This window comes from Girardinichthys multiradiatus, chromosome 6, assembly GCF_021462225.1.
Source record: "Girardinichthys multiradiatus isolate DD_20200921_A chromosome 6, DD_fGirMul_XY1, whole genome shotgun sequence".
Lineage (NCBI taxonomy): Eukaryota > Metazoa > Chordata > Actinopteri > Cyprinodontiformes > Goodeidae > Girardinichthys > Girardinichthys multiradiatus.
This window is the reverse complement of record NC_061799.1, coordinates 18,720,323-18,964,475: the sequence shown is the minus strand read 5'-3', so window position 1 is coordinate 18,964,475 and position 244,153 is coordinate 18,720,323. Positions and strand designations below refer to the sequence as shown.

Genomic DNA, 244,153 nt, shown 5'->3' with positions numbered 1-244,153 from the left:
CCAAAAAATTGATTCTGATTTAGTCTTGTTTACTCCGGTGAGAGTAATAACCACGGGGAGAACATTGTGGCAGCTTATGAGTCTGTCTGGAAAATTGTCTACAGGTGGAGGCCATTGAAAAAAAAAAACTGGCAACATGCCCAGGTCTGGCTGTCCTGGAAGGTTCACCCTGAAAGCCGACTGCAAGATACTAAAAGAAGTCTCCACCAACCCTAACCTCGATGGCTGCTGTCAATGTGGAAGTGCATGGCTGTACAATCAGAAAGAGACTACACAAGTTTAACTTCCATGGGAGATGTGCAAGTAGGAAACACCTCCAAGAAAAATAAAAGGCTATAAGACAGAGCTTAAAAAAAAACTTGGACTTCTGTAATTATCCTCTTTGGATAGGTTAACCTGAAACTGCATTATTTGAACAACAAAAAAGGAGACAAGTTTGCCAAAAACCCAGAATATTGCATTCCAGAAAAATAAACTCATACCATCTGTGAAGCACGGAGATGAAGGTGACATGGCACCAGGACCTGGCCAGATCACCGTTATATCATCCACCACAAATTCTACAGTGTACCAGAGAGTGCTTGAGAAATATGTGAGACCATCTATAAAAAAGTTGAAGCAGATGCTGCAACGTGACAAAGAGCCAAAAAAACAAATTAATCCACCAAGAACTGCCTGAAAAATAAGTGCGCGATCAAGTTAAAACCCAGATCCTAAACTCATTTAGATGCTGGGGTTACTTGAAACAGGCTGTAGAAGAAAGAAATCCCTCAACCATCTCACTGCTAAATGAGGAGAGGGTCAAACCTTCATCACACTGACGTCAGTGATGGTCAAAAGGATTCTTTTTTTTAGCATAGAATAATAAAATGCACATTTGACACATCAACATTTTCTGGTTTATAAACAAGAGATATTGAAATGTCCTCCAGATTTATTGTTTGCATTTGCAATTGGAAAGCTTGAAATTGTATGTGACGTTAACAGCACCAAAACACATTTGGTACATAACAGAGATTATTGTTTATAAAGGGAACTTGACGCCCACAGGATGTGCTGCCGAAGGTTGTGAGTCATATTGCTTTCATCAAAAACTACCACTGCATGTATGTTTAGCAATGTATTAAATATATATCTATAAGCACAACCCAGGTGCTCCAGTCCATGTCTAAAAACAGGCAATTTTCTTAATTGTTTTATTAGGTTATAAAATTCAATTATCTTTAAAAGTGAGGGTATTGCATTGTTCCCTGCATTTTAGGACAGAAGATTATAGATTATAATTTAACTTTTTTTTGTTGTTACTTCTCCTACAGCCACACAGATTATTCTAGAAAACATTAGAAGACTTGTCATGTACACAGCCATGTGCCTGCCCTTAGGTATAAAGAACAAGAATACACAGTGCCCTCTGGTAAAGATAAGTAAACTCTAAAAATATTTTGTAAAAGTAGTATAATCGCATACTAGGAAACTTGCGGCAGTTCTCTGAACAGTCAAGTATTTTCAAAATCTCATTCCCTATCCTCCTGGCTGCAAATAGGAACAACATAAATGTGAGATTTTGCCCATTCTTGTCACTGTTCAGGTGTTAAAATATATAAAAATATTTTGGCTAAAGATCTGGGTATGTTTGGACAAGTAGGGCTGCACGGCGGCACAGTTGGTAGCACTGGTGCCTTGCAGCAAGAAGGTCCTGAGTTCGAATCCTGGCCAGGGGTCTTTCTGCATGGAGTTTGCATGTTCTCCCTGTGCATGCGTGGGTTCTCACCGGGTACTCCGGCTTCCTCCCACAGTCCAAAGACATGCCTGTTAGGTTAGTTGGTCACACAATTGCCCTTAGGTGTATGACTGTGTGCATGGTTGTTTGTGTGTTGCCCTGCGATGGACTGGTGACCTGTCGAGGGTGTACCCCGCCTCTCGCCCATAGACTGCTGGAGATAGGCACCAGCTCCCCAACGACACACTATGGAATAAGCGGTAGAAAATGACTGACTGACTTTACTTGTAGCCATTTCCTGACGTATAACGGTTAACACACATCTGCTTTAAGTGAATGCCATGTTTTGTTGTCTTTCACTTTTTTGAAGACTGACTGCAACAAACTGATCTTAATGCATATGTGTGCCCCCAGGAAAACAGGAAGTTATGGATCGCTAATTAAACATTTCTGCTCAACATAAAAATAATTTTACAAAATTACTTTTTCAGGTAAATTTGTTTTATGGGGAATCATTGTGGTGTCAGTGTGTATGGAATTAAATAAAACTATTATTTCTTGGCATGGGACTCTGCTCCCCAGACCAGTGAGTACAGAGGATTTTACAGAATATATTTAAACTAATCCAAAACATAACAAACCACAACATGATTTTGGAAAACTGAATGTACTGAATTTATGAAAGACACAAAAAAATAAAATGAAGCAACATTAAAAATTATAAATAATAGGCAAAAATAAAACAGGTTTCAACCCAAACTGGATCACACAATGATAGTCTTGTGCAACAGCAAGAAATAAAAGACACTGCATTTTAAAAACGCAACCAGCTGCCTGAAGTATAGCATGCACATGCACAGACATGTCTGAAACAATATAAACAGAGTCAACATAAAGGCAGAAGGGACAACACTCTAGCACTTCCCACTTTTTAAGTCCTACATTTACCAGATGACAGTGCAAAGGAGTGGCTGATGATCATGAGTAAAAAGCACACAATGGTCCTTAGAGACTAAATGGACATCCTTCAATCAAACGAGGTGTGAAAAGTTTGACAGGTGGGCGGGACTTCTGGTGGTGGGACTTCCGGTGGCGTAACCGGATATCGTCATTAACCGGATGTTGTCATCACAAGGGGGCGAATCTTTCTAATTGTATGTTTTTTAGATGTTTTTACACAAAAAATAAAACAAAAAAACATGTAGTCCACATGTTCTCCACTTTAAAGGTACACTCAGGTTAATGCAGGCACATCACACAAAATTCTAATAAAAAGAGAACCTGACGGAATTGTAAATTCATTTTGTTTTAGCGCACGGGTTATTTAGATGGATGTTTTTACATCTAAAAAAACAAGGAAGACAAAAAGTAGATACAGAACCTTTCTTCCTCTGCTCAAATGTTTGAGTAATCTAATCTGCACCAGCAACTTGTAGAGATGATCTTGTGATGGAAATTCTTGCAGTAAGCATTCCACAGTGTATGACCTTTGGGTTACCTCACTCCCCTGAACCTCTGTGTTATTGGAGAAAGCTGTAAAAGTCATTATCAGAAGTTTAATGGTTAAGGCCATTTTTCAGGGTGATGCCTTTGGGAGAGTAGATGGTTGTTCCTAGGTAACCTTGTCACCTTTGAACCCGAGAAGGGTCTAGGGTCGTAAAACACAGACTCTTTGCAGTTGAGATAACACTGTCTTGTTCTGGTATAAATACTGTGTGTAAATGTTGATCGGGGCTCTGCTTAACTGACTAACCTCAGTGTCAGAGTCATTCAAACGCTGAATGCCTTTGAATAAAACTTATAAAGACAAAGTCCGGATTTTCTCTTGTTATGAGTCAACTTCTACCCACTTTGATAAGAAAATTCCACAACAATTTTAGCGTCACGAACAGGATCTAACGTGCCAGAGGAGACCGCAGGATGGGACACGGACGCCTGGCCAGCCTAAGAGTTGTTCTCAGTCCACTTCCATTTTACGGAGGGGAGTTCTCATCCCCGCCTGCGGCTTCTGGACGATTAGATCCGAACTATTTGTCTTCAAATATATCTGGGTGAGAAGTTGCTCTGTAGGATATAATGTATATTATTATTTTTATTACACATTAACCATCATCTCCTAACTAATTAATTAGGTTCCAGAGTTGCGAGAGGGAGGACATCAGCTGAGGGCCCAGTTACCCTGCAAAAGGAATGGCAGGGAGGTTCTCATTGGTAACAATGGGATAAAGCAAAACACAGGGTGGTTTTTAGCAATTTTCTACACCTCATAAAGGAGAAAAGCCAGTGGGCAGACGTGCCGCTGAACAGGTAAAAAAAAAAATGGTTCCGGAACCTTGAGGCATCAGGGGTGTCTCCTTCTTCATACTCTGATTTATAAAATAATGAAAGGAAAAAGTGGGGAAGATTGTGTTAAATGTGCTTTAATTTGGAAGATAAGTTTGGTTTTTCACAGCGTGGAAGTTTGAGTGTAAATAAGTTAAATAGTTTAAATAGTTTCAAGTAAAACAGTTGATGGAAAAATAAAAAATAAAACATAAGAAAAGATTAAAAAGCACAGAGTGCATCAATTAAGGGATTAAAGAGTTAAAACTTTCCTGAAGGAAGTTTTGTTTGTCTTAAATATTGCGATCAGTCGGGAAAGAAGGTAAAAGTGAAAAGGGACATTAGAGATGCGAAAAGAAAGTTGTTTTAGAAAGGAGTATAGTGCATGTTGTGGAAGGAAGTGACAGGCAGGTGGACAACTGACTGACTGACTGATAATATTTATTTGTGCAAAATCTGAATCTATACCAAACTTTTCTTCTGCCTCTCTCACACACAAATACACACATAAATGGGATTTGAGTTCAACATCTGCGTTTTTGAGTCTGGATTGTAGAAATCTGCCCTTCTCCAAGGCTACTCCGCCAGAGATGCTTCTCCAGCACGGCCTGAAAGAGAGAGATCTGCCTTCCTGCATGTTGAAATCGCTTTTTTCTACAAGAAAAAAAAAAAAAAACTCAGAAGAAGTCTGGACCCACTGAGATGGACAACGATCCATGCTGTTTGCAAGAGCCAGAAGAGCGATACACTGGATTTATATTGAAAGCATCTTATGCGGGCAGAAGAGAAACCGGAGCAAAGTTTCTTCTTTCTCCCTCCTGAAGAAGTTAAAGTGGACAAAGAATGAGTGAATGTCTCACCAACAGACCGGGGAAGGGCCTGGTTGTTTTTTTGGACTGATAGAGGACTGTGTGCCATGACAGTCTGACTCTGGAGCGATTTAGAAACTGATGGGGGTAACGTACAAACACACACACATTTGCATAAATCTTTTCATATTTTCTGCAACGAAGAACGCTTATTAACCGCTGCTCATGTGACACGCTTGCTTGACGTTGACAGATATAGCGGGTTAAAATATTATTTTAGGGTTAGAAAAGTATCTTTAAAAGGGTGATAACTCATTTGATACTTTCCGGTTAATTCTTTTAGAGAAACAAGTTCTCTTTCGTCGTGGAATATTCAGGGTCAATTATTATAGTTATTAAAAGTTATTAAAAGCAGAGGAAGTTACAACATCTCCAAAACTCAGCAGTAACCAAGTGTTTCTATGTTATTCTCAGGACAGATCTTATGAAGGAGTATTTTTAAAACCCAGCGAATGCGTAAAACCTGATGGGTTTCTCCTTCAGGTATTATTTTATGTTGTCAGAGTTGGTATCCCATAAATCTAATGGGTAGAGACCTCATTAAAACAGGCTTAGTTTTACTGCAGATGGTCTTCATACAGTCTCTGACACAGTACTTCCAGTTTGGTGCAGTTTTTGTCCGCAAGTGTTAACTGACGCTTATGGAAAGTACAAATTCATTGTTTTTCACAGCAGCTGCTGGGAAGAGGTCATATTAGGTTTTTTTCTTACCTCTTCTGATTCATGCAGCGTGTTGATTTACACTGTACCTTATATCAGGTCCTGACAAAAAACTATGAAAGGCTTGGTTCTGCAGGTTCTTTGTTCTCCCTTTGGAGAAGGAAAGGACACCTAATCAGTTCTGTGCTGCATAGGAATATTAAAACACTAGTTGTTTTCTAAGATATCACCAGCTAAAAACTTTTAAAACCTTTGAGAGTAATTGGTTTTGTTAAACACATTTTCCTTGGTAAAACAAACCTTTAAAATGAGTTTGAAAAAATTGGGTTATTTAGAAAGAATCTGATTGGACAGTGGTACCACACAAAAAGTAAACTAATCTCATGCTTCCTAAAAGACTCTGCATGAAAAGGCCTTCAGAACCGTGGAGTTATTTTCCACCACAGTAACAAGTTTTTTTAAGCATGCTTTTTCTTTATTTTAAAACAGATCTGGTTTTTTGTTTTGTTTTTTGTTTTTTAGCATAATGTTTGTCTGAAGCTTCTTATGAACTGGGTTAGAAGCAAATATGATCTGATGTAAATTAGGAGCTGTGAACTAATAATTTTAAATCTGATTATTGTCCAAGCAGAAACAATATATTTAGCCAATCCTTCAATCTCTGCAGAAAGTTAACACCATTGTTCAATGCAGTAGTACTCAACTTGTGGTTCCTGGACTCCTGAAGCCTGCAAGCCATAGATTTTGGGTCCATAAAATTATAATACTTAATTAAAGATAGACCGATTACTTATCAAAACAGATCTAAGCCAAATGATGAGTTCCAGTCATTTGGTGGCTTTGAAATGCAATAATACTCAAACATTTCTACTCTGGGGAACACAGATTGGGGTTGAAGAGTTTAGTTTTGGAACCAAGGTTAGGATTCTTTATAACAGAATCCAGACAAGTAAAATCCTTCATTTTAGGAAAAGAAAAGAAATAAAGGCTCTCTTAACAGTAAGAGGATGGTCGGCTCAAACTCAAGTCTCCTTGTTTGATTTCTTAGGGTTTAAAGATTAAAGGAATACATAGGAGTACAAAGGTACACAAGGTAATTTCAGATTACTAAGAGATAAAATATTGGAACATTTATCAGCATTTGGATTGTAAAAGAGGGGTTCTAGTAATAAGTTCTCCCCAACTCTCAAAATTTAAATTGCCCAAATTAAAGAAAATGAGAAAAAGTCCAGTTTGGAGACAAGCTTCTTACCTTAATTTCTGATTAAGTCAAACACTGCAGTTTTGTTTAGTTTGGGTATAACATAAAAATGTCAATGCTGACTTTTCTAATTTCCCCTCGGGGATCAATAAAGTATCTTTGAATTTGAATTGAATTAAATTAAAAATACTTCTTTGCATTTAACTTGAAATTCTGCAATGCAGCTGCGATCAAATTGAGCCAAACAAAAAGAGAACTATAACAACAACTTTCAGAATTGTAGTTATTATTACAGAGTTACAGTACAAAGAATTAGCAAAAGGTTTCAGCATCAGTAAATTTGGATTCATATAAGAGAAAACTGTTGCTGTGCTTCTAAATACTTTGAGATTTTTTGGACTATGTGCACTCATTTAAAAAAAAAAAAAAGGATCCTGAAGATTATCATAACAACATTGATCAATTATAGCATTGAAAGATATGGCTGAGAAAACATATTCTGAAAAGAGAATTTCTTTGAATTCTTGAAGCTTCAAATTTGGCCATTTGTCTGTCTTTGATGTTTTGTCTTTGTTTTGTTGGAATTAATGTTTGATTATATGTTGCATGAAACAATAATCCATGTTTAGAATAATGTTTCTAAATCCCAGATTGATTAAACTCTGAGTTTTCAGGAGAGTTAAGAAGCAGCTTGTTTCTGAGGTAGGTGCATGTTAATAGCTTTGCAGTTTAAGTTACACTAATGTGGGATGGGATGAAGAAACTGTGGTTCCGCCCATAGGCTGTCAATCAAAGGTTAGTTCTGCCTGACTCCGCCCACCTACCAGGTTGGTTCATGCCTTTGTTGTCATGGTAACGCTCAGCACCTCCCTTCCTGAGTTTTAACACTGTTTAAGAGGCAATAGAATCAAAATGCTTGTAGGGATTGTTGCCTTAAAAACATGTATTTTTTTTTTAATAATGATTAAGGATGTAGCATGACTTTTAGATTTATGTGTTTTATTATTAAAAGGTTAATGAAATAGTTTAAACTAGTTTGAAGAATTAGTTTTGCATGCAGAATCATTGGTGATTTATTAGATTGAAAGTTTCCCTGGTACCATTAAGCTAGCTGACAATTCAAGATATGCCAAAAGTAAGGAATATTTTTTTGATAAAGAATCTGAGTCATGACTTCATACTTGGTGGGAATTATTTATTAGATTCAATTTGAAGGGTTTATTCATCCAAATTACATTGGATGTCCATTAATCTAACACTCATCTTTATACAAGACAAATTAGGATGATATGTGACTAATTTCTAAGTGAGACATTGATGACGTGAATAACTAAAGTTTGTGTTTGGTTGTTGATGGAACTGAATTGCAGTTAAAAACATCTGGATTTTCTTTATGTTGCTTTCGTTAAATTCATAGTGACACATAGTTATGTCAGAATTCATTTCTTTGGTTCTATGTAATGTGATCTTGGTTACTAAACATTTTTGTTCAGACTTTTTGCTGAATTGTCGCATGGGTTGGACCCTGCGCCAGAAGAGGGGAATGTCAGAATAAAGCAACATGGGGTTCCAAAAGTTTTTGCACTCATGGGAAAAAGGGTAGCTCATACCTCCAGTGAGGACTTAGTGACAATGCGAGAGAGACGTTGTACTTTGTTTATATAAATGGTGCATAGCTCCCTAAGACCACATTCTGAAAACCTCTCTGAAATTATGGTGTTGATTTTTTGTGAAATTTTATATCTCCACAGATTAGACCATTTTTGAAATTCTTTTTGGGTTTTCTGAAACTATGAAATATTGACCTGTAATCAGACCTTCCACAAACATCATGTCACATTTTTGATATTCAGAATATTTAGCTGATGGTCACTGCTAGTATATCAGGTGAAGTCAGAAGATCAATTCTTTTGATTTTGTTGGATGTTTTGATGAAGTTCATGTAGTTAAGCACTTAGGTTTGAGAATGGGACTTTGAATTGAAAATTAGCCAAGTGTTGTGAAGGCCCTACCTATTGTTCTCACTTATATAAGATTGAGACAAAGGACACAGGCAAATCTCAGTCCTTTTGAAGTGCTGTGTGGCAGGTCTCCTAATTTGGACATGGGGATATTGCCAAGATAATTTTCTTCCACATCTTTGTGTGAAGATAGGATGTTGTTTTACTGTCAAAACCTGTCCACTGTGTTTTCTCAAGTTTCACAGACGGTGAAGGCTGCATTACCAGAAACAGCCACTTCCACCCTCCAGTCCTTTATTCCTGGGGACTGGATTCTGGTCAGAGAATCTAGGAGAAAACACAGGAAGTCCAGGCGCTGGAATGGCCCATATCAGATCCTACTAGACACCCAGGAAAGCTGCAGGAAAGCTCCAGCTCCTCCAGCTTCATCTGGCTTCCAGGACAAGTCATCTTTCAACTGGATCATCCACGGCTGAAAGGTGTGAGGACAGCGGACCACCACAAGACAAAGAACTGTAAGCTGATCACTGGCGAGTGATTGAACAGGTGGTTGAAGAACACTGTTCTTACAAGGGCACAATAATCCCTTGGGCAGTGCAACGATATTTCAGAATCTACTTAAGGCCATCGCATTGCCTGAAAGTTAGAAATCATAAGGTCATTTGCCTCACTGCACACACACCACAGTGAGAGATTATTTCCTCCCACTTTGACAGCGAGACCGACTCTGAGGAGGATATCTCGGATGCTTTTATTTAACTTTTATGTTTATTGCTTGATATTTATCATTATGGTATATGGTACAAATTTGAATGTGTTCATTTCCACCGTTGTTTAGTTGGACTATGGAAGCCTAACTTCCAGCAGGTTAGAGTTCCTGTTTCTAAATATATTTCTAGAGGAGCTTCCTACGACCGCCCACCTGTACCAGACTGGTAACAGGGCAGCTTGAAGCCACTCAGGAGAGTCAGCAGGATTTTTTGTTTTTTTTGTTTTTTAAGTTGTGTTTATAATTTGTTTTCTTTGAAAAAAAACTGTTTGCTTTCAGTACCAGAAGAAAGGACATTCCACTTCAAGGTCACAATGCAGCTATATGGAGGATGGTTTGTTCTGATGCTAATGATTGGTATTGCAAGTATTTTTATAACTCTTGTGTTCATTTTGGGAAAAGGTACAACAAAGACAATGTGTGGTTAATCTGACTAATAATATTCATCAGCGGATTCGAAGAGAGATTCATCACTTTTCTGACTACTATGATCATACTGATAATGTATGGTGGCAACTGATGCATCAAAACTGTGAGGAATTATACTGTAAGAAAAAGCAGAAATGTTAGTAGATTTTCTAATGAGATTAATTTAACGTGTGCTTCTACAGGAACTCTTTATAGAATTCGGGGTATTAGAAATCCGATTAAAGATCCAGATATTTGTATTACACAGGAGGAAAGTACACCTTATTTCCTTGGAAAGACGGAGGGTTGTAAAACTATTATACCAGTTTCATGTGCCTTGACCCACATTAATACATCTAGACCTTGTCCTGTCAGGACTGATCCTTATACTATTTCAGAATCTTTGGCTCCAGATCCCTTTGTGTTAACTCTTAATCTTACAGCCTTACCGGATGGAGGTTAATTGTATGGCATGGCATGTAAATTAACCAGGATTCTTGTTACTTTTCCTAGTAGAGATGGGTTTTCGTGTCCTAAGAACATGGGTTGGATGTGTGGAAATAGATCATATCTGTATCTGCCTGCTACTTGGTCTGGAGTATGTTATCTAGCTCACTTACTACCTACGGTCACAACTTATACTTCAATCAGCCTAAGCTATTAGAACGATGAGTTTGCAAACCAGAATGGCTTTGGATTATCTGTTAGCTGAGAGGGGTGATGGTTTTGAAGCATTTTCCTTTAGTTGTGATTATCTTGTAATCAGAAGAAAGGAGTGTGATTGAAATTCTTGCAGTAAGCATTCCACAGTGTATGACCTTTGGGTTACCTCACTCCCCTGAACCTCTGTGTTATTGGAGAAAGCTGTAAAAGTCATTATCAGAAGTTTAATGGTTAAGGCCATTTTTCAGGGTGATGCCTTTGGGAGAGTAGATGGTTGTTCCTAGGTAACCTTGTCACCTTTGAACCCGAGAAGGGTCTAGGGTCGTAAAACACAGACTCTTTGCAGTTGAGATAACACTGTCTTGTTCTGGTATAAATACTGTGTGTAAATAGCGTTCGGGGCTCTGTTTCACTGACTAACCTCAGTGTCAGGGTCTTCAAACGCTGATAAGAAAATTCCACAACAATTTAAAACAGAGAAACAAATGAACTGAAAACAATAGTTAAAAAGTAAGCCAAACATGGAGTTATCTAACATTTTATGAGTGCTCAGTATCCTGTTTCCAAATTAGAAATGGATTCTACAGCTAATAGACTTTGTTTGGAATCATGAGAGACTCCATTTGGTAAAATGGATGATAATATTAGTTACCTTAAGCTTTTCTTTTTTCATCTTAGAGCAATAGTTATTGAGGATTTAGAGAAAACAGTTATCCTGTAACTGTTGCCTAGTCCCTCTGATTCAAAGGCTTCTCCTCATCCCACGTGGGAGCCGGAGGTTGTATCCTGTAGGCGTGGTCTATGTTAAACGTCACAAGAAACTGAAAAAAAAAAACAAGTTAAAAAGTCCTCAAACATGTCACTGTTTATTGTGGATTGACAAAATCTTCACACCGACTCTAGTCAAAGTAATTAAGACGACCATGCTCTTTCCTGGCCCAAAGTGTCGAGCATTGTCTCTGACAATCCACAAGAAACAGTTGCGGATGTAATCATTAGGGAGGCGAATCTAGAATCAATGAATTAAAAAAACAGAAAACTAGCAGAAAACGCTGCATTTTACTTGCAACATTCGCTGGAAAAGATCACTCGTTGAACAATGGTTAGAGTTAAGAGAGTTTTTCATCAAACCGGGGAGAAAAGCAAGGTGATGGACAACTATCTACATCATCTACTTCCTCATCTGAGATACCTATCGGAATTCCTATCGTAACATACTCTGCAGATGATGATCCAACTTCACCAACAACAATGGATGAAAAACAGGCCTCAGGTCAGCTAAGACGTACGTCTCTTCTGTGTGAAACCCCAGTAACCGTCTACAGGCATACGTGCCGTGAATTGGATGCTCTGAAGAAATCAACATATTACCTATGCAAGGTACAAAGGCCTCCGTTCGACACTCTGCAGGAAGAGTGGTCTTTGGAACCATTGGCCTGAGTGGTAGCTGGGGGTATATTTTCATGTATGAAATAGGAGAGCTCTGCCTGTATCAATTGGATCAAGACGAGGTATTTAATGGATCATTGGCTCTGTGTTCTCTCACCCACAATGACTGGGCTGTGTTATGGCTGGCAATCCCACATCTTAAAGATAACACTGAATCAGTCTCAGTGTACGAGAGGGAGAATGAGGATGAAAGCTCTCCTTGACCAGCAAAAAGGATGAGAATGTGTCCTCATCCTTCCGATGTTGAAATAGCTGTGAGAGAACCTCTCTTTAGTGCAGTGTGGGGATCAAAAACCACAGCAAATGGTCGCTGGTCTTTTCAGGCAAGCAAATGCAAGAACAACCAGACGATCCCCTCAGATCTGTTTGTGTTGGAGGCATTCAATCAGAACTGCGGTGTATTCAAGACAGTGCTGGCTCTGCCGTATGATGCTTGGGCTGAGAAGATGAATGAAATTGGACAGCGTCTTTCCAACCTTTTCTGAACCTCACGCTGCTGGATTGATGTTATGTCAGTGAAAAGAATGCTGACATTCCCTGTTGTGGATCTAAAGCCCACCCTCTTTTGAGGACCCACCCTCTTTTGAGGACCCACCCCCTTTTTGAGGATCCTCCCCCTTCCTGGGCTATATATCTGGGTCTAACTGCAAGCTCACAGACTCTTCTTCATAACGAAGGGCAGCAAACCTTGAGAATGTATGGAGCGTACGGGAAAACACCATACTGGGACCTCTACAACCAGCAAGCAGAGACCCTCTTCTCTCCTAAGCATGATGAAAGCTTCAACACCGGGCCGTATCATCCACTTTCTTCAGACCTCCACTCACCAACCACCTCATCGTCGCAGCTCTCTGAGTCCCTCTTCAGTCCAGCCACACCTACAGGATACAACCTGAGATTGTATCATCCGCCTTCTCCCAACCTCTATTCATCATTATGCGTGGCTGAGTCTGTACACACAGATATCTAACCTGAAGACAAGAGGGTGATCGTGGAGGACGAGGCAATCATCAGCTACTCACCCTCCCCACAAACTCCAGACCCGATACCTGCCCCTCAGCCTTCACCAGAAGAGGAGGAGAGTAATCAGGGAGATGAAATTGACGGCTGGATCTCAACCGCTCTCATCAATACGGTGAAAACAGCGATATTTCATTTATTCAACATAACCTGTTTGAACTATCTCAAAGAAACCTGTTACGGGTGCATAACAAACCACCCGAGCCAACGACAGCATCAGTGCCTGGAGATATTGGAGGAGGAGTATTACCAAATCAACTTTCAACGCATCGTGCGACGACTCATAAACCCCAAGCTCTTTCCTGCTATTCAGAAACTTCTGACACTTTGACGCATACAAGCAGATGACTTCAGAGTGAAAACGATTGCAGAGACGGTTTTATATGAACTGAAATCGGTACAAGGCTTCCATAGTGCAATCACTGATATGTACGATAAGATGAGCTGTAATGACTGTCTCAAGCAGCTTAACTCTGTTTCAGAGTGCTACGATCTGATCTCAGATGTTTGATGACTTGTTTTGTCTTTTCTGTATTCTCTCTCGGCTTTCTACTGGTATACATACAGTATATAACTGTCTTTTTTTAAAGATTGCAGTGTTTGAATTGATCTCTATTATCTGAATGTGTTTTTTCTGTTTCTCTATTAAATACGGGTAAAAATAAAAAAGAAGTATAAATATACCCTCTGGTGTTTTTTTTCATTATTTAACAAGTAGTCATCAGAGAGAGCATAAGACTGGGATGGCTGAAAGAAGGATAATGAAGAATGCATATTACAACCCATCAAATCCGGGAAGTTTAGGGGGTATAAAATGGTTGAGGAGGGTTTTACAAGATGAAACGGAGAAGAAGGTAGCGGTTGAAAAAATTTAAGATTTTTTATCGGGAGAAGATACCTATACTCTACATAAACCTGCAAGAATAAAGTTCCCGAGAAACAGAGTTTTTGTCACCAGACCATTGAGACAGTTCCAAGCCGATCTCTGTGACATGCAAGCTCTGGCCAAGGAAAATGACGGTTACAATTATTTATTAACAGTCATTGACATATTTTCAAAGAGGGCATGTGTACGTGTTTTGAAGAGGAAAACTACTGCAGAGGTGCTAAAGGCTTTTGAATCAGTTTTTAAAGAAAGTCAGGTCCCCAAAAAATCTTCAGACTGATGCAGGTAAAGAATTTTTTAACAAGAAATCTAAGGTTTTAATGGAAAAACACAGTATTCAACATTTTGCCACAGTGAGTGAAGCAAAAGCCTCTGTGGTTGAGAGGTTTAACCGTACATTAAAAACAAGGATGTGGAGATATTTTACTGCTAACAGCACCCAGCGGTACATTGATGTCATGCAAAACCTAGCTAGAAGCTACAACCACAGCTACCCCACCAGCATTAAAGTGAGCCCTATGGAAGTGACCTCAGAAAATGCCTTTCAAGTGTTTCAGAATCTGTACGGTGTTACCTCCAACAGATATTGCATGGCCTCACTGACAATGTTTAAACAGAGGGATCTTGTCAGAATATCCAAGGTACGTGGAGTGTTTCACAAAAAATACAAACAGAGTTTTACAGATGAAGTGTTTACAGTGTAAGGATGTGGATACCACAATCTCCTCCTGTATACAAACTCAAAGATTTGGATGGAGAACCTATCGAGGGATCTTTTTACGCAGAGGAACTTCAAGAAGTAAATATATTTAAGGACAAGATGTATCAAGTGGAGAAAATATTAAATCGACGCACAGTCAAGGGAGTCAAACAGGTTTTTGTACGCTGGAAAAATTGGCCTGAGAAATTCAACAGTTGGATCAGGTTTGATGAACTTCGAGATGTACAGGTCCTTCTCAAAATATTAGCATATTGTGATAAAGTTAATTATTTTCCATAATGTCATGATGAAAATTTAACATTCATATATTTTAGATTCATTGCACACTAACAGAAATATTTCTGGTCTTTTATTGTCTTAATACGGATGATTGTGGCATACAGCTCATGAAAACCCAAAATTCCTATCTCACAAAATTAGCATATCATTAAAAGGGTCTCTAAACGAGCTATGAACCTAATCATCTGAATCAACGAGTTAACTCTAAACACCTGCAAAAGATTCCTGAGGCCTTTAAAACTCCCAGCCTGGTTCATCACTCAAAACCCCAATCATGGGTAAGACTGCCGACCTGACTGCTGTCCAGAAGGCCACTATTGACACCCTCAAGCAAGAGGGTAAGACACAGAAAGAAATTTCTGAACGAATAGGCTGTTCCCAGAGTGCTGTATCAAGGCACCTCAGTGGGAAGTCTGTGGGAAGGAAAAAGTGTGGCAGAAAACGCTGCACAACGAGAAGAGGTGACCCGACCCTGAGGAAGATTGTGGAGAAGGGCCGATTCCAGACCTTGGGGGACCTGCGGAAGCAGTGGACTGAGTCTGGAGTAGAAACATCCAGAGCCACCGTGCACAGGCGTGTGCAGGAAATGGGCTACAGGTGCCGCATTCCCAGGTCAAGCCACTTTTGAACCAGAAACAGCGGCAGAAGCGCCTGACCTGGGCTACAGAGAAGCAGCACTGGACTGTTGCTGAGTGGTCCAAAGTACTTTTTTTGGATGAAAGCAAATTCTGCATGTCATTCGGAAATCAAGGTGCCAGAGTCTGGAGGAAGACTGGGGAGAAGGAAATGCCAAAACGCCAGAAGTCCAGTGTCAAGTACCCACAGTCAGTGATGGTCTGGGGTGCCGTGTCAGCTGCTGGTGTTGGTCCACTGTGTTTTATCAAGGGCAGGGTCAATGCAGCTAGCTATCAGGAGATTTTGGAGCACTTCATGCTTCCACCTGCTGAAAAGCTTTATGGAGATGAAGATTTCATTTTTCAGCACGACCTGGCACCTGTTCACAGTGCCAAAACCACTGGTAAATGGTTTACTGACCATGGTATCACCGTGCTCAATTGGCCTGCCAACTCTCCTGACCTGAACCCCATAGAGAATCTGTGGGATATTGTGAAGAGAACGTTGAGAGACTCAAGACCCAACACTCTGGATGAGCTAAAGGCCACTATCGAAGCATCCTGGGCCTCCATAAGACCTCAGCAGTGCCACAGGCTGATTGCCTCCATGCCACGCCGCATTGAAGCAGTCATTTCTGCAAAAGGATTCCCGACCAAGTATTGAGTGCATAACTGTACATGATTATTTGAAGGTTGACGTTTTTTGTATTAAAAACACTTTTCTTTTATTGGTCGGATAAAATATGCTAATTTTGTGAGATAGGAATTTTGCGTTTTCATGAGCTGTATGCCAAAATCATCCGTATTAAGACAATAAAAGACCTGAAATATTTCAGTTAGTGTGCAATGAATCTAAAATATATGAATGTTAAATTTTCATCATTACATTATGGAAAATAATGAACTTTATCACAATATGCTAATATTTTGAGAAGGACCTGTATAAAATAGGTGTGTGCTAAAACCTTATGATTCATACAGCATCATGGACAGTAAGGTAGAGGATGCCGGTTCTTACGTTACCCTTCCCTCTAACCCTAGCAAGGAAGTGTTTAAAAATAATACCAGTTGAAGTTTCTGTGTAAATATAGTTTCTGTGCGGTTACCATTGTATTTATTATTTCTGTCATAGAGCGTGCGGTCTATCACTGCAGCAAGTATTATCTAAATACACCGGAGATGTGTTTAAGAATGATTTAATGGTATCTAACTTTGTAAAAAAATACCAGAAATGAGTCATTAATCAAAGTTCTACATTTTTCACTCACAGTGCATGCTCCTCGGAGATGTTTCAGGATTGTTATGGAATTTAAACTGTTTTTTTTTTTCAGATTTTAATTTTGTTTAAATTCTAGTTCAAATGTACAGGGGTTAGACACTGAAACTGAAACACCTGGTTTTAGACCACAATAATTTATTAGTATGGTGTAGGGCCTCCTTTTGCAGCCAATACAGCGTCAATTCATCTTGGGAATGACATATACAAGTCCTGCACAGTGGTCAGAGGGATTTTAAGCCATTCTTCTTGCAGGATAGTGGCCAGGTCACTACGTGATACTGGTGGAGGAAAACGTTTCCTGACTCGCTCCTCCAAAACACCCCAAAGTGGCTCAATAATATTTAGATCTGGTGACTCTGCAGGCCATGGGAGATGTTTAATTTCACTTTCATGTTCATCAAACCAATCTTTCACCAGTCTTGCTGTGTGTATTGGTGCATTGTCATCCTGATACACGGCACCGCCTTCAGGATGCAATGTTTGAACCATTGGATGCACATGGTCCTCCTCAAGAATGGTTCGGTAGTCCTTGGCAATGACGCGCCCATCTAGCACAACTATTGGGCCAAGGGAATGCCATGATATGGCAGCCCAAACCATCATTGATCCACCCCCATGCTTCACTCTGGGCATGCAACAGTCTAGGTGGTACGCTTCTTTGGGGTTTCTCCACACCGTAACTCTCCCGGATGTGGGGAAAACAGTAAAGGTGGACTCATCAGAGAACAATACATGTTTCACATTGTCCATAGCCCAAGATTTGCGCTCCTTGCACCATTGAAACCGACGTTTGGCATTGGCATGAGTGACCAAAAGTCTGGCTATAGCAGCCCGGCCGTATATATTGACCCTGAGGAGCTCCCGACGGACAGTTCTGGTGGAAACAGGAGAGTTGAGGTGCACATTTAATTCTGCCGTGACTTGGGCAGCCGTGGTTTTATGTTTTTTGGTTAGCACCTGAACATCCCTTTCAGACAGCTTCCTCTTGCGTCCACAGTTAATCCTGTTGGATGTGGTTCGTCCTTCTTGGTGGTATGCTGACATTACCCTGGATACCGTGGCTCTTGATACATCACAAAGACTTGCTGTCTTGGTCACAGATGCGCCAGCAAGACATGCACCAACAATTTGTCCTCTTTTGAACTCTGGTATGTCACCATTAATGTTGTGTGCATTTCAATATTTTGAGCAAAACTGTGCTCTTACCCTGCTAATTGAACCTTCACACTCTGCTCTTACTGGTGCAATGTGCAATCAATGAAGACTGGCTACCAGGCTGGTCCAATTTAGCCATGAAACCTCCCACACTAAAATGACAGGTGTTTCAGTTTCATTGTTCAACCCCTGTATATCAGTGTGTGTGTGTGTGTGTGTGTGTGTGTGTGTGTGTGAAGCAGAACATGATGCTAGACATGAAAATATAATCAATAAAGATTTTATTGAATAAAAGAAATAGGTTACACGTTTCATTTTCTTATAACGGTTTATGATGAAAATGTGATCCATTGGGGAGGTAGTATTGTTTTACGAAGAGACTTTTTTGGCTTCATGGTAGTATTTTTAGGGTTTTCCTGCTCAGAACTCAACCAGTGGGAGAAAGTGTTACCTGCCTTTTTCTTCTCTGCTTAATGTGAGGGAATGCTTCAGCACTTTCAATAAATGATCCCTCTCCCTCTGATTTGAGCCATCTATATTCATCACGAGCATAAGGGTTATTGACTGAAGATATGGGGATGTTTACCTCTGACAACGTATGTAGAAAGTCTGACCATCCTTGGGGTAGCGGTGCTCCAGTTTTTTTAAACGGTAGCATGAGATTTTTCAACAAGTCAATCATATGGGATCCCTTCACAACATTTCCTTTAAATATAAATTCTCCTCACGAAGTCCAATCCCCATTTCTTTCAGGTAATTTCTTCAAAATGTACTCAGCATTTTTATGGTTATGCTTTAGCAGGCTTTTCAGTACATCCATAACAATCTGATCCAAAGCAACCTGGTCATCCCCCAGGACCTGTTTTTCTTCATACCGCTCATGCTCTGGAGTCTCGTTCGATGTGTCACGCTGAAGCGTTAAACTCACCCGTGGTTCTTCTTAAATACCCTGCTTGAGTATAGTGAGATACCTCTGCAAAAGTGCATCATATATATATTTTCTTTCATAAGAAGTCAAACCGGGGTCATTCAATATCGTCCTCATTTCAGCATTCAAATTCTCCTCCGCCGTCTGTCTGAATGGACGTTTCTGACTGGGTCAGACGCCTGAATTGATGAGGGGAAAAGAGAAACATCTTCTGCGATGTTCTGAGAGACATTATCTCCTGATTATCCCATGCACTAGATCACCGATCAAGGGGGCAAGAGCCGTTCAGATGGGGAGAATAAAACCACCTCCCTGGTTTTTGAGAGCCAGCTGTTACGTTTGATACCAGTTCTTTTATCAGCCAACAATCTGATGATTTTTCTTTGCTTCTTCAATTTCCGGTGTTGAGAGGGTGATAGTTTAATGTTACCTTTTAAAATATTCAGAGCAATCTCACACAGAGCCTGAAGAAAGTTGGGTGAAAAGTGTGCGAGAATATCTCTACGTTTCTGTGGACTGGCTTGGTACAAAGCTCTGAATAATGGGACATTCCTTTTTATACACGCAGACATGATGACTTACTTTGTTTTGGGGACGTACACAGCAGGCCACTGGTGAGGAAGTATCCCCGTTCTCAGTCTGAAATGTTCTGGGCAGGTAGACGTGAAATTGATGATTAAATAACCATGAGCGTCTCTCGTTGCGTCTTCAAAACTCTCCAGGAAGAGACCCTTTTGCGATGGAAACATTTGGTGGGCTAGTATATTCAGCTGATGATTATAATGTAAAAATATATGTAATACTGGAATATTCCAGGGGTGCAATTTTCAATTTCCACATCGGATATGAATTAAGTGACATCTAGAGGTGATGTAGCTTCATTTTACAAAACTACAATTTTCTTTTCAAGGTGTTATGAACACAGTAAAAGATTAGGAGATATTGCCATATTAGTATTGCTTTAATTCTGAAATTCCACATTGAAAATGGATTACACTGTAATAACACAGCTCTCTGTCACTGACCCTTTTGCGATGGAAACATTTGGTGGGCGAGTATATTCAGCTGGAGTTTATCTCTCGGGTTTTTAAACAACACCATATAATTACAGTTCAGACTAATGGTGCAACTGTACTTTCCCTGATGAAATACATTCTGAGTCAACATCATGACGCTCATATTACGATGGTGACGAAACTGTGTAAAGACCTTCATCACGTTTTCATCATCTGAGGCTTGGGCAATAACATTGTCTAAAATAACCAGATGATTCTGATCAGGAGGAAACAGGTTTTCATCTTCAAAAGAATGAGGCAATCCTTCCACAAATTTAATATTTTTATTCATCTTCTGCAATTCAGCATACATCGGCTGAAAAGATGTGTAAATCCATACAATATTTTCATGGTTACAATTTTGCAAAACACTTTTTACAAAAAAGGTTTTCCCACACCTGCTGAGTCCGACAATCATACACGAGAAAGGCGCTCTAAATCTTGGATCAAAATGAATTTCCTGTAAATCTATAGAATGTAACATTTTTATTTTTTTTATTTTTATCTGCCTCTTCTTATGCTCTAATAACCAAAAGGCAGAGTTGTCCCATCAGAAAAAAGGCGTCTCTTGTCGTACACCAACCGAAACCTTTTAACAAACACAGCATTTCTTAAGAGGAATCTCTTTTTATCCTTCCTGATCATGTGCTGGGGAATTTCAATGACACCCTCACTGGATCCTGCTAAGTAGCCCTCAACCAGTCCTTTGATGCCTCTCGCTGCATTCATGCGTCTGAGTGATACCTTTAGCGCGTATTACTAGCTTTTTCTGGTTTTTGGTGTGGTATGCATAACTCTTGAGTCCTGTTGATGCAAACTCCAAAATGCTGTCTCCCCCTAGCTCATCTGTAAGATACCCGAGATAATACCCCAGTTCTAAGGGAGTTTCACCACTTTTTGTCAATATAAATCAATCTGTCCTGCAATTGCTCCATGCTGTTGAGAAGTTTTAAACGTGCATAAGCGGTGGTGAATGCTGCAATAAACACATTGTTTACCTTGCTTGGGGGAGAGATGACACATTTGCTGTAGTTCCACTGCACCACACACATTTCAGGGTTGAAGAAATGGAAGTAGTTAACCCTGTATTTGCTCGAGAATATGAAGCTGAAAAACTCATCAGGGTTAGTGATGACTGTGGTCTGAGACAGATCACTTTGCTGCGCAAACTTTCCCCAAAAGCTGTTTAAACACAGTTTTGCTACCTGTCTTTTGGCAGGGTTCACCTCGATTTTGCCTGCGTCTAACTGGATACCCTGGTGGAGTTTGTAGTCTGCTACATACTTTGACCTGCTCTCCTCATCCACCGCTTCAGAAGTGTAGCCTGAAGCCTCCTGCTTACCCTTTAAAAAGCAATTGTTGGGACCATACAGCCATGGGTTTCAACACTAAAACTCCGGTACATACTTTCCTGGAACTTTTCAAAATAAAGTGCATTAACCTTCTTCCAGCACAGCCAGGAAAGGGGGTAACTGCGGACTTCCTGTGGCGCCATTACCCAAATAAAAGCCCCACCTTTCCACAAGTCTTTCTCTTCCACACGGCCTTCCAGAGGGACCGGTTAGGAGGGAAACACAGCGTGCTGAGGTCTTTTGCTGGTAAAAAGACATAAATTCAACTGGATCCGAAGCCATACAATCATCGATCATATGCAAAGTTAAGTAGAAGGAAATACTGTCTGTGTATCCGGTATTGTCATTCATGAACGGGGATAATTAAGGTACAAACATTGCTGACCTTCTCTCCGAAGCCCGCAGACGCAAACGGTGTTCGAGAGAAGCCCCGGTGGAGAAGCTGTTTCTACAAGCCGAGTGTGGAGGAAAGACTACGGCCCGCAACCGTGTTTACGGTAACAAACAGCTGGTCGACGGACCGAACGAGCCGTCTTGCAAGCCTAGCTCTCCGGAGCTAACTCTATTGTTCACCTTCTGATCGGGAGAAACTGAGGAAGTTAGCGGGAAGCTAACTCTTTGTTCACGACGGATATCTTCTTCAAACTTCGCCCTTGGACAACATTCCCTCAACAGGTTCAGAGGTTAGGTTTGGGCAGATTAACAGATTGGTTTAGGATGAAATGATCTAAACGTTTTCATGTTATGAAGTTTGTTTTGTGGAACTCGGCTATCTTGGTGCTAGCATGCTACCTGTAGCACACAGGCCGGTTCGTGTTCTTTGTATGTTTTAAAGCTAAGATAAACTTAATTAAAAGGGTGGTTTTAACCAGAACATTGCTCATAACGCGCCGTCAGCGCTTATGCATTTTAACCCTGGTATTTTAAGGGTATGTGTTGATTCTGGTGCTAAGCTATCTTCTAGCTTAGCACTTTAGCTAACTTCTTTGTTAGCCCAACGGCCAGCCGGTAAGAACACGTGTGCTAGCATTAAGGCTAGTCAACAGAAAGGTTGTTAGTTTTCAAGCTAGTGAATAATAGTCCCTGAACATCATTTGCTAGAGTTGATAACTAAGTAAACACCATTACGCCCCATTTCTCCAGAAAGATTTGGCTCTTTTCCAAAATACTCAATAATATTTCTCCAAATATTATTTTAATAAATAAAGGCAGTTAATTAGACACCGTTGAGAATTAGTCATCCAGGAGGTTGGTTTTATTCAGCAGATCATTATTTAAAACATTATTTTATTAAAATAATATTTAATCTGATCTTGCATTGTGAAGGGTTGTCTAGATGTTGCTGATTATTGCCTAAATTAGTTCCAAGACTAACTTAACTTCATTTCCAGATTCTTCAAGATAATCCTTGGTTCTCAAACATAAACATTGCATGGTAATGTTGCATCACTCTTTTTGGTCATGATTTCTAATCATCTTTAATCAACTTGTTTATATTGTACATAGCCCATTAGTCTTCATTATTCTTTAATTCTGCTTGGTAGTTTAGTTGGATTGTTTTAGCATAGTAAAGAGTTTGTTGATTGAAATGTGTTTGACTTCGAGTTGACTTATTTTTGTTAATAAATTCTTGTATTTTAAGAAATTGTGTGAATTCATTCTATATGTGTGCAGAGTTTATGCTGTTCAATAATGCCATAGCTTGTCTCACACCTTTCTATTCTGTCCTAATACCATCGCCTTAACGGGGCTGGTATTCACAGGACAACCCTTAACAGACCGGAATATTATTTGGTAAAATATTAATATTAAATAATATTCTCAGATTCATATTTACAATACAATGAATCTAACCTTTAAAGATTGTGTCACTGCTCTTCTCAATGCCAAACTTCTGTGATTTTAGCAAGGTGATAACCACACTGCAATTCTTTACAAAACTCTGCACTCACCCACACACTCGTCAGAGCTCTGTCCTCATCATTATGCCTGTAGGGACCTGACTGGTTATTTATTTCAGCACATGTGCGGCAGAGAGTAAACACAAGTTTACCTTGGGATGTTCTGTAAGGCAAAACGGGGAAAAGGAGACCTCGTGGGGGGTAGACCACAGCTTTGATGATGCCAAAGTAGCTTCTGGGGTCATCAAAATCTTTGTAAATGATGCTGGGTGGTGAAGACGCAGTTAGCATTTACATAGGGGTTGTCCTCGGAGCTCCACCGGTACTTGGACCCCGGAAACAGACACCACTTCTATCTAAAGACTCTTAAAGGAACGACTCTCAAACTGTTTCTAACTTTGAGCTATTTTAATCTAAATTAAGGCAGAGGAATGATTACAGAGATCAGCGCTGAGGCTCTCGTCTTGGACCGTCGCAGTCTGTTAGAGCATGACGAAGAGCCTTGATAGAAGGTCACATACAGTTTTATATCTGGCACTCCAATGCAATGGATGTGCCCACCCTCAGTGATTATCAGTAGACTATGTGTCACCATTGTGGTGTCTATCTGTTAGAAGTGTCCTGTAGTTTTCTAATTAACCCAGTTATACCAGCTGCTCCACTATCAAACCCATTGCCCCAGCCTCAGGTCTTTTATGACAATCCTTGGGCCATTTATCCTTGTACTGTGTGTCTATAAGCATTCTTATCCTATTGTAACAAAAGGGAAACATTAGAACTTATATTTATTTCACTATAGTATAAATGGCAAAAACAGCTATGAGCATATTAATAAAGGTTATTCCTAACAGGGTACAGAGATGTGTAATCCATATAATGTACAGTTTCACCTGGCCCCGCTGTGTACCTCAAACTCAGGGCAGGTGCGTCCACCATACAGAGCATCTCGGGGGGATAGCGGTTCGGGTGTATTAATTTTCTCAAGAAAGCTGATCACCCCCGGTGTGATTTTTTCATTTCAGTCCACTCTTGCTCCCAAATAACCTCGAGACGAAGGCCATACACAGTTTGGAGTACCTTGCTTCTCTCAACAGTGGCTGTGTAAAACTGTTCAAATGCTGCCCCTCTCAAAGGACATGTCTCATGAGGTGAATGCTCAACACTTTGGGCCAGGAAGGAGCATGGTTGTCTTAATTACTTTGACTAGAGTCGGTGTGAAGATTTTGTCAATCCACAATAAACAGTGACAGGTCTGAGGACTTTTTAACTTGTTTTTATTTTTCAGTTTCTTGTGACGTTTAACATAGACCACGCCTACAGGATACAACCTCCGGCTCCCACGTGGGATGAGAAGCCTTTGAATCAAAGGGACTAGGCAACAGTTACAGGATAACTGTTTTCTCTAAATCCTCAATAACTATTGCTCTAAGATGAAAAAAGAAAAGCTTAAGGTAACTAAAATTATCATCCATTTTACCAAATGGAGTCTCTCATGATTCCAAACAAAGTCTATTAGCTGTATAATCCATTTCTAATTTGGAAACAGGATACTGAGCACTCATAAAATGTTAGATAACTCCATGTTTGGCTTACTTTTTAACTACCGTATTTTCCGCACTATAAGGCGCACCTTCAATGAATGGCCTATTTTAGAACGTTTTTCATATATAGGGCGCACCGGATTATAAGGCGCATAGAATAGAAGCTACTGCCGTCAAACGTTTGACTGGGGTTGCGTTATGCATCCACTAGATGGAGCTGTGCTAAAGAGAATGTCAACAAAACAGTCAAATAAGTCAGTCAGTCAAACTTTATTAATACACTACAAACCAGCGTTCTGATAACTCCATTCACTCTCATGGTAAGGTCTCCTCTACATAGAATTCTATTGAATAGAGCCAACCGCACGTTAGGAATGCATTGGAGTCTATGAAGATGAAGTTGAAATCAAACGTTAGTTAAAACGTGAAAGGGAACTTTTCCCTGATTCAGTAAACACGTAAAAGAAACAGTTTGATGCACTAAATCAAACGTTAGTACTGTTAACCTTTCCTGTTTCTGTCCCCTGACCGTAGTCTGATGACACAGGGGAGACGCTTTCTCCAGGGCCGAAGTTACTAGTTTCCTCGGGGTTAACTCCCTCACTCATACGTTGCTGAGTTGAGCATGAAGAAACAGCATCAAAACACTGAGTTGTTGACGAGATTCGGGGTTCTTTTTAATGACTTTGCAGCACGTAAAAACACAGGGCTTACAGACTCATACACCGCTGCTCCGGTCGCCGTCTCTACCCACCCCACACACACAATAATACCGATGTCACTCCTTCACTCTTGATTCTCAGCTACGGCAGCACACAGCGCCACCTCTGTCCGGAGGAGTAATGTCAACATCTTCCATACACACACGAAACATACACCCCACACACTGAGCTTCTAATCACATATAGTTCAGGCAATTCCTGCAACAGTACATTCAAACGTTATACACACACAAGTGGTGTTGGACTAGGAGTAAGCACAGTACAGGTGTTTACCGCTATTACTTCGGCGACGCCCCTGACTACGGTAGCCGTAATGCTGCAAGCGGTGCGGCTTTGTAGTTTACCAGTCGTACTGAAACATTTTGACAGAGCGCCGTGTACAACCAGTATGGATCAACCAATTAACCAATTGATCCATATATAAGGCGCTCCGGATTACAAGGCACACTGTCATTTTTTGAAAAGATTAAAGGTTTTTAAGTGCGCCTTATAGTGCGGAAAATGTATTTGTTTCAGTTCATTTGTTTCTCTGTTTTAGATCATCTCTACAAGTTACTGGTGCAGATTAGATTACTGAGCAGAGGAAGAAAGGTTCTGTATCTACTTTTTGTATTCCTTGTTTTTTTAGAAGTAAAAACATCCATCTAAATAACCTGTGCGCTAAAACAAAATGAATTCTGTCAGGTTCTCTTTTTATCAGAATTTTGTGTGACGTGCCTGCATTAACCTGAGTGTACCTTTAAAGTGGAGAAACTACATGTTTTTTATTTATTTATGTAAAAACATCTAAAAAACATACAATTAGAAAAATTCGCCCCCTTGTGATGACAACGTCCGGTTAATGACAATATCCAGTTACGCCACCGGAAGTCCCGCCCTAGGATGTCCCGTCACCTGTCAATATTTTCACACCTCGTTTGATTGAAGGATGTCCATTTAGTCTCTGTCCTTTATGTGTTAGTCTGAGAGCTTGGGCTAAGAGGCACAGATGATGTTGGAGGTGGTAAGCAAAGATAAGATTTCATTTTTAAGCTTTCATCAGTTTCTTAAATGCAATCGACTCATAACAAATTTTCTTTATAGAATTCTAATCATCTAAAAAGTGTGTAAATGATTAGATTAATCGGGTTTAATATGCCCATTCGTCTTGTGTAGTCATCCTTTATTATTAAGTTAGGTATTGTAGAAATATAAATGCCTTATTATTAGTAGCTAAAACTAAGATATATTTGGGACTTTGCTGCTTATAGATTGATTTTTATTAGGAGTTTTTAGTAATGCTTTTGATAGTTATAAAAAAAAAACCATAACAGTAGCCTCTAGTATTTAACACAATGAGTGTTTATTATTCAAGGTTAAAGCTTGCAGGTGTTTTCTGTCTGTATCGTGAGAAGCCGGCAGTGTATTGGGGAGGCATGGTGCTCTTCTCTGTGCTAACCGAAACGTCTGATAACTATTCCACCCCGAAACTTCCTGAAGACGTGTGGGAAACAATTCTTTAATTAAATGATGAAATGTATCTCTGTTTTTTTATGCTGTTGCTGGGGAAACATCCACAGATAGAATGATTGTGTATGTAACTGAAAGAAAGGTGCTGCACAACAACATGGGGTATATGACGGAGTGAAGTGCAGCCCCCAGTGAGACAGCACACAGACGTTTCCAGGTACCAGTGTAAGTGTGTGTCTCCCTCTCTGAATTCAGATTGGTTTTAATAAACTTGTGGCAACGTACAACTGATCTCTGACTGAGGATTGTCCTTTGGGGTGCCAAATAAAAAGAGTCAATGAGAGGTGAGGAGTAATGTAAGAGTTAACGGACGGCCAGTAAAGTTTTCCGACCTCGACAGTATTCATACTATTATTTTAGTGTTCTAAACCTGAAATGTATTTCCATCAATACTGGATTACAAATTTCATTTGGACCATGTTACAGAAACACTTTTTTTATTTTGTAGTGTTTTGAAATTTGGCATTCCTTTTTATTCACTTTGTCATGATTGAATGTGCAATTTTAATATTTGATTTTGGTCTACCTGTAGGTTCCACATGGAAAGCCTTAGAAGTAATGTTTAGATTTATGGGAAGTTTGAAATATGTTTTGGATATTCTTACAGAATTTAGTTAAATTCAATTAAAAAATATTTTATCAGTTCCAGAGGGAAACTCAGTCTGTCCAAGTTTCTTCAAAGAGTCATTGAAGATGGTGATGGTTGTGGTCAGGAAGAATCTTCTGTAGCGCTCCGTATTACAGCAGATCGGAAGAAGCCTATGTATGAAGGCATTTTGTTGTTTTATTAAGTTGTTGGGTTGTTTTTGTCCAGAACTGAACTTCCTGAAATCCTTTCATCTATCTAAGTTGATTTTGTGTGTGTTTCCATTTTGTGGCTGAAACCCAGAGTCTGGGAACACATGTCTCAACCCCATAGCACCAGCGGAGTCCAGAATGTAATTAAAAACAGTGAAATCAGAAGCATCAGTCTCAGACTGTTTCATGGCAGTTATGGTCTAAAAGCCACATACTGCCACTACAAACTGTGAGAAAATGTGTAAATAAAATAGATTTTAAATGAACTGTGCTCATCCTGACTCTTGGAAAGAAAGAGAGAAATCCTATCAGGGTGACATTTTGGTTGCACATTTTTGGCAAACACAACATTCAGTACAAATTCATAGCAGTTAAACTCTAAAACTGAAATAAAATCTCTTCTGCACAGAGGATGTTTGTAATGATCCACACATCTTTAATAATAAATGGCTATAAGATATGTCTCGTACAAACAGTAGCCACATTTACACAGTGGGTGCCAGAGCTGCATCTCTGAATGAAGATTTGAAATCATAGGAGCTGGTTTGTATTGCTTTGCACTGATGACCTTTACTGGACACAAACACAGTATGTAAGGACACATTTAATGGCATGTTTCTTCATTTAGTTGTCTATACTTAATATAATTAATTATAATAATTGTTAACTACATACTATTATATCTGAAAACATTTAAAATGCATTTATATTTAGTTTTATTTAAAACCTCAGACGGGTTGTAAATATTACTTAAAATATGTCCCATAATTGAATGGGAATTTGAAAACGCTCCTACGTCACTTCCGGATGAAATCGGACAGTAGTAAAAAAAAAAAAAAAAATAGGTAGCCATGAATTTCAGCTAGCTTGCCACCGATAACTGGTTGGTACACTCGAGTAAGTCCATTCATGTCAAGACACAAGAGGGATTTACGTAGTCCTGCGCTGCTTCTGAGTACATATAGGCGCTCCCCATCCCGTCTACCCGCCTGCTGTGAATCGGTAAGTAGGTCGCTTTCAGGCGGCCAAGCTAACGGGCTAGCAGCAGCCGCCGCTAGCTGGATAACCTGCTAGCGGTAGTGATGGATGGAGATTTGGCTGCTAAATACAGAGGTTCTGGTGATCAGTTCGACTTCTGTTTTGTTGGATTTCTGTTCACCTTTATATTCTAACAGTACGGACTAAAACCAAGGCTTTATATTATGGTTATGACATGTTGCATTAGCATGCCAGTGATTCTGTGTTTCTGCTGACATGGTGCTATGGGTATTATCCCTGTTTACCCTTGTCAAAAGCATCTGATGTCTGGCAATTTATTGCCTGTTGTTCACCAACACCAAAGGCTATCATTCATAGCAGTATCTGTAGAAATAATGCTTGATATTTATAGTCCTTAGAATAAATTCACCTGGGTGGTTTTTATTGCTTTTATACCTATATTTTACAAAAGAATTAGACTGGATTACAAGGTGTTGCCTGATTATGATTTCATATTTTGTACACTGTTCAGTTGCAACAAATAGTTTTATTTGTTTTCATAGGGTCTGAGTGGTTCACTGAAGAGACTGCGAGACCTTGGTGCAGTGCTCTGGAGGTTAACTACAGCACAAAAGGGTTTCTAAATCCAGGTATGTGTAACAGATATTTGTGTGTCTAACCATGCAGGGATGTTAGTAACGTTTTCAAAAGGGTAGTATGTCAAAAATAACAATTTAATCTGAAAAAGTATTAAAAAGTTAAGGTTGCTTGTCTGACTCTAAATAAAATCTCAATTTAAGATGAAGATTATTTAAAACAAGGGAATTTGGACCTTGCACAGGCTACTTCAGCGTGTGCTTGTGTATTGAATTGGTTTATGTAGGAAATGTTGACTTTTAGAAACATTACCTTGAAGACTATTTGCTTGGTAAAATCCAGCATTTTTCAGGAAAATCACACAATGTCGAACCAGAACTTCAACAACATACTCTGGCTTTGTTGCTAACAGGAATGACAAAATTGGTTATAGATTATAGTTTAGGTATATTTATGTTTACAATAAGATTCTTGAAAGTACAACCCATATAAGCTAATAAGATGCTGCTTTGAAGGGATGGCTAATCAACAATCCAGCAATGGGAGCAAAAACAGCACCTGAAGGCTTGCTGATAGTCGCATATCTAAGCAAAAGGAGCAACAACCAGGATTTGTTGTTTCCTTTTGTCATGTATCCTAGAATTATTATTTTTTGAAAGGTCCTATTTGAGTATTGCATCTTTCTATTTATTTAAGTTTGTTAGTTATTTGCAAGACAACATGTGCCTCTCAGATCACTGCAGCCTACACTATGGTATCAGAAATATTTCTTCTCAACTTGTCTTTAGTTTTTTGAGTTTAATTTTATTGCTTAGATAATACATTTGTTCTCAAATTACAACCCTTGAACAATGATTTCTAGTATATATTTTTTGTTGTTCTACTACTAGAATGAAAATGTAGCAGTACTAGGTTATATTCCGTTCACAGCGTGTTTCTGCAGAATCTAGTAAAGCGTTGACATCCCAACATTTTAAGAATGCTTATTTATTTTGTATCAGAACAATTAATGAGACCCAATAATATCTAAGTGCTAGCTTTGTAAAATGTCTAAGAAAATGCCATGTTCTAACATGATCCAACTCTTTAAAATCTTAGCTATATTTGAGTGACGGAGCTTTATAACTGAACCTTTTCCAACCTAAATTATATACTAGATTTAGATGCAAATATTTCACTAGGGTGATAATTACGTCCTGAGAAAAACTTTAAATTTGAGGGTCTAAGGCATGAAAACACTATCAGCACAAGCAAGATTGAAGTTGATTGAAGACTGTAGCTCTATGTGTCGAGGCAGTTCTGTTCTTAGAAACAAGAGGCTGTCCTGCAGAAACTCCTGTTACGTACAAATATTTGTCACTAACAAAAAAAATTAATGCTGCCTTGACTGGAACACCGTTGGTGAGTGAATGAAGCGGGACACGACTGCAATACTGATGAAGACCATGTAATACTGATGAAGTCTGTAATGTTTTTACTAAACTTTAGGGCTTCTATGGTGTATGTACACGTGAGATTTATTTGATTGAAGTACCAGACTGGGACTGTGTATTGGCAAATCACTTTCTTTGAATATTTTGAATCATTATCCTGGACAATGACAATTTTCATCTCATTGCTAGTTTTGGTCAAATATATATCGTCTGCAGACATTATTATGAATCATAGTTAGACTATTCCTGTTTATATGTTGCAAAGGAAACGCCTTGAATTGAGTCATGCCCTCGTGATGTTTCCTCCAAAAACAGGTTAATATTCAGTTTTGAAAATCACTCGATATTTAATTTAATTTTATTTTTATTTCGTTTTTGTGAACAGTTTGTTGTTTCTTATCTGCATTTACTCTGTCCTGCATTGACTTAATTAAGAATACATTCAGAAATAAATAACTTAATAATTGAATTACTTAATAAAAGAATTAATGGGCAATTATATCCAACAAAATGGAAAAAAAAGATATGCATTCATTAATATGTTATTTTCTATAGCCCTTTCTATTATTCATATTTAATCCCTCGCAAATATTTTTACAAAAAAAAAAAAAAACTTCTATTTCCCTTAGCCCATTTATTTCCATCTTTCTCTTTTACATTCCTTGGTCAGTGTATTGTCTTTTCTCCTCAACATGCAGCTGGAAATGTAAAAACGAACGGGGCGGGACAAAGACAGAGGGGGCAGTCTGTGGAACAGCGTCACCGCCTCAGCTTCTATCTTATTGGGTGAGGTCAAGCCTCTGGGAAGTAGCTGCTGAGCCTCATTATGGCTGCCTGCCTGGTACTGAAATGGAGCTAGCAAAAACAGCTAACGTCTGTCATGTTGTTGCTAAAGAAGGCAGGAGCATTGTGGATTTGGTGGTAGATAGCGCTGTTATTTGGGATCCCGTTCATCTGAAAGAATACTTAAGTTTGCCCAAATTCTGAGTAGCAAGGCATTCAGATTTATAGACCCGCCTTCAAAATAAAAGCATGCCTCAGTGATGTACAGTTTTCCAAAACTAATCGGAGGCCTTATGTTTCACTAAGGGCTCTTAGATCATCTGAACGGCCTCTATTGACTGTACCAAAAAACTAGGCAGAAACTCAGAAGAGATTGGGCCTTTTACATTGTGGAACAAATTGCCATTAAATATCAGATAGGCCTCTACTCTTATTGTTTTTAAGTCTAGTGGCTTTTGACAAGGTGTGAGTTGGTCTGGTCTTCTTTTATTTGCTACAGTTTGATGTGTTATTTTTACCGTTTTAATTTTTGGTTCTATTTCACTATTTTTATTATTTGTATCTTGATTTGACCTTTGATACTGTACAGCACTCGGTTTAAACAATTTGTATTTAAATGTGCTTTATAAATAAAATAGATTGGATTGGAAACTAAGAACTTCTATGTTAAATTAGTATCTTTAAACATTTTCAATGAGACTTGCTGAGGATATTTAGTTATACATAAAATAAAGCCTGGTAAATATGGTGAATATTAATCACCATATTAATAATCCGTTTAAAGTAAACTGTCATTCAAGGATTTCTGCCCTGATGAAGAGTTTGGTTTCCTTTTAATTCAAAGCCTTTCTTATAATTTTATTCAAAGAATACAGCCCTGGCCCCAGAGAAGATAATGGCCAAAATAGGGTTTGTATCAGTCAGAGTACATTTACAGAGAGTTCTTGGAGAAACAAGAACTCAAATACTATATTTCACCATGCAACTGGAACTCAAGTTTGCAAATCTGAAAACTCTGTAGGTTTTACACCTCTGGATGAAATATTGCATGTATGCTGAGAATTATAATATTGGCATATTCAGGTGGCTTCAAACTTTGACAGAAGATATGACAACATTTTTCAGTGACATAGATGGTCTTCTCTTAACCTTAAACAGGAATCTGTCTCTGGCGGACATTTTTCTTTTAAGCTGATGATTATAATGTAAAAATATATGTAATACTGGAATATTCCAGGGGTGCAATTTTCAATTTCCACATCGGATATGAATTAAGTGACATCTAGAGGTGATGTAGCTTCATTTTACAAAACTACAATTTTCTTTTCAAGGTGTTATGAACACAGTAAAAGATTAGGAGATATTGCCATATTAGTATTGCTTTAATTCTGAAATTCCACATTGAAAATGGATTACACTGTAATAACACAGCTCTCTGTCACTGAATGGGAAAAGCGAGAGACTGAGGAGTGAGAAAAGGCTTTTTGACTTCCAAATGTTGTTTAGGTTGTCATTTCTGTCAGGGATGGTGTATAATCAATAAAGTCTAATAAGAAGCCTTTCTCTATCTCCCTCGCTCCTCCAATATCTCGTGACATCCTGTGGCTTCAATGGTTATTACTAATATTTCATAGTCAGTGATAAATGTGTCATTGAGGCAGGCTGCTTTTCCAGTGGGTCAATGACAAAATGTTTTGGGGCCATGACTGATTAACAGCCCCTCTACTACTTACAGGAACTTACCAGATCAATATTCCAGAAGCTGAACTGACTTGATATTAAAGTGTTCCTTTATTTTGTATGTCACAGCTCTTGTTTTTTTGTGGTGTGTTAATTGCAGCATTAGGCCTACTTTTATTTTATTGCTGTAATGTTTTTCCTAAAGAAAACGGCTAAATGAATATCTCTCAAGAAAATTACTCCCATATTTTTCTATAAAAAAGTTGTATCTTCACATCCTTTGCCAGATGGAGATATTCGGCACTGGTTGTGCACAGTTTTTGTTCCACATCTGTCAGCATAGAATTATTTGATTTTTCACTGGAAAGCTTTTGTTGCTCTTGGATTTACAAAATAAGCAGGCTTTTCTTTGCTCCATTTATCAGCGAAACACACAAAAATGTCTATAGAATAACAACTGAACACAAACTTGTCCTCTTCTCCTCTTTCCTCCTCTTCTCTCTGTTCTTTTTGTCACCTTTAGGGATTCTTCTGATCAGCTTTTTTGCTTTACACCTTCTAAATGAACCGATTTAGAAGCTGGTGAAGTTTACTGATTGATTGTAGCTTAGAAAAAACTCTTAAAAACACTACTTTCTTTTTTTTAACTACACCCCACAGTTAGACTCGCTCACACTGCCCTAAAATGGTTCATATCCAACTTCACTGACAACAGTATGCTTCCATCAGTAATGAAAAGTCACAATATTACAGTTACTTGTGGTGTTCCCCAGGGGTAAGTTCCTGGACCCATTCTATCCATTAAACATATCCTTCTCCACTGTCATGTTATTCGTTGCTATTGAACTGGATTTAATTGCTATGTAGATGAAGCTCAATCCGAACACTACAGCAACTGCTTATTCAATTTCTAATTTAAGTTATAGAATTTAACTGTTATCAAGAAGTTATTTTAGGATATCAATCCATACAAAGGTTTCAGATGTTTTAATATTTTCACTAACAACTGCCTCTCATGTTCAGATTCGTGCCAGAAGATGAACGGCCTGTCCATACGAGAGCTATGCTGCTTGTTTTGCTGCCCCCCCTGTCCCAGCCGCATTGCAGCCAAACTGGCTTTTCTCCCTCCGGAGCCCACCTATGCTTTGCTCCCTGACCCAGATCCCGGATCTGGAGCAACAACTGTGTCTGCCGCCAATTCTGGGGCTGCTCCCCCCTCACTTGGAGCGCCAGGACTGCGTTCACGACTGGGTAATGCCAGTGGATCAGACAGAGGTGGCGGTGGTGGTGGCGGAGGAGGCGGCGGTGGTGGTGGTAGTGTTGGAGGAGCAGGAGGTGGTGGCGGCAGTGGTGGGGCTGCCAGCGCCAGCAGTAGTATCAGTGGGCCTGAAGGCAGGTGGAAGTTGCACCTGACAGAAAGAGCCGAGTTCCAGTATTCACAGAGAGAACTGGATGTGACTGACGTGTTCCTGACCAGATCTAGCCGAGGGAACAGGGTTGGATGCATGTACATTCGCTGTGCTCCCAATGCCAGGTGGGATATGAATCACCATTGTGAGACTGCATTTGCTGAGATACACACTTCATAAACCTGTTTATAAGTTGTTAGCAAGCCATCAGCGATATTAGTCAACTTTAAGTTTTCAAGTAGGAGTGCCCTTTCCTTTTGTCTTTACGCTGGACTTCCTTCCATTCTTCTCTCCCCTTTCTGTCTCACAGGTTCACAGTGTTGTTCTCACATGGCAATGCCGTTGACCTGGGTCAGATGAGCAGCTTCTACATCGGTTTAGGCACACGCATCAACTGCAACATCTTCTCCTACGATTACTCAGGCTACGGTGTTAGCACTGGCAAGCCATCTGAGAAGAACCTTTACGCAGACATCGATGCTGCATGGCACGCCCTGCGCTCTAGGTAAGGAGGCACGATTGGTTTTGATTTAGCTGGTAGAAAAACTGTCAAAACCGACTGGCTCATTTTTGGTCAAACCAGTTATCAGACAGATCAGGCAAAGCTCTGCAATAGCTCTTTATTATAGCTTATTTTCTTATTCATTAAATGCATTAAAATCATTTTTGGTCTATAAACACATTAAGCAAGCAGCATGTTATTTGTTCCACATGTTTTGTATTGTATAAAAATGATAAAGATTTGAAAAAGGGGCATTTGTTTTAATGCATTAATATAATATTGTAATATGCTGCTGATTTATTTATTTTTGTTCTCTTTGTTATATGTCTCAGAAAAAACTAAAACCTGTCAGAGTTGTTATCTGCAAAATCAAATCTCAAAGAAAACCAGAAATCGATGTTGGCCAGAAAAGGCTCAATCGGTGCATTTCTAACTAAATCAAGCCAAAAGAACTTTGTTTGTAGAAAGCTCCTGGCACCTAAACATTAAAAACAGCACTTAACAAATACAGTGTTAAAAAAATAAAGTGAACACTTAAACAACAATATAACTCCAAATAAATCAAACTTCTGTGAAATCAAACTGTCCACTTAGGAAGCAACACTGATTGACAATTAATTTCACAGCTGTTGTACAAATGGAATAGACAACAGGGGGAAATCTTTGGCGATTAGCAAGAAACACTCAATTAAGGAGTGGTTCTGCAGGTGGGGACCACAGACCACTTCTCAGTACCGATGCTTTCTGGCTGATGTTTTGGTCACTTTTGAATGTTGGTGGTGCTTTCACACTTGTGGTAGCATGAGACGGACTCTACAACCCACACAAGTGGCTCAGGTAGTGCAGCTCATCCAGGATGGCACATCAATGCAAGCTGTGGCAAGAAGGTTTGCTGTGTCTGTCAGCGTAGTGTCCAGAGCCTGGAGGTGCTACCAGGAGACAGACCAGTACACCAGGAGACGTGGAGGAGGCCGTAGGAGAGCAACAACCCAGCAGCAGGACTGCTACCTCCGCCTTTCTGCAAGGAGGAACAGGAGGAGCACTGCCAGAGCCCTGCAAAATGACCTCCAGCAGGCCACAAATGTACATGTGTCTGCACAGACGGTTAGAAACCGACTCCATGAAGATGGTATGAGGGCCCGACGTCCACAAATGGGGGTTGTGCTCACAGCCCAACACCGTGCAGGACGCTTGGCATTTGCCAGAGAACACCAGGATTGGCAAATTCGCCACTGGTGCCCTGTGCTCTTCACAGATGAAAGCAGGTTCACACTGAGCACATGTGACAGACGTGACAGAGTCTGGAGACACCGTGGAGAGCGATCTGCTGCCTGCAACATCCTTCAGCATGACCGGTTTGGCAGTGGGTCAGTAATGGTGTGGGGTGGCATTTCTTTGGAGGGCTGCATGACTGCCATTAGGTCATTATAAGATCGTCAGACCCCTTGTGAGACCATATACTGGTGTGGTTGGCCCTGGGTTCCTCCTAATACAGGACAATGCTAGACCTCATGTGGCTGGAGTGTGTCAGCAGTTCCTGCAAGATGAAGACATTGAAGCTATGGACTGGCCCGCCCGTTCCCCAGACCTGAATCCGATTGAGCACATCTGGGACATCATGTCTCGCTCCATCCACCAACATCACGTTGCACCACAGACTGTCCAGGAGTTGGTGGATGCTTTAGTCCAGGTCTGGGAGGAGATCCCTCAGGAGACCATCCACCGTCTCATCAGGAGCATGTCCAGGTGTTGTAGGGAGGTCATGCAGGCACATGGAGGCCACACACAATACTGAGCCTCATTTTGACTTGTTTTAAGGACATTACATCAAAGTTGGATCAGCCTGTAGTGTGTTTTTCCACTTTAATTTTGTGTGTGACTCCAAATCCAGGCATTCATTGGTTAATAAATTTAATTTCCATTGATGATTTTTGTGTGATTTTGTTGTCAGCACATTCAACTTTATACAGAACAAAGTATTCAATGAGAATATTTCATTCATTCAGATCTAGGATGTGTTATTTGAGGTTTCCCTTTATTTTTTTGAGCAGTGTAATAAAATGAAATTAAGTATAAATTTTCCCTTTTAATGTTAAAACTAATAACACAGTTAACTGTTTAATAAAAGTTAGAATAAGTAGTTTGCTGCATTTATCTCTAGAGGCTGGAATGTATCATTATGTGAAGCACTTTAACACACACATGGTGTTAGCTGTAACAAGTCGATTGCAAAAATTGATAATCCCTGTTATTTGTATGTAAATAAATAAATAAACAACTAAACAGCACATTTGCCACCATATTTTATCCAAACATGAAGTTCTGTTCTGTTTTTCTTCTGTTTTATTCTGAAATTTGTCGGCTTGTCTTGCAGGTATGGCATCAGCCCTGAAAATATCATCCTGTATGGACAGAGCATTGGCACAGTGCCCACAGTAGACTTAGCATCAAGGTTCGAATGCGCTGCAGTGGTCCTTCATTCTCCTCTCACCTCTGGCATGAGGGTGGCCTTCCCTGACACAAAGAAAACTTACTGCTTCGATGCCTTCCCCAAGTGAGTTCTTCACCGTGGTTGTTTTGATTCAGTCCAAACCAAAACAGGCCAAAACTTTGTAAAATATGATTATATTTCCTTTATGGAAAAACAAAAGTTAAAACAAAATTTTCCTAGGATTTTTTATTTTTTTTTAAGATATTGTATGCCTATTTTTCACTTGATGTCAGCAACTGATGGATAAAATTTCATAAAGCAACAGAAGAGCAGAATTATTATCTTAACTTCATATTTAAGTCGGGCAATTGTTTTTAAAAAGGATAAAGTGTTTAAATTGAGATTAGGAGCTCTGGGAATTTTTACCTCGGTCATACAGTAACTAAAATCTATATCAAGTTGAGACTTCTTCCCACAGGCTTAACACCATCTGTTGGATCCTTTAGTCAAAGGAAGCGAGGCAGGAGGCTACCGAAGTACTCTTACATAATCATAGTTCTAGTCTAGTTAGAAAATTACTGGACAAATTAACACATGCTTATTTCTTTAAGTTAAAGTACGTGCAAAAAAGTATGTGTTGTGTATTTGGAGTCTGTAGGAATGCAGAAAAGTTTAATTTAGTCTCTCCAGGTGCAGCGTAGATGTCTTTATATTCTGTTTGGGTCATATTTTTCAATCTGTTCAGTTTTCTCTATTGTCTGTTATGTTTTTCCAACTGTTACGCCACAGTATTTGCAGCGGAGCAGCTAAACAAGGTCCTGGACCTTCAGGCTGATCTATTTCAGGAATTTATTTCTTGCTGCGATTTTTGTCATCCAAGCTCAAGTATGCCAAAGCTGCAAGTGGATAAGTCTTAATATTCGGTTGTTGGGTGTAATAACCCGAAACAATTCATTTCACCGTCCCCCAGCATCAGAACCTCTTCAAAGTGTCTGGTTAAATTTTATTTTTCATTGAAATGTGAAGTGCCTCCGTAGCATTTATATAGACCGCATCAAGTCGAGTGGCTCACAGACGCACCTCAGAACGGGTAAAAGTGGAGCCTGTTCAGTTACAATAACAAGGAATTCAAACCAAAGCATTGCAGTTTCATTTTAATAATAATAATAATCATCTTTATTGGTCATTGCACATGTACATTACAACAAAATTTGTCCTCTGCATTTAACCCATCCCTTATAGGGAGCAGTGGGCTGCCATTGTGCGGCGCTCGGGGAGCATTCTGGGGCTAAGGGTCTTGCTCAGGGACCCAGAGTGGTAATCTGTGGGATATGAACCTGGCCCCTTCTGTCCCCTCTGGAACACAAACCTCCTGTTCTAACCACTAGGCCACCACTCCCCTTATACAGACCACAAATGAATGATTTAAGTATGTCCCCTTTAAAGACATTTTTTGTCGATTTGTAATAACCCCAAAGGGTTTTCTAAAGTGCCGCATGAATATAAGTAGAGGAGCACCAAGAATGACCAGAATTGACATCAGTGGAAAGTTAAAAACTACACCTTTTCCTGTTTATGCAAATTGCTCCTAAGAAACGACACTCTTCGGTGTGGACGCTGTTACTGAGGGAAGAAGACTCAAAGTTAGCTATTTTCAGCATCTGAGATTAGTTTATCTTTGTTTATCAGATGTAGATCAGATTTTAATTTATTCTTTAATTCTTTGTTTCTTTCTTTCACCCCAAACCTATGAATATGAAAATATTATGCTTTTTCATATTTTGTTAAATTTTGTACTAACTTTAGAGAAACGTTTTTCTGTGTTTGCCTTCTTTAAGAAAACTGTTTAATATATAATAATGTAAGTATGCATTGTATGTTGTCAGAAGATATAAAGCAACAGACTGGAAAAATAATTCATCAGAGTTTTTAGTTTCCGATTCAATGTTGAATATAAAAAGCTGGTTTTTCCTCATTGATAGCTTTTTGGAAACAAGGTTGTTTTTAAATGGGTCCTGAATTAGAAAAAAATTTATTTTACTGCATCTGTTTAAATATATTTTTCCTTAACCTACATCTTTCCCCTGGCTGATAGGACCATCCTGGGAAAACTGTATTTTAAAAATTCATTGTTTTCTACAAACCTTTTATAGACGCAATCTGATAAACTCAAGACCAATTTCATGAGTAAAATTACTGATCTTACTTTAAAATACCACTGAAATGCGCATAACTCCATAAAGCAGTAATCCATAAATCTCTTCCAGCATCGAGAAGGTTTCCAAGATCCCGTCTCCAGTGCTCATCATTCACGGTACAGAAGACGAGGTGATCGACTTCTCTCACGGCCTCGCCCTATTCGAGCGCTGTCCCAAGGCCGTGGAGCCCCTGTGGGTGGAGGGGGCCGGCCACAACGACATCGAGCTTTATAGTCAGTACTTGGAGAGGCTACGACGCTTCATCAACCAGGACCTGGCTGCACAGCACGCCTGAGAAACAAGCAGCCTCTACGTGTTTGTATCTATAACACTGTGTATGTGCATCTGTTTGCTAGTGTGTGTGTGAGCGAGAGAGAGAGTGTGTGAGCATGTTTGCAATGAATGAGCGTGTGTGTGTGATTTTGGTCACATCTGTGTGTCTTTAAAGCAGCACACCTACAGGTTAAACACAAACTATGTTGTGTTTCCTGTTTTTAAAGCTGACATTTTTTTAAACGTCATTAGCTTTATACATTTGTACAGTGATGGTGAAACACTACAGAATAGACAAAATCATTTCAGAGTCGCAGATTCGAAGGACAACCTGGAATTGCAGCTTTAAAACGTGTTGACTTCATTCAATTGACAAGTGGGAGATTTTGTCCAAAAAGGCACACAGATGTAATTCTGAAGTGATGTGTTGCTGAATATGCTGTGATGTGTGTGTTCAAACCACTGTGGATCTGTGTGCACACATTAGTATGCATGAGTGAATGTGTGCAGAAATGAAGGACATCCTGGTAACTTGGAAATCTACAGTAGTGGAGGGGTAATGAGGACATCAATATTGATGTTTCTTTTTGTTTTATTTGTAAATCATGTAATTTTTGTGTAATGAAGAATACCTCCATAGTTTGACTAGTTCTCTTTTCCAGTTGGCAAACACTGATCAAGAGTGTATCCCTCCTTCACTATTTGTTTACCTTTTTAATGGACATCAGTCTGACTGCCAGGGCATTCCCAAGTTTTTCTCCAGCTAACACTAATCATCTTAAATGTGTGGTTTGGGGGTCTGTCTCCAGTCTTCTTCTTCCAGTCCTTTTGGATTGGAGTAGTCAGAAATCCTTTCACAGCTTGCATGGCTGCACAATGTCTCATACTTTCCCTTATTATTAATTCCCAAAAGGCCAGCTTTCACGTCTTTTCCAGTCCTAAACTTTCCATTCAGTTACAGAAACAGGTTTCAGGGAATACATTAAAATTCCTGTTCAAAGAATCTAAATTTTCTTGGTTTTTAGGTACAAGTTCGCTTTGTCGTTTCTCCGTTTTACCCAGAGTGGGTGTGCTAATGAGATTTTTGAAGCTTGCAGACGTTCCGGGTAGTGGCTGAACCAGAAACAGTAAAGTACCAGTAAAGACCATAAGACCACAGCATGTCTGATGCAGCAGAGTGGTTGGTGTGTGAAGGTCCGGGCTGAAGTTTACCTGCACTAATCATCTCCACAAATGTTATAATTTTGAGCTTTTAGTGATTTATTTAAACTGTTCTTGTTTCAGGGTGAAATGGAACAAGATGCAACTTCATGATCTAAAAAACAAAAACAAGAATTTGCACAACAGCTTTACATTTATTGTGGATTTTTATTTATTCCACACAGGCCTCTTAAGTTATACACGTGGCCTCAAATACTTAAATGCACCCCAACTCATATTTGGATCTATAGTAAGTTGTAGGCCACATGTTGTCAGGAGTCTGTAACAAGCTTGTGGCAGAATCCTGGCTGAATATTTCAAACCTTTTTTTCAGAAATAATAAATCCATCTCCTGACATGAACCCAGCTTTTAAAAATGGTCCAATAGATTTCCATACGGTTGAGGTCTGACCCATCCCAGAAGCTGCTTTATCGACAGTCTTGATTTGTGTTTGAGATCGTCGTCCCAGTTGAAAACCCAACTGTGTCCACGTTTCAATCATGTATTTGTTGATTTGAGGTTGAAAGTTGAAGAATTTGGAAGTAGTCCACCATCTTAATTATTCCATCTCCAACATTCAGTGCATGACTACTACTGGCAGAGGAAAGAAAAAAAAAGCCTTCTCAGCATGATGCTGCCACCACCACCATGGTTAACAGTTGGTAAAAGGTTTTTATGATCGAAAGCTTCCACCATGACTCCTTCAAACTTACTTTTAACAGCTCAGCTGGCTCAAGTCTTTGTCTCCTGATTATAAATAGTTTTTTTTTCTCCATAAAACAGTTGCCAGCTGCAAATTTCAGGTTTTGGAGCAGGCATGTCTTTCTTGCTCAGCAGCCTGTCAGTCCAGGTTGATATTTAACTCGCTTCACTGTGGATAGTAAAACCGGTGTTGCGGCAGCTTCCACCTGATTGAGCCTTAATCTCGAACATCCCAACGAATTTCCTTACATAGTTACGTTTTTTCAAGTAGTCAGAATTGTAGCTTGTTGACAGCTACAAATATTCTGCTGTCCCTGTAACTTGCTAACACATTTGCAAGTAGATATTTAAACTTTGTGCACCAAATGTATTTGTAAAAGTGAAGTCGTGTTGAATAATACTTTCCCGCTGGGAAAAGATCGGTTCAAATGCATTATTAAAAGCTTAAAATAAATCTCAAATTAATGCCTAATAGTTTTGTAAACGTTTGACCGACACTTCAGATGCTTTCTTAATCTTTGGAAAGAGCCATGTTTTTCTTTTTTACTTCTTTCTGCTTTACTGGAAATTGACCAACTATCTAAATGATTGTGTGAGGGACGCCCGTCTGTTCGGCTTGCCCTCAGCGAGAACTGAAATGACCACATTTCCCTAAATGTTGAAACATTAGCCGTCAGTCTGAAGCGCCGCTAAAGTTGCGGCCTTTGGAGCTTCAAGCGTCTGTTCGAGTTGACTCCAAAGCTGCTCTCTGCTTCAAATACTAACATGAACTATGTCCATTTTTAGTCACAGATACCATGCGTAGTCTGACTTATGCTGATTAGCAATAATCAGTTTCCAGTATTGAGTGAGCTTCCGCAGGACATTTGCTAGGCCAATTTTAGTCTTGGTGTAATTATTCCTAAGTTGTTCCATGTTTTGGATGTTTCATAATCATGCTTCTTGATGTTGAGACTAACGATGTGATCCAGATCAGGTGCCAGGATGGGATGAAGCTTCCTGTTTTGTTTCCATCTCTGGCCCTAAATGTACAGAAGCTCTCTTGTGGCTGACAGAACGCTGCAATGTCTGACACAAGCCATACTTGAGCCTCGTCACTGTTGGTGTGGTGCAGGTTACACCACACGTACGCACACACACCTTTTGCACATCAACATACACACGCGCAAACACACACCCATAAAAACACAACATACACACTATATATATATATAAATATATATCTGATCTAGCATGAAAAAGCAGGTCTTAAGTTCAGCACTATTGTACAAAGCATCCAAAGTGTAACAAGGGTATAAAATGTACATCTGTCTTTTCATTATCATTGACCATGTTGTAAAGGAAAGCATGAAGGATACAGCTTTTCCTGGGTGGAGATGTACTAATGGGTCCTGTGTGCAGACCTGCTGTAGTACAAGATGTTTGCTGCACAGGAGATCCATCAGTTTCAGTGATAGTGGCTACGTTGTATCAAAGGGAACGTTTATTAACCGGCGCTGACCTGGTTGCTCCTTTTTGGGAGTGCGAGTGGGTCTCTGGAAGCAGCAGAAAATGTTTTTTGAACACCACTCACCTCCTGTCTGCTCGAGCAGGGATGTTTTTTTTCTCTCCCCCCCTCGTTCTCATCCTGTGCTTTGTGTATGTGATATTTGAATAATGGAAATCTGTTACATTCTCAAACTCAGAAACTGAGTCATCAGAAGAATCTGAGAGAGTGAAGAGTCTCTCTCTCTGGAAGTAAGAGGTTGTCCTCAGTTTTCTATCTGGATGGGTTGGGGAAACCAGTGAGACCTCACTGGGTTTGGGAATCTGGGTTGGATGCGTACTGTTTATCGATGCACCCGTATGGGTCATATATTGTATCCTCTGGCCTTGAATGTTTATTGATCGGGGAGGGAGGGGGGATTAAACAGTAAAACTGTATGCATGTCTGTGTTTTACAGAGCAAATGATGGGATGGAGCATAATCTTATGTGTTGTCAATGTGAGGATAAAGCTGAATTCATAGCGTTGGGACATTAAACTCCAAAAAAAAAAAAAAAAAAAGATAAGGGGAAAAAAAGGACATTTATCTGAATTTTTTAATGCTGATACTAACTGATGTAATGTTGATTTTTGTGCTAGAGATTGACTGGGTCAGATGTCGGGGATGGGGGTGTAGAACCTATTAGTAGACTGTTTATATGGTTACTGTACTTAACCAGTTTCTTTCTTTGTATTATAATTTGTAATTTTATGTTGGTTTTTTTGAACTGAGAATATGATGTAATGAAATGAATTCATGGGACTGAATCTTGACCTTTTTATGGACAACAAAATAAAATCGCTTAAGTACAAAAAAGTGAAAGTAGGTGGTTTCAATCATTTACAATCTATAAATTAACATTTATTACACAAACTGCACAATTACATAGAAATGCAAGTATTTGCATTTGTACAGTTAAGACTGCTGCCATGTTTGAAATAATGAATGCTGAAAATGTTAAAGATTCTTGTACAAATTGTGAGTTAGATGCAGTGGAAATAAGTCAGTTTTACATACAGGTATAAAGCACACACACAATCACATTATCAGGTGTTTAAGCAGCTTTAAACGTTTAATTTTGGTGCCAGAAACCTTTAGTTTGTTCATGACAAATATTTAACAGCTGTGACATTTTACATATTTTCATGAATTTTGAAGAATCAGATCATTTTGGCTTCTGTGTCTTGGACGAGATGTATTGCAATTGGACCGCATTGCTGCTTTAATGGGCTTTAAGAAATCTGCAAGGGCTGACTGCCCTCTGCTGGTTAGATCTCGTCATTACCAGAATAAAATCGACAAATTCTAACACTAAAAGTACAATATTTGGACTTCCTACAGAATGAGGGGCTTAAACAATAACATTAAATGAGTTCATATTCCAGCTTAGTTAAACTCGAGTCTGTTCTCAGATGCGCAAATATTCTTGATAAAAAAAAATCACAGCCACGGCTTTGTTAGCTGCCTGGCGCTACGTCATTCCTCACAGACAGTCCCGTTAGGCATGGGCCGGTAAACGATTCTCACGCAGACCTCTAGCCTTGAGTAAAACTAATATAGTTTTATGGTATTTACTAAAAAACTTAAACTATAAATGTATAACGTGATCTATGTATTTTTATGTAAAACAGAAAACAATTATTTACACTAAAATAATTTCGATGTTATATGCACAACATTTATTGATTTGATTTTAATACATAGAGAGAATAAACACCTTATTGCACAGACTATTATACATTTTTCCTGTTTATAAAGGTAAACTGGGAGCATAAAAACAGCATACCTTAAAGAGTGCCTTGTTTTAGCCAGTGTGCAGCAACAAGTGGGGGAAGGGCAGCACAATGCTGCTCCTGTCAAAACTCTGTTACCGGTCATTTTCTCTGACATTAACCCCTTATTGATAATTGTCGACATTTGCCTTACAATGCTTTGGATGTTAATACAGCCAAGGTGGCGTTTATATCCTACAAATCTTAACTAAGGCATATTCCACACTCATCGAGGGTTCGAGTTGGTAGCAGCTATACTAAACACATAGTAGATTAATTTCTATTGCCTGAGCAAAGTTCAAATGAATAGTCTGATTATTTTAGCATCTGCTTGACAACAATTAAAGAAATTCAGGCAGTATGGGGTTAAATCGTACGAACTGTCTGACAAGAATATTTAGAGGTTCTAAAACTGTAACTTTTTAAAACCTTGGTACACCTTGATACTGGTAGCCTGCCCATGCTTCTGGTTCAGAGAACCCAGAAGCAGAAATAAGAGTTTATTTTCTGTTGGAAGAGAAAGTATCTGTGTGCAACACTGAAAAACAATTAAACATGTTCCTTTCAAAGATGTATTGCGTACAAAATTCAGTAGCTTTCCATTGTTGAGATGCCTTTGTGACAGGTGGCTATGTTTCCTGGAACCTGGTGGGATAAAAAACAAGAAGAGGAAGAAAGATGAGATAAAAACAGAGGAGGGGTAAAATTCATCTTTAACTGGGAAAATGTTCAACCTAATTTAAACACTGTTTAAAACAGTTTTATGAAAGCGAGTTACACTACAGCTTTTTGAAAACAAAAAACAATGTGGTAAATTGTATTGTTTTATGACTGAAATGTGAGTTGTTTTTCATTTTTGAGCTGCTGCCACAGAGTCTGCTTCTAAGTGATGGGACAAGAACAGCAACTGTGTCAAATATGTAAACTAAAGATAAACTTATTGTTTTCATTCCCTTTTGTTGTTTCAAGATAAAAAAAAAAACAAAAAAAAACTCTACAGCCTGGTAGGTGTGAACGTCTGGAATGCAGTTACTTTTCTTTTGACTTGTGCTAAAAACAGGTAAGTCTACTTCCCCCATATCTAATTGCGATCAGCAGGTTCTAATTGTTTAAAAACCAGTTTGAGCCATATCACTTTTCTCTTTTGTTTTAACCACTCCCCAACAGACTTCCACCTGTAGCTTCCTCCTTGTGTTTCTGCGGCTGTACTCACTCTGTGTAGTGAGAAGTCAAATCAGCCAGGGCTCCCAGAGAGCTCAGCTGCTCTTCCAGGGCAGTGATTCTCAGCCCGAGGTAGCCAGACGCCAAGAGCAGTAATAGCAGCCTGCAACAGAACACGCACAAAGCATTTGCTCAATCCATACCTCAGATTCTGCAGGTCGCAGTCCAAGGTTGGCTTTCAGGGAAAAAGGCCTGAGAGAATCATGGACTGATCATGCTGATTTCAATAAGGTATCAGTAACTTCTATCTAAGCAGAGCACGAGTGAAAATCATGTGATTTATTTTTTCATCACAAGGTTTTCATGACTTTCTTCGCTTCAGCGCTGTCAGCCAATCTATTAGGTCAACATATCAGCACAGGTGTTTAGGTTTCATGTTTCTGAACACAAAAAGCCATCCAACATAAAGGAAAAGATTGTTTTCTTCTTAGCACATTTGATGTATTGAGCAGTCCACATTATGAAACCTCAAACAGAACACTGCGCTTCTGTTAAAAGCATTAGAGGTTTGTTTTTACGGAAGAACTGAACTGGTTAAAACTGAACTAGTTTGGTTAAAAGGCCAAAACATGTCATGTGCATTCCATGAAGCGGGTTTGCTTAAAAATGTACTGATGGAGGTGGAGATTATTTTCAGTACTTTAGTACATGAATGACACCTTGCAGAAGTATTCCTACCCTTTGAGATTCCATGTTGTAGGTTAAACACACTAATTTTTATGTATTCTATTAAGATTTTAGGTTATATATCAAAACAAAACAGTGCTAGACTGTGAAGTAGCAAGAAATGGACACATGGTTTTTCAGCTTGTTTTTACAGCCCCTTTACTCCGACTCCCCTACAAAAAAGTTTGGGCACCACTTTCAGACATCGCCTTGTTATTTAATCGAGTCCAGCTATGTGGGATACAACCTACATATGAATACAGCTGTCTTGGAAATAACTTGGAGGATTGTTAGAGAACGTTGGTAAACAAACAGCATCATAAAGTCCAAGAACCAAAGCAGACATGGAGAACTTTAGAGCAGGGTTAGATAATAAGACAATATACCGGGTTTTAAATATTTCACAGAGCGCATTTTTAGTCCAGCATCTGAAAATCGAAAGAACATGGTGCAGCTGCCTACCAAGACATGGCCGACCTAAATTGACTGGGCAAGGAGAGGCTTAAATCAGAAAAGTAATCCGTCAAAAGGACAACTGTTAGTTGTGCGCTTCACAAATCTGAACTACATAACAGAGTGGGAAGAGGAAAGCATTTGTTCAAAGAAAGCACTAGGAGGACCTGTTTGCAGTTTGCCACAAACCCTTTAGGAGACACAGCAAACGCATGAGAAGGTGGTCTGTTCTGAGGAGACCAAAATTAGATGTTTGGCCTAAATGCAACATGCTATAAGTGAAGGAAATCTGACACTGCATGTTACCCTGAAAACATCATCCCCACAATGTAACATGGTGGTGGCAGCATCATGCTGTGGGAATGCTTTTCCTTTGCACAGTCAGAAACCTAGTTAGAGTTGATGTAAGATGGATGGAGCTCAGTACACTCCAAGATGAAAGCCTATTAGAGGCTACAAAGGAATCGAGACTGATGTGGTGGTTATGTGCTACTCTTTGTATAACATACAATCCCAATAAAATGCGTCTAGGTTTGTAATTGTGTTATGATAAAAAGTGAAGTACATTTAATCTTGCAAGGCTAGAGTTACATTTTGTTCAGCCATACGATTATATCATATTTGGTCAAACGGCCTTAAAGTTATGTGCATGAAGCTCATTTAATTAGACACATAAAGCGGTGACATGCCAGGGAGTGACTTAAAATTCAGAATACTAAAACCACATCAGCTGATGGAGGTTGGAGATCATTTTAGCTAATTTATTAGATGCAAATGGCTTTTTTACTTAAAGCATCTGCTGAGTAACTTAATAGTTAAGGTCTAAGCAGTACACCTATGAGCTAAAGTTGTTCAACTACTTTATTTACATCCAGCTTTGAAGGACCTGAAATTTCTTGTAATGTATTGAAGCAATTTAACAAGGAAATGAGTTAGACAACCAGGCAAGACGCCAATAGGAAGATCAATTTTAAAGAAAGAGAGAAAGTCTTTGACTAAAATACTACTGAAGTCACTCAGTACTTTGGCAGACTTCTGCAGTATTACTCACAGGATCACGAAGATATGAAGGACAACTCTAAGACTCAGAATTTCTCTGAAGAACAAAAATGGGACAACTTTCTCAAGGAATGTCGAAATCCATGACTCGGCTAAAAAAAAAAAGAAAAAGGATGAAAGCATTAATAAAAACGTCATCACACCGATCACTAATGACTCATTACTCTGGCTTATTCACCTCTGCTGTTTTCGTTTTTAAAGCTGCTTCCTTGTGTGGACCTGCATGTGCCGTTAGCTGGGAAGACACAAATGTGTTGTTATATGCTGCGGCTATGTAGAGATGCTTCTTAATGCAATTCAGTTTTGCATCTGTACCTTCATCATTAATGGGAGTAATGCCGTTGTTAAGATCAACGTTGTCGAAACTCTCTGAACTAGAAAAGCTGGAAGCCTGTAGACGAGGATATGTTCATGTTGAGAACCATTTGGTTTTCTTCTGGACTCATACTGCCTAAAGTCTCCTGAGCTTTAGACTCACCATGTCTTGCTCAGCTTCGAACTCTGCAGAGGACAGGTAAGGGCTTCTGTTTGGACTACCCTCCTGATGCAAACAAGCAATTAAAAAAACAATCTCTGTTGAAAATGTGATGTTTCTTTGTGTTCATGAACTGGGAGAACATTGAGTTTACCTGAGCCTGACAGCAGAGGCTTTGGAGGAGTCTGTAACAGACGGTATACTTCCTAAATAATGCAAACAAATACTGAAAGATAAGGACGAAAGGCAGGAGAGAGGGTTAAATCTGGGCCAATGCATGGGGATAGGTTTGCTCTGCAGATCTGGGGTTAATGTTTCAAACTAAAGCCAGCTTCACTTATTCTCCGTCAGTCTTTCAATTTTTATTTTTTATTGATTTTTTAGTTAGAGCTAAAGCTGGAGAGATTAAGTCGTGTCATAAATTTTCTTCCCTGATCTCAGGAATGAATTTCTAATCTTGTTAAACAGAAGTCAGGTGAAAATGTGTCTCAGCTAAAAAAAACCTCATATGTATTAAAAGCCCAAACTGCACAAAATACAATAAAAGAGTATAAAAACCAACTACTGGAGTATTTTGGGATCATACTGAGCGGCTTTCATAGCTAACTATAAAGGCATTAAAGTTCAATAATTGCAAATGTATTGCTGGCAAATATAAACATACAATGTTTTAACCCCATTATAATGATGCTGTTTTCTAAGATGACTTTACATTTTTCTACTGCACAACATACTGCTGGGCCCAAAGTGCTCTGCATAAACACTGCTGTGTGCTGAGCCTGACCTTCTCTCCACTGGATGTTCGTACAGACAGCACAGACAGAGCTGGGTTATGTTTCTTTATCTCCCTCATACTGGAAATAGCAATCACCACCTGTAATGAGATAAAAGCATGTCAGTTCTGGATGCTATACTATATTTGTCATACATTTATTTTTTTGTTATACATACATATATAGCTGATTGTAGAATTATCATAAGGAGATTATTTGGAATACTTGAAGTAAGGTCCAAAGGTTTATGAGGTAGCAATCTATACCCAGCCATGAAGGTTTTCTCTTAGGTCGTTTTAAGAAAGTAGGAGTCCACTTTGGTCTTTGCCCTCCCAAAAAAAATAGCCGTGACCTTTAGTCTCAGGACCACCTAATCTGGATTTATACTAAGTGAAGATGGCAAAAGAATAACAAAAAGGATTTGGCCACTAAAAGGTATTGTAAGTATTGTCAAGTCACAGCATCCCAATCAGATTTGAGGCTAACTTTGAGAAGGCCACTCCAAAACCTTCATGGTTTTTCACCATTTAACGGTGGACCTGCTGGTGTGCTTTGGATCATTGTTCTGCTGCACTAATCCAAAGCATGTAAGCTTTAGCTACAAACTGGTAGATGAACATTCAGGAATTTCTGGCACAGAGCAGAATTCATGACTCCAGATTACAGTAAATTGTTCAGATGCTCTGGATGTTGGTCTCATGTCCTTTGTAACCTCTAGGTTAAATCCTGTATGTTTTAGTAATTTTGGGTGGACGGCCACTGCTGGAAAGGCTCCCCACTGTTCCGTGTTTTCTCCGTTTATGGATAATGACTCTCAGTGTGGTTCTGGGTCCCAAAGCCTTAAAACTTGTTTTGTAAGCCTTTCCAGACTGATGGAAGTCAATCACTGTGTTTCTCATCGGTTCTCTAATTTCTTTACAACAGGGCATGATGCACTGCTTTTCAAGGTCTTTGAGCCTACTTCATGTTGTCAGATTATTAGGTCATTATGTTATATTTAAATGTTTCTGGACTCTACTGGTCAAGCCGTTTAAATATCTATGTTTCCCTTAAAAAATAAAAACCATGATTGGAAAACTACTTTATTGTCTTCACTCATTTGTCTGACATAAACATTTGTAGGATGATGTTAATAATCATCCAACAAATGTGTGACAAAAAAAAAAAAAAGATAAAAAAAAAACAGAAGAAATCTGCAAGGGTTGAGTACTTTTTCACAACACTGTGTTTACTCCTGGTTGAAGTTTAACTGTTTGATTAACTTTTTAACTGAACCTCATTTTAAAAAATCCTGAACATTCCCTTCAAGCGATATTAGGTTGGAATGTCTGACTACTGAAAATAAAGTGCATTCCCTGGACAGCTAAAGCTTAAGTTGGCTACACCTTTACACCTTTTGAAGACAAGGACACCACTAATGCTACTCCACCTCAGGTAAATAAGAGTATATAATCATATTTAATAAATTTGAAGATTTGTTCTGAAGAGACTCGTTTGTCAGATTTAAGGAAATAACAACCTTTAAGCAGGTATTAAACCTACTTTTCATTAAGCCCACATTGATGTATTAAATTTTTTTTTTATTGATCTGATGTAATATTCTAATCTAAAATGTCATGTTTTCATTAGCTGTAAATGGAAAATCATCATAATTAAGACAAGTACAGGCTTTAAAACATCAGTTTACGTATCATTAATCTTGATATGTTTCACTTAGTGAATTATGTTACTGAAATAAATGGACTTTTGAATAATATTATAACTTATTGAACAGTGTAGTCCACAAAACATGTTTGGCTTTTAGTCATTTTTAAAAATGGAATCATCCACTGCTTTTCTCTTATGTTCATGTTTTACATCAAAAACACATCGCCTAAATTACCTTGGTCGCTTTAAGCAGCACAGACGAGTAGAAACACACATGGTTCTGTGACACAAAGAGTCTTCCATGATACAGAACCTCCTTCTGCAAGGCACAGGTAAATGCTGCAGCAACACAAGCACACAAAGAGTCACCAGGGAAACATGAGCACATCTGATGAATCATTTATCCAAATGAGGTGTTTCAGCTCTGCATCCTCTGCAGAATATTTGGCAGTCGATGAGTATTAGGAGGCTAATGGTTGGAAAACTTAAGACAGTAGAGAACAAAAGTCAGGATGTGAAGTCACTTCCATAATCAATTCCAGTGAACGAGTAACTGACTCTGATTGTGGGACCACTCACTGTGTGTCAGCCTCTCCTCCTTAGGGATCTCTTGAAAAAGTTTGTGGAAGGTTTCATTGTACTTTAAGTAGCTCTGTGGAGGGAAACAGAAAACAGTTCAGATTTTGCATGTTGAGTGAATTATTTAAAAATGTGGATTCTATGCTAGACTCAAATCTGAAGTAACAAATACTTCCTTAGGAGCAGAAGCAACACGATGACAGTTGATGATCACTGACATGTTTCTGGGAATAAAATCATTTATTTTGGACGTTTTAGTGCAGGTCAAGCAAACACTTCAAACACTGGAGATAAAAACTAATGCCTAATGGATTATCTGGCCAAGATAATCTTTTATTGTTTTAATGTCCACACAGTGACAACTAGCTGCCAGTATAACGTCCTGCTGCACACAAATGAAATCAGTTAGAAGGCAGGGCTTCTCTAAGGTATATAATGCAATCTTAGACACTGGCAATAAAACAATAGAATTACATAAATTGCACAAGCACAGGTTAACATGGCTTTATTTAAATAAAAAATAAAAAAGACACCTGAGTACTTGTATAGTCTGGGCCGTACACCTACTGGGTAAGGTTAATATAACACAGTGGGTAAATATATTAGCTCTTTTCTTCCTGTGTCACTGTTTACTTCTTGTTTTTCTTATATTGATTAGTTGTGAAAAAATTTGAAATCCAGTATTTTAGCCAAAACAAAAAAATTTTATGAGCATTTTTATTAAAGTAATTTAATTAATTTAACAAATTTCGCATAATATTTATTAAGTTTCTTTAGTTTGTTCGTTAAACTATTAAAATGGACAAAAAACCTTTACCAATCCAGAGAATGTTTTTGAAGTGGACCGGAGGCCAGCAGATAATGTAAAATTTAGAAACCATATATATGCAGTCATAGTTGAAATATGATGGTGCCCTGTATCAAAACACAATGAAAAACAGCATCTACTGTATCTACAGAGAAATAGTAACACATGGGTTAGCAAACGAGGCCATTAATTATTTAGGAACTTGGCTTGGATGCAGAAGCAAAGGCTTTTGTTCTTGCACAGCTCTCTTAACAGCCTTTCAGTTGGGCTGAAGTTTGACTTTGACTGGGCCACTCCAGAACATATTCTCCTTGTTTAATTTGCTGATGTGTTTGTGATCATTGCCCTGCTATCCAACACCACGTTACCCAAGTTTTAACTGTCAAACACTTAGACTATTATTTGTGGACTTCTGTGTAAGGAAATAAGTTATGTTATATGTCATTTTTTAAGATACAAATCACAAGGCGCCTTACATAAAGGACACACTTAAAATTTAGTGCCTTGGCAGTGTTCTTGCCAACAGAAACTTGTTACATTTTGCCTCAGTTTAACCACAAACTTCCATGGATTTTATTGGGACTTTATCAAAATTGTTTACAAATATAAACCTGAAAAAATGATGCAGTATTGCCCCACAGAGTCAATACTGCATCATGAGCAGCTGTAAGTCTTTTGGTGTCTGTCTCTGCCAGCTTTACACTGACCCCCTCCACACTAACATTTGAGTATGCTTCGACTTAAACCATGTAGTTCTGGCTGTATAATTAGGCTCACCGTTCTGCTGAGAGGTGAACCTCGGTCTCATTTACTATCTTCTTACCTCTTCTCTGTAAAGGCCAGATATTTGTGGGACTAATAGTTATCCTTTTGACTGATTCTACCACCTGAGCTGTGGATCTCTACAGATCTTCCAGAGGTACAATGGGCCCTTTGGTTGCTTCTTTGATTTATGCTCCCTTCTTTCCCAGCCTCTCAGTTTAGGTGAATGGTCAAAGTAAAAGGGGGAAATAAACAAAAAACAAATACACACCTAACCTTTCAGATTTTTACTTATAAAACATTTTGAAAACTATGTATCATTTTCCTTCCACTCTATAACACTGTACCACTAAACCTTTCATTTAATTTCCACAGACAAAAAAACCTATAACTTTGTGGTTGGAACATGACAAAATGTACAAAGGTTCAAGAGGTCTGAATTTTTTTTTCCAGACCCTACATATACAAATAAAGACATGATGATGACTAACACTGGTCCACTTCTGAGTCATCTTCGTAACTGACTTGATGTTATCCTGTTTTGTTTTTTTTATTCGACTGATACACATGTGGTGGAGCCGGGAAATATAACAATATAACAATATTACAATACAATAATGTAAAACATGTGTGACCAAGAACTAGTGCGGTTGAGACCATTTTTGTACTCATTCATTTTGGCAGTATATTAGTGTGTGTACTAACAGCTCCTTTCTAATTCTACTAGCAAAGGTTTCCTATTAATCAGATATTTCATTGGATTTCCAATCTGACTCCCACTCAGCACCAGCTGTTGGACAAAGGAGAGGCAGCAGCATGAATTGACTCATGATCAGTAGGAAATGTCCAAAGGGGTAGACAGCAGCATTTAGCAAGACTGAACAGGTACAAAATGGCAAAATGGCATCAGCAGCAACAACAGCGATGTTTAGGAAAAAAACTCATTTCAATTTCGTTGGTGTGAGAACAGTCTGGATTCCACTACACAAACAGGATCAAAAACAGATAATGTGCAAGATTTGCTGCTTGGTGGAAGCTACACCACATGTCATCACAACAAATCTGTGCAACCAGCTAAAAATTTAAATGGGAGAAATCTAGGAGCAACAAGAAGGAAGTTCAGCTAAATTTGTTCAATACATTCCTCCTAAATTTAAATACATACTGTATATAGGATCTTTCAGTAACACCATTAAATATTAGGATTTTTGTTTGGTCAAAATAATTAAATTTTTAGTTATGACAGTTATTATTGTTTTATTTTATTTATTATTTATAATTTCAGCATTTTTCTATTTTGATTTTTTTTAAATATATGTTTACATACGAGCAGTCCCAGTTACAGTGTAATCACTCAGTTTCAACTAAAGTTTTGACCATTTGAAGAATACTTTTACTTTTCTAGTATATAAATCTGATTCCTTTTGAAAAAGCCAACATTAATATACCCCCCGCCCCACCCCGATTAAGTGCAGATTGGTTATTGAAATGAAACTAATCAATTTTATTTTAGTAAAATGATAGGAAGTTTTTATGCCTCAAAATATTTAAGTAGCCAATTATAAGGCACCACTTTGTGTTGATCTATCGCATTGAATCCCAATAGAATACAGTGAAGATTATGTTTGTAATGAGACAAAAAGCAGTTGGCCAGAACCTGTAAAATCTTGACATTAAAAGCCTTTAAGTTTCTTTATAACAAGATGCTTTTACAGATATTTGACAAGCTGCTTGTATCAGAAAGTCTAAATCACAATTAGAGCTACACATTTAGATAATGGTTGTCTATACCTTTAAAAGGTGATGCTATCAGGTAATCAGTGAATGAGGAAGGTATGGATCTTATTTGAGCGGACTTACATGACTGATGATGAGCACATCCGATCTGCCAACGTGATCGCCTGCTAGGGTCTGGTCCCTGAAGTCACAAAGGGCTCAGTTAAATTCGAATATACAGCATCATGGCTAAATCTTAAAATACGTTTAATGTTTTCTCTCAATTGAATATTTTTGGTGTTGAATGGGTTGTGTACTTTACCTGAAGCTCATTTTCAAGCTTTGATTTAGCTGCCTGGCCTCCGATTCAACGTTTCCCAAACTCAGGCTCCGGCTGCATTTCTTGCAGCTACCTCTTCTCATGACAAGAGGGGTTAACTCATCCACGCTTCTAACCCAGGAGAATCGGGGGGAAAGTCAATGGTATGACCCAGCTTTTTAAATGAGCCTCACACAGTTCAGATCGATGCGAAACAAAGGTAAAGAAATGAAATCGCTGATGGGAACACAAGTAGATGTGCAGCCTTTTTAGAGGCGTCACCGATCAAAAGCGGCTCCAGTGTGCTGACAGTAAACATCATTTCATTACCTTCAGCTTCACTGCTCCGTCTCATACAGAAAGGAGAATGTGGTTCTTTTTACACAAACAGCTTGTAAAGCATCAACAAAGAAATGGGTTCAGCTCTACAGGAGGCATGGATGAAAAGTAAACAGCTGCAAGAAGTGTTCATTGTTATAATCCCGTTTGATATATCTGTCAGGTAGAAAGGCTCCTATTTATATTCACATTTCATCATGTTACTTCCACACAGTTCAATTCATTTGATCAGAATTTGATGTGATAGACCAACACATAGCAGGGCATATTTGTGGAGAGGACGTATTTGAATGCATGGGATTTAGATAAAAAATATAAATACATATCAAAAGTTTTGCCTGGCTTTGGTATTTGTACTGCCTTAGGTCTGAATAAAATCCAGTGCAACTATAGGCCTTTAAATATGGCTGGGCTGGCAAATAAAGTTCATCCATGTGTAATTTGATCTGAGTATAAATTCAGCTGTTCAGTGAAGGACTCAGAGGAACAGAGCAGACAGGTTAGGGAAAACATTGAGGTCTGAGATTGTAATAGTGACAACGTGAGTCCAAGTCCAAGAAGTGCGAGTAATTTGTCAGGTCTACTGCATCTCTGAGTCATCCTGCAGTCTCTGGGACACAGCAGGGATCTCTGGAGGTTGGTTTCACTTTCAAAACCACGCAAAACAGTCTGGTCACATAGCAATAACAACCACCAAGCCCCAATTTATCATTATAAGGGATGGATCTTATTTAAAGGCGAAACCCCTCGAAAGAGCCTAGAGGAGCAATACAATAAGTAAAAGTATAATTCAGATTTAATTTTTAAAATAGAGAAATACTCACGAACTGTCCACTGAGAGTTTCCTGTTTTTCTGAGTCATGATAAAACAGATCTCGCAACTTCAACACAATAAAGTCACAAGAAAATCAAACGAGAATCTGATGACTTTGTCGCTCCAGCGCAGGTTCAGTAACTCTCTGCCTGTGGATCTTTACTGCTGTTTTCCCCTGAAAGTCTCCTGGGAAAAAGCAGGTAAGACAGAAAATTAGACTTCCCACTTCTTCAGGGCATGCAGGTGTGGAAGCGCTGTTTCAAATACACCAATCAGAGGCCGCTGCAAAGGTAAAAGCTGTGCGGATGGGCGTGGCCTGCGACACGCGCAAATTCATAGAAAGTATGCGGACAGCGGTTTACTTTCACATGACAGACAGTCACGCAGATGTAGGCCTTGTAACCTGTTCAGCCTGCGCAGATAGCGATCAGACAGGCAGAAAGATTAACAGCCCGCATACAATGAAAGTCAGTGACTCCACAGTTTCACATTTACTCCGCGACTGTCACAGTCAGGTCACCATGCAAGCTGTTTAGAATTAGAAAGAGTCTGCAAATTATAATTATTTGTTGTTTATTTATGGATCCATCTGTGATGCATTTGTAGCTTATTTTCTGCCTCCTGCCTTTAATTTCTGAAAGTATAAACAAACTATTATTTCTATTTGTATATTGTTTAGAAATAATACAAAAAAAAAAAAAAAGAGTGTGCATTTGCATTCAGCCTCCCAGAGTCAATGCTTTGTACAACCAGCTTTCGCTAAATTACACCAGCAAGTCTTTTGCAGTTTGTCTTTACGAGCTTTCCACATGTAAAAACTGACATTTTTACCAGTTCTTCACAAAATTCCTCAAGCTCAGTCAGACTGGATGGAGAGTGAATTTAATTTCCCCATAGGATTAATAAAGTATTATGGAATTGAATTCAATCGAGAGTGCCTGTGAAAAACAGTTTTTAAGTTTTACCACAGATTATCAGTTGGATTTAGGTGTAGACAATGATTGTGCTGTTATGAAGCATATGCCTTGATCTAAACTGCTGTGTAGTCCTCACTGTTTAGCATCGCCGTCCCAGTGAACCCCCGCTTCAGTGTAAGTACTTTGCAGCCTCTAGCAAGTTTTTGTATTTATCCACCTGCCACCATTGTGTTGGATGGTGTTTTCAGGGGTGATGTGCCGTTTTCCTCCACATATAGCGTTTCACATGTGGACTAATAAGTTTAATGTTTGTATCATCTGACCAGAGCAACTTCTTCACCATGTTTGCTGTCTATTACATGGGTTGTATCATAATACAAACAGGACTTCTTGGTTTTTCTGTCAACAATGGTTTTCTTTTGCCACTTTTCTATAACTGCCAGATTTTTGGAGTGCATGACCAGTAGTTTTCTAATGAACAGGTTCTTCCTCCTGAGCTGTGGTTATCTGCATCTTCTCCAGAGTTACCATAGGCTATTTAACTGATTTCTTCATTTGGTCTGTCAATTTAAATGAACAATTATATTTTGGTAGGTTAACAGTTGTACTATACTGTTTTTATTGCTTTTCAGTAATGAGCTTTGAACATCTGGAACCTGTCTGTTGTGTTTCTTGGTCTTTATGATGCTGTTTGTTCTCTAACGTTCTTTAACAAACCTCTGAGGGCTTCACAGAACAGCTGGATTTACACTGAGATTACATTACACACAGATGGACTCTGTTTGCTAACTATGGGACTTTTGAAGGCAATTTGATCACACTAGATTTGATTTAGATGAAATAAATTAAAAGGGTTGGAATGCACACTGTATGCAACTCACATTGTAGGATTCTTTCTAAAACGTTTTGAAATATAATTTTTCATTGACCTTGCAGTATTGCACTACTTTGTGTTGAGCTATTACATAAAATCCCAATAAAGCCTGTTGATGTAATGTGACAGAATGTGCAAAGGTTACAAGGCAAGAACTACTTTTATATTCTGATAACGATAAAAATATGATTAAGACTCATGCAAAACATCTGAGTCATCCTGATGAAAAGATAACTGCAGCTTCTTCAAACCTAATGACAACCTGGTGAGGTAATTTATTCCACAGAGCCTGGTGAGATGGAGCAGGAAAATATCTGAAACACGCAGGACTGTGTGCCAGTGTATTTCAGGTCATTCAGATGGAGGACTGTTTCAATTTAATATTTACAGCCAGGGCTCATTCTTGTTCTATCTTGTTTTATTTTTTTCCTTGTTTCTTTGAAATGGGCAATCGTGAAACCGATTAGTTTTCTGAAAGACCTCAAGGAAGAGACAGAGCAAAAAACAAAAATGTAATACTGAGCAACAGGGAAAACAGTGACTAGTCACACAACAATGGTGTGTGCAAACAGATGAACCTTTCCTCTACATCCTGCATGGGCTATAGAAAGTGAAACACATGCAGAGCTCAGTTGGGTTCGTAATTAGGAGCACAGCAGGTTGGATCAGACATGGGTGTGTCATGCACTAGAAGATAAAAGCAGATAACCCTCATTATCACTGATGTAAAGATCAACATTCTTGGCATCTACCTTTCCTGTGTCAGGTCTGCACGAACTTTGTGAATCTGTGGCGTATAGAAGTTGCAGCCTACCACTGTAATAAACAGTCTGAGAAACAGCCGCATTGTTCCTGTGGCTCTTCTGTGCTTGTTGTCTAATAAGTGTTACATGTGAGTTTTACAGAAGAGCAAGCGAATGGGGCTAACTGAATTAGCTGAAACTGAAAGTTTTTTATCTTTAACTTTAAATTGAAAGAGTAAAAACTGATTTGAGATTAGAGCAAAAGGCTGCATTTTTGCTTTAAAGCAGACAGATTTTCTTCTAATCATTTAATGTAATTTTGATGAATAGTTTTGGTTCTTTAAATGTTATTCCAAAGTTCTTCTTTAATCTTTAGCTGCATTTTCACCAATGTCACATCGAGTTCCTGACTTCGTATTGTTTTTTTATATGATCTATTCCTTAAAGTACCTAAATCTGACCTAAAAGACAGAAAATGCTTCTAAACTCTAGTGGTTAACCAATACGAACACACTAGAAACTATTTCAAATGAAAACGTTAGGATTCTCGTTACAAGCAGTCTTCCTCAAAGGCACTTTATTCTCACTATTTTGCTACAACCATAAAACACTGAAGACAGGACAGTTTGGCTCACTCTTTATCAACCACTTATCCACTTTTCACTTTTTTAAGCAAACATGCTATCAGTCCCAGGAACTAGTGCTGAACATAAGTAAAAAAGCAAATCCATCTGTTTAGGAATTACCTATGTGCAAAGACTAGTATTTTATGCCTAACCATGTTATTTTGCATTTAGCGAAAATAAAGCAATGGAAGGAAGTTTGATTTTTAAACAGGCTGCTATTTTCAATGGGTGAAAATATAATTGTTTTGTTATTCTTCAAAGATCCTTCTGTGTTATGTGACTTACCAAGGATTGGAAAGAAAGTTTCTGGCCCAACTTCATCTATTTCTAATGTGTTTGGAGAGGGAAAAATCTGATCCAGTGATGGCTCTAGCAGCTGTTGTACTGAAAAATCAGCTTTATTATCAGATGAATGTGTTTTAGCCACAGCTTCATTAACGGTCATCATGAAAGCAAATTTTTTAGATTTAAAATTTAACTTTGACATTCAAATTTCTAGATTTCCCTCTGGAGTTTTTCAAAAACATCCTGGAAGTTTGTGTACAAAATATTCACCTTTATTTGCTTGAATAGTAATTGGGTCCTATTATATGTGGGTTCCTCAAATCATGAAACAAAACAAGCCTGAGCAATTTCACAGCTTGTATTTCTTTTTGGCATCTTGGCTAAAATAAATGAGCTGTCAAAATCTGAAACCAGAGGAGTAATATTACGTTAAATGAAGATTCTTTGAATGCTCGGTTTTGTGAACACTGAAATCTTTACCTCTATGGCAAAATTAAATACATAAATAAGTCGCTAGGAAGATAACTACAGGGCAAACCTGGAAGAAAACCTGTTACAGGTCGAGACTGGGGTGGAGGGTTACCTTCCAGCCTGACAATGACTTTAAACATACAGCCAGAACTACAATGGAAGCTACAGTGGGATAGTTACATATATATAAATAAATAAATGAATAAATAGCAGTTTTAGTTTTCTTAGCATTTAAATCAGACCCAGTTCAAGAGCCACAGGTGCAGTTTAATCGAAATAAAGTATCCTAGAGACCAAATAATTAATGAAATACACTTTTTTTTGTTTTTAAATGAGTGTGGATTGAAATATCAATGGAAAATCCGCAGAAATGTTAAACAAATACAAGATCTTTGTCATTTAAAAACTGAAATAAGAAGAAAAGATCTGGAAAAACAAACATATTTATACTCAGTTATTTATACTCTGCATATTTATGCAGACATAATTAAAAAATAAAAGCAAATTCCCAACTTTTTAAGCCTGCATAGGGAACCATGTCATTCTAAATCATAATATACTGAAATGTTCCAGTCTGTTTAGGCTCTGGTCCAAACATTTACCAGAGCCCAGATCCAAATGTTCTGTCCATGTTGAAGGAAGTGATTTGTTGTTTTGATCTCTCCTCTGTTTTACACCCTTTTTTTTAAAGTAAAACTGTTTCAGTCCACAACTGACAATTGTTGGTCTGATGATAAAGAAAATGATGTTAAAAATCAAGGCCATTTTTAAGGATGACTTTGAATCATAATATAAATAAGTATAAAAAATTGTAATTATAAAATGTTACATTTCAGTTTTGATTTATATAAAAAATATTCTCATTTAGAATTTTCTGTTTCTGATTTTCTGTTTCGTTTTGTCCAGTTGGAAACATTTTCCTGGTTTCACTATTTTTTTTTATTTCATTAGCTTATGTGAAAATAAACATGGGATGGAAAAGGGCACAGTTCATGTTTTTCAATAGGAATGTTTTATCCTTAGGAACAGATGTGCTGCTTTTTTTTTTGTAACTTTGCCATTTTAGGTTTATTTAAGGAACTGCAAAAATAGTCAGAAACATTAACAAAACATCCTATCACAAAATTGACTTATATACAGGTCCTTCTCAAAATATTAGCATATTGTGATAAAGTTCATTATTTTCCATAATGTAATGATGAAAATTTAACATTCATATATTTTAGATTCATTGCACACTAACTGAAATATTTCAGGTCTTTTATTGTCTTAATACGGATGATTTTGGCATACAGCTCATGAAAACCCAAAATTAGCATATCATTAAAAGGGTCTCTAAACGAGCTATGGACCTAATCATCTGAATCAACGAGTTAACTCTAAACACCTGCAAAAGATTCCTGAGGCCTTTAAAACTCCCAGCCTGGTTCATCACTCAAAACCCCAATCATGGGTAAGACTGCCGACCTGACTGCTGTCCAGAAGGCCACTATTGACACCCTCAAGCAAGAGGGTAAGACACAGAAAGACATTTCTGAACGAATAGGCTGTTCCCAGAGTGCTGTATCAAGGCACCTCAGTGGGAAGGAAAAAGTGTGGCAGAAAACGCTGCACAATGAGAAGAGGTGACCGGACCCTGAGGAAGATTGTGGAGAAGGGCTGATTCCAGACCTTGGGGGACCTGCGGAAGCAGTGGACTGAGTCTGGAGTAGAAACATCCAGAGCCACCGTGCACAGGCGTGTGCAGGAAATGGGCTACAGGTGCTGCATTCCCCAGGTCAAGCCACTTTTGAACCAGAAACAGCGGCAGAAGCGCCTGACCTGGGCTACAGAGAAGCAGCACTGGACTGTTGCTCAGTGGTCCAAAGTACTTTTTTTGGATGAAAGCAAATTCTGCATGTCATTCGGAAATCAAGGTGCCAGAGTCTGGAGGAAGACTGGGGAGAAGGAAATGCCGAAATGCCAGAAGTCCAGTGTCAAGTACACACAGTCAGTGATGGTCTGGGGTGCCGTGTCAGCTGCTGGTGTTGGTCCACTGTGTTTTATCAAGGGCAGGGTCAATGCAGCTAGCAATCAGGAGATTTTGGAGCACTTCATGCTTCCATCTGCTGAAAAGCTCTATGGAGATGAAGATTTCATTTTTCAGCACGACCTGGCACCTGCTCACAGTGCCAAAACCACTGGTAAATGGTTTACTGACCATGGTATCACTGTGCTCAATTGGCCTGCCAACTCTCCTGACCTGAACCCCATAGAGAATCTGTGGGATATTGTGAAGAGAACGTTGAGAGACTCAAGACCCAACACTCTGGATGAGCTAAAGGCCGCTATCGAAGCATCCTGGGCCTCCATAAGACCTCAGCAGTGCCACAGGCTGATTGCCTCCATGCCACGCTGCATTGAAGCAGTCATTTCTGCAAAAGGATTCCCGACCAAGTATTGAGTGCATAACTGTACATGATTATTTGAAGGTTGACATTTTTTGTATTAAAAACACTTTTCTTTTATTGGTCGGATTAAATATGCTAATTTTGTGAGATAGGAATTTTGGGTTTTCATGAGCTGTATGCCACAATCATCCGTATTAAGACAATAAAAGACCTGAAATATTTCAGTTCGTGTGCAATGAATCTAAAATATACGAATGTTAAATTTTCATTATGACATTATGGAAAATAATGAACTTTATCACAATATGCTAATATTTTGAGAAGGACCTGTACATTCAACACAGTTGAAACGACTTGAAGATTAAAAGAGACCAAGCACATCATATACCTAGGATCTCTTAAGGGTCCACCTCTACCATCTACATTTCAGACATAAAAACATCTGCTGCTGTCTGATCAGCAGAACAAAAAAGATATAAAATCAGTTCCTATTGCACATCCTGCTCTTCAGCAGAGCTCAATGCCACATACTGTTGTATTTCCAAGCTAACTGAAAAACATATTTTTGCTATTTTGAGTGCTGAAATAGAAATTAAATTGTGTTTAGTGACAGGAGACCATTTCCGTTCAGCTGACTTTGGCTCCATCTGGTGGAGTAGGAGTGAAAAACACAGAAAGACAAAAGGAATCAAGAGGCGGAGTGTCGCATATCCAACCATCCTGCTTTTAATACAAATTCAAGATACAATATCTACATCTATGGTTTGAAAGGAAAGAACAAGTACATAAGTGAGGGGTATGGCATCATCAGAGCTGGCCCTCAACACGTTCATTATATGTTTCGCGTGTGCCTGATTATATATTTCTCTTGACACAATAATCATTAGAAATTGAAGGAGTAACATATTCCATATATGTTCAAACATTGTCAAGACGTCAGGACCACACATAGAGTTCATATGAGAATAAGATCAGATTTAAACAATAACCTCTGAGGTTGTGTGTGTGTGTGTGTGGGTGTAAAGTGTGTAGATAGACAATTTGTACCCACTCCCTGTCAAAAATACACCTGCTACTGTGTGCTTTCAAGCAAACTAAACACCAACAGCATATCAGGAAAATTTACCTCAAACCTCTCCTCTATATGTCGAACTTTTCCAATGCCCTTAAATGCATTGCTGCTGTAGCTACGTATAGGTCATCTAGGGGAAGTGGGGGTCAAAGGGGCATCACTGTAAACCTCACATAGCTCTGCCTCTAATGTACATCTCTATAACTAATCAGACATCAGTAATTAGTATCAAATAGTACCCTACACAGAGGGCATATGTTCTCATTACAAAGCAAATAATTAAAAAAAGCACATAAAAAATGGAAAAAACAAAACAAAACAAAAAGTGACATCATACTTCAACATCAAAAACAAACATGTTGTTGGTTATCTGTAAAAGAAATTAAAATAACAAAATAGAATAATATATATTTTTAAAAACAATATGATATAAATACGACAAAGTGAACGAGAACAATAAGGCTTTTTAGCAACGCTAAGTAGTACATCACATCCAGTCCCACTTTATATACGCTGTGCTCGGATGTTTGGAATGGTGCTGCGTGGGACTCTAGTGGCAGACTGTATGTACAAAAGTGGTGGACCTGCCCAAAATGTCTAAAACTGGGACTTCAATGTGCTCTTTAAGCAAGAAATAGGACCAATTGAGATTATAGTTCAAATTAGGTAAAAGATACACACCAATATCGCGAGAGTCTGAGCAGTTTACATTGGCTGGTGAAGTTGGGAACTTCTGTACAGATGGATAAATGAAACAAAAAAATATAAAGGGGTTCGATGAAGGATTGGAGAAGGGATAGGAAATATACAGCATATTGCAAAAGTAATTTCCACATTTTGTCTTGTTTTAATCACATTAATGCATTTTATAGGGATTTTATGTGATAGACCAACAGAATGTGTGAGCATTAGTTGATTATGGAAGGAAATGATGGCTGATTTTCAGACTTTTTTACCTAAAAACTGGGGCATACATTTATATCCAGCCCCCATCACTTTGATACCCCAAAATAACCTCCAACACAACCACTTTCCTTAAGAAGTCATCTAAACAGTAAACTCAGGTGAGACCAAACTTTGTGGCCTACATGCTAAACACCATGTATGGCAGGAAACTAACATTAAAACATCCCCCTGAACTCGCTATCCCCATCATGAGACATGGTGGTGGTAGTATGATGTTGTGGGAAATGATTTTTACTAAACAGTTTATGGGAAAATGGATGAAGCTAAACACAGGGCAAACCTGCAGGAAAGCCTGTTAGAGGCTGTAAAACACTTGATACTGAGGCAGAAGTTTGCCTTCTAGCAGAACAACAACCCAAACAAGCAGCCAGATCTAAAACATTATTGTTTATATCAAAGAATATTCCTTTCGTTCATACATATATCCATTGAAGAGTCTATGGCAAGACTTGAAAATTTATGTTTCTATCCAATCTGACTGACTTTAAACTATTTAGCGAAGAAAAATGGGCAAAAATAAAAGCTGGTATAGATGCTCCAAAGACTATTGGGGGGTGAAGGTGAGTAGGCTGAATACAAACGCATGCCACACTTTTCAGATTTTTGCGTGAGAAATTTGGAAATGTGGAGAAAGAAAAACCCACACTCTTGATCTTCACAGCATTTCTTAACATCTTTTTATATCCTTGTTGGATCTTTGATGGGACAAACATGAAAATTTGAAAAACCACGTATCCCTTTCCTTCCACTTCACATGTTTTGCACTAACGTGTGTAGTTCAATCCCATAAATTCCTAATAAAAAAAATTGTAGTTTGTGGTTGAAACATGACCAAAGGTGAAAAAAGTTCATGGGAGTATGAATATTTGAACACTTTTGCAAGGCACTGTACCTTAAGCTAGGATTTCTTTCATTATCTTCCATCAGCAGTAGGCTCAGCGAAGGGGTGCAATTCAAGTAGGGAAACATCAGAGTGGGAAGATGACCATGTCCCAAATTTCATCCTTAACTTAAGATGTCGTGTTTCACAACAGAAGCTTGGCAAACAATGCATTAAGCATCAAGCAGCGTGTTAAAAAGATGAAAATCAAGTCTGCATAAGGCAAAGAAAAACATCTAAAACAAAGACCAGCAGATATGAGAGAAAAATATACCAAACTGTAAGAGAAACATAGAGCTCAGATCTTTTGCTAGTATATCCTTCAATAAGCAGCTGCTGAACCAACATATGGGGACAGACATTCAAGAGGAACCAGGATGGATGATGAACAAAGACGATAGCAAACAGCAAGCAGGACTTTTTTGTTGATGAGGAATGCACTGGATTACAGATCCCAGCCAGCTTCTGGACTTTGCGGGCTCTAAATGCGGCTCCAAGGTCAACTGTAACTCAGAGCTGACAAGACTGGGGACGGTAAACCTGGGGCCTGACTTTTCTCTGACTGACATTGTGCTGGGTAACAAATAGGAGCCATGCCTCCTTATAGGCCACAGTTCTTGCTCGCGCTGCGCGATTTTGTCTTGGCACTGTGCATCTGGTAAATGAGCATCCACCTGCGTCTCCAGCAGTCCTCAGGTCTAGTGGGTCCATAGACGTCTTTGAAATAGACTCATAGACACAAAGAAATGTTCACCTTGTTACTCCTTTAGTAGATCAAACTAATAGATATAAAGTTGAGGATAAAAAGCCCATTTAGGGTGCAGCAAATATCCAGGCTCTTTGTGTTTTTTCTGTTTTTCTCTTAAATCTTTTTGTATTTTACACACATAGAGTAGCGTAACTCCTGTTCAGAAACCTTTTTGTATTTCACGGGTTCATACTTGAGATAGCTGACCACAACACACATGTATTTATACGTCCTTCACACTGGAACACTGAGGTAAGTATATGGATTACACATGGATAGTCTCCTCGCCCAGCAGGGAAACTCTGGTGAGCTCAGCTGCTTTTAGGGAATTCTTGTTGCTGTTTTTGTTGCTAGTTGTTGAAGAATTGGTCTTTAAATCTTGCTTCCAGGAAAAGTTGTTGCCGTTGTTTTGGATCACACCCCCCTCTCTCTCTCTCTCTCTCCTTCATGTCGTTTGTTGTTTTGTTGACATCAAAGCAGAAAGGTGGATGTGCGGCTTTCTCTTCTCTTATGTTGCATAGTGGTCAAAGCTACCCAGGTACTCAAGAGCAGCCTGATAGCAGAACTGGTACTCATCCTGGAGGACAGACAGACAAAGAAAGTAAGAAAACAGCCAGGTACTTATTAAAGAAAGGCATTAATCACTATATTTAGTCTATTTTCATTTTTATTAGGTTTCCTAAGCATTTTTTATTTTAAAATTCCATACTAATAATAATTAATAATATTTCCATATTTAAATTTCAAGATATCTTAGATAATTATCGTTAAGACACACACACCAACACATATATATATATACATATATATATATACATACAGTATATATACAGTGTATATATATATATATATATATATATATATGTGTTGTATATATATATATATATATGTATATGTGTTGTATATATATATATATATATATATATATATATGTATATATATATATATATATATACATATATATATATGTATATATATATATATATATATATGTATATGTATGTATGATGGGGACGTGGATGCTCTGTTGTTCTGGGTAACGTCACTTCCTGTTTTTGCTGTTGGTAAATTGTTTGGTGTGTGAAGCTCTCTCGTTTGATCTGATTTCTCTCTACTGTGATATCTCTTACTTGTTCTAATACATAAGCACGTTAAAACACTTACTTTCTGTTGCTACTTTTAACATTTGGGGACTCTCCATGTTTTACACGGTTTTTCTAGTAGTGGTAAGGGGTCGCTAGCTTAGCTTTAGCTCCACCATGGCTACCCATTCTGCTGTTTCTCTCTCTGAGTCTTCTCCTCTCTCCTGGTCTCTGTGTCAGATGTTCAGTTACTCCTCTGTCTCCTTTAGTGATAATGGTACGTGTAATAAATGTAGCATTTTTGTAGTTTTGGAGGCCCGGCTCCGCGCTGTTGAAAAACCAGCAGATAGCCGAGGCCCCTTAGCCAGCGCGGAGCCACAGAGGGTAGCTCCCCGTAGCAGTCCTCCAGCAGAGCCCGCGCAGCCGGGGCTTCAGGCCGGCTGGGTGACGGTAATAGAAAGCATAGTCCTAGATCCCAGCCCACAGGTCACCACCAACCCGTCTGCGTTTCTAATAGATTTTCCCCGCTCAGTGACACACCCGCTGAGAAGCCAACTCTGGTAACTGGCAGCTCCATAGTCAGAAACGTGGCACTAGAGACACCAGCGACTATAGTCAAATGTCTGCCAGGGGCCAGAACGGGCGACATCAAATCATACCTGAAACTGCTGGCTAAGGATCAGCGTAAATACAGTAAGATTGTTATTCACGCTGGCGGTAATGACACCCGGTTACGTCAATCAGAGGTCACCAAAGTTAGTGTTGCTTCGGTGTGTAAGTTTGCCAAAACAATGTCGGACTCCGTGATTTTCTCTAGTCCCCTCCCCGATCGGACCAGTAACGACATGTTTAGCCGCATGCTGTCATGCTGGCTGTCTAGGTGGTGTCCAGAAAACAATGTGGGTTACATTGATAATTGGCGAACATTTTGGGGAAAACCTGGACTGATCCGGAGAGACGGCATCCACCCCACTTTGGATGGAGCTGCTCTTCTTTCTAGGAATCTGGCCGAATTTATTAGTTCTCCAAAACTGACAACCCAGGGTTCAGACCAGGAAGCAGGGTCGTAGTTTAACACTCCTCTCTGCAGCTTCTGTACTGCTACCCACCCATTACCTTATTAAGACAGTGTTTCGCCCACGGCCAAAATTGAATAGGTTAAAAAATAATCTAAAAGGAGGAAATCAGGAAAATCTCATAAAAATAAACACAACTCAGACCGAAAATAAAAAAAAATAAAACTATTAAATGTGGCTTACTGAACATAAGATCTCTCTCTTCAAAGACATTGCTAGTTAGTGACCTGATTTGTGACAATCAGATTGATTTATTTTGCCTCACAGAAACCTGGCTGCAGCAAGAGGATTATGTTACTATAAATGAGTCAACTCCTCCTAATTATTTAAATTTTCACATTCCTCGAAATACTGGGGGGGGAGGAGGAGTAGCAACCATCTTTCAGTCGGATTTATTGATTAGCCCCAGACCAATCAATAGCTACAACTCTTTTGAATATTTAATCCTTAGTTTTCCTCATCCAAATTGCAAAGCACTAAAACCACTTTTGTTTGTTGTTTTGTACCGTCCACCAGGCCCTTACTCTCAATTTTTAGATCAGTTTTCAGACCTTTTATCTGATTTAGTGTTAAATACAGATAAAGTTATTATAGTGGGGGATTTTAACATTCATGTTGACGCTGAAAGTGATAGCCTAAATATAGCGTTTAATGCTATCTTAGACTCAATTGGCTTTGCTTAAAACATTAACAAACCTACCCACCTTTGTCTTCATTCTCTGGACCTTGTGCTGATATATGGCATTGAGTGTAAAGACATAATATTCTCTCATAACCCTGTCCTGTCTGACCATTTCTTAATAACCTTTGAGTTTAATTTAACCGAGTACTCCACACCTGAATGAAAATTTCATTATAGTAGATCATTATCAGACGATGCTGTAACAACCTTTAAAGAATCTGTTCCACTTTTAATTTCCTCATTATCACTGAAAAGCACAATGGAGGGCAATAATTCTGTTTTGTCCCCTTCACAAATTTATTCTTTTGTTCATAGTGTTTCTTCATCATTGCGTGATGCATTAGACAATGCAGCCCCCTTGAAAAAGAAGGTAATCATTCATAGGAGGCTAGCTCCTTGGTTTAATTCAGAGCTGCGTACTTTAAAGCACAATGTTAGAAAATTGGAGAGAAAATGGCGCTCTACACACCTAGAGGATTCCTACTTAATCTGGAAAAATAGCCTACTGTTGTATAAAAAGACACTTCACCTAGCTAGAACAGCTTATTTCTCATCATTAATAGAAGAGAACAAGAATAATCCTAGGTTTCTCTTTAGTACAGTTGCTAAACTTACACAGAGTCATAGCTCTGTTGAGCCATCCATTCCCTTAGCTCTCAGCAGTCATAACTTTATGGGATTCTGCTTAAATAAAATTGATTCTATTAAAAAGAAAATCTTTGACATACTCCCGAAGATGATTACTTCATCATCAGCAAGTGAGACAACATTGGAAATAACTGCAGAACCTGATTTGTGTTTGGACTGTTTTGATCCTGTGAAGCTTCCTGAGTTATCAGAAATATTAGCTTCATCTAAACCTTCAACTTGTATGTTAGACCCAATCCTAACCAAATTATTTAAGCAAGTGTTCCCTCTGATTACCAGCACCATTTTAGATATGATTAATTTATCCTTAGTAAATGGATATGTACCACAGGCTTTTAAGGTAGCTGTAATAAAACCTTTACTTAAGAAACCTTCGCTTGATCGAGATGACTTAAAAAATTACAGACCTATATCCAATCTTCCATTCTTATCTAAAATTCTTGAGAAAATAGTTGCTAATCAAATGTGTGAGCATTTACACAGCAATGACCTGTTTGAAGAGTTTCAGTCAGGTTTCAGAGCTAATCATAGCACTGAAACAGCTCTGCTGAAAGTCACTAATGATATTCTTATGGCCTCAGATAATGGACTTGTGTCTGTAATTGTCCTGTTAGATCTCAGTGCTGCATTTGATACAGTCGACCATAATATTCTCTTAGAAAGGCTGGAATATGCTGTAGGGATCAGGGGAACAGCGCTAGGCTGGTTTAAATCTTATTTGTCTGACAGATTCCAGTTTGTTCATGTTAATGATTAATCATCTTTAAACTCCAGGGGTTTTTGTGGAGTACCACAGGGCTCAGTACTTGGGCCAATTCTCTTTACTATATATATGCTTCCAATAGGTCAAATTATCAGGCAGCATGGGATAAATTTTCACTGTTACGCTGATGATACTCAGCTTTACTTATCCATAAATCCTGATGAGCCCAACCAGTTAGTTAGACTGCAAGCATGTTTTGAAGATATAAAAACTTGGATGACTTAAAATTTTCTGATTCTGAACAAAAGTTAAGCACATATTTAGTCAATGACATGTACACACAACAGTATATATTTGATCACTTATTTTTTTTGACATTGTAGGGGAAGCTGAGCTTCCCTTGCAGTTTTAGAGCAACCGCCACTGACACACACACACACACACACACACACATATATATATATATATATACACACACACACACACACACACACACATGCGTCTAAGGCTTTGAGGCTCCAGTGAACCACGGTGAGAGGCCCTATCTACAATAGGTAAAACATGGAACAGATTTAAAATTTGCAGTTTTTTAAAACCCATTTTCAGTGGAATGCTTGGTAAATTACAATGCCAAAATCTCGTGAGCATAAACTAGCACAAGCGACAGCTAACTCTGTTGCTTGCTTGAGAAACTATAATGTGCTCAGTCGAGCTGAGTGAAGCTGACACCTCACCCACAAGAAGAATTATGAATTGTTTTCAATGTTGTCTGAGATATTATTAGTTTTAATTTTGGCCGATTACATTATTAGTTATTATGAAAGATATAAAAGGTATGAACATTAAAGTATAACGGTCGCAGACCATAAACGTCATCAGTTCGGGTCAGGACATGTGAAGGCTGCAGCCAGTGTTGTCAGATTGGGCAATTGGGCTTTTTTGAAAACATTGGGCTGAAAGCAATAGCTTTGGGCTGCTTTACTCAACGTTTGGGGGAGTTATGCCAAAAGTATGGTAATGCCAATTATAAACGACCCTAATGGGGTTAAGAGTTCAGCTAAGTTACACTGAGGTGCATTGGCCTAAAGCCCTTTATTGTTATTGTTTGACTTGATGTTGAGAGACGGCATCATGCTGGAGGGGGAAAACACAAAGAAATATACAGAAAGGAATGTGAGGTTGATCTGGAGCTAAAATTGTAGATTGCCTCTGTCCCAGAGGATGACTCGAAAGCTTGTTGGTAGAATTGTAATACAGAAAAAACATGGCGCCGCATTCTTCATTATGAGGTTCTAGAACGGTTGGGATTTGGGCTGGTTTGTACTGAGGTGGGCAGGTTTTACATTGTGTTTGAGGTGGAAACTGTCAGTCATATCTGGCAACCTTAGCTGAAGCTGGTAAAATCCATAGACGGTGGTGTTGATGTCTGGCGTAGACCACAGACAAAATGATCATGTGGAGGTCACGTGATTTTCTGAAATTAAAACTAACAATATCTCAGAAACCACTACAGCAAAAACAAAAATCTTAAAGACACAGACAAGCACAAACAAAGCACTAAAAAAATGAGACTATTCTGGTTCATATGTTGTCAGTGATGATTTGTGCTCTGTTACTGTGACGTCAAAAGTGTTTGACTTCAGTAAAAGACTCTATACGTTGCATCAGGTCACAATGTGTTATTGAGGGTACCTCAGTCTGCACCATAGCTGGTCTCTGTGTCCGCAGCATTTTGACAGTTTGGAAGATGTCCACAGCCCCCTCGTAACGCATCCTCTCAAGGACAATGCTTAGAGTGATGAAGACACCTGTCCGCCCCACACCAGCACTGCAGTCATAAAGAAAAACATGTCAGAGAAGATTAAAGGGTGCCAGGTTCCTCTGTGGTATACAGCTAGAGAGATATATTGAACTCTAAGAGCTTCTGGTTTTATTGGGAGCTTCAGGGATAAAAACAGCTGATTACCTGCAGTGAACGGTGATAGGCCCATCCTGGCCGAACTGCTCCTTGGTTTTGTGCACTTGGCCAATGAAGTCGATGAAGCCCTCCCCAGATTTGGGCACTCCTTGCTCTGGCCAGTCAGTGAACTGGAACTGACGAACCGTTCTGGACTGGCCATCCTGAGGAAGTGGTCGAAGGAGCAAAGATAAGAGCACAAAATCAAATCTCCAAAACACCAGAACACATTGCTGATTTAAAAGCTAACCTGACTTATTTTCAACACATGATGTTTATCATGTTAACATGCAGTTACTGTTGATTCCAGGGGATCATCTCAAAATGAATATTTCCAGAGCTTCCTATTGGATTGGCTGACAGATGCGCTGCCAGGCAACCTCCTTTTTTTCCCTTCTAATGATCACTGTTATCTGACCCGGGATCAGTTAGCTGTGGTTAACTTGAAGCTGTAACGTCAGTACGTCTGCTTCTGTCAGCCACTCAGGCAATTACATCTTTTCTCTTCTGCTCAGCCTCTACGACTCCCCTCTAATGGAGATCAATAGAGCATCTGTCAATGTGGCGTCACTGCAGGACAGACTTAACTGGAGTTATCTATGACTGGCACATGCACACACATACATGCCCATGTTGTCAAGATTATCTGGAGATGGCATGGTTGAATGCATGGCCTACAGCATCTTGTCAATAAGCGTGAACCGGACCGTGCTGCACACACACATTCGCATACAAAATACTCGCTGAGCACACTGCAGGTCGATAGGACATGCTTCGCATCACTGCCCTCTAACGACGCCAAAGGAATAGGGAGAAAAATTGAAGAGGACGATGTTACACAGCCTGGATGCAAAATACAAGAGGAGAATTGTATAATCACAAACCCACCCTGGCATCTGTAACTTTGAACTCCCGCAGGATGTACTGAGGCATGTTGTACTCCGCCATCGGGTCAACCACAAAGTACTGGTACCTGGCAGAGCGCTCGGCGGGCCAGTACTGGTGACACTTCTCCTGAGAGAGCAGAATACAACCAGACTTAGATGAAACATGAAACAGAGTTAATGCACTGCAACATAGTGGGACATACACTATATTACCAAAAGTATTGGGTCACACCACCAAATCAATGGATTCTGGTGTTCCAATCACTTCCATGGATGCAGGTGTATGAAGTTTGTTGCGGAGAAACTTGACTGAACTGCACAGAGTCCTGACCTCAAACTTCTTAAACACCTTTGGGATGAATAAGAGCTGAGGCTCCAATTCTGTTTTTTTCATCTAACTATGAACACACTCCTAAACCTCACTGAAAATGTCTACAGAATAGTTAAAAGTTGGTTCAGGTCCATCAACAAATTGGACCTTGTAGATTAAGAATAGGATGTCATTAAAGTTCATGTACATGTACAAATAGGATTCTATGTAACAGACCCACACAAGTAGTGCATAAAGTGGATGAAAAACAACTAGTTTTCTTTTTCTTATTACAAATGAAAATCATGAAAGTATGACATGCGTGTTATTCAGTCCCTCTAAGTTAATATTTTGTAGAATCACCTTTTGGTTACAGCTTTATGCCTTTTGGCCAACGCCTCTACCTGAATGTGAACATACAATCTTTTGCAGCATCTAACATGTGTTATACCATGGTTTCCCTGTATTTCAAAGTATCACCAGCTGCCTTGTCCCTGCTGAAGAACATCTCACCCATGATGTTGCCAACTCCATGTTTCACTGTGGTGACTGTGTTCAGGGTGATGTGTAGTTATTTTGCTTCCACATGGTGTTTTCCATTTAGGCTAAAAAGTTTATTGTTCGTCTCATCTTACCAGAGCACCTACATGGCAAGCTGAAACTGGGACTTCTTCTTGGCCCTATTCCATAAAGGCCAGATCTGTGAAGTGCATGACTATCAGCTTTCTTGTTGACAGATTCTCCCACTTGAGCTGTTGTTCTCTGCAGCTCCTACAGAGATACCAGGGGCCTGTCCTGTCATGTACGTTAGGTGGCTAGCCATATCTTAGTAGACTTGAAGTTGTGCCATGAATTTTCCCCTTTCAGATTATGGACTGAACTGTGCTCCATCAGATGTTTAGAGGTTTGGATACTGTTTTATAACCTAACCACGCTTCTCTTCTCTACACCTTTATTCTTCACCTGACTGATGTGTTTCTTGGTCTTCATGCTGTTTGTTCACAAATGTTCTTAGAAGGGCTGGATTTATACTGAGATTAAATAACACCTTAGTTGACTTCTGAAGGCAGTTGCTCTCCTTTGATTTTATTTAGGTGTACCAGTGTAAAGAAGGCTGAAAACAAATACCCATTTCACCCACACATTTTAGAATTTTGTTTGTAAAACAGTTTGATAATAATTTGTGGAATTCTGCCTTCAAAATTATGCACTACTTTGTGTTGTATTGTTCTCACCCGTCCCATTTCTCTCAGCTTCGTCAGCATGACCACGATGGTGGAGTTGTGCTCCCACAGCATCCTCCAGAAGTCCTCTGTAGTCTCAGCCAGTGGACCCTGGGTGGCGATGTAGCCTCTTTGCTGCCTGCACACACACAAATACGAGCACATATCATGAAGCCACCTCCTCACTCCATTCTCTCCGTTTCTTCATCTGCCAAGCATCTGAGTGAAAACTGGGTCAGGCTTCAGGCAAGATGAGGAACAGTTAAAACACACATGTAAAACCACTTTGAACGGTTGAATCATCAGGAAGCCCTCATTGTCCATCCCCTTCGCAGGGACTGAGGCGAGTGCCACGCCGAGAGACAAATTGTGGCAGCGTGTATAGAGTAATGACAGATCTGACACGACATGACAGATGAGAGGGCCACTGTGAAAAGCCCTCCGATCCAGTCACTTATCAAGGCACAATAAAACGACAGGAAGGTCGGGTCAGATTAGCGTTTGCAGGAGGACAACATACCTGTATCCATCTATGTAACTGGCATTGATGTAGTCGGAGCCCTCCAGACCTCGGATGGGCTGCAGGCAAACGCGAGTAGTTTCGTACGGCATGATGTTCACCAGTCGGTTCTTGAATTTGTTGCAAGGGAGGTTGGCTGTGACAAACCGTGATGTGTGGGCTTTGGTGTTGGCCAGGCGCTAAAATAGGAAAGAAATTAATATTTTGGATTAAAAATGTGATTATTTAGCAACTAAAAAGTTTGTCTGTTAATGTCTGTTACATAATACGTCAATCACTTCTAGGGCCCACTGACATGAGAACAGACCAGTAACAAGAATACATCATTTTGTTTTTTAACCACTTGTATCAATTAAACTGTGAGTTGTTTTGTTCATTTTCTGATTGGGTGCCAAATGAAAAAGGGCACGATGACCCTATTGATCTTTTTAATCGCTACAATTAAATCAAACCTCAAATATAAGCACTTCACTGTAAAACAAAACTGAAACATGGTTCACTTTTAAAACAGAAGTAGTTCATTTTCAGATTTTTGATAATTAGTGAGTTGCCTGCACACACACACAAATAAGAGCACATATGAATTTCATTCCTACGGTGAGCAACTGGATAATTCAGATGATCATAAGAAGAGATTAAATCTGTTCAATTCTGTTTTGTATTGCATGTTTTTTGATGTATTTCTAAACAAATACTGTCTGTATAAGGTATAATAAATGTGTGCAAACTGGTCAATGTTTCTCCACTAAAACAAGGCATCAAAATAAATAGGAGTGAAACACTACAGTGGATGTACAGACATCTTTCAAACTGACAGGTTTTTGAGATATGCAAAATATTGCAAATCATTTCAATTCTTTTCACACCTTTAACGTGACGTATATCCTATAAAATATAACGGGAAAAAAACTGTCTGAGAAAAATCCTAAAAAAGAATAAAAGGCTGCAGAAACCTGGTTGTGTAACTGTGCACACCCTTAGACAATCACTTTGTTTTATGCTGTAATATACCTCCACAATATATCAAACTGCAGTCACCATCGCAATATTAATGTCCAAAATCACAATCACAAAGGGCTACCTGAAGGCAAAATTTCGTAGGCAACAGTATTTCAAGTGGCCTGCAGTAAAATTCAGCTTTCCAATAAAATACTCTGGATGGACTTTTACTGCCAACAACTGATAAAGATGGCAGAGATCGTAAAGCTTAGGATGAGTAGTGGGAACATTGTTGATATACATTGGATATTTAAATGGAAGTCAAATCTTGAACAGTTCTAACTAGCAGTCAGTTTTGACCCAAAACCTTTAGGTCTCTGTTTGAAAGCTAAAGATGAAAAGAGATTTCAGGATCACAGTAAGGCCAAGCATACATAAAAATCAACAAAAAGTGGCTTTTCCAGAAGAAAATGTAGCTTTTGGAATGACCTAGCTGAGGCCAGAACTAAATCTGACCGAAAGCCTGTGGAGCAAGCTGAAAACAGCTGTGGAAAAGACATTTCCCACCTTAAACTCCAGCTCCATGCCGATGACGTGCTCTCCAGGCTCCACCTTGGACAGCTTCTGCATGTAGGAGTACAGGGTGCGGGCGGCCACCTCAGTGTTCCCACAAGCCACGGCCTCCAGCAGGGACTCATGGATGAAGCTGTACTGGTCCTCCGTCTGCACCATGTAGTTTCTCTGCGAGCGCATGAGAGTCACGTGGCCGTAGATGTCCACGGTGCGCTCGTGTCGAATGCGCTCCAGCATGGCGTCGATGACGATGAAACAGCCAGTGCGACCCACACCGGCACTGATGGACGGACAAAAATAACTAATTTTTGCACTACTCTTAAAAGCAAAATTGGTGCAAGCTATGAAACAGACTCGTTTGCTTTCTTATCCCTGGTCACCTTGTTTGCAACAAGATAGTTGGACCAGTCTTTAAATGAAACATTTCAAAGATACAGCTAGGTTTGTGCATACCTGCAGTGAACAATGATGGGTCCAGCATCGGGAGGATTGCAGGCTTTGACCCTGCGAAGGAAGTTCAGGAAGGGGGTGGGATATTCAGGCACACCATGATCGGGCCAGGCAGTAAACTGGAACTGACGTACCTCCCTCCTTTCACTGCTGCCACTCTGTCATGAGCAACGTGTGGGGAAAAACATGACTTTACAAGTCTGAATGGCTGCATGTGTAAGGAAAATTAATATCAAGCTAATTAATAATGATGTCTTCACGAAGGCTGGATTTACAGAGCCTTGCAAAAGTATTCAACCTTTTTCGCATTTCTTTCCGTTACAACCACAAACTTTTGCCTAACTGGCAAAACTCAACTTTGAACACACCATCCCGCCTGTAATAATGGTGATGGTTGATATATGAATGGAGCTAAATACAGGGCAATCCTGGTAGAAAACTTGTTAGATGCCACAAAAGAGTTGAGACATGCCCCCCCAACCCCCTGTAAAGTTGTGGCAAAATCTTGCTATGGTGATGCTTTTCTTCAGCAGGGATAGGGAAGCTGGTCAGAGTTGGCAGAGGAGATAAATGGAGATGAATCCTGGAGGAAAACCTGTTGGGGGGTGTGAAAGACTTGAGAACGTGGTGGACCTTCATCTTCTAGCTGGTCAAGAACCCTAAACATTAAGCCAGAGCTACAACACGGTGGCTTAGATCAAAGCATATATATTTGTTAGAATGACAGTCAGAGTTCAGAACTAAATCAAATGAAGAATCTGTGGCTTAAACACTGCTGTTTACAGAGTCTCTCCATCCAATCTGACTGAACGTTTGGTATTTTACAACAAATAGGCTTAAGCTTCAACGTGCAAAGCTAAAACGGACTCTCAAATAACTTGAAGGGAAAGTTAGATCTTCAAAAACTGAGTCAGGGAGGCTGTCTATCGGCCAATAGACAGATAAATACATTGAAATTTGTTGCCATGCTGTAAAAGAATGTGAAAAAAAGTGTAAGGAGAAGAACTTTAGAAAATCCATCCAAAGACAGCAAAATAAAAACAAATAAATCCCACTGGAAAACACAATGCAATTTTTCTTTACAAAATTGCCTAAAATTTATATGTATATAAAAAAAGAGATGATGATGGCATTTTTTTTATTTTTAAACACATCACTCTGTACACTCGATGTTTCATGAGACATCTCCAAAATACTGAGAAGCTGTGCAGCACAGGGAAGCTACAGTTGGCCTAGTTTCAGTGCTCCTAAGTAGGCCACAGGGACATGCCAGACTGACAGTCCTAGATGGGCCCTGTCCTCGAAGAAACCGCTCCACTTCCAGCGGTGATTGCATCTCAGCCCCTGACACATGGACCACGGCCTGATTTGATCGCTTCACGACACCCAGACCAATCTATTAGCCTCTTTGTGTCCACAAACACTGTTTGCTCGGTAATGACAGTCATTTATGAGATTCCAGTTTCAACCGGGGTCCAAACTGTGACCTTGGTTTATTAAAGAAGCTGTTAGTCGTAATAAATTTAAAATCAACCACAGGTAAAGTTGAAATTGAGCAAAATGATTCACCTTATGCAGAGAAATTGTGCGAACGCAGAAAGTGGCGAGCTCCATTGTGTCCAGCAGTGTGACCTGGGTCATCCCGTATGTCTCTGTGCCACGACTCGGCCAGTACTGATCACACTTGATCTGTTAGAGTATAAACACATAAGCACAAAAATCTTAGAAATGATGAATGCAGGTAAAATAGATTAATATGTTCCAGTGCTCGCGATAAAATGAATTGTGCATTTAGGTCACTGGGTAACGGCGTGGTTTTCTAACCCGAGACTTCTCCTCCAGGCGCGTCATCATGACGACAGAGGCGGTCCGCTGCTCCCACACCATCCTCCAGAAGTCCCCGAATGTCTCTGCCAGGGGCCCCTGGGTGGCAATGTAGGCGTTCTGCTTCCTGTAGCCATCGATGTAGTTAGCATTGATGTAGTCACTTCCCAGGATACCTGCAAACAAAACCCTCATGAGGCTCTCGATAAAAGCATCAATCTGCATAAGTGGCACATTAAATTAACCTCCTTGTATGACATCAAGTAATCAAATGAAACATTTGTTTCTGGCAGCAGCGGCTTTCACACGGCGACTACAAACAAACAGCACTCTGCTGCTGTGAATTTATGAGCCATCAAATCAAACCCGTTCATTCTCCCACTTCTTGTTTTGAAGAGGTGCCGGCTGCACTTGAATGCACTTGCCGGTGTTTGTCAGTCTCATGCCAATGCACACCATAGTTCTTCAGCAGCATTTGCAAATTTCTGATTTCACCCATTATGCATCTCACTTACCCTCTCCCTCTGAACACCTCAACGAGTTCATGCACTGAACTCGTTTGTTCAGGCTCTCATTAGAAAAGCAAACATGTTCCTGCCCCTAGCTGCCATCTCTGGAGGAAACTCACCGTCTATGGGAGCCAGGATAACTCGGGTGTGGTCATACGCGATGACGTTGGCGTAGCGGTTTTTGGGCTTGTTCACCTCCAGGTTGGAGTGCTCCCAGGTGAACTGCTGGCTGGGGTCGATCGACTGGAAGAAACAGCAGAGAAACACATTAAAAGAGGCTGGTGGCGTTAAAAGTACTAATATGTGGCAAAAGTATTTATACCCAATAACATTTTCACAGTTTCTCACAATACTACCAAAAACTTTAATGGATTATATTGTTTTTTTTTGGAATTGTAATTGACAAATAGAAAGTAATCGTGAGGTGGAAGGATAAGGATTCATGCTTTCAAAAATCTGAAAACTGTGGCATGTGTTCGTATTTAGCTCCTTACTTTCATACACCAAAATAAAATCCACTATAATAATTGCCTGCAGAAGTCACCTAATAAGTAAATTCCCTCAACTAGTATGTAGTTAAACTCTATGTAAATCCAGATGTTCTGTGAAAAGCCTCAGAGGTTTGTTACAAAACATTAGTGAGCAAAAGGTTTCTTGAGGACCAAGGGACACAGCAGACAGGTCAGAGATAAAGACGTGGAGAAGTTTAAAGCTGGATTAGGTTAGAAAACAATATCTCAAGCTTTGAACATCTCAGGGACTGCTTAGATCCATGATAAAAAAAAATGTACATAGTATGACACAAATGCAAGCCAACCAAAGCATGTGGGATCACCTAAATCATGGGTCTGCAACCTGTAGGTCCGGAGCTGATGTAGCTCTATAGGTCTTTAAGTTTGGTTAAAATTCTTTAGAACTCAGGAAGATACTAAAAAGTTTATGTTTTTGCAGCATCTGTACTAAACTTCCCAAGCAGAGGTGCTCGGATGGTTGGATGAATATTTCTTGGTTTGCACACTCACTGTTCTGGTCATTAAGTTTCTTAGATTATTCTTGTGTTTGCTCTTTTTACTTTTGGATTTTATTCTCTTAGATCACTGTTTATCTTTCCCCCTTGGCTAGAAGTCTCTCTGTGTCTTAGTTCAGCTTCAGTCTCTCTCCCTCAGCTTCCCAGTTTTCATCCTGCAACAGTCCCATATGTCCTCTGATTAGCTCTTCTGGTTCATTTGTCATTGTCCACCCCTGCCTCAACATATGATGCACTCATTCTCTTTGTTCTTTGCTGGATTCGTCTATTATTCTGCTCTGTTGCCTCCGTTTCACTGCCTGTGTCCCTTAGGCCGTTTCCATGTCCTGTTCCATCCATGACAAGCCTTGTAATTCTTTATTTTTCCATTATTAAATACTCTTCACTTCATCTCTGTACAAGGTATTAATAACTATTAAGTTGGGAAAGAAGAAGATGAGTCAGAGAAACAGCCAAGAGGCAAGTGATTATCTCTAGAAGAGCTGCAAAGATCCCTGGTCAGGTGGAAGAACCTGTTGACAGGACAATTATTATTCGTAGAAATTGAGCCTTTATGAAGGGTGGCAAGAGCTAATGTTAAAAGAAAACCCATAAGAAGTGGTGTCTAAAGTGTACCACAAGTTATGTAGGACACACAGCAAACACTCCACAAAACAGGTCTTTATGGAAGAGTGGTAGGAAACAAGAAAGCCACCAAAAGTCCCATTTCCAGTTTGCCACAAGGAACACACAGGAAACATATGGAGGGTGATCCTGTCAGATGAGCCCAAAACTTAACTTTTGCATGCAAAATGGCGTGTGTGACAGGAAACGCACAGCACATCCCCTGTAAATCATGGTGGTGGCAGAATCATGCTGTGGGGATGCTTTACATACTTGAGTTAGAAAAAAAAGAAGAATTGGTAAAAAAAAAAAAAATCTGGCTCCAGATGTGTGAAGCTGGTACTAACAACCCCCAGCAGACATGCAGCTGTAAGTGCAACAAGGGGGTTCTACACAGTACTGATTCAGGGGTGCTGAACACAAACGCATGTTACACTTTCTAGGTTTTCATTTGTAAAATATGAAAACCAAGCATCATTTTCCTTCCACCTCATAAGTATTCACTACAGTGTGATGGCATATTCCAATAAAATACTTAGAAATTCATGGCTGTAATGTGACAAAAATGTGAAAACAGTTTAAGTGGTATGATTTTTTTTGCAAGGCATTGTAAATAATGGAAAGTAAGTGCCATGTAATTCAGAAGTTACAATAATAAATCATGTTGCTAAATAAATCATCAACACATAACCTGCAAACAGATAAACAAACATTCAATAACATTTGCTTTATGAGGCGGAGGCATATCCGGCCTCACATCTCTGAACAGCGAGGATGTTGTCTGTTTATTTATTTATGCATATGAAACGATGATGTATTACTCACCTCGTACTCTTGGGAGAGTCTCAGGTTGTCATTAGCTTTCAGCAGCTCGATGTGCTCAGCCAGCTCGCTGATGGGGATGGGGGGGTGGCTCATCATTCCTGTATTACACGGAGGGGTCAGAGGTGATGCCATACTCAACTAAATAACTCAAATCACTGAAGATCGACTTCACTTTTGTGCAACAATGTGAGGATAATTACACAAAGAGGCAAAATCACATGTCATTAAGGAGCACGCCAAGGCAGAAAATCAATTATGATCCATGTGCGAGGACAGGGCGAAGCGAAGCGAGTGGTTTGTTTGTGAATTTGTATTTATTTTTTGATAAATTGCTTTCTCCGCGTTTAGAGGAGCGTTGAAATGGAGAAAACGAACACAGACAGAGCCCTAATTAGAAGGGTTGAATGAACGCACATAAAGGAAGCTACCTATGGCTCCTTCAATAATTTCTTTTCACAGCGGGCGAGAGAAAAGTGAAGCTCAAGCAATCTATTCTCATTTTAAAAAAGGCAAGTTACTGCATCAATGAATCAAGGCAACATTTCCGGCTTAAATGATGTTTAGACGTTTCTCCGGTTTTAAAATGACCGAGATGGTTTTCCTTTGCAGAGGTTAACCACGACAAACCCTGCTCAAGTCATGACCGTGGTGACCCCGGTCACAGTTGGGCAGTTTCTGCTGGAGATGAATTTTAGCGGTGCAGAGCCATCTCAAAAGCACAAATCTCCCGGGAGGAGAAGAAGAAGAAGAAGTGGGCGAGGAAGGAGTCTCAAAATTGTTGCCACACATGAAGGATAAAAAGTCTTGTGATGAAAGAGAAGAGACGAGGCGATGCAGTCTGCGGGGGTTTTCTTTGCTTCATGACAACATGTAAAAATAGAAGACTTAAAGCCTTTATCTATTGATAAAAGAAAATGTGTCTTATTTGACCTTTTTTGTAAGCTGGCAGGTAACCTTTCTCCAGGCTGACACATCCCGACACATCCTCAAAATGAGATGCTGTAGTAGCTTCAGCCACGAACTGAACAACAACTGTGATTGAAGTCTTTTCATGTTATTTGAATGTTAAGTAAAAGAAAGAAGGGAAAAGGAAATGACTGGAAAAGGTGAGCAAGATCTTACCAGGTATGGCAAGCCATTAATTATTTTTCCACAAATGATCACTATAAACCAACAACTCATATTTTATTTAACTTCGGAAGCTCTAATGCTGCTCTTTCTGTAGCCTGACATGTGGGACGTGGGTGAACGGAGATGATGAGATTTTTGACACAAACGTCATGACTCAGACATGACTAATCACTGACTGTACTACCTGGGCAGTGGCCATTTTTGATCTTAAAGCTGCCAGGTATGATCTGCTCCAATGGGGGACTTTTTTTAAAATCTTGTCTGCATATTTTTACAGCGGATAAAATTAGCTGCATGAATATTTTATGTCTGAATTAAACTAAATGAGCCCTTGGAAGTAGACTTTATCATGCAAATACAGAGTGCATGTCTGTGCAGGCAGGCTTCATACCGGGAGTCTGGAAATTGATGCGTCTCATCTCCACGGGGTCCGTCGGGTGGTGGGCCATCATCTCCGCATTGCTCAAAAGGCTCTTGGTTCCTGGTTCAGAGTCTTTACGCTTGCTGGTCAGACACCAGTAAAAGGACATTTTTAAAAATCAGTTATTACACCAAACCAGCCTGACTCAGCACTGATGCATCATTAGTATCTCCGCTTGAGTCAAATAAACAGTGCAACAGCACACACTGTGTATTACGGATTTGTGCAAATTCTTTGTACAGCACCCGGTAGCATGTAATTGCCGTGGGTTAAAAAAGAACAAAGAGTCCGACATTGGTTTAATCTTACCTGTCAGGTTTGCTGCTTCCCGTGAAACAAGAGCGAGGGTCGGAACAATTAGAGGCAGAAAAGGAAGGAAACGGAGAGATTGTTAGAGAGATAAATCAATATTGTTGCATTAGTATTCAAAAGCCTGATGACTTGCAGCACACATCACAGGCGTACGGTGGGCTCAGATTTTGACGGCTGTCTGAGGGTTGAACAGACTTCTAGACTGGAACAAATTTGATGGATTTTGGATGTTTGGATGAGAGAGGCAGAGCAGTAAACACCTCTGCTGGTTGGAATATCAACCAGAGCTGCAAGCAGGCAGAGTTTAGTGCAAGAGAATGTACAGAGCATTGCAAGCATCAGTATCACATTTTGTCTTTTTATTACCACAAACCTTCATGTATTTTACTGGGATTTTATGTGACAGACCAACACCAAGCAGTTCATAATAAAATACATGGTTTTAAAAGTGTTACAAGCAAAACTCTGAAAAGGGTGGCATAAACCTGTTTACAGACTGCTAAGATACCCCTTAATAAAATCTAGTGCAACTTGTTGCACTGACCAACTGAGTGTAATTAGATCATATTTTAGGCACAGATCCTATGTGAAGTCCTCAAAGGTGTGTTACAGAATATTATTAACCACAAGATTCTAGTTACCTGATGGTAACTCTGGAGGAGCTGCAGAAATCCACAGAGCTTCAGTTCAGGTGGGAGAATCTGTTTATAGACTAAATATTAGTCATGAACTACATAAATCTGGCCTTTAATGAACAATAGCAGGAAGAAAGCAACTGTTGGAAGCAATAAGAAATCCTATTTGCTGTTTGCCACACACTTCCACAGCAAACATGTGGAAAAGGTGCTCTGGTCTGAGGACAGCAAAATGAAAACACTACATATGGTCAAAAACCATTACTGCACAAGACCCTGAACACACCATTTCCATGGAGGTACATGGGGGTGGAAACATCATACAGAGGTTATAATTTTCTTTAGCAGAGACAGAAAGGCTGCTGTGCAAATGGATGGAGCTAAATACAGGGCAGTAATGGAAGAAAACCTGATAGAAGCTGGAAATACCTTGACACTAGAGCAAAGGTTAATTTTCCAGGAGAGCAAGGATTTTTTTTACACACAACCAGACCTACACACCAACAAAGAACTTGTAGTCAGACTTTAAAATTGTTGTTCATAATTGCTCTGGATTTAGTTTGACTGATGTTGAGCTATTTTGCAACAACGGATAGGGAAAAATGTCCATCTCCAGATGTGCAAAGCTGTTAGAGACATACCTTAAAATACTTGAATTTGTTGTACAAAGTGTTGACTCAGAAAGGCTGAATTCAATTGCATGCGGTAGAAATTTGCATCATGTAAACTATTGCTTCCACATCCCAATTATACACTATGCTGTGGTAGTTAGTCACATAAAATCCCAATAAAACATTGAAGTTTGTGGCTGTTCTGTGACAAAATGTTAAAAAGCTCAGGGGTTGTGAATACTGTTACAATGCACTGCATATGGCCTTGCTTCATGTAAAACCCTGTCATCCTTAACATACTCTCCTGCTGCTATAAACGTACTGTGCCACATCGTGCATGTTTTTATTCAGTATGAAAACTAGTCGCTAGCACAAATATTTTTCTACACATAATTCTTGCATAAAATTACTGGGACCGGGTGTTTGATGTAAGTGTGAAAAATGATCAAATGGGAACAAACTGGGAGGCAGAAAGCCCACTCAGAGAAGTGTCTTACTCTATAAGAAAAGCATAGACTAAAGCCAGTCTCATCTTCTCAAAAAAATCAAAGCTGTTTTGGCATTTACTTGCTGCAACCAACGCTCTGAGTCATCACTGTGGTTGAAAACTTGACATTTGTCTTTTATGAAGTTCCTACCACTCACTTTTTGTAAAGGAGGATAGCAATAACGATGCAGATGATGAAGACCACAGCCAGGACGGGTCCAACCACCCAGATCAGACCATCGCCTGCATCAAAGGGCTGGGGGTCTGAATCCGGGGCGATCACCTTGTCTGTGTAAGGGCTGGCCACGTACATCCTCTGCACAGGAAAATCACAGGAACATCATCAGGACTTCATACAGCCATTTTGCATTCTCTTACTTTATTTCAAAAACATCCAATTTCCATTTTTTTCTGGAAGAGACCACTAGATTTTTATTTAAATGGTTCTAGTATTTTAAAAAACTTAATGATGTCATACACAATATCAAGCTTAAGGCCTGTTAGAAGGGATCAGGCCCACAGCATCATACATTCTTCACCATATTTAACAGTAAGGATGAGGCGCTTTTCCACAAACTCATTTTTTATTTCACTTTGTTGCCGTAAATCTCAATCTTAGTCTCATGGGACCAAAGCACACAGTTCCAGTTCAAGTCCCAGAACAATTTAAGAAACCCCACATGTTTACATTTGTGTTCAAAGGACAGAAACATCTTTTTTATAGCATGTCTCCCACACTACGGGTTATGCAATTTTTCGCTCCAGTTCACTAACAGTGAGATGTTTTATATTCCCATATCATCAACCGCACTGTGCATAACAGCAAGATAAACGTTACATTACTCTGACTGTAGATAGTGGCAAGTTTAGGCCAGGTGCTATCTTCTTGTAGCCTTCTTCTTACCTATATTGCATGTTCTCTTGTTTTTCCTCTTTTGAATAGTGGCTAGAGGAAATAGACATTTGTGTTACGTTGTATTTATATGGAGAACAAATTAAAAGTTCCTAAACCCTCAGATCCACTTAAAAAAAGCCTATATTACAGAAATGCTTCAGTTAAATGTCTTCGATGGGTTTGTTATGGGAGCCAGTAATTGTGGCATCGCTGACATATTTAAGAACAGTTATCACTGTGATCCCTCCCTCCACTTAATAAATGTACTCGAATCAAAGGTTGGACTTGAATTTTGTCTTCAGTGTGCGATTATGCAACTGGAAGAAAAGATGAACAAATTTTTAGGTTTTATATTATCACAGACCTGTTGCTACAGATTGCATGAGACTGAACAGACACAACTAATTTAATGTGAAGATGTGACAACATGAAGTACCTGCCTACTCTTTTCCGAGGTCTGAACTGCTGCATTTGTATTAGCTCTGAAGAGCTTCTGAAAAATATCCTTTGGGCTTTTGTTCAATTATAAATTCTATTATAATTTATATTACATATGTATGTCTTTTCCAGTTGAAACGCACTAACTTGCCAGCAGTGCACAGAGGAAATATCTCCTCCATTGCCACAGTATGTAAGCTCTCCCTTTATTAGCAGTAGTGACGGAGGTGTGAGAGGGTTATTGCATTTGCCTACCACACTTTGACTGATGGGAAATATATTGTTTCAGCAGGGCGGTTGTATTGATCACGACACATAGTGACAGCCTGCAGGAGAAAAGGAGTGAGGAAGGGTTGGTGGTCACGCAAAGGATGGAAATGTAACAGAGAGACATTTGTACCCCTGCTGTGGAGTTCAGCTCAGCCAGGATGAAAAAGACGTACTCTTGGCCCGGCTCTAGAGCTCGGTTCTCAAACCCTCCATAGTCCAGCTGGTCCCCCAGTGAGAAGAAGGCTGGTAGGGTTTCAGGTGTGAAACGGGCTGTGATATAAGCCCGCCTCAGGTCCACCTGCTTCTGCTGACGAGAATCCTTCTGCCTTTGACTGATGTCTTTTAAAAGCTTCACAGAGGAAGAAGATGTAGAGAAAACATAAATCACACCTTCCAAAATCTGACGGATACTTTGACGTTGATATTAAAATGGGTAAATGTTGCTAGGGGTTCTTGGAGAAGGGATTACGTGTGCTTTAGGGTCAGCAGGTGTTGTCAGTGTGTGGTTCTTACCTCCTCTAGGTCCATTTCATCTGGACTCTTCAAGTGTCTGATGACACCACGAGTTTTCCGCAACGGAACCACAACAACATATATGTTCCTGTTAAAATAAAGGAGAGAATCGATATGAGCTCAAGCCGTTTTACTACAGAAAGCATCTTCACAATTACCAAGTGCTATCATCATGTGTTCATGTCAGGTTGATGAAATAAACTCTGAAAAACATACTTGACAGGCATGCGAGTTTCCAGCAACGGCAGGATTATGGTGACAGTGGCTTCGGTTTCACGGCGGCTTTGGTCTATCTCAGGGCGGCGGATGGTGATTGGCGGGGAGGTTTTGGCTGTGATGCGATGGCGGAGGCCTCCCATGTTGCCCTCAGGAGCGGTGATTTTAAAGTCGTAGCTGGTGTCGGGCTGAAGGTTTGGGATGACCGCCTTTTTCAGGCGCGCGTCCACCTCCATCTTTTGACGATTATACTCCACCTGGACGTTTGGAGAGGTTAAATGCATGAAACATTTCTATACAACAGCCTCCACATTTATTGTATTGGCACCCCTTATAAAGATGTATAAAAAGCCTTGAAATATTAATTAATGCTGTAGTACTACATCAGTTTTCTAAATTTGTTGTATTTCAGTCAAACCTCAGGGCACGTCACATATAAAGTAAATGGTGATTTCAATCTAAGCATCCTATTAGTGAAGCACTCGCTTAAATCCGCGTCCTAAATGTAACTGTACCACTGGTGGGACTAGGGCGTTCTTTAGTGGCACCCAGTGTGGATTTTGGTATCAACAAGGTGGAAATGAAGTTGGCTGTAGTGTAAAACTAAAAAGTACCAACAGCTAAAAAGATAAGCACACTGATGTTGGCTTCAAACAGATACTACTCAAAAAGGGAAGTGCAGTGGAGAATATTTTAAGATTCCCGCAGCAGAAACTGAAGCAGACAACAGTGAACCGAAGAACGTGCTGTTTGATCAAACTTTACCAACTTTACCATGTTTTAGCTGCGATTTGAAAAATCTGCAGTCTCCACCAGTTTCTGGTCTCAATAAGCTGGCTAATTATCTATTAGCCATCTAACAGCAGCATATGTCTCAAACACAAAAGGACATGTCCATAAACAAGAGATTTAATGAGACTGCCAGTAGTGCAAATTAACAGTTTATTATTGAAGCTATTACTATGTTCTAAAAGTACAGCAGCCATATTGGATTTTTGGGGTGTAGTTGGCGAGAAACCTTTGTCTCCACCTCTTGGTATTCTGTCTTTAGGGATCCTTTATGCTTATTTTTCCAATTTGGAATTCGACAAGTTTAACTCCTGTAACACTACAGTTTTAAAGAGTTTTTAGAGTACTACTTGGCAACTTTTTAGTAAAGTTGTATGAGTTATGAGACATTGAGAATCACTGGGTTATATCTTTCAGCTGGGGTTATGCAATGCAACCTGTTGTAAATTATTACATCCGGGTCAATTTGCCTCTTTGCCAATTCGTAAACTCATTTTGTACCCAAGTGTTGCCATTTAATTCCTTCCTACTTACATTTGTACCTGTAAACAAATCATTTCACACCAATGTGCCTAAACTATTGCATTTCAGTTCTTTTCTCCAGGTGCTTAAGTATTTTTGATAAATGGTGGAGACAAATACTCATAAAATGATCAAATCCCCAATATAAATACATTTTATGAAATATTTTCTGAAAACTTTATATAGCAACCTATTTCTATTTATTTTGGTTCTGAAACCAAACCAAGCTAAATCTTAACAAGCTCATACTGGTACCATTGTATCTGAGTGAAAACCACATTTCCCTAAAGCAGACTGAGTGGAATATAGAAAATTAGTTTAAATTGTTGGTTGTCAAACAAGGTACAAAACGCTTCCCTGGTGGGTAAAATTGTTTTACAAAATGTCCTCAGACAGATGGTTTCATTTTGTATCCAATCAGGCAAAATGACCAAAACCATACAGGCATGAAATGGCAAATGGGTGAAAAAACATTATCCATATCAAAAAATGTAAGCCCTCTATCTATCTGAGCTAATGTGTTATGCCATGCAGTGCATTGCCACCTTCTGTAATGTACAGAACTAGCACCAGGTTAGGACATACAATGAAGCGGTAGGGGTTGCTGGTCTCTGGAAAGTCCCAGGTGAGAAGAACACTGGTCTTAGTGGCCAGATTGACGGAAAAATTTCTCGGCACATCTAGGATGCAAGCAGAAACACAAAGACAAACAAAGAAAACAATTGTTATTTATCATTTATCAATGCGTGAAAATCCGAAGGATCTTCCGTGTTCCCGGTGCAAACCTGCTGAGGTGTTAAAGAGTCTGACATGTTACTCGGTGAGGGGTACATGACGGTTAAGAGGATGGACAGGTGATGAGGAGAGTGGATGACACGAAAAAGTAAGTAATGGACAGATCGACTGCAGTAATGTGACATGCCACACTTGTCAGAGTGGATGTTTGTGTTTGGATCTACCCAGAATTCAGCATGTCAGCAAGGCTTCAGAGAAGGTGGCAGTGAAGGTCTATCAGATAAGAAATGGCTTACCTGGAGATACAGCACCAGGCGCCACTTTTCACTTCAAATGAGACTAAACACTCACCTCCTCTTGTAGATACTGTACACCTAGGGCCCAGAATTGACTTTTACCTGAGGGTTTGTGATAAGCAGTGCTCTTGAAGCAAACATCCATTAACTATGAGCCTGCTTCCACTGGTGGTGAAGGGTAGGTGATGAAGGTACAAGTGAGTGAGTGGAGGAGATTAAGGGGTGGTAGCATTTGTGTCCCTCTGGGATTTGCAGTTCTCCTTCTCTTGGAGGTGCGCTGGTGAAAGGTGGACCTGTAAAATCTGGCCCAAACTTCGTTTTAGTGTAGTGTCTTGAGGTGGACTCCACGATGAGGGGAAAAGTGAAGTTCAACCAGTGCTTAGGAGCTGAAAGGTGTTCCCCAGGCCTATGCCCAGCCCTACCTGTTTCAAAGGCCTGGGTGAGGTAAAGCAGAGCTGGGCTGAAAGGGCCCGGCCCTGCCTGGTTGTGGGCTCTGAGCTGCACCGCGTAGGCCGTGCTGTGATTCAGGCCCAAGATGGTGTAGCTGGACTCACTTGCAGGAAGCGTGATGAGCCAAGGGGGAGCAGAGGGGGCAGGTAGGGCAGAGTATCCCAAGTCAGCAGCCTTTTTGTAAGCTATAGTGTACTCTGTAATGATGCCGCTGCAATCGTCTGACGTGGGGGGCATCCAGGAGAACTGAAGGGAGCAGCAGGTAGCGTTGACAAAATCGCTTATTTTGGGGTATTCCAAGGGTGGACACATGGGAACAGCTATTTCCTGCTGCGCAGCATTTCCATAGCCTGCTCGGCTCTTCGCGGAGAGGACAAAGAGGTAGGGGGACCCTGGGGAGAGGTTTCTGACAGTGAAGTTTCTCTCTCGAGCTAGGAAATCCATAGTGCCGTTCAAAGAAGTGTTCTTTAGCCCAAACTGTAGGCGGTAGCCCTGGATTTCCACTGGGGCCACTCGGCTATCAGAACCGGTCTCGGAGCACTCAAGCGGAGGAGACCACCTCACCACCACAGACGAGCCAGATCCCGGACGCACCCAAAGGGACGGAGAGCCAGGCACTGCAGACAACAGTGTGGGCAGCAGAAAATCAGTTGTAACATGTACTCTAAAACCATGTATCATGGAAATCTTGTAGAGGAAATTAGCATTGATCTGCTGTTTATTTACGGCACAGCTTGCTGTAAGATCAATTCCTGAATGTGTTACTAAATCCAGAGCACTATATAGTTGACATATGCTTACCAATCCCTGTGGTCTGCACCAGCTTAGCTTTGCTGTGCGCTCCATCCCCTTTAGTGGTGTATGCAGCCACTGAGACACAGTACAAAGTCTCTGCTTTCAAACCTCCTAAAACCAGCTCCTGTAGGAAGAAAATGCATCATCAAATACCGATCCTCTCTCTTTTAGCACAAGTGATTAGATCAAGCCATATGTGTTAAAAAAATCTGATGTGAGCTCACAATATGGCAAGATCTTTCAATAGACACAAGTTAGCCCTTAATTCAGACAAAACAAGTGTTTTATTTAAACACTACTATTTACTGACTAATGAATTACATTTGAAAGTAAATGATGTGAAAGATAAAGGATTATCAAAATAAATTTCTATGGGTGATAACAGATCATAGGATTTGTTGGAAACCATATTTAAATGTATAAAAAAAGAAATGTAAAAGTGTTTTAAATTTAATTAAAACAAAACACCTTTTAAATTATAAATCACTCCAACCACTGTAGTCCTCACTCATTACACTATGACCTTTAAAATTGTGTTTACTGGGTTAAGAAAGTTGCCCAAACAAGGTATGAAGCAAAGCACAACTTTTTTGTCTTTTTGTGAGCAGATAATGTTTGTTGACAGAAATGTGGTCTGAACATACATCTTACTAAATTAGGATATTGTCAAAATATTGTCTGGTAACAACCCTCCCAACTCTGCCGACATTCCTATTAGTTGTGCACTTGTACTTTTGGACACTTTTTTCTTTCACTCAACTTTCCATAAATATGCTTGGATACAGTACACTGTAAACAGAAAACTTATTTTTATCATCATCATGGCGGCCTGTCAATGATTGGCTTACTCAGTCCCAATCATGACTGATTAGACTGCTGTGGTGTCAGCAGTCTACCATATGACATATAATAAAAATAACCTTCTTTAAATGTCTTTCAAATCTTGCAATTTTCAGAGAATTTGGAGGTTTTCCATTTGCTGTATGCCATAATCCCACTTTATTCCAGAAATACAATCCTTGAAAGATATTGCTGTGTTTTTGCTGTGTTTTCAATCTAAACTACTGAAAAAAACAAACTTTTCAATTAGATTCTAATTTCTTCAAATGCAAATGTAATCACAAAAGAAGAGTATTCAAAAAACTGTACATGTTTGAACAACGTATGTATTTCTGTCTATGGAGGACAACTATGGAGCAGTTTCAGTGTAAAGGTTTAATAATGTACATTGTCATGTTCTTATATATGAATTCATATCTAGTGCCTGTTACATATTGATTTATTTACAGAAACACATCTATAACAGTATGTATGCATATAATGGCTATTCATAGGTTTATACTTCATCGTGGACATGACTTTGAGTTGGTCTAATGCAAATAGTTGTAATCTTTGCTATTCATTGTTCTTCTTCTTAATATTATTATTAGTTTATTTATCTATACATAAAAATGTTATATTGTCCGAGACATGTTCAAAATAAACCAACAATGACTTTAAAGTTAGATAATAGAGGATTTTAAATCCACGGTGGCCCAACTAGATAAGAATTGGATTTTAAAGTACTGGATTCATTCTGCTTATGGATTGCTTGTGAGCTCATTTATAATTTCCTTGTGGGAAAACGACCAGCAGTCTGCACTCACATACTGAGTCGAATCATCCTCCTCCATCTTGTCACACAGGAGAAACACGCCCCCGTAGTCGGCCGAGACAGATGAGAGGTGGAGTGAGTCAAAAGATTAGATAAGAAAAAGGAAAATGTTTACAGATATTAGAGATGAGAGTCGTTTTATCTTTTTATACAGTGATTTCACCTGGGATTCATCCAATAGAAGGTCTTTGATTTGGGGCAGGGTGCGTGATTCACCGCTCTCCACGCGGTTGAAGTGCACCTGGTACCCCCGGATCTGGCCTTGCTGTAACCGTGGCAACACAGAGCGCCACGTTATCCGGAGGGCTGAGGAGTTGAGCGGCTGAACGTCCACCTGACGAGGGGCAGCGCCGGGAACTAACACACGCAAATGCAGAGTTATTTAAAAAGACAAGATGTCCCAACTACTAAATAACCAACCAAGCAATCAATACCATTTAAGTCAGTGATCAGTGGCAAACACTTACCATCCTCATCTGTTCTGCACAACACAGCTGGGCTGCTGGGTCCGGTCCCTTCTGCTGTGGATGCTGCCAGTGTGATATTGTACCAACTCCACTTCTCCAGCCCCTCCAATACAATATGTCTCTGGTGGGCTGCAATGGGAGGCCCGTCCACCTCAGACCCATGACTTTCTCCTCCTCCTTCTTCTTCTTCTCCTGTCCCATAAACTCTTTGGTATTTGAGCTCATAACCTGCCAACTCGCCATTCTGGGCCTCCAACTGAGGTGGCCGCCAGCTCAATCTCAGCGAGGTGGAGCTGACTCTCTCACAGGACACACCCTCTGGGGCAGCTGAGGGCTCTTGGATGGATTGAGGTAAAGGAGCAAATTGGCAAAGAGTTTAGGATAAAAATCCAGAGAAAGCAGTGAGAGAGGGGAAAATCATAAGCAAAAGGATGGAAAGTGAGGATAAAAAAGGAAACAATAAGAAATAAAAGTAAACTGAACTGAAAAAAAACACTAACCATGAAAAAGTATCAGTACCGCCTGAACGTTTTTGGATTTTGTCAGGTTAATGGATTTATTGAGATTTACTGTATGTTATAAACCAACACAAAGTAGTGCCTTATTGTACATCAGAAGGAAAATAAACATGGTTTATTCAATTTATTTACAAATCTACAAATATTCCTACAAAATCTTTTTGTTGCATAAATATGTCAGCCCCCTTTTGCTGCATTAAAGTTTTACGTTTTTTGGAATAAGTTGCTACCAACTTTGCACATCTAGAATCTTATCACAGGTTATGCGCTGGATTAAGGTTTGCACTTTGACTGGACCATTCTAACAAATCAGTATGCTTTTATCTAAACCATTCTATAGTAGCTTTGGCTGTATGTTTAGGGTAGTTGTCCTGCTAGAAGGTGAACCTTCTCCCCAGGCTCAAGTCATCTGCAGCCTGTAAAAGGTTGTATTCTAATTTTGATTTGAAATGTTCTTCATCCATTGTGTTATCAACTCTGACCAACACTAATGACTGTGGTGAAGCAGTTTTGTTTTATCTGACCAAAGCACCTTCTTCCACATTTCTGTCCCATAAATAGCTTGTGGAAAACTGCAAACAGGACTTCAATTGGCTTTCTTTCTTCTTGCTACTCTTCCATAAAGGCCAGACTTGTGCATGACTAATAATTGTCCTGTGGACAGATTCTCCCACCTGAGCTGTAGATCTCTGCAGCTACTTCAGAGTTGCAATGGACCTCTTGACTGCTTTTCAGAATACTGCTCTCTTTGCCCAGCCTGTCTGTTTAGGTTGACAGCCATGTCTTGGTAGGTTTGCTCTTGTGCCATGCTCTTGGCATTTTGAGAGATGTGAGACGTTCAAAACTGGAGATATTTTTGTATAACCTACCCCTACTTTAAACGTCTCCACTACTTCACCCCGGCATGTCTGCTGTGATGCTTGGTCTTCATGATGCTGTTTGTTCACTAATGTTCTCTAACAAACCTCTAAAGCCTTTATAGAACGGCTGGATTTATATAGAGATTAAATCACAGGTGGAAACTGTGCAGGAAATTGGTTGCAGTAGATTTAATTGAGGGGTAGCAGAGTAAATAGGAATGAATACAAATTTGTGCCATAATATTTTTCAATTTTTACTGGAAAACCATGAATTTCCATTCCACTATACAAAAATGTACTACTATCACAGAAAATACATAATACATACAGACATAGGCTAAAAAGAGGGCAGGAATACTTTGCAAGGCTGGCTTGGAAATAAAAAGGGAAGCTAGAGCATAATGTTAGGCTAAGAGGATAATGAAATAAACCCAAGACAAGAGTATTGACCCTAAGTGGACAACTTAATTATATGGAAGGAGATTGAACATCCGATAGCCAATAATTATTTTATCATCTGGCTGTAACTGGTAGCAAGAGGGGATTCAGGTTCATGAATGAAAAAAAACCCAAAAGAAAACAGACAATAAATACTATCTCCCGTTCTGAAGGAAGGACACACAGCTCTCCACACAGGTGCAGAGACATATTTATATATATAAATTTACACATTTCCCAACAGTAGCCTCCATGGCAGCGTAATCCTTGAGTCCTTGGGATAATAGAGTGTGGTGAGACGTTCCTGTTCTGACAAGAGGAAGGTCTTAAGCTTCGCAGCAAGCAGATAAAACAAGCTAAAACAATATTAGACAATGCCAGAAATGATTTAGAAGTCAGGTTAAAAAAGAAAGACACTAAGACAGAAAGTCAGGACTGAATATAAAAAAGAAAACACGAGGCACTCTCACACCTCCAAGCCACTACAAAGATATCACTCACCTTAACACATATAGAAAGGCTAAACCACGGCCGAGGTGTCCAGGCTTGTGTTTGATCTCCTGCAGTGTGGCTCAACTGTATGTGTGTGTGTGTGTGTGTGTGTGTGTGTGTAATAGTCACAGCTGACAGGTTCAAGTATCTATTCACTCAGCCGTACAGCCACTGTTCTGCTGGCCTCGGGGGACAATCTAGATGTGCACCAAAGCTTGGCGATAACAAAGCACACCTAACCTCCTTGGGAAATGAATTCTACTGCATGAAACAGTCTGCTTATCAAGCACCTTCTTTTCCCTTTTTCCAAGATATGCCCCCGTGCCCCCCTCTTCCACTTTGCCACCTTTAGCGTACCACCCAGGTCTTACATTTCAGCTGGGGAACGAACAGTCGCCATTCTGCTGATTTATTGTAAATACTTGAAATAACAAAACTTACCACATTAGAGACATTAGAGACAACCTAGAGGACTTTATCACTGCTGCGACTACTTTATGAATTCTTTCCCTTGTTTCATTTTCTGTTATCTTTTTGTCCTCTTGAAGGCAGATTTGATTTTGTATAGCAAAGCAACACAGCAGATCCTTTTTGAGCCTTATCGGCTATCGGTATTTGTGTAAAAAAGTGAGAAAAAAAGAGACAGGGGAGAGAATCTAGGTATGGCGTGTAGTAAAATACAGACGGGGTGGCACTTACCTGTCATCATAACAGGCCAGGCGACCATCCTTTAATACACCACACCACAGACTGAGTGGAAGAAAGTTTCAGCCTTTCAAAATGCATTAGACTGTACACTGACAGACAGAAAAAGTTAAGAGATAGCCAAGAAAAACAAGAACAAAACATTATTCGGCACTCTGTCTCCATCTGCCATGTAGTTTTGACTGTGTGGGAGAAAAGAGGCTTGTCAGTGGAAGATAGGCACAGTTAAAGGTGTGTGGATGGATGGGAGGAGGGAGGGATGGACAGATGGGATGAGAATAGAGACACATGGAGAGATTCTGAGATGGTTTCCAGTTTTTATCAGGTCAGCAGCTGAGGAAACGGCGACATGTGTGAGCGTGTGATTTGAGAGGCAGAAAACATTTCCCAAGGAGGTAAATATGACACAATTAAAATGTGCAGGACGAGCTTGATGCGGTGTTTGTGTGAGCGTATTATATGAAATGATGTAAAAAGAGAAAAAAGGACATACTGGCTTGGGACGTCCTCTGCACAAGTTCATTGGTGAACGCTCCGATGCCTTTATTGGAGATGGCAGCCAGGGAGAAGGAGTATTCTGTGTTAGCTTTCAGGCCCTCTACAGTGTAAGAGTTCCTAGGCCCGAAGGTCAACTTCTCCTGCGAGCGGAGAACAGAGAGGTGAAGTGTTGCTGAACGCCAGGGTTAATATCTTATATTTCCCCTTCTTATTTCACCTTTTTACCTCTGCGCTGGTACAAACTCCACTGAGCAAAAAGGGAGCAAATAGGCTTACCAAGCTGCCAAACTTGACAGGCTTGTAGAGCAGCTCGTAGTTCACTATTTTCTCCTTAGTGTATGCGGGTTCCCAGGTCAGCTCAATGCTGGTGTCTGTCACTTTCCCAACTTTAAACTTGCCTGGTTGACCTGGAACTGAGGAGGACCAGACAACACAGCCAGTCAGGTCTCTGTCCTATTACCAGGGGTATTATCATGTAAAAGCAAACTGATAAAAAGACTTTTACCTTGAAAACCTTTGAAAAATTAAACCCTGAATTAGAGTTCCTTTATTCCGTGAAATAAATAATCCAAAACAAATGATCACCGGTGCCACAATCATTGACACTTTTAACAAAACCTATAATACCCATACCTAGAAAATCCATTCAGCTAAAGAATTTTGTACTTTATATCTGGCTATTTAAGTATCAGACTGTTTAGACAATACTTCATTAGTAATCGGTAACCTTTTGTGTCTCTGGGGGAAAAAAATTACACGACTGTCATGATATCTTGTTTTTTGTGTATGTTCTGTTATGTTTTTAGGTTTCTGATGTGTTTTGTCAGTCTTTAGTTTCCTGTTTTTTTTATTTTTACCTTGCTGTTTCATTTTGGCCAATCTGGTTCTTTCTTTTCTGTGTTTTCTGTTTCTGACCTGTTTTTGGTCTTCCTGTTTCTGAGACTTTGTATTTTGGTGAATCTCATTTTGCGTTGTGTTCTGTTTGTGTTTTTCTGCCTTTATTACAGTTTCTGGTCTCTGTGTGTTTAATTTCTGTTCTGCTGTAGATGTCTCTGTTCATATGTTTCAAAATCAGCTGCTTCCACTCTGTTAAAATATACCCCCCAGCTGTCTCTTGTCTCCCTGTAAATATTCTCGTCTCTCGGTTTATACGGTCTTTGCTAGTTCCTTCTTTTGGCTGTATTTTCGAGTGTCTGCATTGTTTCTGCACCTACACTTGGATTTAACTAAGTTTTTCATTACATTTCTTTATTTTTTCACCTGTGGTACGGGCCTGTATCTCTTGCAAACGACCTGACGAGCTCCAACCTTGTGAAATGTTATAGAAGCAGGCTAAGTCCTGTCCTATTGGCAAAAGGGTGTTGTATGAAGTGTTAACCTCATGGGACTGCAATAAATGTGGAGGGTGCTGGATGGACTATATGTGATTGCATGCGATTTACATGTTTCCATTAAACACTAAGGCGGTACATTATCGGAAAAAATATTTAATTCTGATACTATCACTGAAAATTGCAATAACAATGTTGATTTCGATGAACCAACATTCTCCAGACACTTTACTTTCTTTACCATTCCACTCTGTAAAAGCTTCAGCATCTCAGCCACTAAAGATAAACATCTGGTGTGAAATATTACTGATATGCAGAGCACAAAAATCAGTGTCAGCAAGTTAAAGCTTTAAGCAAACAAACAAACCCAAAAAAAAAAAAAGACTCAGGAAAACAAAGTTCTGATCATTACATCTTTATTAATAAAACTAACTTAGTTGTTGAATATATCTGCTGGCATCAGTCAATAATTCTGTTTTATAAGACCTAGGAATCTTTTTATGCACATGTGCTTACCTCCGCGCAAAACTTTCACATGTACAGGATCTGAAAAAGGGCCGTCGCCTACAGAGGTGAAGGCAAGGACCTGGATAGTGTACGTCTCTGAGGTTACGAGGTTCTGAATGGTGGTGATCACGCTGTCCTGCACGTTGTGGATCTGCCACTCATTAATGGCTCGGGAAGGGTCCATAGTGTAGTACACACGATAGCCTTTCACCTAAAAAGGATGCAGAGAGTTAAAGAGAGAGAGAGGCAACCTTGTAACAACTAATGCTTAGTCCCCCGCTTGGGAATCTGGTTTTTAGGTTATCGGGGAGAGAATTTTTTTTATTCTGTCTAATCCCTCAGTCACTCAACAATGATAATCCATAATACCATGTTTTAACACAGCTAGACTTTACAGCGGCTGAGGCCATCAAACTGTTTACTTCAGACTGTTCACTTTAGAAGATTTGCTGTTTTATTGTGTACTTAATGAAATGTTTACGAAGAGATTTTATACATCTGCCATAATGAAAAGTGGATGTTGACAAAGCCAATGAGCTGTTTCTGGCCTTTAAGATGTAACCACTGAATCTCTACTGTTTGGAATTTTTGGAAACACAGTAGGTAGGTCAGAGTTTATGTAATCCCTCTGCCATGCCAACCCCCTAAATCTCCAGCTCTCCCACCTCCCCTGCCCTTACTCTTTAATATCCATAATCCCCATATGCACTCAATTCAGTCTTGTGCTTTTATGAACTCGCTGTTCAGTTAGGTAGGCTTGAAAAAGGAAATGGGCCTCAAGAGGGAGCGCTCTTGACTTAGAGTGGACATTCCAATTACCCTTTCTTTTTTAGAGAGCAGGGAAAGTAGCAAGAGACTTCCGGGACCGAAATCTTGTCAAGACACGGTCCTCAGAAAGAACATGAACCTGCATGCAAGGTTAAAACAGGGTCACATTTAATCTCTGACATTTAAAGTTCATAAGAGGTTACACAACAATGGATGAAAGCAAGATATTTCTATTTCTAATGATGGTGTTACAAATAGGAACACATATGTAATTTTACTGTCATTTTGAAATTGTGTTTAAAGGCTTCAAATATTGTTCAGTTTAATTATTTTTATCTTGTACTTAAGTTGTATCGTGTTTTGAGGGTGACTGTAAAACCTCCAGAGGCGCAAAAGTTGAAAAATAGCCTTTTGGTCATTTTGGCAGATTTAATTAGCTAGTATATTAATCTGCACTGTCCCTGTGATATTAATGAATACATTAATAAAAACAATAATACAAAGAAATAAAGTGTTTCAAGTGTTTCAAGGATCAAAAAGAAATTCCTCAATTGTTGGCCTACCTGTCCATTGGGCTCCTCTGGTTCCTCCCAGCGCACCATCACAGTGTTCTCAGAGATAACGTGGGCCTGCACGTTCCGCGGGGGGCTGGCCGGGGCTTGCTCTCCAGTGCGAGCCTCCACGCGTGCAGACGGTGGCCCCTGGCCAATGCTATTGAAGGCTGACACCCGTATTTCATATTCAGTGTTGGGGTAGAGCCCGCCAATGCTGTAGCGTGTGGTGGTGATGCTGTCCACCGTCTCGTACTTGCTGTCCGGCCCTTTGGCCCGGTACTGAATGATGTAGTAGGAGACTGGGTCGGGATTGCCAGAGTCCCAAGTAATGGTGACGCTGGTAGCTGTTGTCTCTGTGACGATGGGTGTGCCAGGGGGCTTTGGTAAAGCTGTGGATCACAACACCAAGAGATAAATAGAATTATTCGTTTCACTCAAAAGATAGTACCGGTTTTAGGCCATGCTATATAGATCCTATATCCATGATCCCGCCATTATTGCTGTAGACGTTTAGTGGATTATGGTTTAATATGCTTACAATATTTTACAAATCAAATCCAATACTTCTATTATAGTTCATAAAGAAACATTACAATCTGCTAAAAGCAGTATCAAAATCAGTACCAGCAGGTCAAAGAAAAGAAGATCACAAGTCACAAGATTATGACTGGTGTATGTCTTTATAAAATTCAATCAGAAAGTCTTATTCAGATCCAATTGTCTTCATTGTTAACAGCAGACAATGTTGTCAGATTTGAAGATCACACTTAAAACCCATAAATCCCACAATAACAAAAACACTTTTTTAACTTACATTGAGGGTAGTTTTAGGTTTACAATTTTTTCCGAAATCCCGAGAGAACATTAATGACTCATTTTTATGTTCTAATAATATGATTTCTCAAATTTCTAATTTCAGCATACCAACTTGCTCGAGCCTGTAGAGCTGATAAATTAGAGCACATTAATATTTCCAGAAGGGACTGGAGGACTCATATAGCTCCGAGAAAAATTAAATATTAAAATGAAATTGGCTCTACCTGTTTTTTGGGAAGATAACCATGAAAATGTGTATCATTTAAATATATGTAGCTTAATACCAGAAATCTTTAAATCTCCAAATCTGCAGCATGTGTACTTTAAAAATTCAAAACACATTCTAAAAAACATGTATGTTTCTCAAAAGAATAAGGAATTAAAAATTATCAGATAAATTGGGATTCTTACTCTTGACTAAGACCTGAGCAGTGGCCTCAATGATGCCCAGGCTGCTCATGGCCACGCAGGTGTAGTTGGCAGACTCCCGGACGCCATTGAGCTCCAGCACATTCCGTCCGATTGGCATCTCGTCCTCCGGGGTCAGGTCCTCGGTGCCCAACATCCACTTCACGTAAGGCATGGGCGAACCCACAGCCACGCAGGTGATGTTGACGCTCCCCCCGGGCATGATCTCATGATTGGAGGGTAAGATAGAGAAACGAGGGGGCACACGGCGCACTGGGAGAGGAAGAGAGCCGGGTAAAGAGGAAAAAGGGGCGGGGGACGGGGGTGGGGAGGGGGTAAAAAGTGTGAGGCAGAGGAGGAGATAAGAGGGAAGAGGGGAGCAAGGAAGGGGAAGGTGGGGAGAAAGAATGAGAAAGAAAGAGCAAAGCAAAGAGCAGATCAAGAGAGAAAAAGTAAGGGAAGGAGAGATAAAAAGTAAGATAAAGAAAGAGAGAGAAAGAGGAGAGGTAACAGGAAGGGGAAAAATGAACTTCAGGGATTTACAGAAAATTACAAAGGGATATTTCAAGTTTAGTCCCAATTACTTTATGGTACTGATGATTTCAACAAAAAGACACAAATCTTGTGTTAAGCTCAACCATTCACAGTGAGCCGCTACTCAAAATAATATTGTGACAAACTCTTGAGTTTCATTTCAACCAGGACATGATACCTATAGTCAGTTTCTCTTCTCCTGAACAGAATTTGTGTTTCTTTTAAGCTACAGCTGCAATGTTCTGGTTTTATCCCCCTCAACAAAGCGATTCTAAACTTTACCGGAGACCTCAGAAAGAAACTTTGCTTGATTACAATTTCTGTGCCTCGAAGCACTCGTGCAGCAGATTAGGTTGTTTTAACCAAGGGGCCGATCAATAGGGCCCTGCCTGCTATTTGTGCCCCCTCCACCCTTGTGTGAGGAAGAACAAGCAAAGTAGCAAACTTATATGCAATAATACATATGTTAGAGCTTGCTTGACTACGTATTAGAGGGAAGACACATCGAGAGACTGAACTCATAGGTCACTCGCATGCCTGGGCGACTCAAGAGGAATAAAAAAATGGTGGAGGAACACAAAGAAGAGAACGAAGAACTGAAAGAGGAAGGCAGAGAGGAGCAAGATAAGACACTGAGGAGACAGGTAGAAGCAGAGCCACAGAGAGGGAGAGAGAGACAGAGAGAAAGACAGAGGCAGCTCTGCGTCTCTTCCAGACAATGACAGGCAATGTAGCAAAGGACAGCCACATTGTACAACAAGATACTGTACAATACATAGGATCAATAACTGATAACAGTGTGTTGTCAAAATGAGTTGGAAATGTGGACAGAGAGTGGGTCGAGAGGGTCCGAAAAAGGTGCCGTGATCGTTGGAGACATTAAGTAAAGAACACCAAGACAGTATGAAAGAGTGCGAGCAAAAATAGAGAGATATATGAGGTAGTATGTGCATGTTTATAAGTTAATAAACTTATGTACATGTGTCTGGAGCTCCTACACATCAGGGCGCGGACAGAATGAAGAGGAAGAAGAGAGAATAGGAAGAAGAGGGGAAAAGACAGGGGAAGGGAGTGGAGATAAAGAGAGGATTAGAGGAGGGGGTTTATGGGGGAAGGAGGGAAGAACGGGGGAAGAAAAGAGGAGCGAGGAAGAAGAAAACACATGGATCTATTTAAAAACATGGCTATATACCAGAGTCAGGCCCATTCAGAAGGTAGAAGCTTCTAAAGTAAGGAGAAACAAAATAACAAGAAACAGAAAAATAAAATGGCCAGAAGAAATCAGATGTTGGAAGAACAGAGAAGAAAAAAGTTGAGATACCCGAGGACCACAGCACAGGAAACAAAACAGAGAGAGAAACAGACAGACGTCTCTGGATGAAAGGAGAGAATGAAAGGGAAGAGCAGAAACATAGTCGAAAAACTCAGCACTATAGGAGGCTAACAGTGCCTGGCAAAAGTGAACTTTTTCACATTTTCACACATTACAACCACAAACCTTAACATGTTTTACTGGGATCTCATGTGATGGACAAACACAGAATGGTATATAATTGTGAAGTGGCAGGAAAATGATACATGGCTTTGAAAATAGTTTATACATAAAAATCTGAAAAATTTGGCATGCATAGGCATCAAGCTCCCATGATTTGATCATTTGTAGAACTGCCTTTCTCTGAAATTAAAGCTCAAAGACTTTAGAGGTACATCTTTACTAGTTTTGTAGATCTGGAGACTAAAATGTATGTCAATTTTTCTTTGTAAAATAGCTCAGTCTGAATACAACAGATCTTTATGAGACGCTCAGAGCTTTGGATATTGTTCAATAACCTAACCCTGCTTTAAGCTTCTTCAAAACGTCCCCCCTGACCTGTCTGCTGTGTTCCTTGGTCGTCATGATGCTGTTTGTTCTCTAATTTTCTCTAACAAACCTCTGAGGCCTTCAAGGAACAGCTGGATCTATACTAAGGTTAAATTACACACAGGTGGACTCTACTTGCTAAATAGGTAACTTCTGAATGCAAATGGTCACACTGGATTTTATTTGAGGGTATCAGTGTGAAGAGGGATAAATACATGTGTTATGTGTTAAAAATGTTGGAAACTACTTTCCTTCCACTACAGAGTCCCAATAAAAAAAACATTAAAGTTTGTGGCTGCAATGTGACAAAATATAATACTATGCAAGGCACTGTATTTGTGTTTATATTAGAACAAAACCAGAAGTGAACAAAAAATTGCTCTAAGACTAGACAAATGTCTGAAAAAAGTCTGAAATCCTAAAGAGTTGGCAAAGCAAGAGGGTCTAATCTTACTCTGTTTATTCCAAGAAAATATCACTCAAAATCTAAAATCAAGCACATAAAAGGATTAATAAATACTCATAAACTTGCTGCACAACCTCCAGTCTTTAATGAGTAACATCATTACATGGGTTCTTCATGGGCCACATCCCCCCTTCTCAAAGAAGCTAGAGACAGTTGGGCAGAAGTTAATAGTTTTCCATGATTTCAACAAATTTAAAGACAAAATAAAATCAACTATTGCTGTGACTTCACTACTGTTCCATTAAAAGTAAATGTAGTTCAAAAACCTAAGTAAGTAGAAAAAAATCTGAAAAACAAAGTACCCGGAATTGGATACAAATTGAAGAGAAGAAAGAGACAAAGAGACAAGAACAGATAGATCTGTTAGAAAACAGACATGATTGGGCAGGCATCTCCTCATCTGAGCATGCTGGAGACAGACAAGCAGACGGACAGACACACAGGCAGCCCCGTGCATAACACAAACACAGCAGGTGCAATGCAGCATGACATAATTTTATAAACAAAAGACAAAAAAAAAAAGCAGTTTATTAAGCATTGCATGAGTTAATAGAGCAATAATGTGAGCAAAAGAATGGAGGTAATGTCTCAAGATGATTTCTGAGGAAGTTTTATATATTCTTTTCTACATAAAACCTAGATTTCAGTCAAATCCACAGAGCTACGATTAAAGAATCAATTGCAAAACAGGTGAGTGCTTTAGAATAAAGCAAGCGCATAACCAAGGATAGTCCCTCAGTCAGTAGAGCCAATAATCAAGCTGCCCCCCCCCCCCCTTCATTTTCCCTACATTTTGTAAGAGCTCCGGACCTTCAGTCTTTATTAGAAGGGCTATCATTAGTCCTGTCCTCTGCTGGGAGTCTGCAGGCAACAGCCTGGGAAGGACTTGGCAGAGCCAGAAGGATTACTGCAGTATCTGTATGCCCACTATACAGCTGACATTTACGAAGAACAATCCTGTCTGACTCAAGGACACAACTTTCATTAACCAATGCAATAAGAGGGAATCATTATATCCCCAGAATATCTAAAAACGAGAATGGGTAAGATTAATATTAAATGCCAGTCAATGAAGACGTTTTAGAGATGTTGGTGAATATAAGAACAGGAAAAATGGACAAAACACAAACAATATTACAGGAAAGGGGAGGAAAAGTATTTAGGTTCTTTAGTTAAAAGGATTATTGGAGCAACAAAAACCAATATAGGTGAAAGTTTTTTTTCCTCCTTATGTGCAGTTATGCAGTTGCATTGGGTATAATTAATTAAAAAAGATTAAATGAAATTTAAAGATTAAAAAAAAAGAATATTTCATTTGATGCCACGGTAAAATAAAAGCACGGCCTACATCAACTGTTGAGGTTTAACATATCGTGACATGGTTCTGACTAAAATCAACACTTAAGTGAAAAAAATTACAAACTACAGATTTCACCATGTTATAATTTAGTAAACAAAGATGAAGCCAAAATAGAAAAATCATTGTAAAAGATTACGTATACCCCTAAAACCCCGGATAAAAACCCACAGTGACTTACTAAAGTATTTGTACACCTTGAGCTTTTTCATATTTTCTCACATCATAGCCGCGAACTTCAAGGCAGTATTGGGATTAAATGTGGCAGACCAACACAAAGTAGTGCCAAACGGTGAAGGAGAAAAAAGGATAAATGATTTATAGGTTTGTGCATTTTGGTGGTGTGCATTTGTATTCAGCCATCTTAAGTCAATACTTTGAAAAACAACCTTTTGCTGCAATACAACTATAAAGCTTTGGGGGTATGACTACCAGCTTATATCTACATATCTAGAGAAAAAGAATTGTGCTTATTCTTTTTTATAAAATTGCTCAAGCTCAGTCAGATTGAATGGAGAGCATCTATGAACATCAATTTTCAAGTCTTGCCACAAATTCTTAACTTGATTTAGGTCTGGACTTTGACTGGGCCATTTTAACCCATGAATATACTTTGATTTAATCCTTCCATTGTAGTTCTAACTTGATATTTTGATCTGTTTTGGTATATCACAAAAAATCTTGCCAAGATACATGGAAGTGAAAATAATATGGAAATGTTCAAGAGGGTGTTAATATTTCTACAATGCAATCTAAAACACCTAGAATATAAATGAGGTGTACTTTCTTTTAACATGAATTTATGATGCCCTCAGAATGTTTTTGAAATTGGTTGCTTTGATAGAGTGAAGAAAAAATGTTTTCTCACTTTTAGCACCATATTTGTTGTCTTTCTTCTATGATGAACTAAATATAACCCTTATTAGTAAATCCTAACATTGATTTTTGTTTTCACTCCACTCAGTTAAAGTACTATTTTAAAACTGTTAGGTAACCAGATCTAGAATGATTCATAGAGAAAACGTCCCACAAATCTATGCACACACACTGCGGTACAGCAGAGGGGTCAGAACAGCTTAAACTTTACCGTAGCAGCAGCAGAACCTGTTTCAAATATGCATCACTCAAGTTACGTTTATTCCCATGGCCATCTTGAGTTCGGGTTATGGATTTAGCCCCAAAGAGCCACATCCTACTGACTAACCAAACATAAAACTTCAGAACAAAAAGGGGATTGTAGAAGCTTTACTGCGAGTGCAACGTTCCCAGTCAGCGCAACAACTGGAGCAGATGTGATGACATGGGAGAAGGGACACAAAGGTAAAAAAGACACTTAACAAAAGAGCAAAAACATAACAGCTGCAAAACATGACAAGGCTGCAAGTTCAATAATATCATAATCTGAGCATATCACAAGGCGTAAACACACAGTGCGCCATGCTCCAGTGTCAGTCCGTCAGTCAACATCCATGCAAGCGGTGCTCCTTTCTCTTTCTCTCTCACTCCTTCCATGCAAACATTGCCTCTTTTTTAATTTTCCAATTCTTGGGTCTCCATGACAACAAGATCATACCATGCAGAAAACATTGATCAGGGAGTGAAGGCAATACCAAGGGTTCTGCACACAAGGCCTCACAATGCAGTCAAGGCACTCTGCTGTATGGGCGCACCGCTTCGTCATCTTCGCAGCAGTTTTGCTCTCCTCATTTTTGGACACACGGTTTAATTGTCTCAATTTTAAAACTACTTTTTTTTCCTCCTCTTTTTTTCGGTTCCTGCTGTTTCATTAAGTGACGCTTTCTGAAACAAAGGAGTAACAAAAGCAAAGAAAAGAGCGCACCAACCTTCTCGAAGCTCTGAGGGATGGAAGGGGGTTGATGCAGAACACAATGACGTGAGGGGGGGGGAGAGAGAGAACGAGGAAACACAGAGAGAATAAAAACGGCCAACGCAAAGCCACTCTCGCCTCCCCACAACACTCCTGCACGCACCCCACACAACACGTACATACAGTGTTCTAAGCCACGTTAACATAGAACCCGAACTTTCAAATCAGAACATTGGGCGCTGTGTTTGAGCCTATAAGACAGCAGCACGCAGGCAGAGTTTGAATTCAGTTTATTGCAAGAGATTGTGAACGTAAAGCCAATCTTTATTTTTATTATGATTAAAATCAAACCACAGTGCCTTGCAGAAGTAGTCATGTCTAAAACCTTTCATACTTTGCATGTTACAACCACAAAAATCCATTTCAACCTGGAAAGACTCACATAACGGAGAAACAACAAGAAGACGGTTAAAGAGTTTATTAATGAAAGATTATTTATTTGGCGCTCGGACCTCTGAGGAAGACATAAACGCTGAGGATGAAGTGGGTTTGAATAAACATCTTAGGATTATGATTAGGTACGTCTTCCCCCCCCTGGGATCCGATCCTGGTGGTGGTGTAGGCCTTGGTATGGAAGGAGTTGGGAGCCCATGGTGGAGAAGGGGTGGAGGAAGGTCGAAGCACAGCAGAAGAGTGGTGTCTTCCATGCAGAAGGTCTTTAAAAGTGATGCCCTGGGAGATGATTGGCCGAGGAGGAGTGCGGATCTGCCGTTGATTGGAGCAGCCAGTGAGGAGTGATTGGATGTGGCAGGGTGGTGAGTCTTCCATGTTGAATTTTCGTTTAAACTCCATTTCAAGAAAAGCTCCCCCACAGCATAATGCTCCCACCACCATGTTTCACTGACGGAGCAATGTCAGTTTTCTGCCACACGTAGCATACTGCATGTAGGCGAAAAAGTCTGACCAGGTCGTCTTCTTTCACATGATTGAGATGTCCTCTACATGACGTGTGGCAGACTACAAACAGGTCTTATTGCTTTCTTTCATGAAAAGCTTTCCTCTAGCCACACTTCTGTAAAATGCAATATCTGTGGAGTGCATGGCTGTGGATCTCTGCATCTCCTCCAGAGTTTCCATGGGACTCCTGGCTGCTTCTCTGATTAATGCTCACCTTCGTCGGCCTGCAAGTTTAGGATGATGGTTATGTCTTGGAAGGCTTGCAGTTGTTCCATAGTCTTTCCATTTTCAGATTATGTATTCAAAGTGGTTTCTGTGAGATGTTTAAAGCTTGGGATAATGTTATATAACCTGAGCTTGCTTTAAACTTATCCAAGACCTTTGTGCTGTGTTCCTTGGTCTTTATGATGCTGTTTCTTCACTAATGTTCTTCAGAAAACCTCAGAGGCCTTCACAAAACAGCTGCTTTTATACTACAATTAAATTTAACCCAGGTGAGCTCTATTTACTAATTGGACTTCTTAAGGCAATTGGTTGAACTGGATTTTATGTATTGTATTATTTTCCAACTATGGGTTGGTTTATTACATTAAATCTCAATAAGTTACATTGATGTTTCTGGCTGTAACATAACAAAATAAAAGTTCAAGGTGTGTGAATACTTTAGCAAGGCACTGTATTTTCTTTGTATCTGCCCTCTAGCATAGAAACCAGTTTAGCAGTAAGATCAGAGATGTTTCCATGCAGCTAAACCGAGGCATGGTCTCACTTTGCTTCTTCTTTACTGTACGAGATCACACCTAGGTTTAAGGTGGAATGTAGTTGTGAGAAATACCAAAAAAGAACAGGATCAACAGATATTATAGACAATGGATGAGTTAGTAATACTCGTTCAACAGCAGAATCATGGAAAGAGGTAGCTTAATTAAAAAGGGCACCTTAACAGAGGTTCAGATGTGTTTTGTCTTTTGTCTGTCCCTATGTGTGCAGAGGTGTTTTGCGTTCAGGTCCTACCTCGCACATAAAGGTTTGCAGGGGAGGAGTAGCGCACGCCTTGGGAGTTGGTAGCCACGCACTCGTACTTCCCTTGGTCCGTCTCCTCGCTGTTTTCAATCTGCAATGCTCCTGCAGGAGGACAAGAGAAGGTTAGCTTGTGTTTGAAGAGAAAAGAATGCTCCCTTTTATTCTGCGATATCTGTGTGCTTGATGCATCTTCCTGTTACAGTTTGACCCCTTGGGCAACTTCTCCACCTGTTCCTCCAGCAGCCAGTGCAGCGTTGCTTAGATGTTATTTCTGTGAGGCTCGGTCTGAATGGGTTGCACTCTGCTGAGGAATCGTTTTTTCTTTCCTTCACCATCCAACCCCCTTCTCCCTCCCTTCTAAATAAATAACATGTTGAAAGTTGAAAGACTCTTTCTAAAAAGTTGGCAAGTCAAAAACTACTGACTTTTTGTAAACTCAGGTGACACTTTTACTTGTGTACGTCTGTTCCAGCTCGTGATTCCTTTCCTGCTGTCATGAAAAAAAGCCTTTTGCTTTCTTGGCAGTAAACTGACAGCAGCTTTACCCCAAGGCAACAACCCAACGACGCTCTTTAGCTCTTTACTTCTTCAATCTTTATCCTCCCACCTAAAACCCGCCGTGAAAAACAGTGTCTCCCTAAACGTGCTATAATTGCACACTGCACTCATCAGGTATTCTTCGGCTTCAAAGACTGCTATTCTCACACATACTGTTTTACATCTTTTGTTATTTTCATTTTTGAGCAAACAGCCTTTTGAATTATCAGTAGAGACTTTTTATAATTTATTTTTATTTTTTCATTTTGCTCTTTCTGACTGTGTCTGTTTTCTTGCCATTCATGTCCACCCAAACTGCCTTTGACATGAATAAGCCTGAGGAGGAAGCACAAATCCAAGCATTACACTCTGCAGCACTGCATGGTGAGGAGAAAGACGCATTGTAACAGACATGTGTCTTTTTGTGTGAAAAAAAAATAGTGTGCAAAAGTGTGTTGAGGAGCAGGCTTGTGTACACACAGATCAGATCTGTCCATGTTGTGTTTTTTATATATCAGATTGTCTGAGAGTAATAAAAGGCCTCTGGCTTGTAAAGATGTAAAGTGAGATACAGAGACAGCACACAGGTTTTTCACATATATAAGCAGCGCTAGAAGCACATCCCCATTTTGCAAAGAAATCTTACACTATCCTGAAAAATATTCAAACACAATTCCTTTGATAAAAAAAAAAAAAAAAGAAAATAGAAAAGCTGTATGTAGAATGCTTTATTCCCAAAGCCAAAATATCACACTATCTTATTTGCAGTAAGATATGTATTTGATTGTCTTTATTGTGTTCCAAATATCTCATATATTTCTGCTAATTTAAAAGGTTTTAAAAGGTTAATGGAGAAAAACGTTTCTCTGCTGCTCCAGGATCCAGAACCAGCAAAAGAACAGTAAAAACACAACACATATGTCATGATTTGTGGGTGTTTTTGGGTTCTTCTTCTTCTTCCTCGTTATTTTCCTGGTCATGCCTTAGTTTTTGTCTTCTAGTTCATGTTTTGTCAAATTATGTTTTTTGGATCTGGTTATGCTTTAGTTTCATGGTTTACTAGTTGTGTTTAAGTTTGTATTCAAGAGTCTCTGTTTTGCTCCAGCCACATTTTGTTCTCTCCTGTCTTCAATCATCTTCATTCGGCTCACCTGCACTTAGCATTTAGTCTCCTCGATTCACCTGGTTCTTGCTCCATATATACACATCTGTTCTGTTCATTCCTTGCGGAAATATTTTGGATCACCGTCTCTGTTCATGTATGTCCTTTTTGATCATGCCAAGCTTGTCTTGCCAGCCTGCCCATGTCTGTTTTTGCCATCACCCTCTGTAGTACGTTTTTGTTAATTAAATCATTTCATTTACCATAATGCTGCCTGCTCGTCTGCATTCCGGGGTCCTCTGCTACACAAACCCTGACAACATAGCTATTGTTACATAAAATATGTGGTCAAAGAAATGAGTGTCAGTGTGATTCTTTTTCAGCCTTACTAACAACTGCAATGTCTTCCATTTGAACTTCACTGTAGTTTTCTTTTCTTTTTTTCACATTTAGACTCATTTTCTGTCTTTGAAGAGGGCTTTCTGAAAAGTATTACCACAGTATGGCTACATATCTTCCTTTCCTCTGGATCCTGAAAACACAGTGGGAAATAATTAGCTCTGACTTAACCAGACTGGGCTGCATTGTCCATTAGAAGTTGTAACAAGTTCAGTAAGAATTTGTTTATCAGCACTTCTGTCGCATTAAATCTCTTCCATATATGCAGCGTAGGTGGTCCCATTCAATTGTGATCAGTGTTGCTATGCTGTTTTTGTGCACAAATTACAGAGAAGTACATTCTCACTGGCACAATGGTGCTAAATGGGGGAGAGGAGGAGGTTTGACCCCCTTATGAAGGAGGTACATCTAAGGGGTGGGGTGAATAGCTAACATGTATATATCCATGTTATCTGTATTTATACATATACAATAAATATATTATTAGTAAATTTAGAAGAACGGTATTTGAATTATAGATTTCTCTAAAAAAGACTACTCCAACTCTGAACCTGTTTTGTTCCAACTGCAGCTAATCAAATTTGTTGTAAAATGACCAAAATCAATATTAAAGCACCACAATCCAAGCTGAACCAAACTGAGTAGAAAAATGTTTACATTTGTTGAAAAGTAAAGGGGAGCACTTGGCTTAAAATAAGTTAATGATTGTAATGGAAAAATATAATGATGAGTCCCACTGTTATTTGCATTTTTCAACCTCTAGATGCCTTAACAAACCAAAACCCTAACAACCCGATGCCTTCATAGCTCCTGCTTCATTTACAGTCTGCTTGTTGTGTTAATTTCCAATATTTGTTCATTTCCATGTGAAAAAGACAGTCAGTAAGACTCCGTCAACTAAAACCAGTCAACAGAAAGAAAACACTGAAACTTAAATCCTGAGTTAATGGAAAACAATATAGATTAAATAAAATTGGGAACTTTTTTTCTATTTAATAATTCTTGGCTGCCGCCTAGCTAACTGGAAGAGTGGGTGCAACATATACGGAGGCAATAGTCCTTGACTAAACTGCCTGTTTTTTCCCTCTCTCTCTCTCTGCCCTTCTTTGTGTCAACCTACTAATGTATGAAGGCCACTAGAAAATCTTTAAAAAAAATAAATAAAACCTTCTATTGAAAAATTAAAACTATATCTGACAAATGATAACATTGTACAGTACCAAGCCTTTATTGCTGGAGCTGCTGTAAATGCTGTTTGGTACTGTGAGGGTCTGTTTTTGTGACAGCTTTGCACCAAAATAGAGGTGTAACAAGAACGATTCATGCCCAATGAACTGTTGGACTGGAATCACTTTAATCAATACAGATGGCGGACATTACGTTAGAACTAAAAACGTCTATGTTCTTGTAAGAATAAAGAGTCTTATCAGTTAGCAGCAAACAAACTGAACTTATACCGCTTTTCCAGTCATGTCGACCTCTCAAAGGGCTTCAAATAGAGCCACATTCAGCCAATTGCACACATATTCATACACCAATACACAGATTAGTAAAGCAACTGGTACTGAACCCACAACTTTAGGATTGCAAGACAAGTACTCTCTCCACTGAGCTAGTCACCTGTTGCCAGTCTTACTAGTTTTCCAATTTACGACTGAAACACAGAGATTCTTTTCAGTTCTGAGGGAAATGTAATGGACCACTGGTTCTGAGAGTTGGTGAAGATTAAAGGGGACATTTCTGATGTTCACAGTAAACTCAGTTAGCTCAACAAAAAGAAAAATAAACAAACCTCCACTTATTTCACCGTAGCAGTTTACCAAACTGTCAGATTAATTTGATGAGTTTCAACACTGAAGCAGAGCTTGTTTCACCCACACAGAAAAGGCTGCTTGATGGCAGCGTGTGTAAAGTCATGACTTTAGTCACATCATTATGTCAATAAACTGTTTCAGCAATAAGCGTATTCTTTAATCTAAATATTTTCACCTCAGACCTTTCAAAAGTATTAAAAGCTAATTTATTGTTTTTTTCAGTAGCATTTACAAACCAATTGGGACATTGCATCCACATTCACACTGTTCTATTCATATGGGATTAGCAGTGGGGGAGATTTCCATACATGTGTAAGTAATGGATTTAATCTTTCAGTGAAGCTTTGTAGAGGAGTAAATAACGAAAAACGTATTTGTGCTTGTCAGCTGTTGTGTCTGTTATTGTAATGGCACTGCCACCAGTAACAAGACTACCTCAGATGATAATCAGCACGGAAAGGAAATATATCTTTACATCCTCCTACCAGCAGGACGTTTATTAACAGTGCTAGTGGGATATGACACCCAAATAGGAAAACTTATTCGCCCAATTAATTTTTCATTAAATAGACATAAAAAAGGCAATGTCGCTATCCAAATGTAAAATTATGGTTGGAAAGTAAAAGGGTGGAAATCCGATTTGTACCAAGAAACCGGCTGATGACCAAAATTTTACCATTTTCGATCTGCAACAACCGCTAACCAGATAGTCATAAACCTAAAATCAGAACTGTTTCCGTTGAATTAGGGCACAGTATCTTAGTGCTACCAGACTTTGCAAACCTCAACACTCTTCCGTAAGGAAGTTGTTACTACAAGAACAAGTCTGAAAACTAGCTATTTTCTGTATCAGTGAGGGGTTCAAAATATGGAGTCAATAAAAGCTTCTTGTATTAATAGTTGACAATTGTTAATGACAGACAGGCTGGAAAGAGTTTCACTGTAACGTATAGTTCTCAAAGAGAAAAAGGCAAAAACCAATACTGGCAATACAAAGTTTTACAAAAAGTGGAGATGGGACTAGAAATCGGACAGAAATCTTTCATTTGTGCATCTCAAAGGTAAAGTCAAAGAAAAGATGTCTACTGATGTGGCTGAAAGGTAGTTCAGATTATTCAGATTGGTGAACTAAGCCTGACTTCGAATCTCCTTGTGTTGGCAGAATTTTATAAAAAAAGTATTTTTTTTCTGGGCTTAATGAAAGGAAGAACCTGAAAACCCTACAATGCCACAAAACAAATGGGCACCCATTGTTGGGGGGGGGGGGGGGGGGATTTTTTTTTTTTACCTCATTCTCCTTCTGCTTCAACTAATCCCAAAACTACCAGCCAATAAGACCCCATGAATGAAACATAGGGTTGGCTTCTCTGGACCTTGTGCTGACATCTGGCATTGAGTGTAAAGACCTAACAATATTCTCTCATAACCCTGTCCTGTCTGACCATTTCTTAATAACCTTGGAGTTTAATTTAACCAAGTACTCCACACCTGAAAGAAAATTTCATTATAGTAGATCATTATCAGGCGATGCTGTAACAACCTTTAAAGAATCTGTTCCACTTTTAATTTCCTCATTATCACTGAAAAGCAGAGTGGAGGGCAATAATTCTGTTTCTGCCCCTTCACAAATTGATTCTTTTGTTCATAATGTTTCTTCATCATTGCGTGGTGCATTAGACAATGCAGCCCCCTTGAAAAAGAAGGTAATCATTCATAGGAGGCTAGCTTCCTGGTTTAATTCAGAGCTGCGTACTTTAAAGCACAATGTTAGAAAATTGGAGAGAAAATGGCGCTCTACAAACCTAGAGGATTCCTACTTAATCCGGAAAAATAGCCTACTGTTGTATAAAAAGACACTTCACCAAGCTAGAACAGCTTATTTCTCATCATTAATAGAAGAGAACAAGAATAATCCTAGGTTTCTCTTTAGTGTAGTTGCTAAACTTACACAGAGTCATAGCTCTGTTGAGCCATCCATTCCCTTAGCTCTTAGCAGTCATGACTTTATGGGATTCTTCCAAAATAAAATTTATTCTATTAAAAATAAATTCTTTGACATACTCCCGAAGATGATTACTTCATCCTCAGCAAGTGAGACAACATTGGAAATAACTGCAGAACCTGATTTGTGTTTGGACTGCTTTGATCCTGTGAAGCTTCCTGAGTTATCAGAAATATTAGCTTCATCTAAACCTTCAACTTGTATGTTAGACCCAATCCCAACCAAATTATTTAAGGAAGTGTTCCCTCTGATTACCAGCCCCATTTTAGATATGATTAATCTATCTTTAGTAAATGGATATGTACCGCAGGCTTTTAAGTTAGCTGTAATTAAACCTTTACTTAAGAAACCTTTGCTTGATCGAGATGACTTAATAAATTACAGACCTATATCCAATCTTCCATTCTAATCTAAAATTCTTGAGAAAATAGTTGCTAATCAAATGTGTGAGCATTTACACAGCAATGACCTGTTTGAAGAGTTTCAGTCAGGTTTCAGAGCTCATCATAGCACTGAAACAGCTCTGCTGAAAGTCACTATTGATATTCTTATGGCCTCAGATAATGGACTTGTATCTATACTGGTTCTGTTAGATCTCAGTGCTGCATTTGATACAGTCGATCACAAAATTCTCTTAGAAAGGCTGGAATATGCTGTAGGGATCAGGGGAACAGCGCTAAGCTGGTTTAAATCTTATTTGTCTGACAGATTCCAGTTTGTTCATGTAAATGATAAATCATCTTTAAACTCCAGGGTTAATTGTGTAGTACCACAGGGCTCAGTACTTGGGCCAATTCTCTTTATTATATATATGCTTCCAATAGGTCAAATTATTAGGCAGCATGGGATAGATTTTCACTGTTACGCTGATGATACTCAGCTTTACTTATCCATAATTCCTGATGAGCCCAACCAGTTAGATAGACTACAAGCATGTCTTGAAGATATAAAAACTTGGATGACTTTAAATTTTTGCTTCTAAATTCAGACAAGACAGAAATTGTCGTCTTTGGACCGGAGTCTTTAAAAAAGAAACGTCTTAGTCAATCACTTAACCTTGGTGTTATTTTTGACCAGGACATGTAATTTAAATCCCATATTAAAATATAAATGGTCAAATATCAAAATGCTGCAGCAAGAGTTCTGATGAAAATTAAAAAGAGAGGTCATATTTCTCCTATTTTAGCTTCCCTTAATTGGCTGCCTGTTAAATCCAAGATAGAATTTAAAATTCTCCTCCTCACATATAAAGCCCTTAATGATCTAGCTCCATCATACATCAGAGATCTGATTGTTCCATACGTTCCTAACAGAGCACTTCGTTCTCAGACTGCAGGTTTACTGGTGGTTCCTAGAGTCTCTAGAAGTAGAATGGGAGGCAGATCCTTTAGTTATCAGGCTCCTCTCCTGTGGAACCAGCTCCCAGCTTTAGTCCGTGAGGCAGACATTCCTTTTTGATAAAGCTTATAGTTAGAGTGGCTTAGGTTATCCTGAGCTATCTTCCTTATTTTTTACCTCCGTCTTCCTCCCTCCCTGTTGGATGGAGTAAGGGGGAGTCAGGTTTAGCCTAAACCAGCTCAGTTATGGTTGAGGTGCAAACACACCCTCCATTTCTGCTACCTGTATGACCCCTTCTCTTTTCCAATGGTTATAATCAGTCTGACAGAGAGAGGTACCCCTATCCTTGTGGTTTTTAGTATAACAATGACCATCAGTGGGACCCTTTGTGGGGTTCCTTGAGACGACATTGTTGTAAATAAGCGCCGTTTAACTAAATAATCTGAACTGAAACTATCTGTGTAGTTATGCTGCTATAGGCTTAGGCTGCTGGAGGACATAATGACCACTTTCACCCTCTTCGCTACATTCTCACACTACTCTCCAATTTTACATTGTTTGCTGTTATTTCAGCTTTTAACCTTGTTCTCTCTTTTCTCTTCCTAGAAGCTACACCTGGCCTGGCTCTGTGTCTGCCTGTGACACCTTTCTGGAGAGGGACATCATCCGAGCTTCTGCTGGCAAAAACTTAATGCTCACCCTCTACTGATGATCCACATAGCCCTGTCTTTTAGTGTTTAAACCTTTCTCTCTCCTAGACATGGCAATTGACTGAGCTTTTACTGTAACTAACTCTATGTGCTCTCTTTCAGACTCTAACCTTGAAAACTGGCTCCGAGTTTATCTGTTCTTTCTTTCTAGGTGAAACGACTAAAGGAGCTACATCCATTGACATTTATTTTTCCTTCCCACAGAAAGTACTTCTGGATCAGTGCTTCTCTGTTCTTTTGGTGTCTCTGCTCTGTTCTCTCAAACCCCCAGTCGGTCGTGGCAGATGGCCGCTCACACTGAGCCTGGTTCTGCTGGAGGTTTCTTCCTGTTAAAAGGTAGTTTTTCGTCTCCACTGTCGCTACATGCATGCTCAGTATGAGGGATTGCTGCAAAGTCAACGCCAGTGATTGTCCACTGTCTCTACATGCTCATCTGGGAGGAGTGAATGCTGCAAGTCACTGACTGGATGCAATCTGCTGGGTTTCCTTAGATAGAAAAACTTTTTATCCAATTTGAATAAATAACTAACTCTGACTGCACTGTTCAATGGTTATGATTAATTGGAATGTATGTACCTGACTGTTGTGAAGTGCCTTGAAACAACATGTGTTGTGAATTGGCGCTATATAAATAGAACTGAATTGAATTGAATTGATGTGAAAAGGCTTTAGAGAGATATTGGTTGGCACACTCACACTGATCACATACCTTACTGCTCTAACTGGCTATAGGTGCATGCAACTGCAACCAGATCCATATCTTATTAAACGCAATAATGCCCCTTGGAAATAAAAGGGGTGTGGAGCTTTAAGATTTTAATGTGAATCTGCAGATTTATCTAGCAAAACCAGACTAAAATCCGAATTGTTATTTTTATGTTTAGGAGAAATTAAATTGGAATGCAGAGGGCACAGGCTGTTGTTGCTGCACAGAAGCACTAATCCCTACTTTAGCAAAATATTACCTTGTCAAATGTTTGTTATATTCTTCTTTAAAAAAACAAATTAACTAAACTTTTTATGACCTCTGTGTTTTTTGTTACCAAAAGTAGTAAAGAGTGTTCATAAACACTAAAACCTATTTTTATGTCTTTAAGCTTGAGGTGCACTGAATAATCAGCTGATGACTGGAATCAATTTTCATTTTTGTCAACCCAGACCAAAAATCCGATTTGTTTCCGATCAATGAATGCACCACTACCAGGTGAAGGTAACAGCTTATTCCTGTGGAAAATAAGACCGATTGATTCAGTTACTGATTCAGTCTCAGTAAGGTGTTTAAAAAGGGACGTAAGAGGAAGCACAGTGATATCAGAAGCATTACACGTTGAGACATTTCTGCGCTTTATTTGGGCTGCAAGAGAGCGGGAGAGAGCAAGACTTAAAGCTGTTAACAAGAAGGCTAAATAGATCACGGCAGTCTTACTCTGCTTTATCTGTTTAAGCTATTAACCTCTGTCATGGAGCATTCCGGAGTTTTCAATGTTATAAAAATAATAAAATCTTGGTAAACAGTGACAGCTTTCTCACACACTCAAAAATAATAAATAAAAATGACTCCTAAGGACAGGAAGGAAAGACAAAAATATTTGAAATGCTTTTCTCTTATATTCTTTTATACTATATTTTTTAAAGAGAAAACATAGTGGACTAAAATCTATTTTGGCAGGTCAAAGTTTTACAAAAAAGATTGGAAGTGGGTACATTTTCAACTCTAAACACCTGCACATACATACCAATGACTGGTATATGAAAAATGATAAACATCATAGTTTTATCATAGTAAAAACAACAAAATTATAGTTTATTTCTTTGATTTCAAGCATACATCAGTGTCTTTTGTGTGTGTAGGGAGATCAGGCAGTGCTTGCTTAGCCTGTCATCCATCTGCTTCTGTCTTCTGCAGTTACATGAAAGGAAAACAGCTCGTGCTCGCCCCCTTTCCCCCTGTTTGCCTTCTCTCATTTCTCTGTGGTACAGGGCAGAGTTAGGAAGGAAACGGGAATAAATTAACCACTGTGCAAGCCAAATGTTTTCTCCTGAAAGCAGTACAGGCAAGCTGGGAAGCAAGAGAATGTCAAGGTGGAGAAGAGGTGCAAATGGACAGCACAAATTTCATAAAAGCAAAACATGTAATTATAATGCAGAAAGAAAACTAGGTGTTTTGTATGTATACACAGATGGGTCAGCAGCATAAAAACAAACAGCATAGACATAAACTGGAAACAAACCTGCCATAATTATGGAAGCAAATGTGTCCCAATATTCAAATTAAAATGGATTAATAAAATGAAATGCTTTTTCATTTTCAAAATGAAGTTGCATTTTTTGACTTATAAATAAAATTAAAAATAAATCATGCAAACTGCATTTTCATTTTCTTCTCCAAGACTGCTCAGTTTGTCAATTAATTCAAATGATAAATAAAATAACATTTAACATTTCATTTTCATAAGATGTCTCAGCAAAAGTTGACCAAATTTCATTTTGAAATGTCAAATTTGAAAATCAAAATGTATTAACAGAAATGCTTTTTCATTTTAAAGTCATAGTTGCATTTTGTGACTCATGAATGAAATGACTAATAGATAATCCAAACTGTATTTTCATTTTCTTCTTCAAGACTGCTTATTCTGTTACTTAATTAAAATTATATATAAAATAATGTTTAACATTTCATTTTCAAAACATGCCCCAGCAAAAAGTGACAAAATTTCATTTTGAAATGGCTTCCCTTAGCAGCTCTGGTACAGATTTGGACATGGTGATTTCCCACTGTCTCTGAACACGATCTTTGCGCTCTCATTTCGTCTCGGGAACAATACACACTGCTCCCTAATGTACAAGATGTCTGGGGCAGGAGAAGAAGAGTTGCCACTGACGTCACTCTCCTGCTCCGCTTGGAATTGCGAAGTCAAATGGATTTATGGAACTTTATGGGGGCGCGGGCATGAAAACGAAAAAGCATTTTTGTCTTAGTTATTTCTTCAGTTGTGCCACACAATGAGCAGTCTTGAAGAAGAAAATGAAAACGTAGTTTGAAAGATCTATTAGCAATTTCATTAATGAGTCAAAAAATGCAGCTATGACTTAATACATTTTGATTTTCAAATTTGACATTTCAAAAGGAATTTTGGTCACTTTTTGCTGCTGAGACATCTTTTGAAAGTGAAATGTTAAACATTATTTTATTCATCATTTGAATTAATTGACAAATTGAGCAGTCTTGGAGAAGAAAATAAAAATGCAGTTTGGATGATTTATTTTTAATTTTATTTATGAGTCAAAAAATGCAGCTTCATTTTGAAAATGAAAAAGCATTTTATTAATCTATTTTAATTTGAATATTGGCACACATTTGCTTCCATATATAATAACAGTAGGTGTGGAAAGCTGGGCAAAAAGGGTGAAAGAGGGGAAAGTAAATGACCAGAGAAGAAGAGAGAGAACAGTTTGTTAGTGAGTCTGGATGCTGCTGACAGACATGGAATGAGACGTTGCTGAATTAAACTGAGCTGCTGTGAAATTCTGGATGGTGTATTATGTCTGCTGGGCTTAGAGCTCAGCTAATTAGATAACAACAGATACTGCTAACCTGATAGCTTTCCCAGAACATCCAGGTCAGAGAGATTGCCTGGATGCTAATCCTCCCGCAAGTAAAGAAATTAAAGGCTGGACAGCAAGAAACAGAAAACCCAATAAAAAAAGATCAAAACTGACTGCTAATTCATTTATTTAGCAAAATCACAGTTTATTGTTATATTGAATAAATTGATTATTACTGAAAAGTTCGCTTATTTCAGTAACCTAATTCACTAAGTGAACCACATTATAAAGAATAATTACACATAGAATGATGTTTTCAAGCCTTTATTTCTGTTAATTGTGATGATTGTCTGCTGCTTACAGCTGATGAAAACATGACATTTAAGATTAGAATGTTACAACAAACCAATTTATACCTTTTTATTTTACACTATATTGGCAAACGTATTGGGTCACACTACCAAATCAATGATTTCCAGTGTTATAATCATGGCTGCAGGTGTATAAAGTTTGGTGTGGAGAAACTTGACTGACCTCAACCTTCTTGAACACCTTTGCAATTCTGGTTTTCTTATCTAACTATAAACACACTCCTTAACCTTGTGGAAGATGTTTACAGAATAGTAAAAGCTGCTATTGCTGCAATGGTGAGTCCATCAACAAATTGGACCCTATAGATTAAGAACAGGATATCATCAAAGTTCATGTAAATGTAAAATTAGACAGACAAATACTTTTGGTAATATAATGTATTTTCAGTTCATTTATTTATTTATATTGACTATAGTGTGATTTTACATTGCTGACTTGTGTATTTAAAACAGGTTGCTACTAACAATGAGCCCTTGTGTTAAAAGTGAAATAACCTAAATAAATAATTAAATAATGCTGAGTCACAGATTTTTCTTTTACATAGCTATCATACTTTGTTGAATATTTGCACTGGTCTGCATGTCTTCTAGCGTTTGCAGTTCTATGTTGTCTTATGTCATACATGAGCATGTTTCTTTTTGCATCTGTGTGTCTTATAGTAAATTGGTCCTGCAGAAACATTCACTATTTTCTGACAATAAAAGCCTCTTTCTTTTTAAAAACTGACTTTTTGGGGCCAGTGTGTTTATTTCCCACTTTAATCCTTTGGAATGTGTTGCTGTGATTCCACACCAACAAACTGTCAGGAAGCACACCCCCCATGGACACAGGATTAAGAAGAAGGAAACAATATTATTCTACATTGCGTGACTTAAACTGTTACCAGTGTTATTACTATAACCTTTGATCAGACCCTAGTTCCTAACGCAGACAAGTCCATCCATTATCCAGTAATCAAACCTTTGGGTCCATATTGCATGCCATCTGTTAGCATGGGTCTTAGAAGGCTGTAAAGTGCTTTGGAAAACTCCAGTTCTCGGTCCCAAATGTCAGCGACAGACTGATAGCTTGTCATGGTTCTCCTCACGCATATCTAAACTGATGCAGCAGATGGCCCGGAAAAATAAATGCATGCCTGGTTGAGGTATAAAGATGTGAGGAAAAGTTCAGCTCTGCGCTATACCATATGTTACAGCCCCCAGGAAGGAAGGAAGGAAGGAAGGAAGTGCATGTGCAGCAGGTATGAGATCTGTAAACACAGTGCTAATGGCAGCAGACAGTTACCTACATGAAAAAGATCCCCACACATGATGGATACTTAAGGGCTGTAAGAGGAAAGAGGGCCCTCTGTTGTGAGTCTCTCGCTGCATAATTTTTCATGTTGACCCATATATGGCATAAAAAGCATTTCTAAGACCCAACAGAGAGAAGAAAAGCAGGGGGACAGTTAAGATTGTGGACCAGGGAAGATCACTGGCTCTGGTCCAGTAAGGTCTGGCAGCTGTCCACTGAATCAGATGCATTGCTCATATGGGACCACCATTAAACATCTCATCTAAAAGAAGTGTTTTACTCATACCACATTTTCAGAGCTATTTTCTGCCTAGCTCATGTGTAATTGATTTCCTAAAAGTCATTTCAGTGCAATGTTTGGTTCATTATGCAGCACGTTCTGCTCTTAGAGTCTGTGAGGGCTTCTGGTGATTTTAAATCCTATTAAAGACTGCAATGAATCTCGCCGTACCATTTGTCTAGTTGCTGTTTCATTGATGTGAAATATAGCCCAATACAGTGTACCGCTGAATCACTGTTATGTCTGTGTGACACTTCAGAGCAGACTCGCAGAAACATCTAAAAATAAATTATTAAAAAATCTATAATACAAGATCAGAAAACGACATTCAAAAATTATTAAGTTAGACAGTTAAACATTTCTGAAGCAGACACTACAGCATTAAAACCCTACTTATGTTTAACACATAGAGGTGTTTTGTTTCATGCAGCAGGAAGGCTCTTTTCTCACCACAGTCCACCCACAGCAACACTGCAGATTTTCTTTTTTTTTTGCACAAGGTAATTACACTTGTAGGTTCTCTACAGTATATATCACTGTGGCAAATACCCATTTTTCTACACATGAGTGGACTATTGGGAGGAAATTACACTTAAGATTAGGTCCAGGGGCAAAAATGGGTTTCTCTGCTACTGTACGTGCAAATAGCAGCTCTGTCAAACATGGGAATTCTTCACATGGCGAAGCATTACGAGCGGTACAGCCTGCTCCATATGGAGAGAAAAATTGCTTAAAATTGCATGTCGAAGCTACAGGGAAGCGATTTAATGTGCATTATATAAATTCTAGAAAAAAAGCTGAATGGTTCATTAGAGCAACTAAATGTCATTTGAAAACAGATGGAGCCAAGATTAAAACAACAACAACAACAACAAAAACTGTTGATATTTCCTGCTTTGTCCACAAACATTGGCATGTTCACTCATTACTTTATGGACCACAGTGACTGCAGAGGACATAATCTTTAGGATTGACACGAGTACTTTATTTTCACGTTTTCTTTGGGGCATTGTGAATACATTAGTGAATGGTTTTGTCTTTCTGTCACAACTTTTTGATTCATTGCTTGTGTGACTTCTTTCATAAAATCAGGGCCACATAAACCTATCAGGGTTTTCTTAAAAGGGATCTGACTGAACTAAACCTAACATTTAGGATCACACTTAAATGTTACCATGATGTTGTTATCAACTTGTCCCATGACCCCATGGTTACTAAAATAAAACAGGTGGAACTGGAATAGGAGGACCAATCACAGTGAGAACACAGACAGGAAGTTGGCCAGAGAAAAAGAAGAAAAAGTCACAAAGTGCAAATTAACACACTTATAAATATGGAACCCAAATCATTATATCCGTGATCCAAAATTTTGTTAGTGATTACTCTTCTTAGCTCTAAATCATCCATAAAGCCAAAGCAGAGTTTAATAGGAAATCTGTGGAAGGAGCTAAAGATTAGGGTGATGGCAACAGGACCTTCCAACCTCAAAGACATACTATAGTGGTCATCACCAAACATAAATCATCAAAATACCAGTAGAAACATGGAAAAAGCTGGTCAGCAAATATAAGAAGTGTTTGAACGCTAAAATTCCAATAAAGATTTTTCCATGAATTATTGATAACAGTAAAAATAATGATTGACAGGTGGAATTGCATTTTATTTCCAATAAAATGTAAATAAAAGCAGATAAATATTTTTTAAAACTGATACTCCTTTTAAATTATTTTATATTTTGAGAGATGCCTGTCCTTTTTTTGACTATCATTTCCTCAATCTTTCAAACCAATGTTATATTAACTGTATATTTCTGTACATTTTGTGTTTTTTTCTATGCTCAGATTTATTTAGCTCAGTAATTGTTGGTCTATTTGTTTCTTTTTGTTTTTCATTGCCTCCTGGTTTTGTATTTATGCAAAAGACTTTGTGTTGTTTTCATTGTGTATAAAAAGTGCTCTTCAAATAAATATTGACTGAAAGATCTATTAATTGATTGATTGGTTAATTGATATTCTGAGCTCGGGAGCAACTCATTGGTTATGTGCAACAAGCAGATGATTACTGTAATGAAAGATAATGGACCATCACACCCGCTGTGCTATAAAATGATACAGTTGTGAGGAACTGGGGAGTCTCACTCCCAGACTGCTGTGTGCTCTCTGTGATGACATTACCTTTACACGTTTAACAAACGTGGGGAAGGCATATTATTGACTCCTGGTCATTTGCTGAGGTTCTTGATAAAACTCTGCTGTGAAAATGAGCTATGATGTTTTCTACAATAAGCAAACCAATCAAACAGAAGTTATGCCAGAAAGAAGGAAATGCACACTAGGTTTGCTGCTATTGACAATTTGTTCTGTCCAACAAATCTTTAAACCTCTTACTGAAACCATAAGCAGAATTATCAGCTTCGGTTGATACAAAGGTGCTTGTTTAAGTAGCTGCACATGGCACTTAGAAGCTGATAATCTTTATAGTTGATTGATACAGAACATTTTAGCACAGCCCATGAAAAAAAAACAGCAACAATAATCAAGACAAAGATGCAAAAATGGGGAAACGTTTACAGTCGCATGATAGTCCATCAGCTTTAGCACTTTTTCATGGATTCTTTTTTTTTAAATGCATCTCGTATAAATAAGTAAAAGCATTTCCGAAATGTGGTCAAATATCATCTCAACTCAGGCCCGGTAGGGGTAGGATAACAGGTAGGATGATTCTTTACATATTCAAGTAAAATATCACAAAAGCAGCAGCTAATTTACTTTGTGTTGGGTTTATCTGGGCAGTTTTCTGGAAGGTGAACCAGTTAGCTTTATGCCTATGACTTGCAGCTTTGGGCTCAAAGCTTAAGCCCCATGAAGTCTTTCAAGTTCTGCAAGTGGTAATCCTGACGTATAGCTGACAAGGACTGAAGATGATCAGTAAAACATTTTGTCTGAGAGGAGGGAGATATCAGAGCTGGCAGGATGTGGCGCAGAGAATATGGATGAAGCAACAGCAAAATGGTTTCGCCTCACCATCACTTTCATTCCCCCAAAGGACGGCTGAGTGAAAATGGCTGTGAAAAACATGTCGACTCACTCTGAGAGACACTGTATCATCTATAAAGAACAGCATAAACAAAGCCAAATAAACTGTCTTAAGAGCAGGATGTGATTTCTCCCTATTCATTTCAGGATATTTCTGCACAGGCTTGTGGTTTCCATTCTCTTGGGCAGCAGAAAACAAAAGATCTCATAGTCCACTTCCAAGACAAGGAACAATTTAATATATATTTTAGCATGATTTCCTTTTTTTAGATCTTTAAAAACCTTTAGATCAGGGTTAGAGCTGCGTTCCGGTAAGTTTTTATTTGATTAATAATGAGGAGAAATGTACTTTCTATTTGATATTTTTTCATAGTCTTTTCTACCAAATCTTAAGAAAATGTTTTCTGGCCTAAAGGATGGCACAATCATCATTTTAATGAAATTGGCTTTAAAAAGGTTTTATACCCCCAAAGGATATAGATAAACACAGAGAGGAGCATGTAATCCCCCAATCATAATTAAAACCTGATAATCACCAATTTAGAGCATCAGGGATTTGCTTTATCACAAAGCTGATCTTTAGATGCTCTGTTTGTTCACTGTAGTCTCTCACCTGATCGGAGCTGTTTTATGCGACCCTGGCTGAGGCTGGGGTCGACAGGCAGGAAGTCTTTAAACCAGGAGATCTCTGGGTCGGGGATGCCACTGGCAGCACAAAGCATGGTGGCTGTCTTTGTCCGTTCCACCACCTTCAGCTGGGGACCCATGTCTATGCTGGGGAAGCCAAATGGTAACAGGTCCTCTAGAATGAACAGAAGGCAAGAGCATGTGTCAATATTAATGCATAAGAAAGTATACTGTCTTGTGGGTATATATTCTTAGTTTGTGTGTTGCAAAGCTTTGGGAGTGTTTCTCCATCAGGTTTAAACATGCATAAACTGGACTGTACAGTCAGAGTTACTCACACTTTACCAGAGCTGGGGCATAATCATATTCATGGAGCACCCTTTACATTTAGTCTAGTGGCATTATCTTACACTTAAATATTCAGCCTTTAATTTGAGTGGTTTTATTCAGAGCTGGGAAAACATCCTGTTTCCCTGAAGCATGAGTGTTTCATGATGTTGGGACCACAGCCATGGTTACAACGTGAAAGGCCAGTACAGACTTTTCTGGAACTTTCAAAATAAATTGCATTAACCTACTTCTGGCACAGCCAGGAAACGGGGTAACTGCGGACTTCCTGTGACGTCACTGTCCAAATAAAAGCACCGCTCTTGCTACATCCTGTCTCTTCCATCCAAACTCCGCTGCGAGCCTGGCAGGAGAGACAGCGCGCTAATGTCTCTTTGCTGGCAAACAGACATAACTCTTCAACTGGATCCAAGAGTGTCATACGATCATCGATCATATGCACTGAGTTAAGTACGAATGAATCACTGTCTGTGTATCCGGTATTCATTCATGAACGTGATATTTAAGGTACAAGCGTGGCCTGACTTTTCTCTCTGAGATTTACAGAGATTAACTGTTTCTAGAGAGTTCCCAGCACGACGCCGAGTGGAGCAGTTTCCCAAAGCAAGGACAACGGAACCCATCACCGTGGTTACGGCAGTTAACGTGCTGTGTGGTCAGCGGACGGAGTGAGCCACCCAGCCACTGCTCCGGGGATTAGCTGTAAGCTAACCCTTGTTTCACAGAGCTTTCTTCAAACTTTGTTGTCGCCCGGACAACTCCTCCTCAGCACGGTTCATGAGGTTAGCGTTTGGGCAGAGAGAAGGGGTTTAGGATGAAATGATCTAAATGTTTTTCATTTTATGAAGTTGGTTTTGTTTGTGAAACTCTATCTTGGTGCTAGCAGGGTATCTGCAGTACACGTGCTCAGTTTTGTGTTCTGTGTGTTTTTTTTAAAGTTAAGACAAACTTTATTTAAAGGGTGATTTTAAACACAGAAGATTGATCATAAGGCGCCGTGTCTAAAGATATGCTGATTATTGCCTAAGTTGGTTCCAAGACTAACTTAACTTCACTTCCAGATTCTTCAAGATAATCCTTGGTTCTCAAACATAAATAACATTGAATGGTAATGTTGCATCACTCTTTTGGTCATGATTTTCAAGCATCTTTAATCAACTTGTTTATATTGTACATAGCTCATTAGTCTTCCTTATTCTTTAATTCTGCTTGGTAGTTTAGTTGGACTCTTTTAGCATAGTAAAGAGTTTGTTGATTGAAATATGTTTGACTTTGAGTTGACTGGACTAGTATTCACAGGACTACCCTTAACAGACCAAAATATTATTTGATAAAATATTAAAATATTAATATAAATATTAAGGGGCTACACGGTGGCGCAGTTGGTAGCACTGTTGCCTTGCAGCAAGAAGGTCCTGGGTTCAATTCCCGACCGGGGGTCTTTCTGCAAGGAGTTTGCATGTTCTCCCCATGCATGTGTGGGTTCTCACCGGGTACTCTGGTTTCCTCCCACAGTCCAAAGACATGCCTGTTAGGTTAATTGGTCATTCTAAATTGCCCTTAGGTGTATGTATGAATGTGTGCATGGTTGATTGTGTGTTGCCCTGCGATGGACTGGCGACCTGTCCAGGGTGTACCCTGCCTCTCGCCCATAGACTGCTGGAGATAGGCACCAGCTCCCCTGCAACCCACTATGGAATAAGCAGTAGAGACTGACTGACTAAATATTAAGTAATATTTTCAGATTCATAGTCACAACAATGATACAGAGTCCAATTTGTTTTAGCCACTCATCAAAATGAGAAAACATGGAAGAACATGCCATTCATGTACAGCAGATATGTTGATCTTCATAACTCAGAAAATGGCGACAACAAAATAGCATCTAAACTTGCAGCATATGGGCAATCAGAACAATAATTAAAAAGTTTACTATAAAACAAGTAGAGCTGTGGCAAACAATGCTTGATGAGAACCTAAGTTTATCTTGCTACCACGCAGAGTGAAGAGGACAGTGAGGAGGTGAAGCTCAGTGTTCAAGAGCTGTAGCTTTTCTTGACAAAAAGATTATGTAACTTCAGCAAAAATGAATATATTTTAAGGCGTTTTACATATCTTTACCACGTTTTCACCCTTATTTGCGGCTGTGGAGTTTTAGTTTCACCCTTAAACAAATGATCCAGTTAACTGTGATAGAGCACTGTACCATTTCAGGCTTCCAGCCCTTACTTTCCTTCAATAGTGGCCAAAACTGGAACGCTGATGCGGAGACACCGATCCTCCCTGTAACATTAGCAATGCCATCGGATGTGGAGATACTGGTGCAGACAGCAGAACCAATGCAGCCTTCAGGACAAAAGCCTCAGGCTAATCCCTTACCAGAAGCCAGTCGTTAGGTGACACAGCAGGCAGAAAGAAAACAGCCAGAATTTCAGCTGAGTTCAGATGAGACAGGCCGTTTCAGGAAGAGTATAAACATACCGCCCAGTCAGCAGGAGTTATTTCCATGCTGACACATTCCCCACACATACACGACTGTGAAAAACTTTGCCCCCTAACAGATTTCTTCTATTTTTAATTTTTGGTGACACTTTATTGTTTCAGATCAAACATGTTTTAAGTAGCTGCCCCATAAAGCTAATATCAGGTTGTTCCACGCTTAGCAGCAACAAATGCAATCAATTATTTGTGCTATCTGGCAATGAGTATTTGACATCACTGTGAGGAAGTTTTTGGCCTCTTCTTTGTGGCAGTATTGTTTTAATTTTGCCAATTTGTTTTTATCATGAACGGACTGTTTTCGTTTATGCCATCTAAATAGGATTTCAGTGCCGACTTTAACGAGGCTAGTCCAAAATTATTGTCCTACTCCATGATCTAAGAGCATTTGAGCTTAAGGTCACAAACTCAGCAGTGGAATTTTGCCTCTAAACTCTCCCATGGATGCCATTTTGCCCAGTCTCTTTCCTGTTGTTAAGTAATGAATAGTGACATTAATTGAGGAAAGTCAGGCCAGCGGTGCTTTAAATGTTTTCCTCGGTTCTTCTGTGATCTCCTGGACAAATTGTCAATAGGCTCCTGGGGTAATTTTAGGAGTCCAGCCACTCCTGGGAAGGTTCACCGCTGTTCCATGTTTTCTTTTCTTCTTTTGTGGAAAGTAGATCTTACTGTGGTTCACTGGAACCCCGAAACATAAAAAATGGCTTTGTGACCCTTTCCAAATTGGTAGATGTTAATTACTTTGTTTCTCATCTGTTTTCAGATTTAATTTCGTTTAAGTAGGACTTGATGTGTTTCCTGGGTGTGAATATATTTTTATATAAAGGTCATATTGGTATTGATAACTTTTTTAATAAGAAATCATTTTAAAACTGCCTTTTTTAGTTACTCAGGTTATCTTTGCCTGATAGTAAAATATGTTTGATGATCTGGTACACTGAAGTATGTCAAAAAAGAAAAAAAACAGAAAGAATCTGTAGGGGGCAAACACTTTTCCACAGCACATCACATAAATGCTGTATATTACTAAGCCAGGTGTTTGATTGACTGGCATTAACTCAGAGTTTTAAGAGGTGTGGTTCTGTGTTGGCATCCTGAAGTGATTCCTGTCTAATAACTATGTGGAGAACCATTCAGAAACAGCAGCAGCAATTAGAAGCTGGGATCAAGAGGAGGGGCAGGGCACAAGGGGTAATAAGGACTTGTTAGCAGTAATTGTTAAAATGTACCAACGATTAGAGAGGGCGTTCTGGGATGTGTTCGCATGCGTCTGGTTCTGTCTGATTACACTGGGGGGCAGTAGAAAGGTAAGGTGTGCATGTGTATGTGCAAATCTGCATCAATAGCTATGCTCCACATTAGCACCATTGCAGACTCTTCAGCCATGTTTAGAATAATGTTGCGCGACATGTCCGTGCATATGCATTAATGCCAAGGCGTGCGCTCGGGGTAGCAGTTGCTTTCTATCACAAACACGGAATGAGCGCACTCGCATACACTTTCTCTGCTGAACGGGATTAAGGATCTCAGTGACAGCAGTCCAGATGGCCAGACACGTATTCAGGCATCCATCAGCCCACCTGTTTTCTCTGCTCCTTTTGCCCTTTTTAAACCACGCACTCTCTCATTACCATACACACAAACACCTCCTCCGTACCTGGATATATAATTATTTTGCCCTGCAGAAGTGATGCTATTTGTTTAGCTAAGAAGTCAAGCTTGTCGGGAGCCATCAGGTATGACTCCCTGGAGCCAGGCGTTGCTGCAAACCTGCGGCCGCAGACAGACCAAGGTGTGGACCATGACTACATCAACTGTCTGCGTGTTTTCTTTCGCTCCTCTGCTCCTCCGGGCTCCCTGCTACCTAAATGCATGACAGACACACACCATCTGTTTGTGCAAGCTCTGAGTTGGGGATGAGAGGCTGAGTAGAGATAGGATCTATCGCCCTCTTCCTCGCTTTCCACAGCCATCAGCACTAAGGAGAGACACTGTCAGATAGAAACATCATTCTGAAGCTGATGCTGTGAGGAGGACATTGGATAGGAAATGCCAGAAAGTAAACTGAGGGGAATCAAAGCTCAGAGTAGAGCCTGAACACTGCATACCAACCCTCTGACATCAAAAAACAGAAACCACCAACAATCTGAACCATCCCCCACTGATCAATGCTAATGATGCACCTGAATTCAACTCAATGATTTTTGAAGGGACAGAAAGGAAGAGAAAGGAAGGGAGGATAGGGATCAATGGGGCAGGTCAGGAGGCTACCTCCCTGAGGCAAGAAATATGCTAGGCCTACATCTGCTCCTCTTTGCCCCCCCCCCCCCCAAGGACAGTTCAGATGGTCTTTTTATCACTCCGCCAGCTACTACTACATAGACTCCCTGGCTGTTAATTAGAGCGCACCACTGCACTGGGTTTAGGGCATGAGCATATGTGTGTGTGTCTATCTGTAGGGGGTCTGGCTCAGTTTTCCAGACCGTTCTTTATAAATGCTGCAGAAGATGGCAGCGTTGGTGGACCTCGGCCTGAATGATCACCCAGAAGTTTATGAAACAAGCAGATAAGTGCAAACAGACAGATATGATGTCATGTTTTAGTTTGATAAAATAAAGACGCGGAAAGCAAAATCTCTAAAATCTCAGGAGTCCAAAATTACTTTGATAAACAAACAATTTAAATAACTCCAGTAAAAACACAATTTTAATGCAAGGTGTTGTGAAAATTAATGAATTAGAAATGAACTTTGAAAGGAAAGTTATGAAACAATCATTTAAAGTATAGACTCATGAATTAACATTTCAGTTCTGACATTCTAAACAGAATGGCATGTACTGTGATCAAATTTAAAATGAACTACAACAACTTCCTATATTTATCATAACATTAAAATAATTAGTACAAAAAATATAGAATCTAACTATCATTGTTTAAATTAAACAATATATAAAATCCCAACTGGAGCCTTGCCTCTGACTGCAAAACAAGTAGACAAATTAGACTGATTCAAACAAATAAAGACAGGCACATGTTATGATTTGGGGTTTTTGGTTTTTGGGTTTTTGTTGGTCTTATTCACAGTTCAAGTTTTGAATCATGTTTCTGTTTATTTTCCTGGTCATGCTTTTGTTTTGTCGTATTGTTCATGTTTTGTCTAGTTTGGTTTTCGGATCTGGTTATGCTTTTGCTTCATGTTTTTCTAGTTTGTGTTCAAGAGTCTCTGTTTTGCTCCAGTCATATTTTGTTCTGTTAATTAAGTTTATTCGGTTCACCTGCTCCACGTTAATCTGTCTCCTTGCTCCACCTGGTTTTCACTCCATATATATACACCTGTTCAGTTAGTCATCGCGGAAACATTTTTCTCTGATCATGTCTTGTTCACAGATCATGTCTTGTTTTTTGATCATGCCATGCTTGTCTCGTCTGCCCGTTTGTTGTTTTGTTCCTGCCTCCTGCTGTGAGTGAGTTTTTTGTTATTAAACATTTGCACTTACCATCACGCTGCCTGCTCGTTTGCATTCTGGGGCAAACCCTAACACACATAAATAGATGAATCAATTAATAAATATCAGTCTAACTGTGGGAGATGGGGCGGGGAGCTGTAATAAATGTACTATATCTGTACATGTTTACTTCTTCAAAAATAGCGTTTTATTATTTTTATACATATTTCTAACATTATAATATTATAATTAGTCATAAATTAAGTTAAATTTATTACAGTTCAAATTGATGTTACTTTTCAATGTTATTTATTTATTTATGTTTTATTGTAACACAAACATATCTCAAATTTAAATCTCAAAAGACAAAACAAACAAAACACTGAACTAATATAATACTAGTATGGACTTGTAACATGAATATATATGCAATAATAATGCTGCTTCATTTGTAAACCTGTGGAGAAACCTTCTCCTTTTTCCCACAAGGGACAAGGAAGCACGTCAGAGGGTCTGGATAAATATAAATGGAGCTAAATACCAGGTAATTCTGGCGGTTCTCTTGTAACATATACTTTGTCAATATGTCAGATTTAGCTATTATGCTAAATACAGAGAGCTTAAATGTGTTCACGGGTTCTTTTTCATAATTCTTCAGATAGTTCTTCAGATTAGCTTCAGTGCTGTGATGCGTTTTGGACTCTTTTAAAGCTGGTAAACTGCCCCAAAACAACAGAAACATTTGATCTGGGTTCTGAATAAATCTTGTTGGCTTGAATACAACCTAAATTACCTAATGATCTTAATCTCAACACAAGCTGAAACATTTTGAAAGCATGCAAATATATAATAAAAATGCAATATTCAATGCCATGTGATATATAAACAATTGTGTTCAATAACACAGGTCTCTAAAGCAAAGGGTAACGTGCAGCAGACAGCATTGACAAGTGGATTGTTAATGAATTCAACAGAGCAACATATAAAAAGGGCAGAGTGAAGCATAGAGCAGACTCTGTTCTGTTGATGCGGATAAAGCAGCAGACAGAGAGTTGTACTGAACTCCTAAACACAGTTCACCGGAGATGCGAATCGGGAGCTACAGGTACTCTGTCAAGCTCCTGGATGAGTCAGCGACCGCTTGAAATAGATACTGCGGGCATGGCCTTGATCACACTTTTCACCAAATTAATCATTTATCAAACGCAAACACATATTCTCTGTCTCCTGGTCAAATTGATAAAGATGGCCAACGGAAAAATGCGCCATGTGTATACAAAAGCACAGTGTGTGTGTCAACAATGCTTTTGGGGAGCATTGGCAAGCTCTGAGCAGCATTGTTCCCTGGAGCTTTGTGTTCGTGTGTGTGCTTGTGTGCATGAAGAGGTTGAGAGTGTACATTTTGGACTGGTTATGTTTGCAGAAGGGCAATCAGGCCTGGTGCCCAATACCAGTCAGAGGAGCCAGCCGGATCTGGGCAAATATGCAATTTGTGTGTCCATGTGCTCATATACACATACGGTGGTTGTGCTGTGGAAACACACACTCACACACCCAGTGAGTCAAACACATAATGCATCTGATGCAAACAAACAAACAGGAATCCAGGTTTTATTTCTCTGTGTCGCATTGTGATCCCACCCTCCTTCTGCCATGCATACACACACACACACACACTCTGCTCAGAAACAGGTTGGCTATTCATATTTTAGGTTATTTCAGAGGGAAATGTGCATAAAAGCTGATCTCTGGCAGCCTGATTTAGGATTAATGTGCCAGCACTCAGGAGTCTTCAGAGACAGTAATGCACTGACTCCCAAAGGCTGCACGAGGGCTGAAGGGGAGCACTATAAATGCTAATATACTGTTATGATAATGGATCACAACACAATGCAGATTCTGGACTTCATGGATCAGTCACAAGCAAAAACGCCGGGGCGTCCCGAGCACCCACAAACATGTACAACAGGGAGACTACACTGAACAAAATGCAGGAATAAATTGGAAAAAAGAGAGAGAGAGGAAAGAAACAGAGAAAAGATGAGGGCATGTGATGAAAGAGGCAGCTCTCCTCTCAAGGAGCATAATCCTCTTGCAAGCCGAGTTGATACTCTCTGTTGTTTTCAGACTCAAATGCTGTTTGAGCCGCCAGCCTGCCAATGCAGCTGACGCCAGGGGCCTGAGGAGAGGTGGTGGCGAGGGGCAAGGAGGCGTGGGTTGAGGGGTTTCACTGATGTGACTCTGCTGTTCATAGAACGGGAGGTGACAGGACATGTCTCCTCCCCATTCCCTTTCTTTCTTTCTCTCTCCTTCCCTCACCCTCTTCCTTCCCCCGTTCTTCACCTCCAATTCTCCTAAAATGGGACACTGGGAGGTGAGTATAATCAGGATTACTCTGCACAAAACGGGCAGAAATGTGCACATTCACACAGAGAAATGAAGAAAGAAGTCTGCATGTGTTAATTCACGGACACACCCGTGCATACACACGCACTTGTGAAGGACCTGCCTAAACGCACACGCATTAAGCGCCGCAGTAATGAGAATCTCTCACCCACCAGAAGTTTTCAAACATGCAGAGCTGCAGATATTTCTGTCTCCTGAAGGCAGAGCAACTGCAACATCCATAGAAAAGAGCAGTTGGGATGCAGAGGGGATGTGGGGCAACATAGGGCCTGAAAAAAGCAACAGGAGTAAAAAAAACAAACCTAAGAAACAGCGAGGGTTGAGAGAAAATGAAAGGATGAATAAATAAAAGGGGAGAAATTAGGAACTAATACTGTTGTGAACCAAAAGAAAGGCAGACGGAAAAAAAAAAAACAACATCACCTAACACATCTCTGTCCATTAGGCAGCCTATAGGAGCAGCAGCAAGCATCCTGTGGTTGACCGCAAACTTGTCCAACTGCACGACTTTGCTATTAGTCTCAGTCAACAGACATAAAAACGACGAGATGAAATGCATCAGATGATGAAAAGACGGGACTGAAAGGCATTTCGAGCTGTAATGTAAAGCCTTCTTTCTAACATAGTGGTTAGTGAGCCTTTTCTACAATGAATCATTTCTTTTAAAGACTGACCCAAGCAACATTTTTGTACATGTTCTGCACTTAACAGCACTTTTGGATGACATGATTTATTCTGAAGTATAGTGCTGACTGCAAAGGCTATGGGAAGAAACTTGTACCATCAGAAACTGAATTTGAATTGCTCTGACTGAATCTGTATTTTGTGTAATTTGAAATTAAATGCATTGGTTTGAAGATGAATTTCACTAAACTGAAACTGAATATAATGGTTTAAAACTGAACATGTTTGCTATGAAACTTGCTTTGCTTTGTATTGAAAATTCAGTTTGATTACTTTCACTTTCAGGTCTGAAATTCAATATCAGTTCCAAAATTCAGTTTTTTGTGTCACACATCCGGGTTCTTGAAGCCAGAGATTAATCAAACACAGATTTAATGATTCACGGATGTAATTCACTATTGCTGTGTCCAAACTAAGGTCTGCAATCTTTTAAAGGATGCATTTGTAGGCCGATAACGTCCTGGGTGAGGCGACAAATACTGTCCAATCTCCAAGGTTCCAACAAATGCGTCCTTCTTTTCCCCAGATTTGATGGATGGGTCCATTGTATCCTCCGTGGCCCACCCTATCCCATGATTCATTGCGGGTCGAAGTAGATTGTTCAAATGGATGTAGCAAAGGCCGGAGGAGAGAGAAAAGTTGTGAATAAAATTATATTGCGCATTCTGTGAAACAACTGAACTTTAACAATGTTTTTAGACAAGAATTTAGCTGTGTAAACCTAAAATATCTGATCAGTTTATCAAGATATCGCTTAATTACACAAATGTGTCGATGTGTTCGTCCGCTGCCCCAGCAGCTGCTCGCCTCACCAGCTGTCAGCTGACTGGGTGGTAGAGGTGCGCTAAACCCCAAGAGAACAGCTGACTCCCGGCACATTGTCTTCAAACTCCCGCTGGGTTTCCTCAATGGGTGGAAGTTAGACAGATATAATTCAGTCAGATGAAATCTAATATTAATGTTTGGTTTATTTATAATAATAATAATAATAAATATTATTATTATGCTCTTCAAATAAACTGATTTAAACTTTGTTCCTAAAGTTAATATGTTAGTGTTTACGTTGTTGAAAGTTTAACAAATAAATTAAACAAATGGTATTTGTCATCAATGCATTTTATAGTGTTAGATTTATATATATGAATACAAAACATTTTTTCAACATTTTAAATGGATAAATAATGAACAAGATCATAAAACAATAACATTTTAAAATAAAACATTATAAGCCACCAGCAATATGTAAAAGGGTAAATAAAAACCGTGTAGTGATTTACAGTAGAGAAAACGTTATTAACCTTCAGGCTCCATTTGTTCGGCTTCACAGCTCTGCGCTTCACGCTAACCTGGTTGCTAAGCAACAGAAGTTACACTGAGGTAAGAGCAAGAGAAACGCAGACCGACGTAACACCGGCGGCACACTATGCTAATCTGGCATGTTTAGCTAATAGCTACAGGTAGCATAAGTGTTACAGTTTGACCATCATTTGTTTATATGACGCTTCTTATAGACGCTCATTTGACTTGGTGATGGACAACCGCCAAGCTCATGTATGCTGCTCTGCTCCAGCTCAACATGCTGTAAAGGAAGTTTAACCTGATGTGAAACGTAAATCGATGAATCTGTGTTTGATTAATCTGTGGCTATCCTCAAGGACCCGGATGTGTGACACAAAAAACTGAATTTTGGAACTGAAATTGAATTACAGACCTGAAAGTGAAAGTAATCAAACTGAATTTTTAATACAACAAAATACATTTTAAAAGCCAATGAATTCAGTTTCAAACCATACAATTCAGTTTAGTGAAATTCCTTTTCAAACCAATGCATTTAATTTCAAATTACACAAATACAAATTCATTCAGCCTTGCAGCAAGAAGGTCCTGGGTTTGATTCCCGACCGGGGGTCTTTCTGCATGGAGTTTGCATGTTCTCCCCGTGCATGCATGGGTTCTCACCGGGGAACTCCGGCTTCCTCCCACAGTCCAAAGACATGCCTGTTAGGTTAATTGGTAACTCTAAATTGCCCTTAGGTGTGTGAATGAGTGTGTGCATGGTTGTTTGTGTGTTGCCCTGCGATGGACTGGCGACCTGTCCAGGGTGTACCCTGCCTCTCGCCCATAGACTGCTGGAGATAGGTACCAGCTCCCCCGCGACCCACTATGGAATAAGCGGTAGAAAATGACTGACTGACTGACAAATTCAGTCAGAGCAATTCAAATTCAGTTTCTGATGGCACAAGTTTCTTCCCATAAAAGGCATCAGGTTCTATCAAATAATCAGACATAAAACCAGTAATCAGACCCTAGTTTTTAGGGACAACTTCCTGAGATGGGAAGTGAAAAATCTCTCATTTTTCTTTTTTTATTATTTACAACCTTTGGCTTGTTTAACTATTCAAAATGACTTTTTTTATATTAGAGGTAAAAATTATCCTAATATTGGTTACCGGCCTGATTTTGAAATCAGTATTAGATTAGACTCAAATAAGAAAGTTAAATATGAATCTTTAAATTGTATATGAATACAAATTTCACAGATGTATTTTTTATTTGGTAAGATTACTTAAACTGATTTAAACTGGAGCTGCACAATATATTCAGTCACAATCATCATTCAAATATGACAATATTGTGCAATATTGCAATCACAAGGAGTGGCTGGGATGCAATATTTGGTAGGCTAAAATGTTTCAGCTGTCATGCAAAAATGCTCTGTCTCTCAACAATATATTTAGCCACCAGAATGGATTTTCAATGCCATTTATGCCTGCAGCTGATGTAGATCTTACTGATTAAGACCCTGAACATTGTGTTGATGGGAAAAAAAGAGTGAGGAAAATATGGGTTAATTCCAACTGGGACTGACCCTTCAAAATACTTGCCACTTAAATTATTACCACCGATACAGGTTTGGGTTTAACCATTTGAAACCTCTTGGATTTTATTTTGAAGGGAGCCTTTTTCTTTTCTATACTACTTTTGAAAAGACCTGACAGGGACCTGACAGCTTTACCATTGCTTCCAGCACCACTGTCAAGAGCCTTGGACTCATTCTTGACCTTTCATTTGACAAATAGTCTTAAAATCAGGAGCATCTTAACACAAACTGAAGCAGAAAAAATGGTGTATGAATTTCTAACCTACAGACTTCACTATTGCAATTCAGCTATAGCTGGGTGAAAACTGTTGAAAATCCTTCAGTTAATACAAAAAGTATGGATGTGAAAGGAGATCATAGTTCTCTATTACACTGGCCTCCAATTAAATTCATGATTCAGTAAAAAATACTTCTGATTAGTACTCTTAAAGCTGACTTAATACCTACCACCCCACAAGAGCAATCTACTCTGAAGATGCTGGTTAACTTGTCAGTTACAGAATGTCTTAAAATATCCTAGATAAATATTCCTCTCAGAGGTGTTGAATGGTATTCATTTACTTACCTAATTGCATATTTTATTGAACTGCCCATGCAATACTTTTTGTTTTGTTTGACAGACTTTTATTGTTTAACATCACATTTTAATGTATTTACTCACATTGCAAATCAAGATTACTCTTTATAAAACTGCTTTTAATTGTCTTACCTAAACATCTGTTTATTTTATGTCGCAGAATTGCTTGCTCAGCACTTTGACTTCAACTTGTGCAATCTGAATAAGGCTGAATCGAATTGAATTTTCTTGATCGTTCTTGTACACACATGTAACGTCGTCTCTGCTCATTAATAATTAGTGGCAAAAAGGCTTGTTAAATGACACTGAGTGGTTCTGTTGCTGGATGTACAGGCTTTTTAGGCCATGTTACTAAGACTTTACGTGCCTATAAACCCAGGATGTTGATAGCGGATGCTTTTCTAAACCACTGCTTCAATCTGAAGACATTAAGACCCCAGTCAGCCCCCCGTCCTTCATATCAGGAGTTTGTAATTCAGATTTTGAAAAAATAAATAAATAAATAAATAAAGTTGTATTTCTTACACTGAACTAAAATGAAAAAGGAAATGCTTTCTGTTAATTTTCAGCATTATCCCCACTATTCAGATCATTGACAATTAAGTTGTTGTCCGTATGTGAGTGCATCTATGGAAATAATTGTTAGCTACTCCTGTGACCCTAGACATGACTGTATCCATGTTGTAGACTCTTATTTTTAAGAAAGAAAGGCATTAGTTCTTCAGTTGTTGGTACATTGGATAGACAGAGTCGGCCAATCAAGTGTGCTCGTCAGGCTGGATGAGAACACTCAGTTACAGTAGCATTGTAGAAGAAGCCCCCTCCACTTGTAAATCATTGTTGTGGCAGCATTTTGGTTACCCGGCAGAAAAAACAGAAATGTTGACAGAGTGACAGACAAGATATGATTAAGCATTGTGAGACTGCTGCGACTGGCTAATGGTTAGCAAATAACAATGCTAAACTTGTCATGTGCTCCAACTGTTGGCATGAAGGTAACTGCATTTGCTCATCTGTGGTTAAAAATCTGAAACTAAACTAATCTACACTAAGAATGAATCTACACTAAGCATAGATTCTTTAAAATGCAGTTGGAATTTTATGAAACCTGGATTAATTAATTAAAACAGCAAAATATGAGTATTTTTAATGTTTTTTGGGCATTAGGACAATGTTTGAACAAGACAAGAATAAAACAGCAAAGCATTAGGTGGTTCCAATAGTACATCAGCTAATTTCCTGCCTGCCAGTCTGGAGGAGATGAAGAGGGGAGTGATGAGCAGACTGGAGTGACAGCACAAAGGTTTTTATCCAAATTTCAGTTTCTGGCAATTAGAGATAAAGAGATGAGATGCAACTTTTTCCATTTACTGGTCATGATTGTAAATCGGAATTAGGAAACAGAACAATCAATGTCAAGAATACCACACTAGCTGCACAGCTGCTTGTATCACAATTTGTCAGGTTAGTAGGAGGTGTGTTCTTTGGTTTAGGCCAGCAAGCAATGTCTCTGTTTTTCTAGTTTTTAACACACACTTCGAGTAGCTTTCACCAAACAAGAAGAGCAGCACAGTAGAGTCTGTAAGCCCCTTAGTTTTTACAAGCATATGCAAAAAGACTCAACAAATTCTAGATTTTAAAATTAAAAGCTCACAATCTTCAGCTCTTAGCTCAAGTTACATAAAATTACAAAAATTATGTACCTTGCGGTTAATAATATTCATGTTTTTCTTTGCAAGAGCACTGAATCATTTCTTACTTAATTAGATGTAAACTGCCTGTGTATTTCCATGACAACAGTAGTTCTCCATATGGATGTGTGAAATGTTTTGTACTCAAAACACTTATAATGTGGACTGTATTTGCTTTCTGGTATCTACTATGGGTATGATCCATCTATTCTTTTCATCTTTTCTTTAAAAAAAGCTTTTTCACTCAGAAGCTGCTTTTGAGGCACGGTTTCTGAGATATTCCTGCATGTATCACTGTAAATACGCTTGTTGTCCTCCCAGTAGGGCTTTGGGTAGGTTTTGTGATGTTAATAAAAACACCTAATTGACTCAGATTCTTTCAAACACAGTAAAAACAAAAATAAGGCAATTTGCAGTTCTTCCAAAGTAGTAGTACATAAACATCAGAAGCAGTGTCTAATACAATCATGAGCTCTCTTGGAGTCGTCTGCATGGAGATGATTCAGAAAGAGTTTTATAGCTTTGACGGTTTAACGGCTCTAAATAAAAGGAAATATTACTTCATTTAATGATACCCTGCATTATGTTACCGAAGGCCGTTTTTATAGTCAAAAAGTGAATAGGAATGTCATCATAATAAGAGAGAAGAAGCTAAGGAAAAAATAAATTAAAGAGCCACGCACACACAGAGACACACGAACAGGGAGACCGACCCTTGAGGTGCAGTATCTGTGGTAATGTGCTTAAGATTGGGGCTATGTGTGCAGAGACGATGAGCCCAGTAACAGATGGACAGGAGTCTATTCCCTGGGCTACCAGCCTTCTGCTTACTACATAACCCTGCCAGCTTTACAATCCTCATCCATCTTCCACCCAACCCCCCAACCCAATCCCCTTTGACATCCCATTTCATTTCTATTGTTTCTCACAATCTTTTTGGTTTGCTCTACTCTCTCCCACCTCCTCATCCCACCATCATTCCTCCTTTCACATATCCTTGACCAGCCCCTCCAATTCTCCTCCCGTCCTTAATTACTCCTGGTAATAAAGGCTTGCTTGCCAAAGAACAGCATAATCCAATGACTTTTCTTATTTAAGCAACCGCCAGAGAAGCCACTCTCTCCTTCTTCACCCAGTCCAGCTGTGCTGGGCGACTGGCCAGTGCTCAGATCTGAAGGCTAACAGCCACATGTTGCAACTTAAGCTCACAACTTTGTGGGGCAAAGCCTTCGAAAGGTTTCCCTGCAAGAAAACAGTAAACATTAGATTAACACGCTCACTCTGGCCAAGAAGTGGAATGATTATAGCAAGCTGGAATGCTAAAATGCCCGAGAGCCAACAGACTAGCTGGCCTTCACTGCGGCCAGTTCATGCTCAGTTGCACTCCAAAGGACTATAAAAAGAACAGCCCGCTGTAGCCTGATGTGCAAGGTGGGGCTTGGCGTTGTTCCATTATCACATCTACAAGCTGTGGCCCGATGAGGACACACGTCTCAAGCTGAGAAAGGAGTCCGTCTGTGTCTGATTGTGTGGGTTTACCTCTGATAATGGCCAGCTTTGCAGTGATGGTGATGTCTCCTTGGCTGTTGCGTGCCACACACTCGTAGACGTTCTCATCTCGAGGAGCTCTGAGAGGCTGGATCCTTAGCACGGCTCCAGCACCTTCGTCAAACTCTATGGTCTGGACAGCCACAGGATTTACAGAGTAGCATACATTAGTCACAGCAGAGTAAGCATTTAAGCTCTAACAGTATGAAGTTGACCTTCTTGCTATGATCTGTACTGTGTCAGCATTTTAGAGTATCATGCTTTTACAGCGTTACTATGGCAATAATCACAGCAAATTTTCTGAGCTCCTTGATTTTATTCAGTGAATTATTAAGATAAATTATGTACCTGTAAATATGCTTCATAGGCTGGTCAGTAGCTTGTACAAACACTGTACTTACCAACAACAAAGGTTGATTTGGACCTCAGTTTGAAAAGAAGTCTTTAAGAATCAATGAAGTCACATTCCTGCATCAATTTACAGCGAGACTCCCTGGATGACTCCTTTGTTTGCATCATTTGGGTTTTTACTAATCTTTGTGCATTAAAATTTAAATTTTATATAATTTCTTGTGAATTTCAAAATAAAACGTGTGAATTTTAATTGCTGTTTAATGTGCAGCTTAGTCACCCTCTTTGCCAAAGGTTGGCTGAGAAAATTGATATCACTCTCGTTAATCTGTCATGCCGAAGTCATGGAGTCATTAGTTTACTTTAGCAGCTGGATTACACTGCAAGCCTCATTCTGTTCGGAGTATAAAATAATAAATTTATCCGGACTTGTAAAGGTTACCAATTACCACTCTACAGGTCTGTCTCTTTAACAGAATGTTTCCTACTTCAACATTGACAAAAAAGGCCAAAGCAGCCCAGGAAAAGAAACACTAAAAACACTAAACCTCATTAAAAACCTTTGACATTATTTTCTCTTTGCTGTAGAGCTTTTTGTATCATTCTGTGTGAAATGGTGCTTCTTTCTCAGGCAGACTTAGGGGCAAATACACACAGCTAATTGTGCGCACTAAATGCGCACAAACCAGTTTGTACGTCAGTCTAATTCTCAAACCGCAATGAAAGGGAGATCTGCTTCTAAAAAATGGTTATATCTATTTATGTGAACTTGATTCAGAGCAAATTGATTTGGATTCTGACACATAAATGTTGTCTGTAATAATACCAGTAAAGGGGTGGATTGGCAAGCAGGCACTATAAGTGAAAATAACAGGATGTGATCAAATTAAAGAAAGCACAACCATATTTCTAATTTGCTACACTACATTTTGTATAGACTACAGTCTGATTAATTTTTATGTCCAATCATTGTGGTTTTTTTCTTGGATGAAAAATCACAAGGCAATTACTCTTCCTTTGATTAAGGTATGCCAAACTACCAGTCAGTTACAAATAATGCAAAAGACCTACATTAGGATGTAGACAAGAGATAAAAAAAACAAGCCTGGATCAGATATAAATCTGTCCAGGCTCAATGTCCATTGGTCTTCAGAGATATAGACCCGTTACATGTAAAATACGTGAGTCATTCAAGGTAAGAGGAAAAATATTTCTTAGAATGCTGCCAGATTTTTATTTATTCATGTTCTACTTTAGTCAGAGCCATCTCAGAATCCTAATCAAGTGAAGGAACTAGCTTCATGTTTACTGAATAAACATGAGGGCATCTCAGTGTTCCACAGCTTGAACTTTACAATTAGCTTAAGTGTAGATGTAGCATATAAGAGCTGCATAACACAAACAAAAACTTGTAAGGAAAACAATATATATTCTACAAACATGTTGCTCATTCTAAAATTCCAAATTAAAAACACAATTTAACTGTTTTGAAAATGTCTGAGTATTGAGATAGCATTCGAGCTACAGAAGAAGATTGTTGACTTTTTTCTCCCATTATTCTAAAGCATTTGATTAAGTAAAATAATTATTTTAAATTTTTATTGCCTATCTCATGTGCCATTATATTTCCAAAAGTATTTGGTCACCTCTCCAGATCACTAAAGTCAAGTGTCCCAATCACTTTTATGGCCACACATGTATAAAAATGTAGCACCCAGGCATGCAGACTGCTTCTACAAACACAGAAAGAATGGATCACTCTCAGGACCTCAGTGAATTCCGGTATGATTTCATAATAGACTGCCATCTGTGTGATAAATCCAGTCATAAAATGTCCCTGCTATTAAATATTACACTTTCAACTGTTAGTAGTGTTTTCATAAAGTGGAAGTGATCAGCACCTCCTGATATCTCTTACAAGAAAGAACCAGCACAACCACGAAGAAGACTTGCCAAACTGGTCACGACTGATCAATACTGTCATTTTCAGTTGTAATAAATGCTTTTATTTGCATTGTAAGCTAGGTTTGTTGTATTTTCTGGAAAATTCCATTTAAGATGGACTAGTGCTCAGTATCATTTATTAGGCTTTTTTAAAAGTGTCACCTGGTTGCTAATCCATGGATCAAAGGTGGTATCATAACTTTGAATTCCACCTCCTTTCTCCTGAGAATAACGTAATCAAAACCCTTTCTTTAATCTCTGGAGGTGCTGAGAAACTCTTGATAAATCATATATTAATATTTTGAACATTTAACTCCTGAGGTATAAAACCTTCCTTTTAATCTGCAGCAGTAGTGGTAGAGAAGAATTCATGTAGTATCTTTGTTTTCATAATTGGGTTTGTCTATTTACTTCTGATCAGTAAATAATTACTAAATCATTTTTAGTTGCTGTAAATTTGTGTTAAATTGTTTTTCAGTCTATTACTAGAGCCCACTGATTTTTTGAAAAATCGTAGTTCATGTGATTAATCTCAGATAAACTCAAATCTGACTAATATGGCAAAATCTCCTTATTTCTCTTTGAAAGAATTAGGTGAAAGATCCCTCAGTGTGAAGAAAAACAATTTATCCTTTAGACTGACTGATTTTAATAGATTGTGAAGCTTTTTGGTTTATAACCCTAAAATTATCTAATGTATCTTTATCATGCTACATATATTTGTAAATTATTTTCTACTGATTCATGGAAATACTGTAAATGTTAAAGCTCAACATTGTGCATTGTGACAACCACCTCGATACGCTGGGAGTTGACCTTCTTGCCCTTCTTGTTCCAGTGGACGACTGGCTTGGGTTTGCCAGTGGCCTGGCACACAAATGATGCCACACCCCCTGACACCCCGATCTGGTCCGTGGGAATTTTGGTGAACCTTGGTGGAGCTAAAAAGGAAGCAGAAAAGAAGAGTGACAAAGGGAAAATGTAAGGAAAAAAGAAAACCCAAGCAAAAATGACATCTTAATATTTGGAGGAAATCAAATGAACCGCTAAACCAGAAAAGCAACCCATCCTCCTGCTGAGTCACGCCCCAATTCACTTTCAGGGACCAGTCAGACTGACTTGTGTCCTGACGGCTGCGCCATTGTGCTTACTTCCTGGGTATCATCTAGAGGACAAGCTGAAGGACTTCCTGTGGGTCATAAATAAAAGATGGGGCAGGGCTTCAGAGGAACATCTCTCCCAACCCAGCTGCCCCCACCCTTCCTCTCAGGCAGGACAACACAGAGCTGTGCACAGCTCAGGCTGTCATCCCACATGAGCGTTTCACAGGTAGGAGAAGTGTTGGCTGAAGATTCACAGCATATAATTGGTTTAAATGTATTAATACCAGAGGCGTGATTTTTGTGCCTGCAGAACCCCAAACACCTGTGGTGGGGATTTAGAAATGCGGAGCGTGATGATCCTAATAAACGACACCGACATTTCTGCCGTTCACTTCTTGCTCTGTGGAGAAATTCAGGAGGACATTATTAGGGATTATGTGAGATGTTTTGATGCCCTGCAGTTGCCCTCTGCAAGAAAACAGCAATTTCCAAATGTGATATTGAACCAACATAACTGAACCTACTCTTTTCATAGCAGCTGAGTCAGACCGGTAAAACAACCTCACACTTCCACCCTTTTCTATCTGTCTGTGGCCTGTTGCCATGGTGCCCAGCTTAACTCCTCTTCAGCTGCCGAATCGCTGCTATCCATCAGGGCGAAGTCAGGATGACCCTTACCATGGCAACCTGAATCCCTGCTCCCCTGTGTCTAGGTGGGCGAGGTCATGCTTTTTTGATTGAAGACACAATAGGAACAATAATGAAAATAAAAATGGAAAAAAAAACATATCTCTCTGTCAAATAATAACAGGCAGATAGTGGGTCTCAGTCTTTACCCACTCATTTCTCTTTTATATGGCCAAACGAAACACTTTCCAGTTTTTCCATAAAGCCTTGACAAAAATGTCAAGACAAAAAACCTTCTCCTTTGCTTGCTGCACCGTGTGTTTGGCATGTCTGAAATAACGAGGTTTCATTTTATGCTTGCCATAATCCTGAGCAGGAAGGAGCATAAAGCACATAGTGAGTAATCTGACTGAACAAATTTATCCTCGCCATATTTAGACGCAGTAGCAGGATATTTTCTGCCTGTTATGCCCTCAGAAACACACACAACATAAAGCAAACTGCACCTTCTCCCTGCCAATAATATGCACGCCATAGAAATGATTAAAAAAAAGAAAGTCGTTATGGCAGAAAGCGCCTTCTTCCTATCTATCGGATTATGTATGAATTCCATGTTAGTCTCAGGGCTTGAACGTGTTTTTTTTTGGTTGGCTTTGTGTTGAGTCCGAAATGTTTTCTATGTTCTCATAAACGCACTTCAGCACCAATCCTAGTGCAAAACTGATCCTACTGGCAGAATAACCACTTAAGCCTCTTCTGACAGTTGAGGAAAAGCCCTACAAGGCAGCGGCTCTGAATGGATTTGCACTCAATAGAAACTTTTGATCGGGATTTTCTTGGGAAATAAAGGTCTAATAAGGACCTTTGTCTATTTTTTTTATTCACTGTGACAGCCAACTGGTCACTTTTTAATGGAACACCTTTGTGACTTAATCACTCATCAAAGTGATTGACAGCTGCTGTGCTCAGACGTAACAATGTACAATGTCTTAGTATTTTTGGCATGCCAAGTGACAAAAACTCTGAGTATTCTCAGGCCTGACTACCAGTCAACGTAGTTTTACTTTCAGAAATGTTAAGTCTGAGAATAACCTTTGAATAAATTTTTTATTTTGTTCTACCTTAAATGATGGTACTTAAGGCAAATGTATTAAGAGCAGGCAGCTTTGGTTTCATGAACCTTTAAGCCAGTTTTAATAATGTATCTTCCCGTTTTTGCCTCTCTACTGTCAAGTTTGTTTCTATCTCAAGCTCAAAAGTGTCAAAAAAAAAACAGAAAAAGAAAGCCTGTGGCACAAAAACGATAAAAGCATTGAGTGTGGGCATTTAGAAGAAAGAAAATTGCATTTCGAGGATCATTTGAAATAGGGAGGCAAAATTTGGAGATGTAAGGAATAAACTTATTTCCAAATTTTAGTATCATTATTATGTAAGTTTAGTTCAACTTTTTATTTTATTAGGAAAATATGTTTTGGATAAAATTCAAAACAAGAATAGGGATTAGTTATGTTTGTAATGACTCTGACAATTAGCCAAATGTTAGGAAGTATGTTAATTAAGCCTCTGAATTAAGAGAGACTGAGAAGCTGGAAAACAATTATTTTTATTAGGAGTGTAAAATGTAACCTGATTAGATGCTTATAACGTAAAATTAAAACAAGTCAATGGCTTTTTCTATAATCTAAAATCTATCAAAGGTTCACTCCATTTAAATACACATTCACTTTTCGGGACAATTTGTGGCCGGATCACATGTACAATTCCATTTTGTTGAGGTGACTGTGGCTCAGTGGGAAGAGTAGTTGTCTTGTAATTAGAAGGTTGAGGGTTTGATTCCAGCTTCCTCCTGCCATATGTCAATTTCTCCATGGGCAATGTACTTAACCTCAAGTTGCCTACCGATCTGTGTATCAGTGTACGAATGTGTGAGCGTTAGTGAGTGGGATTGGGTGAATGTGGCTCTTGTGTAAAGCACTTTAAGTGGTCTGTATGACTGCAAAGTCGCTATGTAAGTTCAGTTCATTTATTTTATTCAGTATTGAAAAACTTTGCATATCACTTTTGTGATTTAAACAATAGTGACCTAACAAGATCTTGTAGCTTGAGGTCTCGGGATAATAAAATGCTGCGATAATTCTGTCTCATGAAGCGCTGTCAAGTTGCTGTCATCATGTAACCTTGTCTGTAAAAGTATTTTAAGCTAATACATTTAGCCCTGGATATGAAGGTGGCTGCTTTAAGCTGGACAACTTTTTTGGTAATTAAGCAGCATTCAGACTGGGTGGGGAGCCGTGATGAGAAAAATACATTTCATGCAGAGGATCTAAACTTAGAAACAGTATAAAGCAGGGGCTGTGATGACTGTGTTAAGTAATTTAGCTGTTATGTGAATCTCTCGACCACAACATAGTGGGATGATCAAGAACGGTGTGAAGTGTAAAACTGCTAGTTTACTTGTGCTTAGAAATTTTTAATGTAACTGCATCTGTATCTGTATGGTTGACCAAGCCACATCATGAAAACAAAACCACAACATTCAAATTCCCACTAAATTAAGGTAGAATTTCCTGACATCACCATAATATGAATGGTAAATTAATGATTCAGTCATCGACCAAACTTGCTAAACTGACAAACTTTGCTTATTGTTTCAAATATTGCTGTTGGCTAAAATAGCCTGTAACTATTTACATCAAAGTTGTTTTAAATCACGTCCCACCACTAGTATAAATATAATTGCCTTTGGTAGAGGCCTAGGGTGGTATGAGATTGTCAGAGTATGATAACCTTGATTAAAATTATCTTGGTTAAAATTATACTTGTATCGAAGTATTTGCACAAAAAGAAATTGGCAGATTGCTTTGATCTAAAAAAAAGAAACAATTAATTCCTACTGCTTTCAAAATAATACAACATTTAATTTTTTACAGTTATAGCAATGCTTATTTAATATTTGTTTAATAATATATTAATTTTGATATATAGTTTTCATAAAAAAATATCTAAAAACACAAGAAATTTTGTGTTAATTCTCTTAACTGGTTATTGTGCAGAATTTATATCTATTCGCTGTTCTTTTCTTTGTAGAGTGACACAAGTCAATAGGCATAGTGACTGATATTAGCTTAATTAGTCAGGATATCTCCATATAGAGCCATCCTGCAGTCAGCTGCTTAACATACATGCTACCTGAAGCTATTTCAGCAGTATGTTAGTTAGAGTGATGAGTCACACTCCTTTTGTTCCCACGCCATCGCTGTCAGCATTTTTCGCAACCCGAAATATTTCCAAGCAGCCAAATATTTATCTTTCTTGTAAGAAAGGGAAACGTATAAATGCCGGCAGTGTGCAGCAACTGGTGTGGTGGGTCTGGACACAGTTGCTGGACTGGACATTTTTAGCCGTATTAAAACTGTAGCGTTTTAAAATCGTGGTACATATTGATACCAGGAACCCACCCATGCGTTCTTTAGAATTAAACAGATTAAAAACTTTAATATGTTGACCAGTCGAACTTAGACTGAATTATTTCTATAAAACAGTCTGTCATTTGTGAAACACTTTACTTTATTTGTAAAAACACATAAACAAAAAAATTGAAATTCTTATTGCTAAAATCTCATCCCACAAATCAAATATGAATTGTCTCATTTCATGAGTAGGGGGTATCGTTACACCTTTATCAAAAAGTTAACATCCCATGTTGGTTAGACAGGAAAAAAATCAGAAAAAGCACTATTTCCCAGTTAGGGGGTTCCATCTGTAGCTCTATATCTTATCTGCTATCGGAAAAAAAACTTAGCTTGGTGACATTTTCCGAGCAGTGATAGCCAAGTCTGGCTGAGAAATTGTTGTTGTGTGTGCGGGTGTGTGTGTGTGTGTGTGTTTGTGTGTGTGTGTGTAGACCACTGAGGCAGGAAATGTGTTGAGATGTTGTAATCAAGAAGATGATGAGAAACATGCTGATGGGACCTCCCGCCTTATCAAAACACATTAATAACGCCGCAGTTCAGAGCTGATGTACTGACAGGCCGGGATTCACTCATTGAATGACACCCACAGAGCGGGCACATGTACTTACTCATTTATATATAGGCATGATTTTATGCATCAGATTTACTGTTTGATTTACAGATGTTAAATTGACAAAGAAACAATAAAAAAAGGAAGAAGCAGATAAATTAATGTACCTAGTGCTTCACACACGCTGCCCCAAGGCCTGGTTAGAAGGAAAATCAAAGGCAGCAGCAGACACAGGGGAGACGGGCGAAGGCAGAAGCCAAGGATGGGTTGCCTGGATTGGGCCAGAACTCTTTCTGGCTTACACGAAGGCATGGCACCACCGTCGAGTTGGTTGGAGATGACTAATATGCAGGTAGGGCTTCACTCAACAGGGGTAGGCACTCTGCAAACAGAACAAGATGAAGGTCAGGCACATTGCTGTCGAATTTGATTCATCACTGCATTTTAGAGCTGTTTATCTGCAACTTCAATGCATCAGGAGGAGAAAGTGCATAATATATTTCCTCTGAAAATGCAAAAATTTAATCATTATGAAAATCAAAGGCAAATTTATGAAAATGTAGAATTAGCTTTTCTGATTTAAGCCTTAGCACTTCTGACTTCTGGGATTAGACGCTCAAACAGGCCGATTCTGACGGGACTAATGCCAGAACAATAAAGCTACCGCTCAATAACTAAGGCAAGGAACAGAACAAAACAGTTTTCAGTGTACTGCCTCAGAATTAATAAGCCTCCTTCTCTAGTGAGCCATGAAATGAGCTGCAATGATACAGATTTAAGCATCCTTTTTCCTCCTTTAGACACCCTAATAATTTCATTTTGGCTTCAGCCTAATTCCCTCTCAGCATTTAGTATTTCAACGTTCTGCCACCACATAAAAGTGTTAATGCAGTAATATATCTAGAGCATGCGACAGTAATGGAAAACATTTAAACAAAGAGGATTTGGAGCTCAGTAAGGAATGCAACAAAATTCAATTGACAGCAAATGAAATACTGCTGCTTTAGTACCTGTGCACTCCCTCTTGCTAATCCCAAATCTTCGGGGAAGTTGGCATTGGTATTTTGCTCTCTTCGCTTGTATAAACACATGCACACAGAGCCATACACATCTGGAAGTCCCAGCATAAATCAGCTTTGTCTGCTCACAGAGATTTGGGCAAGCTATGCCGAACCTCCTCATACGCCAATAACTCCTCAGTCTTATCAAGCCACCCCCACTCCCATCAAAAGATGTGTCAGAGCGCAGGTGGGGAGGCCAAATGAGAAAGGGGTCTTTGTTGACCTGTCATAGATCACATGCATAAATCCTTCCCTTCAAGTAACAATACAAGATAACATATATGCTTCTGGGGAGACATAATACAGGTGACAGGCCACACTGTGATCGCCACATAAATACAGGCATGCACTGAGAAATTGGCTTGTAACTGGAATCGGATGATTTTAATCTTGAATTGGTCCTGACCGGTGGAACCTTAGTAAATCTCTTTTTCCAATCCGTGAAATAGATGTTTGTGCTACTGGGTCATGCAATGAACAAGACCTCTGATTGTGCACGTTGTTAATGAGCAAATAGGATTTAAAGTAATTTACAGTATCAGAGTGGTTTTAAAAAAGGAATCCAGTAGAGGCAAAGAGATGCAAGGAGCTAGGTAAAAGGACATTGTATTTTTTCAAAATGACAAAACATTTCTGAGCCTCATTCAGGCAGTGAGGGAGACTTTCAGAAGGTAACATGAAGGTTAAACATAGTACAGCAAAGTTGTTTTGTTTTATCCTATTGCACTGTGCACATCTGTCTGCTATGGACCCTGCTGGATTTGGAAAGGTTGGCAGCATTTTGGAAATATCCGATTCAAGGTATAGATCTACATTCTTTGAGGAATACACACAGAGACTGTATTAAGTAATGTCGGCCTTGTTAACCATGCTAACTGCAAAAATAAGACACTAAAGACAATCTAAAAACTTTCTTGTTTAAGTTGTTGCACGTTCATTTTCATTGTGAGTTATTTTATTTGACTTAATTTTAAGAGTTATTTTATTGATTTTCTGTGAAGCCCTTTGTGATCGTGTAGTCTGTGGAAGGTGTCTTACAAATAAACTTTACTTACATACACTTTGTTCAACATTTTTAACAGTCAATGGAAATCTATTATTTATATGTGACGTTGACATTGGTCACCTACAAGCCACAAGCCAAGTCATGGCCTGTAGGAGAACCTCCAGCTCCCCAAAACTGTCCATTATTTTTCTGACAGTCCATACTCATTACTCAAAAATTGTGTCACCTACAGCCAATCAAATCTATTGTCCACATGCGTTGCTAGGATAAATGTTACAACAGTGGAAGATTTTGTGGACACTTCTGTATCTCACCAGCCTTGTTCGCTAGCAAAAAGAACAGAAAGCTGAAACGTAAAGCCTGGGAATCTTTATTCACTTACAGCAAAATCAGGAAATTAGTCAAAGAACATGAAACAGAAAAAGTAATGGCTTCTTTGTGACCGAGTTGCCTTTCAGCCCATGCCACTAGAGGACTCATTTGACTGTGGATAAAGATACTCAGTCTGCGCTTGCTTACACACAGTGTGACGTCGCCTCTTGTTAATCAGTAACCCATCATGACTGAAAGGCTCAAAAATACTTTGAATGCTGTTCTTATATCTTCGTAAATTACAGTTCTTAAAGAAAAATCGGAATGAGCTAAAATCAGTACCAGAAAATAAAATTCTGATAGGTGGATTTTGAAAGAAATATATGCAAAACATAGCAGTCTACTTTGTCCATGAGTTTCCCTACACACTGTCAGAAATAGAGGAGCAGGAACGGTTGCTTAGCTTTATTAAAAAAAGAGTCCTTTCTGGTGAACCCCATATTGAAAGATTCCTCCAACCTCTTATTGGACTAATGACCTGCTCAAACATATTACTGTCTGCCAGCTCCTAAACTAAAAATAGCTCAGCCGAAAATATGTCTATCTGATACAGGCTCTTATTCCTGCCACTCTGCCCTCGCCTTATCTAACGCCGGGTAATAGCAGCTGAATAGAAAAGCTTTCTCCCTCTCAATTGAGCGTGATAAGAAAAATCAGATCACAGCTCATTCAGCAGCCATTGGCAGCATGTTAAGTAAATTCTCTGCTTACGGAAACTCAATTTTCCCCACATTAATCTAAGCAGGGTCACTGTTCTGCACACAGCCACATGGCCACTGAAACATTAGGTGCGGTCTGTGTGTCCCAGTGTCTTTCTGGTTTGTCCCATGTGTTGCGTTTGCCGGATCTGTAATGTCTCTCTGTGACCCAATCCTGACCCTATGGATCATTTTCAGTTTATCCACTCCTCCTTGTTGTCTTTCCCCTGCTGACAAACCCTCTTTGCACTCCTTCCTCTTTAGACACATACCCTCTAAACTAATCCCCACATCTTCCTCCCACATGCCACTCTGGCATTAGACTCTATGTTCCTGAAATCTCTTCCTCCCCTACGTTCTTTCATCCCTTTCCGCTTCCCGCCTATCCACTTGCTCCTCGCCCTCCTTGTTAACCTCTCCTCTCTTGGTGCCGTCTTCCTCTGCGATACCCTATCATTCATCTCCTTTGCTTTTTATAGACAGTCTAAGCCACGCTTGTATGCAAATCCTCTTCCTCTCCCCAGCTGTCCTGGACTGGCTGCCCCAGCTGCTGTTGGTCCATTGACACAGTTCTGACAAAAGGGCTTACACCATCCTACAGCTGTGGATGATGAGGGAAGATGCCAAAACAAACATGCAGATGCAGCAGCAGACCAAACCAGTCTGGGCATGTCTTAGCTTGTGCTAAGGGCATTAAACACTGCGAGCGCAGCAGGCTCATCCTCTCAGGACACAAAGATAAAGAACAATAACTCACTTGGATTGCTTGCAGGAGCAGAGTTAAAGTGAGTAAGCAATGTGAACATGGAAATCCTCCTGACTCAGGTCTACTGGAATCTGTACCCACACCCACCCCTATCTCACCTAAGAGATACCACAAACTGCACTCTGTGATCATCTGGCTCAGCAACCAGCGAGTGGACAGCAGGGGTCGGTCTTATTACCTTTTCAGTGTAGCAACACAGATGGTCAGCCTGACAGATAGATTGATGGTGGATACATGCTGCTGTTTATTGTGGGGAAGTAGATAATGACACACCAGCTCAGGTGTTGCAACGTACACCGCTTATTGTGCTCCATCAGGCTGATGAAATAACATTGTTTAGGTGGCATCCAAGCTGCCCCTGCCCCACTGGGGCCCCCCTCGAAAGATAACATGTTATGTTTTTCCCCTCACCTCATCCTCACCCTGTGCTTCAACCCCCAACCTTACCCGCTGATTCCTCTCGGCACAAGTGGAATGATTTCACAAGGCATGTCACCATGACAACGAGCCATAAGAACTCAGAGAAAGACCAGACCAGATCTCTATCTTGCGGCACCACACTTTCTGTGAGAAAGTGCATCTATTAATCGCACTTTTTGTTCTTTTGAATTGTTTTAGCAGTGAGTAATTGTGCTTGAGTTACAGTGCTGTGTTTGGATCTTATATATTTCTTTGGTTTGTGATTTTGTGTTTTCAATCAGTCAGTTAGTCATTTTTTACCACTTATTCCATAGTGGGTCGCAGGGGAGCTGCTGCCTATCTCCAGCAGTCTATGGGCAAGAGGCAGGGTACACCCTGGACAGGTCACCAGTCCATCGCAGGGCAACACACACAAACAACCATGCACACACCCATTTATACGGGCAATTTAGAGTTACCAATTAACCTAACAGGCATGTCTTTGGACTGTGGGAGGACATGCAAACATGCAGAAAGACCCCAGGCTGGGAATCAAACCCAGGACCTTCTTGCTGCAAGGCAACAGTGCTACCAACTGCGCCATCGATGTTTTCAATCATCAAACCAATTTTAATATAAAAAAAGATCAAGTAAATACAAAAAACTGTTTTTAAATTATGGTTTCATTTGCTAAGGGATAAAAGCTATCCAAATCAGTCTGGACCTGTATGAATAAGTAATTGCCCCCTGCTCCTAATAAATGGTTGTGCCATCATTGGCAGCAACAGCTACCATCAAGTGTTTGCTGTTACTGGCAATGGGTTTTTTACATTGCTGTGGAGGAATTTTGGCCCATACATTTGAGGGTCTTCAACCATGACCTGCCAATTCAAGGCCATGCCCCAACATCTCAATCAGATTTAATTTTTAACTTTACTAGGCCGCTTGAAAACCTTCATTTCGTTATTTTCCTTTTGAAACCATTCAGAGGTAACTTGATATTGTGCTTTAGATCATTGTCCTGCTCCATAACCCAACTACACTCAAGCTTAAACTCAAAAACTGATGGAGTTGGAGATTCTCATTAGAGAGCAAAATTCACAGTTCCATTAATTAAAGCAGGTTGTTCAGGTTCTAAAGCAACAAAGAATCCCCAGACCATCACAGTACCACCACTGTGTTTGGTGCTTGGTACGATGTTCTTTTTTTCTGAAATCCTGTGTTAGTTTTACAGCAGATGTAATATGGTGTGCACCTTCCAAAACATTTAACTGTTGTCTTATCAGTCCACAAAATATTTCTCCAACAGGTCTGGAGATCATCAAAATGGTGTCTGGAAAATGCAAGACAGGTTCTTTTTGTTTAGCAGTTGTTTTTCACTTAGGAACTATGGGCGTATCTGGTCCAGCCCTGTCGGTTTAGTACACACATGTACCAAACCAATACCATCTATTGCTAAACTCTGCTATTTGGGAATATGAAGGTTTTTCATGCAGCTACAGTGGAGAAACAAAGGTGTACTGTACCAACATTTTATGTCAGCATACACATTTTTTTTTTTACAACGAAGTATGTAGCTCTCTCTGAACTTAACTGAGTTACTCACCTGAAACACCATCAAGCTAAATGTAAACATTACTGGTACTGGAGAAAATTATCTTAAGTCCAAATATAGCTGCCTGCAACCTTTATTCAGTCCAAAACGTTGTGCAGCACATGAGATGCTATTAAAAATAGCTGATCTGAAACATTTAAGTGTGACAAAAACAGAACAAATCTGTAAGGGGGGAAATACATTTTTCACATTTCTCTCTGCTTGGCTTTATGTGACCATTTGGAAAGAAGATGTTCAGAGTAGAATCCATGTAGCATCCAAGGAGATGGGAGTGATATTAGTTTACGTTTCTATGACCCTGGACACTGTGGGCAAATGGCTCTCACAAATGAATGCACACACACAAACATGGCAAATGGCGAAGCATCATGGGGGAGATTGGCACTCACTCTCTCACACACTTCTTTTTGCTCTCTCTTAAACACACAGCCTACAGTCACACAAACACACACACACACACACATACACACACACATTAAGGATCAGAGACGCAGGATGGAGCGCGGCTTACTGCAAGCATGAGCTACACCATCCTGGTTGCATTTTTAGCAGAGGAAATAAAATATCTGAAGCTTCTCTCTGACGAGAAAACACACCTGTCACTCAAATGCCGCAGCTCCCTGCCCTGAATTTAAATGAATCTGGAGACCTGGTTGCCTCCACTAAATCTCCATCAGTCTTGCTTAATGCTGCAGACAACATGCTGAAATTAGGAATGGGGATGCAACATGTGACATGCATCCAAATTGTGCTATCTGGGGAAAAATTGACATATTGCAACAGCAGCTACCAATTTTATAGCTGATCCAAAGTTATAAACAGGACTGCGGGAAGAAATTTCAAGGGTAAGCCTGTTAAAGAAAGATTTTTTTCATATGTTGTCTTTTTTATGGTCTAGCAGTTCTCTACCAAACCGTTAAATTCTTTAAAAGCATATGGGAGAGGGAGGCACCATAGAGGACGATTGCAGCAAGACAAGTAGATCTGAGACCCAATCGGTTATCTCCCAGAACAAGAATCTACAGCCAGCCTTGTGACAGAATATCCAAAAAAGAAGCTCAGATTTAGGGGCTGGGCAGCACTAGACATGATTCACATAAACCTCCTGAAGAAGCTAGTGTATCTTCAAAAGAAGCCCATATAACTATTAAGTCATGATACCCAACCGGAGGGGTTTGCCCAGAAATTCAATTGTATCCAAAGACTGGTCAAAAATCTGCCTATGAAATTTTGGTTAGGCATGGTATGGCCAGGAGGGAATTTAAAGCAAAACTAGTTGAGCAAAGCAACAGCAACTCACAGTTTCACAGAGTTATCAAATGAGACTCCAAGATAAGATATACAAATACATACACCTCCAACAACAAGAAACACCTCCATTCAGATAGATTCTACAGTGCTTGGAACAGCACAACAGTTTCTTTCCAGTTCAGGAACATATTTAACAAAGCCATAAAAAGCATATTAGCTCCTAAATAGAATGTCACAAAGGCAAAGTGAGTCTAACTGAAGGAGTTGAACAACCAGGAGACAATACTACATATGAACAGCTACAAATATGGGATCTGACTAGCAAACAGCAACTTCTAAGAGGGCATAAAAAGCCAGCCACCAACAAAGGTTATAAAGCAATGCTGTCATAAATTTATGTTCAATTTTTCAATCTACTGAACAACCCACAAGTCATTATGAGCTAACTGATTAAGAAAGGAGTATAGGCAGCTCATGGGATAGTGGTAAACCTGGCAGTATAGTGTCATATAGGCTAGTCCTTGATGTATCCATCCAAGGTTTGAATCCCTTCCTCTTCCCCTCTTCTTGCCTGTTTTCTTTCTGCTAACTGTGAGTAAAGGCCACTAGTGCTACAAAATTCTAAAACATAAAAAGTACTCTGAACACATGTACATCTCCTATTTCATCCACCTTGACAAAAAGCCTAGTTCCACCTAAAAGAAAAGCAACCACACAGCATGATGCTACCACTACCCTGTTTTTTTTTTTTTTGTGGCCATGGTGTTCTTTTTGTGTTTTTGTTGATGTTCAGAGCTGTTTCTGTGGTAAACATACCTTTTAGAATTGTGGTTGTCTGTTTCCTTCAGAGCATGACACATTTTCCCTCAAGGTTTTGGAGTTCGAGCCATGCCTAAATGTTTTCTATAATAAAAAAGGTTTCTGTATGTAACCCCACTTCTTAGTCCAGACATATAGACCTTAACTGTATAATGCTATGGATTTTTTTTTTTTATATCTTCTCCAGACTGGTACATTTAAACAATGAGATTAATTTTAATCCTTTAAAAGATGCAAATAAGTAAATGTAAATCCCCCAGGAAAGATACACTTTATTTATGGTTAATCGGAATCTCTATAAGTGATGACAGAGCTGAACCGATAAAGACTGAATGTAGAAATTAAATCCAATTGTGTTTTGAAAAAGTATTAGTTAAATGATGTGCACACCAGGCTACTAACACTTTTTTACATTTATGGTATTGTCCTAAACAGATTTGTTTGTTTTTCAAAGTTAAATTTTTTAAAATATGTGTTACATTAAAGGTGGAAAAACATAGAATTTTAACCAGGGGTGTAGGCTTCTAAAATCTCCTTTATATCCACCTGGTAGTGAGACAAAAAAGCTCCTCACCAAGCACTGAGAGTGCATCCCAAGTCTAGCTACCTGGAGGCTGGGAAAGACTGTGCATCAATGGCACCATCTAAGAAGAAACAGCCAAGATTCAAGAGTACATCTGGAAGATGGCCTCCAGCAATGAACTACCAAAAGAATGCTTTAGGCAGCAGAAACCCGGTGTCGAACAGAAGGACCCATCATGGAAAGCAAAGCATAGACAGAAAGACTTAACTAAGTTTCTGAAACGCATATTTGTTCCAGAATGAGAATGAGAATATTGTGAGACTTCCAGACCAACTGGTTATGGCTAACCAAAAGTGCATTATGATGATCACCAAGAAGCCACTAGTTTGTCTTTTGATCAGTTATGTAATAAATATGATAATCATAGATAGGATTTTTTTCCTGGTACTTCCAAGTGACGGACTACATTCGAAAGAACACAATAATACTTAAAGACCAAACTGTCTTTGATTTTGAAAAACAGTTGTTCAAGCCAAAACTTAGAAGCTCTTGCTATGCTTTGCTAAAAGAATATGGGGCTGCAAACGTAGCTCATTTGAAAGGGACATGGGAAACATTCTTAGTTATGGAGATCAGTGACGAGGCCTGGGATGAAGCTTGGGAAAATGCTAACTCTTTGAGCACCTGCAATAGGGTAAAAGCAATTCAACTTAAAATTGTAACATGGTGCTAACATATCTCCCTCTCAACACCATTGATTTAATTCTCCGCTCTGCCAAGTGTAAATGGAAGTGGATAACCTCACCCACTGTTTTTGGTTATGAAGAAAAATACATACATTTTGGGTAAGTTTAAAAAGTGACTGAATGTAAACCATTGTGCATGCTACGTAGAATGGCAAATTAGCAACGTTAAGGGGAAATGTGAAAAACAACTTTACATGATGCTTACATTCTGTGCAAGATGTGTATCCTTCTGAACTGGATAACACACAGCTCTCCATCACGATGGCAGAGGACTGTACTCCTGTCGTTAGACTACTTAACAAGCAAGTTACAAAATAGAGAGAATGTGTTTCATAAAATTTAGGCCCCTTTTGATGTGCTTTATTTTCTGTTTGTATAAAACAAAAAAACTAACAAATATATTTTGGAAAAAAAAAGCCACTAGTTATAAATAATGCAGTCTCAAGCGAAAGAGATATAATAGTGCGGACATTAACACAGTTTAAGAAATAATAATAGATCAAAGATAAAATACGTTTTGGAGAATTTGTAGTTGATATGTCTGGCCAAAACAGAACCCTAACCTGATAAAATGAAGTTAAACCTTTTCTCTTTTTAACTATGTGGTACTTTCTCCCACAGGAGCTTTCATTTCCATTTTTATAAAGATCTATGTTTGTACATGTTGTCTTCCCTTTTTGATCTGCAGGGGCTCGATTGTGGGGTTTCTCAATGACTCCATTGAGACAATAAGATGATTCTTTTTAAGCTTTATTGTATAATCTTCAAAACATAGCATGCTTTTGTTGCTTTAATGAAAAAATTGATAAAATAAAATATATCTAACCCTGAATGACCAGGAATATAAAATACAAACAGTATCTACCTGCATCTGTCTTTCTCTGGTTGTCTTGCAAGGGGTGTGAGTTTTGCTTGAGGGAAGACTTTAATTACTAACTAATCTAGAAATCAGCAACAACATTCTTGATGTTTAACATTCTGACTAATCGCAGCATTAGGAGAAAACGCTAACACAGCTTTTTAAACCGCACATCAATGAAATTACTGACCAGCATTACAGTTTATGCAATGTCTATGCCTATTTTTTTTAATCGGATGTGCTTCAGTATTTCTTCATTACATTTATGTCAAAACTAAGGCAACACATGCATTTAGGATGATGAACAAAGCAGGGGGTGGAGAAGGACAAGTGATTAACCAAACTAACTTTCTCTTTGACCTCAATCTCTGCAGGACAGAGCGAAGCTGCTGCAGCCCAACAATGGCACAGCAAATGCACATTCACATATAAAGGGGATCCAAGGTCAGAGTGAGACCGGCACAGCTACAAAGAGGCATCTCGTAATGGATGGAAAAGGCTCAGACGAGGCAGCAACAGATGGACTGGATCCTGCTAAGCAGAAAATTCATTACCAAGCAGCATAAAAGTACATATAGAGCAGATTATTCAAGGGTTTAGAGTTAATGACAACAGCGAGGGGCACAGTTAATAGAACTAAGAGTCCATAAACCTACTATTAACTTTGAATGATTAAATGACTTTCAAATAAGCATGAGCTGGTTACCAGTACGAAGGTATGAAGGTTTTAAAAAGTTCTGGTTTCATATCACTAAACAACAGAAAGCTCTGTTTACGAGATACCAGAAAATTCCAGGAGTGACCAAAGTTGTCTCCGGCTGTATGTAGAGTAGAGTAATGCTGCCCCCCACCTCGGCTGAGAAAACCGTGAAGGAGTTAACAACTCTCTCTTGTGAAAGCACTGTTGGATTATATCCTATGGATATAAACATGTTTAGTTTTGGTACTCCTAAATTCTAACTAAAATTAGCTATATTGGAGGGTCCATCTAGCCAGCTGTTAGCTTTTCACATTATTCCTACAATCCCACTGCGATCCGACCTCTGTCAACTACGGATATGGGAACTATTACTATACTAACTTCACAATGCCTCATTTCAAAAGATCTACGATATCCTTCAGGTGGAAGGCTGTTTTAAAGTTGCAGTGGACAAGCTAACGCCTAATTGATACCTCCGAGTCCACTTGACGGCAGAGCCTGTGTGAGGTGATGTGATGTAAATTTCATTATATGTATCTGTTACACGTGCCCGTCTACTCATCTGTTTGCGTTATTTTTATTCTTATCCTCTTCTGAGTAGACACCGTATAAACCAGAGCATTATCTATGAGGGGTCAAAGTAACAAATATTAACTTGAAATGAATTGAAGGTGTGAAATACTGAAAATGGTCAAATTGAGTGCCATAAAAACCAACATGTGATTAATTTCGCCTTCGCAAAAATTACAATCCGTGAATTTGGATGTCATTAAAATGATAACATGGTAAATATTAATGTTATAGGTTATCTAATTTTTTGTTTCCTGTTTTCATTCACTGCCTTGATTTTATCGCTTACATTTTTACCACTTCAGTTTTATCATTCATCGCGTTCGCAGTGTAATTTTTGTTACTTTGATAGATCGGACTACAGCAGAAGCCCCAGCGCGACAGTGAAGTCTTATAGTCCGCGACCCACAATTTCCCATGATTCTTTGCAGGTCTAATCGGATTGGTCGAGCTCAGGCAGCAATGGCAGGCAATGGTGGCAAAAATTGTGAATAAATATGCAAATAATACGCTTTCAGTGACCCCAAACAAACTTTTAAGATGTTTTTAGGCAAGAATGTAGGTTTGTTGAGCTCAAATATCTTCTCGGTTTGTTAAGATTCCACTTAATTTAAAAAAAGAGGTTCGGGGTTTCTCAACGCCAGCTCACTTTGGCAGCTGTCAGCCGACCGAGCAGTTTTCCCTCCCCCTTCCAGACTAGGCGCCTGATTCCCGGCTCGTCATGTTAAAGAGAGACTGAGGTGGAGAGTCTTGACACTCAACCTGGTTGCTCTTCGCTTGTGACTCCCCTCAGCTCCACACTGTGGCCAACAATATCACTACCGTACTACAGAAAATGCTTGGGAATGGCGATGGACTACAAGTACTTCACAGTCGTGCCGGGGTTGCTGCCATATTCCGATCTACAGGAAGTAACAAAAATTACACTGTGAACGCGATGAACAATGAAACTGAAGTGGTAAAAATGGAGGCGCTAAAATCTAGGCAGTGAATGAAAACAAGCAACATTAAATTTGATAACGTTAATATTTATAACATTAATATTTACCAAGTTATAATTTTAATTATCTCCAAATTCAAGGATTCAAATTTTTTGCAGAAGCAAATTAATCACATGTTGGTTTTTACAGCACTCACTTTTACCTTGTTCAGTATTTCACACCTTCAATTCATTTCAAGTTAATTTTCGTTACCTTGACCCCTCATAATTAGCGCCCCCTAAGAGGCTGTACTGAAAACTGTAGTCTTTGGGTGGAACGTGGTTGTTTACATGAGCTACAAATAAAATGAACAGGTGGCGTGCTTGTCCTCACAGAAGCAGAGAGGTATGTCGAGTCCTTATGACTCGGATATATATTAAGCAGCCGACTGCAGGGTTGTTAACCTAAGAAGTATTTCTACTAATTACTCAACTAATATCAGCTGGGTATACTTGCATAATACTTTATGCAATGAGCCCTTTAAAACAAACAAAAAATCTTAGTTTTCTGTAAATATACTCTACCCAGAACTCCTCAAGTGGCATAGCTTTAGCTTCACCTGGTTTAAATTCTGTAAAAAATCTCCTGTTAAGCACCTTTTGCTATCTGATTATCTGTCGATTAATCAAAAATAATAATCAACAGATTAATTAATTCCAAATTAATCATTAGTTGCAGCCCTAACCATATTTTCACTCAAAGTTATCTCATTGTGAAAACCTCATACTGTCCCATGTCTACCGTATTTCTTTTAAATCTTGTCATAGTGGTAAATGTTATATAATATGTACGTGATATACGTGAAATGACTATTACTACCTTTAATATTGCCTATTTGCTCCTAGTGTTAAAAATTAGGCATCAAGAATTGATTCACAATTTCAGAAAAAATTGTTGCATAGAGTAAACTGGTGACAACATTCAAGACCTATTTCAACTGTACCAAGAATCTCCATGAGTTGACATGTCCCAAATGTGATTTTAAAAAGGGATAAATGTGTCACATAGCTATTTGAAAACCCTGCAGTGTCAATCCTCTGCTCCAACAAAGTACAAACAATCCCAGATGAACCCTAACCTGACAGGTGAGAGTTTGTAATCTGACAACAGCAAAAAACAAGAAGCATCTGCATCCAGGTACAGACACCAACACAATGTTTAGTCAACTGAAACGAGACTACAGAGCTCCCAAGCACCCAAACGTTTAATGCAGTTTCTCTAAGCAACCTTTCACTCTGCTGCCGCCTCCTAAGACGCGGCCGATCATCTGTGCAGCGGCTCATTACACAGGCTGATGCTTGAATCCTTGTTAACTCCCTGTCCAATTAGCATTTCCGAGACTGGCACAGACACTTATCCTAGCTGGAGAACACTATACATACATACTGATGTCCACATAATTATGCACTTGCATGTACATTCCTAATAGTTAAACAGTTCTGACATATGAAAAGGAAGGTTCTGTACAACTGTCCGATTAGATGCCCTGAATAATTTAACTTCTTTAATTTAATGCAAAGTAAAAAAAAAAAAGAAATAATTCTAAATACAAGACACAACACTACCCAAGAAACATGCAGTGCCAGTCAAGGCACAAGGCAGCCAATTAGAGAGCTTCTTATGAGGCTGGACTAATGCTTTCTGACAACAGACAGACTTCAGCCTACTGGAGGTCATTGTTATAAACCTGACCATCTTCCTATATCAGTTCGGCTTGTTTAAGAATACATGGCACCCAGTCTTAAGTCTCTTCACCAGAATTATTTGTTTTTTTAATAACTGTTGCAGGCAGGAGCCAGTATGGTATGATAACTGCAGGTTCATGATATTTACATCAAAATTAAATTTTATTTGTAAACAGACTGGAATAAGCGGTAGAAAATGACTGACTGACTGACTGACTGTAAACAGACTTTAGCAAAAGTATAAAATGAACACCAACTAAAATTAGTATTACTTTTTAAGTGCTTCTTGCACAGAATATTGTCCCCTCTTGCCGTTCTGCTTTTTATAGAATAACACTAACACACAATGGCTGTATTTTTAGCAACCAAAGATATTTTCAAATAGCCAAATTTCTCTGTCTTGTAAGCAAGTTGAAAGTTTAGGTGCCTTTTTTTAGCTGAGCAACAAGTTGGGGAGGGGCAGGGCTGCATTGCTATACTACATACAGTCACTCTGGCACTTTCTCTGGTTTTATCAAAAGGACTTTAACCGTAGGAGTATGACAGAACATTTTTGTGGCTTAAAACAATAACTTGCCAAGACAGTCTATTTTTGCGTATGTAGGATTCTATTTGATGTTTTCTAACTTCTGATGGATTCATTTTGTTTAAAAGATTTTTTTGGCACTAGGGGCCTTTATTCATCAGTAATTGGACAAGAAAGTAGGTGGAGAGAGAAGGGGAAGACAATAAATGGCCCGAGACCGTGAGCTGTGCCGAGGACTAAAGCCTCTGCACATGCTGTGTCTGTTCTACCAACTGAGCCACACAGTGTGCCGGAATCATTTTATAATTGATTTATAAATTGCAAGTTACTTCAAAATCAGCTGCTAATTAAAATTCCCCTGCACACCTTGTACAACATCACTCTGTCATCTTTGGTCTGCGATGTTCTATCCCAAGCTTCCTTGTCTGCTGGAGTCTTGAATCAACCATTTATTCTTATGTAAAGATCCCTTGGGGAGACCATCCTTTTTCGTTTCCTGGAGACACATTATTGTGTTTGCCCAGAAAGTCTTTCTCTCTCCCTCCCTTTCCCTCCTGTGTCTTTGTGCTACTATGGTATCACCTGTCTGCCACGATCACATGATATGCTGTCCACCGAGAGCTCATTAGCTCCACAACTGCAAAGACTGCTCTGCAACAACAAAGGGATCGTTTATGAAGAAATTAAAATACACTGCACACTCTATGCTTCTTAGAATCAAGTTGTGGTAAAACCTAAGTGGTAAAGCTGTTAATGAAAGAAAGTTTATCAAAACTTCAGCACTTTTAAGTCTCACATTATAGAAAAAATATTGTCTTTCAAGATTCCTTTTAAAAGCCATAGACAACTGTGTTACTTCTGTCTCTATTGATATTTGCATTTAACAGAACAACCAAAAAATGTACACCCATTTGACTATTAAAATTTGTTCTTTTTAAAAAGGTGAAACGCTGTACAAAACCAATTTTTATTTGGCTAATAGAAAACAGACACAAAACTCTAAACAAGACTGACGCATTAGAGTTTTTTTTGATAGTATGTGTGCTGGTATACGAACCCCATTTAAACGCTACACAGGCGACCAGCCTTAGCAGTTCCGTCACTAACCAGCCATTCCATGACTTCATGATGGAGAAGAGATTTGTGACGGGAAATGAATTTCTCCTTGAGGGACGATAAAGTTGTGAATAGAATTGAAAGCGAGACTAATGGGCCAGAAAAAGTGCATTTGTCCTTCGTCTCAAAGCCAAAATCAGATGGGGAGTGCGTCGAAGTAAGTGAAGAGATGAAATGCATGTCAAGGGTAACAGACTTGCACACGGATGCTTCCCACGAATGACTGGCCATTATTCTCGCCTCTGTCAAATACTTCATTCAAACTGGCATTCCCACAGTGTGGTGAGGACAGAGTGATCATGAAACGCCACAAACAGATGTGAGGCAGCATTCAAAAGGCCAGCCTACCTCTACCCCCACACCGTCACCTGCATCTGCACACACTTAAACTCACTTATCACAGTCTATGAAGAGCTACTGCCGACTGAAGGTAGTTTAATCTTCTTGCTTTACGTTTTCTGTCTGCGAGCTGTGATGATAGAATGGAGCCATACGTTTCCTTGAAATAATCTGCGTTCCATTCTGTAGAGTACTGGTCTTTAAAGAGGCAAAGTTGTTTTACTGATGCAATAAGGTTGTTCCCTTACTGTCAGCTGGCATTTAGAGACATAACAAAAGCTTTTCCTAACTCTGGTCTGCAAAATTGACTAGAACTAGACATGTTTAGCTTAAAAAAATAAAACAGAAATCAAAGTGTTCATTGTGGGGGAGTTTTGCTCCATTGCAGTGAGGCATTACTAACATTTTAATCCATACTAGTTGCTTGAAATAAAAGAATTACTGGTATTAAGCTGATTAGCCTGACTTGATTTAAAAACTTTTAGAAATGCTAATATACTAATGGTATATGACATCTCTGATTATGCATTTCAAGTGTTTAGAAAGTGTAGATATAGAAAATACCTACAATATATATCTTACGCTAATATTAAAAAATATTTCACGTCAAAGTCACGTTTGTCTCGCAAAGACCTATGCAGTTGTTTTCAGCATGTGTCTTCTTCTGTTAAAGTACCTGTTGGCCCTGGGGTGTAACAATACAAACAGGAAACAGCAGATGATAATTTGGTTAATGAAAAAGAGACATGATTTTAAAGCTCATTTTGGGATACTACAGCATCTCCTTTTTTTTGTTTTAACAATACATTATTGTAAATAATTTTATGTGTTTCAGAGAATCTGTAATCAGAGTTGAACATGTCAGTTAAGGTTTGACTAGCCATATATTGAAGTTTATATTGTCTAATTGTAAAGGGGTCCCAATGCCGAAAAACACTGAAAAGTGTTCAATTGAGAATTATTCAGTTCAGGGTTGACTAGTCAAAGTACTTTGGACTTCAATTTAGAGGTGAACAAATGCAGACCAGGTTCCTTTAAAAAAGTGAAGTACCCCTTTATCTCAATAGTAATGGGAAGCTACAAAGCAGAAGCTAAGTTTAGCATCATTAGCAGCTAATATTTGGCCAGTTGCGAAAGAGGTGGAGGCTGCTTCAGTGTTCATGTCCCCAAGGGTTGTTGTTCAATTTAACCGTGTAACTGTGTAAAACTCAACACAAGAACTACTTCCTTTCTTATTTCAAAATCAAATAAAAAGATGTAGCAGTCACATTCGAGTCCATGGCAGATTCAGCGACTAAATAACGCTTTGTGAGACGAACTTCACTTTAATATAAAATATTGTGCCATTTTTAATATAATTAGATCTTGTGCCTTGAAATCTCCTTACACCCCAGGCAAGATATTATTACGGGCCCCAGGTATGAAGTAGTGTGCTTTAGCCTCTAAAATTGTCTCTGTGCATGTATATGGAAGACATAATCCAGCCCACAGTATTTAAGCAATCTGAGAATAACTCAACTGGTTAGCTGTTAGCTACTAACAACGCTAAAGTTGGAATCTAAAAAGCCATGTCAGCTTTTTAAAGGGATCTAGACTTAATTTGATCAAGTCGAAAATCTAAAAAACCTGTCCTAAATAAACCTTGAGTAGCACTGATGAGAGATTCATTTCAATACAGTTTGAAATTTATGAAACTGTAATTCTAATAGTCATCCCTACGTTACACCGTTTCAAAGTACAGTACAATAAGTGTTTAACCGAATACTTTCAAAATGCTAATATGCTAACCGTAAATTTCACACACCCCTGTTAATTTATTTCTAGTGTTTAAAAATTCTAGATATTATCCTACTCCACTGAAAATCTTCCTTTTAAACTAACAACCCCATCTGCTGTTTTCATATAATTCATAAAACAGAAAGCCAGAGGCATAAAAATCTTAACTCGAAGTGCAGTAAAGAAACCATCCCATCAGCTTGATGTGTCGGACTTGGTTTATCAGACATTGGCAAAACATTATTAGGCGTTCGATAAAAAGCCAAAGAGGCAAGAGTGTTTGAGAAGAGTTGAGGAAGAGGAGATGCATGGAGGTGAGTGATGGAGACAGAGGAAGGGCTAATTTGCATATTTATAGGCCTGTGCATATTAAATAAGGCAAAACTGTGGAGCCCTTCTAAGCAGCAAACCCAATTAAACTCTATTTCAGGCATACAGTCTTTGTTTTATTTTCAAATTAATTTTTTGAAATTTTGTTACGGCTTTTATGTGTTTCTACAGTACATTTGAATATAGAGTAGTTTAACAAAGTTTGAGGGGCATGTCACAGTTTTCTGAAGTATTTTACCTACAGTATTATATTAAATAACATTTTAACTTAATCATTATGCTTGATGGCAACTGTTGAACTTTGATTAGTGGGACTGGGTTCACTATTATTACATGTTGTGTTTAAAATTACACAACACAATGCATACGTCTATAAACCAGACCATCATATTCTTTCCCATTGAGCACATAACATAATTGCATAATGATTCTGGTAAAAATTAGTTGGAAATGATTTATGAAAGCCATGCAGAGACAAATGTGGTACACGCATTACTATTTATGTGGCTTCATTTCACAAAATAAAGACATCCAAGTGAAGTCATATCATTTTATGCACTGCAAAATCTCAGTTGCCAATTTTGGCCTCCTTCCAATGCAAATGAATTCATCTGAACTCCATACTTTGCATGCAGTAAGATTGGTTCTTGCAAAGGCTGAATATACACCTGAGGATTTATCAGGAACTTTAAGTAGGATGGATATATTCCACCAGTTCACCATTTATTGGCAGCTAACTGCACACCTCAAAGCTGACGGGGCGCTCCCTTTTTCAAAGTTCTGATTAGTCAGTTTGCCTTCTGCTTTTTCAGCCCTCTTGTCTGTCAGTCCCGCTCAGCTAATGACCCCTGTCAGACAGAGATGTAGCAGTCAAGCAACGTCAATAAATGCCTCCACCCGTGATTAGGTAATGAACTGAGCACATCAACATTTCGGCCTGTTTTGCTGCAAACAGAGAGAACCCTGAACATGGGCGCTGGCATGCAGCTACAGTTCTACAAAAGACACTTGTGTGGAACGGGACAAGAAGAATGAGCTAGCTGTTGGAGACGAAGGCGAGGGTTGACCAGAGGACAGCGAGGAAGCATAAACAGCAGCTTCCTTTTTAGCATAAGACAGGAGACGTGGAAAAGGGTAGGGCAAAAATCAGGATAACAATGTCTTCAGATGTGGCAGATATGATGAGAAGAGAGGAAAATGGCTGAAGACAAGAGGTGGAGAAGAGAGGCAGAGGCAGAAGAGGAGAGGTGGAGCAGCGTGCATTATTCATTCGTGCTGACATATCAGAATCTGTGATTCACAGAGAAGGGCATCAGTCAAGTCACAACCTATCTCTTAGCCTTCACTCACATGTGCGCACACGGAGACATGATGAGCACACGTATAATTGCAAATGGCCTTGTGGTTAAAGAAAAACATAATTATGGGTCTGGCTCAGTAGAGTGACTCTTTAGAACAGACTGAGACTAGGTACATATTTGCATAAACAGACATTGGAACAGGTTTCACCATATATAGTGGATGTCTAACGTGTTTATTTACAAATCAATTACTAAAAACTGCTTCTTTGCAATTGATTGTGCAGCCCATACTATCTGAAGAAACAATTTTTACGTACAGTTGTTATTACATTTATTGCCAAATACTTTTATGTTATTTAAAATAGTTGCATCTATTTGAAATGAAAACATAATTTTGTTGATCGCTTGCATAATCCTGATGTAGATAATTATTACAATGGCTTTCTAATACTGTTCTCTACTCCTATTGCATTTCACTTCTTTCCTCTTATTTGAATCATTTTTATTTTGCTTCATGTTTTCATTTTTTAATCTTTGCTCACATTTTAATCTTTGACTTCAATGTGCAAATTCCTGATATTTATCAGTTTTATTCTAGCATTTATCTGGGTTTATGCTAAGTATCGCTTAGCCTTCTATGTCGTTGTTAAACTTAGATCTAGATTTGAGATAATTCTTCAGCCTAATTGTGTGTTTAGGTCTAAGTATACACTGCAGTAACACTGACCTACTATGTTCTGACCTGGGGCTGTTTGTTTTACAGCATCCTATAAAAATGTCTTATAATTTCTTAAACCAAATCATCTATGATTGTAGGACCATAATCCAACACTGAAGATTTTAGAAACTGTTAACCTTTAATTAGTGTATATTTAGACAGTGGGGGAAAAAAACTCCCCTTAATAATTACATTTTTGAAAAATCAACTTAAACACAATTATTTTCCCTTTTATCAATCCCTAGAGAACTAAACATACCTAATGTTATTTTAAAATTCATACGTTACGTATAGAAGAAGATCGGAGTGTCTAGGCAACTTCTAATTGATTAGGAGTCCATGACTTCTGGTTTCCCCGGAGTATAACAATGACTCACACAGAGGCCGATGTGTATTGACCTTTAGAAGTCAGGAAATTACAACAAGAAAATCTCCTAAACCTGTCCATATCTGCAGTCAGACCGGTGATTAAAAAGTTTAAAACTGAAGAACTGTGACAAACAAGGCTGGATCTCAAACATGCACAAAGGGGAGGGACAACCTCATTTCCCAACATCTGAGAACTGTAATAGAGTGGGATCTACAGTATAATATAGGATGTGTGCAGTCTAATTCAGTTTTGCACTTCTTTGTCTAAGGACCAAGTCTTGAAACTACAGACAGTTGAACTTAAACATATTTGAATCTGTCCCCTTCTAATACATATTACAAAGACTACATGATCATTTAATCTTAGTTAGCTTCTTTATTTCTGAGAGGAACCTCCCCATTTCATTGGTGCATTCTTGCCTTTTTATGCTGTTTTAGCACATGCATTGTCTAGAAACTACTTTGAACAAATGCATTGTTCTTAAGAGCTCTAATCTCAAATAGTTCCACGTACATATAAATTAGTGTAGCAGGTATCAAGGTTCTAATATTGGATAAGATGATTAGTTGCATATACGCAAACAGTATCAGATTGGTGTTAGCTGGCACATAGTATACACAAATAACCACAAAATGTACATTTTTGTCTGAGTAATCTAATACCGCTTCATCATTGCTAAAATAAATAAAACCATAGAAAAAACCTGACATTTTTCAAAATCAGTGTTCTTTACAAGGTGAAAAATTTATGTGAGATCTCACTGAATGTGAATAAATAGATGGTAAAAGCTCTAAAATATGCATTAGTGAAAAATCTTCCTCCATGTTATACAGCCAGAGTGCTGCAACTCGTCTTAACATTCATGAATATAACTCTCTGTAAATCACAAATTCTTTCATCCGAAACTTGTAAAACAGTAATTTGATATTATCATTTAAAATACTATGCATTAAATGCGGACCTATTGTCTAGCTATATTCTACATAATGTGTCCCGAGGGACTGTGTGGTGAAATATAGCCTTAACTGAGGCTTAAAAAATGTATTTCACACTGTATGATGAATACTTCCTTTATTGCTCCTCTGCTTTCTTAGTTAAGCTTTGAAAATAGAAAAAGTTTGTCATGTAGCAGTTCAAATAAAAATAAATGTAAATACAGGAGAGACTACAGTAGGTATGGGCTGGTTACTGTTATCAAGGTAAACTGAGGTTTTAAATTGTTAAAGTTTAAAAAGATTTCCATCTTACCCTTTCCAGTTTAAAGTTGTTTTAAAGAGACGCCAAAGAAAGTGCTGTTTCGACCAGTGTTTTCCCCGGCAGTACGGAGCATAGAATAGCAACGCTGCCTCTCCCCCAGCTGTTACTGCACACTGCCTGTCAGTAGGCTAAAGAAAGGCTACTACAGTTTTCCCTGACTTAAAAGAAAGAGAAATCAGCCGTATTGAAGTATTTATGCAAAACGAAAAACAGCATTACGGCCATTGCGTAACGCTGTTTTAAATTTACAGACAGCAAGCTAAGATCTGTTAAGCAGCAGACTGCAGGCTGGCCACAGGGTCAGATAGCCTGACTAATAAACCAACTAATATCAGCTTGTTATTAGAGATTCATGGATATGAAAGTTTGGGCTGATGAAATTGCTGTTATGGCCGATTATTGATATTTACCAATTTTACATATTTATTTTTCTCCTACCTTTTCAAAATCATGAAAAAACCGACCACACCACTGACATTGCTTCTCTGCATTTCTGTCACATGATCAAACAAATACCAAATGGCCAACCCCCTCTCCCTTCCAAAACATATAAACAAATGGCAGCAATATAGAAATAAACATCAGCCGATACCAATAGTAATGCAGCTATATCGGGCAGCCCTACTTGTTATGTACAATGGTATCTAATAAAAAGCAGATTGTGCAAAAGGGGTTTATATCCACCGAAATAAGCATTTAAAAACTATACCTAATATTATATAGTTATAATATAATATAATATAATATTGCCCTAGTTTATACATTTGGGGTTGATTATTAAAGCTGATAGATGATATTGTAATATAAGTAATATCATATAAGTAAAGGGGTTGCTATGGGAATCCAGCCACATGACTAGACAACTATGAACCAATATTTCTTTAAATCTTGAAACAGCATTGACAAGAATATTGTTGAACCAGCATCTTTATCAAAAACATGCACTGCTGTTGCTTAAACAGCCTCATCCTTGTCTGAGCAGCTACATTCTGCATGCTAGATGCGGATTATTTTCCAGCAAGCCTTGAATCAAGACAAGAAGCAGAGGAGGCAAAACATTCCTGCTTGGATGGCTTTGAAAAGGTCAATTAATATCAATGCCAAGACAACAACAAAGTGTCTGTCTGCTTGTAATACAGGTGGCTACGCTTGCAGCATCAAAGTTGATGTTCTTCTTCCTGCCAGCTGACTGGTGCGAACCAAACCCTAACTAAAAGCGTCCAAGAGATTCTGACGAAACCCAAAGATAGAAGGAACGGGTCATTTGAGAGGAGAAACGCACAGAGCGAGGCAGTTAAGGAAAGGCTGGAAATAGGACTTCAATGAAGCCTTTGACATGAAACCAAAGCTACTTTACTGTACAGATGGGACAGAAAACCCCTGAAGCCGTAGGCTTGTATGTTTTTTTTGAATGTGCATACCAATCCCAAATCATGCTCTCACATCAAAAGGTTCTGCATCTAACAGTTTCCAGATAGAATCCGAGTGGGACCAAGCATGTTCAGACTCTTGGACGTAAATATTTAATCTGCCTTCAAATTCTGCTTCACTGCGACTTCTCCCTTTCAGAATTATGTAAGTGTTAAGATCTGTGCCTCTCTCATAACAGTACCTTGTGCATCCATTTGCTAGAAAGAATGGAAGAAGAAGATAAAGTAAAAATCAACCAGAACTTCTTCTAAAGACAGGAATCCATGCGTAAAAATGACTGATTAAAATAATTAGTGATGTGCAACTGGTCTGGAACAATAACCAGCAAACACACAGTGCCTCAGGAAAAAAAGGTCCATCTGTCAGCGAGGAGGAAGACCTCCCTTGGATTCACCACGACAGTGCAATTTTCCACTTTACAGAAATCCACGCAGCGGAAGCAGCAAAAAACTTAAACACGCATTATGTGTTTACATGATTAAACCCTTCCAAATAAACAGAAGCCCTCGGCAAAATGTGTCAGCTTCAATAAATGTATCATTAAATTACATTGTGTCTTGCATGCTTGAGTGGCTCTGTTAAAAACAAATCCTTCAGAATGCAATTCTAAACACTCACAAGGAGGTTTCTGAAACAGTGGCTGTGGAAATGGCTTTAGTTTAAGCATTGCTTCAGAGCAGCAGATGCAGCAGCCGCTCTATTGTCTAGAAAACAGTCTTTCCAAATAAGTCCATCCGCTTCGCCACCTGGTGCCTTCCACGCCAAAAGTCGTTCTAATATTAGTTTAATGGCCCATATGCATTTATAATGTGTCTATGATTGCCTCCTGAGAAGAGTTCAAAATCACATTATCATAATGGGATTTTTAGTTTGCAGGGAAATAAAACATACCAGAATTTCATGACTTATGTTTTTTTTTTTATATATAAATAGCTTCCTCAAGCTGTTTTACTGGGTATTTTATTCCTATTTTTTCATTTTCTTCAGCTATATAATCATCCATTGCACAGCTGTTAATGAGCCATAGAATCAAAACTAATTGTCACTCTCCCTCCTTTAAATAGGTGCCATCAAAAACCACTTTAAATGAGAGAGGATGTGGAACAAAGGCACTGCCAGTGTGCAATGGTCCCTCACACTGCCCAGCCAACAATGAGAAGAAGGTGACAGGGGAACACACTCAGACCCAAATTTTTAAGACATGCAGATAAGGCTTTAGAAAGTGGAGACCAAAAAAAAAAAAAAAAAAGATTAATTTTCCCGGGAAATAAAACTATTTCAGAAAATGCCTGCCTGAAATATGCTTTTGCCTTCTTAGTTTCTACTCGACAAGTGAGGAAAAAACCAGGCGGGGTGGGTGGGGTGCACCCGCATATTAACAGTAAAAACCATGCAGGGTGCTGCTCACCTTGGTAGGAAGTGCTCCGTGTTCTTTACAGTTTGCTAAATTCATGTGGGTAGGCTGGTAGCAGGAAGCCTCCTTGGAAACAGCGAGGATGACTGTAATCCAGTGGCAGCAGCAGAGCTCCACTCAGAAGAAGGTCTGCCTTTGTAGAGGAGGCTGCATGCTCACATCGCCGGTGTCTTTTCTCCTTCCTGGCTGTCCGAGTGATCGGGCTTCTCCGGAGCGCAGCGGGTCACGGGGCTGCCACTCTCAACCTACCTGTCGGGGAAGCATTGCTGAACGGGTGGCCTCAAATACCTACTACTGGCTCGGTCCGATGATCCCTGCTTTCTTGCTTAATGCCCTCCTCTCTTTCTGTCTCTCTCCTCCCCCTCCCTGCTCCTCATCTCTCTTACCGGAGCTCTCCCCTCCTCCTCCTTCTCCTCTTCCTCCCAACACATGACGTGATGCAGCCAGCATCTCCAATAGCAACCGTATCCCCCATTACCCCCATTACCCCCATTACCAGCTCGCATCCACTCCACCACCCCCAGGCTGTCCCTGGATCGCTGACTGGCGCATGGAGGTGGCTGCTGAGGCAGCTTGGTCTTATTGGAATTTTTTTTTCCTGAGTTCCCCACGGGCCAAACTGAAGATAAGCACCTTGCAAACCCGTTGATGGCCATTATGTTTGGTTTAATTATATCTGCTGGCAACACAACAAAGTCAGTGTCCAATATTAGTTCCCACTGAGCAGACATAGATTATGGCCTGACTTTTAATTCCTTGTGGAATAAAAATAGGTCAATCAAACATATGTCTAAACTTGAATATCAGCAGCTTAATTCAATTCAGTTCAATTCAGTTTATTTATATAGCGCCAATTCACAACACGTTGTCTCAAGGCACTTCACATCAGTCAAGTACATACATTCCAATTAATCCTAACCATTGGACAGTGCAGTCAGATTCAGTTATTTATTCAAATTGGATAAAAAGTTTTTCTATCTAAGGAAACCCAGCAGATTGCATCCAGTCAGAGACTTGTAGCATTCACTCCTCCTGGATGACCATTTAGCGACAGTGGAAAGTCACTGGTGTTGACTTTGCAGCAATCCCTCATACTGAGCATGCATGTAGCGACAGTGGAGAGGAAAAACTCACTTTTAACAGGAAGAAACCTTCAGCAGAACCAGGCTCAGTGTGAGCGGCCATCTGCCACGACCGACTGGGGGTTTGAGAGAACAGAGCAGAGACACAAAAAGAATACAGAAGCACTGATCTAGGGGTACTTTCTATGAGAAGGAAAAGTAAATGTTAATGGATGAAGCTCCTTTAGTTGTTTCACCTAGAAAGAAAGAACAGATAAACTCTGAGCCAGTTTTCAAGGTTAGAGTCTGAAAGAGAGCACAGAGTTAGTCACAGTAAAAGCTCAGTCAATTGCCATGTCTAGGAGAGAGAAAGGGTTAAACACTGAAAGACAGGGCCATGTGGATCATCGGTAGAGGGTGAGCATTAAGTTGTTGCCAGCAGAAGCTTGGACAATGTCCCCAACCAGAAAGGTGTCACAGGTAGACACATAGTCAGGCCAGGTCTAGCTTCTAGGAAGAGAAAACAGAGAGAACAAAGTTAAAAGCTGAAATAACAGCAAATAACGCAAAATTGGAGAGTAGTGTGAGAATATAGCGAAGAGGGTGAAAGTGGTTATTATGTCTTCCAGCAGCCTTAACCTATAGCAGCATAACTACAGAGATAGCTCAGGATAACCTAAGCCACTCTAACTATAAGCTTTATTAAAAAGGAAAGTTTTAAGCCTAGCCTTAAAAGTAGACAGGGTGTCTGCCTCACGGACTAAAACTGGGAGCTGGTTCCACAGGAGAGGAGCCTGATAACTAAAGGATCTGCCTCCCATTCTAGACACTCTGGGAACCACCAGTAAACCTGCAGTCTGAGAACGAAGTGCTCTGTTAGGAACATATGGAACATTCAGATCTCTGATGTATGATGGAGCTACAAGGGTTAGACAATGAAACTGAAACACCTGGTTTTAGACCACAATACAGGTCCTTCTCAAAATATTAGCATATTGTGATAAAGTTCATTATTTTCCATAATGTCATGATGAAAATTTAACATTCATATATTTTAGATTCATTGCACACTAACTGAAATATTTCAGGTCTTTTATTGTCTTAATACGGATGATTGTGGCATACAGCTCATGAAAACCCAAAATTCCTATCTCACAAAATTAGCATATTTCATCCGACCAATAAAAGAAAAGTGTTTTTAATACAAAAAAACGTCAACCTTCAAATAATCATGTACAGTTGTGCACTCAATACTTGGTCGGGAATCCTTTTGCCGAAATGACTGCTTCAATGCGGCGTGGCATGGAGGCAATCAGCCTGTGGCACTGCTGAGGTCTTATGGAGGCCCAGGATGCTTCGATAGCGGCCTTTAGCTCATCCAGAGTGTTGGGTCTTGAGTCTCTCAACGTTCTCTTCACAATATCCCACAGATTCTCTATGGGGTTCAGGTCAGGAGAGTTGGCAGGCCAATTGAGCACAGTGATACCATGGTCAGTAAACCATTTACCAGTGGTTTTGGCACTGTGAGCAGGTGCCAGGTCGTGCTGAAAAATGAAATCTTCATCTCCATAAAGCTTTTCAGCAGATGGAAGCATGAAGTGCTCCAAAATCTCCTGATAGCTAGCTGCATTGACCCTGCCCTTGATAAAACACAGTGGACCAACACCAGCAGCTGACACGGCACCCCAGACCATCACTGACTGTGGGTACTTGACACTGGACTTCTGGCATTTTGGCATTTCCTTCTCCCCAGTCTTCCTCCAGACTCTGGCACCTTGATTTCCAAATGACATGCCGAATTTGCTTTCATCCGAAAAAAGTACTTTGGACCACTGAGCAACAGTCCAGTGCTGCTTCTCTGTAGCCCAGGACTGGGGAATGCGGCACCTGTAGCCCATTTCCTGCACACGCTTGTGCACGGTGGCTCTGGATGTTTCTACTCCAGACTCAGTCCACTGCTTCCGCAGGTCCCCCAAGGTCTGGAATCGGCCCTTCTCCACAATATTCCTCAGGGTCCGGTCACCTCTTCTCGTTGTGCAGCGTTTTCTGCCACACTTTTTCCTTCCCACAGACTTCCCACTGAGGTGCCTTGATACAGCACTCTGGGAACAGCCTATTTGTTCAGAAATTTCTTTCTGTGTCTTACCCTCTTGCTTGAGGGTGTCAATAGTGGCCTTCTGGACAGCAGTCAGGTCGGCAGTCTTACCCATGATTGGGGTTTTGAGTGATGAACCAGGCTGGGAGTTTTAAAGGCCTCAGGAATCTTTTGCAGGTGTTTAGAGTTAACTCATTGATTCAGATGATTAGGTTCATAGCTCGTTTAGAGACCCTTTTAATGATATGCTAATTTTGTGAGATAGGAATTTTGGGTTTTCATGAGCTGTATGCCAAAATCATCCGTATTAAGACAATAAAAGACCTGAAATATTTCAGTTAGTGTGCAATGAATCTAAAATATATGAATGTTAAATTTTCATCATGACATTATGGAAAATAATGAACTTTATCACAATATGCTAATATTTTGAGAAGGACCAGTAATTAACCAGTATGGTGTGGGGCCTCCTTTTGCGGCTAATACAGCGTCTTGGGAATTACATATACAAGTCCTGCACAGTGGTCAGAGGGATTTTAAGCCATTCTTCTTGCAGGATAGTGGCCAGGTCACTACGTGATACTGGTGGAGGAAAACGTTTCCTGACTCGCTCCTCCAAAACACCCGAAAATGGCTCAATAATATTTAGATCTGGTGACTGTGCAGGCCATGGGAGATGTTCAACTTCACTTTCATGTTCATCAAACCAATCTTTCACCAGTCTTGCTGTGTGTATTGGTGCATTGTCATCCTGATACACAGCACCGCCTTCAGGATACAATGTTTGAACCATTGGATGCACATCGTCCTCAAGAATGGTTCGGTAGTCCTTGGCCCATCTACCACAAGTATCGGGCCAAGGGAATGCCATGATATGGCAGCCCAAACCATCACTGATCCACCCCCATGCTTCACTCTGGGCATGCAACAGTCTGGGTGGTACGCTTCTTTGGGGCTTCTCCACACCGTAACTCTCCCGGATGTGGGGAAAACGGTAAAGGTGGACTCATCAGAGAACAATACAGGTTTCACATTGTCCACAGCCCAAGATTTGCGCTCCTTGCACCATTGAAACCGACGTTTGGCATTGGCATGAGTGATCAAAGGTTTGGCTATAGCAGCCCGGCCGTGTATATTGACCCTGCGGAGCTCCTGACGGACAGTTCTGGTGGAAACAGGAGAGTTGAGGTGCACATTTAATTCTGCCGTGATTCTGGCAGCCGTGGTTTTATGTTTTTTGGATACAATCCGGGTTAGCACCCGAACATCCCTTTCGGACAGCTTCCTCTTGCGTCCACAGTTAATCCTGTTGGATGTGGTTCGTCCTTCTTGGTGGTATGCTGACATTACCCTGGATACCGTGGCTCTTGATACATCACAAATACTTGCTGTCTTGGTCACAGATGCACCAGCAAGACGTGTAACAACAATTTGTCCTCTTTTGAACTCTGGTATGTCACCCATAATGTTGTGTGCATTTCAATATTTTGAGCAAAACTGTGCTCTTACCCTGCTAATTGAACCTTCACACTCTGCTCTTACTGGTGCAATGTGCAATCAATGAAGACTGGCTACCAGGCTGGTCCAATTTAACCATGAAACCTCCCACACTAAAATGACAGGTGTTTCAGTTTCATTGTCCAACCCCTGTAGATCATTAAGGGCTTTATATGTGAGGAGGACAATTTTAAATTCTATTCTGGATTTACCAGGGAGCCTATGAAAGGAAGCTAAAGTAGGATAAATATGATCTCTCTTTTTAATTTTCATCAGAACTCTTGCTGCAGCATTTTGAATCAGCTGATAACTTTTAACTGCATTTTGTGGACATCCTGATAGTAAAGAATTACAATAGTCCAGCCTTGAAGTAACAAATGCATGGACTAGTTTTTCAGCGTCAGTCCTGGATAGGATATTTCAAATTTTGGCAATGTTCCCGAGGTGAAAGAAGGAAATCCTAGAAACCTGTTTAATATGGGATTTAAATGACATGTCCTGGTCAAAAATAACTCCAAGGTTTTTTACTTTATTATCGGAGGTCAATTTAATGCCATCCAGGTTAAGTGATTGACTAAGCAGTTTCTTTTTTTAAAGACTTTTCTTTCAGGTGTGGAGTACCCAGTCAAATTAAACTCAAAGGTTATTAAATAATGGTCAGACAGGACAGGGTTATGAGAAAATATTGTTATGTCTTTACACTCAATGCCATATGTCAGCACAAGGTCCAGACAATGAAGACAAAGGTGGGTAGGTTTGTTAATGTTTTGAGCAAAGCCAATTGAGTCTAAGATAGCATTAAATGTTATATTTAGGCTATCACTTTCAGTGTCAACATGAATGTTAAAATCCCCCACTATAATAACCTCATCTGTATTTAACACCAAATCAGATAAAAGGTCTGAAAACTGATCTAAAAATTGAGAGTAAGGACCCGGTGGACAGTACAAAACAACAAACAGAAGTGGTTTTACTGCTTTGCAATTTGGATGAGGAAAACTAAGGATTAAATATTCAAAAGAGTTGTAGCTATTGTTTGGTCTGGGACTAATCAATAAATCGGACTGAAAGATGGTTGATACTTCTCCTCGCCCAGTATTTTGAGGAATTTGAAAATTTTAATAATTAGTAGGAGTTGACTCATTTATAGTAACATAATCCTCTTGCTGCAGCCAGGTTTCTGTGAGGCAAAATAAATCAATCTGATTGTTACAAATCAGGTCACTAACTAGCAAAGTCTAGCAAATTCAATAATTTAATTCAAAAAGCTAAATATTTCTGAGAATTTTCAATAATACTTACAGCAAATGAAAGCCAAAATTGTTTCTCTGAATTTGTTTTTATTGGTCTTATGTAAATATTACAAAAGACCAATAAAAAAAATTTTTATGGCCCCATGACATAACATAACTTTAAAAGACAAATCACCTGATTGCTTGGGCTAGGTTAAAGAGTCATAATGGAATCAATCAGCTAGACTGATTGATTCCAACCAACATTTACATTTACATTTATTTCTAGGGCCTACATGAGTAGTAAGCACGCTGGAAAACAGGTGATTATCTATTGGTTACATAATGGAGTCATATGAATTCACATGGGCATTCACCTACCATCTTTGAGTTAGGACAACCTTGTGTAAAATGTGGGACCTATAATCTGAGATGTTTGTTCATATTGAATTGACCCATTTGAGACCTAATTAAAAGCTACATAGGATGTCCAACTTGGATTTAGTCAACACAGATGAGTTTCATACAGGAAGCACATTGTGAACCTGGGCACATCTAGTATCCAACTAGACTGAGCAAAATCCATATGGGGCCCATGTACACATGTTGGCTGGGATCTTTAGCTGTGTGGGATTTAGAAAAAAAAAAAAGAATACAAGCGCTGAAAAAGGGACTTTGAAATACACTTGTTGAATACTGAGGAAAGAGTTGCAAAACTACCCCAAAACTAATCCTTTTTGGAGGTGTTTTGCACATGCAGTTAGCTTTATTTCTGCACCAGATTTACAAAGCATATTGCACTAAATACATGACAGTAAATTAGAATATCATCAACAAGTTCCTGTTTTTTAGCAATCCCTTTCATAACACACATAGTGCAATATTATAAGTATTTGTTTCTTTTAAACTTGATGGTTCTGGTCCTGAAAACGAATGACAACGCATAATTCAGTTTTATTAGAAAATTAGAATATTGCATAAAAACAATTAAAAGGAGTTTAATAATTGAAATGTTATGGCCTACACCATCAGTGTGGATGACTGCTGACTTGACAGTTGTCCAGCAGACACCGCAGTTATCAGCAGTCATTGACACTAAGCAAGCGGTTAGCCAGAAAAAGTAATTGCTAAAGAAGCTAGCTGTTCACAGTGTGCTGTAGCCAAGCATGTTAAAGAAAAGTTAAGTGAAAGGTAAAAAGTGGAACAAGTAACCACATCCATGGCCTACAACTGCCACATTCATTGTCTTAAGCTAGTCGTGAGCTAAATATGAAGCATCTTACCTGGGTGAGGAGAAAAAGGACTGGATAGTGCCTCTTCTCAGAGTTAATTTGCATTTCATTTAGAAATCAAGATCCTGGAGTCTTGAGAAAGAGTGGAGAGACACAGAGTCCGAGTTGCTTTAGGTCAAGTGTGAAGTTCCAGTTAGTAATGCTTTGGGGAGCCATGTCTTTTGGTGATGTCGGTCCACTGTGTTTTATCCAGTCCAAAGTCAGCACAGCTGCCTACCAGGAAATTTTAGAGCACTTCACGCTTCCCTCTGCTGAGATGTTTTTAGAGATGCTGTTAATTTTGCCAACCAGAAGTACCAATACCTAATTTGCAGATCATAGTATCGCTGTACTTCGATTGATCAACAAACTGGCCTGATCTAAACCTTACAATCAATTGATATTTGTCAAGATGAGAGACAGCAGGCCCAACAATGCAGATGAGCGGAAGACCACTTATAAAGAGACCAGGCCTTCTTTAACACCCCAGCAGAGCTACAGGCTGATTACCTCCAATTCTAATTCATACAAAAGGAATCTCAACAAAGTTTTGAGCTCATGTACCTTAATGTACAATGACAGACTTTTCAGTAGGCCTAAATTTGTGTATTAAAATAATAATTCTTACCGGTCCATACAATATTCCATATGAACCTCATTTTTTGGGGTTTTCATCAGCTGTAAGAAATAGCCATCAAAATGAACAGAAATAAACACTGGAAATATATCAATGTGTTTGTAATGAATCTATATAAAATATGTTTCACATTTTTAAGGGTTTCCTGAAACAAATTAACTTTTCAATGACTTTTCAATTCTAATTTATTAAGCTTTACTTGTAGAAAGGTAAAAAAAAATGTTTCCTTGTGGAATTTAGAACTGGTCAGTTTATGCAAAAGCTCCTCATTAAACCTAACTTAATTACAATTTCTAATACTGTTAAAATATATTTTTTAGCTCATAATCATAAATTTCACAAATTATTGAAATACTTCTCTTTGCCATGTAGACATTTGTTTCAATCCAGGTTCAGACTGATTTGTTTAACTTGGAAAATTTGTTGGCAGTGTGGAAGGACAGTATTTTTAACCTTGACAATTAAAGAATTGCCTTCGTATTTCCTCAATCTTCTTGGCAGCATGTAACACATGGACCTATCCATGATTGATACAATTTGACTAATGAACTTACATTTGTCAGAATTTTGAATATATGTAATATCGCAGCACTTTTTCATGTTGTAACAAAATGTACATGTACGTTCAAATGCAATTGGTGATCTTCGATGACCCCTAATATGTTCATAAAGTCTTTCGATCTCTATATCGTTACTAATAATACAAATTTGACTCATCTTCTGCTTGTGTGTGAGCAGTCGGAGGACAAAAAGAATGATGTCATCATTCATTATACTGCTGTAATCATTAATACTCTGTTCTGCACCCCAATTGGCTTGTAAATATTGGATGGAAAAAAGCTATAACTGAAGCAGTGATCATAAATTACCAGAAATATAAGACCTGACTTCTTTCTTTTGTTGTTAAGGGTTTGGTCTTATTTAGGTCACACAGAGTGACAGTATTAGCAGCCACAAGGGCGAATTTTGAGGTGTTGTTAGTGCGGCGTTGGAGGTTGTTCTGACACCACTAGATTTCTCAAAGGAGGGTTTATTCCTTGCTGCTGACCCCCTTGGCAACCCTCTGCAAACAGAATAAGAATCAGCAACTCCAGTCAGCCAAGATTCATCATCATTTATTTACATTACAAACACTTATTTACCCATAGTAGTGTGTTAAAAGCCATTTTCTTTGTGTTGGTTGACATGGAAATTGACGAAGTTTGCTTTAGAGACCTAAAAATCAGATAACTGGCATCATATTTCAGACTAAAATCAGCAGTTTTTCCTTTCACAAAGCGTTTAAGGGACAAAGGCTTCTGGTTTTCATTAACTTTCTTTGTTGCTACTGACATCTAGTGGGCAGATCCTATTATATTAGAGTGTTTCTTGGAGGAGATGGGAGAACACAAAAACGTTGAGTGTGGAGTGTTTCTTTGTCTAACTGGATCACATTGACAAAAGGGAATTTCATAAAAAGAAGCTAAATTGAATAACTAAAAAAAAAAGAAAGATAAAAATTTATCTCACCTAAAACACAACAGGCATGCATTTAGTCCAGCCCTAATAACTGTCACCTTTCATCCTTTATATACTATAATTCAGCAGGCACTTTATATCACTACTAAGAACTTAAATCCATGGTTCTTACATGTTTTCCACTTCAAATTTAACTGATTCGAATAGCTTTTTCTGGACAGTTTTAATAACATTTAAAAAATTTCAATGCAAAAATGTATCTTGAAAATGTTTGTACAAAGTACAAAGTACAAGTATGTGCCAAAAACCATGAAATTTCAGTAGTGCAGTTTATTTCTGCTTCAGCTGATAGGTTTAGGGCTGTTTCCCATCTGAACTTAGATCACTTCTCAAATTACCATTGAATTGTTAAAGCACAGTATGTGATCTCTGATACCTTTATTCTGCTAACAACGATAAGAAGCAATAGTTGTTTCAATGCTCTGTTTAGCACATAAACCACTCCAGATAATGCTCAGCTTAAGAATGACAGGTCAAGTTTAAAAATAACAAAATAAAGTTGTAGTGTGGCAAATAAAAGGTAAAGGATGTCATTTAAACAATAACTACTAAAAAAAAAGCACTTAATCCTTTGATACAGTTTTTTATCCAAACATGGAAACTGCAAAAAGCAAATTCTAGACAACGTAGAAACCCAGAAAGTCAAGACAGATGGATTAATTTCAGCTTGGTGGGGTGAGTTGCTGCATTAGACGAGAACTTTACTGCCTGGAATCAGCTAACTTGGTGAACAAGACACCTGCTCCAGTAAAAGCACACTAGTAGCTAATATCTGAGGTTGAGCGTTCAGCAGTAGATACTCAGTGTTTTGTCTGCTTCCTGTAAGGTTAAAGCAGCCCGTTGTTGATTGTGTGCTCTCTCTGCCTCTTACCCTGTGCCCTGCCTCACAGTATTACATTACATTATTCCCATTTTCAGAGCTGAAGCTAAGAACGAAAGATCCCTAAAATTAGCCAGATGGGTGCCCTGTCTCCACCGCTGCCCAACAGCAGTGACGTTGATTGCAGCCTATTTATACTCTGGGAGTTCAGGACCCAGAAAGATCAAGTTTCTGTTATGCTTTATTCCAACATTCTAAGGTTTAAAGTAAGCTGTGGAAAGCCTTGAAATGGAGAGATGAAATGTCAGGTCACAGATCACTGTTTAGTGACATACTCTCCAGTAGGATGAATTAAACAACTTATTCAAATGATTACATGATAGTTTGGATAACTTATACCAATTGGCCTTATATGATCAACTCACTTTGATTGGACTATTTTATAACAATTAGAATTGAAAACGGACTGTTTGTGACTGAATGAGTATTTATTTGAAATAAGTCTGATTCTATACTGCTGGATATAAACTGGATCTGACATTTGTTTTAATTTGTCACAACAGATAAACTGAACAACTTCCATATCCTGGTAACACATTGATTGCAGTTCATCTAAATCCTATCACATCAAATACCACCAACTGTAAAAACAAATATCAAAAAATAATGACATATTTCTTTCTTTTTCTCAAGTATGCTGAAAACAACACAGACACACGTATCATGTTTTGATTCTAAATTTTATTCAGGCATCTCCAAGACAATTCTGCTTTTAAGCCAATCAGGTAAATGAATGAGTTCAGTAAGAAAGGCAGCGTCAGCTCAGAGCCCGAATGTAAGGATTCCAGGATTTATCGAGCCAATCCGCGTGCATTCAGTTTCAACAAAACATCTGCAATAAATACAAGATCAACAAAAGGAAGTCTTGTGCTGTAAGACTGAGATGCAATAATGGCTGAAACAGCCATCTGTTTCATTCCTTTGAGATGCGTTTGAGGTTAAAGGGAAAAACTGGGACTCTCCTGAAAAAACAAGTTTCTGTTTTAATCCCTAATAACAGTCTGAAGCTCTCTTATTGACATTCAACTAAACACATTAGCTGAGGATGTAATTACAGAAAGAAAATGGATTTAGATGTACTTCAGGCTTCCTAGTATTAAACAATTTGCTTTGAGAGGATGAGAAAACTAAGAAGGCGTTCTTAGTTATCTCGGAAGACGGCAGTTTACTGTGAATGAACCGGCCCAAGTCACTAAGTGCTGCAGAGATACTTTCAGCTTGGTGAAAAATACTTTGAGTTGGATTAATACCAACTGCTTAGGTTAGAAACAGTTAGAAACAGAGAGATGAGTTTGTTGCTGCCTGTTTTATGCAATTCAATCAACACTAATTACCTCAGAGTCTTTCAAGTAATTGTTCTCAAGGGTGACAAAGAGTATCACAGTCTTAAATATTAAGACACTAGAGTTACTAGTCCTTTGATACTGTTAAATTAGTGTCCTTGCTTGAAGTTCTTACTCTTGCTTAGATTTAAAGATGTTACACTTTTGTCTTTTCAGAAAAAAGTCAGTAACAGAATGTTTGGCACCTTCCCAAAATTAAACAGACATAAGTGAAAAACCTGCTAGAATTTGAGTTGACTTTAAGTATATAAATTAACAAAACAAGAATTGAACTACAATAACCACACTTCATTTTCATGCATGTTTTCAGGAAACTTTGACCAGATGCCTTGTGTCAATAACTCTGAAGCCTGTATTTCATAAAAGCCTGATCATGATGCTCCTTTTTTGTTGAAGAAACTCGTTAACAGAAACCTAAGGTGGGACCAAGTCATCATTTTGCTAGTCATAATAAGTCTCAAGTCCCAAGTAAAAAGTCCGAAGTCCAGAAGTGCAAGTTCTAAACGTTGAATTTTCAGTCTTAACCAAGTAAATTAACCAAATTTGTAATTTAATCACAGAGTAATACTTAGTAATACAGAGTTAGCAAAAATATTAGTAATACCTTAGGGTATTTATTTGCCAGAACAAGCTGCAACTTCAACTTGCAGACATCAAAAGGGTTGTTATGTCTGACAGTTTCCTAGCCATCTCTTATTGAAGCAACACCTTTAAAAGTAAATATTCTGTAAGACTATTGTTGAAGGGACACTGTATGTAGCTGTCTGTGTTGTCCAAATTAAGTGACAATTGTAATGTTTTAAATAATAGATGCTTTCTACAATATAACATCCTTCTCGAGTTACTCACCTACTTTATGGATGAATGTAAGAACACATTGTCAGGTTAATTAACAGGATTATTTAAAAATCAATACTGTAGAGGATGCTTAATAATTAAATTAGAAAATGATCTGGCAATTGTTTTTAAGTAACTGTTTTGCAAATATCTACTGGTGTAAGGCCTACAAATGCAAGAATTAGCTGTTTTTTGATTGATTTCCATTTTAACAATCAACGGATTTTAACTAATACTGAGGTTTGGACTGTTAGCAAAATAATTTAATGTGTCACTTTGGACTCAGAAACTTGATGATAGTTTTCACAGTATTTAGACATTTTATCATGTATGTAAAATGGCTTTACGGCCTTTAACCTTTCCTAGCTATTAAGCCAACATTAAGCACGCATGAGTCCTTATTCTGTTCGCAACTATAAATGTCAAAGGAAGTTCCAGATTGTTGTCTTTCTGTCTGTAATTCTAACCTATGCGTTTCTCAGACAATATAGTTCTTTTTGATCACCTTGTAATTTGTGTAAAACTAATGAAATGATCTTCATTATTATTATTTTGCTCAGTAACTTCACTGTACCTCTTTACGCTCTTCTGCAACATAATTGCATGTCGTGTTAGATTCTGGGCAGTAAGTTTAAAACAGCAGCAAACTAAAAAAGCGAACATTTGTGAGGGACACGCTTCTTTAAAATTACATACTTTCTGTTTGATGTAAAATTTCAAATATTTTGAGGCCAAAAGGCTCAAGTGAAGTCAGGAGTGACTAGTGTTGAAGTTTAAGCCAGGGTCCAAGTCCAAGTCTTTCACAATTGTGACCTAAGTCCACACCTCCACCAGAATCAATCAGTTTAAAAGTCTTTGAGACTTCATCATGAAATTAAATTCAGATCTGAAGCAGAGGCTACTTCCAGAGGATGTATGTTTATTGCTATGGTTTGGTCTGATACATACTTGTTAGAACCAGAAGTGGAGATAATGTTTGTTAAAGGGAAGCCTCTTCATGGATGTCAGTGGAGCTCAATGAAAGCCTCCATCTCCTCAGAGATCAGTCCTCTGTATGGCAGCCTGTGCTTTTCAATTGCACGAGCTGCCAGGCACTGAAGGGTGATGTAGTTCAGCGGATAGAGCGCCGGGTGGCCACTGCTGTGCTCATCCAACAGCTCGTAGGCCGTTTTCCTCTGAGCGTTCGTCGCGTCGAAGTGGGCCCCCGCCTTCACGAGCAGCGCCATGATCTCTGGGTAACCATTGTTGGCAGTAATGTGCAGCGGGGTGTTGTTCTCGCAGTCCCGTGAATCTACATCTGCGCCGCACTCTAGGAGCAGCGCTGCCACCGCCTGGGAGGGAAAGCGGCCAACTGGATAGCGCCCCACGGATGTGGTTTCTTTGTCCACGGCCATGTGAAGCGGAGTGAATCCATTCCGACCTCGAGGGTTGAGCTTGAGCAGCCGGTAGACAGTGTGCTTCTTTTGGTGTTCTTGCTCAGGGCTGCACTCGAGCTTTTCTAGTAAAAAGATGAGGTGGAGGATGATGGAGAGTGCCTTGTTGAACTGAGGGGCTTCTGGGGGGTTATCTTTCTGTGCCACAGCTCTTTCAACTTCCCTCACACTTTTCCCCAGCACAGTCATTAGATCCTGAAAGGTGATGCGAGTTGACAGGGTGCCTTTGGCCCTGTCCTGAAGAACAAAAGAAAAGAGTTCTGCAAAGGATAAGAAACTTGAGGCTGTCATGGGACTGAGGGGGTCCAAGTTGCTCTGCTGCATGTCTAAAGCATATTTCCACAGACTGATACAGCGTTCAAAGTTGCCTGAGTCAGCATACACAGCTCCCCTGTACCGAATGTAATAAGATGTGTCCGGGTGAGATGGCCCAAGGATGCGCTCACGAACCAGCAAGGCCTGCATCCTCATTTCATCAGGATCTGTGATCAAAGCTTCCAGCTCCTCTGCGGTGGTCACCTCCTGGGCACAGCCGTAGGCAGGGATGGGGGGACCAGGTGGAGGCTTGGACAGTGATCCATCTTTGTCACCCGCCTGCCTCAGCTCCATGGCTCTTCTCCAGTACCTCATTGCTCCCAACAGATCTCGCTTTTTGTCCACAAACGTAGCCCCCAGTAGGTCCAGAGCATCGACCCGCTCCTCTCTAGAAGTGTGAGCCTGGTGGGCCAGATACTCCACAATGTTAGTGTGACCCGTTACACTGGCAGCCAGTAGGGGGGTCATCCCATATCCATCCCTCTCCATGCCGGCGTTGCACTTCAGCAGCATCTTCATGATGTCCAGACTCCCAGACTCAGCACAGTCATGGAGGGCCGTGTTTCCCTTCACACTCTTACGGTTCACGTCAGCCCCACGGTCCAGGAGGAACTTGGCTATCTCTTTGTGGCCCTTGTAGCAGGAGATCATGAGGCAGGTGTGGCCGTGGCGGTTGGCGACCTCCATGTCCGCTCTGTGCTCCACCAGGTATCGGACGATCTCCAGGTGGCCGTCGAAGCAAGCGGCTCGGAGCGGGGTGGAGTTGGTTAGCGTGGCGTTGTTCACCGAGGCGCCGTGTTTCAGGAGCGTCTTCACCACGGGGAGGTGACCCGCTGCCGAAGCCGCCCACAGCGGCGGAGCCCCCTCGATAGTCTCGCCGTCAAAGTTGACCGAGCCCCCGAGTTCAACATTAGCTTTACAATGTTCAAGCAGGTAGTCTACCACCTCTAAATGTCCGTACCGAGAGGCTATGAGCAGCGCGGTACTGCCCTGGATTTTCTCCTCCGCTAAAGCCTCCAGCTCCTCAGGAGTTTTGTTGCTCAGCAACTTCTGGATAAGTTTCAGCTTACCATCTCTGGCCGCGTTAAAAACCGCCACGGTTATATCCATTTTACAGGCTCTGTGCTGCAGCACCGCACACCAACTCCATACCCATTTATAGGAAAAGCGACGAACCTGGTTTTAAGTAGCGGAGTTCCGGAATCTTAGTTTGGACCCAGTTTCTGACTCACATCTTTCTGCCATTTTGAGATTGCTGTCAAGATGGCGTTTGTGCTCTTTGACAGGTCTCTGTTTACTAGTGAAGCTCAGCATTCTGGGTAATGTGGTCTTAACGGAGAGTTTTCGTATGCAGAGTAGGGAATGTGGTATTAACATTAAACTGCATTTCCCATGAAGCAGACGAGTTATATTAACAACAGCTGATGGCTTCCTTTGTTTTGGTTGTTGAAACCAACATTGGGCCTTTTTGGTCTCCGATTTACAGCCAGCTGACAGTGAACTCAAATTTTAATACATTATTATTATTATTATTATAAGCTTAATCTGAACTTGACGCATAGTACAAAATGAGTCTCAATAACCATCATAATATTTAAGAAAAAATATTTGTTATGGTTTTGCATTGGATAATATAATATAGTAATATATAATCGTACATTTTATGTAACTTTTTAGTATTAAATTGGAAGCACATGTTTTGTGACTACTGTGTTCTATGCTGCTAAAATAAAAGTAGAAATAAAAAGGCAGAGAATAGTAAACTTGGCATTGTTCATGACCTGACCAGAGAGGTCATCATTAAACATGGCATGGTGTAAAGGGCCTGACAAGGTCTGAGCAGCTAATCATAGGAATATTTTTATAGTTCTCTTGGACCATTGCATCTCATCAGAGAGACTGCTTTATCTGATCAAAAATGTGATATAAAAGTCAAAATGATAGAAAATAGAAAAATTTAAATGTGGAATTTTAGAGTATAGAAAATGTCAGAAAAGCAGAAACAACACAGAATAGGTAAAAGAGCAGAGCATAGCAAGTTGCCTCCTCTCTGAATCAAGATCCTGTTATAAAGCAACGTCAAAGCTCAAACTGACACTCAATCCAACGTCCAACAACTGACATATTACAACTGCGAACCCATGAAGGCATGGCTGCCCACCTAAACTGACAGGTTGGTCAAGGAGAGCATTAATTAGAGAAGAAGACATGAGGCCCATAGTTACTCTGGCGGTGCTGCAGAGATCTAAAGCTTAGAAGGAAAAAAATGTTTTTCTTTATTTATTTTTTTATTTATTCCATTCTTCCATTGTCCACACCTGCCTGTCCTTCCTGGGTCATAGGGGGGCTGGTGTCTATCCGAATGGTCATTGGGCAAGTCCTGGACAGGTCGCAAATCCATTATAGGGCAATGCAGAGACAAAGAGGACAAATAACTATGCATGCACACACACTTATATCTAAAGGCAATTTAGAGAGAGCAATTGACTTTACAGTCAGGACTTTGGGCTGTGGGAAGAAGCTGGAGGAAACATGCAAAAGGACCCCAGGCCGAAATTCAAACTTGGGAACTTCTTGCTGTTAGCCAACAGAGCTACCAACCTCTCCACCGTTCTGCCCTCATTGTTCATGTATCTATCTATATTTTGTGAACTTCTATTTGGAGATCACAAAAAAAACAAAACAATTCTGTGTCTAATTAATGACAGTAAAATCCCGCAGGTTGTCTTCAGCAGAATATTGATGTTTAGGGGGCAAAATATAGTATTTTGCATCACAAAACTGTAAACTACAGAGATGAAAATAATGACTCAATTTTTCCCCTTTTACCCTTTTGTTCTTCAGTATGTGGGAAATTAAGCTCTTTCAGAGTCACAGAAGAATATGTCCCAAAAGGGTTGCTTGTTGAGGCTTATTTCTGTACTTCAGAAGTTAATGTGAAACATCACCCTTGTGGCATAAGCCTGAAAGTGCTCTGAAAGTCAAATTTCACTTTTTTTAAATGCAAATACTTCCCCCCTTTTCCCCTGGGTTGTAATGCTTGTTTGGTTCACAAAGTCTCGGAATGTCCAATTAATCTCAAACAAGACAAATAAAATGGTTGTAATGATCATCGATATTGGGGGAGAACTTAACATGTCATGTTGCTCTTTCACCAGCAGAGGACGCATAAGGCCCATATTAGCATAATGCCATGCATTGCTCTGCACGGATTAACCTTTATGTTGTGTATGGGAACAAATAGATTTCCGATTATCAACTCAAATGCTGGGGACGTCAGTCTGTGAAGATTGATTGTCTAAGCAGGTTGTTCTGTGTGAATGCCACCCTTATCATCTGTTTAAAACTCACTGGAGGATTGCCTTTATTGGGTGTGTGGATTTAAAATTAAACAGGGAGTTTGAGCGCTCACCCAGACAATTTGCGGGCACCACAAAAGCCCCACAAAAGACACCCAGCCTTTGCACGTCTCAGAGGACGAAGCCTCTGAGACGTGAGCTTCTGAAAGCTTCCAAGAAATTGAATCTTTTGTTGGAGCAAAATAGGGTTTTGAATCATTGTTACTACCTTTTATTGGTCCTCAGAAATCACTAAATGAGAATCCCACTATGACAAAGCTGCAAAACAGAGTAAAAATCCTCTTGTCATGTTTTTTATTGGCAAGTTCTGAAACTTAACACATTGCATGTCATATTTACAATATGAGTCATTTAAATACAGTATTTAATGTACACAGAGGCATTTTAATGTGCACAGTGACATGCAAAACTTTTGCAATATTAAGATTTATTACAAAAATACAACTTCCAGTTAGACATATCAGCTGACATGAGCTACATCAGAGAGGGTCAACACCTTTTGGAAGTCAGCGCGTCAAGAAAAATACACAAACAACCATGTGCCATTCACAATGCTCACATACCAGCAAGCACTTATATTATGTCTGCATATCTTTGTTTAAATTTAACTACTCATGACCAAAGGGACTCTGTTGACACACACAACACAGTATGCAAGATGCAGCTTCCTTGTCATCAGTATGCTGCTTCTTGCCCAATATCCGGAAAGGTGGGATGAAAAGGTCGGCAGAGAGAAGACAAGACGCTTGCTTTCACCAGAGCCTTGACAAGGCCTCCCTAGAGGTTTGCGAGCAGCTCTCTGAGCAGCACCTCCCTTTCTCCTAAAAGCACGTCTCTCTTCAGACTGGTTCCTTTGTTCACAACCTTTATCTTCATGGCCAGATTCTTCACTTGCGCCTGGGGCAGGGAATCGAAAAAAAAGTCCTCATTGAACACGGGGTTCCTGCTGTTCTTGATGATGGTGCTCCTTTGTTTCTGCTGCTTGCCGGGGTTCAGGTAGAGCGACACGCAGCAGTTAATGCTTTTCAGGTCTGTCTGCCTGTTGTAGAGGGCCTCGGCGGTGAGTATGCGCACCCTCAACCGGGCGGCCTCAAGGTCATAGTGGGTGCTCAGCCTCAGGGTTCCCCCCTTGTGGAGGTTGATGGTGTGCTCGCGCTGCAAGAGATCTGAGGTTGCACACCTAGAGCTGCTGGCTTTTGCTCCGCGGAAGGCGGGAGAGGGGGGGCAGCGAGTGCGTCGCCGCTGCATCTTGGGGCTGTTGTCTGCTGAGCTGCATTCATCAGTGGAGAGAGAACTGTGGCGTGCCAGGGAGCGTCTTGCTCGAGATACCTTAGGGGGCAAAATGCAAAAGCAACAGGTAAATATACAAAGGATTAACTCCTAGCTTCAGATCATATTTGATTGAAACAAACAGAGATTATCACCTTGGCCTGGGTTTCTTGGGTAATAGATCGAAGTAGGGAAGCAGACCTGGAGAGAAGGGGGGAGTTAAATGGGGACGACTCAGCAGAAGAGCAGGTGTCACTCTCTCCTCCACTGAAGTAGCGGTAGGGATTAGGGTCAGCCGGGGCCAACAGAGTCCCCCCTTGGGAACGCCTCTGGGAATTTGGGGAGTTGAGGGGGCTGTTGGGATCACTGTGGAACAGGCTCTCCTTGCGCCTGGTGTGCGGAGACTCAACTATTGTTGAGAATCCGTAGGAGGTCTGAGCCTTGGGGACGTATGGCAGGGACATTGCAGTCTGTGACTGGGGGTCAGCATTGGTGTTGACATCCACGCCAAGCCTGTCGTTGGCCCCGGTGCCCAGCTCGTCTGCACTCTCTATCTGGATGATGTGACGGTTGGCAGACTTTTGCAGGTTGCGGGAGAAAAGGCGAGGGCTGCAGATGTTCTTGCTGCTTTGAGCTCGGGGGCTCTGGCTGCAGATGGCGTGGTCAGAGGAGGAGGGTCTCAGATTGGCACGGGGCTTGGGCTCCGGGCTGGTGGACTCCTCAGGGGGACAGCAGATGAGTTTGGGTGGGATGAAAAAATCTGGGATCCTTTCGGGAGTGAGCACATTGGCATAAACAGCAACAGGAATGGCCTCTGTTGTCTGCGGGGGCTGGGAATGTATCCCACTGCTCTTCACAGAGCTGCGGAGCTTCTCCAGCAACCACATGCCCACTCAGATGCTTTAGCTCACAGCTTGGTGATGCACAAAGAGAAAACAAGTAAAACTGAAAAAAAAAAAATCATCATAATCATAATTTTTATTTGTTTTATAAAAATATATATAGAAATAATATAAATCATATTTTTTACAAGGAATATATACATATTTTTAAAATAATGTATGGATATTATCAATAAATATGTAAATTATTCTTTAAAATAAATACATACATTTTATAAGTAAAATATAACAAATACCAAAAAATTTATGAATACTATAATCTTTTTAACTAAACAAATACACTAAAAAACACTAATATTATTTGCTTCATTGTTGCACCTTTGTGTTAAAATCTGAAAACTGACATATGAAAATGAACTGAATAAACACTGAAGCAAGCAAACTACTTTTAATATCTGCAAAGAGCACTTCAGTTAAACGTGAGAAACTTACAAGACAAAAACTAAGAATGACGAAATAACTCAAATCCATTCAGTGCTGCGCAAGTTAGTTTTGTTTGCCTGCAACTAAGATTTTATCATTTACTGCCAATAAAGGTAGCCCGAATGTTATGTACAAAATTAGGTGTTGAAAGTAAAAGATGCCTCTCTAAAGAACTTTTACTCGCCTAAAAATCAGCCCTAAGTGTCTTAGAAGTATTTTAAGAAACAAAGAAACCCACCTGTTGTTTGTAAACTCTTTTTCCCGATGATTAAAATGAAGCGCTCGTCGCAGCCTCTCTAAGATCTCCGTGCGTAAAAGGGTCTTTTCCTGCTAGTTGAAGCGCGCTCCTCAGCGCTCGCCAGCGGTTAGAGGGGTTGCCAGATCAGGCACTCTCTTTATACGACGGGGTCTGTGACTTCTGAGCCAATGAGAAGGTTGTGAAACCTTCCCATAAAATTAACCATAAAACTGTTGTCAGCGCAGGCACGCACGAAACGGGTGGGGGGGGGGATTAACTGTTGTCTCGTTTACCACAAACTGCTGCAAAATTACTTGCGTTTCTCTATATCTACCTCGTTAATTTGGACAGAAAACGTCCCCCTTGATTGGATTTGGCGTCCCTTTTTGTTAAAATGCAATTTCCTATTAGGGATCCAATAAATACAACATTATTGGACTTCCTGCTTGCAAACTGATAATTTTGTAAAGAAACAATATTTGACCTCTTACACACGATCTGCGCTTATTTTAACATTTATAATTGAATTGAAGGTTTTATACTCACGCGTTAATACGAATGTATAGAAAACGAATCACAAACATAGTGACAAAGAATGGAAGACTGTAATCACTATTATAGCATAAGATGGTTCAGTAAAGTCTTTATACCTCTTAAAGTTTTGTGGTTTCCAAATGTTTTTTATGAATAAAAATCTGAAAACTGTGGAATGTGTTCGATTTATCTCTCCGCCTCCAAGTCAAAACTTAGTAGAACCACCTTTGACTACTTCAGGCACCAAGTCCTATCTTTGTCTCTACCTGCTTTGGACATCTGAAATGTTTGCCAGTTCTTATTTTCAAACAAGCTTAAGCTCAGTCAAATTGAATGGAGAGCATCTGTTAACAGCGATTTTAATATCTTGCCAATATCTCTCAGTTGGTTTTGGGCTTAGACTTTGACTAGCCCAATGTAAGACGTGAATAAGATTTGATCAAAACCGTTTAATTGTATCTCTGGCTATATGTTTAGGATAGCTGTCTTCAGTCAGATTGGAGTGTTTGCCAAGAGTAATTTTCAAGTCTTATGACAGATTCGCAGTTGAGCTTTTACTGGGTGAATCTAACAAATGAAAATGCTTTTATCTAACCCATTCCAGTTAAGGGTCACTGTCCTGATGAAAAGTGGACTTCCAACTTTGTCTCAAGTCTCTAACAGATATATGTTAGAGACTGTTTAAGATATCTATCATATATATGTATATATATATATATATATATATATTACTGATACTGATTCACTCAGTGTAGTTATCAGTCAAAGCAGCTTTGCAACAAAGACAGAATGTCACAATATGTCTGCTAAAGTTGCTACAGTTGTTTTCAAATATTCCTGGGTGTTTTCATGAAATACCACAGTTTATCCATAAATCTTCCTGTTGCACACACGCTGCTGACTTTGATATACCGACAGAGTGTGTCCCACATGAGCCCTTAGATCTCCAGACCATGCGGTTTTCTTTATAGTGTAACAGATTCTGACAAATACAGAACTTGTAGGAAAAGTTGTTTTCTATAGTTTGGATGCAAACTCTGGAGCGGTCTCCCTGCTGATCCAAAAGCAATGCATCAAACGCCTCACAAGAAACATAGTTTCTTCTGTTTAAATGTTAGAGCTACAACAGACTGCTGCTGAACTCATTGGGTAACTCAACAGACATTTTGTCAAACCATCTTACAAATGGTAGAAAAATGTATTGTAAATTGATTTCCTTTTATTTGCATAAATACTGAAAAAAACAAAAATAATGTAAATTCTTCTCTGACCAGGGGCATCTGCAAAAAGTTTAGAAAGGCAATGGCTAGACAGTGGAATAGTTTACTATTTTGGGTAGGTCAACACAATTTAATCTAAAGGATCTTTCCTGAATATATTTTTGTGACATGAATTATAATAGTTTCCACAAATTGTATTTGTCCTTCATTACAGTAATTTTCAGAATGATGGGCAAAATAGGTAACAGCTATGACAACGAAAAAGTAACAGTAGTTGATGAATTTTCATTGTCTTTAGTGTTCAGGCAGTTTCTGTTTTGAGCAAGCCAAAAATGTATTCTACCCACAGACTGTTTTACCAGGTGTTAAACATGGAGGTGGCTCTGTCATGATAGGAGCAGCCATCTCGTAGGAGTAACTTGGACCAGTCAAGGTTCTACAAAACATTTTAAACATGGCCAAAAAATGTGAAGACAACCTACAGAACTATGATTTAATAATTTAGATCTAAAATCCTCCCATCCCAAAGGCTGATGATGAATGTTTTGCATCCTTGCTGATTGGATCACAGGACAGAGCTGAATATCTTTATTCCTGGTGTAACGACATGTTTCCATATCTGCAGTAGTTGTGCTTTGCAAAAGGGTTCATTTGGCTTAAGCTTTTTCACATTTTGTCATGTTTTACCTATAAACTTTAATGAAGGTAATTTGATTCTATACACTAGACCAACACATACAGTTGTAGTTTATCATGGTGGAAGGAAATGGATAAATTATTTTGTACATTCTTACAAATATTATGTAAAAAGTGTGCTAATTTCTTTAAAAGAACTACCTTTCACAGCAGTCACAGCTGCAAACATTTTAGGGAATGTTTAGGAGAAGGTGACTTGGACTCAAGTCATACTTATGCCAGACAAACAGAAACTTCCAACTTGACTTAGACTTGTGCTTTAAAGACTCGAGATTTGACTTGGATTCGAGTGTAATATACAATGTTTATCTCATGTAGTAAGAGTGAAAGGAAGTAATTTTGTAAGGTACAGACCACAGCTCTGACAGATGATGCACTGCATGTAGATATTGCTCTTTGGAAGATGTGTTAGATGATGAGTCTGTGATGTTCACGGACCAAAAGACAAATTAATGGCTCATTAAAAAAAAAGAAAACGGTAGATTATTTGGCCATCAATTATATTCTGATAGACAGAAAGCTTTTTAGGTTAGCTTCCTACAATTCTTAATCTGTTTATTTATATCTGAAGTTATACATTCCACTATAGGTCCATTGTTTTTGTTCATTGCTTTCCTTTGATTTACAATCTGACATTTTCTTTTATGTCAATGAGATTTTTATATTGGCTAGAGTATCAGTTTTGTTAATTGAATTCTTTGTCCTGTCAGTTTTTAAATGTTTCAACCTAACCTTTGCTTTTTGTGACACTATCGGGAACTGGACATGTGTGACAATATCCTTCTTTTATTAAGTAGTGGCTCTCTTTATGGACAGGACAAACTATCCACTACTGTGTTTACTGATATTGTGGAAATCGATGTAAAAAAAATTAGCTGGAGGACCTCAGCATTCAAATTTACAAATCTGTACTTTCACAGAAAACCTAAAAAGCGAGAAAGGTTACTTACTAAAAACTTTCATGCTTATGTGGCGCCAGGTCAAAAAAATTTGTTTTCCAGAAGGTTTATTATAAGAATGTATCCAGAAATGTCCTGGATTAAATGTACCTGATAATAATGACCTGTCCAGATGTTGCAGGTTACATTTAGACGTGTTACTGATTTTCAATTTCACATCCATGTAATACATTTACAGTGAGAAGAAAGAAGATCTATATCGTGGGCAAAGGTAAGGATCAAGGAAAAATTCCAGAAAGACTTCGTTAAAGCATAATTCATACAAACAACGATGGAGCTAAATAAGATTTTAAAATTTGTAAATGAGCAAACTGTACAAAGACTAAAACAAGACATAAAGATGTTAGAAAATGATGTAAAAATGATTTAAAATATTTAAATACAATATTGTGTGGGCAGGAAGCTGAGAGATTAAATCCTATTTATCAGTCTTATGGCCTGTGGGAAGAAAGCGTTGCACATTTTGTGTGTCTTTGCTCTAATGGAGCGATATCTCTTTCCAGATGGCAGAAGATCAAACAATCCAGGAGCTGGATGCAGTCCATGAAAAACAACTGAGATTATTAACTTTACTTTTGTTCTGTTTGGTGATATCTGATTGCAGTTTATATTGTTGATTTAGTAACTACAGATTAGACCAGTGGTGTCCAAACCTTTGCCATGAAGGCCAAAATTGTCAAGATAAAAGGACTTGGGGGCCACAAAAAAGTTATTATTTTTAAGTTTAAAAATACATTGTTTGTGCCTTTTTTATGTGATCTGCTCAATAACAAACTAAATGTGTAAAATTTGTTTGAAAGGACCAAAACAGTCTGATTTTTGTAGTAGATCCAAAACATATAAAGAGTCTGTCACGATTGTGATATTAAAAGACAGGCATTAGTTTCCTAATTTTTTGGGTTGACTGTTTTCCTTTTTGGGTGAGAAGATTTATATTTAGTCTAAGTTCAGCAATAAGAATGGGTCAGGCTTTCTTCTAAAGTGCTTGCTGTGTTAATCAATAGAGGAGGAGCACCCAAGTGTGCTTTTGAGTAAAGCTTGCTGGATTTTTGTGGTTCTACTAACTATGGCATAAGATAAATGTAGGAGATTGGTTAATAAACGAGAAATACTTTATGTTTTACCTTTTTACCTAATATTTTTTTTACTTTAAGAAGATTTTATCTGTCTGTGAAAATGTCAGCCTAAAAGAAAAAAAAAGTCTCCATCTGCATCAACCACCTGTGCTTGCAGCTCAGATTACAGCTCCCAACTTAGTAAACCTCTGTACTATGATCAAGATTTATTTTGCTTATATCTATTTTAGAACCTATAGGTGTTGGCCATTTAGCTCACTGTTTGAGCGTTCACAATGACTCTACCTGGGCAACTCTGAAACGTTAATATTACTTGCAGTCAAAATAAACATGTTGGTAAAATGTAAAGATTACTTGAAGCCTATACATGTACACTACCAGTCAAACGTTTTAGATACACTTTCTCCCTTTATAGGTCTCTTTATTTTCATGACTGTTTACTTTGTAGATTCTCACCAAAGGCAGCACAACTATGAATGTACACATGGAATTATGTAATAAACAAAAAGTGTGAAACAACTCAAAAAATGTTTATATTTTAGATTCTTCAAAATAGCTACCCTTTGCTCTGATTACTGATTTGCTCTCTTGGTATTCTCTCCATGAGCTTCATGAAGTGGTTACCTGAAATGGTTTACCCAAGAGTCTTGAAAGAACTTCCCAGAGGTGCATTGAGAGACGACCAAAGGTTAATATTTTAGACATCACAGCAAAGGGTGCTACTTCAAGGAATTCAATTTACAACAATTCAATTCAATGCCTCCTCCTTGAACCGCCACCTTAACGTGGTGGAGGGGTTTGAGTGCTCGAATGATCCTAGAGGCTATGTTGTCTGGGGCTTAAATGCCCCTGGTAGGGTCTCCCATGGCAAACAGGTTCTAGGTGACGGGTCAGACAAAGAGCGGTTCAAGAACCCCTCGTGATGACTATGAAATCGAGGCACGTGACGTCACCCGGTACTGCGGAGCCGGGGTCCCACCCTGGAGCCGGGCCTGGGGTCGGGACTCGTCAGAGAGTGCCTGGTGGCTGGGTTGCTCCTCGCGGAACCCGGCCGGGCCAAGCCCGAACGAGAGACGCGAGACCATCCCCCAGTGGGCCCACCACCTGCAGGGGGAACCGTGAGGGACTGATGCAAAGAGGATTGGGCAGCGGACGAAGGTGGAGACCTTGGCGGCCCGATCCCCGGATGCTTACCTGGCTCTACGGACGTGAAATGTCACCTCGCTGGGGGGGAAGGAGCTTGAGCTTGTGCGGGAGGTCGAGAGATATCAACTAGAAATAGTCAGGCTCGCCTCCATGCACAGCGTGGGCTCTGGAACCCATCTCCTCGAGAGGGGCTGGACTCGCTTCTACTCTGGAGTGGCCCACGGAGAGAGGCAGCGGGCTGGGGTGGGTTTGCTTATCGCCCCCCATCTCAGCCGTTTACTGTTGAGGTTTACCCCAGTGGATGAGAGGGTCGCATCCCTGCGCCTTCGGGTTGGGGAGAGGTCTCTGACTATCATTTCAGCCTACAGGCCGAGTGGTAGTGCGGAGTACCTGGCCTTCTTGGCGTCCCTGTCAGGGGTGCTGGATAATGCCCCTCCCGGGGATTCCATTATTCTGCTGGGGGACTTCAACGCCCACGTGGGAAACGACAGTGACACCTGGAGAGGGGTGATCGGGAGGAATGGCCTCCCCGATCTGAATCCGAGCGGGGTTTTGTTATTGGACTTCTGTGCTAGTCACGGATTGTCCATAATGAACACCATGTTCAAACATAAGGGTGTCCATCAGTGCACTTGGCACCAGGACACCCTAGGCAGGAGGTCAATGATCAACTTTGTTGTCGTATCATCAGACCTTCGGCTGTTTTGGACACTCGGGTGAAGAGAGGGGCTGAGCTGTCCACTGATCACCACCTGGTGGTGAGTTGGATCCGCTGGGGGAGGAGAAAGCCGGACAGACTTGGCAGGCCCAAGCGCATAGTGAGGGTCTGCTGGGAACGTCTGGCGGACCCCTTGGCCAGGGATGAATTCAACTCTCACCTCCGGGAGAGTTTTGACCAGATTCCGAGGGATGTTGGAGACATAGAGTCCGAGTGGACCATGTTCTCCGCATCTATTGTCGATGCTTCCGTCCGTGGTTGCGGCGGTAAAGTCTGCGGTGCCTGTCGCGGCGGCAATCCCCGAACCCGGTGGTGGACACCGGCAGTAAGGGACGCTGTCAAGCTGAAGAAGGAGTCCTATCGACTGTGGTTGGCTTGTGGGACTCCTAAGGCGGCTGATGGGTAGCATGGGGCCAAGCGTGCCGTGGCCCGGGCGGTGGCAGAGGCAAAAACTCGGACCAGGGAGGAGTTCGGTGAGGCCATGGGGAAGGACTACCGGTTGGCCCTGAAGCGATTCTGGCAAACCGTCCGGCGCCTCAGGAGGGGGAAGCAGTGCTTCGCCAACACTGTTTACAGTGGGGGTGGGGAGCTGCTGACCTCGACTGGGGACATTATCGGGCGGTGGAAGGAGTACTTCGAGGATCTCCTCAATCTTGCCATCATGCATTCCCTGGTGGAAACAGAGGCTGGGGACTTGGGGTTGGACTCTTTCATCACCCAGGCTGAAGTCATCGAGGTGGATAAAAAGCTCAGCGTTGGCAGGGCTTCGGGGTTAGATGAGATCCGCCCTGAGTACCTCAAGTCTTTGGATGTTGTGGGGCTGTCATGGTTGACACGCCTCTTCAACATTGCGTGGCGGACGGGAACAGTGCCTCTGGATTGGCAGACTGGGGTGGTGGTCCCCCTACATAAGAAGGGTGACCGGAGGGTGTGTTCCAACTACAGGGGGATCACACTCCTCAGCCTCCCTGGTAAGGCCTACGCCAGGGTATTGGAGAGCCGATAGTCGAACCCCGGCTTCAGGAGGAGCAGTGTGGTTTTTGTCCCGGCCGTGGAACACTCGACCAGCTCTATACCCTCTACAGGGTACTCGAGGGTTCATGGGAGTTTGCCCAACCGGTCCACATGTGTTTTGTGGACCTGGAGAAAGCATTCGACTGTGTCCCTCGTGATGCCCTGTGGGGGGTGTTCCAGGAGTATGGAATCGGGGGCCCTTTACTAGGGGCCATCCGTTCTCTGTACAAGTGGAGCAGGAGTTTGGTTCGCATTGCCGGCACTAAGTCGGACCTGTTCCCGGTGCATGTTGGACTCCGGCAGGGCTGCCCTTTGTCACCGGTCCTGTTCATAACTTTTATGGACAGGATTTCTAGGCACAGCCAAGGGCCGGATGGAGTCTGGTTTGGTGACCAGAGGATTTCGTCTCTTCTGTTTGCAGATGATGTGGTCCTGCTGGCCCCCTCTAGCCAAGACCTACAGCATGCACTGGGGTGGTTCGCAGCCGAGTGTGAAGCGGCAGGGATGAAAATCAGCTCCTCCAAGTCCGAGGCCATGGTTCTCGACCGGAAAAGGGTGGCTTGTCCTCTTCAGGTTGGAGGGGAGTTCCTGCCTCAAGTGGAGGAGTTTAAGTATCTCGGGGTCTTGTTCACGAGTGAGGGAAGAATGGAGCGGGAGATCGACAGACGGATCGGTGCGGCTGCCACAGTAATGGGGGCGCTGTGCCGGTCCGTTGTGGTGAAGAGAGAGCTGAGCCGAAAAGTGAAGCTCTCGATTTACCGGTCGGTCTACGTTCCTACCCTCACCTATGGCCATGAACTTTGGGTCATGACCAAAAAAACGAGATCCCGGATATAAGCGGCTGAAATGAGATTCCTCCGTAGGGTGGCCGGGCACTCCCTTAGAGATAGGGTGAGGAGCTCGGCCATCCGGGAGGGGCTTGGAGTAGAGCCGCTGCTCCTCCACATTGAGAGGAGCCAGTTGAGGTGGCTCGGGCATCTATACCGGATGCCTCCTGGACGCCTCCCGAGGAAGGCGTCCAGGAGGTGTCCCACCCTGGAGGGACCATGTCTCTCGGCTGGCCTGGGAACGCCTTGGGCTCCCCCCGGAGGAGCTGGAGGAGGTGTCTGGGGAGAGGGACATCTGGGCGTCTCTGCTGAATCTGCTGCCCCTGCGACCCGGTCCCAGATAAAGCGGAAGACGACGAGTACGAGTATGAGTACGAGTACAATTCAATTCAGTTCGATTCAGTTTTATTTATGTAGCACCAATTCACCACACATGTTATCTCAAGGCTCTTTACAAAGTCAATTCAATCGAATCATATAGATTTCAAGTTAGGTACAGTCGGATTCAGTTTATTATTCAGATTGATAAAAAAGGTTTTGTATCTCTAAAACCCAGCAGATTGCGTCGAGTCAGTGACTTGTAGCAGTCACTCCTCCTGGATGAACATGTAGCAACAGTGGACAGTCACTGGTGTTGACTTTGCAGCAATCCCTCATACTGAGCAGGCATGTAGCGACAGTGGAGAGGAAAACTCCCCTTTAACAGGAAGAAATTTCCAGCAGAACAAGGCTCAGTGTGAGCGGCCACCTGCCACGACTGACTGGGGGTTTGAGAGAACAGAGCACTAATCCAGTAGTACTTTCTATAGGAAAGAAAAGTGAAACATTTATGGTTATAGCTCCTTTAGATGCTTCATCTAGGAGAGAAAGACTGCTAAGCAGATGAACTATGAGCCAGAGGAAAATAATTTATACATTAGGAATCTAAAATATAAAACATATTTCAAGTTCTTTTACAATTTTTTGTTTGCTACATAATTCCATGTGTTCATTCACTGTTTTGAGGCCTTCAATGAGAAACTACAGTATATACAATGTAATGAGTCATAAACATAAAGAAAACCATTAAATGAGAAAGGCGTTTTAAAACCTTTGGTACAGGTTACTTTCGGTAATGTATATTAGAACATTAAGGTTTCTCATTTAGAAGAGAGTGATAATGGAGAAAGAGTGGACCGAACCAAAGAAGCATTTTTGTCCACTAGTAAGGTAAGTGTTTTTGACAAATACAGGATCTTCTAAAATTCTTAGTTATAGGAACTCCATTTAAGTTCCTCATTCTGCTAAGCAGAGAGCAGATATTTCTTTATTTTACTATGTATTATTTCCTTTAATTAGTCTCATTCTTTGCCCGTATCACTCTTATTTGCAAATATACATTTATTCTTCTGTATGCAATTACAAAACTACCCCAACACATGATGGAATGCTTCCTTCTCAAATTGTGAAAAACATGCTCCACAGTTCATGCTCTAAATGTATGGACATGTGTGCATGTTGGATGGCGTGACTGTCAGCTTTAATTGGACCCAAATAATGAGGCTGTGCACACTTATCTGATTCTTTCGGACCTCTTCAACACAGCCGCATGGATGGAACACACTATTTTCTTGCTCCAATTAGGTCCCTGCTGTAGGCAATCTTCAGCAGCACTAACTAGCCACATTGACACACCTCTTCTCACACATCACAGTGGCTCACAGTCGCCTGATCCATAATATCACCAGTTGTAATGTCGATAAAAAGAAAGATACCAAGACAAGTCCAGCTGGTTTGAATGTATTGTCTTCAACACGGATGGAAAGACAAGAAACCTTTATGTTTAGGTTATTTAGTGCAAATCTTTCACTGTTATCAAAATCACAGTTGTGTTAAAATGCGATGATTATGTGCAACATTTATAATCACATGGTAAAGTTATTGCTCTAAGAGCTGAGCCAGAAGCATTAATCAGTTTTTCTGCACTGTTATTATTATTATTATTATTATTATTATTAGTGGTAGTAGTAGTAGTAGTAGTAGTAGTAGTAGTATTTTTTTTATATTTTTAACATTTCACTCAGTCGTTTATTGTCACATAATGTAATCTGCATTATATAATATCTGTTGTTACCTATGAAGGTTTAACGACAGAATTTATCTAAGTTAGAGTAGCTGTTTAAATGGAGGGTAAAATGACAATAAATAATAATAGAAACAGTGGGATTACATCTATACTTGCAAAATTTGCATATACATTTTTAAGGCAGTAACAGTAATTCCACAAAAATAGATATAGGACTACCACAAAAGAGATTTGTGCAAAACATGATGTGTCACTAATGAAAAATAATGCAAACAACTGCTGTAAACTGAATGAAGAATAATGTAACTGTCTTAATTTCTGTCTGTGAAGCTTTATGCATACTATTCAAGTATTAATTATTTCTAGTGGATTTTTTTTCAAGTGGCGTTTAATAAAGTTAAGAAATATAACTGCTGGCCTTTACTAAATGATATTCAAAGAAATTACAGCATGCAGCCCCAACACAATTAACTGTTTTTTATGAACTCAGAAGATAATGCCAGGGGTTTTAATTAGCTTTAATTTCAGGTTGCTGTGTATAACCCTTAAGTTTCTTATTGTGAATGTTTGCAGGATGTTGTGACTCAGCTCATGTGCCACCCTGAAACTCCAACACAGCATAGATAGATAATAGGGTTAATATTACAATTTTTTCTTTAATGAGTAAATGCATATGGTCAACTGCAATGATGACAGTACAAGAAATGTGATGAGCTGGTAACAAGATAAACGGACAAACCAAACGATTCGGAAGACCTCAGACATTCAGCTCAAAGTGAGCTTGCTTAGATTTAGCCGCCAGGCAACTTGTTGCATCTGGATACAACGGACAACTCCTGGCATTTCCGTCTGCATAGCCAACTTATTGCTATAACAAATGATGAACTGTGCTAAATACTTCTGGACCAGCATTCTTACATGTTAATAAATGGTCCTTCGTAAAGCAAACACGGATTAAAATGTGGAATTATCAGCTATGGAAAATAATCTACAGATCCCAGGAACAATGCCAGTTTCAGTTTGGGTGGAAACACCTGCCAATGCCACAAGTTAAACATTTGATTGAAATTTCAGCAGACAAAGATAAAAGCTTTCAGCAACAGATAGTTGCATATTCGAACATGTTTGTAGGTATGTGATTCTCAAAATAGACTTAAAAACCAAGACTTTCACCTGGACTGAAAAATGGTTACTTAAAAAAACCCAAAAACGATTGGTTAAAAAAAAACTTTGCCTACCCCTTTACTCCAATTTATACTCTGTTACTGTAGGCTGCGAACACAATCAATCCTACAGCAACACTGCAAAGAATAAGGTGGATAGTGAAGAAATACAAAACAGAACTACGTTGAAAACTGGGTGATCTTGAGTGGTTGATATATCCATGTTTTACTCACACTGCCTTTTGCTGCTGTCAATTGTTTACATCAGAAGCTGCGTTTGATGGACAGTCAAAAAACACAGTGTTTTTAATAATACGGTCACCAAATTCAGAAATTAAACCTTGTACGCAGTCTTCAAATGTCTGAAAAAGTTTGGAGTTTGATTTGTTATTTTTCCAAGTATGGAAAAAGAAAACTAAGTATGGAAACATCTTTAATTTTGCAGATCTTACTCCTTATTAATGAGGAGCTGCACTTACAAAGATAGGTAGTGCTAAATGGTAGGAGCTCAAGGACAAGCTACTCCATTCTGCATCATACCAGAGTTTGCTCAATTAGCATAAGTGAAAAAACTTTGCATGCCTTCCTCTATGGCCTAAAACAATGGGTTTCACATCACATTACAGGTTCTTAATGCCATTGCAAGGACTTTGTGTAAAGACAGATTTTGCATTTGGCCTTATTAGCCAAGACAAAGGTCTGTGAGCCACTTTTTAGTCTGGACCCACCAGTTAAGAAAGACTTATCTAGAAGACAAAAATCTGAAGAAGAAATGGCTTGATACATTGGTTTTTGAGTATGTGGCATCCTTTACTTTTTATTTACCACAGGACTGAATAAGTCTAAGCGCTATGGAATTTGAGCCAGGGCTGATCCAACTTGGCCCAGATGGATGCCATAAAAAAACTTGGGAAATAGACCTTTGGCGAATCAAAAGCCAGCTTAACCGTTTGTGGAGCATATACAGAAACCCAATTAAGGAAAAAATTTTTACTCAACTTTCCAGAATATTTTTTTTAAATAGCCAAAATAATATGAAAATTTAGGGTCTGCAAACATATTGAACCTGGAAATGGAAAGTACGTAGTCTCCAAACAAAAATCTAATTCAAAGGAAAAAAAAAAAAGTTGAAATATTTTCCTGATTTGGTCAATTCAAAATGAACCTTTTTTTTTCTTGTAAAACTAAAATATTTATAGGAAATTCATAACAAACATGATCCATATCAGCAAATTTATACTGTGAGACAATTTTGTTTGCAAACTTTGAAACATCTGCTGGCTGTCATTGTTGCAGTAATGCAATAAAACAGTAACTGCTTTATGGCGGCTGAGCGTCTATGTTCTTTATCCAATGATGTTGCTTTCAAAAGGTATACAAATACAACACACTATTATTAAGGACAGAGAGGATCTAATAACTGAGAATACCTTGGAAAAATCCTTTATGCATTTATACAGCAAACTATATATGAGCTAGGTATGTAATTAATAATTACAATGTTCTATTGAACAATCTTTAGCAGGTTTATTGGTGAAACATCTGCAACAGCTTATTTATTGGCTTTTATAACCTATCACCTGTTGAACATCAGAAAAAAATGAATTGTCCAGATAGACTGAGCTCTGGGTTTTTATTCATTCTTTTTAGCATTAATGTGCCTATACTACTTATCTTTTGAGATCACTGGCTAGTGTCAGAAAACCAAAGAGAAAAAAAGAGAAGAAACACTATATTCTATTTTATGTTATAGTGGAACAAAGTCTATTTAAAAGCAGGACACAGGGCACAGCAGCATAAATCAAGAGTCCACCTACGCTTTTCACCAGCATTGCCTTCATTATGTTGTATTCACCACTGGATGTTATTTGGCTGTCATTATTATTGGCCTGATAAGCAACAATTGGCCTCACATCACAAAGAAAATAACAGAGATTTTCTTTTGTGGGTGGGTGTGTGTGTGTGTGTGTGTGTGCCAGAGAGAAAGAACATATTGATTTCAGTTTTCATTACTTACATAGACAGTGATGGAAGTTGAAATCTCCTCAAAGAAACAGTTCTGAAAACTTAAAGTAAATGTCAAATGAAATATCAAAAGATTATCTGCCTCCACATTTCTGTGTGCCTGTAAGGATTTTTGGAGGATGTCCATTTATTTACTTTAGCAATGGAGTCACGTAATCCATAACCAGTTGGCTCAACCTGGGTCAAAGAGACCACATTGACTCATTTCATGCAAAATGCAAAAAAGGGAAAAACACACATTGTAATATCATGTAGAATGAAGTAACCTATTTAATCCGCTCATTGGATGAGAGGTACAACACTTTAGAAATGTAGTAATGACATACACTGTGACTTCACATGTGTTTTACATGCCATTTCATCTGAACAGACTGCTTTTAACCATCTACCAACATATAGAACTGAATTAAAAACAAATGTTTAAATTTGTAAATGTTGTAAAGGCCCTTAATAAAATCAGGCATGATAATGTTGAAGAATCTAACTCTGGAAGATGGTCCCATAATCTTTACGTCCATCATAAAAACATTGCATATTATAAGTATATGATATTTATTCCAACCACTAAGATACAATTAAATACATTTTGTTTTCTTTGGCATATTTTCAGATTTAACTGATTATCTGTTCATTTGTTGGGTTAATGGCTGAATTAAGGTTAGTATTGTCAGATTGGGAAAATTACATTGACCTTTTAAAAGAAATTCTGATTACAAGAGGATTATTGGGACCATGTAATAAATATATCACTGCACAAGCTAAACTAATCAGAATTGTGTTTAAAATACACCAATTGTAAACTTTTACTTGATATATGAAATAGTTTTTTTTTTAACAAAGAGAGCACAAAATATAATAGCCCATAACAAAGACAACAGCTGTCAGTGTGAGTCATGGGCATGCTGAGATGAGAGGATGGTAGTGAGTTGAGTCATGGGGATACATGAGGATCAATTTGAATACAATAATCTTATTGTTGCACTGTAATTTTTCTTGCAGTTATTCCACCACAATACGCCATGCCATCATTTGAAGAACTTATATAAAATATTTACATATTACATCTACGAAATCTTTAAAAAAGCAGTAATGTAATATCACAATATGCTGTATATGTGGAAAATCTCACTTGTAACCCACAGCCAATACTACTCCTAGAGTAAAGGAATAAACACTGCTGGAAAACAACGTGGGCTTTCGCAAGGCTGATTCCAATTCTATGCTGGTATCTACGTTATGCCTCAGAAAGAACAAGTCAACCTATGATTTAGGGTATGAAGCATGCTGGATAATTTTTTGTTTAAATTTAATTAAGTAACCTCAAAAATCAAGAGCAAAGTAAGGCAGACAATAGGGAATTTCCCATCAAGATTTAACCAATGTTTCTGTGATGCTGCAGTGGGAGCAGTCCCTCGCGAACAACTCCATGAAGTGTGTGAATGACGCAGCTCTTGCTTGGAAATCCCTATATCATCCATTGCTTTGTAATAGTTATGACACTGTTTGGTGATTTCCCATCTGTTTAGGCTCTCCTTCATTGACTGTTTGCTTGAGATGGTTGGTTCCCTAATCATCTGGTAAATGATTTGAATCTTTGTGCAAAATTAGGATTCATAAGTATGAAGTCTTCAATAAGCTTGGTCATATGAGTCCTAATACTGGCTGCTGCTTAGATGATTTGATTAAATCGGTTAGCTGTTTGGACTCTCCAGAAAAGCAATGGATTCAATGGAAACACTGCAAACTCTTCAGTTCAGTTTGATTGTTTAGCTGACTCGAGTAAGCTGGCTTAATGGAAACACTGCAAACTCAGTTAATAGGATTAATTCGTTTTGCTGAATCAAGTTTCTTGAAACACGGAAGATTTACAGGAATCACTGCTCACTCAGATGATTTGGTTGAATCAGTACACTGGCCCAAGTTAGCAAACACTAATCAAATGCTGACAGGCAGCCCCGTCCTTGCACAGCAGTCCCTCCTGGCTGCAGGCCAAGTAGGAAACACCCCCCTCCCCCACCCACCGATGTGTAGGCTTTCAAGTGGAACATATATAGAGAGTCAATAACAACTGAGCTGTTTAAAAAATGCCTGCTTATCCGATTTATTTATTTTAAAAAAAACAGTCAGTGCTAACTCCATCCATCCATTTTCTATACCTGTTTTGTCCTTACAGGGTTGCAGGTTTAGCTGGTGCCTATCCCTAGCAGTCTACAGGTGACAGGCACCCTGGACAGGTTGCCAGTCCATCACATAGCAACACACAGGACAAACAACCATGCACACCTGAGGGCAATGTAGAGAGACCAACAAACCTAACAGTCATGTTTTTGAGAGGAAGCCAGAGGACCCGAGAAGAACCCACACGTGCATGGGGAGAACATGCAAACTTCATGCAGAAAGACCCATGGTGGGGGAGTCGGACCGAGGACCTTCTTGCTGCAAGGCAACAGTGCTACCAACAGCGCCACCATGCAGCCCCCAGTGGTGACTCAGTCAACCTAAAAAATCATCACTGGTAGGAACGTCAAATCAGTTTGGACAACTCACATAATGTCTTCAGTATTTTTCATGTCAAATGATCACACCTGCACCCTGCTGCAGTCCTCCCCTTGTGCCTGTCTTCTGCCTTACTCAGTGGAGTGGCAAAGGAAGAGTGTAAAACAGCACGGAAAAAATGAAAAACAAAAATGCAGCTCACAACTGTGGCATGCTTCCCATAATTGTTTTTTATGGAGTCTATCGCTATATTTGGATTGTTTGTAAATATCACAACATTAAATCATATTTAAGAAAATTAACTTAACTTTTATGGTTGATGGTTAGTTTTGCAGAGAGGCTGGGAACACTAAAAACAGGCATCAGGAACTTAGTGCTGTCAGCTAATTTGATGAGACAATTGAAAAATGCTTTGATCGGGATCTCAAGCTGAAACCTGTATTTGGATCAGGACATCCTTAGTTTGTCACAAGCTCCAATCTACTGGGCCCAAATGCAAATGAAGGAACAGATGAGTACATAGTCGGTTCTAGGAATGAGCTCCTACAAGGGTAAACAAGAGTTCACACAGTATGCATCGGTTGAGTATTGCTGCCGACAGGTGTTTGCAGGTTGACAGGTAGACTAATATGAAGCTCAACTGGCTGGCAGAATCTGAGGGGCAGGAGATAACATGGTGAGACAAGGTTTCAAAGACATAAGGAACAAAATCTTTCTTTAGTAAGGATTTGGCTCAGGTGTGATTTCACAGGTGAATACGACAATCTGTTGGAAACCAGAGAAAAAAAGCTGGTGATACCCCTCTGTGACAAATCTGATAAAGAACAGACGTCAGGTAGATTCCAAGAGATCTAGAGGCCATGGTAGCAGAAGCAAAGATGAGAGAGACAAAGGACACACACACACAAACACACACACACACACACACACACCCACACACACACACACACACACACACACACACAGAGTGATATGGGAAAAAGCAGGAGAGGGAAACAAAAAGGGAAGACAAACCTGTCTGCCACACCTAATCATTACCCGCTGGTTTTCTGTGTGTGTTTTGCATACGATAACCATTATCATTCATGGATCAAAGGCAGAAAATTTCTAGCAAAACACATGGTGTGCAATCCTTAATTCTACAGGGCTACACATATTTACAGAAGCCCCAAAACAACACAGAGGTTGCATAAAATCTGATGAAAAATTGCAGACTGTGTGAAACTATCCAAAGGTTAGAAAAAAATATTTTCTTTTAATTAGTCTCTAAATGCATGATTGTAACGCATTCAAGACTCTTAAATGCAGCTGGATAGAAATATGTATAGAACGTTGAGTCAGTTAATAGAGTATAAAGATCTGCATGGTGATGTCTGCATGCTGCAAAGCTTTGAGAGTAAGGAAACGATCTGAAATAACTACAGTCTGTTTTGGGCCACATAACAAGTCATAGATGCTGTTAAGGGAAAATCATAGAGAACAGGTTCATTCTGAGAGAGATGAAGCAGAGAGATGACTCTCTTTTTTCAGTTTGTCATAAGATAAAAGATTGACACTGAAAACTGAGTTACCTTGCTAAGCCACTAATCTGTGCTTCGCATCGCAGCCCCAGTATGTTAAACAAACACCAAGCAAAGAAAGCGAAAAACAGACAGGGTGGATTGGGGTACTTAGTGTCATTCTTTAGTGATAGTGATATATTTGTTGTAGGATTAGCTCATCTACAGTACAACAGACCACCAGCCATGTGTGTCCATGGAACAAGTAAACATGGCAAACAGAAGAAAAAGGGAGACAGATGGAGAGGGGGTGAAAACAGTACAAGAAGAAGCATGTAAAAAGTGAAGAGTGGACCAAGACCATCTGTAAAACAGTTGGGAGAAACAGTCTAGAAAAGACAGAACATGAGCAACAACAAACACCAAAGTACATAAGTCATTCAGCTTTATTTAGTCTAGTTTAAAAACCAAGACAAATATAATGAAACATAAATATGTCTAAGCAGCAATAAAGACAAAGGAAATATTGCTTAAAATCATTAAAATTCCCTCAAGCTCATATGTTTACAAGCTTTTTTTGTCAAAATTAATTTTTATTTAGATAATTAAAAAAAGGTAATATCAAAAATAACTGGACTAAATACAAAAAGTAATTTCAAATGTGGATTTCATGTATTAATGAAAAAGCTGTCCACCCCAACATGTGAAAACATAATTCCCTCATGTTAAATCGTGAATTAACTGTGATTAATCACATTATTTGTTTGTTCCAGCTCGGGTGTAGAATCAAGAAATTACTTAAATAGAAGCTGTCGGACAACACGAATTAAGCAAAAAGATTGCACACACCATTCCTCTATCTAAAAAAAATCCCAAATTCTTTTTACATATAACTATGGCTGCACCACATTTAGACCTGAAAATCCAATATTGTCACTTGGTAAAAAAAATAAACAAACAAAAAAACAGAAATAGGGGATAAAAAAAATCTCTTCTGATTATTTTTATCATACTGGCTTTGAATTCTGGTCTGGGGTCGGAGGTTGCATGTTCTCAAAGTGCATAGGTGGGTTCTCTCTGGGTACTCCGGTTCCTCCCACAAAAACATGACTTTTGGATCAATTGGTCACTCTAAACTGCCCTTAGGTATGAGTGCATGGTTGTATAGCTCTGTGCTGCCCTGTGATGGACGTGCGACTTGTCCTGGGTGTACCCTGGACCCTGCAAGGACAAGTGGGTCTAGACAATGGATTGATGGAAAGATTATTTTTATCTCAATAAGTCTGTCAAACACACACAGTACTCTGTGAAAATACAAAAAATTGTTTTTAGCTTGTTCTGTTAACAGTAGTTAGACTGATTACTGAGCACAATTGCTGCTAGTCTTAAATTTGGTAGGGTACAGTGTTCTGTGGAGCTGTTGGTGGTGGCGCTATTCTCATATCTAGGTTTTTGAGTTCAGCGGTAAGTAGAAGGCATGCCAGATAAGCAACCAACTGCACTTGTTCCTGGTTCTCTGTTATCTGCTTCCGGTTAATCCGGGAAGTTTTCAACTTTCTCTATTGTATTTTTTGATGGAGCAAGGATCAATGAGTTGGAACAATTCGTCTATTGGATTTTTTTTTCTTTGTAAATCTACATCACCGTTTTTTGGGGGTTTTTTTTACTTCATGGAATTTCAGCGGAGAACCAAAAGGGGCAGTTTATCCAAGCAAAAAAAGGTAGTAAGTAAATCAAATTTTGAAATTCACCAGTATACCTACAGTTTGACTAATCAATATATTTCTAGCATGTTTGAAAATGACTACACTAAAAAGCTGTTATTTTGTAACAACTTGCTTTGTACAAACAGCATTTAGTTAAACTGTACTAAAGCACAACTTCCAATATGCGTAATGTACTTTTATGTGTAAAGGCGAGGCAACATTGAGAACGCTTTAATTTAATACTCCATTATTATATTAAAAATCTACTTTGTTTGTCCTCTAAATACATTCAGACAGTATTTAGTGCACCCTTAACATGTCAGAAATATACCAGTAACACATTTTAATCAAAATACTGTACGTTTAGTGTGTTGTTAAAATAAAAAGTCATAATACCACTTTTTTTAAAAATACACAAAAAAATATTTTACAAAACATCTAATCAAAATACATCTATATGATTGTATCTATTTTTCACTTCATGTACATTTTGAGGTAATTATTAATATTTTGATGTATTAATCATATTTATACACATAAGTGTAGCTCTATACTTGTTCTGTATCTCCATATATTGTATTTTTTCTCGGTACGCTGCCAAAATATTACTGAAACTTTAAATACATTTGAAATAATTTGGATTATTTTTTTATTGTGATAAATGCTGCCAGTTGCTCTGGTACCACAGTTTGAGAATCACGGCTTTAGTCTGAAGCAGAACTTGGCATTTTACAAATTGTTCGTTAATGTACAGTAACATACAGTAAAGACGGTGATCAATACATTTTAAGAAGTCTATTAAACAACAGATAAACAGTTGTTTTTGTTGGCCTTTATTTAAAAAAAAATTATTAAATTGTTGTTGTCACTGCTGAGTAGATGTGTTCTACTTTACCAAAAATAAAAAAAACAACTAGTTTTTTTTTCAACAACTACCCCTCTGACTCTTTACTGCTACTCTGGTGTTTTTAGGTGCATTTTTTAAATGTCAAAAAAGATTTCTATTTGATCAAAGCTTGTGTCCTTAAAGAACTTGTGTTTGAATGACAGGATGAAATTTTCAGTCACTTGGCCACTTTAGATCCCCCCCCCCCCTCCTATTACATGTGTGTGCAAGTGTTCTCTCTATCCTTTGTGACAGCTTGGCATTTGACGAGTGTGTGACAGCTAAATCTGTGACAACAACAGCATGATGCATCCCTACACAATATGCTGGAAACGAAAAGTGTCTCTCAAAACAGAAGGAGAGAAAAGAAGGGACGACCAAATGGTACATGGCAATAATCACACAACAGCCTGAGTTTATCATCAATACAAATATATAGATGAATGAATCATGACACACACTGATTGGCTCAGGGACAAGAGAAGCTTGTTTAGTTCCACATTTAACAGACGTCAATACCATACATCTTGAAATTACATGATGTCCGCTCTGATTTGTTTTTCCTGGAGACATCCTTTTGAGAAGCAAAATTGCTTAAGTAACCATGGAAGTCCAGTTGTTCGGTCTACAGGATGCTTAAGGCATTTCTGAGCGGGTGAATCAGGGAGGATGAGAGTCAACATCTGTAAGTCTGAGGCCATGATTTGGAGCCAGAAAAAGTTGGACTGCTACCTCCGGATCAGGGAGATTAGTCTCTACCTCCAACATACAAGTTCAGGTATCTCACTGTCTTGTTTACAAGTGATGGTAGGATGGAATGGGAGATGGATAGACAGATGTGGGCTGTGTCCACAGTAACGTTGATGCTTCTCTTGTGTGTCATGGTGAAAAAAGAATTGAGGCAAAAGCAAAGCTTACAGTTTTGTTAGTCACATGACTTAGGCAATTAAGTCACATGACTTAGGCAATTATGTTATGAGTCATTACCAATGGTTTTGAAGAATAGAAAAAGCCAAAAACTCAAGATTCTGGATACAAGCAGCTGAAAGTGTCCCCCACAGGGTGACTGGAATCATCATAAGAGAGAGCATGAGAACTCATGCAGGGGTAAGTTGGAATAGAGCCACTGCTCCTCTGTATCGAAAATACTTAGTTGAGGTGGCATCTGATAAGGATGACACCTGGATGCCTCCCTTTGGAGATTTCTATCCGCAGAGTAGACCTAGAACTTGTGGGAAGTAAATATATAACCTTTGTGGCCTGGAAATGTATTTGGATCCCCTAGAATGAGCTAAAGAGGGTTGATGGAGAGGGAAATATGGGCTCCCTTCTAGAACTGTTACCCCCACTGTCCAACCTCAGACATGAGAAAGACAATGGCTGGATGGATGAAGAAGCAAAAAGATAAAGAAAGTTTGATTTATTTTTCAGTTTGTTGTGGAGGACTACAACCACTAACCACAGGGATTGATGGTAAGAATTTGGCAATGTTAGAAATAAAAAACAATGTTACAATGAAGAACTGTAAGGTGATCTTAAACATTTTAGTCATGAGGTGTTTTTTTGAGAATGCAAAAGTGAAAAGGTTTAATTTAACAAAAACTGACATTAGGCTAAATATTGTAGATGTAGGCATGAACAGGAGCAAGCATGGCAAGAGCACACAGACAGCTTGGTTAAGCATGAACAACAGTGTGTATCCACAGGTGGTAAACAGATCACCGGAGTATACTAAGTGGAAGGCTCAGGTGAAAACAAAGAGACTGATTAGCATGAAACAGGTGGACTAAATGAAGCTGATCATGGAGGCAGTGGCTGAAAGTGGAAACAAAACCTGACAGGAACTGAACAGAGAAACAAAGACAACAAAACCCGAAGATAAATCTAAAAGTAACAGAAATAAAACGCACCATAAACGGAATGAAAAAGAAACAAAACCAAAAAGGAATGAACTATAGCTGGAAAACATGAACAATCATGAGCAAGATCCAAAACGAAGCTCAAAACCTACAAATCATGACAATTTTTAAATAATCTGATTAAATACAAATTAAATAATTAAATACAAAATGTTGACATATCTTTGATGTTGTTTTTCAAAGGACAATATTTTGCCATGCAAGGGTAGGAAGGTGGGTATTTTTTGGTATTGTTGAAAGAACTGTGGTTCCAGTCACAAGTTCTTAGGTGTTTCTTGTGTGGAGTTTGCATGTTTTTCCACATGTACAGTATGTGTGAGTTTTCTCCAGATACTCAAGTTAAATTGCAGTTCAAAACAGCCACCTTTGGCTATTTGGAGATTTGGGAATGACCTTAAGAGTAGTTGAGTGTATTTAACTGTTGGCCATGTGATGAATTTGAAGTCCTTACACAGGGAACTCAAGCTGGCATCTAAATACATCTAGCTCTGCCAACAACCCTGAGTCACATACAGCAGGTAAATAAAAATATGAATGAAAGTTGCCTGTCTTTAATTTACAGTCTGCAGCAGAAAGAAACCTCCTGTTGCCTCTGAATAGGCCTCTCAATTACACCTTGGTGCCCAGGGGTGGAAAAAAGGAAATGGTGGAGTGAAGTACAATACTGAAAAAACCAAAAAAAACAATTAAATGACTCATAGATCCTTTATGCTCCTTGTTACTGTATAGCCTTTGATGGCTCGAGTGTACCCTGAACGATGCCTTTTATAAGTTCAGTACCAGGATGACTCACTGCCCTTGTTCACAAGTTAAAGGTGAATGATTACTCTTAATCTTGTAAAAAAAAGAGCAAATATCTTAAAATTATTGGTTCACCAAATGTAGTACTGCGGATTTTCCTTTCCAGCTGGAACACAAGAGAAAAAGTCATCAATTATCTGTTCATTCATTTACAGGTTGACCAAATGAGAACAGCTTGAAACATGGGTAATCTTTTCCAAACACCGGGAATCTATCGACATCTTTATTTATGTTTATTTTAAGTGTGTCAATCCTTTACCCTATTTAGTCTGAAAAAATCCTTCTTGACCCGTAAATCTATCCTAAATGTTGACTTAACAAAAATGCTGAAAGTCAGGCTTTTTCAGACCACTTTTTAAATTTTTTTAGCCAAATTTAAACATAGGTAGATGTTTTTCTTTAGACATTTTTTAAAAGGACAACGGAGCATTTCTTGAGTGAGTTTGACTTAAAAGGTCATGGGAAGATAATATCTTACCTGCAGCAGATAACTCTCCTGGCATCATTTAGTATAAATCCAGATTAGCTGTACCTGGAGGCCGAAGTTAATAATATAGTCCAAGTTTGTCTATGACCAAAGTCAAAATAACATTTGTTTAAACTGCTGTGATAATTTTGAGACTGGAGTTGCTTTAACATGATAGAAGTCCACTTTGGTCTTGGCCCCCCTCGAACTAGCTCAAACCTTGAGGAAAAACTAACACGAGGAACCAATAAAATAACCACTAAGATATTAACTCCTTATAATCGTTAACTATCCCTTTAACCTGTCAATTTTCAACCACATTTTTGCATTTAGATGAAAGACAGTGTCATCTTTTTAAAGTTTTCTCACCAAATTTTTCTAAGGGGTGGTTTTGGGTGGCATCTGCGAGTCAGGTATGATAGGTCTCTTAACTGAGCTCTTGTTTAGACTCAATGAACGTAGATAGGAGCCACCTCAGTAAAGTTTTTATCTTAGAAGGAATCACTAATACATTAGTAATTGTGATTACCTTTTACCAAACATGAAAAAAATATCACATGAAACCTTTAAAACTTGATTTACATTTTTATTTTTATTTTACATTTCTTCAAAATAGCAACAGGAAGGAAAGAAAATTACAGTAAGAATTCTGTTCCAGCACCACAGCTATGACGCATTTTTAAGGACTGCAACTTTTTAAGCACCCTCTGATGACAGTCCTACCTGTGCTATAACCTTGGCAAACAACAGAGTTTAATGTTCATTTTTAAGCATCTGTGCAGCTGTGCTTCATAAAGCATAAAATTATTGGCATCAGGGAATACTCCACCCATTCCCTTCATCATAATCAATGGGGTGCGCTTTCTGCTAGAGCAAGAGGGAGTAAAACACGAGGCATTGTGTTGTACATGCAGCCATCATGCTTCACAACACCACATGAAACAAAAACACTTCAAAATTAATTACTTTGGACACAGAGACAGTCGGTTACGCTCAGTTGTTAGCACAGTTACTGTTATCAGTAACAAAGTAACTCATCTTACAAAAAATACATTTAAATAATTGCGTCTGGAATCAGTGAATAAAAGTCTCTAATAGTGCAAGCAGTTTGAAACAATTATCACAATCTAATGATGTTCCCTTTATTGGCTCTGCCTGTTTATTGATTAAAAATGTGAGAACATTTTAATTTTTCCTTGTTTATTTAAATCATAAAACTAAACTCTCAACTTCTTTGGAATGTAAAAATGATAAACAACACTTTGATTTATGTTTAGTCAGTGTAAATATACTACTAAAAGTAAGAATGAGGTTAGAGACTGACACATTTTAACTTTTTATTCTTTCAACTAACACAAACTTAGAGAACTCCAGTTCTTTAGAAAATTAGAACACTGCATATAAACAAGAAAACACAACATTTCTTAAATCGAATAACTACTTAAACGTTCATTGCATTAACTTAATGCTCAGTCTGGGCTCCTTTTGCATAAATTACAAGATCACAGCAGTGTAGCAATGAGGTAATCAGCCTGTCGTACTGCAGAAGTGTGGATGATTTATCAGTGCCCTTCAGGCTGTAGCCCATGTCTTGAACCACCAGCTTCAGTCAGTACTTTGATGTAAGGAAATCTCTATAAGTCTTGAATGGTTTTGCTTCACAATTCTCTCAAGGCTGCAGTTATTGTTGTTGTTTTTTAACTTTTTCCTTCCAATCAACTTTCCATTATTAGACTATAACACTCTGTAAACATACAGCTTACTGACTTTCCCTATAATTGTGTTGGCCATAAAATAAATGTTTTTCATTAAAAATCCTTTGTATTTTATTAGTCATTTGTAATATTCTTATTTTCTGTAAAATAAATAAATTATAATTTTGGTTTTTAATTATTTGGAAGCCTTAATCAACAACAATACTATAGCTGTAATTTATTGAGATGCACCTGTAAGTGTAGATAATCTTGTAATCCCTTCAGTGTCTGTTGAATTCAAAGCTACTATCTCTATAAGATGAACCTGTATCACATTACCTTTATTCTATGGTCAAAGCCAGTTGCTTGTTATTGAAACAAAGTTTACACCAAGTAGGGATGAAATTACAATCGATCAAAATCAAAAACAAATAGGACAATCCACATATAAAAAAATAATAATTAAAAATCATCAGGTCAGGAATTCGGAATCAGCCAGTAAAAGCCTGATTGATGCATATCTTGTTTAAAACTGTAAATGTTTGATTCTTGACTGAATATGACTTTGAGATCATGGACAAAACTTAAAAGAAAGAATGACAGGCTTTACCAGACGTGGATAGCTGTTAAGCACATCCACTTACATCTGATGTAGATGAGCTGACATGTTAAAAATCTTTTGAGTCATCTTTATTAGCATGGTGTGTGTGATGTAACTTTGAAAAATGTGACATATGTCATACTATATCAAATTCTTGAAGAACTAAAACACTTAATAGAGAATTAGTTGTAAGAAAAAGTGGCACATGACTCCATAACACTGTTTCTTTGACAATTTTTAGCAATCTGTCTTTTTCAACAGACTTTGTTACAGTGCTGTGAATAATTATTATCCTCCTTACACATTTCTTCATCTTTTGCTTTTTTGTCACAATTAAATGATTCAGATCATCAGACAAATGGAGTTTTGACGAAAATTCAACTTGGAAGACTCACCTCCACTTCCAGCTCCATCTAATTACTCCACCACGTTCTCGGCTCCAACCAATGAGCTCCTGATCTACATTCATCTTCAGCCAATCATCCCTCCAGGCTTTGCTTTAAAAGACCTTCATACACAGAATCTCCTGATCTTCAGCTGAGCTTCGACCCTCCTCCACCCCATCTCCACCATCAGGCTTCAAGCTCCTTCCGACTCCCTTATCTTCTCAGGCCTCCACTCCACCACCAGTATAAGGATCCCGGGGGGAAGACTTCTCTAATTCTAACCCTTCTAACCCTGTTCATTCAAGCTCATGTCATTATCAGCATCCATGTCTTCCATTGGGGTCCGAGCGCCAAAATAAATCAAACATCAGCTAATAAACTCCTCTAATTGCCATCTCTGTGTTTCTCTCATTTGTGAGTCTTTCCAGGTTGAACTGTAGTTTCAGACAAAGATAAACATTAAAAGCAGTTTTCAATCAATTATTTTATTTTTTCAAACCAATATAGTCCTATGTGAAAAAGTAACTGCACCCCTTATTAAATCATGATTTAGATGTGATTTACATTTTTTCTGTAAAGCTGAGTTCAAATTCATGAGCTAACCCTAAACCTGTACATGGGCTGACTTGTAAATTAAAAAAAATTGTATGCAATCTATCTGACAAGATGACATAGGTAAAAGATTTCAACACACAATGCCTAAAGACATTTAGGAACTGATGAGAAACAAAGTCATTGACATTTTTAATTATGGAAATGGTTGCAAACCTATTTGTAATGTTCTACTGAACCACAAAGAGAGCCATTATCTACAAGTAGAGAAAACATGAAACAGTGGTGAACGTTCCCTGCAGTGGCCAATCTACCAAAATGCCTCTATTGATATCTCATCAAAGAGCCCACAAAAGAACCCAGAGCAACATCTAAGCAGGCCTCAGTTGCCTCAGTTAAAGTCAGTGGTCAAGATCCTACACTAAGACAGATACTGAGCCAATATGCATCTACAAGTACAGGAGAGTTTACAAAGCAAAAAACACTGCTGACCAAAAAGAACAAGAAGACCTGTCTTTTCAAAAATTTCTTAGATGATCCACAAGACATTTGGGAAACTATTTTTTGAAAGGATGAGAAAAAAGTGGGAAGCAGTGCAACCTGTTATATCTGGTATAAAATTAACTCAGCAAATGTCTTTTCACTGCACTGTAAAACATCCAACCTTAAATTCAATCTAACTTTATTTATAAAGAACTTAAAAACAACCAGCACAGGACCAAAGTGCTGCACAGTTAAATAAGTAAAAAATAAAACAAAACAATACATTGAAACACACAAGTGAACAGTGAAATATTAAAGCAATATAAAACAGCATATAAATAAACTAAAAACAACTAATATTAAAATTAACTAAAACCAGCATCTCACAGGGTGTCAAACGCCAGAGTTAAAATATTGTTCTTCAGATGAGATTTAAAAACAGACAGAGAAGTTGCCGGTTTCCAAGGGCAAATCATTCCACAATTTGGGAGCTGCTACAGCAAAAGCATGAGCTCCTTTAAGTTTACGCACAGTCCTAGAGACACTCTGGAGCAGCTGATCAGCTGACCTTAGAGCGCGGGTAGGTGTATAAGGCTCCAGCAGTTCAGAGAGATAGTATGGGGCAAGGACATGGAAGGCTTTAAAAGCAAATAAAATAATTATTAAATGAATCCTAAAAGGAATAGGCAGCCAGTAAAGGGAAGCTAAAATGGGGGGAAAGTGCTCAAATGGCCAAGTGTCAGTTAAAGACAAACTGCAGCATTTTGCACCCTCTGGAGACAAGTAATGGATGAACACCGACGTAAAGTGCAAAACAGCAATCCAGCTGAGTGGTAACAAAAGTGTGGATTACTGTTTCAAAGCGTTATTTGGAGAGAACTGGCTTTATTTTAGCCAGCTGCCTCAACTGGAAATAGTTTAATTTATCAACTGCCTTAATATGACTACCCAGTTTTAAGATTGGGGTCCACTTTGAATTCAGATTTGTGACAATGGGCTTATTACACTGGGCAAAGAAGTCTAAAAACACATTGAGGGTCTCAGTGGGGTACCAAAAACCATCTGTCTTTTTCTTATAGAATTTTAAAACGTTAAAGTCCATCCGTGGCTGCACAGAGTATGTGCCTTTTTTCTTTAGAGGAACAGTCATCTACATAAAAGTGAAATGCAATGTCATGTTTTCTAAGCATAAAACCAGGTGGGATCAAATACAAGGATAAGAGCCATGGGCCTGGAGCTGACCCTTGTGGGACACCACACAACAGAGGAGCAGAGGAGGACACGTGGTCACTGAGACTGACGGGAAAAGTTTGCACCTCCAAGTAGGTCTTGAACCACTTCAATGCTATCACCCACTGCTCCAGCCTAGTAAAATGGCATGATCCACTGTATCAAAGGCAGCTTTCAAGGCACAAGAACAACATGATCAATATGATCATATATGTCATTATGGCTGATTCGTTGCTGTGTAAAGATTTAAAACAATATTGGAAAATTTTTAGAACATTTTTCTTTTCTAAAAAGGCCATCAGATGGCTGTGTACTATCTTCATGAGGACTTTCGAAAGAAAAGGTAGTCTGTAGATAGGCCTGTAGTTAGGAAACTGTAGGATTAAGGGCTGTTTTTTTAAATAAGATGCTGTACTACTGCATGCTTGAAATCCCTACACCTCACAATAAACTGTGATTTACCAGTTCAAGAACCAAAGGTCCAATTGTGTCTAAAACCTCTTTAAAAGTCGACTAGAGAGAGCATCATTTGGAGACCCTGCAGGCTTAAAATGACCAACAATCACTTGTAGTGAGGACAGGGTCACAGGCTCAAACTTGTCAAAGACAGCATAGTAGAGAACAAACACTGAGGAGCTGTGAGCCAAAGAAAAGATTCGAGCTCTGGCTGAGGAAACCTGAAGTCCAGCAAGTCTTCACTGGCTGCAGGGGAGGCAGTAAGAATATGCCACATTCAAAACAGATTCAACAGTCTTAAACATGCGGATTGTGACAGTTCGACAGAGTAATGTCAGAGAACTGTTTTGAAGTTTTTTAATAATGCTACTAACAGTCCTTTAACATCTGAAAGGACACATGCAGTTTACCAATACATTTAATCACCCCCTTAGAGCTGTTATTTGCAAGTCATAGTTGCTAAATGTCACCACAATGACACCTGCTATCATGTAAGCATTTTATAATACAAACGTTTAACCTCATCTTTGTGATTTTTTCTGGTGAAGATGTTCACACTGGCAGCTGAGTGGTGAGGCTGTTTGAAATGCAGGAGGTAAAGTGGTAAGACAATAACAGGCCGCACCACAAAGCCTGGTCTATTTTTATTGATCACACTCCTACGGAGTACAGTTGGAGACTTCTCAGTCTCAGGCGAAGTGCCTACAGGTGCCAGAGAACGTGGAAGCCATCACTATGAGCGTTATGAATTGAAAGGACTATGTTTGAAGTGATACTCTGCCAAACCATACACACCAAGTACATTTCTTCACGTTTCTTAATAGTACAAAATTACCCTGATCTTTTAGAAGCTTGAAAGTACCTACAAAATTTAATGCGGCATGTCCTTGCACACATTGGGTAATTAGCTACTAAAGGATTTTCTTAATTGGTGACAGTCACCCACACAGCTCCCTCAGGAGATAACCAACACACATGATGATGTGTACATATATATGGTTAAAGATGCTTCTCACTCATTTCTGAATAGCGTTGAAATGGATTCCTGAAAAGAAAGGTCGAAGACCCTTTCTTTCTCTGTTGCTAAAGCAACGAGGAAATGCTATGCATATATACAGCCTACTGATGTGAAACAGTAGAAAAAACCCCCACAAAGATAACATTTTCCAACTCTGCAGCTGCGATGTCTGCCCTGCCCAATCAGACATCTCCAGTTGTTAAAGACCCTGCGATCCTTCATTTAATGTGAGCTGTGGACGTTTATGGGCAAAGAAGAGGGGTGTAAAATCCCAGCTTGTTTGATTAACACTTCAGACTTTTCCAAGCCTGACGGCCCATCACAGGGCTTCTTTTATTGCCTCTACCTATCTCAAAATAATTATTCCTTCAATCAAATTGTATTTATAGTGTGGTAAATGTATGCCTCATCTCTTGGTTACGCTTCAACACGAGAGTGTCATTACTAATGTCTTTGCTAGTGTGGTTCTAACATCCTCTGCAGTACCCTTCCATGTGTTTCAGCCCACCTAACAGAAACATGATTGTCTCTTCATACATGAGGGTTGAGTAGAGGAAACAAAAATAATAGCTTGTTAACAAAACTTCTTTGTTGTGACATTGTTTTAGCTGCACTGAAGGGAGAGGTGTTAAAATTTTCTTAATGACCACCATACATGTTTTATTAGCTATTTTTTCAAAACTGCATGTAAAATGCTCTACCTAAGTATTCATACACCTTGGATTCTTTCACATTTTGTCATTTTAAAACCACAAACGTCAAACTGTAATGCATTTATGTGTGATAGACCAGAAATTGGAATGAAAATGATGCATGATGTTTATTTTTTTTATAAATTAATAGCTGCTAAGTCTCACCTGCATTTGTATTTATACTTGAATTTGATCTGAGCTATTCCATTGTAGTTCTGGCTGTTTTTTTAGGGTCATTGTCCTTCTGGGAGTTGAACCTCTGCCCCAGTTTCAAGTCTTTTGCAGCCTCTAATAGGTTTTCTTCCACGTTTTCCCTGCATTTAACTCCTTCCACCAATTATGACAATGAGAAATAAAATGTAATATTGTTTTTATACAGTGTACATAAACACCTAATTTGAACTGCATTTAATATACTCCAAATACCCAGCACAATATCAACACCAAGCCCGCTTCACTATTTTTAATTCTGATAATTTAATTAGTTTATTTTAATGTTCTCAGTAGAAATGTCATGTTTTTTAATCAAATGCAAATTTCTCAATGCCTTGAGAAGAGAACTGATTTAAACAATGTCTGTTTATTTGTTATTGACTTCATTCCTTTATCTACTTTCTTGCTTTTTCTGTGTTAATCGCCCATTATACTGAAGAAAGCTGTTCTGAACAAAGAGCGTGACTCTAAACCACAGGAGGGTAAAATGTGGGCTGCAGAAGTCTTTTGTTTTTATATTTACTAATTTAATGCTTTTATATAAAAGTGGAGAGGTCGGAGAAGAGGTGTTTTACACATATTACTCTCCTCCAATATTTCACCACTTTGTTTCATCTGTTTTCAGTTTGTATGCAAATGAGAAAAAAACAGAAGAGTTTTACTATATTATAAAACTGTAATGCTGACATATTGTTTTATCAGGCATGCAGGCATGCATGCAGACTCACTCTAAGCCATTAAAAGTTGAAATGTACTGATACTGTTTCACAATTTGAAACATATTTTCCCCACATTTATTCAGATTTAAAGCTGATGGAAAACGCAGTCAGACGAGTCTCCAGGCATGCATTTTGCACCCTTATGAACAGCTTCTGCGCAGCTGAGGAAAAACTATTATGCTGAAAACAATCAACTAATTTGCTTGAGGGAAAGATTGGAAACACAACAGGCTGGGAACTGAGAAGAAAAACTGTTGGAAGGTGGATTGAGTCACACAAGGAAAGATGAATCCAAATAATTTATTATCAGGAACATAAGTGAGTGAAAAAAAGTATATTACATAAAAAGAACAGACATTGAAAAGTATGATCTTATTTAAAAAAACAGCTGCACAGGTCTGCAAAGCGGTAAGGCAGCAGGTGAACACCAAGCTCTTACTTATTATTTATTCCCCTTTAGAAAGTGCCTCCAGACCAAAGGTGTGGTGTTGTAATTGCCAGCAACACATGGTGCTTCTTAACAATCTAAAAGAACATAAATGTAACAAGAAAACTCCAGCTGTGGCACTTTTATGTTATCTTAAATTACTCGTTCTGTTTTTTCCTGTTTAATTAGTTTTTATACTTATTTTTTTTAATGTGACACAGCAGACCACAAAACCTTCCCTGAGTAACCATATTCATCATTAATTTTTAGCAAACAGATGCAGACAACGCTCCTTGAAGTCAATTTCCTGTAACTAGCTACTGTGAAACATCTGTTCTGCTGCAGTTTGGTCCAGACGTGCTGGTGTCATTCTGTGAGCTTAAATTAGTGTCAGGCCTGCTCTCAGCTTTGCAAAAAGGTACCAGGAATGTAGGGCAGAACGTTTTCCTTTGCAAGAAGGAGATTGAAGCTTTAAATTGCCACAAATTGTCCAGGCAATACAAATGCAAGGAGAAACCAATTATATGGAAAAAAGGAAGTATACTTTGGTAAAATCTTCATTGAGAGTACATTTTAAATTACTGAGCTTTGTAACAGTATTTATAATGTGAAGCTTTTCCACATTTTGTCAGATTACATCCAGAAAATATAGTGATAGATGAAGACAAAGTAGTGCATGCTTGTGAAGTGGAAGGAAACAGAGGGATAATTTTCAAAATTTTTATTACAACAATCTGAAATGTGTGGCGTGCATTTGCATTTTACCCTTTACTCTGACACCCCTAAATAGAATTCAATGCAACCATTGCCATTAGTAAACAAATAGCACCATGGAAAGAAAAGTAAACAGAAGAGAGGTCAGGAATAAAATTGTGGAGAACCTGAAAGCAGGGTTATGAAACAATATCAGCACACTGTTCAATCAGTCATCCAAAAAAGGCAAACCTACGAACACATGGTTGTTCACTTAAACTGACAGGTGGAGCAAGGAGAGCATAAATTAGAAAAGCTGCCAAGAGCCCAGTTGTAACACTGCAGATACCCAGTCATGCAATAGGCACACATCTGGCCTTTATGGAAGAGTGGCAATAAGAAAGTCACTGGTGAACAAAATTGTTTTCAGTTTGCCACAAGACCTTTAGAGAACCTGTAGAGAACAAAAACATGTAGAAGAATGTGCTCTGTACATACAAAATAAATATTGAACTTTTATTCTATGTGCAAAGCACCATGCGTGGAGGCACACTAACACTGCACATCCCTGGCATGAAAGAAGGCAAAGCCAAGCATGCTGTTGGGAAGCTTTTGTTCAGTGGGAAATGGTGAAAATGGTTCTGACTGATGGGGAGTAGTTCTACCAATCCTGGAAGAAAACCTGTTAGAGGCTCCAAAAGACAAAGACTATAAACATACAGCTAGAGCTGGAAAAGAAATGATTTAGATCCAAGCACATTTATGTGTTATAATGGCCCAGTCAAAGTCCAGACCGAAATCCAACTGAGAATCGCAGGCAAGACTTGAAAATCCATGTTCAGAGATAATCTCCATCCAATCTAACTGAGCTTCAGCTACACTGTAATGAAAATAATACATTACTATATGTTGGTCTATCACATAAAGTCCCACTAAAGATTTGTGGATGCAAGATGAGAAAATCTGAAAAAGTTAAGAGGTAATAATTTATGTAATCAGTCTTCAAAATAAGTTGTAATGTTTCTGTTTTTCTATAAGAGCCATTCCAAAGCAAATTCCTTTGGGGGTTTTTTTCGCGATCTTCCACACATCAGCTTTAAACTCTTTTGGCTAAATTAGAACATTTCAGTGAAAAATGACATTTAGTACTGCGCCAAGAGAGAAAAACACCAACCTCATCTGCTCAAAATCCAGCTCGCACTCCTCAGTACATTTGCATACAGTCTTTCAAGATACGTAGTTGGCTATTTGTTTGAAGCGTCCAAAGATTAATAACTTGTCAGTTTTCTGTCAGTTTATTCTTTGAATATCTGTAATTTCACAATGTAAATTAGAATGTCTGGACAAGGGTAAAGGGGTCAAAGTTTTTAATAAGGTCCCAGATTATAGCAAGGATTGACATTGCAACAGGGTAGGGCTGCAACAATACGTACAGTTTACGATATTCATGTCCAGATTGGTTGCCTGAGGTCCTGAATGCAGGGAGGGGCAGGCCGGTAGGGTTTATGCAAATCCAACATAGGACACAAGCCGGCCTCTATGGGTGAAAAAAAAAAGAAACAACAAAACCCCAAGCATGGAAGCAGAAGCAACAGAGTCCATTACAGAGTTTATAAACTGAGACGAGTGAATACTGAAGGGAAAACAGGTGACTTGGTTAACAGACGAGTAACAGCAGTGAAGGAAACAGGAAACTGAGACAGTAAGGGAGACTAAACACAGGTAGACGAAAAGTCAGGACAGAACAATCTGAGTCCTATAGATGAAACAAACAGAAATAAATGAGAAGACTGGTTAAAGAGGCAAGTTGTTGAACTTGATTTGAATTGAAATTTGTAGCATTAAGTCAGTAATGCTCTTTAAGCAGCTTTAAAAATGGGATTAAAATAATAATTACCTTTGCCAAGGAAGATGCAGAGTAATGAACAATGAAACAGGATATAATGTTTCAACACCACACACGCAGGTCTCAGAACTCTATTCTGTACCTTTTATAATCAGTGCTTAGAAATTTCGGATAAAATGAGAGCACAGAAAGTCCAGGTAGGGGACATGACAAAAAAGCATGACTGACAACTATGTTAACAATTAAATCTAAATCTATTTTTGCAACAACCTGCATCTTTATCAACTTCGATGTTGATGTGCATTTTAGTTTACACTGTACCTCTAACATTAGTGTCCCCCGTTCCTGCCACCAGTGCCAACTGCGCCCTGCCAGCACATCGCTGCCACCTCATTGCCTCTCAGTGGGGATTATGTTAAATGGGTAATGGGCTTTGCATGTTTTTTTTCTGAATATAGCGTTTGCAGTTACAGATGAGACACTGGAGCAAGAATCCTTTGTTTTAAGACTTTGTTTTTTTTATGCTATTGTCAGATGTATTTTGATTACAGTTTGCTATTTAGACATTTTTATTTTATATTTGCATAAACTGTGTTCTTCCACAAAAATCTATTTTCCAACCTAGTGACCTTTTCATTTCTTTTTTTTCTTGTTTGTTTGCACATGTGAAGGGGCTCGGAAATTAGTTTCGGCCAACACTATTTGTGATAAGTCAAGTTCTTGGCAAGGCAAGCTTATTTGTATAACACATTTCAGCAAACAAGATCATTTAAAGTGCTTTACATGATGAAAAAAAAGAAAAAAACACATAAGAAAAAAGTACACATCCTTAGCATAATAAAGGAATGTAAAGAATAGTAAAATAAAAACTGAGGGAAGAAAGTACCAGTACATACATACTACTTTATGTTTTTGGTATTTTGTATGTGTATTCAGTTTTGTCAAGAAACAGAAGCATTGTACAAATAGCGGACTGGGTCTGCATTCTAATTTTTAGGTCACCAAAGAAGTACCAAAGTGTGCAGGATAACGTAGATCTGATTCATTGTCAAATAGAAGAATAGTATCTCAAAAGTAATGCTACATTTCAAGTCAAACAGGTCAGAATTACACTAATTGTCCATGAATGTGAATTTAATTAAGTGTTTTTACTGGTTAACAAGAAGATTTTCTTCTTTTGGGTCAGGCAAATCACACAACTTAAACCTTTAGTTGTAAACAAAACAAGAATTGGTGTATAGGTTAGAATTTTCTCTGGATTCACACAGCCACAATTATGTAGACCGACTCTAATATATACCTATATCCCAACTTGCTAATGTCGAATAGCAAGTGGAACCTTTAACTACACCTTTTTTTTGTAGCTATCAGCTAACTTCTACGACTCTGGCTGGATATTTGACCACCCTTTATCAGAAATGGCAGAGCTCATTAATTTAACTCTGAGCAGGGGCGCAACTACATATTTTTGAGGTGGATGTGAAAGATGGTCATCAGAAATTCAAACCATCATCATGGTATATAGGTTTTTGTTGCCTCCCTAATGCAATTATTCCTACCTGATGTCATCACTTGTCTCTTCTATCACTGACCTCATGTCTGCCTCTTCCCCCCCTTGTCTGTGGCATTCTCCACTAAGTTATATGGTCAAAAAAGCATTCTATATTAGTTGTAAAAATTACAGATCTTAATAAAGTTTTTTTTAAATAATGTTTAAACATTTTTGCTTGCGATTAAGTAGCTGTTCCTTCACTTCCACCTAATTTTAGACCAACCTGTTGCCTTCCCCTGTCTGTCCTGATTCTTCCTCTGTCATCTTCTCTTCTTTCTCTCCATCCTCACAGCTGAATGACATTAATTTTATGTTAAGTAGGTTTAAAAAAATACAGCAGTCAAAACACACTGAAATGAATCTTTAAATTTAAATGATCTCCTTGTTGGATAACAGTTACTGACTGGACATTGCATCTGATCTGACTTATCAGATACATCACAACACCACTGTAGTGATATTAAATAAGACATTTAAACTCAAGTGTCCCCCTGCCAAAAAGGTTGGTAACATGGGTCACCAACCTTTTTGAGTCTAAGGGCTATAGTAACATTTGTCTGATACACACATAAACTGTACAACTCATCTTTAATTAAATAATCAATAATAATAAATATACATATGAGTGAATAAATTGCTGCCTAGAGGACTAAGCGTTGGACTATAGCTGGGCACTGGCGCCACGACAATTTACCTTTCCTGCGTTAATATTTCCTGAGTTTTATTTCGGTCATTCTTACACTTAGCGTGTGGATATGTATGTGTGACAGGCGTATGTATCAGATATTCATAGAAATACCGAACAAATCATGTCCCTTGTCGGTTCAATAAGGGAGGCAACATTTAACAGCCAAATATGGGGCGATTCCGTATTAGGCCAGCTTTAGCTAAGCTGAATATTTACAACCCTCTTGTCCTGTTGTCGATACACTGACGGTACTTTCCTACTATCTTTCAACCACATTGAAAGTCTTTTTTTCATCCCGCCAACATCTTTATCCTTCTCCCTTTTCCTTTTTCTGTTTTGCGTCCCGGAAAACTTTGTTTTCTGCCGCTCCATCTTGTTGTCAAGTGCATTACGAGTGGTAGTCTAAGATTTAAAACAAAAACAAAAAAACGCGCCTGAGAGCGTTCTCCTAGGGGGCGTGTGCCCAAGCCACCTGTGTGGGAAGGGAGAGCGATAGGAGGGGAGGTGAAGGAGCAGAGGGGCGCCTAATCAGTGCCGTTACTCTGTTATTGATCATTTCATGCTGTTAAATATAGAAAATGCCAAGTAGAAAAACAGTTTTTTTATTGGGGGTTTTGACGCCCCCTCTTGTGCAGCGCCTTATGCGTTGCATACAGTGCATTCCCACTTTTTGCGCCACTGACTCTGAGTAAACACTGAGGACCATTTCAGAGGCTTTATGATGGCCTGCCTTGTCCATTCCCAAACCAATTTAATGTGTTTGAGATCATTCAATTCAATTCAAAAATACTTTAATAATCCTGAAGGGAAATTAGATGTTGTTGTAACTGATATTATACAGGTTCCTTCAAAGAGCCGTTGTAGATGCTGATGGCTGTGGGCAGGAAGGATCTCCTGTAGCGGTCTGTCTTACAGCAGATCTGAAGAAGCCTCTTACTGAAGACACTCTGTTGTTGTACAACAGTCTCATGAAGAGGATGCTCAGGGTTCTCCATAATGTTCCTCATTTTCTTGCACCCTATCTTTTTTATGGTGAGCAATCTGTTGTGATGTAAAATTCACTTCACAGTGTACTGTGATGCTGTGGTCCTGTGTCTTCCAGTTTATGATAGGCTTGAGTCTTGGTGATTTGTGGGTTGTTCTTTAACATCCCATCCAAATTTTTTTTAACAGTTTTTATCATATGAAACTTGGACACAACTGTGTTTTGAGAACAATTATCCCAAACTTCCCTAAAAACTGGTTGATAATGAATAAAACAGGCTGACAAAAAGGTTCGACAACGGCCTTGCAACAAAACAACTATGGAGCTTTTTTTTTACAAGAACTATCTTTGAAAGAGTCAAGTTAAGGCTTTCAAACCTGAGAACACTGGACCAACAGTAGTAGCAGTATGCTGAGGTTCTGTTTAGTGGATGCCGCTACCAGTGCAGTGCACAAAATGAATAGAACAAAATTTTGTACATGCCGATTGCGTCGAGGAAAGTAGCCTCTGTATATGGGTCTCACGCTTTACCCCGGTGCCAACGCTACACCCCTAAAAAAAAGTAATTAAACATCAAAATGTAAAACTTCTTTTGAAGAACAAAGAATATTTAACAGGCTGTCCTTTTTCTCTTTTAATATATGTATATGCATATGACTGTCTGTATATAAAGCTTGAGTAGATTAGATCAAATCTGTAAGAAATTCAACTTGTGCATTAAAGTTTTGTATTTAAAAATCACTGAAGTTATATATCAATAATATCATTTCACCTTGAATATAGAATAGTTTAAATAAACTTCTGACCTGAACTCTATGGTAGGTCACAAGTTCATCTGACCTTACATAAAAATGCACGAAAAAGTAGGAAAAAAGCTTCTCAACTATATTATTATTTTATATATAATATTTTACATATAATATATTAATATTTATTATACATCTACCTCACAAGTTTCCACTCCACCAACATAAAATTATTTAGTTTATCTAATAGATATTCTTTGAATGTGCAACATTTAATGAGACTATTGATACCAATTAGTTGGAAAAAGTTTTTTAACTGAGCCCCTATAGTATTTGACCGATTTCAAACTTAAATAATCACTTGAGGCTTATGCAGTGGCTGCTAAACCTGTAGATAGAGATCAGTGGCATGGATTTAAGAGCTATTGATAAAGGATAAATTGAACCGGCTGCAAATTACCTGTCAGAGTAACACTAAACCTTTTCAACAAATGCAATACCTGCCCGGTCTTACTTGTGTTCCATCAAGGAAGATGGAGGGATAAGGAGGCTGATCTGGACTACTGAGATGCAGACATGGAAAACAGACCATAGAATCTGTTGCCTTGCCAACCAAACCCCTCAGAGTGTGAGGGTTAAGTATAAAAGATGCTCTGCCAATGCAAATATAGGTTCCCATCTGTTTTCATTATGTTGCCTTTGTTACATATTTGAAATTATGAAAAACTTTGCCACTGTAGGTGTTCAGATCATTGTTCCCTTCCACAACATTCTAATTCCTCTTTTTTTCTGTCTACCTAATATTTATACCTGGGTATTGTAATTGCAAAACCAATACATGCCTATAAAGCCACAGGGAGGAAGCATATGTCAGCTGTTGTTGCACATGAAAGCCCTCTCTGCAGTTATGTTTAATGTATTACAAATTTATAGACTTTATCTTGCTTTTCTTGTTGTCTGGTAAATGCCTGAACATTTAACTTGAAATAATTTGCTAAACGTTTTGGCATAACATAGTTTTACACTATCTAGCAGAAGACTGAATAATAAAGCCACTTGTCCTGGTAAAGAATTCTCTGAAGTCTCATTCTCTATGGTGCTATTAAGGTGATAGTAGTTCTTTTTTGTCCTCCCTCAGACAAAAAGCAGACTTCTGAAAAATTGCTAAAGTTTTGTGGTCAGCTTAATTTCTCTTCCTGACTATTAAATCTCCAGCGTAGAGCCTTCTGAGACATAGTGAAGGCTTAGAAAACAGCAAACTTGTTGCTTAGGAACAGCAAGAAATAACCCTAACTTTTCTTGAAGCTGATCTAGTCCCTTATGGTGCTCATCGCTCTGTGTGTGTGTGTGTGTGTGTGTGTTCTTGTACTTGTTGCTGAGTGAGAACCATTTTTCATATTTGTATCGCAAAGTGAGGACATTTTGACAAAGTGAGGACATTTTCCTGGTCCTCACTTTTTCAAATTCCGTTCTTGGGACAGGGGTTAGGTTTAGGACAAGGGTATGAATTGAGTTATTGTTAAGGTTAGGGTTAGGTATTAACTGGTTAGGGTTAGGGTTAGTGTTAGGGTCAGGGTTAGGCACTAAAAATCAACGAAAATGAATGGAAGTCAATGGAAGTAACTGAAAAGTCCTCATAAAGATAGTAAAACACAGATGTGTGTGTGTGTGTATGTGTGTGTGTGGGTGTGTGTGTGTGTGTGTGTGTGTGTGGGTGTTTGTGTGTATGTGTGTGTGTTGTGGGGTGGGGTGGAAGATGGGGGGTTTAGCTGAGGTTGTTCCTAGGCAACAGTTTTTTTTTTTCCTTTTTAATTTGAAACTTGTTTGTTTTGCTGTGTTTTCGGTCTTTTTCCGTTCATTATCTGAGTATGAGTTGTCATCATTAGTCTTTGGTTGACTGGCTCTGTGGCACAAGAGCCAACTTAATTTGAGAAAAAGAAAAAAAAAGTAAAATGATTGTTATGCTCTTCTTCAAAATGCTTCTTCCTTTTTTGCTAATATAGACTGAATTTTGGGTTTTTCTTTTGTCTCAAACCTTTGTTTAAAGCTAGCACTAATTGCTTTTCTTCAGTGTAATTTCTGCTCAGATGTACACTGCTGTTCCAGCACAGATGCCACTAGTGGGATTGAACTGAACAGTTGATCTACAGCAATTGCTGGCAACCTGCCGATTCTGCCTCAGATGTGAGCAGTTCATTACATTGCAGCTTGAGCTGTGGTAAAGTGAACAAAGGAACAGATGAACCCTTTCTTCATCAGGTCCTTTAGCAATCTGAGGCCAGTTAGTCAGCTGTTGAGATGCATGTTTAATGTGCGACTTTGAAATGTCACCTGGTGACATTATTATCTACATTGCTTCAATTAAACCTGCATGTACAGATGAAAACAGATATTCACATACACTGTATAAAAAGACCTTATTTTCTCACTAGCTGACATAAAATTTTTATTGTTTCAGATAAATTGAGATTACAAAAATTATTTTTTATCTCTAAAGACTAAAAAAATAAGATAAAATAAGATTTGTTTTACATTTTTTTTATTAAATAAAGATTTCTTCATAATTCTAGTTTATTCTTGGGTGTGATTTCCAGATGCAGATGAACATGAAGATTAACACCAAGGTGTCATGTTCATCTGTTCAAACAATCGGCAAGTATAAATTCAAACTGGAATGTCCAGCCTTCATTCCATTCAGGGCTGGATGACTGGGTTTTCTCTCCTAGAGAATGAGTCCCATACTGACAAGGGCTGAAATGCAACTTAGAGAGGTGCAATCGATTACTCCGAATCCAACATCAATTTACAGTTAACAGTTTGCAAATACACTCAGGGACAAAGACTTTCAATATGGAGACATGTCTTGTGGTCTGATGAAACTAAAATTGACATTTTAGGCCATGATGACAATCATTACATTTTGGGGGAAAATGCTGGAACCTTACAACTCTGAGAACATCATCCCAACTGTGAAGTACAGGGGTGGCAGTAGCATGCTGTGGGGGTGTTTTGACGCCCTTCACAAAATAGATGCAAGGAAAAAAACATTATGTGGAAATATTGAGGCAACATCTCAAGACATAAACAAGGATGCAAATCAGTTATCCAAATGGACAATAGCTCAAAGCATACCAACAAATTAGGTACAACAAGGCTTAAGGACAACAAACTCAATGTTTTGGATTCAATGTTATCACAAAGCGTTGACCTCAGTTCCAGAGATGTGTGCAAAGCAAAGCTGTCTATAAACCTGACTTATTTAAACCAGGGGGAATGGGCCAAAATTCCAGCCAACTATTGCTTGAAGCTTGTGGAAGGATTTCCGAAACGTTCAACCCAAGTCACACAGTCTTAAGGGAATGCTATCAAATATTAAGGAAGTGTATGGAAACCTCTGAATTTGAAAAGAGTAAAAGAAAATCTCCTTTTTCTCAAATTTAGGAAATACAAAAAATGTATATAATACTAACTGACCTAAAACAGGAAAAGTTTAGTGTGCTGAATGTTTAATGATAATAAGAAAAAAGGTTATGTACATTTTATACAGACTAAGTAAATATAAATTTTGAAGTGTACATACAGTAGGTGGGTGTGCATGTGCAGCAACCGTAGAAACATTTTAACTTGGTTGCAATAGATTTATTTGGCTTCGTAGGAGTTATTTGTCATGCATCATTTAAAAGAACATGACACACGTGAGTTAACAAAACCCCCAAAAATACTGAGTGCATAAAAGCCATTGCAAAAGAGAAGCTTGACTGTATTCTTGTTAAAGAGCAGTCAGACCAGCAACTAATTGCAGCATCTAATCCCCACACCTTTGCTCAAACTCACTCTATACTGATTGAAACCCTTTGATCTTAGTTTTAATTGGCTGCATGTGAAGTTTTTAATCATAGTCTTCAGACTGAATGTTTCAGGTAGAAACCTGTGGGGGAGTGTGTGTTTGTTATACCCTAATTAAAAATTTCTTCCTAAGAAGTCAGGATCACCCAAATGCACTTGGCGTGAGTGTGGGAGTTTTCATGTGTTGTTTTTTACCTGCTGCTAACACTTACTCACCACTAGATGCCGCCAATGTCCTCTGGTGCAGAGGATAGCAGGTGTTCCTAATTTCCATCAACCTGGAGGAGTATAAGAAGGTGTAGCTGTCAGCAATCCAGTGCCTGGGTGTTAACCTCTGTGGTAATGCCTAATGGCCAAGCTTTGTATTCTCAACCTAAAGTTAAAGTTCATAGTCTCTTACCTTTTTTGTGCTCCTTCCTAGGAAACCTCAAGTCCTGGCCTCATGTTCTTGCGACCTTCAGCTCTGACTCTAAGTCCTCAGTTTTGGATCCTGCCTCAGCCTAAGTACTCAAACCTCAGAAGAAACCCAGTTTGGTTCAATCTCCAGCTGACCGCTCAATACCAGCTCTGCCAGGTAAGCGAACGCTGCTCACTCTCCACCAGTTGTTCACCAAAGATTTTAAGAGAAACAGGAATAACTCAAAAACTATTTCTATCATGGGAGAAGAAATGGAGGTGGTGGAGGAGTATACAGGTCCTTCTCAAAATATTAGCATATTGTGATAAAGTTCATTATTTTCCATAATGTCATGATGAAAATTTAACATTCATATATTTTAGATTCATTGCACACTAACTGAAATATTTCAGGTCTTTTATTGTCTTAATACGGATGATTTTGGCATACAGCTCATGAAAACCCAAAATTCCTATCTCACAAAATTAGCATATTTCATCCGACCAATAAAAGAAAAGTGTTTTTTAATACAAAAAACATCAACCTTCAAATAATCATGTACAGTTATGCACTCAATACTTGGTCGGGAATCCTTTTGCAGAAATGACTGCTTCAATGCGGCGTGGCATGGAGGCAATCAGCCTGTGGCACTGCTGAGGTCTTATGGAGGCCCAGGATGCTTCGATAGCGGCCTTTAGCTCATCCAGAGTGTTGGGTCTTGAGTCTCTCAACGTTCTCTTCACAATATCCCACAGATTCTCTATGGGGTTCAGGTCAGGAGAGTTGGCAGGCCAATTGAGCACAGTGATACCATGATCAGTAAACCATTTACCAGTGGTTTTGGCACTGAGCAGGTGCCAGGTCGTGCTGAAAAATGAAATCTTCATCTCCATAAAGCTTTTCAGCAGATGGAAGCATGAAGTGCTCCAAAATCTCCTGATAGCTAGCTGCATTGACCCTGCCCTTGATAAAACACAGTGGACCAGCAGCTGACACGGCACCCCAGACCATCACTGACTGTAGGTACTTGACACTGGACTTCTGGCATTTTGGCATTTCCTTCTCCCCAGTCTTCCTCCAGACTCTGGCACCTTGATTTCTGAATGACATGCAGAATTTGCTTTCATCCGAAAAAAGTACTTTGGACCACTGAGCAACAGTCCAGTGCTGCTTCTCTGTAGCCCAGGTCTGGGGAATGCGGCACCTGTAGCCCATTTCCTGCACACGCCTGTGCACGGTGGCTCTGGATGTTTCTACTCCAGACTCAGTCCACTGCTTCCGCAGGTCCCCCAAGGTCTGGAATCGGCCCTTCTCCACAATCTTCCTCAGGGTCCGGTCACCTCTTCTCGTTGTGCAGCGTTTTCTGCCACACTTTTTCCTTCCCACAGACTTCCCACTGAGGTGCCTTGATACAGCACTCTGGGAACAGCCTATTCATTCAGAAATTTCTTTCTGTGTCTTACCCTCTTGCTTGAGGGTGTCAATAGTGGCCTTCTGGACAGCCGTCAGGTCGGCAGTCTTACCCATGATTGGGGTTTTGAGTGATGAACCAGGCTGGGAGTTTTAAAGGCCTCAGGAATCTTTTGCAGGTGTTTAGAGTTAACTTGTTGATTCAGATGATTAGGTTCATAGCTTGTTTAGAGACCCTTTTAATGATATGCTAATTTTGTGAGATAGGAATTTTGGGTTTTCATGAGCTGAATGCCAAAATCATCCATATTAAGACAATAAACGACCTGAAATATTTCAGTTAGTGTGCAATGAATCTAAAATATATGAATGTTAAATTTTCATCATGACATTATGGAAAATAATGAACTTTATCACAATATGCTAATTTTTTGAGAAGGACCTGTAGGTTCTTTCTGGGTACTTTGGCTTCCAGTCTAAAAACATTACGGTTAGGGTAAATAGCCTCTTTAAATTGCTATTAGGTAAAAGTGTGTGTGCATGGTTATGTGTCTGAGTTGCCCTTTGATGGACTGGTGACCTGTCCAGGATGTACCCTGCCTCTCGCAGAACGCTTGAGACATCCAGCAGGACAATGACCATAAACATAACCAAATCTTTTAAGAAGATGGTTTATATCTCACTCTAAACTCTCACCTCAATGGGACTGAGCTTGAGCTATTTTGCAAGGAAGAGTTAACATATTTCAGTCTCTAAATATGCAAATCTGGTGGAAACATGCCCTAAAAGATCTGCAGTTGTAATTACAGCAGAAAGAGGTTTTATAAAGTGTTGATGCAGTGGGGCTGGATACAAATTCACTATTTTCAAATATTTATTTGTAAACAAAATTTAAAAGCCATGCTTTTTTTTTTCACTTCACATTTATACTTGGTGTTGGTTCATCATACAACTTCCCAATAAAAAATATTAAAGTTTCCCAATGACAAAATGTGGAAAACATTTGAAGGTTATGAATACTTTTGGATGGCTCAGCATTCCATGGTTTACATTCACAACTAATTTGTGTGCATGTTGTCTCTTTACATTATCCAGTTTCATTTGGGAATAGATCCAATAAATCAGACGCAAAGTCCCTGTTTTAATGTCAGTTTTAAATGCAGCACTGAGTTGATGTGAAACCACTGGACCCTGTTTGCTGTCTTAGCAAGGTAAAAAGGAGTAAGTCACTGCCTGGATCAATACAATGAATTAAACAAAAGCACAATGTGCACTCAGGCCTGAGATTTCAAACTGTTTTAATTAAGCTGACACTTTAGGGATAGAGACTGGTAATATACAGTATCTGCAAATATCACTGTGGTCTTAAAATCTCAACGTTGAATTTCAGACTAGGTTTTTTTCTTCTTTTCTAGTTTAAACATTTTTAACCTAAATGAAATCTCTACCTTTATGCTGTGGTAATATGCCCTCCTCTGGAAGAAAATGGTAACTACACTTTTGATGATGAAATGACAGCTTTATCTGTACTTCTGGTGCTCTACTAACTTAGAGGAAGAGTTTTCTGCCACATAGTGTAATCTGAAAAGTGAAAAGTTCAGTGACTTTTTGCAAAACATTTCATTGCCAGGGTACATTGGCATTATGTGTTTGGTCTTTGTTATAAAGCACAAAACATAAATTGGCATATTTTATGGCTTTATTCTCACCATACATCCATAAATTGTCCTTTCTGCAGATTCTCATGCCTGAGCTGTAGCTCTCTGTTGTTCCTCCAGAGTTACCATAGTATTAGCTCTTGGCTACTTCTCCTAATAATGTCCTTCCTGACTGGCCTGTCCTGTTAGTTTAGGTGGATCACCATGTCTTGGCAGGTTTGAAGTAGTCCCATACATTTTCCATTTTCAGATGATGGATTGAACAGTGCTCCTGTTAGATGAATGAGAAGGGGCTACTGTGGCAATGGCAGGGGTTCATCTTGTAACCAGTGGGTTGCCGATTCGAGCCCGTGATATGTCCGTCTCAGTTGTTGTGTCCAAGACACGTCACCTGTCTTGCCTTCTGATGGTGGTCAGAGGGCTTGGTGTCAGTGTGTGAATATGTGTGTGAGTGACTGAATGTAGTGTGAAGCGCTTTGGGGTCTCTGGGGACTTGATAAAGCGCTATACAAGTAGAGGTGTTCATTGGTCTTTGTGAAGTTGTTTGTTCAACAATATTCTTTAATAAGCCTCTGACATCTTCGCAGAACCGATGTAATTATACTAAAACAAAATTACACACAGGTGGACTGTCTTTACTAATTACGAGAATTCTAAGTGCAAAGGGCACCACATTTCTCTTGACATATTCACTGAAAATATATATGCTTCCATTCCTAACTGGAGTAACTAACAATCCTACTTTCCTCCTAGTATTAATAGAGTGCTGATTTCAGTTCTGAATTAGCTTTTCATTCATTCTGCTGTAGATTTCCTGTTATGCTTGGGATCATTGTCATCAAAACAAAAAATGCCAAACAAGCCCTAATCATCACTCCTCCTCCACCACTGTCCATGACAGCTATTATGTTGAGTTTGTGATGATTTGCTGTGTTTGGCTTTTAGCAAACATGAAGCTGTGTATTGTGACCAAATGTTATCTTCCAAAATACCTCACTTGTTTAAACCTTTACAATTGGGCTGTCAAAGTTTGGCCTTAGGGTAAAGCTGTCATTAATGTTTTCAAGATGCAGCTTTATAGTGAAGACTTCTGGAGAGTTTTACAAACGGCACCAACCGGTTTTTTACCGACACAATTTCTGTGGAAGTTGGAAGGGTATACAGGTCCTTCTCAAAAAATTAGCATATTGTGATAAAGTTCATTATTTTCCATAATGTCATGATGAAAATTTAACATTCATATATTTTAGATTCATTGCACACTAACTGAAATATTTCAGGTCTTTTATTGTCTTAATACGGATGATTTTGGCATACAGCTCATGAAAACCCAAAATTCCTATCTCACAAAATTAGCATATTTCATCCGACCAATAAAAGAAAAGGGTTTTTAATACAAAAAACGTCAACCTTCAAATAATCATGTACAGTTATACACTCAATACTTGGTCGGGAATCCTTTTGCAGAAATGACTGCTTCAATGCGGCGTGGCATGGAGGCAATCAGCCTGTGGCACTGCTGAGGTCTTATGGAGGCCCAGGATGCTTCGATAGCGGCCTTTAGCTCATCCAGAGTGTTGGGTCTTGAGTCTCTCAATGTTCTCTTCACAATATCCCACAGATTCTCTATGGGGTTCAGGTCAGGAGAGTTGGCAGGCCAATTGAGCACAGTGATACCATGGTCAGTAAACCATTTACCAGTGGTTTTGGCACTGTGAGCAGGTGCCAGGTCGTGCTGAAAAACGAAATCTTCATCTCCATAAAGCTTTTCAGTAGATGGAAGCATGAAGTGCTCCAAAATCTCCTGATAGCTAGCTGCATTGACCCTGCCCTTGATAAAACACAGTGGACCAACACTAGCAGCTGACACGGCACCCCAGACCATCACTGACTGTGGGTACTTGACACTGGACTTCTGGCATTTTGGCATTTCCTTCTCCCCAGTCTTCCTCCAGACTCTGGCACCTTGATTTCCGAATGACATGCAGAATTTGCTTTCATCCAAAAAAAGTACTTTGGACCACTGAGCAACAGTCCAGTGCTGCTTCTCTGTAGCCCAGGTCTGGGGAATGCAGCACCTGTAGCCCATTTCCTGCACACGCCTGTGCACGGTGGCTCTGGATGTTTCTACTCCAGACTCAGTCCACTGCTTCCGCAGGTCCCCCAAGGTCTGGAATCGGCCCTTCTCCACAATCTTCCTCAGGGTCCGGTCACCTCTTCTCGTTGTGCAGCGTTTTCTGCCACACTTTTTCCTTCCCA

General features: G+C 39.2%; 6 protein-coding genes and 2 long non-coding RNA genes across 15 annotated transcripts in view; 3 read left to right on the top strand and 5 right to left on the bottom strand.

Annotated features, from left to right (window-relative positions):
* The first annotated feature begins 28,593 nt into the window (after positions 1-28,593).
* Positions 28,594-44,310, top strand: LOC124869854 (alpha/beta hydrolase domain-containing protein 17A-like). 2 transcript variants are annotated; one of them, XM_047368018.1, is made up of 7 exons: positions 28,594-28,784; positions 29,324-29,410; positions 31,489-31,576; positions 34,277-34,787; positions 34,973-35,167; positions 37,539-37,718; positions 39,863-44,310. In XM_047368018.1, exons 4-7 carry the CDS (start codon positions 34,291-34,293, stop codon positions 40,086-40,088), a joined length of 1,098 nt encoding a protein of 365 aa, XP_047223974.1. In that variant the 5' UTR covers positions 28,594-28,784; positions 29,324-29,410; positions 31,489-31,576; positions 34,277-34,290; the 3' UTR covers positions 40,089-44,310. The 2 variants fall into 2 exon arrangements, with proteins under 2 accessions (XP_047223974.1, XP_047223973.1); XM_047368017.1 differs by lacking the exon at positions 31,489-31,576.
* An 837-nt stretch (positions 44,311-45,147) lies between these two features.
* On the bottom strand, positions 45,148-57,115 carry LOC124869855 (GRAM domain-containing protein 2B-like). Its single transcript, XM_047368019.1, has 13 exons — positions 56,908-57,115; positions 55,748-55,876; positions 55,570-55,627; positions 52,140-52,212; positions 51,796-51,899; positions 49,925-50,014; positions 49,295-49,366; positions 49,144-49,206; positions 48,981-49,056; positions 48,844-48,900; positions 48,658-48,757; positions 46,480-46,590; positions 45,148-45,911 (listed from the first exon to the last, which is right to left on the bottom strand). Exons 1-13 carry the CDS (start codon positions 56,943-56,945, stop codon positions 45,896-45,898), a joined length of 987 nt encoding a protein of 328 aa, XP_047223975.1. The 5' UTR covers positions 56,946-57,115; the 3' UTR covers positions 45,148-45,895.
* A 6,789-nt stretch (positions 57,116-63,904) lies between these two features.
* Positions 63,905-176,421, bottom strand: LOC124869747 (receptor-type tyrosine-protein phosphatase S-like). Of its 6 annotated transcripts, XM_047367832.1 has the most exons (37): positions 176,071-176,421; positions 151,616-151,830; positions 146,491-146,636; positions 143,392-143,533; positions 127,307-127,495; positions 110,257-110,367; positions 108,302-108,313; positions 103,753-103,767; positions 102,243-102,512; positions 101,025-101,404; positions 99,703-99,904; positions 98,132-98,268; positions 97,851-97,995; positions 94,345-94,680; positions 94,041-94,234; positions 93,870-93,896; positions 92,230-92,347; positions 91,401-92,045; positions 90,533-90,627; positions 88,637-88,893; positions 88,421-88,508; positions 88,038-88,256; positions 86,463-86,620; positions 84,569-84,580; positions 84,230-84,342; positions 82,708-82,805; positions 80,372-80,495; positions 79,744-79,919; positions 79,489-79,608; positions 77,923-78,077; positions 77,464-77,749; positions 75,958-76,136; positions 75,450-75,576; positions 73,906-74,031; positions 73,027-73,181; positions 72,753-72,888; positions 63,905-67,446 (listed from the first exon to the last, which is right to left on the bottom strand). In XM_047367832.1, exons 2-37 carry the CDS (start codon positions 151,758-151,760, stop codon positions 67,378-67,380), a joined length of 5,907 nt encoding a protein of 1,968 aa, XP_047223788.1. In that variant the 5' UTR covers positions 151,761-151,830; positions 176,071-176,421; the 3' UTR covers positions 63,905-67,377. The 6 variants fall into 6 exon arrangements, with proteins under 6 accessions (XP_047223788.1, XP_047223783.1, XP_047223784.1 ...); XM_047367827.1 differs by lacking the exons at positions 91,401-92,045; positions 92,230-92,347; positions 93,870-93,896; positions 94,041-94,234; positions 94,345-94,680 and having other exon boundaries at positions 146,488-146,636; positions 176,071-176,419; XM_047367828.1 differs by lacking the exons at positions 91,401-92,045; positions 92,230-92,347; positions 93,870-93,896; positions 94,041-94,234; positions 94,345-94,680 and having other exon boundaries at positions 176,071-176,419.
* LOC124869750 lies at positions 137,095-138,139 on the bottom strand. Its single transcript, XR_007038657.1, has 3 exons — positions 138,002-138,139; positions 137,466-137,607; positions 137,095-137,268 (listed from the first exon to the last, which is right to left on the bottom strand). It is a non-coding gene; the product is annotated as an uncharacterized LOC124869750 (long non-coding RNA).
* Positions 146,535-147,565, top strand: LOC124869748. Its single transcript, XR_007038656.1, has 3 exons — positions 146,535-146,676; positions 146,798-147,024; positions 147,109-147,565. It is a non-coding gene; the product is annotated as an uncharacterized LOC124869748 (long non-coding RNA).
* A 10,507-nt stretch (positions 176,422-186,928) lies between the features above and the next one.
* fem1a (fem-1 homolog a) lies at positions 186,929-191,489 on the bottom strand. Its single transcript, XM_047368879.1, has one exon. The coding sequence runs from the start codon at positions 191,303-191,305 to the stop codon at positions 189,452-189,454; it is 1,854 nt and encodes a 617-aa protein (XP_047224835.1). The 5' UTR covers positions 191,306-191,489; the 3' UTR covers positions 186,929-189,451.
* Positions 191,490-193,831: 2,342 nt separating this feature from the next.
* On the bottom strand, positions 193,832-196,557 carry LOC124870319 (C2 calcium-dependent domain-containing protein 4C-like). Of its 2 annotated transcripts, none has more exons than XM_047368934.1 (3): positions 196,387-196,557; positions 194,979-195,736; positions 193,832-194,883 (listed from the first exon to the last, which is right to left on the bottom strand). In XM_047368934.1, exons 2-3 carry the CDS (start codon positions 195,708-195,710, stop codon positions 194,332-194,334), a joined length of 1,284 nt encoding a protein of 427 aa, XP_047224890.1. In that variant the 5' UTR covers positions 195,711-195,736; positions 196,387-196,557; the 3' UTR covers positions 193,832-194,331. The 2 variants fall into 2 exon arrangements, with proteins under 2 accessions (XP_047224890.1, XP_047224889.1); XM_047368933.1 differs by having other exon boundaries at positions 194,979-195,768; positions 196,387-196,556.
* Positions 196,558-238,781: 42,224 nt separating this feature from the next.
* The window catches only part of LOC124869953 (phospholipid hydroperoxide glutathione peroxidase-like), a 16,010-nt gene continuing 10,638 nt past the window's right edge, over positions 238,782-244,153 (top strand). The window contains exon 1 of the mRNA XM_047368236.1: positions 238,782-239,003. Coding sequence (XP_047224192.1) covers positions 238,872-239,003 — 132 coding nt within the window. The 5' untranslated portion in view covers positions 238,782-238,871. The remainder of the gene's footprint in view (positions 239,004-244,153) is intronic.

Excerpts from the sequence above, each read along its gene's own strand:
- LOC124869855 (XM_047368019.1), bottom strand. The coding sequence starts at position 56,945 with ATGACTCAGAAAAACAGGAAACTCTCAGTGGACAGTTC. Across the intron at positions 49,207-49,294 it reads GCCTCTGCTGTCAGGCTCAG|GAGGGTAGTCCAAACAGAAG; the intron begins GTAAACTCAATG and ends TGTTTGCATCAG. Across the intron at positions 48,901-48,980 it reads TACTCCCATTAATGATGAAG|CTAACGGCACATGCAGGTCC; the intron begins GTACAGATGCAA and ends GTGTCTTCCCAG.
- LOC124869747 (XM_047367832.1), bottom strand. The coding sequence starts at position 151,760 with ATGCCTTCGTGTAAGCCAGAAAGAGTTCTGGCCCAATCCAGGCAACCC. Across the intron at positions 94,235-94,344 it reads GTGCAGAACAGATGAGGATG|TTCCCGGCGCTGCCCCTCGT; the intron begins GTAAGTGTTTGC and ends TGCGTGTGTTAG. Across the intron at positions 82,806-84,229 it reads CATCAATTTCCAGACTCCCG|GAATGATGAGCCACCCCCCC; the intron begins GTATGAAGCCTG and ends CGTGTAATACAG.
- fem1a (XM_047368879.1), bottom strand. The coding sequence starts at position 191,305 with ATGGATATAACCGTGGCGGTTTTTAACGCGGCCAGAGATGGTAAGCTG.
- LOC124870319 (XM_047368934.1), bottom strand. The coding sequence starts at position 195,710 with ATGTGGTTGCTGGAGAAGCTCCGCAGCTCTGTGAAGAGCAGTGGGATA. Across the intron at positions 194,884-194,978 it reads CCCAAGAAACCCAGGCCAAG|GTATCTCGAGCAAGACGCTC; the intron begins GTGATAATCTCT and ends TTGCCCCCTAAG.
- LOC124869854 (XM_047368017.1), top strand. The coding sequence starts at position 34,291 with ATGAACGGCCTGTCCATACGAGAGCTATGCTGCTTGTTTTGCTGCCCC. Across the intron at positions 35,168-37,538 it reads TGGCACGCCCTGCGCTCTAG|GTATGGCATCAGCCCTGAAA; the intron begins GTAAGGAGGCAC and ends CTTGTCTTGCAG. Across the intron at positions 37,719-39,862 it reads TGCTTCGATGCCTTCCCCAA|CATCGAGAAGGTTTCCAAGA; the intron begins GTGAGTTCTTCA and ends AATCTCTTCCAG.